Source organism: Moschus berezovskii, chromosome 20 (assembly GCF_049115385.1).
Source record: "Moschus berezovskii isolate FMDL1 chromosome 20, NW_MosBer_1.0, whole genome shotgun sequence".
Lineage (NCBI taxonomy): Eukaryota > Metazoa > Chordata > Mammalia > Artiodactyla > Moschidae > Moschus > Moschus berezovskii.
In genome coordinates this window covers 50,782,836-51,039,164 of record NC_142479.1, presented here as the reverse complement: position 1 = coordinate 51,039,164, position 256,329 = coordinate 50,782,836, and the positions used below count along the sequence as shown (strand labels likewise).

Here is a 256,329-nt window from a genome sequence, read left to right as displayed (position 1 = left end):
TTTAAAAATTGCACAAATACTATTTGAACCTAGATAGCATGTCTCTAGAGATCACACTCTAAACCCCTACAGACAGATACCTCTCCTGAGAGATTAGTCTACTTATCAAATTCTTATCAAATTCTAACCTTTCTGGGCTTCCTATGGTATAATTCAGACTCTGGTCTCTACCCTGATCCCTATCTAGCCCACAGCAGGTTCTATTAGTAGCTCTGCCCACAAATGTGTCTGGAAAAAATGAGTTTCAGAACTGCCTTGTTTAGCCTGTGACAGAGGAAAAAGTGTGGGGTGGGATCACAGGCAAAGGAGACAACAGTCAAGCCCTCTCTCTCCCTCTGCAGAGGTGCAGCCTCCCTGTTCTGTTCTCTGGGTGGTTCTTCCCAGACAGGAAGGGAGCAGTTGGCTTAGTCAGTCTAATTTTCCCTGGAACTCAGCACACTGAAATTCAGGAGTGCCTGAGGCCAATTTAGGCAAGTTCTTCTATTCAATTAACATTCGTTTGAGTCCCAACAATGGGCCAGACCCTGTGCAGTTTAAGGGTACAACATGAGTAAGTCACATACTGTAGAAGTGAAGGTAAGCACTTTAGTTACCAGTTACCTGCAACATGGTATCTCAATAGTTAGAACCTTGGGTGCCTTGTTTGGAGTGGGGGAGGGCAAGAGGAGAAAGGGAAAAGGGAAAGTACAGATAAAGTGCGTATCCCTGGTGTTTTAATTGTAAGGAAATAATCCAGATTAGGGAAAGTTAGAAATCATAACTCAGCTTCCGGAAGGATTTCTGGCATAAGGGAGGCACCTTTGTAAGTCCTGTAGGTCTTCAAATGCAGGTGAGGTCAAATACCTTGCCTGTTTATCTGTGGGTAGAAAGGTATGAGGGCAAAGGGCAGTCAGGAGAAGTTCCAAGATCCGTAATAGTGGGGGCAGGGGGATCTAATGCTAATTCCTACTTTTTCTTGGCAGCTTTTCTGGAAATTGTGATGACAGCTGGTGGTGGGAAAAATCACTGAAATCACCAGTGACCACAACTCTTTCCCTGCCTCTGGGTGATTGGCTATCATCTGAGCCATTCCAGTCATTGACAGGCTGCTGTGGATCCTTTCTTTTTTTCTTCCCTTCCTCCTTCCGTTTCTCCCTCGTTTCTTTCTTTCTCTCCCCCACCCCAACCACCACACAAGTTGTGGGATCCAAGAGCCCTAACCATTGGACCGCCAGGCAACCCCTGTTTCTTCTTTTCATTTTTTTTTGCTTGTGGGATCTTAGGTCCTTAACCAGGAATCAAACCCATGCTCCTGGTAGTGAAAGCATGGAGTCCTAACCACTGAACTGCCAGGGAATTCCCCCCTTCTTTTTCTTCTTTCCTTACTTCTTTCTAGGTAGGAGGAAGGGAGGAATGAAAAAAGAGATTCATTTTTCTATCAGCGAATGAATAAGCAAGTCACATCTTCTACATTAACTAGACAGCCTCTTGTAGGATAAAAAGGCCTGGCCAAGGGATTCAGTCAGCAGAGAGACCCAGTTTCTGGCTTCAGATCTTTGTGAGCCTTGGAAAGTCACAACCTATCTGTACATCCACTTCTCATTTGTGCTGTGGGAATAATACGTTTTTGTCTCTCAATGATATTGCAAAAAAGGAAAGAAAGGAATAATAGATAAACATTTAAAGGCCTCAGGAAATAGTACTCAATAAGGATATATTTTACTGTTTTTAATAATTTCTCAGATTGTTTCAGTAAAATAAAAAGGCCATGGTTGATACGCTGTTTTATTAAATGGGTTCTGAGTGTTGCTAAGGGGCCTCTTTTGAGTAATTTCCTCTTCTTAATTGGGACAGAAATTCTGGCCATTGATAGAAACATAAAAGGGCCAAAATAAAACTCGACTGTTCTACAGCTTCTGGTTCTCAATAGACTTCCACTTAAGGATTTTGTTCTATTCCAAAGCTAAGTCATTAAAACAGGGGCTAGTTCTAATGAAGAGCATATTTATGAAGAAATATAGATAACACAAAGAGAAAGGAAGGGTAAGAAAAAAAATCCACCGATGAACTACAAATGGTAATAAAATTTGGAAACATGGGTGAATATACTTAATAAAAGATTTATGAATATTACAATACAAAACATGCCATGTTCAATAATATTACACGATATGTTCCTCACTAAAGATGCCTTGTTCAATGCCGTGGGCCAACCTGCAGTGCATACAGTGCTAATGCTGTTCCTACCATTCCTTGCGAATGAGTCTATGATGCCTGCTGCTGCTGCTAAGTTGCATCAGTCGTGTCCGACTCTGTGCGATCCCAGAGATGGCAGCCCACCAGGCTTCCCTGTCCCTTGGATTCTCCAGGCAAGAACACTGGAGTGGGTTGCCATTTCCCTCTCCAATGCATGAAAGTGAAAAGTGAAAGTGAAGTCACTCAGTCCTGTCTGACTCTTCACGACCCCATGGACTGCAGCCCACCAGGCTCCTCTGTCCATGGGATTTTCCAGGTAAGAGTACTGGAGGGGGGTGCCATCGCCTTCTCCCATGATGCCTTCAGTTCAGTTCAGTTCAGTTCAGTCGCTCAGTCGTGTCCGACTCTCCGCGACCCCATGAATCACAGCACGCCAGGCCTCCCTGTCCATCACCAACTCCCAGAGTTCACTCAAACTCATGTCCACAGAGTCGGTGATGCCATCCAGCCATCTCATTCTCCGTCGTCCCCTTCTCCTCCCGCCCCCAACCTTTCCCAGCATCAGAGTCTTTTCCAGTGAGTCAACTCGTCGTATGAGGTGGCCAAAGTATTGCAGTTTCAGCTTTAGCATCAGTCCCTCCAATGAACATCCAGGATTGATCTCCTTTAGAATGGACTGGTTGGATCTCCTTGCAGTATAAAGGACTCTCAAGAGTCTTCTCCATCACCACAGTTCAAAAGCATCGATTCTTCGGCGATCATCCTTCTTCACAGTCCAACTCTCACATCCATACATGACCACGGGAAAAACCATTGCCTTGACTAGACGGACCTTGGTTGGCAAAGTAATGTCTCTGCTTTTTAATATACTATCAAGGTTGGTCATAACTTTCCTTCCAAGGAGCAAGTGTCTTTTAATTTCATGGCTGCAATCAGCATCTGCAGTGATTTTGGAGCCCAAAAAAACAAAGTCTGACACTGTTTCCACTGTTTTTCCATCTATTTCCCATGAAGTGATGGAACCAGATGCTCTTAAGAAACCTGTATGCAGGTCAGGAAGCAACAGTTAGAACTGGACATGGAACAACAGACTGGTTCCAAATAGGAAAAGGTGTACGTCAAGGTTGTATATTGTCACCTTGCTTATTTAACTTATATGCAGAGTACATCATGAGGAACGCTGGGCTGGAAGAAGCACAAGCTGGAATCAAGATTGCTGGGAGAAATATCAATAACCTCAGATATGCAGATGACACTACCCTTATGGCAGAAAGTGAAGAGGAACTCAAAAGCCTCTTGATGAAAGTGAAAGAGGAGAGTGAAAAGGTTGGTTTGAAGCTCAACATTCAGAAAACAAAGATCATGGCATCTGGTCCCATGATGCCTTATCTCATATAATTTATCTCTGATTTTTTTTCACTGAATAAACATACATATCCCAGAAGAAGTAATCAAGGGGGTTCAATTTGTAAAAATATAAACTATTGTCTATGTTTGCAGACTTTATGACTATCTTGTAGCTTCTACAGAGATGAACATAGAGAACAGATGCAAAGAGGATGGTAAAGAGTTTAGAGAAAGATAGAGGGTAAAAGTAGAAACACAGAGGGTGTGACCATGGAAACAAAACTGGGTGGGGGGAATATCCACATCTGGGCAGGGAACAGAGAGCGAAATAGGCAGAGAGACACAGACAGAGATCCTTTGGAAAATAATGCAAAATATCAGGGAGACAGGACAGTGAAAAGGACAGAAAAGCAGGTCAGAAAGGAAGTATTTTTTCTTAACTTTTTATCTTATATTGGAGTATAGCCAACTAACAATGTTTTGATAGTTTCAGATGGATAGCAAAGGGACTCAGCCGTATGTTTACATGTATCCATCCTCCCCCAAACTCTCCTCCTATCCAGGCTGCCACATAGGATTGACAGAGTTCTGTTTTACACAGTAGGACCTTGTTGGTTATCCATTTTAAATATGTGCGTGTGTGCGTGATGATCCCAAACTCCCTAACTCTCCCTTCCCCTCATCCTTCCCTCATGATAACCATAAGTTCCTTCTCCAAGTCTGTGAATCTGTTTCTGTTTTATAGATAATTTCATTTGTATCATTTCTCTTTAGATTCCACATAAAAGGAGTGTCATACGATATTTCTCCTTCTCTGTCTGACTTACTTCACTCAGAACGGCAGTCAGTCTCTAGGTCCATCCATGTTGCTGCAGCTGGCATTATTTTGTTATTTTTATGGCTTCCCAGGTAGTGCTTGTTCAGTCACTAAGTCATGTCCGACTCTTTGGAACCCCATGGAATGCAGCACACTAAGCTTCCCAGTCCTTCATCATCTACCGGAGTTTGCTCAAATTCATGTCCATTGAGTCAGTGATGCTATTTAACCATCTCATCCTCTGTCTCCCCCTTCTCCTCTTCCCTTCAGTCTTCCCCAGCATTAGGATCTTTTCCAATGAGCCAGCTCATCAGGTAGCCAAAGTATTGGAGCTTCAGTTTCAGCGTCAGTCCTTCCAATGTATATTCAGGGTTGACTTCCTTTAAGATTGACTGGTTTGATCTCCTTGTTGTTCAACTCTCAAGAGTCTTCTCCAACACCACAGTTCAAAAGCATAAGTTTTTCAGTGCTCATCTTTCTTTATGGTCCAACTCGCACATCCATACGTGACTACTGAAAAAACCGTAGCTTTGACTATAGGGACATTTTTCCACAAAGCAAAGAATACACAGAATACACAGGTGGCGCTAGTGGTAAAGAATCTGCCTGCCAATGTAGGAGATGTGGGTTCAGTCCTTGGGTGGGGAAGATCACCTGGAATAGGAAATAGCAACCCACTCCGAATTCTTGCCTGGAAAACTCCATGGACAGAGGAGCCCAATGGGTTACAGTCCATGGGGCCGTAGAGAGTTGGATAGGACTGAGTGACTGAGCACAGCACGTGGCTGAGTAGTATTCCATTGTATACATGTACCACCTCTTCTTTATCCATTCATCTGTTGATGAACATTTAATTTGTTTCCATGTCTTGGCTATTGTGAATACTGCTGCTTTGTACAGCTCTCAATATTTAAATGAAACAGGTGATGGAAGCACATCTGTTCTTGCATGGACCAAGTTATGAACCATCTGTTAGGGAAGAACTAAATGGGAACTCAAGCTCTAGACTTGTCTTGTTCCAGGCATTCTTTGGGTTAAATTACATCAACCCTGGAGTTTATGGAACGAGATCACAGGAAGACTAAGTGTTGAGGTGGAAAGAGTGCCTCTTCTGTGTCAGGTTGGCCTGGGTCTGCCAGTAACTAGCCACTGCAATCCCAAACAAGTCAGTTAATCAATTATGAGAATACCATGTGCTTCATGTGGTACTTGGAGGGATAACTGAAAGAAATACATAGTATCAAGTGCATAGCAATTCACCAAAGCAATTAAAGTGGCCAGCTTTAAAAGAAAAAAAAAGTTCTTCCTAACTAGGAATCAAAGAAATGCAAATAAAGAACAATGGGATAGCACTTTCACTTACTGAATTGACAAAGATTAAAAGAAAACAAACTTTATAGCCTGATGCTGGAGGGTATGGAAGCAGATATTCTCTTGTTTTGCTAAAAAGAATGTAAGTTGGTACATTTCTGGAGGGGAGTTTGACCTGTATTAAGAGCCTTAAAAGTGTTGATGCTCTTTGATTCAGGGTTTCACGTCTAGATATTGAGCCTAAGGAAACAATGACATGTAGGAGCAAAAAGATATCTATATATCTATGAGTTTGTTCACATAGGATCTTAATATGACAGAAAAAATATAATCAGTATGAATTTTCACAACCTTTATCTCTCCCAGAGGTAAAAAGAGTGTTTTTCTACCAGACTGGTAAAATGAGGGTTGGGTCCTAGAGAAAATGCAATAGAGCTTCAACTTAATATACATTGAAAAAAGCAGATATTAGAAGAAAATGAGAAGAATTTAATCAGAATGGTGTCAGGGGACAAACAAACATGGGGAAAAGAAGGAAGGGAATGGAAGAACCAGGCGAAGAGGAGTTAGTTGGGAGAAAGAAACAACTGTCCTCTCAGTGAAGTATTAAGAAAAAGAAGAAGATGAGAAGAGAGGACTTCAGTGAAATCTTCCTTTGGTTTTATTTTGAGAGTAAAGATTTACTTCTCTTGGACTTCCCTGGTGGTACAGTGGGTAAGAATCCGCCTGCCAACGTGGGAGATACGGGGGGTTCGATCTCTGGTCCAGGAGGATTCCCCGTGCCACAAAACAACTAGGCCTTTGTGTCACAACTACAGAGCCTGGCTCTACAACTTCTGAAGCCCCCATGCCTAGAGCCTGTGCTCTGCAATAAGAGAAGCTGACACAATGCGAAACCTGTGCACTGCAACGAATAATAACCTCCACCTACTGAAACGCGGAGAAGGAAATGGCAACCCACTCCAGTGTTCTTGCCTGGAGAATCCCAGGGACGTGGGAGCCTGGTGGGCTGCCGTCTCTGGGGTTGCACAGAGTTGGACACGACTGAAGCGACTTAACAGCACTTGCAACTAGAGAAAGCCCATGTGCAGCAAGGGAGACCCAGTGCAATCAAAAAATTTTTTTTTACTTTTTCTTTTCTTTATTCTCATTTTCCTCCTCTTTTTCTTTGATTATTATATTTTTAAATGCTGGAATGATGTTTCTTTAAAATCTTAACTTGGGCTACCTATCTGCTTGGTTTTATATTGTTCAGTTGCTCAATCCTGTCCAACTCTTTGCAACCCCATGGACTGCAACACGCCAGGCATCCCTGTCCTTTACATCTCCCAGAGCTAGCTCAAACTCATGTCCCTTGAGTCGGTGATGCCATACAACCATCTCATCCCCTTCTCCTCCTGCCTTCTATCTTTCCCAACATCAGGATCTTTTCAGTTCTTCTCATCAGGTGGCCAAAATATTGGAGCTTCAGCTTTAGCATCAATCCTTCCAATGAATATTCAGGGTTTATTTCCTTTAGGCTTGACTGGTTTGATCTCCTTGCAGTCCAGGGGACTCTCAAGAGGCTTCTCCAGTACCACAGTTCAAAAGCACTAATTCTTCAGTGCTCAGCCTTCCTTATGGTCCAACTCTCACATCCATATGTAACTATGGAAAAACCATAGCTTTGACTAGACAGACCTTTGTTGGCAAAGTAATGATTCTTCTTTTTAATATTTTGTCTAGGTTTGTCATAGCTTTTCTTCCAAGGAGCAAGCGTCTTTTAATTTCATGGCTGCAGTCACCATCTGCAGTGATTTTGGAGCCCAAGAAAAGAAAGTCTGTCACTGTTTCCACTGTTTCCCCATCTATTTGTCATGAAGGGATGTGACCAGATGCCATGATCTTAGTTTTCTGAATGTTGAGTTTTAAGCCAGCTTTTTCACTCTCCTCTTTCACTTTCATCAAGAGGCTCTTCAGTTCCTCTTTGCTTTCTGCCATTAATGTAGTGTCATCTGCATATCTGAGGTTATTGATATTTCTCCCGGCAATCTTGATTCCAGCTTGTGCTTCATCCACCCCAGCATTTCGCATGATGTACTCTGCATATAAATTAAATAAGCAGGGTGACAATATACAGCCTTGTATACTCTTTTCCCAATTTTGAACCAGTCTGTTGTTCCATGTCCCATTCTAACTGTTGCTTCTTGACCTGCATACAGATTTGTCAGGAGGCAGGTAAGGCGGTCTGGTAGTCCCATCTCTTGAAGAATTTTCCAGTTTGTTGTGATCCACACAGTCAAAGACTTTATCGTTTGGTTCTTTATGAATTGCATTTAAAACAGCAAACATAATTTGAAACACTTTAAATATCCAAGAATAGGAAATTAGTAAAATAAGATAATAATGATGATGTGATCACTCACCTAGAGCCAGACACCCTGGAATGTGAAGTCAAGTGGGTCTTAGGAGCGTCACTACAAACAAAGCTAGTGGAGGTGATGGAATACCAGTTGAGCTATTTCAAATCCTGAAAGATAACACTGTGAAAGTGCTGCACTCAATATGCCAGCAAATTTGGAAAACTCAGCAGTGGCCACAGGACTGGAAAAGGTCAGTTTTCATTCCAATCCCAAAGAAAGGCAATGCCAAAGAATGCTCAAACTACCGCACAATTGCACTCATCTCACACACTCATAAGTAATGCTCAAAATTCTCCAAGCCAGGCTTCAGCAATACGTGAACCATGAACTTCCAGATGTTTAAGCTGGTTTTAGAAAAGGCAGAGGAACCAGAGATCAAATTGCCAACATCCGCTGGATCATCGAAAAAGCACGAGAGTTCCAGAAAAAGATCTATTTCTGCTTTGTTGACTATGCCAAAGACTTTGACTGTGTGGATCACAATAAACTGTGGAAAATTCTGAAAGATATGGGAATACCAGACCACCTGACCTGCCTCTTGAGAAGCCTGTATCCAGGTCAGGTCAGTTCAGTTCAGTTCAGTCGCTTAGTTGTGTCCGACTCTTTGCGACCCCATGAATCACAGCACGCCAGGCCTCCCTGTCCATCACCAACTCCCAGAGTTCACTCAAACTCATGTCCATCGAGTCGGTGATGCCATCCAGCCATCTCATTCTCTGTCATCCCCGTCTCCTCCCACCCCCAATCCCTCCTAGCATCAGACTCTTTTCCAGTGAGTAAACTCGTCTCATGAGGTAGCCAAAGTATTGGAGTTTCAGCTTTAGCATAAGTCCTTCCAATGAACACCCAGGATTGATCTCCTTTAGAATGGACTGGTTGGATCTCCTTGCAGTCCAAGGGACTCTCAAGAGTCTTCTCCATCACCACAGTTCAAAAGCATCAATTCTTCGGCTATCAGCTTACTTCACAGTCCAACTCTCACATCCATACATGACCACGAGAAAAACCATAGCCTTGACTAGATGGACCTTTGTTGGCAAAGTAATGTCTCTGCTTTTTAATATGCTATCTAGGTTGGTCATAACTTTCCTTCCAAGGAGTAAGCATCTTTTAATTTCCTGGCTACAATCAGCATCTGCAGTGATTTTGGAGCCCCCCAAAATAAAATCTGACACTGTTTCCACTGTTTCCCCATCTATTTCCCATGAAGTGATGGGACCAGATGCCATGATCTTCGTTTTCTGAATGTTGAGCTTCAAGCCAACCTTTTCACTCTCCTCAGGAAGCAACAATTAGAACTGGACATGGAACAACCGACTGGTTCCAAATAGGAAAAGGAGTACATCAAGGCTGTATATTGTCACCCTGCATATTTAACTTATATGCAGAGCACATCATGAGAAACGCTGGGCTGGAGGAAGTACAAGCTGGAATCAAGATTGCTGGGAGAAATATCAACAACCTCAGGTATGCAGATGACACCACCCTCATGGCAGAAAATGAAGAGGAACTAAAGAGCCTCTTGATGAAAGTGAAAGAGGAAGGTGAAAAAGTGAAAGAGGAGAGTGAAAAAGTTGGCTTAAAGCTCAACATTCAGAAAACTAAGATCATGGCATCTGGTCCCATCACTTCATGGCAAATAGATTGGGAAACAGTGGAAAGAGTGGCTGACTTTATTTTTCGGGGCTCCAAAATCACTGCAGATGGTGATTGCAGCCATGAAATTAAAAGACGCTTACTCCTTGGAAGGAAAGTTATGACCAATCTGGATAGCATATTAAAAAGCAGAGACATTACTTCGCCAACAAAGGTCTGTCTAGTCAAGGCTATGGTTTTTCCCGTGGTCATGTATGGATGTGAGAGTTGGACTGTGAAGAAAGTTAAGCATCAAAGAATTGATGCTTTTGAACTGTGGTGTTGAAGAAGACTCTTGAGAGTCCCTTGAACTGCAAGGAGATCCAACCAGTCCATTCTAAAGGAGATTAGTCCTGGGTGTTCATTGGAAGGACTGATGTTGAGGCTGAAACTCCAATACTTTGGCTACCTGATGCGAAGAGCTGACTCATTTGAAAAGACCCTGATGCTGGGAATGATTGAGGGCAGGAGGAGAAGGGGACGACAGAGGATGAGGTGGTTAGATGGCATCACCAACTCGATGGACATGGGTTTGGGTGAACTCCGGGAGTTGGTGATGGACAGCGAGGCCTGGCATGCTGTGGTTCATGGGGTCGCAAAGAGTCAGACACGACTGAGTGACTGAACTGAGCTGAAAATAAGTTAACTAGTTTATAAGTTAATTAAATAAGTTAGCATATATTTATAGCCATTGTCATAATGGAGAATATTTAATAACATGAATATTTGAATGATATACTAAGCAAAATAGGTTATGATCCCAAAATGCTAAGTGCATGTGTTGTGTATCACTGGAAAAAATACAGGTGGTCAGCGTACTAATTATTAACAGTGATTTTGTTTAGAATTACTGATACTATTTTATTAATGCTCATCTAAAATTTCTATATTCCCTACATTGATCAAGTAATCCTTTTATAATCAGAAACCACCTTACAATAAACCTTATTTAAAAAAAAATTTTTAAACCTTAGTTTTTAAAATAGCACAAGAACCATACAGCTTCTAGAAAAAAATACAGAAGAGAATCTTTGTAAATTTGAAGAAGGAAAACATTTCTCAGCAGGACACAAAAAGCACTAGCCATAAGAGAAAAAAATTGAAAAATTGGACTTCATCAAAATGACATCACTAAGAAAATGAGTAGAAAAATGACAGACTGGGAAAAATAGTAATCACTGTATGTATATATACTTGACCAAGGATTCATATCTAGATAATTTATGGAGTGCCTGTAAATTAACAGCAAAAAGTTGAGCTACCCAATTAAAAAATGGGCAAAAGACTTGAACAGATGCCTCACAAGAAGAGAGATATAAATGGCCAATAAGGCATGAAAAGTGCTTTTAGCAAATGCTGGTGATATGCCACTCTGATTCTCCTTTGGAATGAAGGACTTATTCTTCAGCTGTTGGAGAGGCTGTCAGCAGACAGCCTTCAATCAATCCACTTCAGCGACTGCCTACGCTGAAGAGCACTGACTTGCCCAAGGTCACAGTGACCATTAATGTGGGGGCAGAGAAGCCACTTGCCTAAACTCAGAACATTTTGTAGTTTTTTTAGCGCATTTTCAGCACTCTTTGTAAGGTCAGTTAAGGCCTCTGAGACTCCATTGTACAACAGCTCAACTTCTTCCCTTGTCCAATAATTCTTCTGTCTTTTTTCTTGCACAGAGGTTGAGCCCAAGTGCTCTCCCTGAAAAAACCTACTGCTAACTAATCTCCCAATGAGTCTGCTTCCAAGGGAATTCAACCTGTGACAATGCTTAACACCAGTAACCATCAAGAAAATGCAAATTAAAACCATAAGGAGATATCAATTACATCCACTAGAAGGGCTAAAAAATGACTGACAACACCACATGTCCATGAAGATGTAGAAAAAGTGGAACTTTCATATAGTGCTGGTGGAAGTGTATAAAGGAACCACCATGTTGGAGAATTGTTTGACAGTTTCTTACAAACTTAAACATATTTTTAACCCATGATCCAGGAATTGCATTCTTAAGTATGAAGTCAAGAGAAATGAAGACATATATGTATAAGATTGTATAAGAATCCTCATAAGTAGCCTTAGTTATAATAGCCACAAACTGGAAATAATACAAATGTCATTTCAGTAAGAGAAGGACTAAATTACAGTATCCTCCTACAATACTACTCAGCAATATGATGGAATGGAGTACTGATACACACAACACATGTAGATCAGAAACATTATGTTGTATAAAGCAACACACCACAGATACACACAAGTACACATAACACATACTAAATGATTTCACTGACATGAAGTACAGGAACAGGCAAAGAAAATCTGTGGTGATAGGAATCAGGAAGTACTCGGGTTGCTTGGGTTAAGTGGGGGCAGGAGTGGGGATTGACTGAAAGTGCCATGAGGAAACTATCTGGGGTGATGAAAATATTCTGTATCTTGTTTTGACTAGTAGTTACACAATGGTTACAATTGTCAATAGGCACTGACCTAAACATTTAAGATTTGTCCATTTTATTCATGAAAATTATATTTCAGTCAAGTTATACACATACATGGGGCTTCTCAGGTGGCTCGGTGATAAAGAATCCACCTGCAAATGTAGGAGACACAGGAGACACATTCGATCCCTGGGTCGGGAGGATCCCTTGGAGGAGGAAATGGCAACCCACTCCTGTATTCTTTCCTGGACCATCTGATGGACAGAGGAGCCTTGTGGGCTACAGTCCATGGGGTCGCAAAGAGGAAGACCCAACTGAGCGACTGAGCACGCACACACAAACATACACACACAATGAGTTCCTCTAGGCATTCAGTAAATGTTTAATAAACAAGTGAGATCATTTTTCTAAAGAACCAAATTATTAATAATTATCGAAAAGATTTCTCTCCCTGGGTTATGCAAAATGTGATTCTCTTGGGATATTCTTTGATTTCAGCTCTGTGAATATTTATTATTCACAGTTGTTTTTTTCCCTCCTGCATTAAAATGGCTAAGCTTTGATCTCTCCCAAAGTGGCAGAATCAGGTCTATAATGTCTGCCTGAATCATTTGCAGGTGAGTGGAAATGTTAAAAGGATATTAAGATAGTAACAGTGGTGGGAGAAAGAAAGAAAAAGCCATCACTGGTTTTCCAGTGTGGTAGATCAGCATTTGGCTGCTATTCCACTTAATCTTGCCAACATCACTCTCAAAGCAATTTCTCTTACAAAATATGGCACAATCACCACCCTATTTTGAACATGGGTATTTAATCTCAGAAAAAGTATTTAAAGCATTTGAAATAAGTTGATTTTTATGGAACCAGCTGATATCAACCTATGTTGTTTTCCACTAAACTTAATACCCTGGGGAATATGAAAATTTGAAGACAGAGTATCCTTTTAGGGGTTTCATAACCTAAAAAACTAAACATGACAGAATGCCAATGACTCTCAAAAGAAAGATTTTTGCAAACACACAAAGCTACTTTTAAATTTTCTTTAATAAAATCAAACAGTTCAAAAGCCATTGGCTGCTATCTTCAAAATCTGAAAGCAGACTACTGGTGGAGTTGTCAGATTTAGCAAATAAAAACCTAGAATCGAATCTTCAATTAAATTTGAATTTCAGGTAAACAATAGTTTTTTAAGTGTTCCTCCCAAATAGTGCATATTTTAGTGTTAGCAGCTCCCATGAAATATTTAAAACATATTTGTACTAAAAAACAACTTTAAGATCAAATTTAAATAGCCGTCCTGTGCTTTATCTGGCAATCCTAGTATTTGGGAAAGCTACTGGTCTACTCTGCAGAACAGGAGCCTTCCCTTGCCCCCCACCACCCACCACCCATGCCTGCCAATCTGATTGAGAATGTACCTTGAGGGTTACTGCATGGAATTACATGGTTAGCAATGCTCATGATGGGGCTTATCCGGGGGCTCAGCAGTAAAGAATTCACTTGCAATTCTGCAGAAGATGCAGGTTTGATCTTTGAGTTGGGAAGATCCCCTGGAGAAGGAAATGACAACCCACTCCAGTATTCTTGCCTGGGAAATCTCATGAATAGAGGAACCTGGAAGGCTAGAGTCCATGGGGTTGCAAGGAGTCAGACATGACTTAGTGACCAAATAACAATGGTCATGATAAAAGAAAAAGAACTGAACCTTTCTTCTGCTCCACAGATTCCCACACTCTTTCACACAAAAAATACTGTGACAAACATTTAAATGTATCCCTATTATTTAGAGTGGTAATGGATTAGTTGTACTAAGTAAACAGTATACTTCAGTTGGATCTCTAGAGTTTGTTTGTATAGGGGCTGAGAGCCTAGGATTAACCATATGGATTTATGAACCTAGAGAACTTGTTTCTCTTGTTAGGTTTGCTAGTCCTGAGGAATGAACAGACCTGATTTGTAAAGCACCTGGAAGACTTCAAATTTGCTGCATGAAAATATTTTTTTTCTAATGAGATTATCCCCCCCACCCCCGACCTCTTTCACTAAAGGATTACTGGCATTGTTCTACTTTATAGGACTTGTTACTAAGGCATATCTCTCTCTGTCAGATCCCATCCTCTTTAATGGACGCTGGAGTACCAGAACTCCAGAGGTAGGTTGAAAACGGCACATTGTTCTGAGTCTGCTTTGAATGCTCTTGGAGGGAGCATTCTTCTTAGCATTAGCTGATGCTCTGTGGTGCGGGATTCTGTTACCTTCATTTGAGCTGCCTGGTTATTCTAGCAATCAGATCTTTCTGTCTCCTTCCTATTACCTGGCCTGACACCAGCTATCATGTGCCCTCTTTGCCTTGACTCCCAGGCCCACAACTCCTTCATTTTCTTTAAACTCAAATGCCAGAATTTTGGAATTTCTAGGACATTTACATGGTTATGACAACAGCCATGGAGAATATTTGAAAACAGGACTGTCCAGTAAAATCTGGGGCGTGTAGTCAGTCCTAATATTTCAGCACTTGTCCTCTGACAGCTACCTATGATGGCATGGATATTTTGAAAGGAGACAGGACCGGGAATCAGAAATTCTCCTCATGGCTTTTTTTTTGCAGTTAATTTGGGGCAAATTACTCCCCAAATTAACTGCAAAAATCTATCTCTGTAACTTTCTGATCCTTTTTATTTGAAATACCTTATAAAAATAATAAAAAAGAACAAAGCAAAAGGAACTTGTTTTCAATTCACTGTGCCTATTCTTAAAATTTAAGTTTGAATCCTAATGTTTGTAATACAGCATATTGAGCTTCTTTGTCCTTTTACCATAAGGGTGGGGAAAGTCAGAGAAAACTAAGATCTTAAAGATTTTACCATTTAATTTTCATTTCTTGTTTAGGAGTATAAGACAAGTGTCAGCTTTCAGGACTGCAATTTGTAAACTTCAAGTCTGAACCCAACCTGGACAGAACTGCAGTATTCTAACTCCCAGAAAAAATAAAGGGGCTTATAAACCAAAGAAAGTGATTTACCCTGTCAAACAGTAAGAATAGCACTATCGGTAAAATAGCAACTCCTTTTCCTCTCCTCTACCTTTTCAACTCCTTCGATCCTGTCAGCTACCCCTCTACATGATAGTCTCTTAAACTGAGATAAGATAGTAATGAATCACTTTATTAAAAATACATAGGATCAAACAAAGATGTCATATTTTGGCATTACTTGGCACTGAGACAGAACAGGACAGAGTGTGTTCCAGGCTTCCTGATGTAGAGTTCCTAAGACTTTTCCCACTAAGTTTGCAAAAATATATATATACATACATATATATATATATATATATATATATATATATATACACATTGTTCCTAGGACTTCCCTGGTGGTCCTGCAGTTAAGAATCTGCCTTGCACTGCAGGGAATATGGATTCAGTCTCTGGTTGGGGAAATAAGATCCCACATGCTAGGGAGCAATTAAGCCTACAACCTGATGCAGTCAAATAAATAAATAAATAAATATATCTTGAATGTCTGAATTGTGCCTTTTTGCCTAAAGAGTTTTGTCTTTTTTTTTTTGGCCTGCCCTAATTTCTGATGTCAGGTCCCCAGGGTATCTGTGCTCTGCCTCCTTCTCAGTGAATGTATATTTTATACAGTGTGATCGCACTTTGAACTAAAATAGACCGTATCTAGAAATCTGCTGGTACGGCTTCCCAAGGACTAAAGAATATGAATAGTCTGAATTGCTTTTTGTCTCTGGCTTCTTCTTGAGTCAATCCACAATACAGAGATGATACCCTCTAAATTTTATTTTGGAAAAAACAGGCACAGCTCTCAAAGGTTAGCCTCCATATTCCAAGACTATTTTCCTAGAATAATGCAGAACTTCTGCAAATGAAAGGGGACTAGATGCCTACCTTTCACTCTCTCTTTCCCTCTGGCATTATTATTTTATTCTTTTTTTACTGAGGACAACTTTAAGTTCAGTCCTGTGCATAAGCAGACCACAAGCTCATTTCTAGCTCCCCCTACACTTTTTAAGTATTTATTTATCTTGACTCCAATGCAAATTCTGTAGGGAGCCTGGCAGCAGCAGATTTTCATCCTCTGTTATTTAAGATGTGGCTAAAATTTCAAAGGCAGGTTGGCAGGCCTTAATGTTTTGAGTGTCTTTTCTTCACCCCACCCTTAACCGAGGGTTAGACATGGGTGAGATTATTCTCTCTGAGGTAAGGTCAAGACTTAAGGGAGGACTAATTCTGATGTAAATTCTTCTTGTCAGGGATTTAAAAAACAAATAGAAATAGAGCCAAGGGTGGAGAAACAGGCTATCTGACTGTTGCTAAGTTGCCGAGACAATGCTCTTGGCTACTTCACTGGTCTAGTTCAACCTGCGGCTGCTGCTAAGTCGCTTTAGTCGTGTCCGACTCTGTGCGACCCCATAGACGGCAGCCCACCAGGCTCTGCCGTCCCTGGGATTCTCCCGGCAAGAACACTGGAGTAGGTTGTCATTTCCTTCTCCAATGCATGAAGGTGAAAAGTGAAAGTGAAGTCGCTCAGTCGTGTCCGATTCTTCACAAGCCCCATTCTCCAGGCAAGAGTACTGAGCCCTCACTTATTTTTTTTGGGATTTGAAGTCAAGGCAACACCATTGCTAAGTTAATTCTAACATGCCAGCTCCAGAAGAACACTGTAACCTTTAAAGACTTGTGATTTCAAGGGAAATGTTGTAGCAGCATTCCAGGGACCCACGCATCAGACACAGATATATGCATTCTTCCCTGCAGCAGAGGGTGTTGGCCTTATTTTCTAATTCATGTTCTGCAAGAGTCTGATGACTGACCCTTTATAAGAGGACAGGGACAAAGAGGCTCATCTCAACTTGAAGATCATCAACAAAGGGGCTGCATTTAGTCATGTAGTTGCCCAGTCACTTGGGATTGGTAAATAATCCTGGACTGGTGTTAGTGAAAAAGGACGCAGAAGTACTGGAAAAGTCAAAAAAAAGAAGGGAGGTGCTAGAAAGGAAATAAGACAGGTGGAGGTGGAAATGCATGACTTTTTCAACTTCCTGATGGAAAGATACCAAGAGAAATAAAACTCTTTCCAACTCTGAGGGCCTTTGTTTGGCCATATTTGGATGTATATAATGTCATATTGCCATCCTCAAATAAAGGAATGAATACATACAGACACACATACATATATCACCTGTTATGTATCGTTATTATCCATATTTTAAATAAAGCATATGGAATTAACCTACTTCTCTTTCACGAAGAACACAGGATAGGTAGGGAACATTCTATCTACTCCCCAATGGTCATTCCAACAGCCATTTTAAGTTACAGAAGAGTGAAGGCTGGGATCTCATGGCATCAGCTACCTATGGATTGCTCTTCAACTTTTTGTTTCCCTGCTTTTTGGAACCCCTTCACCATCTTCCTCAGGTAAGACTCACCTTAGTGGAACTAGAGTTACAAGTTCAAAACTGACACTGAAGCCTATAATTTCTAAGTCAGTGAAACTAAATAGTTACAATAACGATTTACTTTCATGTGATGTGGGGAATATTTTGGATCTGTAACCCAGTTCCTTCATATTCTCTTTGCTGTGAAACATCTCTTTCAACAACTTACATTTGCCCTATATAGTTGACACTTGAACAGCACAGAAATTAGGGGCACTGACTACTCCCTCCAGTCAAAAAAATCTGCCTCTTAATATAACTTTATAGTCAGTCCCCTGCATCTGAGGATTCAATCCACCAGAGATCATGTAGTCCTATAGTTTGTATTAATTGGGAAAAAAATCCCAAGTATAAGTGGACTCAGTTCAGTTCAGTTCAGTTCAGTCGCTCAGTCGTGTCCGACTCTCCGCGACCCCATGAATCACAGCACGCCAGGCCTCCCTGTCCATCACAAACTCCCGGAGTTCACTCAAACTCATGTCCACAGAGTCAGTGATGCCATCCAGCCATCTCATTCTCCGTCGTCCCCTTCTCCTCCCGCCCCCAACCTTTCCTAGCATCAGAGTCTTTTCCAGTGAGTCAACTCGTCGCATGAGGTGGCCAAAGTATTGCAGTTTCAGCTTTAGCATCAGTCCCTCCAATGAACATCCAGGATTGATCTCCTTTAGAATGGACTGGTTGGATCTCCTTGCAGTATAAGGGACTCTCAAGAGTCTTCTCCAACACCACAGTTCAAAAGCGTCGATTCTTCGGCGATCAGCCTTCTTCACAGTCCAACTCTCACATCCATACATGACCACGGGAAAAACCATTGCCCTGACTAGACGGACCTTGGTTGGCAAAGTAATGTCTCTGCTTTTTAATATACTATCAAGGTTAGTCATAACTTTCCTTCCAAGGAACAAGCGTCTTTTAATTTCATGGCTGCAATCAGTATCCGCAGTGATTTTGGAGCCCAAAAAAATAGTCTGACACTGTTTCCACTGTTTTTCCATCTATTTCCCATGAAGTGATGGGACCAGATGCCATGATCTTTGTTTTCTGAATGTTGAGCTTCAAGCCAACCTTTTCATTCTCCTCTTTCACTTTCATCAAGAGGCTTTTGAGTTCCTCTTCACTTTCTGCCATAAGGGTAGTGTCATCTGCATATCTGAGGTTATTGATATTTCTCCCAGCAATCTTGATTCCAGCTTGTGCTTCTTCCAGCCCAGCGTTCCTCATGATGTACTCTGCATATAAGTTAAATAAGCAAGGTGACAATATACAACCTTGACGTACACCTGACTAGCATAGTTCAAAGTTGGGTTGTCCAGTTAGGGGCCAACTGTATATCCTTTACTCCAACTCGTGCTATGAAGATCATTCTGATATTAAGAACATGACAGATTTTTTTTTTTTAAGAAATTCTCAAACCACAAGTGGATATAATACTTTTCTTTGAGAAAAGTATGCATTATGCACTTATCTGCTTTAAGGCCATTATTATCAGTTAAAGAGAGAAGCCAAGAAATCTGTTGGAAGTGCTGCTAATGACCTTGAGATATAGTGCCTTTTCCATTCTTTCTGAAGCCCCATTGGAGGGAAATTAATTTCTGAGAGCCTTAAACTTCATTTAAGTTATCCCAGAGAAGACTATCTGGAGCATATGTCAGATCCTTAGTCTTTTTATGGGAACTATATACTATCTTCCATTCCTCTATCCCAGGAGGCCTGGGTTCAATCTTGACTTGCTGAATTGGAACCTCTGGGTCATGGGACTAGGGATGGGGCCAAGTAAGGTTCTCCCCTTTATCCTCAGCAGGGTCACAGTTACTGTTGCCATGAAGTCCATTAGCCCTGGTAGGTTTTTTGTTTTGCTTTTCAAAAATCATTCCTGTGATTTTATAAAAGAAGGTTGCCTCTAGCTTTAGGTTCACATAGCTTCTCTGTGGAGCACACAACACAAAGGGTTTTTTTGTCCTTCAATACAAAGGGTAAAGTATTATCTCTTGGTCAACTCAGTGGTTAGTCGGGTCAATAACAATTGAGATGTACTTTGTGCAGGGCTCAGTCCTGATAGTTACAGAAGAATAAGAAGTCAAGCTCTTGCTGGTAGTACATCTTAAAAAGATATGTATATAAGACAAAATGACAGAACAAGTACAAATAAGTCAGCAAAAGCCAGTACTTAAGAGATGATGGGAAATGGGTTACAGCTGGGTGGAGTTAGTCAATGAGGACTTTCTGGAAGAGGTGTTTTGAAGGAAGGGAGGGGCATGGGTTTGCCAAGAAGGATGAGGAGATCTTTCCAAGCAATAATGCCTGAGCAATGCTAAAGAAGAGACAGTGAACAAGCTCTAAGAACCAAGTGATACACAGGTTAGCTTGCTAAGACTGGAGAATCTGTGTTAAAGGGTAAAGAGAAACAAGTCTGAGAAAATGGTAAGGACAGCTCATGGAGAGCCTTACATGGTTATATATTAAATTTTCTTTAACAGAAAAAGGGAGCCTCGTGGATTCTTGAATAATGAAAATAACTTTTAAAGAAGTTGAGGTACAGATCAGTTCAGTCACTCAGTTGTGTCTGATTCTTTGCGACCCCATGGACTGCAGCATGCCAGACTTCCATGTCCATCACCAACTCCCGGAGCTTACTCAAACTCATGTTCATTGAATTGGTGATGCCACCCAACCATCTCATCCTCTGTTGTCCCCTTCTCATGCCTTTGATCTTTCCCAGAATCAGGGTCTTTTCCAATGAGTCAGCTCTTCCCATCAGGTGGCCAAAGTATTGGAGTTTCAGCTTCAGCATCAGTCCTTCCAATGAATATTCAGGATTGATTTCCTTTAGGATTGATTGGTTTGATCTTGTAATCCAAGGAACTCTCAAGAGTCTCATCCAACACCACAGTTCAAAAGCATCAATTCTTCAGTGCTCAGTTTTCTTTATGGTCCAACTTTCACATCCATATAGGACTACGGAAAATCCACAGCTTTAATTACATGGACCTTGGTCGGTAATGTCTCTGCTTTTTGATATGCTGTCTAGGTTTGTCATAGGTTTTCTTCCAAGAAGCAAGTGTCTTAATTTCATGGCTGCAGTCACCATCTGCAGTGATTTTGGAGTCCAAGAAAATAGTCTGTCACTGTTACCATTGTTTCCCCATCTATTTCCCATGAAATGATGGGACCGGATGCCATGATCTTCGTTTTTTGAGTGTTGAGTTTTAAGCCAGCTTTTTCACTTGCCTCTTTCACTTTCATCAAGAAGCTCTTTAGTTCCTCTTCACTTTCTGCCATAAGGGTGGTGTCATCTGATATCTGAGGTTATTGATATTTCTCTCAGCAATCTTGATTCCAGCTCGTGCTTCATCCAGCCTGGCATTTCAAATGATGTACTCTGCATATAAGTTAAATAAGCAGGGTGACAATACACAGCCTTGATGTACTCCTTGCCCAATTTAGAACCAGTCCTTGTTCCATGTCCAGTTCTAACTGTTGCTCCTTGTCATGCATACAGATTTCTCAGGAGGCAGGTAAAGGGGTCTAGTATTCCCATCTCTTGAAGAATTTTCCAGTTTATTGTGATCCACACAGTCAAAGGCTTTAGCATAGTCAATGAAGCAGAAGGTTTTCTGGAATTTTCTTGCATTTTCTATGATCCAAAGGATGTTGGCAATCTGATCTCTAGTTCCTCTGCCTTTTCTAAACCCAGCTTGAACATCTGGAATTTCTTGGTTCACATTCTGTTGAAGCTTAGCTTGGAGAATTTTGAGCTAGGCTAGCTCAAAATTACTTTTGCTAGAGTGTGAGATGAGTGCTATTGTGTGGTAGTTTGAACGTTCTTTGGCATTGCCTTTCTTTGCAATTGGAATGAAAACTGATCTTTTCCAGTCCTGTGGCCACTGCTGAGTTTTCCAAATTTGCTGGCATATTGAGTGCAGCACTTGAAAAGCATCATCCTTTAGGATTTGAAGTAGCTCAGCTGGAATTCCATCACCTCTACTAGCTTTGCTCATAGTGATGCTTCCTAAGGCCCACTTAAATTTACAGGATGTCTGGCTCTAGGTGAGTGATTACACCATTGTGGTTATCCAGGTAATTAAGATCTTTTTTGTATAGTTCTGGAGATTTAGAAAATAAGGAAGCTGCAACAAAATTTTCCAGGAGGGAAAAAAATAATGGCTGAGACTTAATGCCATTTACTAGCTATACAACCTTGGGCAAGTCACTAAATCTCTGTGTGTCTATTTTTTCATCTGTAAAATGGGGATAATGGTGTTGACCTAATAGAATTGTTGAATAGATTAAATGAATTAATACATGTAAAGTGTTTAGTAAGCACTCAATGTTATTAGATTAACAAATTATATTAGAATTATATTAGTTTATGACCAAAAATGGTCACAGAAATGCATCCATGCAACAAAAGGCCCCATTTCACATCTTAGTTTGAAAGGATTGAAGCTTTTCAGTCTGTCCTAAAAGGTTTGTAGGATTCAGAGGCTAGCAGGACAAGCCTAAAGTCCAAGATGGTGCTGATCAATATATTGATAATAGCTACTAGTCACATGTGACTGTTAAGCACTCAGAATGTGCCAAGTCAGAGTTGAGATGTGCTGTAAATGTAAAATATACACTGGATTTCAAACCCTTATTATGGAAAAAAGTTGCATCAGTTCAGTTCAGTTCAGTCGCTCAGTCGTGTCCGACTCTTTGCGACCCCATGAATCACAGCACGCCAGGCCTCCCTGTCCATCACCAACTCCCCGAGTACACTCAAACTCATGTCCATCGAGTCGGTGATGCCATCCAGCCATCTCATTCTCTGTCGTCCCCTTCTCCTCCCGCCCCTAATCCCTCCCAGCATCAGAGTCTTTTCCAGTGAGTCAAGTTGTTGCATGAGGTGGCCAAAGTATTGGAGTTTCAGCTTTAGCATAAGTCCTTCCAATGAACACCCAGGATTGATCTCCTTTAGAGTGGACTGGTTGGATCTCCTTGCAGTCCAAGGGACTCTCAAGAGTCTTCTCCAGCACCACAGTTCAAAAGCATCAATTCTTCGGCGATCAGCTTTCTTCACAGTCCAACTCTCACATCCATACATGACCACAGGAAAAACCATAGCCTTGACTAGACGGACCTTGGTTGGCAAAGTAATGTCTCTGCTTTTTAATATACTATCTAGGCTGGTCATAACTTTCCTTCCAAGGAGCAAGCGTCTTTTAATTTCACAGTTGCAATAAGCATCTGAAGTGATTTTGGAGCCCCCAAAAATAAAGTCTGACACTGTTTCCACTGTGTCCCCATTTATTTCCCATGAAGTGATGGGACCAGATGCCATGATCTTTGTTTTCTGAATGTTGAGCTTCAAGCCAACCTTTTCACTCTCCTCTTTCACTTTCATCAAGAGGCTTTTGAGTTCCTCTTCACTTTCTGCCATAAGGGTGGTGTTATCTGCATATCTGAGGTTACTGATATTTCTCCCTGCAATCTTGATTCCAGCTTGTGCTTCTTCCAGCCCAGCGTTCCTCATGATGTACTCTGCATATAAGTTAAATAAGCAGGTGACAATATACAACCTTGACGTACTCCTTTTCCTATTTGGAACCAGTCTGTTGTTCCATGTCCTATATACATACATATTTGGCTGCGAAGCTTGTGGGATCTCAGTTTCTCCAACCAGGATTGAATCTAGGCCATGGCAGTGAAAGGAATCTTAACCATCAGGCCACCATGGAACTCTCTCGTTAATATTTTTATATTGGTTACATGCTGAAATGATAATATTTTGCATATACTGGGTTAAATAAGATGTATCAATTTCACCTTTTTCCTGTTTTTGATGTGGCTATTAGAAATTTTAAAGTTAGTTAGGTTGCATTATATTTCTATTGGACAATGCTGGTTCAGTACAGCCTTCAGAACTGAATTTTGACAATTAAGGGGTGCTATATAAGAAGGTTCTATAAAGGAACATGGGGATAGATAAAAATCTCCTCATCCTTGACACTTTAAAACATATTTAAATATATACACATTTATGTATAATATATATATTTAAAAAAAATGCCTCAATTTGTGAGATGGCTATAAAACTGAAGGAGCCGCAGCTAATTTACCTTTAAAGAGGCCACGATTGGTCAAAGGTCTTTTATGACTATAATTTTTTTGGCCGCACTGCAGGGCTTGTCGGAGAAGGCAATGGCAAGCCACTCCAGTACTCTTGCCTAGAAAATCGCATGGACAGAGGAGCCTGGTAGGCTGCAGTCCATGGGGTCGCTACTAGTCGGACACGACTGAGCGACTTCACTTTCACTTTTCACTTTCACACATTGGGGAAGGAAATGGCAACCCACTCCAGTGTTCTTGCCTGGAGAATCCCAGGGACGGCGGAGCCTGGTCGGCTGCCGTCTATGGGGTCGCACAGAGTCGGACACGACTGAAGCGACGCAGCAGCAGCAGCAGCAGCAGGGCTTGTGGCATCTCAGTTCTTCCACGACGGATAGAACCCAAACCCTGGCAGTGAGAGCACAGAGTCCTAACCACTGGACGGTCAGAGAATTCCCAGGTCTTTTATTTTTTAAAAGTAGAAACAAAGATGAAACCAGAAAAAAAGTGAAACATATCTTATTTTTTAACATGAAATCATGAAAACAAAACTTATAACTTTTGAAAGCACTTGCTCAAAGGTCCTAATCTTACTGATTTTAGTAATCTGGATTATTAAAAGATTTTCTGACAAAATTTTTCATATCATCCCTTGAAGTTACACTGAAAATAACAGGAATAAAAAGAGACTCCAGTCAGGGCTTTCTGTTGATCTGGAGGTAAAAATCTAGGCTGGGATTTTGCTCTAAATTGGTGTTTTAACATTTTGCACTAACCAACAGCATAGGTTTCTACTCCAAAGACAGCCCGGGGGTTGAGGTGGGGGGATGGTGAGGGGAATGTGGGGGGCGTGGGGGTGTGATAAGGGAGCCCTCACACCTTTTCTCTGCTTCTCAAACCCTTCCGGGCTTTTTCCGGCTCCGGGAGGAGTCCGCTGTCCGCGGCGGCGCGGACAGGTGCAGCGCCAGCAGCCCCCTCCCGCCTCCAAGGCTCGCTCCCTAACCCGCATTCTCCCGCCCAGCCGGCCGCGCCCTCGCAGCTTCTTCCCTGGCCTCAGCGCGTGCGCGCACACCGGCGGAGGCGCGCCCGCCCCGCGGGGCCGCGCACGCAGCTGCTGCCGCCGCCGCCTCCCCTCCCTGCTGGCCCTCCTCCCCTTCCCTCCCCTCCGCCCCCTTTCCCGTAGGCAGCCGGCCCGCCAGCCTGCCCGCCCGCACTGCCTCCCTCCTGGCCCCTGGCGCTCGGGCTGGGTCTCTCCCCCGCCCCAAGACCCCCGCGGTCGCTCTCCTCGGGCGGTCGCCGGCGCTCGGTGGATGTGGCTGGCAGCCGCCGCCCCCTCCCTTGCTCGCCGCCTGCTCTTCCTCGGCCCTCCGCCTCCTCCCCTCCTCCTTCTCCTCAGCCGCTCCTCTTGCCGCCGCCGCCGCCTCCACAGCCTGGGCCTCGCCGCGATGCCGGAGAAGAGGCCCTTCGAGCGGCTGCCTGCCGACGTCTCCCCCATCAACTACAGCCTCTGCCTCAAGCCCGACTTGCTGGACTTCACGTTCGAGGGCAAGCTGGAGGCCTCCGCCCAGGTACGGCGACCCTCGGGCGCCGGGGGCGAGCTGCCGGGCAAGCAGTTAGGCCGCGCCCGCGGGCTGGGCTGGGGGCCCGACCGGGCGGGCGGGCCTGGGCGCTGCGGACCTGGGGCTGGGGAGGCCGGTTCGGGGACGGGCGCGCCCCTCTGGGGAGGCCGCTGGGCGCCCGGTCTGTGTGCTCTGCCCTGCTGGGCTAGGGCCCGGGCCGCGCGCCTCTGGGGCCAGCACACCTGTGTGGGGCCTCCCCCAGACCCTGGCTCTTCCGGGCTTGGTCGTGGTCTGGGAGAGGCTGGAGGGTGTTGGGGAGGCCAGAGGGGTCATCGGAGTCCATGCTCAGCCTTTTCCGTCGTTCTCCCTAAGCCCCTCGGAGGACACTTTGGAAGGGGCAGTCATCTGGGACTCCGGCTGCCGCGCGTTATAGAGGAGGGGATTCTAGAAGGGGGAAGAGAGTGAGAAGGGGAATGTTAATCCCGTGCAGCCTAGCTGCGTTCTCCCCGCCTGCTCCGGCCTAGGGGCAGGGTTTCTAAGATGATCCGCCCCCTCCCCCTTCCCCTCTAGTGACAGTGCAGCAGTGACTTTGTTCTCTCCTAACCTCTGGAGAAGCTGAAGGAGGACCCCTGTTTCCGCTTCTCCTCCCATCTTCCTAGCTTTGCAGCCTTTGAAGCAGGTGGATTTATTGCTACAGCGATGGTTGCTTAGCAGTACCCTCCTCTGAAAGAAGCCATTAGTTTTAGTATACTACTGGTGAAAATATTCCATTACTCTTCATTGCAATTTTTGGTGAATCATGCTCCCCCGCCCCTCCCCCCGCAGATTATCTAAAGTATTGTTTGATTTTGGAGATCGTTAATATTGATGCCCTACAAAGGTCAGGAACAATAGACATTTGTGATACCGTGTTATGTGATGTATTATGTGAAGTTTGTAATGAAAAATGGGAACTGTTTACTAGTACCTTTAAATATCTTGTTGTAAGGATAGCTTTAAATATCTTTTACTTGTTATCTTTAAAAAGAATGATGGTGAATATATTTTGTTTCATTTCTTTTTCTCCTGCAGTTAGGGGGGAAAATCAGTAGGCCTCAATCTTAAAGAACAGGGTGTATGTAGCAATGAAATGAAAGAAATGTAGACTAGCATAGCTTTGGAATGAATTGAAAGTTGGCAGTTGTATTTGAAAGCCGAGTTCTCAGGTTGAAAATGTGTCTAAAAGTGTAGAATTAAAAAGTATACTGCCAGATTTGGGGCGCTTGTAGGAAAGCATGAAGGCTCTGTGGTCTGGCTGCATCTAAAGATGAAACTTACCCCTGTGAAAGTCAGGTGATTTAAAAATTTTCCATTGAGAATATGAATCAGAATGTGTGCACCTTGGGTCTAAATTAGGATTTGAGAGGGTTATTTGGGAGACAGTTTGCTTGAGCCAAGTGACTATAGAATGTTTCATCTGTATTGGCTGGGGCAGATGGGAGGGAGTGTAAACAGTAGTGCGTCTTGTGACTTGGCAGACCTGCGGGAAGAAGGACCTAGCAATGAATGAGTTCGCGTTATGTCAAAAGGCTAACATTAAAAAAAATCATTTTTTTTACTCCATAGTTGTTTTTACCCCGTAATGGATTCATAATTTTGAGAAGTATACCCTAAATAGGTTCATAATTTTGAGAGGTATACCCCATAATGGGTTCATAATTTTGAGCGGTATAGGGAAAAATTTCAGAAAAAAATTGTTAATAAAGGTTTTATTTAAGAGTTAGGGTAGAATGGCAAGCAGTGACATGCTTATCCTTACCTGATTTCTACTTGGCCCATTTTCTACTTGGTTTTTTGAAAGAAATGAGAAATATATGGAAGGCTAGTTCGGGACATTGAGGGAGCACATGGTAATGTACTAGGTATTAGCAGGGACTTGTTAATCTGATACAAGGAAAAAACAGGTTTTATTAAAGGAAGATTGGACTTTTTAATCGTACACATTGTACACATTTGGAAATGTAAAGAGTTAACATTAGTAAAAAGTTAACAGTTGTTAGCATATATTGATGTTTTTGAAATAGATTGGAGCAGTAAGTTTAACCTGTGGAATTAGGTGGTATCTGATTGTGGAAGTCTAAAAATATGGACAAAATTATGTCTCTGGAAGCCAAATTGATAACTGAAATTGTGTCAGTTCCCTAACAGTTTGGAATTACATTGCACAAAGTGTGCGAGTTGCTTGGTTGCTTTAGTTGCAAAATTTTATAATAAGCCCAGAGTATTTGTACAGGTTACATGTTAGAAATTTAGTGGATTTTTAACCAGGCCTGGGTGTGGACTCCTGGGGAAGATGAATTAGTCAGTGTGCACTGATTTAAAAAGTAGTTGTCTTTTACATAAGTGTGTGTGGTCTAATTCAGCAGGTTTTGAAAATGTGTTATCATGGGCCTAGAAAAAATGGGATATTCCCTTTCCCCTCCTTTTACATTAGGATATGTGAGAGGAATAGACTTTCATAGCTATTTCAAATTCTGACTCTCTTGCTTTGTAGGTAATTCATTTAAAAATAGATTACAAGTTTATGTGAGTGGTGACAGTTCCTGGTTATGAGTGTATAGTGCTTTATACAGTAATTGTGTTATGGAAATAGTTTACCTGTGCCAGAGAAATAGGAGTCAGGATATACTAAACAATCCCTGGCCTCTGCCAACAAAATATTCATGATGGAGATGACTAAATTGGCACTTTGAGGAGAGTTACAGATACAGTAGATTGTTTGGCAGACTGAAACTTGGCACCTAAATGGATGTTATTGTCAACCCTGTGTTACAGAAGTTTCTGACCAAATTTGCAGATTTTCTAAGCATTTTGGTAGTTTTTTTTTTTTCTTTTTCTTTACTTTAAAAAAAAAATAAAAGTAATTAATTTTGTCCAGCATTATGCTAGATCACTAAGTGGTCTTAAAGTAAATTTGAAAGATTGGTCATAAGGAATTGAATTTGTTCAGATTTCTATTATGTTTCTTGAAATGTATCTTTGAGGAAACCCCCGCGTATAAGAAAGTTTTGTATGGTAAGTTTTATCCAGTATCATCTGGCAGCGAATTCTGCGGTGAGTTTTCCAGATAAATGAAGCTTACTCTTTGAGACACTCAGACTTTAAAAAATATTTACTGATTTGATGGAACTATTTATCTTTTTAAACTCTGTGATTCCTCATATTCTAGGTTTTCTAAATACTGGAAAGCATTCTCAATATGTCACTGATACTTATAACCATAGATTACCCAGAACTGTGTACTATAATTTATTAGTTTCTTAACTGTTCTTTAAAGTTTGTTTTTCTTATTTTCAGGTTATTACTTGCTGCTTACTGTGTGTTGTTGCTTCCTATTGTGCAATTTCTTCCCTCTTCTGTTTTACTAAACTTGATCTGAATAAGTCTAAGTAACCAAATAAACAAGCTTATTTGAGCTTAAAATTTTTTTCTAAGTGTGTTTGATGGATTCTCTTCTGAGTGAAAGGTATTAGCTTTATTGTATGGACTTTTTATCATCTCTTCTGGTTTCCATAGAGGCTTTATTATTATTATTTTTTAACTTCCTGGTTCTTGATCATTGATATTGTACAGTGCAGCCTACATAAATGTGGTCTTGAATAGTAAGTTATCAGTGAGACGTCTCTGAACTTTGCTACATAAATGAGCCTGTTCTTACTGTAAAGTAAATCTTACTGTAATCTGTATGTAAGATAGCTGTTTTGTTGTTAATTGAGATTAGTTCTCTAGATCTTGGAGATTCCATTTTGAACACCATACAAGTATGTAGTTCTCAGTTTATTTGGCCATTTGCAATCATTTTAACATTTTATTTTAAATTCGGAACTATTTTAAATACAGAGAAGTAACCCACCACTGAATCCCAGGGATGGGGGAGCCTGGTGGGCTTCCGTCTATGGGGTCACACAGAGTCGGACACGACTGAAGTGACTTAGCAGCAGCAGCAGTGCTTTGTCCCCTTTGCTTTAGGCTTTAGATGTTTTTTGGAAAATTAAATGTCACAGATGCCACTAAAGTCCATTTCCATTTCTTCCTACGCTCACCCTGAGTAGTAAATTCTCTTTTTTGGTAGGTGTTATTCCTATGTATAATTTTAAAGTTTTATGGTGTATAAACAATGAATGGTAATATTCTGTATGTTTACTTGTTTGACTTTCTGCAACTTGCTGTTTTTAATGGCTCTTCTGTTAGAAAACTTGGCTCAATTTGTGTTTACTAATTATTTGCTCCTTATTGTCTTTAGAAATTATAGCACTGTTCCACAAAGGCAATGATTATTACAAAATTTTAATGATGAAATTGCTTGTTAGGCAAAGTGACTCAGGCTTCAGACTGACTGGTTTTTGGATTTGTCAGACTGGAGATTTCCTTTTACTAAAATCTCAGGGTTTTAGCAATCAGAAAAAAACCCTTTTGAGTCTTAATAGTATACGTAAGGTGTGTTCCTTTGTGACTGTGGTAAAGATTCTTTCAGGAAAAAAACTGTCCCAGATTGCCCCCTTTCTAGCTCTTAGGAAACTTCCATTGCAAAATTGTTACCGATGGTCAAGATGTCTCTTCAGTCGGAATGTTACTTAGCGTGGTTTGTTTTAGTTAAAATACAGTCTGTATGGGACTCCAAGAAGACTTAACTAGCCCTAGTTTGAATTAAAGAAAGAATACACTAATAACCCACTTATTCATAGCACCAGATGGAAAGGTTGAAAGTGAATTTGTTATCAGTACAATTTATATGCCCACCTTTAGCATTCTGCTTCTATTTTAAGCTTGGAAAGTGAAGATCTTAATGCTGAAATTCTTTTGATTTATTACTAGTATTTTTTTTAATTGAAGTATAGTTGACTTACGTTATTACCTGTATTTTTGATAGTGGAACATACAAGCAGTATTCAGTAACATGATGATGTTAACCTGTGAGAAATCACTGAATCATCAGGTTAGAGCTCTTGTTGGTAAAGCATCAAAAAGATCAGTGTGATAGTTGAGTGCGTGCTTAAGTCCACCTGGATGTTTTAAATTACATTCCTTGGATAGTACATAAGAGTATGCTGATATCCAATATAGTATATAATATGTGCTTTATAATACAGCACATAATTCTTAAGTTTGCTATCGTTTTGATTAAGTGCTTTCTAAACCATTAGGTGAATGCTGTTAGATGATATTCAGATTAATATCTTTATGACTGGAGCACATTTAGTCTTGTTCTCTGTGCATGTGTCTGAATAATAACGTCTATTAAATGGTTACTGTGTGTGAGGCACTAAGTGGTAAAAGAAACATTTTCTATGGATTATCCTGTTTAAAGTGCATTTCTAGTATGAGACGGAATATGCTGTCTGATTTTTTAAATTTGAGTATCGCCTTCCAGAAATGGCAGTACTCTGGGAAAAAAAATTAGTTGCTGTTCAGCAAGCAGCTTAATTCATTAGTATAAACTGGTAGTGGTGTTTGGTGTTCAGTTGCTCAGTCGTGTCTGAGTCTTTGCGATCCCACGGACTATACCGCACACCAGGCTTCCCTGTCCTTTCTATAAACTGGTGGGTTTTCCCTAAACCCAGGAGAAATTGGAATGTACTTGTAACTGGATGTTGTGTCCTTTGCCTTTCCAAAGTACAAACAGTTTTCCTCAAAATGGTACAATAGTAGTGAGATAAATGTCATTTGGAATATGTAGTGTAGTACAGGTATCTTGACATGGTAGATTAACTGCTTGGCTACCATTAAATTCATTGTAGATGTTGATGGATGAAAATAAAAGTTGCCTAGGTAAAGATTAAGACATGTAACTAAACCACTGTTATTATTCTGTATGGCAGCTTCAAACCCTGGAAAGTTTTTTATTCATTTTACCCTTTGGAGCATACGCTAGTAAATGCTTTATTCCTGTGTTTCTGAAAATTTTTTTTAAAGTCAGTTTGTGAATAGGCGAGGTTGTTTTTTTCTTTTTGTTTAAATGTAGTGCTATAAACAGTTGGGACTAAAAGTTTCAGTGTTGTTTAGATGTGTTCTGGCAAAATAAACAGTGTGAAGAAAGGAATATTACCACTTACAAAATTAAAAAAACGTTCACTAAGTGCTATTTTTGTTTAGAAACAGGAAGATTTATGAGAAGATTTTTTTTATAAGCCAAAATAGTTTCTCTTTACGTGTTAGAGATTTTGACAGTCTGCTATAAATTTAATAACATACTGTCTGTAATTTAGGCCAGGTAATTTTAATTTAATATTAATCATATGTATGTATTGGTTCCTAATAAAATAATTACTCTTAGGTAGGTTTTTCATACAGACTTTATATTACTCTGTTTCTTTACCTAGTGTTGTGGTCTGTTCAGTGACTTCAAGGCACTGTTGACTACAGTTGGTTTTGTTTCATCTACACAGTATTTTTGAAAAATCTGAATTAATTGTCATTAATTAAAAATTGGGAGATTGCACATGAAATTTGTATTTGTGGCTTTTTAAAATTGAAAGATCTGGCAACATTTTTTTTTTTCCGTATTTAGCAATAATTGATTGGCTCCAAGAAATGTATACTTCCTCCGTCATTTGCACATAACTTTCCTTTATGCATAGCCTTCACCTGGTCTACTGTAATCACCTGTTTCATTGGCCTCTGTGGGCATTTGTTTGTGATTTAGGACATCTGTATTTTTGTTTTTTTAGATTTAGACAGTTCAAATGTCTGCAAATGAATTTTGAGGTTTTGTTTAATGCAACAATTATATAAAAACAAGGTTACAACCAAATTGGAAAATGAGTAGGGGTTATGAATAAGTTGCAGAGGGAAAACTTAAGGGCCAAAAAAGAAAGAAAATGAGAGCGGGAGGGAGGGAGGAGGGGAGGTGGAGGGTGGTTGTAGAAGTTGGGGAGAGAGATAGAGAAGAAACAAAAGAGGTAACTGTTGTTACTAGTGATCAGAAAAATTCTCATTTAAACAATGGAATACAGTGCAAAGGTTACACACACTTTGATATCATTTGTATAAGATTCAAAGCAATAATAAATAATTGCATAAGATTAAAAACATTGTTTGCTGTTCTTTATATATGTAAGAAAAGTACTAAACATATACATTAGCTTGCTGCTGCTGCTAAGTCGCTTCAGTCGTATCCGACTCTGTGCAAACCCATGACGGCAGACCACCAGGCTCCCCTGTCCCTGGGACATTAGCTTAGGATAGTGGTTATCTCTAAGGAATGAGGAAGAGAGGAAGGGGCATTCTTTATACCTATCTTTTACTTTCTTGGATCTAAGTCAAATACGACAAAGCCGTAAAAGTTTATTTAATCTTGGTGGTGAGTCATTAGTGTCTGTTACATTCAAGATGTTTCTTTGGGAAAAGAAAAATTTTAAAGAGTGTTTTATGAAGTTTTGACATAGTTTACGATACCAGATTTCTTCCTCTATTTTTACAAAAAGAGTGTACACTCATGATGGGTATGATGTGCAGGTTGAGATACATAATTATTTGCAACATATAAGAAAGGTTTCCTAATTAAAATTTTTTGAAATTAAAAAATTTAAGTTGTTTTAAATCAAGATTTAAGTGGGGGGAAAAAAGGCTTTTATTTAGCTCATTGGTCAGATATTTGAATTCTCTGAAATACCGAAGTATTTATTATTGCTTTGAATATTACCACAAAAATGTGAATTGCTTTGGATATTTAGAACTAGCCGTTTATTTCTACCATTGTTGCATAATTACTTAGTTTAGGTTTTAGTCATGTCTGGATTTTTTAAAAAATTGCCTATGACATATATTAGGCCAAAATGAAGATGTACATATTAATAATCTAGGCTATTTCTGACACTGCTGACTTTTTTTTTTTCCATCTTAGGTGAGGCAGGCAACCAATCAGATTGTGATGAATTGTGCTGATATTGACATTATTACAGCTTCATATGTACCAGAAGGAGATGAAGGTAAGCGCTGTTTTCCCTTTTAGTTTGCTGTCTCCATGTTTGTGTATAATATGTACTTTTGTGTGTGCTTTGGTGTATGTGTGTGTTTAATACATACACTTCAGATTAAGATATCAGTGTTTGTTACATTTGAAATAGGAAAATTCTTTAATGGTCATAGGAGATATTTGAATAATATGAAATAAAGAAAATGTCATAATTTTACTTCTACTTCAAACATTAAGTTATTTTGTGACCCTAGGCAGATCACATTTTCATGAGTGTGAAATAAAGATAATACCATTCACATAGATCTGAAGAGTTATTTTGAAAAATTAAATACTTTGAACATGAAAAGTTTCTCAAGCAGACTAGTTTATATGTGAGTTTCTTAAAATTTTTTTTATTCTCTTAAACAATAGATTAAAATTGAGATAGTGTTACTCATAATTGGGAGAAAATATTTGCTTTATGAGATCTAATGTGAAGGTTAGAAATTAAATGATGGAGTTAGTTATAGAGGAAGAAAATGTTGGAAAGAAGCATAGCATAGAATGTGTGGGAACTCAGCATCTTTAACAAAGAAATATTTTAGATCTTGTAATTACAATAAGAATTAAACTGAATAATCCATTTCTGCCTGAATTCTTATTCCCACATAAACTACTTTTGAAAAAGTTACCAAGTTTGGCATGAACTCACATCAGTTTTGGATCTGAATTGCCTTTTACTTTTGACTTGACATTCCCTGTTAAAATGTCCTATTGATTAGTCTTTGCTACTCAGGCTTTTCCTCTTAGAAAATCTTCTCTTTTGATATACATTGTTAGAAATTTGACCTTTTGATTTACATTCTGTATTGCTATTTCCCTTTTTCACAGTATACTGAAAATAAGCATACAAGTAACATTTTAAGGCCTGGCTATATGTGTCTCCCCAATTTTTCTTAAATTATCTTGTCATAGAAAGATAAGATATGTAGCAGTTGAGCATATTATTGCCAAGAAGTACTTAAGTTCAGTTGATTGTAAATGAGGTCAACTGCTGCCATTTTAAGTTAGAGGAACAGATCCTTCAAATGGACTTTGAGTGGCAACTTAAAAAAAAAAATCTTCGGTAAATGAAAAAGATTATTTAATTTCTTTAACTGAGGAAAAATGGAAGCACCTTAGGTAAGCATATCAAGGCAGGCTTTCTTTGTTGTAGGTAGAGAGCGTTTAAATTCATTATAGAGTTTCAAAATGTTGTTAAGTTTAGCTAGGTAGAACTAGCAACATAAATGTGTATCCTCCAGTGGGCATAGTTTTAGCTCAGGTTTGTTTTTATCCTCCTCTACTAAAGTGGCAGGAAAAGAATTCAGAGAATTTGAATGTTTGAATATGTGTAACTGCATGTGCCAAATGCATAAAGATCTGAATCTTAAGGAAGCAGTGTTAGTATTCTTAATGGAAATTCATAGGCAGTAGGATTTGGAGAGAGATTCATATAAAACATGAAATGTTTTTAGATACATAAAATATTTTCTTCAGAACTAGTAAGTACTAGTACCTTCAGTACTAAGGTACATTTCTCAACTCATCCTATAGCAGTAGGAAAAACCTGTTCAGTTCAGTCGCTCAGTCGTGTCCGACTCTTTGCGACCCCAGGAGTCATGTGTAAACCCACTTAATTTTAGAGTATAACAGAATCGGAAGTTACATTAATTTGATACTTTAAGGAGACAGAAACAGATAGATTTGGCCTTCTAGATATATACATAGCTTAATTTTGCCCTTAGATATGGAAGCATTTCTTGATTTTTATCTTATTGGGAGAGTATAGCACTGTTTCTTTAGAAACTAGTGGTTGTGAACTTGACTGTCAGCTTCTTCCAGGGCTGTAAGCTGGTGGCAGGGTAATAAATGAGTCAATAGGAGAGATAGGATTTTTTAACCCAGCTGATCTCATCCAGTACCTATTAATATTTATGATTGCCTTCTGGAAGACTGCTCTACGTATCTGTAGCCAAAATCTTGGTGCTTTAAGGTAAACTCAGAAAATTATTTGAAGGCATGAAATTGTTGCTTCTGTGTGTAAATTTTTAATTGATGAAAAAGGCCATCTTGTAATATGTGCAGTAATCCAGATAGATCTATTGGCGTGTCTTTTTAAACTAAGGCACTGCCTTTTAAACAGAAATAATTTATTTTAAAACCTATTTGAAATCTTACTTTGTAATTTTTAAAATGAGAAATCAGTAAGAAAAACGGCTGAAAACTGTTTTTTTACTGTTCTGCACTTCAAGGGTTGGTGAAATCATTAGCACTTAAGCCAGTGCAAGGAATGCACCTCCCTACACAGTGCAGGGATTAGTATTGTCATCAGCTTCTGCAAGAGAAATACGAAACTTTTGAGTGCCTGAACTCAGGTCCTGACAGGTAAATAGTCTTTTAATTTATCATTAATAGTTGATGGCTTGGGCATAACCACATGAGAATGATCACTTGAAAGTTTTGTACCAACTTTTCCCTTAGTATACTCTGTCAGGTATGTGTTTGTAGAATTAGCTATGTAAGAAAAAGCTTCTCTGTTGGTTACATAATATATCATGCAAAGTTCTAGTATATAGTTTCAGATCCACCAGCATCACTTTGGTTTAGTCATATAAAGCATGTAAATTTTAACACATTTATTCTTGAAGTAGGATTATGTATTTCAGAATGACACATATGTGCATGTGTATTTCATGAAAGGATAAAACAAACGGAAATATTGCCAAATATTAATTTTGAGTAAAACTATTCAAAAACAAGAAGGTTCTTCACATTTGATCTTAAGCTTTTATCCAACTATTAGTAATCTTTATTCTTGCATACAATTACGTGTGGATTAGTAAAAACATTAATATTAATATAGCACTTTCTCTTTGTGATAGAGTTGTTTATGGCATTGTTCTGAAAATACATATGTGACTAATTAAGTGCTAGCTCTCAAATCAGGAAGAGTGAAAGAAGGGAATATATCCCTTTCCAGTACAAATGTACTAAAATATGATACCATGATTCATATGAAAATTTTTAAAGAAATCTGAATATAACTTTAGTTATACTAATAACAGTATAGGGTAGGGCCTAAAACCAATTCATTCAATAAACTTGAATGAATTGGGCTGGATGTAGGAAAATAAGAAATTGGGGCAGAGGCTGAACCGAAGAGTCTATATCTCACATAAATATACTAACATTTTAAACACCTTTTCTGGCCAAACAGAACATTTTTGTGGGCCAGAATGCTGTTGATATTGCAACCTCTGGAGAGGGATTTCAGGGAACTGTGGTGTGTTATGCATATTCTTTATCACTTGGACATGAAGATAAGACTTGAGCATAGATGTATCATTAAAAAGAGGAAAATCCCTTGTGAGATTCTTCTTGGTTCTTAATTGAAGCTGATATAAATTACGGGTAATACGCCATTACTATTAAATATATTAAGCAAATAGTTTTAGTTTGTGATATGAGTTCCGGTGGTATGTACTTTTAAAAAATTCAAAATATAGCATAACATCTTTTTTTAGGTAGCTTTTAGAGTTTTTGAACACTGAAATGGCATTATTTTTGAGAACTTGTTTTTATTTTGTCTTTTATTTATTTGGGGACTTTCCTCAGTTGGTAAAGAATCTGCCTGCAATGCAGGAGACCTGGGTTCAATTCCTGGGTTGGGAAGATCCCCTGGAGAAGGAAATGGCAACCTACTCCAGTATTCTTGCCTGGAGAATCCCATGGGCAGAGGAGACTGTCCATGGGGTCACAAGAGTTGGACCTGACTTAGTGACTAAACTGCCGCCACTTGTTTATTTACTATTGTTTTTTTTGGACTGCACCACTCTACTTATGGGATCTTATTTTCCGAACCAGGATTGAACCCGGGCTTGTGGCAGTGAAAGTGCCAAACCCTAGCCACTGGATAGCCAAGGAGCACCCAAGTTTTGGAAATTTTGAATATAAGGTCTATTATGTGCTGTTACTCTTCTGAAGAATAGATAAATTATTGCATAAGCTTGCCATAGTGTCCAGGCTACATTAAGGAACCAAATATTTTCCCAGTTCTCTGGTAACTATCAGGTCAGCTTGTTTTCAGAATTAAATGTTTATTTTATATATTTATTTTTAATACAATAACAGTTCCAACGTTTCATATTTATTACTGAGTCTCGGACTGATAGTGAGGAAATAAGAAACATCAGGAGCCAAGCATTACAGTAGTGATGTTCTCACTGTGATTTGGCTGCTTAAAAAAGTGGTCTTAACATGTGTGCCACTTTTTATGTGTGGCTGCTTATAGACCCAGCTTGGTTCTTCTCCAGTGTCTTCTCTTGGAGTTGTACCTGATTTTATTGCCAGTTTTCATTCGAATTCATTGAGGAATGGGACGATTCTGCTTTTGTTTCTTGGCCAGGAATCGCTTGATCCTGAAAGTCTTATGAGAAGACATGGTGAGGAGAGAACTCAACCGCACATAGGATGGCGGAGAAGAGAAAAGAGCTGATTTTATTTTTTAAATTAAAAAGCTTTAGTTTTTAGAGCTTTAAATTTAGTGCAAAATTGATGAGGAAGTACAGAGATTTCTCTTGTACTGACATGTACAGGCTCTCCCACTATCAACATCCCAAACCGGAGTGGTACGTTTGTTACAGTAAATGAGCCTACATTGATGTCATTCTCACCTAAAGTCCATAGTCTATAGAGTTCACTCTTGCTGTTACACATTCCATGGGTTTTGACAAATATGTAATGACGTGTATCTGCCATTATAGTATTGTACAGAATCTTTTCACTACTCTAAAAATCTTCCTGTGCTCTGCCTATTTACTCATCTTTCTCCCTGGCAACCACTAATCTTTTTGCCATAGTTTTGTCTTTGCCAGTTTGTCATTAGTTGGAGTCATACAGTATGTCGCCTGTTAAGATTGGCTTTTTCATGTAAATATGCATTTTTCCATGTCTTTTCATTTGGTAGCTCCTTTCTATCTCTGAGTACTGTTCCCTTGTCTGTACATAAAAGTTTATTTATCCATTTACCTGCTGAAGGTCTTCTTGGTTGCTTCCAAGTTTTGACAGTTATGAATAAAGGTTCTGTAGAGTACATAAGATTTGAACTCCTTTCACTAGATACAAAGGAGAATGATTGCTGGTTCCTATGATTAGAGTGTGTTTAGTTTTGTCAGAAATTGCCAAAATGTCCTCCAAATCCTATCATCTTGGATTCCAACCAGCAATGAATGAGAGTTCCTGTTGCTCCTCATACTCTCCAGCATTTGTTGTTGTGTTTTGGATTTTGGCTATTCTATAGGTGTGTAGTGGTGTGGCATTATTTAATTTGCAGGACCATAATGATTTCTTGCCATCAAAATATCTTCTTTGATGGGTATGTCCAGGTCTTTTGCGCAACATGAGGTGCATTCATGAGTGCTCAGTCTTGTCCGACACTTTGCAGCCCCATGGACTAGAGCCTGCCAGGCTCCTCTATCTATGGAATTTTCCAGGCAAGAACACTGGAGTGGGTTGCCATTTCCTTTTCCAGGTGATCTTCCCAACCCAGGGATTGAATCCTGTGTCTCTTCCATCTCCTGCTTTGGCAGGTGGATTCTTTACTACTGAGCCACCTGGAAAGCCTGGCACAATATTAGTTGGAAAAAGAACAATAGAACAATATTAGCTGGATTGTTCTTTTTCTTATTGTTGAGTTTTAAGGATTGTTTGTACATTTATTTGGCTGCATAGGGTCCTATTTGTGGTGCACAGGTTCTTTGTTGCAGCATGTAGGCTTCTCTAGTTGGTTTGTGGTACACAGGCTCTAGGGTGCAGGCTCTATAGTTGTGGTCCACAGGCTTAGTTGCCCTGCAGCATGTGGGATCTTAGTTCCTGGACTCAGGATTAGACCTGTGTCCCCTACATTGGAAGGGAGATTCTTAACCACTGGACCACCAGGAAAGTCCCTGAAGCTTTTAATTTTAATGAAGTCCAGATTATTTACTTCTTTCATGGATTGTGTCTTTGGTGGTATTGTATGTGAAAAGTCTTCACCATACCCAAGGTCAGTTAAATTTTCTTGTATGTTATCTTCCAAGAATTTTATAGCTTTGTATTTTACACTTTGGTCATTGATCAGTCCCTTAGTCATGTCCAACTCTTTGCAACACCATGGACTGCAGCACGCCACGCTTCCCTGTCCTTCACCATCTGGAACTTGCTCAAACTCATGTCCATTGAGTCAGTGATGCCATCCAACCATCTCGTCATCTGTCATCCCTTTCTCCTCCTGCCCCCAATCCCTCACAGCATCAGGGTCTCTTCTGATGAGTCAGATTTTCTAATCAGGTGGCCAAAGTATTGGAACCTCAGCTTCAGCATCAGTCCTTCTAATGAATATTCAGGACAGATTTCCTTTAGGATTACACCACAGTTCAAAAGCATAGATTCTTCGGCGTTCAGCCTTCTTTATGGTCCCACACTCACATCCATACATAACTACTGGAAAAACCATAGCTTTGACTAGACGGATCTTTTTTGACAAAGTAATATCTCTGCTTTTTAATATACTGTCTAGGTTGGTCATAACTTTTCTTCCAAGGAGTAAGCGTCTTTTAATTTCATGGCTGCAGTCATCATCTGCAGTGATTTTGGAGCCTGAGAAAATAAAGTCTGTCACTTTTTCCATTGTTGCCCCATCTATTTGCCATGAAGTGATGGGACTGGTTGCCATGATCTTATTTTTTAGAGTGTCGAGTTTTAAGCCAGCTTTTTCACTCTCCTCTTTCACCTTCATCAAGAAGCTCTTTAGTTCCTCTTTGCTTTCTGCCGTAAGGGTGGTGTCATCTGCATGTCTGAGGTTACTGCTGTTTCTCCCAGCAATCTTGATTCCAGCTTGTGCTTCATCCAGCCTGGCATTTCACATTATGAACTCTGAATATAAGTTAAATAAGCAGAGTGACAAAGACAGCCTTGACATACTCCTTTCCCAATTTGGAACCAGTCTGTTGTTCCATATCCGGTTCTAACTGTTGCTTCTTGACCTGCATACAGGTTTATCAGGAGGTAGGTAAGGTGGTCTGGTATTCCCATCTCTTTAAGAGTTTCCTTAGGAATTTAATCTATTTTGAGTTAATTTTTTATAAAACGGGTAAGGTCTGCCTGGATTATTATTCTTACTATTATTTTTGCATTTGGGTGTTCAGTTTCCAGCACCATATATTGAAAAGATACATCCACTGCATTACTTTTGCTCCTTTGTCAAGATTACTTGACTGTATTTATGTGGGTCTATTTCTAGGCTGTCCTTTTTCATTTATCTGTTTTTCTCTTATTTCTCCAATGCCACATCATCTTTATTAAGTCTTGAATGAAGTTGGGTAGTGTCATCCTCTGACTTTGTTCTTCTCCTTCTGTATTGAGTTGGACGTTCTGGATTGTTTGCTTCTCCATGTAAACTCTAGAGTCAATTTAAAAATACCAACAAAATAACCTTCTAGGATTTTGACTGGAATTGGTATTGAGTCTGTAGTTCAGGTTGGGAAGAACAGATAGCTTGACAATATTGGGTTGTCTTATCCATGAACATGGAATATCTTTTTCTTCTTTTACTCCTTGGGTATCTTTCATCAGAGTTCTGTAGTTTTTTTTGTATGAATCTTGGACGTAGTTTGTTAGATTTATACCTAAGTATTTCATTTTGTGGGGTGCTAATGTAAATTATACTTTTAAAAAAATTTCAGATACTACTTATTCATTGCTGGTATATGGGAAAGCAGTTGACTTTAGTATGTTAACCTTGTATCCTGCATCCTTGCTTTAATGGTTTATTAGTTGCAAGAGTTTTTTGTTGATTCCTTTGAATTTTCTACATGACCATATCATTTGTGAACAAAGATAATTTTATTTCTACCTTTCCAGTATGTATAATTTTTCCTTTTCTTGTCTTATTGTATTAGCTAGAGCTTCCAGTATGATTTTGAAAAGCAGAGGTGAGAGGAGCCATCCTTGCTCGTTCTTCATCTTAGCTGGAAGACTCAGTTTCTCATTAACTATGGTGTTAGCTGTACGGTTTTTGTAGATATTCCTTATCAAGTTAAAGATGTTCATCTTCATTTCTAGTTGTTGAGTGTTTTTATCATGAAAGGGTGTTGTATTTTGTCAAATGTTTTTTGTGCATCTATTCATTTGGTTATGTGGTTTTTCTTCTTTAGCCTAACTGTGTTGGAGTACATTAATTGATTTTTAAACATTGAAACAGCCTTGCATACTGGGTTAAATTCCAGTTGGTTATGGTACATAATTATTTTTATAATTTTTTTTCAAACATTAAATTTTGTATTGGCGTATAGCTAATTAACAATATTACGGTAGTTTCAGGTGAACAGTGAAAGGATACAGCCATACATACACATTGTTGAATTTTATCCACTAATATTTTGTTGAGGATTTTTGCATCTGTGTCTATAAGAGATATTGGTCTATAATATTCTTGTAATGTCTTTGTTTAGTTTTGATATTGAGGTAATGACTAGTCTCATAGAATGAGTTTGGAAATATTCCCTCTGCCTCTGTCTTCTGTAAGAGATTGTAGAAAATGGATCAAGCCCATCTCCCTTGCACTGGCAGGTGGATTCTTAACCATTGACCACTACAGAAGTCCTGCCTTTTTATGGTTTTAATTGAACATTTTATATGATGCCACTTTCTCTCTTTTTTTAGCATATCAATTATACTTAAAAATTTTTTTTTAGTGATTGCCTTAGAGTTTGCAGTACATATTTACTTCTAATCTAGTTCACTTTCAAATAAAAAGATAATATTTCACAGGTATTGTGAGTACCTTATAATAATATGTTCCTAATGCTTCTTTCCCATTCCTTGTATCATTGATGTCATTCATTTTACTTATGCATACACTTCCACACAGAAGCCAACATAGTCAAATACATTGCTGCCATTAGTATTTTGAACAAACTATTATCTTTTAGATGAATTAGGAATAAGAGAAACATTGTTATTTTACTCTCATTTATTCATTCTTTGATGCTCTTCCTTTCTTATGTAAATCTGAGTTTCTGGCTTACGTAATTTTCCTTCTCTTTAAAGAACTTTTAACATTTCTTGGAAAGCATGTGTACTGGCAACAGATTCCCTCAAGTTTTGTTTGAAAAAGTCTATTTCTCTTCACTTAAAAAGACTTTTTTTTTTTTAGAGCAGTTTAGATTCACAGAAAGATTGAAAGATTTTCCTACAGTTTGAAGGATGATTTTGAAAGGTACAGGATTTTAGGTTAGTAGTTTTTCTCTCTCAACACTTTAAAGATTTCATTCTGTTCTTTTCTAGCTAGTATAATTTCTGAGAAGTCGAATGTAATTCTTATCTTTGGTTCTCTATTAAGGTATTTTTTCCCTCTAGCATCTTTCAAGATTTTTTTTTTTCCTCTAGCTTTGCTTTTCTAACTTTTGACTCTGATATGGCTAAGTGTAGTTCGTTTTTCTTTTCCCCTCTTCTTTCCACCCCCTGCCACCTCCCCATTATTCTCTTGGTCTTATCTTAGTTTCCTGGATCCGTGGTTTGGTTTCTGACATTAATTTAGAGAAATTCTTACTCTTTGTTGCTGTAAATACTGTTCCTTTTCTGAAAAATGCTTGTTTATTTGGCTGCATCAGGTCTTCGTTGTCGCATGCAGGATCTTTCCTTACAGCGTGAGGGCTCTTTGTTGTGTCGCTCGAGCTTAGTTGCCCCTTTTCTGACCAGGGCTTAACCCATGTCTCCTGCATTGGAAGGTAGATTCTTAACCATTGGACCAGGGAAGCCCCTGCTTCTGTTTCCTTTTCTTGTCCTTCTGGTATTCCTTTTGTATGTACTTAATGCCTTTTGTACTTTTCTCACAGTTCTTGGATATTTTGTTCTGTTTTGTTTTTGCTTTTTTCTTTTTTTTGTCTTTACTTCTCAGTTTTGGAAGTTTCTAGTCTCTTATGCTCAAGCTCAGAGATTCGTTTCTCAGCTGTGTCTAATTGTGAGCCCACCAAAGACATTTATTTCTGTTAGTGTTTTTGATCTCTAGCATTTATTTTTATTTCTTTAGAACTTCCGTCTCCCTGCTTGTGTAATCCATCATTAGATGTTACTGTTATTGTTGTTCAGTTGCTGGAGTTGGGCATTTCCCTTAGGTTCAGTTCAGTTCAGTCGCTCAGTCGTGTCCAACTCTTAGCGACCCCATGAACCACAGCACGCCAGGCCTCCCTGTCCATCACCAACTCCCGGAGTTCACTCAAACTCATGTCCATCGAGTTGGTGATGCCATCCAGCCACCTCATTCTCTGTCGTCCCCGTCTCCTACCCCCAATCGCTCCCAGCATCAGAGTCTTTTCCAGTGAGTCAACTCGTCGCATGAGGTGGCCAAAGTATTGGAGTTTCACCTTTAGCATAAGTCCTTCCAATGAACACCCAGGATTGATCTCCTTTAGAATGGACTGGTTGGATCTCCTTGCAGTCCAAGGGACTCTCAAGGGTCTTCTCCAGCACCACAGTTCTGTGATAAAACCCTAGCAGGTTCAGTTCTGGTAAAAACAGTTTCTCCCGAGAGCAGGTTTTGTTAAGAAGAACCAGAGTATGCCAGCATATTTCAGAATGGTTTCTTTTCCCCTCCCCTTGCCAGAAACTTGAGGGGATTTTTCCCTGATACTCACTTTTAGGACCTTGTATAGCTCCTAGAGGTAAGACTCACAAAGGCGTAAAGGTCCCTCTATGACGAGGTCTTCCTGGAATTTTAAACTCTCAAACTTGTTCACACTGAGCCTCCAGCACTTCATCAGTTACAGTTCAGATTTTCCTACCTCAGCACTGGTTGCCAGAGGTGATTTTTTCTTTTGGTTTTCTGCACTGATAAGTTGTGATTTTCTGTATTTGCCTGTCTCCAATTTTTCAGCAATGGTTTACCCTTTGTCCTCACTTCTCTGATGGATCTGAGGAGAACTGTTGATCTTCAGTTTCTCCAGCTTTTTACTTGTGCTCTTAGGATGGGATGTCAAGTTCTGAGGTCTTTACATGCGTGACCAGATATCAGAAATCCTCTTGGTGATTTTATTTCCAACCTAAAAGGTTGTTATTTTTAAAATGTAAAAGCAGTCTGTGCCTTTGTACCATTTTATATTCCCATCAGCTATGTGAGAGTTCCAGTTGCTCCATATACTTACTAACATTTGTTATATTACATCTTTTCAATTTTAGCTATTCCAGTGGTTGTGTAGTGGTGTCTTATTTGTGGTTTTAATTTATATTTCCCTAATGGCTATTGATGTAAAGTCCTTACTTGCCATTTGTATTATCTTCCCTTGATGAAGTGTCTATTCATACCTTTGCCAACTGGAGGAAGTTGTTTATCTTCTAAGTGAATTTTAAGAGTTTTCATGTATTCCAGGTTTAAGTCTTTGGTGGATATATGTTTTGCATACTCTCCCAGTCTGGCTTGTCTTTTTTAAAAAAATATTTGTTTATTTATTTATGGCTGCACTAGGTCTTTGTTGCTATGTGTAGCTTTATCTGGTTGCAAAGATCAGGGACTATTCTCTAGTTGCGGTGCACGGGTCTCTCATTGTGATGGCTTCTCTTGTTGCAGAGCCCAGCCTCCAGGCTCATGGGCTTCAGTAGTTGCAGCACAGGGGCTCATTAGTTGTGGCTCGCAGGCCATAGAGTGTGCAGGTTTCAGAAGTTGTGGCTTAGTTGCTCTATGGCATGTGAAATCTTCCCGGACCAGGGATTGAACTCGTGTACCCTGCATTGACAGGAGGATTCTTATCCACTCTACCACCAGGAAAGTTCTGTGATTTGCCTTTTTATTTTTTGAAGAGCATAAGTTTTAAATTTCAAAGGATTCCAGTTTATTGAACTTTTCTTTTACAGTATATGGCTTTTTTTTATGACTTCCTTAAGATGTTGCAGAATTCAAGGAGATTGTGATTATCTTCTAGAAGTTTTATAACTTTAACTTTTACATTTAGATCTTTTGATCCATTTTGAGTTAAAATTTTTGTTTATGTAGTGAGATAAGGGTAAAGGTTCTATTTTTAATTAATTGATTAGTTATTGATATATGGGTGTCTACTCTTTTTTACACCATTTATTATAGAGGTTATTCTTTTCCCCTTGAATTTCTAGACTCTTTCTGTTGTATTTGGAGTCTTGAAATCAGGTAGTGTGAGGGCTCCATACTTGTTCTTTTTAAAAATTATTTTAGTCCCTTTAATTTTCATTTTAAAATCTGCTCATCAATTTCTGATGAAAAGCCTATTGATGTTGTTATAGGAATTTCATTGACTCCATTGGGGAGAGTAATATTGAGGTTTACCATTCATGAAGAATATACATTTCTCCCTTTATTTCGATCTTCCTTAGTTTCTCTCAGCAGATTTTTAACTCGTTCTAGAGAGGAATTTTCTTCTTTTTCTTCTGCAGACAGAATACATCTAGGTCATCTTTTTTTTTAAATCATGGTAAAATTCACAAAACAAAATTTATCGTTTAAACCATTTATAAATGTAGAGTTCATTGGTACACATTTATCTTGTAGAATAATTGTCCCTACTATCCATCTCCACGACTCTGTCTCGCAAAGCCAAAACTCAGTGCACATTGAATAATAACACCCCATTTCCCCTATCCTTTAGCCTCTGGCAACTACGATTATACTTTCTGTCTATTAATTTGACTACTCTAGGTACTTTATATAAGTGGAATCTTCCAACATTTGTCATTTCATGACCAACTTACTTCAGTAACGTCTTTAAGGTTCATCCATGTTGCTGCATGTTTCATTTTAAAGGAAATAAATGTAGTCTGTATACTTTATCAGTAGACACTTGGTTTGTCTCCACCTTTTACCTATTGTATATAATGCTGCTATGAACATAAGTGTATAAATATCTCTTTGAGACTCTGTTTTAATTCTTTTGGATATATACCCCAAAACAAATGGCTTGATCATATGCTGATTCTGTTTTTACTTTTTTTGCCATACTGTTTTCTGTACAGGCTGTACCATTTTTCATTCCCACTGATAGTACACAAGGGTTCCAATTATTCCATACCTTTGCTAGCATGTATTATTTTCTTTTTTTTGGTAATAACCATCCTAATAGGTCTGAAGTGGTATCTCATTATGGTTTTGACTTGTATTTCCTTAATGATTAGTCATACTAAATATCTTTTCATTCACTTATTGGCCAGTTGTATATCTTGGAGAAATGTCTGTTTAAGTTCTTTGCCATTTCGAATTGGATTGTTTGTTGTAGAGTTTAGGAGTTCTTCATATACTCTGGATATTAACCTCTTGTCAGATTTATTATGCAGATACTTTCTCTCATTCTGTAGGTTGGCTTTTCGCTTGGTTGATTGTGTCTTTTTTTTTTTTCCCCACTGCATGGCTTTTGGGATCTTAGTTCCCCGACCAGGGATTGAACCTGGCTTTCAGCAGTCCTAGCCACTGGAATTCTCTGTGTCCTTTGATGCACAGAAGTTTCCCATTCATGAAGAATATACATTAAATTTTGATGATATCTAATTTGTCTATTTTTCCTTTTGCTGCCTGTGCTTTTGAAATTATTGCCAAATCCAATGTCATGAAACTTTTTTATTTTCTTCTAAGAGTTTTATAGTGTAAGTTCCACATTTAGGTCCATTTTATAGCATTAATTCCCACATTTTGACTCATTTTTGTATATGGTGTAAAGGATATAACTTCATTCATTTACATATGGATATCCAGTTTCTCAAATACAGTTTTTTGAAGACTACCCTGAGATCCAACCAGTCCATCCTAAAGGAGATCAGTCCTGGGTGTTCACTGGAAGGACTGATGTTGAAGCTGAAACTACAATACTTTGGCCACCTGATGCAAAGAGCTGACTCATTTGAAAAGACCCTGATGCTGGGAAAGATTAAAGGCAGGAGGAGAAGGGGATGACAGAGGATGAGATGGTTGGATGGCATCACCGACACAACGGACATGGGTTTGGGTGGACTCCAGGAGTTGGTGATGGACAGGGATACCTGGCATGGTGCGGTTCATGGGGTCGCAAAGAGTCGGACACAACTGAGCCACTGAACTGAACTTTCCCCATTGAATGAATGGTCTCAGCACTCTTGTTGAAAATCGTTTGACCGAACGTGGAAGAGTTTATTTCTGGGCTATCCATTCTATTCCATTGGTCTATATGTTTGTCTTAATGCCAGTACCACACTTTTTGGCGTTAACGGTAGCTTTATTAGGGACTTCCTTGTAGCTCAAATGGCAAAGAATCTGCCTGTGATGCAGGAGACCTCTGGAGAAGGGAGTATCAATCCACTCCAGTATTTTTGCCTGGAGAATTGCATGGACAGAGAAGCCTGGGGGGCTACAGTTTGTGGGGGTTGCAAAGTCAGACATATAGCTTTATTATCAGGAAATGTGAGACTTCCATATTTGTTCTTTTTTTCAAGATTGTTTTGGCTCTCTAGGATTCTTTGAGATTCTCTATGAATTTTTGGGTGGGTTTTTAAGTTTCTGTAAAAAATGTCATTGGGCTTTTGAGAGTGATCGCACTAATCTATATTTTAGGAATCAGAGAACTAAAATGAATGGAAATGGATTATTTTAATTCAGATGACCACTGTGTCTACTACTGTGGGAAAGAATGCCTTGGAAGAAATGGAGTAGCCCTCATAGTCAAAAAAAGAGTCTGAAATGCAGTACTTGGTTGCAATCTCAAAAATGACAGCATGATCTCAGTTTGTTTCCAAGGCAAACCATTCAATATCACAGTAATCCAAGTCTATGTCCCAACCACTAATGCTGAAGAGCTGAAATTGAACAGTTCTATGAAGACCTACAGAACCTTCTAGAGTGAACACCAAAAAAGATGTCCTTTTCATCATAGGGGACTAGAATGCAAAAATAGGAAGTCAAGAGCTACCTGGAATAACAGGCTTACTTAGTACTGTATACTTATTGCAAAATTCAGATTTAAATTGAAGAAAGTAGGGAAAACCACTAGGCTATTCAGGTATGTCCCTTCCCCAATAGAAGGGACAAATAGATTCAAAGGATTAGATCTGATAGAGTGCCTAAATAAATATGGACAGCGGTTTGTAACGTTTTACAGGAGGTGGTGATCGAAGCAATCCACACGAAAAGGAAATGCAAAAAGGCAAAATGATTGTCTGAAGAGGCCTTACAAGTAGCTGAGAGAAGAAGAGAAGCAAAAGGCAAAGAAGGCAAAGAAGAAAGGGAAATATATGCCCATCTAAATGCAGAGTTCCAGAGAATAGCAAGGAGAGATAAGAAAGCCTTCCTTAGTGAACAATGCAAAGAAATAGAGGAAAGCAATAGAATGGGAAAGACTAGAGGTTATTGAAATATTAGAGATACCAAGGGAACATTTCATGCAAAGATGGGCATAATAAAAGGACAGAAACAATATGGAACTAACAGAAGCAGGAGATTAAGAAGAGGTGGCAAGAATACACAGAAGAACGATATAAGAAAGATCTTAATGACCTGGATAACCATGATGGTGTGATCACTTACGTAGAGCCAGACATCCTGAAATGCGAAGTCAAGTGGGCCTTAGGAAGCATCACCATGAACAAAGCTAGTGGAGGTGATGGAATTCCAGCTGAACTATTTAAACCCTGAAAAATGATGCTGTGAAAGTGCTGCAGTCAATATGCCAGCAAATTTGGAAAACTCATAGTGGCCACAGGACTGCAAAAGGTCAGTTTTCATTCTAGTCCCAAAGAAGGGCAATGCCACAGAATGTTCAAACTACCACACAATTGCATTTATCTCGCATGCTCGCAAGGTAATACTCAAAATCCTTCAAGCTAGGCTTCAACAGTACGTGAATGGAGAACTTCCAGATGTTCAAGCTGGATTTAGAAAAAGCAGAGAAACAAGAGGTCAAATTGCCTACACCCATTGGATCACAGAAAAAGCAAGAGAATTCCAGAAAAATATCTATTTCTGCTTCATTGACTACACCAAAACCTTTGACTGTGTGGATCACAACAAACTGTGGAAAACTCTTCAAGAGATAGGAATACCAGGCCACCTTACCTGCCTCCTGAGAAACCTGTATGCAGGTTCAAAAAATAACAGTTAGAACCAGATGTGAAACAATGGATTAGTTCTAAATTGGGAAAGGAGTACATCAAGGCTGCATATTGTTACCCTGCTTATTTAACTTATATGCAGAGTATATCATGCGAAATGCTGGACTGGATGAAGTTCAAGCTGGAATCAAGATTGCAGGGAGAAATATCAGTAACTTCAGATATGCAGATGATGCCACCCTTATGGCAGAAAGAAGAAGAACTAAAGAGCCTCTTGATGAAGGTGAAAGAGGAGAGAGAAAAGGCTGGCTTACCGTTGAACATTCAGAAAACCAAGATCATGGCATCTGTTCCCATCACTTCATGGCAAATAGATGAGGAAACAGTGGAAACAGTGACATATTTTTCTTGGGCTCCAAAATCACTGCTTATGGTGACTACAGCCATGAAATTAAAAGATGCTTGCTCCTTGGAAGAAAAACTGTGACCAACTGAGACAGCATATTAAAAAGCAGAGACATTACTTTGCCAACAAAGGTCCATATAGTCAAAGCTATAGTTTTCCAAAAGTCATATATGGATGTGGGAGTTGGACCGTAAAGAAGGCTGAGCTCCAAAGAATTGATGTTTTTGAACTGTGGTATTGGAGAAATTTCTTGAGAGTCCCTTGGACTGCAAGGAGATGCAACCAGTCAGTCATAAAGGAAATCAGTCCTGAATTATCATTGGAAGGACTGATGCTGAAGTTGAACCTCTAATACTTTGGCCATCTGATGTGAAGAGACGACTCTTTCCCTGATGCTGGGAAAGATTGAAAGCAGGAGAAGAAGGGGACAACAGAGGATGAGATGGTTGGATGGCACCACCAACTCAATGGACATGAGTTTGAGTAAACTCCAGGAGATGTTGGAGGACAGGGAAGCCTGGCGTGCTGCAGTCCACGGGGTTGCAAAGAGTTGGTCTTGACCGAGTGACTGAACAACAGCATAGATTTCCTTGGGTAGTAAAGAATCCTGCGATGTGGGAGACCGTGGTTTGATCCCTGGGTTTGGAAGATCTCCTTGAGGAGGGCGTGACAGTTCACTCCAGTATTATTGCCTCGAGCATCCCCATGGACAGAGGAGCCTGGTGGCCTACAGTCCATGGGGTTGCAGAGTTGGACATGACTTAGAGACTAAGCACAGCACACAGTTTTGTGCAATCTTAACAGTATTGTCTTGTAATCCACGAACAGGGGCTTCTCACGAACAGGGTTAAAGAATCCGTCTGCCAATGCAGGAGACATGGGTTCGATCCCTGAGTCAGAAAGATCCCTGGAGAAGGAAATGGCAACCCAGTATTCTTGCCTGAAAAATCCCATAGACAGAGGAGCCTGATGGGCCATAGTCTATGGGGTTGCAAAGAGTCGGACATGACTGAGCACATGCATACCCACACACGCACATAATCGTTGAACAAAGGATGTCTTTCCATTTATCTGTGTGTTTTTTAAATTTCTTTGAACGTTGTTTTGTAGTTTTTTGTGTACAAGTCTTCCACCTCTTTGGTTGAATTTTTTCCTAAGTATTTTATTTTTTTGATGCTATTGCAAGTGGAACAGTTTTATAAGTTTCCTTTTGAGATTGTTTACTGTTAGAGTATGGAAATGCAGCTGATTGTTTTAATTGATTTTTTTATCCTGCAACATTACTGAATTCATTTATTAGTTCTAACATGTGTATATGTATATAACCTTTAGGGTTTTCTACATATAAGATTATTTCATCTGTAAACAGAGATAGATAACTTTACTTTTTCCTTTCCAATTTGAAGGCCTTGTATTTATTTTTGTTGCCTAATTACTCTGGCTAGAACCTCTAGTCCTGTGTTGAACAGAAGTGGCAAAATCAGGCATCCTTATTCCTCATCTTAGGGAGAGAGCTTTCAGTCTCTCACTAAGCAAGGTCATCTTGGTACTGTTGAATCTCCCTCTTGCCTCCAATTTGCTCTTTTTTCTAGTTTGTAGCCCTGTTAGAGATTTTTGCTAAGATTTTTCCTTTCTTTCTTGGCCCTGATATCCAATTTCTAGTTCTCTACCATCATAAAACTGCTGTAATAGAGGAGGCAGTAAATGTCTTGAGGGGAAGTTGAATGAAGAATGTTAGACTTTATCTGTTATTCCATTTTTCTAGGATCCTGACCATATGAAGACTAGCTGCTTTGGTAGTCCTGAATTCCATGTTTTATCTCCTCAGCCTAGTGAAATTATTGCAAGCTTTATTACTCTGCTTTCTCCATTGGCCTCTGTGTTTTGCTTAGAAGTCAGCAAATGCCAACAAGGGAATAAAGAGCCTGTGAATCTGGAGCTGATCTGTGTGTGACTCACATTCAAACATTTAAAACATTTTTAAAAATTCAGTATTTATGGTTATTCTGATACCAGTTAAGCTGCTAAATAGCCAGAGTGGAAGTCTAGATGCATCATTTTTTTTCCCTCTGTACTTCTGTTTGTTTTTGTTTCGTTGTTTAGTTGTGTCCAACTCTTTTGTGACCACATGGACCATAGCCTGCCAATCTGCTCTGTCTTTGGGATTTTCCAAGCAAAAATACTGGAGTGAATTAGATTCATCATTTTAAAATGCGAAATGTATTTCCTTATGAAATCTGTATCAGAAGATGATATTTTACTTGATTGTGTGAGTTCAGTGGTTACTGGCCAGATATAGATGATCATTTGGGCGTTCCAGGTAGTACTAAAGGTACTAAAGGCACTAAAGTACTTAAAATACTAAAGGTGCAGGAGACATGAGAGTTGTGGGTTCGATCCCTGGGTCAGGAAGATCCCCCCCAAAAAGGAAATGGCGGACTCCAATATTCTTGCCTGGAGAATTTCATGGACAGAGGAGCCTGGCAGGCTACAGTCCATGGGGTCGCAAAGAGTTGGACCTGAGTGAGGTGAGGTGCGCGCGCACACACACACACACACAGATGATCATTAGGAAGTGTTTTAAAATGTTGGTTTAATGATCTGAAGATGGTTATTAAAGTTTAAAATACTTTCGTAAACATTGCACAGAACAGTTTTTAAAATGAAGTTATAGGTTATGTTCTTGACATGGTATTTAATATATTGTTTTGCATGTCTTTTAAAATTACAAAAGAAATACATGCTTGTTGTAATAAAATCCAGCAATAGAAAATATGAGATGTGAAAGTCTTCTTCCCTCACTTTATTATACTGCCTACCCCTCTAGTCTCAGAAGTAACCCTTATTAATAATCTGATATGAATTACTTTTATACATGCAAGTTTTTTTCTGTAATTACAGAAGTTAGATTATTATATATATATATATATATATACACATAATGTTTTACAACTTGCTTTTTTTTTAATTTATTTTTTAATTGAAGAATAATTGCTTAATAGAATTTTGCTGTTTTCTCTCAGACCCCAACTTGAATTAACCATAGGTATACATATGTCCCCTCCCTCTTGAACCTCCCTCCCATCTCCTTCCCCACAACTTTTTTTTTTTAAGCTAATGTAGTATACATCTCTTTTCTTGTTCTAATATTTATTCATTTTTGGCTGTGTCGGGTCTCACTTGTGGCCCTTAGGATCTTTGTTGTAGCATGTGGGATCTTTTATTGAGGCTTCTCTAGTTGTGGCACACAGGCCCCAGAATTCTTAGGTGCTATAGTTGAGTCACACCGTCTCTCTGGTTGTGGCTCATTGGCTTTCTAGTTGCAACTCATGGGCTTTGTTGTCACTTGGCATGTGGAATCATAGTTCCCTGACCAGGTATCAAGCCTGAGCCCTCTGCTTTGGAATCATGAAGTCTTAACCACTGAACTGCCAATGTGCTAAGTCACTTCAGTCATGTCCAACTCTTTACGACCCCACGGACTATAGCCCACCAGGCTACTGTAGCCATGGGATTCTCCAGGCAAGAGTATTGGGGTGGGTTGCCATTCCCTTCTCCAGGGGATCTTCCTGACCCAGGGATTGAACCCTTGTCTCTTAGGTCTTTCATATTAGCAGGTGAATTCTTTACCACTAGCACCACAGGGAAGTCCCATGTTATACTACTATACTGAGTATGAGATGTCTACTCTTCTATCCTGTCTTCCTTGGAAAGATCAAAGTGAGACCATTTCAAGTAGAAACTAAAACTTTCTCATACCTTTTAGTCCAGATATATTACCTGTTGATCCTTTTTTTATTTTGGCCATGCTACATGGCTTGTGGGATCATAGTTCCCCAACCAGGGATTGAGCCCAGGCTCTCAGCAGTGAAAGCTGGACTCCTGACCACTGGACTGCCAGGGAATTCCCTGCAGATCGTGTTTGGGATGCTTTGACAACCGTAAGCAATTCAGAGACAGTTTTGGAGAGTATGTTGTTTTTTTTCCTCCCAACATTTTGTGATTTCCTGTTTTAATTGAACTTTACTCTGGAGGTACATATATTCTAACATTTAAGCACTAGTTCCAAACTTACATTAGGTGGCTGCTTTATAAACATTTAACATTTTTGGTTTATTTGAGTCTTTTTTTTTCCCTTTTGGTCATGCTGTGTGGTTTTCTGGATCTTAGTTCCCTAACTAAGGATCAAACCCAGGCTCACATCAGTGAAAGCACCGAGTCCTAACCACTAAACCACCAAGGAATTTCCTATTTAAATCTTGTTGATGTGTAAATAAATAATTATTTATGTAAATTATATTAGAAGCACGTGCATATCTTTGATTATTGTGGAACTGTTAGTAATGTGCAGATAGTTCCCCTCTATCTCCCAGGTTCTGCTTGCTTTTCAGATAAATTAGTTAAGGAAGTTTATTATTTATTTGAAAGTTTCTGTCCCCAATGTCATAGAGTTTTGTTGTGTTTTTTTGTTTTTTTTTTTTTGCTTAAGTGGCCGTTGTGTAGTCTTTCAGGTTTTTATTTAATACTGATTTTTAAGTGGTAAATGTGAAAGCATGTCTGAAGTATCCTTTATCTACAGGAAACTTAAAAACAATTGCAAAAACAGTAAACAGATGACATATTCTTCAAGGGAAGAACTTATATATGATATTAACAATAAAAACCTCACATTTTAAATTCCTTATCTTGTTGGGATTTCTGAGTTTATCTGTGAACTGTATTCTGCTTTCTACGCAGAATATCCATTTTTTTTTTTTTTGGCAACACCATGGCTTGTGGGATCTCTCAGTTCCTGACCAGGGATTGAAAGCCATGGCAGTGAAAGTGCCAAATCCTAACCACTAGACCACCAGGGAACTCCCAGAATGGATCCATTTTAAAATAAGTAATCTTTGGGAGTTCCCAGGTAGCCTAGTGGTTGAGATTTCAGGCTTTTACTGATGTGGCCCAGGTTCAGCCCCTGGTAACTGAGAACTCATTTCGGAAACAGATCCTACAAGACCTGCTGTGTGGCAAGAAAGTAAACTGGAGTTGGATTGACTAAATCTTGCATTAGAAGGAACAAATGATAGCTTTAGCCAACTCTTTTATTCATTTTTAGTACAAATCAGAGGTAAAGAACATGAAGTTTGCAATTGTACATACTTGAATTCTTTCACTTTCACTTTAGTTGGTTTTGAATGATAGTGAAAGACTGACGAGCTAAGAAGAGAAGATAAAATAGCTGAGAAAACAAGAGAGGAAAGGCAAAGTTGAAAAAGGAAAGATAATATCCATCTGAATGCAGAGTTCCAAAGAATAGCAAGGAGAGATAAGAAAGCCTTCCTCAGTGATCAGTGAAAAGAATTAGAGGAAAACAATAGAATGGGAAAGACTGGAGATCTCTTCAAGAAAATTAGAGATACCAAGGGAACATTTCATGCAAAGATGGGCTCAATAAAGGACAGAAATGGTATAGACCTAACAGAAGCAGAAGATATTAAGAAGAGGTGGCAAGAATACACAGAAGTATACACAAAAGATCTTAATGACCCAGATAACCATGATGGTGTGATCACTCACCCATAGCCAGACATCTTGGAGTATGAAGTCAAGTGGGCCTTAGGAGGTATCTCTGTGAACAAAGCTAGTGGCAGTGATGGAATTCCAGCTGAGCTATTTCAGATCCTAAAAGATGATGCTGTTAAAGTGCTGCACTCAGTATACCAACAAATTTGGAAAACTCAGGCCACAGAATTGGAAAAGGTCAGTTTTCATGCCAGTCCCACAGAGAGGCAATGCCAAAGAATGTTCAAACTACCGTGCAGTAGTTTGCCCTCATCTCACATGCTAGCAAAGTAATGCTCAAAATTCTCAAAATGAGGCTTCAATAGTATGTGAACCAAGAACTTCCAGATGTTCAAGCTGGATTTAGAAAAGACAGGAACCAGAGATAAGATTGCCAACATCCGCTGGATCATAGAAAAAGCAAGAGAGTTCCAGGAAAAGATCTACTTCTGCTTTTTTGATTACACCAAAAGCCTAGAAAAACATCTATTTCTGCTTTATTGACTAAGCCTTTAACTGTTTGGATCACAACAAACTGTGCAAGATTCTTCAAGAGATGGGAATACCAGAACACCTTACCTGCCTCCTGAGAAATCTGTATGCAGGTCAAGAATCAACAGTTAGAACCAGACATGGAACAATGGACTGGTTCCAAATTGGGAAGGGAGTGCATGAAGGCTGCATATTGTCACTCTGCTTATTTAACTTCTATGCAGAGTACATCATGCAAAATGCTGGGTTGGATGAAGCACAAACTGGAATTAAGATTGCAGGGAGAAATATCAATAACTTCAGATTACTGATAAAATCTGAGGTTAAATTGGTAAAATCAGATAATCACTGCAGATGGTGACTGCAGCCATGAAATTAAAAGATGATTCTTGTAAAAAAAAGCTATGACCAACCTAGACAGAATTTTAAAAAGCAGAGACCTTGTTTTACTGACAAAGGTCTGTAAAGAAAGCTATGGTTATTCCTAACTAGTTATGTATGGATGTGAGAGTTGGACCATAAAGAAAGCTGAACTCCGAAGAATTGGTGCTTTTGAACTGTGGTATTGGAAAAGACTCTTGAGAGTCCCTTGGACAGCAAGGAGATAAACCAGTCAATTCTAAAGGAAACCAGTCCTGAATATTCATTGGAAGGACTGATGCCGAAGCTGAAGCTCCAACACTTTTACCACCTGATTCAAAGAACTGACTCATTGGAAAAGACCCCAATGCTAGGAAAAATAGAAAGGAGGAAGAGAAAGGGGCAACAGAGGATGATATGGTTGGGTGGCATCACCGACTCGATAGACATAAGTTTGAGTAAGCTCCGGGAGTTGGTGATGGACAGGAAAGCCTTGCGTGCTGCAGTCCATGGGTTGGCAGACTCGGACACCTCCTGAGCAACTGAATTGAAAGACTGATGAATAGTTTTTTCCATATGGCTATGTACAAATATAAAGTATATGAGTGTATCATAGTTTAAAAGTTTTATTTGGGAACTTTCCTGGTGGTGCAGTGGATAATCATCCACCTGCCAATGCAGGGGACTTGGTTTTGATCCCTGGTCTGGGAAGATTTCACATGCCGAGGGATAACAAAACCTGTGCGCCGCCAACTACTGAGCCCTTGAGCACGAGGGCCCACAAATCCCAACTTGTGAGCCCACATGGTGCAACTACTGAAGTACATGCACCTAGAGCCTGTGTTCTGCAACAAGAGAAGCTACCACAATGAGAAGCTCATGTCCTGGAAGGAAAAATAACCCCCACTCACTGCAGCTAGAGAATGCCAGTGTGCAGCAACAAGGACCTAGTGCAACCAAGAATAAACTAATAAAAAAAAGCCAACAAAACTCATGGAAACACTATAAAAACAATAAATGAAAAAATCATCTGTATTTGGCGAGTTTTAAAACGTTAAACAGCTTTAAGGTGATACAGGTTGCTTTAGTGACTGTTAGTTTAAGGATTTAGATGATGTACTGTTTGATTACAGAAGGTATATTTGTCTTCCTGATAGGTTTCCTAACCTTCCGACCAGGTGCAACCAAGTGTATCATTTTTTTTAATAATGATAATGTTAATAGTAATGATAATAAAAACAATGAAGAGTTCATTGTTTACTTTATGCTAGGCACTAAATACAGAATCATACAGATATCCCTCCTTATGGAGAGGTTACTTTTAGGTCATAAAATTGGCTCCTAGGGTCCATGGCCTTAAATCACAGCCTGTCATTAATTTAACCACACCATATTTTAATTATATGTTTGTGTCTGTGCTGCTTCCTATTAGAATCTAAGTTCCTTAAGGTCTAAGAGCCATGATTCATTCTTTTTCATCTGTAGTCTTCCATGGTGTCTGACATATAGTCGGTGTCCAGTAAATTTTTATTGAATCAACTAAAGCAAAGTCTAAAGGAATAGAGTAAGTCTGTCATATTTGTTAGGAGTGAATTTCTTCATATGCTTATTCTATTGACTTTATGTGTAACAAAATTATATTTGGGATTATTTTTCATTAGCTTTAATTTGTATTTTACTTCCTTTTGAGGACTACAATCAAGATATATTGTACCCAGTACAAAATAAAAAGTTTGAAGTTAATTAAAAAAAGATGTTTACTGATTGTAGAGATTCTGTACGGTGTTAATATTAAGGAAATGGAGAACATAAAAATTGTAAATTATATATTTTTTGGATTAAATGGAGAGAAAAATGATTCCATAGTATTGTATAATACTGTATTATATGCTGTTTTTTCCAGTTTTATTGAATTATAATTAACAAAAGTTATCTATTTTTAAGGTATATAATTTGATGTTTTGATATACATGTACATTGTGAAGTAATCATCACAAGCTAATTAACATGTTTATCACCTCACATAGTTACAATTTTTCTGTTCTTTGCTTCATTTTGGTTTTTTTTTTGTGGTGAGATCATTTATGATCTACCCGCTAGCAAGTTTTGAGCATGCAATACAACAAACACTTTGCTCTACACTAGATTTCCAGAACTTAGTCATCTTCCATAACTGAAACTTCATACTCTGGACCAATATCTCTCCATTTCTCCTTCCCTCCAGTTCCTGGCAACCACCATTCTACATTCTGCTTCTGTAAGTTTGATTATTTTAGATTCCACTTATGTGCTATCGTGTAATACTTGTCTTTTTGTGTGTGGCCTATTTCATTTAGCATAATGTCCTCCAAGTTAATCCACGTTGTCACAAATGGTAGGAATTTCTTCTTTTTTAAGTCTAAATTAGGGCTCCCCAGGTGGTGCTAGTGGTAAAGAATCCTCCTGCAAGTGCAGGAGACAAAAGAGGCCAGGGTTCAATCCTTGGTCAGGAAGATCCCCTGGAGGATGGCAACACACTCCAGTATTCTTGCCTGGAGAATCCCCATGGACAGAGGAGCCTGGTGGGCCATAGTCCATCCATAGGGTCACAAAGAGTCTGACACAGCTGAAGCAACTGAGCAATATTCTATTTACACATACACACAGCCACACACACAAACACACCATGTTTTCTTTATCCATTCATCCATCATTGGTAGACATTTACGTTGTTTCTGTATTATAGTTATTGTAAGTAAAACTGCAATGAACTTGGGAGGTGCTGATTTCATTTTCTTTATGTATACAGAAGTGAGATTGCTGGATCATAAAGTTCTCTTTTTTTAAATTTTCATTTATTTATTCATGGCTGCACTGGGTCTTAGTTGCTTTGTGCAGGCTTCCTCTAGTTGCAGCGAGCATGGGCTGTTCTCATTACAGAGCACTGGCTTCTCATTGCTGTGACTTCTCTTGTTGCAGAGCACAGGCTCTGGGTACATGGGCTTCGGTAATTGCAGCACTCAGGCTTAGTAGTTGTGACCCTCAGACTTAGTTGCTCCACGGCATGTAGAATTCTCCTAGACCAGAGATCGAATGCATGTCCCCTGCATTTGCAGGTGGATTCTCACCCATTGCACCACCAGGGAAGTCCTTGTAAAGTAGTTCTTTTGAAGAATCTTTATATTGTTTTCCATAATGGCTGTACCAGTTTCCATTCCCAACATTATTACCAAGTTTCCCTTTTGTACATTTCCTTGCCACCACTTGTTTAGTATCTTTTGTCTTTTTTCATAATATATGTGCTGTTCTTATTTGCTAAAGAGTTAATTGTTCTCCCGATCAGTGCTTCTTAGCTTTTTTCCCCCAAGATATTAATAGAAAAGGATATTTTCTTGGTACACTGGAAAGGAGAGGCTCACAAAAGAAGGGTGAGCCTCTCATTGCTCAGGATCTGCTGGCTGACCGAAAGGCCAAGGAATCACTATTTGGGCAAACCTGTAAACTATATTTAGAACTGCCATAGAACATTGTGTGAAAAACCTCTGATGTGAATAGTTTCAAATTTTTAGAATTGCAAGGCATCTTTGCTTCGAGATCCCTTATAATAAAATATCAGGACCACCAGGGAAACCCTCACTTTTGATTTTTTTTTAAATCCTCAATTGAATATTTGTTTTCTGTTTCCTTAACTTTTGCTCTTATCTTTATTATTTCCTTCTACTTTCTTTGGGTTTGTTTATAAAACAACTAAGTTTTTTTTTTTTAATTTCTTGAGATGGATGCTTGGCTTATTAATTGCTTTTCTAGTATATTCATCTGAAGCTGTAAATTTTTCTCCTAAAAATGTCCAGCTTTTAGCTATATCCCGCACTTTTTTGGATTTGTTTGTTTTGGGGAAAATTCTCCAGGCAGTGACTATAGCTTTTGTTACTTGCTATTGCTGTTGCTCCTTCCCTCCTCTCTCCCACCCCCCTTATAGTTTTGTGAAGGTATATGCAATATTCATATATAATAAGCTGCATATAAGAAAATGGATAATTTGTTACTTTTTGACCTGTGAATGCAAGGGTCATGGACATATCCATCATACACACAGTATTTCCTCATGCCTCTTTGTAATCCGTTTCTCTCCCTTTGCTTATCCCCAGGCAGCCTCTGATTTGCCTCTACATTTTTTGATGTTCAGTTTTTATCATTCAGTGAAAAATATTTTCTAATTTTTGGTCTATGGAATTTTTATATGTACCTGGAGATTTTCTAGTTTACTGTATGATGTCTATATGTGTGCTATGTGCTCAGTAAGACTTGCTTTATGGCCTAAGATATGGTCAACTTTTAAAATGCTTGTGTGTGCTTCAAAGGAGTGTATAGTTGGGATTTCCTGGTGGTCCCATGGTTAAGAATCTGCCTTTCAATGCAAGCAACTCGAGTTCTGTCCCTGGTCCAGGAACTAGGATCCCAACGTGCTGCAGGGCAGCTAAGCCCAGGCACTGCAACTATTGAGTCCTTGCGTCACAACTGGAGTACCCACGTGCTGCACCTGTAGAGCCATGCACTCTGGAGCCCTTGAGCCCAACTGAAGAGAGAAGCCTCTGCTGCAACTAAGATCCGACACAGCCAAAAATAAATACATAAAATTAAAAAATAAAACAACTTGAAACAGAGTATAGCTGTTGGACGTAGTGTTTTATGTATGTCTTATAAAGTCAAGTTTGTTAGTTTTTTTAAATTTTCATTTTTACCAAATTTTTCCTCCTGTTTGTTTTATGAATTATTGGTTAATGTTTATATGTAATTTTTTCTCATTCTTTACCTTCACTTTTTTCAAATCTTTATGTTTTAGGTAAACAGCTCTTTTTACTTTTGTTTCCTTTTAGAATCCAGTCTGCAAATCTGTCTTCTAAAGCGTTTAATCTATTTATGTTTAATGTAATTACTGTTATTTGGCTTTTTTTATGTACCATTTTCTTATGTATGTAATTTTAGAAAAGTTAAAAAATTTTTTTTAATTTGTAGTTGTTTTTTGGATGTGTGTCAATACTCTGGGAATTAACAGCCATCCCTGACTTTAAAAAAAATCCAGTCAGTGTTGGGATTTCCCTGGTGGTTCGGTTGTTATGACTCCATGCTCCCACTGCAAGGGGCACAGGTTTGATTCCTGGTCAGGGAATTCCTGCATGCCACACTTTGCAGGTGGAAAAAAAAATCCAGTATTAAATGATCATTTTACCCTTCTGGGTAGTACAAGTATCTTAGAGCACTTGATCTCCATTTATCATCCTCTGATTTATATGGTTGTATTGTGGTATAGTTTAATTTTTATATGTATATATGTATATTTAGCTAGTTACATGTCTTTGAGTAATAAAGACATTGTTTTAACTGTTTTCATTTAATTTGTCTTGTCCTCCATGCCAGGCTTTATTCGATTATTGGATGTTAAGTTAGGAAAATTGTGTCATCAAAATAAGATGATGATATTTTCTTCATCTAGAGAGGACTTTTGTTTACTTTATCTGGGAGTCATTGGTACTCAGTTATAATCTTTTTCCAGTATCAGGGCTTTATTTTCTGAAGTCCAAGTGGTTTCTTGTGTGGACTACATTTTTTTTTAGTCACCTTTACTATAACGTTATCACCTTTTGAGGTTCAGATCCAAACGAGGAATTGATTTACCTTGACCCCCACCCCGAAGTCTTGATAGACCCTGAATTCCACTTTTTGTCCCAGGGGCCCACCAGACTCAGCCTTTAAGGCATGTATACCAGATCAGCAAGTGACTTTAGAACAAAAGTGGCCTGGCATAGAATAGCTTCCTATTTCTGGAATCCTATTTCTTCTTTATCTTGGCTTCCTTATCTTGTTTCTTTGTGATGCTTTTGAGTTTTTTTTTCTCCCCATTTAACTTTTTTAGTTAAGTGAGGTAACTTTTTTAGTTAACTGGGTAAGTGAGGAGGAAAGTTTCTTTACATACTACTCCATTACTTGAAATAAAGTTTCTAATTGTTTTATACATAAGGAAAACAGATCCAGAGATTTAAGTAGTACTGTAATACCACATAATCAGTGGCAGAACCAGGTCTAGAATCTGTCTTTGTGTTACTCTGATACTTGCATTGCTGATAAGTCATTTTAACTAATTATGCAGCAGTCATTTTGGGTTTCATGTATATTTGGTATATGGCTAATCCTCTTTAAAAATTTTAGATTGCTTAATAGGGTAGGACGATTATTATATAAATCCATTTCAAAATATGGAACTTTGAATCTAGGTATTGCTTGAAGTGCAACTGTGCATACAGCAGAATGGCTTCTGAAACCACAGTCATAATATGGGAGGTAGCTTGCCAAAAAAAAAAAAAAAAAGCACCTCATCACATGTTTAATCTAGTACTGAACTATACAGGCATATGTGGGCTATATAGAACTACTTAGGCTAGGTTTCCTGTTACTTACATATAGCAGTGGCTTGGAGGAAATAACATTCTGAGTTCCACATAGACAGTTTATAAAGAAACCTTGCAAGTACAGTTGAATTGGAGCTTCTAAGTTGAGATTTTTAGATTTTACATTTATTCAGTTCAGTCGCTCAGTTGTGTCCAACTCTTTGAGACCCCATAGACTGCAGCACGCCAGGCCTCCCTGTCCATCACCAACTCATGGAGTTTACCCAGACTTGTCTCCATTGAGTCAGTGATGCCATCCAACCATCTCATCCTCTATTGTTCCCTTCTCCTCCCACCTTCAATCTTTCCAAGCATCAGGGTCTTTTCCAATGAGTCAGCTCTTCACATCAGGTGGCCAAAGTATTGGAGTTTCAGCTTCAACATCAGTCCTTCCAATGAACACTCAGGACTTATTTCCTTTAGGATGGACTGGTTGGGTGTCCTTGCAGTCCACGGGAGTCTCAAGAGTCTTCTCCAACACCACAGTTCAAAAGCATCCATTCTTTGGCGCTCAGTTTTCTTTATAGTCCAACTCTCACATCCATACATGACTACTGGAAAAACCATAGCTTTGACTATACGGACCTTTGTTGGCAAAGTAATGTCTCTGCTTTTTAATATGCTATCTAGATTGGTCATAGCTTTTCTTCCAAGGAGCAAGCATCTTTTAATTTCATGGCTGCAGTCACCATCTGCATTGATCTTGGAGCTCATAAAAATAAAGTCTGCCACTGTTTCCACTGTTTTCCCCATCTATTTGTCATGAAGTGATGGGACTGGATGACATGATCTTAGTTTTCTGAATGTTGAGCATTAAGCCATTTTTTTCACTCTCCTCTTTCAAGAGGCTCTTTAGTACTTCTTCACTTTCTGCCATAAGGGTGGTGTCATCTGCATATCTAAGGTTATTGATATTTCTCCCGGCAATCTTGATTCCAGCTTGTGCTTCCTCCAGCCCAGCATTTCTCATGATGTGCTCTGCATATAAGTTAAACAAGCAGGGTGACAATATACAGCCTTGATGTATTCCTTTTCCTATTTGGAACCAGTCTGTTGTTTCATGTCCAATTCTAACTGATGCTTCCTGACTTGCATACAGATTTCTCAAGAGGCAGGTCAGGTGGTCTGGTATTCCCAACACTTGAAGAATTTTCCACAGTTTATTGTGATCCACAGAGTCAGACGCTTTGGCATAGTCAAAAAAGCAGAAATAGATGTTTTTCTGGAACTTTGTATCTCAATATAATATGAAGGCAGAATCCATTATGGATTTCATAGATGATGTAAGCACTGACAACTTTGGCTGATTTTATATAATTTTTTCCATTTCAGTCTTTTTAAAAATGTGGTCTCTTGAGTGTACCACCTTGTAGTTCTCTCTTTATACTTCCTTTTCTGTGATTAAAAATTTCATTATGTTTAAACAAAAGGGGAAGGCCAGTTAGTTCCTTGGCTCATTAGTTTCATGCCTCAACTAATGATTACCTTTCAACCCAGGATTATCATGCTCAAGTATTAATATCGGAAGACTTTTTGAATGCAGAGAGAGAGACAGAATATATATGTGTATGTAGAAGGCTAACATTAAAAAGTTAGATAAAGTAAAGAAGAAGAGGTGTTGTTCTAAACTTAAAACTTACTGCTTCTGGTAAATTTTACTGGTGAAGTACCAACTTTAGTTAATTGTAGACTTCCTTCTTAATATAAATGTAGCATCTTCTGAGAAACTGATTTATACTTTGTTTTCTTGGAGCTTGTAAATCAGTACATAAAGAGCTTCTTTTATGATTTAATGGAATGAATTTATAATAATTCATTAAGAACCCATACTGCAATGAGTAGTATTGTACATAGCTCACATCATTTTGCACATGTGAATAGGTCTCTAGGATAAATTCCTGAAAGTGAAATTGCTGGGTCAGGAGTTATATTCATAATTTTGCTTGATATTGTCAAATTTATAGAGATCATGTTGTCAGATTTACATTATAGAGATTGTACTAATATCTACCAGCTTATTAGTCAAACAGTGTGTTTAGCAGCATATCTTCTCAAATTTTTTGATCTTTTGTTAATCTGATGGTAAAAAAAATTGTTATTTTGTACCACTTTTACTTTGCATTTCTTTATATTGTAAAGTTAAAAATCTTTTCATGTATTTAAGAAGAAAATTGGGAGATATCCGTGAACCTTTCATGCAAGGATGGACACAATAAAGGACAGAAACATTTGGGACATAACCGAGACAGAAGAGATTAAGAAAAGGTGGTGAGAATACACAGAAAAACTATGCAGAAAAGGTCTTAATGATCCGGATAACCACAGTGGGGTGGTCACTCACCTAGCGCCTGACATCCTGGAGTATGAAGTCAAGTGGGCCTTAGGAAGCACTACTATGAACAAAGCTAGTGGAGATGATGGAATTCCAGTTGAGCTATGTAAAATCCTAAAAGATGATGCTGTTCAAGTGCTGCACTCAGTATGCCAGCAAATAACTCACCAGTGGCTGCTGCTGCTGCTAAGTCACTTCAGTCGTGTCCGACTCTGTGTGACCCCTTAGACGGAAGCCCACCAGGCTCCCCCGTCCCTGGGATTCTCCAGGCAAGAACACTGGAGTGGGTTGCCATTTCCTTCTCCAATGTGTGAAAGTGAAAAGTGAAAGTGAAGTCGCTCAGTCGTGTCCGACCCTTAGCGACCCCACGGACTGCAGCCTACCAGGCTCCTCCGTGGGATTTTCTAGGCATTAGTACTGGAGTGGCTTGCCATTGCCTTCTCCGACACCAGTGGCTACAGGACTGGAAAAGGTCAGTTTTCATTCCAGTCCCAGAAGGGCAATGCTAGAGGATGTTCAGACTACGGTACAATTGTGCTCATTTCACATGGCAGCAAAGTTATACTCAAAATCCTTCAGGCTAGGCTTCAGCAGTATGTGAACCCAGAACTTCCAGATGTACAAGCTAAGTTTAGAAAAGGCAGAGGAACCAGTGACCAAATTGCCAACATTCATTGGATCTTAGAGAAAGCAAGGGAGTTCCAGAGAAACATCTGCTTCACTGACTATACTAAAGCCTTTGACTGTGTGAAAGTGTTAAGTCGCTCTGTCGTATCCAACTCTTTGCAACCCTAGGGATGAGGCTCCTCTGTCCATGGGATTCTCCAGGCAAGAATACTGGAGTGGATTGCCAGATAACAACAAACTGGAAAATTCTTAAAGAGATGAGAATACCAGACCACCTTACCTGTTTGCTGGAAAGTCTGTATGCAGTTCAAGAAGCAACAGAACCAGACATGGAACAACAGACTGGTTCAAAATTGGGAAAGGAATACGTCGAGGCCGCATATTGTCACCCTGCTTATTTAACTTACATGCAGAGTACATCATGCAAAATGCCATGCTAGATGAATCACGAGTTTGAACCAAGATTTTGGGGAAAATATCAACAACCTCAGATATGCAGATGATATCACTCTTAAAGGCAGAAACTGAAGAAGGATTAAAAAGCCTCTTGATGAAGGTGAAAGAGGTGAGTGAAAAAGCTGGCTTGAAACTCAACATTCAGAAAACTTAAGATCATGGCATCTGGTCCCATCACTTCATGGCAAATAGAATGGGGAAAAGTGGAAGCTGTGACAGATTTTATATTCTTGGGCTCCAAAATCACTGCAGACAGTGACTGCAGCCATGAAATTAAAAGACACTTGCTCTTTGAAAGGAAAGCTGTGACAAACCTAGATAGCACATTAAAAAGCAGAGACATTACTTTGCCAACAAAGGTCCATATAGTCAAAGGTATGGTTTTTCCAGAAGTCATATATGGATGAGAGAGTTAGACCATAAAGAAGGCTGAATGCTGAAGAATTGATGCTTTCAAATTGTGGTGCTGGAGAAGACTCTTGAGAGTCTCCTGGACAGCAAGGAGATCAAACCAGTCAATCCTAAAGGAAATCAACCCTGAATATTCATTAGAAGGACTGATGCTGAAGCTGAAGCTCCAATACTTAGGTCACCTCATGCAATGAGCCGACTTATTGGAACTGATGGACAGCAAAGAGTGACTAATCACCAAGCACATGGTAGTTTTATTTTTAGTCTTTTGAGGTACTTCCATACTGTTTTCCACAGTGGCTGCACCAATTTTCATTCCCACCAACAGTGTACAAGGGCTTCCTTTTCTCCACATCCTCACCAGCATTTATTATTTGTAAATTTTTTGATGATAACCATTCTGTTATAGATGTGAGGTGAAAATCTCATTGTTGTTTTGATTTGCATTTCTCTAATAATTAGTGATGTTGAGTACCTTTCATGTGCTTAAAGACATATTTAGAAAAGCTTTCTCTAGCCAGAGATTATTTTTTTAATCGGTATTATTAATAGTTCCTGCTTTTACATATAAATCTTTGTTCCATCTGGAATTTGCTGCTTAGGTATAAGATATGATTGTAACTTAAATTTTTGCTCTGACACCATTTATGGAATATCCATCTTTGTCCTCATATCCAAATGCCATCTTTATCATATACTAAATTATATATATATATTTGATTCTGCTTCTTACTTTGGAATATGTTCTGTATTCCTGAGTTTATTTCCATGCTTACTATAATTATTATAACTCTGTAATCTGTTCTGCTATCTGGTGGAACAAGCCTTCTCATTGCACTTTTCTTTTTTGAATTCACTACATGTGTGTATGTGCCCAATCACTCTGTCGTGTCCGACTCTTTGTGACCCTATGGACAGTACCCTGTCAGGCTCCTGTGTTCGTCTGTCTTGCCTGTATCCTGGCAAGAATACTGGAGTGGGTTGCCATTTCTGCCTCCAGGGGGATCTTCCTGACCCAGGGATCCAATCCACATCTCCTGCATTGGCAGGTGAATTCTTTACCTCTGAGCTACCTGGAAAGACCCTGAATTCACTGAGTTTCTCTTATTTATTTTTGCATATGGACATTGGAGTCAAATTGCATAATTATAAAATGAAAAAAATCCTGTTGGTGTTTTTATTGAGATCATATGGTACGTAACTTAAGAAAGTTAACAACGTTGTTATATCCCTAACTAAGAATATTATTTACTTTTCTATTATTTCTCTTCTATGTCTTTAGTGTTTAAAATTTTCTTCATAAAGGTTTTACTTTTCTGTGGAGTAAATTCCTTTTGTCATTGAAATCTGTTTTACTGAATTGATTTAGTTATGTTTAAAACAGGGTAAGAAATGTTTTGGGGTTAGGGTAGATGATATCCTTCTCTCTCTTTTTTTTAATTTGGCTGCACTAGGTCTTAGTTGAGGCTTGAGGGATCTTTTCCTTGCAGTGCTCAGACTTTCCGCTTGTGGCATGTGGGCTCTCTCGCTGTGGTGCATGGGCTCTGGAGGATGCAGGCTCAGTAGCTGCTCTGTGTTCAGGTTTAGTTGCCCTGCAACACTTGGGATCTTAGTTTCCTGACCAGGGATCCAAATGGAATCCCCAGCATTGCACAGCAGATTCTTAACTGGACTGGACCACCAGCGAAGTCTTGGTATCCGTCTGTTTTTGTATGACCCCCTCTCAAAATTTTTGAACTTTTTATTGTGAAAATTATCATTACCTCAAAAATGTGCATATAACAGTTTTATAGCTTAGTACTAAACCTCATAAACCTCTCACATGCCCCCTTCTGATCACATCCTGTCCTTCCTGGAAGAGATTACCTTACTTTTGAGGTAATAATTTTCTTAATTTGCTTTATAGTGACAATTTAAGTGTGCATCCCTGGACAACATTGCTTCATTTGACCTTTTTTGTATTTTATAAAAATGGAATCATAGTAAATACTGTGTGGTTTCTGTCACTTAAGGTATTAAGTTTTAAAGGTTTATCCACATTATTTTGTGTAGCTTGAGTTTTTTCTCTTTTGTCACTGCCCTGTATTCTATTATAGAAATATACCAAGTATTTTTATCCATTTTCCCATTGGTGGACATTGATGAACATTTGGATTGTGTCAGTTTAGGGCTACTATGCACAATGGTGTTCTTACTCTTTGTTTAGCTTGGTGCCCACTTTTCCATGAAGTATATGCCTAGGAGTGGAGCTGCTCAGTTATAGTGCATATATTTCTTTGGGTTATAGCAGTTACATTACTTGCACAACTGTGTTCCAGCTACGCTGTATTCTCATTAACACTTGGTATTTTCAGACTTCTTGCTCTTAGCTAACTTGGTGAGTATTTGATGGAGGTTTTAATTTTTATTTTCTGATTTTAATGAGGTTGGTTACCTTTTATATGTATATTGGACATTTTTATTTCCTCTATTGTGATGTATCTGTTAAAAGTTTTTTTGCCCATTGTTTTACTGAGCTTTATGTCTTTTTCTTAGAATTTAAAAGAATTCTTTCTATATTCTGGATATAAGTTCTTTGCCACTTACATGTTAAAAATATCTTCACTTTCTTAATGATGCCTCTTAATGTACAGAAGTTCTTAATTCTCACAGGGTCAAATTTATCATTGTTTTCATTTATATTTATTTTTAATTGATGATTGCTTTACAATATTGGTTTGATTTCTGTCATACATCAACACTAATTAACCATAGGTGTACATATGTACCCTCCCTTTTGATCTCCCTCCAACCTCCCACCCTTTCCCACTCCGCTTATGACATAGGGCTTCCCTGGTGGCTCAGATGATAAATCTGCCTGCAGTGCAGGAGACTTCGGTTTGATCCCTGGGTAGGGAAGATCCCCTGGAGGAGGTCATGGCAACCCCCTCCAGTATTCTTGCCTGGAGAATCCCCATCGACAGAGGAGCATGGTGGACTACAGTCCATAGGGTTGCAAAGAGTTGGACACAACTGATCAACTAAGCACAGCATAGCACAGCTTATTACAGAGCCCCAGTTATCATTGTTTTCCTTTATTGCTCTTTTGTTCTTAAATTTCCCCCTGTTGCAACATCATGAAGGTATCTTCCTGTATTATCTTCTAAAACCTTCATTGTTTTGACTTTCATAATCTACTTCTTGGGCTTCCCTGGTAGCTCAGCTGGTAACGAATCCACTTGCAATACAGGAGACCCCAGTTCGACTCCTGGGTCACGAAGTTCCTCTGGAAAAGATAGGATACCCATTCCAGTATTCTTGAGCTTCCCTGGTGGTTCAGATGGTAAAGAATCTGCTTGCAATGCGGGAGACCTGGGTTTCAAATCCTAAAAGATGATGCTGTTAAAGTGCTGCACTCAATATGCCAGCAAATTTGGAAAACTCAGCAGTGGCCACAGGACTGCACAAGGTCAGTTTTCATTCCAGTCCCAAAGAAAGGCAATGCCAAAGAATGTTCAAGCTACTACACAGTCGCACTCATCTCACTTGGCTCAAAATTCTCCAGGTTAGGCTTCAAAGGTTCGTGAACTGAGAACTTCCAGATGTTCAAGCTGGATTCAGAAAAGGCAGAGGAACCAGAGATAAGATTGCCAACATCCGTTGGATCATAGAAAAACCAAGAGAATTCCAGAAAAATATCTGCTTCATTGACTACGCTAAAGCCTTTGACTGTGTGGATCACAACAAACTGTGGAAAATTCTTAAAGAGATGGAAATACCAGACCATCTTACCACCTCCTGAGAAACCTGTATGCAGGTCAAGAAGCAACAGCTAGAACCGGAAATGGAACAACAGACTGGTTCCAAATTAGGAAAGGAGTATGTCAAGGCTGTGTATTGTCACCCTGCTTATTTAACTTATATGCAGAGTTCGTAATGCGAAATGCCGGGCTGCATGAAGCACAAGCTGGAATCAAGATTGCTGGGAGAAATAGCAGTAACCTCAGATTTTCAGATGACACCACCCTTATGGCCGAAAGCAAAGAGGAACTAAAGAGCCTCTTGATGAAGGTGAAACAGGAGAGTGAAAAAGTTGGCTTAAAACTCAGCTTCAAAAACTAAGATCATGGCATCCAGTCCCATCATTTCATGGCAAATAGATGGAGAAACAGTGGAAACAGTGACAGACTTTATTTTCTTGGGCTCCAAAATCACTGCAGACAGTGATTGCAGCCATGAAATTAAAAGACCCTTGCTCCTTGCAAGAAAAGCTGTGACGAACCTTGACAGCATATCATAAAGCAGAGACCTTACTTTGCCAACAGAGGTCCATCTAATCATGGTTTTTCCAGTAGTCATGTATGGATATGAGAGTTGGACCATAAAGAAGGCTGAGCGTCAAAGAATTTATCCTTTTGAACTGTGGTGTTGGAGAAAACCCTTGAAAGTCTTGGACTGCTCGGAGATCATACCAGTCAATCTTAAAGGAAATCAATCCTGAATATTCATTGGAAAGACTGATGCTGAAGCTTTAGCTTCAATACTTTGAGCACCTGATGCGAAGAGTCGACTCATTAGAAAAGACCCTGATGCTGGGAAAGATTGAAGACAGGAGAAGGGGACAACAGAGGATGAGATGGTTGGATGGTATCACTGACTCAACAGACATGAGTTTGAGCAAGCTCTGAGAGTTGGTGAAGGACAGGGAAGCCTGGTATGCTGCAGTCAGTGGGGTTGCAAGGAGTCAGACATGACTGAGAAACTGAAAAATAATCCACTTTTTAGGTGCAGTGTGAATCCAAATCCCAAAGCTTGGCTTTTACTCCTTAATGGGAATTCTGTTGTCTCAGTACTGCTTATGAGAACATGATCCTTTCCCCACTGCTCTGCAGTGTTCCATTTAGTAGATGACATGGAGGAAATGATACTTTTAGTTATCTGTTGATTAAGTTCTTGGTCAACCTTCTGTGGATTTAGTAATACTTTAAAATAGAATTTATGTGACTACTGGTATTATTTAAATTTGAAAAAAAAATGTGAGCCACTTTAGCATCTAAATATTTTTTTTTTGGCTGGACCTCATGGGATATGGGATCTTAGTTCCCCTACCTGGGATTGAAATGTGCACCCTACATTGGAAGCATGGAGTCTTAATCACTGGATTGCCAGGGAAGTCCCCAGATAATGTTTTATGTCTACATTGTCAGTGCAATAAAAAGATCAGATAACCAGTGAGACCTTCACGAAGCCTATATTTAATAGGAAGGAAACTGTTTATTCTTTATTTTATATTTAATGCTTTACTTTTTGATATTTAGGTAGCATGGTACAGATGGAATAAAAGATTAAATTGAAATACAGGATTGTAAGTGCATATGGATATGTTTAGAAATTTTCAGTTAGGAGAAACTCTGACCTAAATTTTTTTAATAGGGAAAACAGGAGTTACCTTATAATTCCTCATTGTGTTACTCATTGTTAATACAAATTGGCCTTAACAGCTATAGGTTCCTTCATAGGGGTAGGTACTTACTAAATAAAAAGCATTGTTTCCCTCTTGAGGCCTACTGTAACAGAAGAGAGCACCAGAATTAACAAATTAAATGATGAAATGAGAAAGGCCAGCAGAAAGGGGGAAAATTACAATGAAGTAATTTTTAATTTTAATATTTTCAATTGGAGGATAATTGTTTTACAGTATTGTGTTTCTGCTGTACAACAACGTGAATTCGCTATAAGAGTATATATATCCCCTCCCTCTGGAGCATCCCTCCCACCACCCGCCTATCCTACTCCTCTATGTCATTGCAGAGCACCCTGCTGAGCTCCCTCTGGTATATAGCAGCTTCCCATGAGCTATCTGTTTTACACATGGTAGATAGAGTGTGTGTGTCAGTGCTACTCTCTCAGTTTGTCCCATCTTCTCTTTCCCCCTCCGCCCCCCTACCCCCCGCCCTGCTTTGTCTACAAATCAGTTCTCTGTTCTGTTCTCTATGTCTCTACTTTGTCTGTACTTCTCTATGTCTGCATCTCTATTCTTGCCCTGCAGATAGGTTCATAAGTAAAGTAGATTTATGAAGGGACCTGAGGATCCTGGTATTCTTTGTGGAAGTGAGCAGAGTATTTTAAAGGAAAGGTACTGGACAAGATAGCATACCTGCACAAATATCAAACAGAAAACAAACTCTATTCTAGAAGAACTCATGTGAGAAAGGTTCTCAAATTTTGTAAGTGATGCTAAAGCTGAAACTCCAATACTTTGGCCACCTCATGCAACGAGTTGACTCACTGGAAAAGACTCTGATGCTGGGAGGGATTGCGGGCAGGAGGAAAACGGGACGACAGAGAATGAGACGGCTGGATGGCATCACCGACTTGATGGACATGAGTTTGAGTGAACTCCGGGAGTTGGTGATGGACAGGGAGGCCTGGAGTGCTGTGATTCATGGGGTCGCAAAGAGATGGACACGACTGAGCGACTGAACTGAACTGAAGTGGTGATTGGTCAGTTTTCATTCCAATCCCAAAGAAAGGCAATGCCAAAGAATGCTCAAACTACCGCACAATTGCACTCATCTCACACGCTAGTAAAGTAATGTTCAAAATTCTCCAAGCCAGGCTTCAGCAATATGTGAACTATGAACTTCCAGATGTTCAAGTTGGTTTTAGAAAAGGCAGAGGAACCAGAGATCAAATTGCCAACATCCGTTGGATCATCGAAAAAGCAAGAGTTCTAGAAAAAGATCTATTTCTGCTTTGTTGACTATTCCAAAGCCTTTGACTGTGTGGATCACAATAAACTGTGGAAAATTCTTAAAGAGATGGGAATACCAGACCACCTAACCTGCCTCTTGAGAAACCTATATGCAGGTCAGGAAGCAACAGTTAGAACTGGACATGGAACAACAGACTGGTTCCAGATAGGAAAAGGAGTACATCAAGGCTGTGTATTGTCACCCTGCTTATTTAACTTATATGCAGACCACATCATGAGAAACGCTGGGCTGGAAGAAGCACAAGCTGGAATCAAGATTGCCGGGAGAAATATCAATAACCTCAGATACGCAGAGGATACCACCCTTATGGCAGAAAGTGAAGAGGAGCTAAAGAGCTTCTTGATGAAAGTGAAAGAGGCAAGTGAAAAAGCTGGCTTAAAGCTCAACATTCAGAAAACTAAGATCATGGCATCTGGCCCCATCACTTCATGGCAAATAGATGGGGAAACAGTGGAAACAGTGTCAGACTTTATTTTTTTGGGCTCCAAAATCACTGCAGATGGTGATTGCAGCCATGAAATTAAAAGACGCTTACTCCTTGGAAGGAACGTTATGACCAACCTAGACAGCATATTAAAAACCAAAGACATTACTTTGCCAACAAAGGTCCGTCTGGTGAAGGCTGTGGTTTTTCCAGTAGTCATGTATGGATGTGAGAGTTGGACTGTGAAGAAAGCTGATCGCCGAAGAATTGATGCTTTTGAACTGTGGTGTTGGAGAAGACTCTTGAGAGTCCCTTGGACTGCAAGGAGATCCAACCAGTTCATCCTAAAGGAAATCAGTCCTGGGTGTTCATTGAAGGACTGATGTTGAACCTGAAACTCCAATACTTTGGCCACCTGATGCAAAGAGCTGACCTATTTGAAAAGACCCTGATCTTAGGAAAGATTGAAGGCAGGAGGAGAAGGGACGACAGAGGATGAGATGGTTAAATGGCATCACCGACTCAATGGACTTGACTTTGTGTAAACTCCAGGAGTTGGTGATGGACAGGAAGGCCTGGCGTGCTGTGGTTCATGGAATCGCAGAGTCGGACACGACTGAGTGACTGAACTGAACTGGAGTGGTACAGTGATTAAGAATGTCTGCCTTGTTTTGGTTATAGTGAAAGCTTTTTGCACTGGTAGACTGTGCAAACAAGATGAGCCTTTTGTGTTTTCTAAGAATGACTACGGTTTTTGAATTATGATTGACCAGAGTCCTAAAGATCTAGGCAAGAGTGCCTCCTCCTTAATAAGCCATACTTAGAAAAGCCCAGAATGAGAATACATATTCATCAGATTTGTTTGATAAATGGGCATGCTATACAAATTTGACCAGGATCTCAAAAGGAGTATCTTTCAAAAGATTTTACCATTACAAAATTTTTCATAATTAATATGTTCACATGATGCCAAATTCAAAGTTATACAGTACTAAGTAAGCCTGCTTTCCCCCTCTCCAGCCTTCCACCTCTCCTGCCTAGAGACAAAGTTGTCAGGTTTATATGTATCCTTGCTCAGATGTTCTAAGCATTTATAGACATATATGTTCATGTGTGTCTATATATCTACAGATATCTATAGATGTATGTATGTCTATATATCTGTATCTACATATATATTGTGTGTGTGCTCATAAATGATAGCATACTGTGTACATAGTTCTGAAATTCTTTTTACTTCTAAGTCAATTATATCTTAAATTATTTTTTAACTTTGTAGGTATATATTGTCATGAACAAACTTTTTTAGTCAAAGTGAATATTGTTAGTAGTTTTGAGTATAAGATTTTTTTGTTATGGTTTTATACATGCTATGATTATATTCAAGTTTTGCTTCTGTTTTTTTGATTAGTAAAATACATACTCAACATATGCATGCTTATACCCAAATATGTGTGTTTATGTCCACATATTTAAAAATGCCAATTGTTTTTAGTTTTTTTCTGAAATGTGGTACTCTGTTATAAGTAATTTCAGCAAGAATCCTTATTTATACAGGTATACACTGGAAAAGAGTCTGATGCTGGGAGGGATTGGGGGCAGGAGGAGATGGGGACGACAGAGAATGAGATGGCTGGATGGCATCACTGACTCGATGGACATGAGTTTGAGTGAATTCTGGGAGTTGGTGATGGACAGGGAGGCCTGGCGTGCTGTGATTCATGGGGTCGCAAAAAGTCGGACACGACTGAGCGACTGAGCTGAACTGAACTGAATTGAATGAATTAGTGGGTTCTCCTGGTGGCAGTAAAGAATCCTTCTGCCAAATAGGAGACACAGGTTTGATCCCTGGGTCTGGAAGATCCCCTGGAAAAGGAAGTGGCAACCACTTCAGTATTCTCGCCTGGGAAATCCAATGGACAGAGGAGTCTGGCGGGCTACAGTCCATGGGGTTGCAGAGTCAGATATGACTTAGGGGCTCAACAACAACCATGAATTAGTTGTAGTTAACAAAGAACTGTTAGATATATTATGATCTAGAAAAAGAGTGTTCATTTTTTTGATGGTCATAACCAGACACTATGCTAAGCACTTTACATAGAGTGCATTATATATAATCTTCAAATAACTAAGGAATAGGTAATGATTTTAATTTTATAGATGTGACAGTGAAGGCTCAGATTTGAATAGCCGCATATGCCTAATTCTAAGATTACTATTCTCACATTTAAAATATTTTTTTAAAGTTTTTTTAATCAAGGTTAAGTTTGGTTAAGCTTCAGTTCAGTTGCTCAGTCAGTTCAGTTCATTCGCTCAGTCATGTCCGACTCTTTGCGACCCCGTGGACCGCAGCATGCCAGGCCTCGCTGTCCATCTACTCCCGGAGTTTACGCAGACTCATGTCCATTGAGTCGGTGATGCCGTGCGACCATCTCATCCTCTGTTGTCCCTTTCTTCTCCTGCCTTCAATCTTTCCCAACATCAGGGTCTTTTCTAATGAGTCAGCTCTTTGCATCAGGTGGCCAAAGTATTGGAGTTTCAGCTTCAACATCAGTCCCTCCAGTGAACACTCAGGACTTATTTCCTTTAGGATGAACTGGTTGGCTCAGGAGTCTCCTGCAACACCAGAGTTCAAAAGCATCAATTCTTCGGCGCTTAGTTTTCTTTATAGTCCAACTCTCACATCCATACATGACTACTGGAAAAACCATAGCCTTGACTAGATGGACCTTTGTTGGCAAAGTAATGTCTCTGCTTTTTAATATGCTCTCTAGGTTGATTATAACTTTTCTTCCAAGGAGCAAGTGTCTTTTAATTTCATGGCTGCAATCACCATCTGCAGTGATTTTGGAGCCCCCCAAAATAAAATCTGTCACTGTTTCCACTGTTTCCCCATCTATATGCCATGAAGTGATGGGGCCAGATGCCATGATCTTAGTTTTTTGAATGTTGAGCTTTAAGCCAACTTTTTCACTCTCCTCTTTCACTTTCATCAAGAGGCTCTTTAGTTCTTCACTTTCTGCCATAAGGGTGGTGTCATCTGCATATCTGAGGTTATTGATGTTTCTCCCAGCAGTCTTGATTCTAACTTTTGCTTCCTCCAGCCCAGCGTTTCTCATGATGTGGTCTGCATATAAGTTAAATAAGCAGGGTGACAGTATACAACCTTGACATAACTCTGTGTCCAACTCTTTGCAAGCCCATGGACTGCAGAATGCTTGGCTTCCCTGTCCATCACCAACTCCCGGAGCTTCCTCTATCTCATGTCCATCGAGTAGGTGATTCCATCCAACCATCTCATCCTCTGTCATCCCCTTCTTCTGCCTTCAGTCTTTCCCAGCATCAGGGTCTTCTCCTGAGTCAGTTTTTCACATCACGTGGCCAAAATATTGGAGTTTCAGCTTCAGCATCAGTCCTGCCAATGAATATTCCAGACTGATTTTTTTTATGATTGACTCCTTTGATCTCATTGCAGTCCAAGGGACTCTCAGGAGTCTTCTCCAACACCACAATTCAAAAACACCAATTCTTCAGCGCTCAGCTTTCTTTATAGTCCAACTCTCACATCCATACATAAGTACTGGAAAAACGCTTTGACTAGATGGACCTTTGTTGGCAAAGTAATGTCTCTGCTTTTTAATATGCTGTCTAGGTTCATCATAGCTTTTCTTCCAGGGAACAAGGGTCTTTTAATTTCATGGCTGCAGTCACCATCTGCGTTGATTTTGGAGCCCAAGAAAATAGTCTGTCACTGTTACCACTGTTTCCCCATCTATTTGCCATGAAATGATGGGACTGGATGCCATAATCATAGTTTTTTGAATGTTGAGTTTTAAGCCAACTTTTTCACTTTCCCTTTTCACCTCATCAAAAGACTCTTTAGTTCTTCTTTGCTTTCTGCCATAAGAGTGGTGTCATCTGCGTATCTGAGGTTATTGATACTGTTTATACATGATGTAGGAAACTGTCTACTTATAATGCTCAGTTTACATATATACAATTTAAATTATAACTATATTAATGTAAACATTAATTTGGTAATATTGCCTTTACTTTATTGAAGCATATTTATTGAGACTTTTCATGTATCTTTAGTATTATATTAATGGCTTTCCACACTTTGAACAATCTAATTGTTCCAGAGCAAATACTATCTTCTAAGGCCTTTTTGAATTACTGTATTATGTTCTAATTGAAAATTTTCTGTCTAGCCATAAATCCCCATTCATATATCATTAATAAAGGTATTTTTTATTAATATATTTTATAGGGGTACTATTGATGATCTTCATGGTGTAATCGCTTAGAATGTTGTTTTTGAAGTGACCTATTCATTCTGCTAATGATTACTAAACCTACTGTGTGCCAGAAATCATTCTAGCATTGGAGGTAGAGTGGTGGACAGAACTAGGATTCAACATTCCAGATACATATATTCAATTTGGGAAGATAAATAACAGATATGTAATGTAATGAATGTAGTGATAAGTACTCAAATCACAGGAACAGAATATAGAATGAAGCCTGTTGATTAAGGTGATGGAACAGGTTTCCAAGGAAATGATTTGAGCAGAGACCTGAATGACATAAAATGTGTAGGTAACTGGATAAAGAATTTTTCATGAAGTTGCAGAAACTGAGGTTAGAGAATGCTTGTAGTCTTTGAGGAACAACAGTGAGGCATCAATGGCAAAATATGAGTTTTAGTTACTGCTCCACATCTACAACAGCATTTTGTTATATTTTTCATGTGCACAGCATTGTATTTGTACTTCTGTATGCCCTTATAGTGTGCTTACCACCAGAAATTTCGTTTCCATTCATCACTATACAGCTGATCTCCTTTACCCATTTTGCCCTCCTGGGCACTCCCCACTCCCAGAGTAATCACTACTCTGTTCCCTGTATCTGCATGTTTGATTTTGTTTGATTTAATTTGTTCATTTATTTTGCTTTTTTTTAAATTAGTTTTTACAAATTAAATATTTATTTAGTTATTTTGGCTGCATAGGGTCTTAGTTGCGGATTGTGGGATCTTTGATCATTGTTCCAGGATCTTTAGTTGTGGCATGCAGACTCTTAGTTGCGTCATGTGGGATCTAGTTCCCAACTAGGGATCGAACCTGGGCCTCCTTCATTAGGTGCATGCTGTCTTAGCCACTGGATCACCAGGGAAGTCTCTTAATTACTGCTTCCCTGGTGGCTCAGAGGTTAAAGCGTCTGCCTGCAATGCTGGAGACCCAGGTTTGATCCCTGGGTTGGGAAGATCCCCTGGAGAAGGAAATGGCAACCCACTCCAGTACTCTTGCCTGGAGAATCCCATGGAAGGAGGAGCCTGGTGGACTACAGTCCATGGGGTCACAAAGAGTCGGACAAGACTGAGCGACTTCACTCATTCATATATATATATATATATATATCAGTGGTATCATATGGTATGTGTCCTTTCTTTATCTGACTTATTTTACTTGGCACAATAGCCTCAAGGTCCATCCATGTAGTCACAGATGACAAGATTTCATCTCTTAATGGCTGAGTAATATTCCATCTTATATATATCCCACATCTTAATTCATTCATCAGTGGATGGGTCTTTAGGTTGTTTCCACGTCTTTGCTATTGTAAATGTGATGAACATAGGGGTGCATATATCTTTTTGAATTAGTGTTTTTGTATTCATTGGATAAGTACCAGGAGTAGGATAGCTGGATCATATGGTAGTTCTATTCTTAAATTTTTGAGGAATATCCATACTGTCTTCCGTAGTGGTTATACTAGTTTACATTCCCACTAACAGTGTATGAAAGTTCCCTTTTCTGTAGATTCTTGCCAACATTTGTTACTTTTTTTAAAAAAATTATTTTAATTGGAAGATAATTACTTTGCAATATTGTGATGGCTTTTGCCATACATCGGGGCTTCTTTATGGCTCAGCTGGTAAAGAATCTGCCTGCAATGCCCGACACCTGTGTTCAGTCCCTGGGTTGGGAAGATCGCCTGGAGAAGGAAAAGGCTACCCACTCCAGTATTCTGGCCTGGAGAGTTCCATGGACTGTATAGTCCATGGGGTCACAAAGAGTCGGACACAATTGAGCGACTTTCACTTTCGCCATACATTAGCATGAATCGGCCATAGGTATACATGTGTCCCCTTCATCCTGAACGCCACCTCCCTCCCCACCCCGTCCCTCCATGTGGTCACAGAGCACTGGCCTGTTATTTTTTGTCTTTTCGGTAATAGTCAGTCTGACTGGCGTGAGGGAGTATCTCATTGTGGTTTTGAACTGCATTTTCCTAAAAATTAGTGATGTTGAACATCTTTTCATGTGCTTATTGGCCATTTGTATGTCTTCTTTGGAAAAAGTGTCTGTTTAGCTCCTCTGTCCATTTTCAAATCAGGTTGTTTTTGTTGTTGTTGTTATTGTTAGTTGTATGTGTTCTTTATATGTTTTGTAGATTAACCCCTTATAGGATATGTTGTTTGCAAATGTCTTCTCCCATTTGATAGGTTGTCTTTTTGTTTTATTGATGGTTTCCTTTGCTGTGCAAAAACTGTTTAGTTTGATGTAATCCCATTTGTTTATTTTTGCTTTTTTCCCCCTTGCCTTAGGAAATACATCTAGAAAGATACTGTATTCCTGAGACCAACATCAAAGATTCTGTTAAAGATATTTTTGGTTATCTGTCTTTTTATCACTGGGTTGTAGAAGTTTTTATGTATATTCTGGATATAAGTTTTTTGCATCTATACAAACTAAAATATTTTCTCTTTGTCTGTGGTTTGCCTGTTCATTTTCTTCATAGTGTCTTTTGATAATTACAAGTTTTAAGTGTTTTTTGCATATATATTCTTTTTCATATTCTTTTCCATTATGGTTTATCAAAGGCTGTTGAATATAGTTGCCTGTGTTATACAATAAGATATTAATGAAATCTGATCTATCAGTTTTTTTATTTTGCGATTAGTGCTTTTTTTGGATCCTCTCCAAGAAATAATTGCCCATCTCAAGCAGATCTAGATTTTCATTCTGAGTGTTGTAGGACTCCCATTAGAGGCTTTCATCTCACTGAGCCTAGCTGCTATAACGTAGACTATAAGGCAGCAAAAATGGAAACAGACCACTTAAGAAGCTATTATAGTGACCTAGGAGAGAAATAATGGTACACAGGACTGGGTTGTAGTGGTAGAACCTTGAAAGTTCTGGGATTAAGAATGTTGAACTTGCTTGTTGAATGTATGGTGTTAGAGACAGACATGGAGGGGGAGGCAGTTAGGATGATTTTTTATTTTTGGCTTGCGCCACAGAATAGTGGTGGTGATGTACAAAACTACAATTGACTGAGGTTATTTCAAACTCTACTTTTGCAAAGTAGTACGTTGTCTATGCGAAGCAATTAGAAGAGTATCCCATAATCCAGGAGACTTTTCAAGAATTCAGATATATGGCTACTTTCTTTTTACTGAGAGAGACTTTTGGAGGAAATTTTGCTCTTTGTTTTATACACAGGTGTAGTTGGTATGTGTACATTTGGAAGGATATGCAGTAGGATATAATGCAGCAATACAGTATTTGATTGTTTCAATTTAAAAGCTGCTATTCTTTTGTTTTCTGTCTTTATTTCTTACCAGTTTGAAGCTTTTCTTGTGCATTTATAAAAACAAGTTAGTTTTAGTAAACTTTTATAGAGATATTTTTTTATCAGAGTACCTTGCTCCTGCTGCTGCTAAGTTGGTTCAGTCGTGTCCAACTCTGTGCGACCCCATAGACGGCAGCCCACCAGGCTCCCCCGTCCCTGGGATTCTCCAGGCAAGAACACTGGAGTGGGTTGCCATTTCCTTCTCCAATGCATGAAAGTGAAAAGTGAAGGTGCTCAGTCCTGTCCCAACTCTTCGTGACCCCATGGACTGCAGCCTACCAGGCTCCTCTGTCCATGGGATTTTCCAGGCAAGAGTACTGGAGTGGGTTGCCAATGCCTTCTCCGCAGAGTACCTTAGAGGTACCATAATGCTACTTTATATCTGAGTTGGAAAAGTGCATTCTCAATCCTTGAAGTACATTTTAGCTTCCCTGTTATTAAATCTGAATCACTGTTACCCATATCAAACTTAAGCCTGTGACTGGTAAGGCTGTCTCTCTTTTAATAATAACTTTTTGAGATATAATTCACACACAATTCTACAATTGAATTGTAGAATTCAATTCAGTGGTTTTTAAGCTACCGTCAGAATCAATTTTAGAACAGTTTCATCACCCCAAAAAGAAAGTACCCATGAGCTGTCACTTTCCATTTCTGCATGACCTTCCAGCCCCAGGCAGCCACTAGTTTACTTTCTGTCTGTATGGATTTACCTATTCTGAATATTCCATATAGGCATGTGGCCTTTTGTGTTTGGTTTCTTTCACTTAACATGTTTTCAAGGCTTGTCCATATTGTAGCATATATTAACACTTCATTTCTTTTTATTGTCACATAATATTCCATTGTATATCCCATATTATCTGTTCATCAGTTGATGGACATTTGAGTTGTTTCTACTTTTTGGCTACTAAGAACCTTTGTGTATACATTTTTGTATGGACATATGTATTCATTTCTCTTTGGTATATACCTAAGAGTGGAATTTCTGGGTTATACAGTTAATTCTGTATTTAACCTTTTGAGGAACTGCCAGGCTGTTTTTTGACATTCAGCAGTGTGTGAGGGTTCCAGATTCTCTACATCCTCCCTAAACTTATTATTGTCTTTTTGGTTATAGTTGTCCTAGTGGGTATGAAGTGGTATCACATTGTGGTTTTGATTTGCATTTCCCTGATGATTAAAGATGTTGAACATCTTTTCAAGTGCTTTTTAAGGCTGCCTCTTTGGGCAGTTTTTTTTTTGGAGTGAGGATGTGGGTGAGAGTTGATCTGCTTAGCTCTTTTCCTAAAGTGTCAACTCAGCATTCTGAAGTATCAGCTAAATAAGCAGGCTCTTCTTACTACTGGTAGGGAGTAAATCAAAACCTTACTTTAATCTGCACACCTGTTTTTACCTTCCTTATTTCTATAAAATGTAACAACAAAGAATTACAGTGGAAATACGACTTATATCTTGTTGGAATTGTTACCTATGTTTGGGTGGGAGAACAGAACTTTCACTGATAAATCTTTTTTTGTTTTGTTTATTTTTTTGAATTATTTTTGACTGTGTTGGGTCTTTGGCTTTTCTCTGGTCATGGGGAGTGGGGGCTACTCTCTAGTTGCAGTGCAAGGGCTTAGTGCAGTGGCTCGTCTTGTTGCAGACCCTGTGCTCTAGGTGCACAGGCTTTAGTAGTTGCGGAACATGGTGTCAGGAGTTGCAGTTTCTGGGCTCTAGAGCACAGGCTCATTAGTTGTGTTGCATGGGCGTGCACGGGCTTAAATTAGTTGCATGTGGGATTTTCCCAGATCGGGGATCTAACCCCTGTCTCCTGCATTGGCAAGTGGGTTCTTTATCACTGACATATCTTTAACACTGGAATCTTGGCAACCTGTTCTGTATTTCAAATGTTCAGGAGCAAGACTGCAACGTATAAAGCAGTATCATTATCACACAAAGAAGGATGAAGTGTGTCTGGGAATCTGGTAGAAAACCTTTTCACATTTATAGTAGCCCTGTTTCCTTATATCATGAAAGTTTTGTGAATTAATGTAGGATATGTAATTGTTTTTAAGGAGCATATTTAGCTTAGGTTACATAGTCTAAAATAGGTTAGTTTGAAATGACACTCTTGTTAATGGGAACTTCATTTATTAAATTCAGAATATTTAATTTTATTTGAGATTTTGCTCTTCAAAATGTTAATTGCTGCAGCCTGGGTTTGGTCCAGTCAGATTTGTGAAGTAATTTTTTTTTTCCATTCCAGAAATACATGCTACGGGATTTAACTATCAAAATGAAGATGAAAAAGTCACCTTGTCTTTTCCTAGTACTCTCCAACCAGGTAGGAGACATGGCTTTTATAAAATCCCATAATGAATAGTGGCATCTTTCTTCTTCCCCCAAAATTTATTGCATGTCTTTTTTTTTTTTTTTAAGAAAAAAAAACTCTTTGTTTTAGGGAGATTAAGTATTAAGATCTTGGGCAAACTCCGGGAGATGGTGAGGGACAGGGAGGCCTGGCATGCTGCAGTCCCTGGGGTCTCAAAGAGTCAGATACTACTTGGCAACTGAACAACAATAACAAAGTATTAAGATAGAACTTAAAACAGTCAGGTTCATTTCAACTTTTAGCCCACCAGAAAAAAGTAAAAAATGACAATCATTCTATTCTAGAACATAATGCATTGTTTTCATTTTTTCAGTTTCAGTGTTTTAAAATTATATCTACCTAGTTCTTCTACTAATTGAATCCAAATATCCGAGGCAAATGTTCCAAAGATGATTTTGAGGTACAATCAGAGATTAGAGAGATGCTATGCTAAGTGAGGGCATGGAAGGAAAGATTCGTTGATACATTACTGTATGTGCTGTTTAAAAGCACAAAGAAACTAGACATTCTGAGCTTAATAATGGAATAAATGATATACAAATCAGTTGGTAAAGTACTGAGACTTTGATAAATGAGCATATGAAAAGCCACAGATAATATGAAAGAAAATGCAAATGAATAATAACAGTGTGTTAAGATATTTGCCCTCCTCGTAATGAGAAATATTAAAATAACTGCTACTGATAATACCAGTTTTTGTCTGTCATGTAATCAGAAGTAAAAAAATGAATCTCGATGTGACTGCCTTAATATTACTGGTAAGAATGTAAATCCATGTAATTTATTTGGAAAGCAGCCTGGCAGTTTGTGTTAAGAGCCTAAAGATATTCATGTCTTTTGACCTGGCAGTTCTGGTATTAGGAATATAGTATCCTAAAGAAAAGTCATACATATAAGAACTACCTTATGCCTAGAAGTGTCTCTTCAGACATTACTAAGATAGTAAAAAATTAGAATTAATACATTTGTCCAACACTAAGGGAATAATTAAGCTAATTATGACATATATGTATGGTGAATACATCGAGCAATTAAAAGTGAGGTTTGTGAACTCTTAACACTATAAAGTACTTATTATAATGTAAAATTGAAAAGCAGAATACAGAATTATACATACGAGGTGATGAATCAGATCTCTAAAATGGTATGAATAATATATGTCTGGTTGTTGACATAATTGATTTTTATTCTTATTCATACCCTTCTCTGTTTTCCATAATTTTTATATTGAGACTATATTCTCTCAATATGAAAGTATTTATGGAAAAATTTTAAATTGGAGAAGTTTTATCTTGGTACTCTTAAAGACCTTTCATTTTGTCTTTTTCTCACTAGGATTATTTTTGTGTGAAATTATTGTAAAAACAAATGTTTGCCATGAACCTGTATTAAAAGATACTGAAGATAATAACCTGAAAATTGAGAATTCCTCTCTCTGACCCCTTCTACTTTTATTGTCTAGTGAATCCTTCCAGAAACATTCTATGTATACATAAGTGTATGTGTACATTTTAATCCACAAATGGGATCACAAATATCAGTGGCTTACAACAGATATTTCTTGTTTACACATGGCCCTGAGGATCACTGATCATCTGCAGACATATTGCCAACTTCCCTGAACTCCACTAAGCTCATATGACTACTGATGCCAGGCTCTGTAGTGAGTAGCTGCTATGTGCAGCATGCTGTTCTCTCATATGACAGAGGGCAGAAGCTCGGGGCTGGAGACAGCAACAAATCACAAACATTTTAAAGCTTCTACGTGGATGGTGATGTTCATTCACATTTCATTGAGCGAAGCAAATAGCATGGCCAAGCCCAAAGTCACTGGGGCAATAATTACCAGACATTTGATAAACTTATAAATGAAACATAAAGCAAAAAGGAAAGCAATAAGTATAATAGAAATATAGAAAATTGAAAGAAGCAAAGAAAAATGAAAAGAAAGCCCCCCCCCAAACCCAAACAGATTAATATCCTAAGGAGTATTACTAGTATTACATTCATTAAATAAGAACAGGATGGAATAGAATAAGAACACTTTTGGAAATTATAATATATTAGGAGTAAAAAAAAAAACAAGAAGTTTTGAAAGGTGAAATAGAGGCATCTTCCAAATGGGAAGATTGGAGGACTGATCTAGCAGGACCAGACATCCAGCTAGTGAAAGAGAGGACATAGAAAATGGGAAGGGGAAATTATGAAAAACACACAATATGAAAATATATTTGAACTGATGAGACAGAAGCCTTAAGTTTGAGAAAATACACTATCAGAAGGAAACTCAATAAATGTAAGAAGTCCCACACCAAAGCAAATTTTAGAATTTTCAGGGGGTAAAGTGAGGCTGTCAAAGAGTTTCTACCTGTTGCGAGGGTGTTGGGAGGAAGTTACCTTGAAGGTTCAGAGATCAAAAGAGCAGTAGATTTACAATGGAAACTGGACTCTAATAAAGCCATTCCTTGAAAATTATAAGTGAATCTGACTCTCAATTTAGAATTCTATGCTTAGCCCCACAATGAGGTTAAAGAAAATATTTTCAGATCTTTGAAGTTATAGAAAATATTAATTCTTTGTGAAAGATATAGTAATGGAGATGTAGTTTGGCTCAAACTTCACTTTTTATAGTAAGAAAATTGAAAAGTGAAAAAAAAAGCTAAATAAGCAAGGTATTTAGAAATCACAGAGTTGTTACTGAGGCAAGTATAGGGAGTAAGTAGCATTGGGCCTGCCTGCAGCTTATATAGGTGGGCCTGTAGAACTGTGTTGTGTGTTAGCCGCTCAGTCGTGTTTGACTCTTTGCAACCCCATGGACTATATAGCTCGCCAGGTTCCTCTGTCCATGGGATTTTCCAGGCAAGAATACTGGAGTGGGTTGCCATTTCCTTCTCCAGGGACTCTTCCCAACTCAGGGATCAAAGCTGGGTCTCCTGCATTGCAGGCAGATATATGAGGTTTAAAACTGAACTATTATTTTGATAGGAATGATAGGAAATTTTTTAAAAACTTAAAATCTGTATCATTACAGACTATATTCTGTATTCATACTGTGAAAAGATTAAAGTCAGTAGCAAAAGACAAAAAAATGTCTTCTTATATATTGGAAAAATGATACTTCTGAAAATTAATGAGTCGAGGATTTGTTACAGGAATTAGAAAATATTTAGAACTGAATAATAAAATTGCTACATACAGAGCATGTGGGATACAGGTAAAGCACTATTTTCAGAGAGGATATTCAGCTAAGAAGAAAGGCTAAAAATTAAGTGGGCATCAAGATCAATGTTAGGCAAAAGGAATAGGTAACTTGAAGAGAGTAGAAGAGACAGATTTAAGAGCAGAAAGTAATGAAATAAAAATGAGGAGAAGAGGAGCAAAAATATTTAAAGGTGGCTTAAAATAGCCTAAGAAGATACATAAACCTAGTTAGCATGTATAGGAAAAAAATAGCTTAGATTCAGTTGTTTAGCATTAGGAAATTTGACATAATTTTTTAAATCAAAACTATTAGTGTGTTTATCAAAAGAAGCCAGAATATATTTGCTGGAACTCATCAGGTTAGAAAGGACATAAACTCCCAGAAGATATATGTGTATGTGTGTGTGTGATGTGTACCTATATATGAATATATGTGTGTATTATATATTCACACATGTATCTACTGAGTGCTTAATCTGTGCCACGTACTGTTTTATGTGCATCATAAACATTTGTTAATCCGTTTTGAAATAGATTCTATGATCTCAGCTTTAAAGATAAACTATTGCACCAAAAGATGTATTTAACTTAAATAACTTGCCCAAGGTCAGCTTGCCCGCCTGACAATGCAACAGACTTAAGAGACGCAGATTCGATCCATGGGTCTGAAAGATCCCCTGGAGAAGGGAATGGCAACCCACTCCAGTATTCTTGCCTGGAAAATCCCTTGGACAGAAGAGCCTGGTGGGCTATGGTCCATAGGGACTCTAAATAAGAGTCAGACACAACTGAAGTGACTTAGCACGCACATACAAAGTATATTTTACAAAGTTTTGGAGATTTTTAGCTAATATACTTAAGTAACTAATATGAATATTAGAATTAAAAATTACCCCATTTACAGGTGTGATTGTATTAAATTATTGAATATATATAAATATCTGTTTGAAAATCATTGGCTTTCACATTTTCCTCAGATATCTGGATCAAAGTTACCTAGTCATTCTTTGCTTTAGGAATAAAATCCTGATTTTTTTTTTTCCAAATTTCAATAAGTGGTCTTTCTTCTGGTAATAAATACTGAGCATGTATCAGGAGGACATTAGTAACCTTTGTGTTTAGCTGATTCAAACGTAACAGTTGTGCCAAATACTATATAACAAAGTAAAACATCTTCGTTTCTGAAATTGGCACCATTTTAGAATATTGGTTAACTTCCCATGATCATCGTAAGGCCTAACAACCTTAGAATCAGTGGTTAAGGATCCTGTAGAGTGACAGTCATTCACTGAACTGAACTGAAGCTTTAAAAAACAGTTTTTTGGAGGAAGTCCTAATTTTTCAGTTGTTTAATAAATGAGCTTATATGTTTTAAAAGGCTTATCACCCCGAGAAGATAAATATTGTATACCTTGGATATTCAAATAAAGCATCTAATTTGAGGAAGCAAAGTCAGTTATATGTGAAAATAGGTATAAAATCAGACTTTCTGGCAATTGGTTCTTTCAGTTCAGTTCAGTCGCTTAGTCGTGTCCGACTCTTTGCGACCCCATGAACCACAGCACGCCAGGCCTCCCTGTCCATCACCAACTCCCGGAGTTCACTCAAACTCATGTCCATCGAGTCGGTGATGCCATCCAACCATCTCATTCTCTGCCGTCCCCATCTCCTCCTACCCCCAGTCCCTCCTAGCATCAGACTCTTTTCCAGGAAAGTTATGACCAGCCTAAAGAGCATATTAAAAAGCAGAGACATTACTTTGCCAACCAAGGTCCGTCTAGTCAAGGCTATGGTTTTTCCAGTGGTCATGTATGGATGTGAGAGTTGGACTGTGAAGAAAGCTGATCGCCGAAGAATTGATGCTTTTGAACTGTGGTGCTGGAGAAAACTTGAGGGTCCCTTGGACTGCAAAGAAATCCAACCAGTCCATTCTAAAGGAGATCAGTCCTGGGTGTTCACTGGAAGGACTTATGCTAAAGCTGAAACTCCAATACTTTGGCCACCTCATGCGACAAGTTGGTTCTTTAGTGTGGTATAAAATTGACAGATGAAATTTATCATGAAGTCCTTTTTCCTCCTGTTTTTGCCCTAAAATTCTGTATCAATGGCAAATATTCTATAATTAGTACTATATAATGTGACACCAATTAAATTTAGTAATAAATAAAAAAAACCAAAAATGTGTTTTGTTTGAATTTCAGGTAATAACCCTTCCCAATAATTTGTATTTTGTAGTCTGCCACTTTTCAGAAATGGTCATTGTCAATATCTTGTTACAGTATTATGACCTTGGAGATTTAAAACCGAGTAAAAATGTGAGCAGACTTTCTTATTGAGTTGCGTTTTAAATCCACTTTTATTCCAAGTAGGAAAAGTCAAAAGTAGATTTACCATGGAATATGAAGACATCTTAACAGTTGACATTGAAAAACAGACTGACCAATTCCATTTATGGAATTGTAACATAAAATTTCATCAAACAGTTCTATTTTTAAAGAGGTTTTCGTAGTCTAATGGATATTCTTTACTAACTTTATTGGGGCTTCCCAGGGGTGGCTCAGCAGTAAAGAATTTGCCAGCCAAGCAGGAGACGTGGGTTTGATCCTGGGTTGGGAAGATCCAGGGAGAAGGAAATGGCAGCCGACTCCAGTATCCTTGCCTGGGAAATCCTTTGGACAACAGAGCCTGGGTTGCAGAGTTGTACATGACTTAGCGACTAAACAACAGCAACAACAGGAACTTGATTGCTGTGAACACATATGTTTTTGTTTTTTTAATCAGTGAATTCCCAATGAAAATAGAGAAATGTTATATTATTTATAACTAAATTCTTTAGTATCAGTCAGAATTGTTTCAGATTCTTTTACTGTTTTTAATATTTACTGTCCCAGTAATCTATCATTCTCTTTTTTTTTTAAAGTATTTATTGACTCCTTCAGTCAGAATGTCTGATTTTAAAAAAAAATACTATCACAAATGTCTATTCAGTAGACCTTAAATTGAGTTGTTTGGTTTTATTTTCCTAGCATGATTCAGAATGTGGCACTTTCTTTAGTTGTGACTTTGCTTCAAATGTCTGAAATTTTTACTTGAAATTACTTTCAGAACCATTTTGAGGCATATAAAGAAATTAGCTTAATTACTTAGTAGGCAAAATTAGTGTTTTGTCTAGAAATAGATTGCAATTTGTTATTCATATAATCTGCAGACTTGAACTTTTTATGACTTGGGCCTTTCCAAAAAGCAAATTCAGTTTTGGAAGGTGAAGATTTGACTTTGTGAACATCCAAAAGGATATGTCAGAAAGTCAAGAACATTTTGAACAATGTCACTGTCATTGCTCTGCAAGCATTCCAAAATGTCAGTTTGAAGCATTAGGATATAAAAGTTTTGATGTAAGTGGTTAATTACTTTATGATCATACTCTATCTCTGATTTGTTAGATTCCCATGCTCTGGATTCTTTTATAAATAGGCACTTTAAAGGGATCAATTACAAAGTCAACATTTTGGGGGTTTTTTGTGACTGGATTTAGAAAATGTAGAATGGAATTATTGTTTTGTCATGTGATGTTTTTCAGTAGTAAATAGAGAACCACACAGTCCAAGGTTGGTTGAATTTGGAGATGTGGAGAAGGAAACGGTAACCCACTCCAGTATTCTTGCCTGGAGAATCCCATGGACGGAGAAGCCTGGTAGGCTACAGTCCACGGGGTCGCAAAGAGTCGGTCACGACTGAGCGACAGAACGGAACGGAACGGAGGAACTGCAGATATGGAAGGCCCCTATCCCAGTGGTGCCTCTGGAGTCGTTAGTTGCTTTTATTGTGCTTGCTTAGGCTGTGCATATACTAAAATTGGAACAATACAGAGAAGATTAGCATGGCCCTGCGCAAGGATGACATGCAAATTTGTGAATCGTTCCATGTTTTTTTGGGCTACCCAGGTGGTTCAGTGGTAAAGAATCTGCCTGCCAAGGCAGGAGACCCAGGGTTCGATTCCTGGGTTGGGAAGATCCCCTGGAGAAGGAAATGGCAACCCACTCCAGTATTCTTGCCTGGGAAATCCCATGAATAGAGGAGTCTGGCGGGCTACAATCCATGGCGTCGCAAATAGACAGACTTAGCAACTAAGCACCTATAAATTATAGATGGATTAACCCCCGTATTATTCAAGGGTCAGCTATATATATATATTTGTAAAAACTCTCATTTTGTATAAAAAAAGAATGTCTCTATTTGTATAACTGAGTCACTCTACTGTACAGCAGAGATTGGCACAACATTGTAAATCAACTATACTTCAATTTTTAAAAACCTCCTATTTTATCTAAATTGATTTTGCTCTTATATAACAATAGAATATGTATTCAGGTTGTATTTTTATTTGCATTTAATAATTATTGGTTTAAATTTATTTCTTTAATATTCTTAGATTTCAAGAAAGGATCGATCTGTATGGCATAATTGGCAGAGAGCATGAATTTTGATTAAACAGACCTAAGTTTTTAATCTCATTCTTGCTACTTACTAATTGTGTGACCTTGGGCAAGTTATTTAACTTTTCAGGGTTAGTTTCTTCATCTCACAAAATGGAGACAATACCTACCCAACTAAATATTTTTAAAGCACCAGTGCATAATAGCTGGTCATACATTGAATATATTTATTTCTTTTCCTGCTTTTCATGTATTGGTAATTTGAAACTTGTTAGTAAAATTAAAGAACTTTCTTAGCAGTCACTCTCAACATGACTTTAAGGTTTCCTTTAGGATTAGTTTGCCATTTACTTTAGTAAATACTATATTCTCTACATTGCCAAGAGGAGTGTTTGAGAAAGGAAGGAATGATTTGAACATTGTCAATAGCTATGAATTAATGCTTAATGACATACTTCTGATAACTTGTACTTAATATTTCCATGAAAGTGTTTTCATTTATCTTCAATCACAGGTACGGGAACCTTAAAGATAGATTTTGTTGGCGAACTGAATGATAAAATGAAAGGTTTCTATAGAAGTAAATATACTACCCCTTCTGGAGAGGTGCGCTATGCTGCTGTCACACAGTTTGAGGTATGGTATTCTTTAAAATATGAGCTTCCCAGGTGGTGCTAGTGGTAAAGAGTCTGCCTGCCAATGCAGGAGATGTTAAAGATGCTGGTTCAATCCCTGGGTTGAAAAGATCCCCTGGAGGAGGAAATGGCAACCTGCTCCAATATTCTTGTCTGGAGAATCCCATGGACAGAGGAGCCTGGCAGGCTACGGTCAGTGGGGTTGCAAAGAGTCGGACACGACTGATGCAACTTAGCACGCATGCATTCTTTAAAATATTATGATCTTGGAACTTCTCTTGTGGACCTGTGGTTGAGAATCTGCCTGCCATAGGCTTCCCTGGTGACTCAGTAGTAAAGAATCCATCTGCCAGTGGAGGAGACATGGGTTCTATTCCTGATCTGGGAAGATTCCACATGCTGTGGAACAACTGAGCCCATGCACCACAGCTATCTAGAGCCCAGGAGCCGCAACCACTGACCCTGCCTGCCACAACTACTGAAGCCTATGCACCCTAGAGCCTGCACATCACATCAAAGAGTAGCCCCCGCTCGCCACAACTAGAGAAAGGTCCGTGCAGCAACAAAAACAAAGCACAACCAAAAATAAATAATGAAATAAAATTATTTTTTTAATAACAGAAAGACAGGGGGCAAATAAGTGGGGTAGACTCGGCTATATCCCTCGGATGAGGCACTGGCCTGCTGGGAATGGGACTTCTAAAACAACAAATATGTCTGGAAGGCTGTGGTCCAAGGCCATTTTTGCTGGCTATAAACGGGGTCTACAGAACCAAAGGGAACACACTGCTCTCCTGAAAATTGAAGGTGTATACGCTCAAGACGAAACTGAATTCTATCTAGGCAAGAGATGTGCTTATGTGTACAAAGCAAAGAACAACACAGTAACTCATAGTGGAAAACCTAACAAAACTAGAGTAATCTGGGGAAAGATAACTCGAGCTCATGGAAACAGTGGCATGGTTTGTGCCAAATTCCAAAGCAACCTTCCTGCTAAGGCCATTGGACACAGAATCCATGTGATGTTGTACCCTTCGAGGATTTAAACTTCTTGAAAATAAATAAAAGTGTGGATTTGAAAAAAAAAACAAACAGAAAGACAGGATCTGCCTGCCAATGCAGGGGACATGGGCTTGGTCCCTGGTCCAGGTGCTAAAATTCCACATTGTGCAGGGCAACAAAGTTCACGCGCCACAACTGCTGAGCTAGTACCCTAGAGCCCATGTTCTGCAGTAAGAGAAGCCATGGCAGTGAGCAGCTTGCACACCATAACCAGAGAGTAGCCCCCGTTTGCCACAAGTAGAGAAAGCCCACATCAGCAATGAAGAGCCCATGTGCCACAACAAAGACCCAGGGCAACCAAAAAAATCATGATCTTCAGTGAGACATTCTGACAAAGGTCTGTTCTCTTATTCACCTGATTATTTGAGACTAGATGCCTGTAACCGCAGTTTTATTAATAATTTTGAAATTTTTATTCTATATTCAGTTATCTCTATTATACAAGGGAGGGAATTAGGGATGTGGGCTGGGGAATGATATTTTTATAACAGTATCAATATTAATTTAGTAGGAAAAGCCACAGGTACAAAGTATAAAAGCAATCCAGGTGTTGAAGTTTTGTTCCCTGTATGTATGCATATATAGCTATATACACAGATATATATGGATTTTATATATATGTATATATCTAAATGTAATTTTGTTACCTGTGTGTATGTGTGTGTATGTGGGAGTGTGATTCCAGTGCTTATCTCCAGCCCTTTTGAGCAGTTCTTCATCTTGGAATGATTTGCTGGAGTGTGTCTCCAAATGATTTTTAAAGGGAGAGTATGTGGGTGGTATACTTCCTGAGTATTGGGATATCAGAAAATCTTTCATTTGCCTTTATATACAACCAGTTTTACTGAACATATAAAAGATTTGTTGGAGGAGGAGGAGGAAAAAAAGAGCAGCCCCTGGCATCAGAAGTTGTCCTAGCACTGAAGCTATACATGTTGTTTTCCTGTTGGATGTAAACAGAATGCCAACCTCAGGCAAGGTTACTATTTTGACACCATGATAAGGTGAGACAAAACAAGGACCCTTCGTAATTTCCTCCAAGCACAGACAAAAACAAGGTCATTTTGCTCATCACAAAAGACAACTCCCTTTCTTGGTTAAAATGAGTGACTGCTGCTTTTTTACCAAATGCAGTCTTAGGCTTGCTGTAGATTGCCCTCTTTATATTAACAGAAAAGATAATACTCACTGATTAAATTGCCTCCACTTTCTGACAGCACTCAACTAGAATTCTTTCTTCTTAAATCATCTCCAAATCATTCAGGCAAATTCCAGATCACATAATAGTTTCTTACCTTTTAACTGATACACCCCATGGTTTCTTTTGAGTGAGTTTTCCCTTAACAAGCCCAACTTCTTCAATAAGAGTGATACAGTTGGCTTACAGTTTTTCTCTTTCAGAGGTGCGTAAATGTTGGTCTAGGGACGACGCTGGTGGTCCAGTGGCTAAGACTCTGAGCTCCTAGGCATGGGGCCTAGGTTTGATTCTTGGTTAGGGAACTAGATCCTGTGTGCTGCAACTAAAGATCTCGCATGCCACAACTAAGACCTGGCACAGCCAAATAAATAAATATTAAAGAAACCCAATATAGTCCAGGTTATTATAAAAAATTTTTTTAATGTATAAAAATTTTGTTTCATTATAGCTCCTGACTCCTTCATGCTGCTATTGTCATAAAAATTTGATCTTTATATAGTATTAATACATCTAAGCCTGTCAGTCGTTTTCTAATTATTATCTTATACAATTGCCTTTTAAAGACAAAACAGAAAAGAATTACAAATAAAAATGTTTATGGGAATCCCCTGGTAGGCTAGTGCTTAGGACTTTTGACTATAGGGAGCTGGTCAGCGTTCAGTCTCTTGTTGGGGACCTAAAATCCTGTAAGCTGTGTGGTGCAGCCAAAAATGAAAAACAGACAAAACCCAAATAAAAATATTTATGCTGTCTTTATAATTCCTATGTGTTCCCCTTCATGGTGTTCTTCATGTCTTTGTATGGATTTGAGTTACCATTTACTGTATTTTACTGCAGCTTATAGGACTCCTTTCAGTATTTCTTATAAGGCAGGTCTGCTAATGATAAGTTCTCTGTCTTTTGGCACAGTCTAAGAAATAAATAACAATAAATATTAAAAAATATGTTGTTCTAAAGTCTTTTATATCTCATTCTGTCAAATAGGAGGAGTCAGACTAAAATGTCTCTTCTCCCTTTATAGAGTAACACATTTTAAAATTTTGCTTTGTTTTCTTTGTGACTGCTTGTTAAATTATTTCTTCGTACCTAAAAATTTTTACCAGGTGTTCACTTTTCATTAACTTTTAATAATTGGTGAACCCTACTCATTCAGATTTAGATCTTTCGTCAGTATAGCAGTATTTTCTTCTATTGCATCTTCATTATGTTTCTGTGCTGATCTCTTCTTCAAGAACATCATTTTATAATAGGTTTAGCTCTAGTGTCTATCCCCTAAATGTACCTTTGATTGCTTTTATCACCTTGTCCTTTGTTTGGTTTTTCTTTTTTGCTTAATATATATATTATTGAAGTATGACTTCCCTGGTGGCTCAGACGGTAAAGCGTCTGTCTACAATGCAGGAAACCCAGGTTCGATCCCTGGGTTGGGAAGATCCCCTGGAGAAGGAAATGGCAATCCACTCCAGTACTATTGCCTGGAAAATCCCATGGACAGAGGAGCCTGGTAGGCTACAGTCCATGGGGTCCTAAAGAGTTGGACCCGACTGAGCGACTTCACTTTATAGTTGACTTACAGTGTTTCAGGTGCACAGCAAGGTGATTCAGTTATGCATATATTATTTTTGAAATTATTTTCCATTATAGTTTATTACAAGATATTGACTATAGTTCCGTATGCTATACAGTAAACCTTTGTTGCTTATTTCATCTTCCTAATTAGAAATCTAGCATTCTATTCATACTAAGTCAAACAAGTGGAATCAAAATATCATAAATTTTTAGTTAGGCAAAAATTCATAAGTTTTCTGAAATATATATATCATAAATACTATTTATGTATGTGTATACGTAAGCTTTTCTACTATGCTTGATAAAAGCTTGAGAAAGAACATTTAAAAAAAGAAAAAGATGGAGAAATAAGAAAACAAACTAAATGAAATGGGAGGACTGAATATGAAATAGAAAAAGTGAAACAAACTAGATAAGAATCATCATATAGTCCAGTTGTTTTTAAACATGACTGCTCATTAGAAGCATACCTGGAGCTCTGGAGGAAAAAATGCAATACCTGGGCATTTGTATTTTTCAAAAAATTTCAAGATAATTCTGATAAGCATCTGGATTTTAAAAAGTGATTACAAGTTTTTCTGTTAAATTGTAGTTTTGGTTGGTGATATAGAGTTCTATTAATTTTCTGTTGGCCAATCATGATACAGTGGTATAAAGTGAGTAATAGTTACATAATCACCATAGTAAAAGGTGTTTATCAGTTTTCCCAATCAATAGCCAGACAAAAAATAAAAGATAATTATAATAATTTTAAGCCATATTGGGAACATGATTACCTTATATTACAATATAAAATAGTTCCATACAATTTGGGGGGGTCAAGCAGAGTGAGGTAAGTGGAAGTGCATACATGCACATGTTTTCATCTGCCTAGCCAGTGTATGTCTTTTGGTTGGTTCATTTAATCCATTTACATTTAAGGTAATTATCAGTATGTATGATCCTATTACTGTTTTCTTAATTGTTTTGGGTTTATTTTTTGAAGGTCTTTTCCTTCTCTTGTGTTTCCTTCTTAAAGTTCCTTTAGCATTTGTTGTAAACCTGGTTTGGTGGTGCTGAATTCTCTTAACTTTTGCTTATCTGGAAAGCTTTTGATTTCTCCATCAAATCTGAAGGAGAGTCTTTCTGGGTATTCTTGGTTGTAGGTTCTTCCCTTTCATCACTTTAAATATATCATGCTGTTTGCTTCTGTCTTGTGGAGTTTCTATTGAGAAATCAGCTGACAGCCTGATGGGAGTTCCCTTATATGTTATTTGTTGTTTTTCTCTTGTTGCTTTTAATATTTTATCTTTGTCTTTAATTTTTGTCAGTTTGATTACTATGTGTCTCAATGTGTTCCTCCTTGGATTTATCCTTCCTGGGACTCTCTGTGCTGCCTGGACTTGGTTAACTGTTTCCTTTCCCATGTTAGGGAAATTTTCAGCTATTACTTCAGATATTTTCTCGGTCCTTTTTCTCTCCCTCCTCCTTCTGGGACCCCTATAACGTGAATGTTGGTGCATTCAGTGTTGTCCCAGAGGTCTCTTAGGCTGTCTTCATTTCTTTTCATCCTTTTTTCTATATTCTGTTATGCAGCAGTGATTTCCACCATTCTGTCCTCCAGGTCATTTATCTCTTCTTTTGCCTCAGTTATTCTGCTCTTGATTCCTTCTAGTATATTATTCATCTGTTTTTTAGTTCTTGTAGGTCTTTAGTAAACATTTCTTGCATCTTCATTGTTTTCACGAGATCCTGGATCATCTTCATTATCATTATTCTGAATTCTTTTTCTGGAAGGTTGCCTATCTCCACTTCATTTAGTTGTTTTTCTGGGGTTTTATCCTGTCCCTTCATCTGTGACATAACTTTTTGCTTTTTCATTGAGATTAACTTTCTGTTTGGTTATGGTTTTTGTCTTAGCTGCTGTGGGACTGTGCTTCTTGCTTCTTTGATCTGCCCTCTGATAGAGGAGGCTAAGAGGCTTGTGTAAGCTTTCTGATGGGAGGGACTGGCAGTGAGAAAAACTGGGTCTTGCTCTGGTGGGCAGGGCCTTGCTCAGTAAAGCTTTAATCCAATTATCTGCTGATGGGTGTGGTTGCACTCCCTCCCTGGTAGTTGTTCGCCCTATGGTAGGGTTAATGGCAAACGCCAGGGGGGGGCCTTCCTGGCCTGATGCTGCCAGTGCTTCTGTCCCTGCCGTGAGCCCCTTTCAACCCATACCTCCACAGGAGACCTTCCAGCACTAGCAGGTCGTTGTGATTAAGTCTCCTGTGGGGTCACTGCTCCTTTCCTCTGGGTCTTGGTGCTTGCAAGATTTTGTTTGTTTGCCCTCCAAGACTGGAGTCTCTGTTTCCCCTAATCTGTGGAAGTCCTGTAATCAAATCCCGCTGACCTTCAAGGCCAGATTTCCTGGGGATTCCCGGTCCCTTTGTCCAGTACCCAGGCTGGGAAGCCTTACTTGGGGTTCAGAACCTTCAATAGTGCAAGAACTTCTTTGGTATTATTGTTCTTCAGTTTATGGGTCACCCACAACTATATACAACTAGAGAGAAGCCCACCCACCACACCAAAATGTCCTGTGTGCAGCAACAAAGGTCCAATGCAGCCAGATAGATAAATACATTTTTTTTTAAATAGAAACTTAGATCTTACTATCTATTTCATTCATTTAATTTCCTCTAGTATAAACTCATTTATTTAGTGCTGCTCCTAATTTGAATTTTTCTGTGTATTTTTTTCCTTATAGTCTACTTACTTTTTCAAACACCTTATTTACTGTTTAGTAGAATTCATAATTTATTTAATTTCTTTGACAGTACAGTCAGACATGTCATATTTTTCCTTCGAGAAATACTTTTTAAAAAACATTTATTTATTTATTTATTGGCTGTGCTGGGTCTTCATTGCTGTGCAGTCTTTTTTCTAGTTGTGGTCAGCATGGGCTACTCTCTAGTTATGGTATACAGGCATTGCCATGGCTTCTCTTGTTGCAGAGCATAGGTTTTAAGGCACATGGGCTTCAGGAGTTGCAGCATGTGGGCTCGGTAGTTGCGGCTCCTGCACTCTAGAGCACTGGCTCTGTAGCTGTGGCACAGGGGGCTTGTTGCTCCATGGCACATGGGATCTTCTCAGATCAGGGATCAAACCCTTGTCTCCTGCATTGGTAGGCGAATTCTTTACCACTGAGCCATCAAGGAAGCCTTGAAATCCTTTTCCAGAAGTATATGTTTCCCTGGCAGGCCAGTGGTTAAGATTCCACACTTCTACTGCTAGGGGCATAAGTTTGATCCCTGATGGGGAACTAAGATCCCACATGCTGTTCAGGCAAAACAAACAAACAAAACAAAAATTAAGCAACAGTTAGAACCGGATGTGAAACAACAGACTGGTTCAAAATTGGGAAAGGAGTGCGTCAAGGCTGTATATTGTCACCCTGCTTATTTAACTTATACGCAGAGTACATCATGTAACATGCCAGGCTAGATGAAGCACAAGCTGAAATCAAGATTGCTGGGAGAAATATCAATAACCTCAGGTATGGAGATGACACTACCCTAATGGCAGATATTGAAAAGGAACTAAAGAGCCTCCTGATGAAGGTGAAAGAGGAGAGTGAGAAAACTGTCTTAAAACTGAACATTCAAAAAACTAAGATCATGGCATCCGATCCCATCACTTTTCATGGCATGTGGGGAACCAGTGATAGACTTTATTTTCTTGGGCTCCAAAATCACTGCAGACAGTGACTGAAGCCATGAAATTAAAAGATGCTTGCTCCTTGGAAAAAAAGCTATGACAAACCTAGACAGTGTATTAAAAAGCAGAGACATCACTTTGCCAACAAAGGTCCATATAGAGTTGGACCATGAAGAAGGCTGAGCGCTTAAGAATTGTTGCTTTTGAGCTATGGTGCTAGAGAAGACTCTTTTGAGAGTCCCTTGGCCAGCAAGATCAAATCAGTCAGTCCTAAGGAAATCAGCCTTGAATATTTACTGGAAGGACTGATACTGAAGCTCCAATACTTTGGCCACCTCATGGGAAGAGCCAACTCACTGGAAAAGACCCTAATGCTAGGAAAGATTGAGGGCAGAAGGAGAAGGGGGCAATAGAGGATGAAATAATTAGATGGCATGGAGGGACTGATGCTAAAGCTGAAACTCCAATACTTTGGCCACCTCATGAGACGAGTTGACTCACTGGAAAAGACTCTGATGATGGGAAAGGTTGGGGGCGGGAGGAGAAGGGGACGACGGAGAATGAGATGGCTGGATGGCATCACCGATTCTGTGGACATGGGTTTGAGTGTACTCCGGGAGTTGGTGATGGACAGGGAGGCCTGGCGTGCTGTGATTCATGGGGTCGCGGAGAGTCGGACACGACTGAGCAACTGAACTGAACTGAACTGATCAACTCAATGGACATGAGTTTGAGCAAACTCTGGGCGATAGTGAAGGACAGGGAAGCCTGGTGTGCTGCAGTCCATTGGGTCACAGAGAGTCGGACGTGACTGAGGGGCTCAACAACAACAACAACAATATGCCTTCTCTACCTCTGCATATTTTGTTTGTTCTTTTTAAGATACAGAATCTTGTCAGCAGTTCTATTTCTGTTTTATTAAAGATTCTTTCTTTTAAAACCGATATTCTGCTGCACCACTAAATCTTATTTTGCTTTAAAATTTATTACTCTTTTTTTATGTTTGCAGAAAGAATGAGATCTCTTTAAAGAAGTGGGTCAAATGCTGACAGTTTATGTGCTGTATATGAAAGTTCTACCTTGTATTTTCTTTGTAATCAGTGCCTAGCTTATTGCCTAGCACTAAGTCAAAAATAAATATTTGAAAAAGTGAATGAATGAATGATAGAAAGAAATGGTTGTTACTTCATGAAATAGTCCAGTAGGTTCATTCAGTGATAGTTCATATTTCATATTCTTTTTTTAAGGCTACTGATGCCCGGAGAGCTTTTCCTTGCTGGGATGAACCTGCCATCAAAGCAACTTTTGATATTTCATTGGTTGTTCCTAAAGACAGAGTAGCTTTATCAAACATGGTACGTATGTGTTAATGAGTATTCTTATATTTTGAATAAGCATTTAGCATATTTTGTTTGCTGATTAGATGGGATAGCATGGAACTACCTAGTCACCTAGCACAGTACTTGACACATAATCGGAGCACACCTGTTAGTGTTCTTAGTTTCTTGTAAGCCCTCTTTTTTTTTAATTGCCTTATTTGGGGAGTTTTCCCGCATCCTGGAAGAAATTTCGTGTAAGCTATGTTAACAAGATTGCCTGCTTCCTTTAATTTGGAAATCTAAGTAAGAAATGAACTTAATAACTATTACCTGAGAGAAAAAAATCTGATATTCTTACTAAATGCCAAAAGTTATAGCCACGTAATGAAGTGTATTTAGGTTTTAACTGATTGTGTTCTTGGATGTGCTCCCTTCACTGATGTCATTGAATGTCATTCACAGTAGAATAAGCATTTACTGCTTGAAATGTGTTGTGTAAGACTGCCTTATTTAAGACATAGAGTAGCCAGTAGACTATAATAGGAGTCTAGGGAACTTGGAAACACCTGCTGGACCTGAAATAACTGGCTTTTGTTTCCTTTATTAGTGGAGAGAATTCTGTAGATTCTCTTCTTAAAGACGCTTTTCTCAAATATTCTTAGAGAGGAAGCTAATAAATTACACTGAAATGTTCATTTGCAGTTTAATGCAAATGAATTTATCTGATCAGTTCTTGAATAAGTCTTACTTGGAAGAAAAAATAGCAAGAACTTGAGGAAACTGAGAGCCTGAATAGGAAAAAGAGGGAAATTGGGGAGCTCTAAAAGTAAACAAGATTTGTCACAAATTTGCTTAGAGCCAACCTTCATACAGAATAGTCTCTAAATCTAGAAATCTGTGCCCTTTGAAATGTTCAGTTTCACAACTACATTTTATTTTCATTAATATTTGTTGTCTTCTATCCTTCATTCACTTGAAAAGTATTAAAGTCTTAAAACATCCCAATACCTGTTATGTTAATAGGTATTCAAGAAAAGTTGCTTCTTTTACATTACAGATCCTTGGTAGTTTTAACACTTCAACTTCTTAGTGTGTATGCTTCATCAGTTCACTCTCTTTCTTAACAGGAAAAGTCTCAAGAGTGTAATAGTACTGGGTAAATTAGGATAGAGAAGTAAGCAGTGCTGGAAAGGGGGAAGAAAAGGTTACAAAACCTACAGTTTTGGGGTAGTGTTTGCTCTAAGGTATTTAATGTAAATCTGTTAAATTTTCCTTTTTTTTTTTAAAGAATGTAATTGATCGGAAACCATACCCTGATGATGAAAATGTAGTGGAAGTGAAGTTTGCTCGCACACCTGTCATGTCTACATATCTGGTGGCATTTGTTGTGGGTGAATATGACTTTGTAGAAACAAGGTCAAAAGATGGTGTGTGTGTCCGTGTTTACACCCCTGTTGGCAAAGCAGAGCAAGGAAAATTTGCGTTAGAGGTAAATGTACTTGAAGAGGATTGTTCCAACAGTCCATAACTCCAGGTTGGGGAATTTACATTTCTGATCAATTATTAGTACAATTATTTATAATCTAATCTGAACTATCTTGTGCTACTTTGGTTTTACTTTTAATAGAATCTTGGAACTAGCAACTTTGGTGGTGTATTAACATTTTGAAAGATAATGATTAAGAGAATATTAGAATGGAATTTATTAACCTAGAGAGTGGGGGGGAACATATATAATTGTACTTTTCATACTGAGTTATAAAAGGATTAAATTTTGGCTGACATATACAGAGCTTAGGGCTAAAGCAGTCTTTGGAGGTGGGGTCCCCCAGGGTTGGTTTCTTATAACTTGAGATATTTGGCTTGCAACTGGATTCCTTTGTGGATTTCTGTAGGAATGGCAATAAGATTTATCAGATGGTTGTTTTCTTTATACTTTTATAGGTTGCTGCTAAAACTCTGCCTTTTTATAAGGACTACTTCAATGTTCCTTATCCTCTACCTAAAATTGATCTCATTGCTATTGCAGACTTTGCAGCTGGTAAAGTAAATTTCATTTTATTGATAAATTGTAATAACTTTTATTTTGAATTTTATGATTTTTCAAGAAGTAGTATGTATAAATATCAATAAATGTTTATATTTTATTTTATGAAGGTGCCATGGAGAACTGGGGCCTTGTTACTTATAGGTATGTTAATGATGTATTACCCTGCCTTGTCTTTTAAATCACTGATTTCATGAGTGCTTCACTCCTAATTACAGTTCAGCAGCTTCTGCTTTATGATCTGCCATAAATTTTCCTACCTTCCCCCATTTCCTTGAACATTTTAAGAATGCAGATGAACACCCTCTGGTGCTACTATCTGAGAGTATAAGATTTTAAAGTGAGCATCTGGCATTAGTAGCATTTGTAGATGTATTTTTGGCTGAGTTTCTCATTTCAGTGCATTCTCTTCCTCCTGGTAGTTACATAGTTATATATCCAGCTTGAAGAACTTCCCCTGATTTAATGTCTTCTAGCCAAGTTCTTACATGTCTGTCACCACAATACAAACATGTGGGTTGTATAATTTTAAAAGCAGTGTCTGTAAACAAGTTTTGGCCTTCTACTTTCAATTGCCTTCTTCGATGAGCTAAGTTTTGGACACTCTGTTCAGTGTTCTTTTTGGGACAGTGGAATGCATCTTCCCCCAGCTTGCCACTTCTCTGCTTTTAATGGAAGAACTGTCTTCTCTTTCTGTCTAGCACAGTAATCCCTAATCCTTTAGATAGTTTTTCTAAAATTTCAGGCAGCTGTCCTATAAACAAACTGATAATTAAACTTGTGTCACATCTTTGATCTTCTTTTGTATGAATTCAATGGAGTAGTCTTTAATCGTCCCAGAACTTTTTCTATCCTATGTACTCTGAGGAAATGTTTTCTTGACATCTTTAAAGCCTAACTTGACCATCTTATTTACTGTTTGAACCTCCCTCTCCCACTTCTGCATGCCTGCTTTTATTGAAATACTTTTATTTAAAATAAATAATTTTTTTTTTTTTTAAAACACAGGGAGACTGCATTGCTTATTGATCCAAAAAACTCCTGTTCTTCATCACGCCAGTGGGTTGCTCTGGTTGTGGGACATGAACTCGCCCATCAATGGTTTGGAAATCTTGTTACTATGGTATTTAATATTTTTAAGTGCTCAAATATATTTTTTTCCTGCTACACCTTATGTTGGCTAAATAGTATTTCAGGTTTGGCTGGCACATTGTACCAAAAAAGTTTTTTTGATAGGAAAACTTTATTTTGAAAAGTTTTTATCAGGATATCCATGTTAATTAAGAACATACAGGCAATCTTTATTCAACAGAAAATACTACCTAACCTGTTATAAATACTGCCTGCAAATGGGGCAAGTCATGATATTAATATGGGTGAAAGGAAGAGAGTCCACTTAGACAATTGCCATGCAGTGAGATTCAGACTAACTGAAGTTTCTTGTGTCATATGTCACTGGCTGTAAAGTAACCTGATGAATAGCAAACTATCTTTAATAGGGTTGAAATGTTTTTAAGGGTCATTTTCTTCATTGCCTAAAATTTTAAGTTGAAATTTGATAGAAATGAAGGCAAAGAAACTACAGAATAACTGAAGTATATTAAAATTTCCAGCTGTCCTATTGAAGTCCTTGTTTATTGTAATGTTTGTAGTGAATGATCTCTGTCCTCTAGTCTTGACCTTTCCCTTTTACTCTAAATGAGTACTATCTATAGCAACCGTGTTAGAGCTTGGGAGCACAGCTTTTAATAAGTGAACTAGAAGTACCTCTGCAAAGAAAGAACTGGAGATTGTGGAGCCAGCCAAATTCCCTGATGGCATTTTAGACTGCCAAAGAGCAGAGCCCAACTTGGATGTTAGTTGAGACCACATGTCACAGAAATAAGCAAGAAAGAAAAACATTTAGCAACTCTTAAATGTCTGAGTTTGAGCAAACTCCAGGAGATAGTGCAGGACAGGGAAGCCTGGCGTGCTGCTGTTCATGGGGTCACAAAGAGTTGGACATGTCTTAGCAACCGAAACAGCAATGTGTCTGAAAGAGTTCATAAAGAAAGTCAGCCCTTGAAAGTAAATCCTTTCCTTTTTGCTTTGGTTGTTTAAAATTTTGCTTAGGGGTTAAAAGAAAAAAAAAAGAAAAGGTTGTTTGGAATATACTTTTACATGAAATTAAGTATGCTAGTTCCTGTGTTCAGATATGTCAGAAATGTTCCTTTCTCCTCATGCAGCAAGTTTGTTGCTACCAAACAATTATTTTTTTTGCTATGTTGAGCAGATTTTATTTTTTATGATTTTATTTTTAAACTTCCAGTAATAAATTTTAGTAGGGGAAATGTGTGCATTCTCATGTTGGTTTTAAACAACTTTTTGTTGTATTTGAGTAACTTCTAGTTATTGGATGTCAGTTTTTTCATTAACTGAAATATAGGGGTTTAGAGAGAGTTGGAAAATTACTAGCTTTGTACCAACTTATCCCAGTGGAGTCTGTTAGTTAAATAAGTACACAAAGCATGTAGACAGATAGCCATTTATCACTTTATTGAAAACATTTGATCTTTTCAGAATTTTAAAATACCCTTTTGTTTTTCACCATTGTATTTGTCCTTATCTTGAATTCATATAGTATTGCTTTTTTTTATAAGAGATTTAATCAACTTTAATGAAAATTAGATTGAAAACTCTTTCTAGAAAGTTTATTTCTATTTTAAAAAGTTGATTTTGTCTGTGACCCATTATATTCTTTGTCCACTTCACTATTTATTCTTACTATTAACAAATTAGAATTTTATATTCTATAAATGTTTAAATACCAGTTATATTTAAACTTACTATGACATTTTGTTGATTTCATGTAATTCTTGTACAAGCAATACTACTATTCTGTTTATCTAGAAAGTTTAACTTGTCACTTAGCAATGATTTTTTTCCCTGTCATTATGGAGATAGTTCCTAGTTTTCCTTGTTTGGTCCTAATAACTTTCTGGTTTCTTAAAGAGAGTTGTTTATTAAACTAAATTTTATATGACAGTGTAGCTCTTGCACACATTTATGCACTCTCTTCCCAATTTCCATCCTGAGGGTGTTTTTCATCCCCCTTTTTCCTCCTTTTCTACATTTAGTACCAAAAAGTTACTTAGCAGTGGTGATAATGCTAGTGTCACCAGTTGGTCGTTCTTGCAGTTCTTTTGTTCATAGATGTGAGTTATTTTCTAAATGTTTTGAATTGAATTTTAGTTCATTAAGAGTTTTAGAGTATAATGGAAGGGACATAAGAGTTTTTTATATTAGTGGAGTGACAAGTGTCTTCTTTACATATTTCCATCTTCTGTTTTTAGGAATGGTGGACTCATCTTTGGTTAAATGAAGGCTTTGCATCATGGATTGAGTATCTGTGTGTAGACCACTGCTTCCCAGAGTATGATATCTGGACTCAGTTTGTTTCTGCTGATTATACACGAGCTCAGGAGCTTGACGCCTTAGATAACAGCCATCCCATTGAAGTGAGACGTAATTTTCAGTCATTGGCCTTTGCTTTCACTTTCAATGAAATATGTAGTTTTTTAAAATAGAAATACTTGGGACTCTAAAAAGAAAATTGCATGAGTGATGTCACTTACTTTTGTAGTTTATATATCCATCTTGAAACTGCAGGCAGATTCTTTATCGAGTAAGCTACAATGGAAATCCCATTGAAACTCTACAAAGTTCTAGTTCTATTTCATTTTAAACATCTGTATCTTTGTAGAAGCAAGTTTTCTGTATCCATAAACATTCACTGAATAGATGTTTATTGAATAGTAATGGGGGAGCCATACCTGTTGGGTAATATTATGATTCTTTCATTTCAAAGAAAATTCTAAACTTCTTTTGTTGTTGTCATTGCTTTATATATATTTTAATTCTTTTGACTTAATCTGTCCTATTTCGGCTAGTTTATATGTATAAATTTTGCCTCCAAAGAGCTAGACTTATAGTCTACTCTGACATATTTAACCTGGGTCCTATGTAACTGTTAGCCATTACAATAAGTGCAAGAAGTCAAATGTTTTTCATCTCTCCCTTCCTTACCTTCACTCCCTATTTCCAAAGAGATCCACGGTGACTTGCCTCCCAGCAAAGCAGTGTCAAGACTGGAACCCAGGCCCTAAAGAGATGATGGGGATCATGTTATGTATTCTGTTTTATTAGTATTAATTATTACACCCTTTTAAACAATTACACAGTATGAGTCACCTAAAGGCAAAAAGTATCTTATGAGTTAGAAGAGTTTTCCTAGAAAGCTCTTTATGTAATTCACTATTATAGTTTGTCTGCTTCATGTTAATAACCTTGAATCACACTGTCTGCCAGGTCAGTGTGGGCCATCCTTCTGAAGTTGATGAGATATTTGATGCAATATCGTACAGCAAAGGTGCATCTGTCATCCGAATGCTACATGACTACATTGGAGATAAGGTAAAAAAATTAATTAAATTCTTTTATGGTGATCCCACAGAGTTTTACATGAAAAAGAAAAGTTTTATTTTATTTAGGTTAAGTTCCTAAGTAATTTTTCTAGAATCTATAAGAATATTAATCTGGCTTATCTTTATTTCTTTTTATGTTGACTGTTTTGGTCTCTTAAATGCATGATGTTGCAAATATATTTTAGGGGTTGGTGGAAGTCTGGTATAAAACTTAAAAGCAAAAGTAGAAGGCAAAGCGTATGCATAACAAAAGGCCATAGACATTACTGTGTTTTAGTAAATCTAATACTCAAGTAACTTTGAATAAGTTAGTTTTTGAGTATTCTTTAGTCAGAATATACTATAATTCTGAGTTCTGACTCTCCTGGATTTTAAAAATTGTGTTTTCTCAGGACTTTAAGAAAGGAATGAACATGTATTTAACCAAGTTCCAACAAAAGAATGCTGCCACAGGTAATTTTTAATAACTTGAGATAGAAATGGAGAGAATGTAGGCACGTTATCCAGAGTATGATTTTTTTTTTTCTAAATACTCGATTTTCCATGTGATGGATGGGAAAGAAAGTCGACTTTTTTGAAGATATATTACATCATAGATCAGTATGAATCAGGACATGTTACCTTTCTGGTCAACCTCCAGTAGTCTGCTTTCCACAGCTCAATGTTTTGCTAAAGAGTCTGAAAAGTTCTGTTTACTTTACCAGAGCTTGTTCTTTTTTGGTGATTTGTGGGTTTTGTTGCCCTCAATTGACTGCTGAACATTAGAATAGCTGCAGATTAACCATTTGTAGGAGCTGAACTTGTGGAACTGCAGATTTTCATTGAAGTAAATTCTTAAAATTTTATGATAATCTATGATTTATTAGATATTAGAGTCAAAAGGAAGAATAAAGTTGTACTAGTTGATTGATTATGAAACTGAGTTCCTTAATGAGCAAAAATAGTTGGAAAAGCAAGATTTGTGTAATGTCATTAGTGTTTAATAGAATCCCAAACCAGGAATTGAACAGATCGCCGATCAGGGATCAAACCCAGACTCACAGCAGTGAAAGCGCAGAGTCCTAACCACTGGACTGCCAGGGAATTCCCCTGTACTTTCCTTTTTGTACATATAGTCTGTATATTTGGAATGTTCCTTTCTCCCCTGTCTAATGAGCAACTCCTCTTCAAGATTCAGAACAAAATTATGTCTTGTGAACCCTTTATTCTTTGGATTTTTCTTTAAGGACTTTTTCCTCTGTTCATTCCTGTGTTGTAGTTATGCTACATTGTGTGGTTGTTTTGCTTATTCAGCCACCAGAGTTGTTTGACCATATGGACCTTACTTCGGCCTCATCAGCATTGAGTATTTTTTACCTTCTGTTAGTTTAATGGGTATAATGGTTTTAATTTTGTGAATGATCATCTTCTAGTGTTCTTGAATATGTTTCCATTTGTTTGTTCCTGTTTCTTGTTTGAACTCACCTGTTTGTCTTTTGTTTATAATTTGTAATTTTTTAATAAATTAGAACAGTTTGTAATATAGTTAGTTCACTTAATGGCAGGGCAAGGGTAACATTAATTTGGTCCACTGTTTGTTTCCTGAACCTGAAAAAAAAACACAAAATTGGTCAATGATGCAATTTCGAGTTATATAAAATTTCTGGTTTGTTTACAAAAATAAAAATGTAAACATTTTAGATTTTCATCGTTTGTGTTTATCTTCTAGAGGATCTCTGGGAAAGTTTAGAAGATGCTAGTGGTAAACCTATAGCAGCTGTGATGAATACCTGGACCAAACAAATGGGATTCCCTCTCATTTATGTAGAAGCAGAACAGGTAAACTTATACAAAGTTCTTCAATTTGTCTGATATTATATTAAATGAAATTCAATCAGTGTTACAAATTTGCTTTTCTGTACTTTAAGTATTCTAGGTAAGATTTAAACCAGCCCTTATACTCTTTTCTCAGTGATTTATAATCTCTGTACCCAAAAGTTTGCCCCACATCTTTAAAATTATACATGGGTACAGTAGAAAACAAAATATTGTCTGCACTTACTGTCCTTGAGGAAAACACTGTAACATTGTTGATATAATTCTAAAATCAACAAAGGAGATTTATTCTAAGAACCCTAAGTTGGTTTAATATTAAACAAATTAATCAAGGTATTGACTCATAGTTACTGTATTAACAGAATCAGATTAGAAGAACCATATGCATTACTAGATGCATAAAAAAGATTTGATAAAATTCAACACCCATTTATAATACCATTCTTCAAAACTAGTTTTTAATGTTTGATGGCAGTGTGATTTTGATTAGAATTGCATTCATATTAGTTGAACTGTTATCTGAATTCAGACAGGTGTGGTTCAAAATGAGGTGTCCTCCAGAAGGAATGAAAATTGCACATCATCCTATAATGCACACCAGAAAGTTTGTCTTAACTTAGTTTAATTGTGTGAAATTGTGAAATCTTTCTCTTAAATTTCTTTGCCATGGTTTTATGAGCTGCATAGAGAATTAATTCCATTCATTTTTAGGGAGGAATATTCATAGCTCTCTTTGGTATGTGTTTGTCCTTGTGGTTCTGCATTGTCCCTAAAGCTAATATTTTACAAAGCCTTCTCATTGTGGCAGTTTATTTAGTAAATCTGCTTTTCTGTAATTTAAGAATCTAGGTGACATTTAAATCAGCCCTGTACTCTCAGAATGCACCCAAGTGCTTGCAAGTTAACCTTTTACAGACACATCTTAACCTTAAATATGATTATATTTTATAATAAAGTATGCACATTGGAGGACCTCTCAGATTGGCTGCAAGTATTTGAAAAGGCAATTTACATAACACAATTAATCCTACGTGGTAGGAAAAGATACCTAAAACTTTAGTGAGCTACCATTGTGACCATTCTGTTTCTTTCTAGTCTTCTTTCACTTTGGACTAGTCTGTTGTAAGAGATGACTTGATCAAACTTGACATTGACACTCTATACAGAATGACAGATGGTTTTCATTTTACGTGACTGTTTAAAGAATAATATACAGAGATGGTTGTTGCTTTCACTTCTGGGAATTTCTATCCCTCAAAAACTGTCAGTACCTCAAAACTATTAAAATATTTAATGATTATACATAAAGCAAACTAAGGCCATAATTTTTTCAAGTTAAGTATACTTTTAGGAGCATAATAATTTATCAGAAGAGAGAATACTAATACCCCACTTCCTCCCAATGTTATTGAGACTCAAGGAACTTAAAACATCAAGCTACTTTCAAGATCTTACTTTTTTTGCACTTTTTTTGGTCTACAAGGCATAGCCAAATTCATCCTCCTTTTTACAATAAAATGCATGCCTATGACTGAGTTCTTTTACATATAGAGCTCTGCAAAATAGCATCTTGATTATGATCTGCCTCTCACCTTATAGTCCCAAATTTAAATATTTTTGCTTTATTTCTGAATCTATTTAAAAGTTACCTAATAACTTTTTCAAGGAAATCTGTGTGATACATAACTAATCAGTGATATAGTATTTAAGTTCATTAGTAGTTCCTTTATGGCATTGAAGTGGCCATTGCTTCCCCACTCAGATTTTTAAGTTTTCAGTTCTATCTCTTATAGTCAGTTGATCCCTTTATAAAGGTCATTGACCCAATTTTACGTTTGATTTAGGTGATCTTAAATCTGTTATAGTTTGTGTTATTTAAAATGTTCTAGAATATCGTAACAAACAATAACTAAACAAAAGATTGAGTATTGTTGAAGTATTTTTTTTTAATGTACTTGACTTTATTGCTTCTGTTTTTCTTAGTTTATTTCAGTCTCTCCCCCTGACTTTTTTGTGTTTTCATTGCAAAGCTCATCTTTGAAACAGGGCGTGTTCTGCTTTCATGTTTGTCATTCTTTTTTTTTTTTACCCAAACTTGAAACTTTTTATTTTGTGTTGTTCAGTTCAGTTCAGGCGCTCAGTCATGTCCGACTCTTTGTGACCCCATGAATCACAGCATGCCAGGCCTCCCTGTCCATAGCCAACTCCCAGAGTTCACTCAAACTCATGTCCATCGAGTCGGTGATGCCATCCAGCCATCTCATTCTCTGTCGTCCCCATTTCCTCCTGCCCCCAATCCCTCTCAGCATCAGAATCTTTTCCAGTGAGTCAACTCGTCGCATGAGGTGGCCAAAGTATTGGAGTTTCAGCTTTAGCATCAGTCCTTCCAATGAACAGCCAGGATTGATCTCCTTTAGAATGGACTGGTTGGATCTCCTTGCAGTCCAAGGGACTCTCAAGAGTCTTCTCCAGCACCACAGTTCAAAAGCATCAACTCTTCTGCGATCAACTTTCTTCACAGTCCAACTCACATCCATACACGACTTACAGGAAAAACCATAGCCTTGACTAGACGGACCTTTGTTGGCAAAGTAATGTCTCTGCTTTTTAATATGCTCTCTAGGTTGGTCATAACTTTCCTTCCAAGGAGCAAGCGTCTTTTAATTTCATGGCGGCAATCAGCATCTGCAGTGATTTTGGAGCCCAAAAAAATAAAGTCTGACACTGTTTCCACTGTTTCCCCATCTGTTTCCCATGACGTGATGGGCCCAGATGCCATGATCTTCGTTTTCTGAATATTGAGCTTCAAGCCAACCTTTTCACTCTCCTGTTTCACTTTCATCAAGAGGCTTTTTAGTTCCTCTTCACTTTCTGCCATAATGGTGGTGTCATCTGCATACCTGAGGTTATTGATATTTCTCCCAGCAATCTTGATTCCAGCTTGTGCTTCTTCCAGCCCAGCGTTCCTCATGATGTACTCTGCATATAAGTTAAATAAGCAGAGTGACAATATACAACCTTGATGTACCCTTTTCCTATTTGGAACCAGTCTGTTGTTCCATGTCCAGTTCTAACTGTTGCTTCCTGACCTGCATACAGGTTTCTCAAGAGGCAGGTCAGGTGGTCTGGTATTCCCATCTCTTTCAGAATTTTCCACAGTTTCTTGTGATCCATACAGTCAAAGGCTTTGGCATTTGTGTTGGGGTAAAGCCAATTAATAATGTTGTGCGAGAATCCCAGGGATGGGGGAGCCTGGTGGGCTTCCGTCTATGGGGTCGCACAGAGTCGGACACGACTGAAGTGAGTTAGCAGCAGCAGCAGCAGTTTCAGGTGAACAGCTGAAGGGACTTAGCCATCCATATGCATGTATCCATTCTGAATGACTTTGAATATTGAATCCACATGCTAATTTAATGTTGCCACTTTTTGGAAATGGAGAAGACTAGACACATAACCCTCCTTCATAAAAGTTAACTATGTATCCCTTTTGAAGCTTTGAAGTTCTTATCTAGATACATCTCTGTTCTCATGGGCAATATTACACAGTACCTGGCTTTTTATTTTTAGAGTATTGTTATTTTGAGGCCTTAATGAGAAATAGTGAGTTTTCTTCCATTCTGCAGTATCATCATGTCTGTCACCATTGCATTTTGTGTATTCAGGAGCCATTTGGCTATACTGGTTTCATCTCTGCTTTATCACAGAAATGTCTCCTCTAAGAAAAAAAAGTATTAATGCTACTACAACCTTTGTTTTGTTTTGCTTCTTTAGGTAGAAGATGACAGATTACTGAGGTTGTCCCAAAAGAAGTTCTGTGCCAGTGGACCATATGTTGGTAAGCAAATGGCTATACGTGGGAGCTAATCAGTGATTTTTGGATACTATAGCAGTAGTGTTCAAACTAATAATAAATAATTATCCATGTAAAAATAATAGAATTAAATAGAAACAAGGAAATGGTAGTAGAATAAAAATGATTGGGAAGGAAAAGGAGGTTCATGGGGTATTTGTAGTATTCTATGTCTCTCTGTGTTATTGGAGGCTATAATGAATGAATAAGGATATGAACATCAAGAAGTGATGTCTCTAGCCTGAATCCCTGAAAGAAAACTTGGTATGCAATTTTGTACCAAGTCTTATGCACTTGTGTACTAAGCACTTTTGGTATACTTGTGTACCGAGTATATACACAGTGACTTTTTAAAAAAAAATTCTTGGTCATAGTAAGTAGCTAAGCAAATAAAGCCCAATGATTATTTAGATTTATTTTGTACCAGTCATTGTGCTAATATGCACTATCAGTTCAGTTCAGTTCAGTTCATTCGCTCAGTCGTGTCCGACTCTCCGCGACCCCATGAATCACAGCACGCTATAGCTGATCCTTATTTCATACTCTTAGCAACCCTACTAAGTGGGTCATATTATTTCTGTTTTATAAATGAGGGAGCTGAGGCATAGCTAGGTAAGTTAAATTGTCCAGGATCACCTATATAATGAGTTAAAGAGTAGGAATTCAAATTAAATAGTTGCATTATATGTTTATACTCTGAACTACCATTCAACTATGCTTTTTCAAATATTTCTACATGACATTAGACTCTTGTACCCAGAGAATTAAAGATAAATTGAAAAATTAATAAGTATTTTTCTGCACCTTTCTCACTTCCTTTAAAATAGTTCTCAACAGGGAGAGAGGTATATCAGAACCACCAGTGCCTTTTCATGTTTGACCCATCAAATGATGATGCAGTCTACCAAGGTTAAGTGGTACAGCCTTCAACTCTTATCCTTCTCAGCATTGAGAATTACTCTCTTAATAAATGTGTTTGACAAGTCCAACGACAGGTTTATTATCTAAATACCTAATGTCGCAGATGCTATTTTCCACATAGACCTGCAATCTGCATTGTATGACTGACAGGTTTTGTAGGTTTTTCTAATACTCTGTGACCACTGTAGGCTGTATTAAAATCTGAATTATCCTAGTGTCAAGAGACAATTTTCATTTGTGGTTTAGCCTGATAGCATAAAGCTATTTAAGTGATTAAGATAGTTCCATTAATGTACTGGGCAATGACTTTCTTTTGTTTGGCATCTTAATGCAAAATCTATTTTGCTAATACTTGAGAGAGAGTATGTATTTGTCTTTCAAAACCTTTGGCTTTTAGCTATGACTCCTCAGTGACGGAATCTAACAGCTCCCAAGGTGTATCCTATCACAGTGTCTTAGCAGTATATATACCTATTAAGGAGTGCACTTTAGAACTTGTTTTTAAGTGCTGTGTGAGAGCTTTAACCCGCTCAAAATGTCTTTTATCATTAAAATCATTATCTCTATTGTTACAATCTGTAGGGTCACAAAGAGTTGGACACGAGTAAGCAGACTAAGAGTGATATAGCTCTGAAAAGGGAAAAAAAACACAATCATTGTATTTGTGATTCTACACAAATACAGATTCTGTTGTTCTCTTTTTTTATAGGCTGTTGTGATTTTGTTAGTAAATTCTTTCTTCCTTTATTATTATTCAGGTTACCTAGAAGAGTTCATGTATCATTAAAAAGGAAATGTTGGCTTAACAGATTCAAGCCCATACATGGGATACCAGTCCTCTCTCTCTACCTTACTTTCCATTTCTTCCAGTGAAAAGTTATTTTTAAGTTTTCTGTTTGTTATTCTCTTGCTTAAGGAGAAGACTGTCCCCAATGGATGGTTCCTATCACAATCTCTACTAGTGAAGATTCCAGCCATGCCAAAATGAAGATTCTGATGGACAAGCCAGAGATGAATATAGTTTTAAAAGATGTCAGACCAGACCAGTGGGTGAAGGTGAGTCCAGAAAGACCATAGCCACTTTTATCTGAACTAAATTGATTTATTTCTTTCATTTCCTGCATGCATTTTATGGCTGCCTCTAAATTCTACTGATTCATTTTGGTCTAGGACTTGCAAAGAAAAAGATATTTCTAAACTTTCTTATGTGCAATTTAGTATTGTCTTGATATTTGCCTTTATGTCAGGTAAGGGAGTGGTCAATAAGCAATTACAAAGGGATAGGATTAAAGAGGAAAAAAAGAGTAGTCTCTGTATAAAGTCAAATTAACCAAAACATTTGTAGTCTTGAAATTTCAAACTGCCCTGTCATTGTAGTGCCATGTAACTTCAGTGATATGTCATCGTGTGTGTACAACTGTCATCAAGTGAGATTAGACAGAATGATCAGTTTGTGTCACTGAAATGGGAAGTTCTTTTTAGCTGATGTTTTAAAGGCATTTCACAAAAATAACAGTAAAAATTATTTTCCATTATTCTGTACTCTACCTTTCATAATGAAAATATCTGCTACACATTTTTCTTGCAATTATAGATTCCTGATAGGAATTATGGGCTTTCCAGGTGGCTCAGTGAGTAAAGAATCCACCTGCACAGGAGATGCAGGAGACACAGGTTCGATCCCTGGGTTGGGAAGATCCCCTGGAGGAGGGCATGGCAATCCACTCCAGTATTCTTGCCTGGAGAATCTCATGGACAGAGGAGCCTGGCAGACTATTATCCACTGAGTGAAAAAGAGTTGGACACGACTGAAGTAACTAAACATGCACACTTGCAATAGAATTATATATTGTCTCAGACTTTCATGCTTGCAGAACTGTTTCTCACTCTGTTTTAAATACATTTAAAAATATTCTTAGTGGACTACTATATTGCCATTTGAAATTATAACCTGGAGCATATGTAGCAGTATGAAATTTTTCTTATAAGAAAAAAAGTACACAATGGCTATAATTAGGTAAATAAAGGTATTATTCCTATAGTAAAAGATACAGGGAATCAAAACAATTACTGTATTAGAAATGTGAAGTGATTTTTAAATATATATAAATAGTAAAATACGTATATCTTATACTGTCATTCTATCATTAAAATATTTTATATATAAATATTATAAAAAATATTTTTGAGTGTTGGTAAATAATGCTTTGGTCACTAAGTTGTGTCTGACTATTGCTACCGTGGAATTTCCCAGGCAAGGATACTGGGGTGAGTTGCAATTTCCTCCTCCAGGGGATCTTCCTGACCCAGGGATCAAACCCCGGTCTCCTGCATCACAGGCAATCTCCTGAATTGCAAGCAGACTCTTGACTGACTGAGCATAGAAAATAATGACAGTTAATGATTACCTCACTCCAAAAATCATATGAAGTTGCCTCTGAAGTCCATATAATTCTTTAAAATCTAGGACCTGGCAGTTGCTATTCTGTCAAGACTCTGGGTTCAGCAGATCAATGTTTGTAAAGGTTTAGTCTTCCTTGGAGATTTTATTATCCAAGGGTTTTTATATATAGTAAATATCTTCTATAAACTGAAAACTATCCATTGAAATTAGAAACTTAGCCAGATTATTTCCTCCTTTTCAGCCATGTTCTTTCCACTGTCACTAACTTTGCCTCCCACTTATGTCAAGTTTCTGTTTTGTATTGCCTCTGTTTTTATCTTTGACAAGTGATTACTATCTTTATGTGTTGTTTCATTTTATTCCCTGTTAACGTAAGTGAGCTTCATTGTTTTTCATCCAGGTGTACTAAAACTAAAACGCTTTTCATATCTACAAAAAATTGATTTAAAAAATAAATACAACTGTTTAATAATACCTGTTGGATATCTTTTCAGTTAAACCTGGGAACAGTTGGGTTTTACCGGACCCAGTACAGCTCAGCCATGCTGGAAAGTTTATTACCAGGTATTCGTGACCTTTCTCTGCCCCCAGTGGATCGACTTGGATTACAGAATGACCTCTTCTCCTTGGTGAGCCTTAAATAGTATGATGGATTTTGTTGATTAAATGGTTTTGTTTTTCCTGGAATGGCTGACTGGAACATAATTAGAAGAATATAGTTCTTCCTGAGAGGTGCATGCCTTTGGGACTAAAGAAAATGATTAATTCTTAATTGATATGCAAGATTGAACCTATATAATTTTCCAGAAACAAATCTCACTTTAAGCCAGCTTTTTGCAACTGTACATAAACGATCATTTGTAAGGCAGAAATTCTTTTCAATAGACACAGATATGAACCTTGAAAAGATTTCTCTATTGATGAATTTTTAAAAATAATTCAGAGTGATTTATATTTTTCTAAAATAGTGGTTGTACTTTGCTGGGGAAAATGCTAGAATTTTTTAAACATTCCATTACTATTCAAATTATAATAGCCCATTATCATTCTAAAATGATATTTATATTTAGCTTTGTTCAAGAAAAAATTTAAAGGAGCACTTAGTAGTATTATCTTTATAACTCCAGAACATAGGTTAGATAATTTCTAGATGTCTTTGTGATAAAATTGTCAGATTCCTCCTAATGTTCCTTTAATTGGACTTGAAATTTTCATTCCCGTCTATAGTAACTGGTTTTGGATTCCTCCTTTGTATAAACACAGATTAGCATTGATGCACAAAACCTCACATCTGCTGAGCTCATTGCTGAGAGAGACCTGTCCCAGGAGAGTGGTGTGTTTGTGCAGTTGGCTGCTGTAACAAAAGTTCTTTTTCCTAACTCTGTTAGTTAATTCTGAAAGGGATGAATTTGTAGTACCTTCCAGTTTGTCTTCTTTTAGAAATGAGTAAAGGACAGGCTGAAGTTGACACAGTTTGCAGCTCCAGTTTTGAAAGCGCCTCTGTCAAAAACCAAAACCCCAACTGTTTTTGTACATTTTCTGACAGTATGAAAATTTTCAAAAGACACACAATACCAAGACCTTAGAAACTGAATATAAATAGGAAATTATCTGTTCTCTTTCTTCTTTGTTCTTTCTAAATTGGTGAAATTTTAGCATTTTAAAAAAGTAGCTGTTTTATAAATAGCAAAAACGTAAGGAATGTTGTCATAATACAGTTTTTATTTTATAAAATTCTACAGTGTTCTGAACTTATATAGTCTAGTCTCTTCCCTAAGGGATGACTAATTAGTGGAAGACAATGCCCAAAATGCATGCTTGTGCTTTTTGTTTTTGTTTGAAGACTAGATTAATTTATGTTTTTTCCTATCCCAGGCTCGAGCTGGAATCATTAGCACTGTAGAGGTTCTAAAAGTCATGGAGGCTTTTGTGAATGAGCCCAATTATACTGTATGGAGCGACCTGAGCTGTAACCTGGGGATTCTCTCAACTCTCTTGTCCCACACAGACTTCTATGAGGAAATCCAAGAGTTTGTGAAAGATGTCTTTTCACCTATAGGGGAGAGACTGGGCTGGGACCCCAAACCTGGAGAAGGTAATCAATGTACTGAATGCAGAAAGAATTGATCAGAAATTGATTCTTTTTAACTCAGCTATTTGTTGTTGTTGTTGTTCAGCCGCTCAGTCATGTCCGACTCTGCAACCCCATGGACTGCAGCAGCCAGGCTTCCCTGTCCTTCACCATCTCCTGGAGCTTGCTCAAACTCATGTCCATAGAGTTGGTGATGCCATCGTCCTTTGTCGTCCCCTTCTCCTGCCTTCAGTCTTTCCCAGCATCAGGGTCTTTTCTAATGAGTCAGCTCATTAGAAAACTCAGCTATGGTTAACAGTAACATCATCTTTGTATCTACTGGACATTACTATGTATTCAGCTAACTAGAAATTAAGACTTAGGATTTTTAAGCCTCCTGGTGAATTTACATGGGTAACCAACATAAAAACGATGGTATGTGTATTTATTGCTAAATATGATTTACGCACAGCAAATGGTGGAAATAGTCTTTTACAGAGTTCCAAAGGCCCATTTTTAGTCAAGAAAAGCTAAAGGGGATTTTGGATTATTTTGTTGTTACCATAAATACCAGACACCCATGTACAACCTGAAATGGTGTTGAGAGACACAGAGGCCAGTTTTCTGAATTAAAGGAGTTATTTGCTTTCTGCATGTGTTCTCTTTATTTCTGTAATCATGTATTTATTCTTTTGCTGTCATGTAAATGTTAGGAATAGTGAGTACAGGCTTTAGATATATTTTCTACCATATGCTAATAACTGAAGGTTGTATTTCCTCCTGCCCTTCTTGTTCTGGGAGTCTTTTGCAGTAAGAATAATAGTAAAAATTGTCTAGAGCTCTATATCTTTCTTTCACTGATTCAGCAAGCACTATGCACCCAGTAAATACCAGGTACTATACTAGGAGCTGGTGGTGTAACAGCGAACAAAAAGTTGGCCCTGTGTGGCTTACATTCTAGGGGAAGACACAGCAAACAATTCAATAGATAATATTTTAGGAGGCAGCAAGTATCATGAGGAAAAAGTTTAGGTAAGGTAGGTCAGGAGTAGGAGTAATAAGCCACTGTTTCATAGAATAGAGAGTGGATGGGAAAATGCAGGAAAACCAGTGAGGTGATATTTAAGCATAAGCCGAGTCCTGTAGAAGAGAACTGTGAGGCTATGTAGTGGGGAAATGGTCCAAACAGAAAACAGCAAGTACGAGACCTGAGAGAGAGGCATGCTTAGGTGCTCAAAGAGTAACATGGAGACTGGTAAAGTCAGGACAGAGTAAGTGTGGGAGAGAGGAGGGTGGGAGCAGAGCAGCTCCAATAGGACCTTTGGGACTTTCACATTTAGTGGTGTGAAAAACTAATTTGGAAGTCTGAAGCAGAGGAATATGACTTGATTTATTCAGCCATGTGAAGAACAGGCTGTAGCGGGGGAGGCAAAAGAGGAAGCAGGGAAACAAGTTAGAAAGCTGTTTCAGTAATGCATTCAGTAATGCCTGCGACTAGCATTTGCAAGTAGTAAATTGTGGGTGTGTTTTGAGGGTGGAACTAAAAATACTTGGTGGTGGCCTGACTGTGTGGTGGAGAAAGAGGGGGAGTCATCAGATTTTGGCCTGAAGAACTGAAAGAGTGAAGTTACTGTATACAGAGACAGGGAAAACTGCTGTAGAAGCAGGTTTGGGTGCAGAAGGGAATCAGTTTCGTTTTGGACATGTTAAATTTGAGGTCCTTTTAGACATCCAAGTAGATAGTACCATGCCTAGAGGTGCAGGCTGAGTAATACATTTAGTGCGTAGGTGGTATTTACAGCCATAAGATTGGATGAGATCCAATACACCTATGGCTTGAGTGTAGGTGGAGAAAAGAGGTGTGAGGACTGGGTCCTTGGGCAGTTCAGGATTCAAAGACTGGGTGGAAGAGGGGCAATCAGCAAAGGAGACTGACTGGCCAGTGATGTAGGAGAGTTAGGAGGAAGAGGAGTGTCCCCGAAGCTTTAAGCAGTAGAGGGGGAAAAGTGATCAACTGTGCCAGTACTGTACCAAGTCAGAATGATGATAAACTGATGGTTACACTAACTGGGTTCTATGGCGTGGTGGAAGTCCACTAGGACTTCCCTTCCTCAGACGGTAAAGCATCTGCCTACGATGCAGGAGACCCGAGTTTGATCCCTGGGTTGGGAAGATTCTCTGGAGAATGAAATGGCATCCCACTCCAGTACTGTTGCCTGGAAAATCCCATGGACGGCTACACACTTGGGATCACAGAGAGTCAGACACAACTGAGCAACTTCACATGGCATGATGGTGAAGGAGAGGAAAAGGAGACAGCAGTTTCAGACAACTTTTTAAAGCAGTTTTGCTAAAAAGAAAATCAGATAAAAGGGATTAGGAGAGAGATGTGGGACCAAGGAGGCACTTTTTTATGGTGGGAAATTTTATAATATGTCTTTGTTGATGAAAATGATACAGTAAAGAAAAATTCATGATGTGAGAGAAAGGTAGCTGCTGGAGTGATGGCTGAATACTTAAGAGGAGTTGGCTTTAGGTTGTAAAACAGCAGATCCATCAGAACAAGACAGGAAGTAGATGTACACAGATGGAGGTAAACTGATGGGTGTTGCACTTTTCTTTCATGATGATAATATGTGAGACTTCAAGGGCTCAAAAACACCTTTTTGAAATAGGGAGAATGTCTTTAGTTTCCCAGTTTTACAGATGGAAGAATCAAATATAGCAAAATAATAAAGATATTACTGCATCAACACAGCAAATCAGCACCAGAATTATAAATTGGTTCTTTTAAGAACCTTTACTAGTCTCTAGTTGTGTTGTCGATTAATTTCTTATGGTTTCCTTAAACTTTTTATGGAGTTACAATTTAAATACAGCAAAACGCATCAGTTCAGTTCAGTGACTGGACAAATGCATACCACATTTCCGTCACCACAGGAAGTTGCCCTGAGACTACTTGCCAGTCAGTTCCTGCCACCCCCCTACCCTTCCACCTCCTGCAGGCAAATGCTATTCTGACTTCTTTCACCCTAGATTAATATAATCTCTTCTAGAACTTTTTATAAATGGGATCATAATATATATTCTGTTCTTTTATCTGACTTCTCTCAGTATAATGTTCTAGAGACACATATAGTTTGTTCATTTCTTTTTATTGCTGAGTGGTATTTCATTGTATGAATATATCACAATTTGTCTGTTGTGCTGTTGGAATCTTATCAGTTTGTGTGCTAGTATTAAGTTTTTTTTGAGAAATAATCAATATACAAAAAAAAAGCACCCTTTTAAATATACAGTTCAGTCTTTCCTCACAGTATTGTACAACTGCCACCACCACCACAATCTTAATTCCAGAAAAATTTCTTTACTCTCAAAAGAAGCTCCATATACCCGTTGGCAGTTACTCTCTATTCCCTGGCAACCCAGTCCCAGGCGACCACTAATCTGCTGAGTGCCTCACAGATCTGCCTGTTCTGACATTTCATATAAATGGAATCATACTCTGTGTGGCAGTTTTTATTTGGCTTCTTTCACTTACTACAGGATTTTTAAGGTTCACCCATGTTACAGCATGTATCAGTACTTCCTTTTTATAGTCAAATAATATTTTATTGTATTGCATGGTTATGCTACATTTTCTTTGTTCATCAGTGTGTATATGCTTGGATTGTTTCTACTTTTTGACTGTTATGAATTCATTTCTCCAGAGTGGAACTGCTGGGTCATACTCTGTGTTTATTAACCTTTTGAGGAATTACTGGACTTTTTTCAAAGTGCCCACACCAATTTACATTCCTACCAGCAGTATATGAGGGTTCTAATTTCTCTCTATCCTTGCCAACACTTGTTATTGTCTTTTTTATTTTAGCCATCCTAATTGGTATGAAGTGGCATCTCATTGTGGCCTTGATTTGCATGTCCCTAATGGCTAATGGTATTGGTTTCACGTGCTTATCAGCCACCTGCATGTCTTTGGAATAATCCATCAGATTTTCATTTAAAAAATCTAAGATTTCAATTTAATATCCCTGGCATCTCTATATGACCCTTCTCTAAATTTTGGGTCAAAACTGTATGATCTAAGTGTATTCCTTTCACACATAATTCTTATTGATGTAATTACCTAGATGGAGAGAATATTTAATAAATATTTAAATAGATACAGTTGGCACTTAATAAATATAGTTGGCATTGTGAAAAATACAGTTGGCATAGACAGAGCGTATTTGCCTATCTTAGTGTGTTACATACTTCATCCTTATTATTTGATAAATTTAAATCAAGTGTTCTCTCAAGTACTAAGGTAATTGATTTTGTTTGTTCAAGATTGTAGGCATGGTATAACACAATTATACAAGATCCAGGTAGCATATTTGTAAAAAAAATAGGTTTTTAAGTAGTTCTGTATCTCTTTTACTTCTCAATCAGGTCATCTAGATGCACTCCTGAGGGGATTGGTCCTGGGCAAACTAGGAAAAGCAGGACATAAGGCAACATTAGAAGAAGCCCGTCGTCGGTTTAAGGACCATGTGGAAGGGAAACAGATTCTCTCCGCTGATCTGAGGAGTCCGGTAGGTTTTCATAATAAAGTACTTTGATTTCTAGGTGTCTGTATCATTCTGTGTAGTGTGGAATGTATTTAATAATAACCAAAAATGACCTAAAATGTCTGCTTGCAGTGCAGGAGACCTGGTTGATCCCTAGGTTGGGAAGATACCCTGGAGAAGGGAATATCAATCCACTCCAGTATTCTTGCCTGGGAAATCCCACTGACAGAGTAGCCTGGCAGGCTATTGTCCTTGGGGTTGAAAAGAGTAGACACGACTCAGTGATTAAACAACAACAAAAATGACCTAAGTATTGACCTACAAATCATGCCTAATTCTTTTCATACACACCATCTAGGGAGTCTGTAGGCAACATCTCATTTGTGTAAAGTTTCTCAGTCCACACTGGGGTACTAAAAGGTGATTATCAGTGCACAGTCTCCTGTGCTTTGCTGTTACTCCCTGCCATCTACCTTTCGGTTGTTCAAGTGGGCTCTTAGATTGTTGCCATAATTTGTATTTAATATCCACACAATTTTTTTTTACTTGCTTTCTGTCTTAACATTAGAATATTTGGAATAAGTTACATGTAATCAGATGCCTTCACTTTTGTTCCTGTATTCTCTTGTAGGTCTATCTGACTGTTTTGAAGCATGGTGATGGCACTACCTTAGACATTATGCTGAAGGTGAGTAAATTTGGAAAGGGCTCCTATTTTCTGCTTTTGAAGTTGAATTGAGACAGAGAGTATGAGCTTGAATGGTTAAAAAAAAAAAGTCCTAACGAAAGAAATATATGCTGATATGTATACTGTAGGCATGGAAATATTTAGGAAGCTATAGGAGAAATATCCGGAGAAGGCAATGGCACCCCACTCCAGTACTCTTGCCTGGAAAATCCCATGAATCGAGGAACCTGGTAGGCTGCAGTCCATGGGGTCGCTAAGAGTCGGACATGACTGAGCGACTTCACTTTCACTTTTCACTTTCATGCATTGGAGAAGGAAATGGCAACCCACTCCAGTGTTCTTGCCTGGAGAATCCCAGGGACGGGGGAGCCTGTGGGCTGCCGTCTATGGGGTCGCACAGGGTCGGACACGACTGAAGCAACTTAGCAGCAGCAGCAGCAGGAGAAATATCTGCTCATCAGTACTACCAATACAAATGCCAAGTCATCTCATTTATTCACTTTTATAAATCACAAGTTTATGTATCTTAAATCTTAATACTAACATGTTAAGTTTGATTAAAAAGTCCAGTTCTTAAAAATTTTCCCATCAATGCAAACTTACTGCCCATTTTATTTCTGTGCTTAGGAAAGGGATAGATGATTAGGTGCCTCAAGGATTTGGTCTATGCTGGTGCCTCTTATGAACGGAAGGAAATTAATTCACTTGCTTTCATAGCCTCTGTAGTTTCCCAGGGTGGTTGGCATATAATTAAACTCTGACTTAGAAAAAATATAGATAAAACTTTCCATGTCCTTATAATGGCAGTGATTTGTTTGAAAGTCCTAATACTATAGAACAAGTGCTATCTCCAGTCCTTATCCATGCAGTTATTAGTCTAACCTGGTTGCATTAGAGGTGGAGGAAGCTGATTCTACTTATCAAATAAAATGTGCAATACGTGCCTAAGTACCCAAATCATCCATCAGACCCATTCATTAAAAGATCCACACTTAGAGATCTTAATCAGAATACTTTTCTGATCCCAAGTGCATCAGAATTACAAATCTGACTTCTGGTATTTTAGTTTTAAACAAATCCTATTTAAATGATTAGAATGTTTTAAAAATACACAAACTTTACTTAAGAAACTGCATTGCAATTGTATTGCTTTAACTACCTATCTTGTTTAAGGGTTTCCTTTCTAATAACAAAAAATTATACTTTGGGTTTACCTTTCAACTAAATGACATTAAGATCTGTTCTCACTTTTAATATTTTGTGAACCTGTGCACCATAAATCATGCATTTCTTTGCATGTGAAATGAAATAGTTGGTATATTTTGTCTGTTCCATAAAGATATGGGAAAAATAAGGGTTCATGTCATGGCATATGTTTAAGAATTTATACCAGTGTGTTTATTTAATAAAGAGTTTGCATCTGTTTAACACAAGGGAGCCCACAGTGATTCAACTTTACTATGCAAAGAGTTCTAATGAAGGTAGAATCACGGTTCTTCAAGAAACCAGCTAGGGGAGGTTGGGGAGGGATGGACTGGGAGTTTGGGATTAGCAGGTGCCAACTGTTATTATATATGTATAACTGAATCACTTGCTGTACACTGAAAACTAACACAACATTGTAAATCAACTATACCTAAATAAAATTAAAGGACATGAAGCCAGTTGATGAGAGATGAGGAGGATTTTGTGTTAGTAATTTAAGAATAATGAAGCAGGCTAAATAATTCAGAGCATATTTGAAATGTAGTGTTATGGTGCCATCTAGTGGACTCCTGTAGCAGGTCCTCTTGGGGGTGGGGTGGGGAATGCTTCCTAAATGCCAGAGTTCAGACCTTGAATATTAGAGCTGAAAAGGACCTTAGAAATCAACTGTCCACCCCGCTCATTTTACAGATGGGGAAACTGAGACCCGGAGAGGTTAAGGACTTAGTCAAGATCACACAGCTAGTTAGAGGCAAAACTGGGTCTAGAACCCAGGTCTTCTGACCTCCTATCTATTTTACTACACTGCTGCTCAAAAGTCCAAAGGAAAGGAAGAGGAAACTGGGAGCTGTGATGGGGTCTCCAGACACTGGTCAGTGTTAACTCTTCAGAGGGAAAAAAAGGTCAAGAGAGTCTATAAATTAAGTTGTCTTAGAGAAGTATCTCATATACATTTAAAGTTCTAATTAAAAAAAAAATAATAATAATATTTTGTTTCTAATTATGAAGAAGATTTTGGTATACTCACTATGGAAGATTTAGAGGCTAGAAAAGTATAAAGAAAACAGAACTTAACTTGCAATTTTAAAAAGATCACAAATATAACATGTATAATATGATCTTATTCATGATTTGGTTAATGTAAATATAGTAATTTTTTCTTTATGCTTTTCCATTTTCTTAATGTTTTGCATTCATAATACTTTGCAGTTAAAAATGTGATGCTGCATAATCCTACTGATCAGAAACCATTAACATTTTGATGTGTTTTCAGGGTTTTTTCTCCCCTTCTCATTAAATTTTTTAAAATTTAGAACCATTTTGCTTTGTATCTCTTCTTTCAATTAATATATCAGTGGTATGTTTATGTCATCAAATATTCTTAAAATATTACTTTCAATAATGCGTCCTGTATTTTTTACTGATGAGTTGAATTGATTTCCAGCGGTATTAGTAATGATGATTATTTTGCCTATCTAAATAGAACATTAGTCAGACATCAGTGAATAAAGAATTTGGTCATGATGGGCTCACCCCTTAGATCTTGAGGTTGAACTGCTCAGAACTGATGACAAGCTATTCATGTAGTGAGCACTTACACCTGATGATTTACTGTAGGGGCACAGGACAAATTTAGTGCTCAAACCTCTTGAAAAATATTATTTTGTTAATTTCATATCCTGCTATCTTAGCCAATGAGAATGTAAAGCAAAAGTCTCACCTTATTCAGGGAGAACTTAATTGTCTTTCTGTATTTTTTTCACTATAGCTTCACAAACAAGCAGATATGCAGGAAGAGAAAAACCGAATTGAAAGAGTCCTTGGGGCTACTCTTTCACCTGAATTGATTCAAAAAGTCCTCACGTTTGCACTTTCAGTAAGTTACAGTGAAAACTGCTTTTAGAGGGAATTATTACCCACTGATCTGTAGCAAGTGTCCTTGATTCAGTATTCTCTTGATCTGTCTTAATCCTAAGGGCTTCCTCTTTCTTGAAAAACTGGAGTAAGCTTTTGTTATTAACCACTATATTTCCCTCTAGTGGTAAGAATCAGAATAGTTGGGAGACAGAATAAACTGGAAGGTTGACACATTCCTGTGCCTACTTTCTGTCTCTTTCTTTCTTTACCCTAGAGCAAGTATCTATTGAGCAGCCATCTGCTGTACATCTCAGGCTTCACTCTCAATCTGGCTGATCTGTAGGTTAAACATTCTCCTCTTTGCTAGAAGCTTCTGGTGCCAGTTATTCCTGAAACAAGAAGGGAATTACTTGGGTACCTCAATAGCATTTGCCCTTTCTGGCATCAGACGATATTCTGGATACGGTAGACTTGTAGTTCTATTTTTTTAGGAAGAGGTACGTCCACAGGACACTGTGTCAGTCATTGGTGGAGTGGCTGGAGGCAGTAAGCATGGAAGGAAGGCTGCTTGGAAATTCATAAAGGACAACTGGGAAGAACTTTATAATCGATACCAGGGAGGATTCTTAATATCTAGACTAATAAAGGTAGGTGAAAATGTTTATTTTGAGTAGCTTGCTTATCATGGATATTATTGAGAGACATCCATGATTCACTCAACCCATAGATTATTGTCTTTACTTTTTAAAAGTTTCCTTAAGTAGTTACTAGCTTTACTAAAGAGTTTCTCCATAACCCATCCTGTACCCTGTAGAATAAACTGAAGTTGGGAAACAGTGGAATGATTTGTTTTTATGATAAATGGAAGTTTGTTCCTAACTTCTTAGTTGTACTTACTATTTGTAAACCATTGTTTTTTCAGCTATCAGTTGAGGGATTTGCAGTTGATAAAATGGCTGGAGAAGTTAAGGTAAGCAAACTACAGTTTACTTTTCACTTTTCAATCCAGAAAATAAAAATACTAATCAAATTATAATCATAAGATTGTTGGGGTGATGTACTTTAGTAGTGTCTCCATGTTTTTCTTGAAGAAAGGTTAGGTTGTATCCTTAAGGCCTGAAGAATTCAGAGTTGGAATCATCTTTGAGGGCATTAAAGTGGTTGAACGAATGTGGAATTTAGAGTCAGTCAACCTGGATGTAAATCTGTGCTCTGCCCCTTGTTAGTTGCGTGACTTCAAGCAGGCTTTTTAACTTCTGTGAGTCCATCTCCTCTTCGATAAAATGAGGTGATAAGATTGTCTAGATTAAGTAATATAGGGGGCCTGGAACATAGTAGCTCTTTCATATTAGTTCTTTTTCCCTTCTAATACTCTTCATAGGTCTTTTATGTGCACAGAGAGGAAAGATGACTATGTAGGGACTCTACTCCTAGCCCTTTTAAGTGTCACTTCCACCTTCATTCTTGAAAGCAAGAGGGTGAATTTGGAAATTCTGAGAACTATAATGTTTGCTTCACATTGTGAGTTAATTTACTCAGTCACAGGTTAGTACATAACGGAGAATCTAGATCAAGATTCAATATATTATGTATTGTATTATGTAAATAATTACTTTATTGTAAAATAATAAATATTCCAGAAGGAGAAATACATATAATTAGTTCAAGGGGAGGCCAGTGGCCAAGTTAAGGCTAGTAAAGTAGAGCCTTGACTGAAGAGGGCCTTGTAGGCCATATGAAAATGCTCCTAAGAATGGGAAGCCCTTGAAATGGCTTATAAACAAAGGGGTGACTTAACCTGGTTTATATGATAAGAATTTCAATCTGGCTGCAGTATAGAAAATGTGGTTTGGAAAGGGGAGATATTGGGAAGCCAGCTTACCAAGCAAAAATGATATAGTAGCTTGGAGATGGAGTAATGAAAGAGATTTAGTTCAGTTCAGTTGCTCAGTTGTGTTCGACTCTTTGCGACCCCATGGACTGCAGCTTGCCAGGCCTCCCTGTCCATCACCAACTCCCAGAGCTTGCTCAAACTCATGTCCGTCGAGTCGGTGATGCCATCCAGCCATCTCATCCTCTGTCGTCCCCTTCTCCTCCCACCTTCAGTCTTTCCCAGCATCAGGGTCTTTTCAAATGAGTCAGTTCTTTGCATCAGGTGGTCAAAGTATTGGATTTTCAGCTTCAGCATCAGTCCTTCCAATGGATATTCAGGACTGATTTCCTCTAGGATGGACTGGTTGGATCTCCTTGCAGTCCAAGAGACTCTCAAGAGTCTCCTCCAACACCACAGTTCAAAAGCATCAATTATTTAGCGCTCAACTTTCTTTATGGTCCAACTCTCACATCCATACATGACTACCGGAAAAACCATAGCTTTGACTGCTGCTGCTGTTGCTGCTAAGTCGCGTCAGTCGTGTCCGACTCTGTATGACCCCATAGATGGCAGCCCACCAGGCTCCGCCGTCCATGGGATTCTCCAGGCAAGAACACTGGAGTGGGTTGCCATTTCCTTCTCCAGTGCATGAAAGTGAAAAGTGAAAGTGAAGTCGCTCAGTCGTATCCGACTCTTAGCAACCCCATGGACTGCAGCCTACCAGGCTCCTCCATCCATGGGATTCTCCAGGCAAGAGTACTAGAGTACTCTTGTACCATTGCCTTCTCTGTAGCTTTGACTAGATGGACCTAAAGTAATGTCTCTGCTTTTTAATATGCTGTCTGGGTTGGTCATAACTTTTCTTCCAAGAAGCAAGCATCTTTTAATTTCATGGCTGCAGTCACCATCTACAATGATTTTGGAGACCCAAAAAATAAAGCCTGTTACTGTTTCCATTGTTTCCCCATCTATTTGCCATGAAGTGATGGGACCGGATGCCATGATCTTAGTTTTTTGAATGCTGAGTTTTAAGCCAACTTTTTCACCCTCCTCTTTGACTTTCATCAAGAGGCTCTTCAGTTCTTTGCTTTCTGCCATAAGGGTGGTGTCATCTGCATATCTGAGGCTACTGATATTCTCCCGGCAATCTTGATTCCAGTGCTCGATTTTGTTAATCTTTAATACAGCCAATATTTATTGAATGTTTTGTCTGTATTGTGAACATATCTGGGGGAGGAAGAAGGAAGTAGTCAAGGATAATTTCCAGGTTTCTCATGTGTAAGCATGAGAGGTAGAATTGTTGAGGTAGAATGAAAGGAAGTCTTGTATCTTACTTGGGCCCTAAGAACCCAACTGTGATAGGAGCCTTGGAGCAGGAGCCATTGTCATCCATGTCAATAAAGTGACTGATTTCTAAGAGGTTTAGACTTCATCTGATGAATTAGTCATTCTCTCGTATATACCTGTGATTACTAGTTCAAAGGAAAGACCACCCCTAGGCTGCCTCTGGTCCTCATCCTTTTGCTGGTTGGTATTTTCTGTGAAACCAGGTGTACTTCATTAGAAAATGGTTTATTCAACCTTTAATCAATAAGCTTTGCAATAATTACAGTGAACTCTGAAGTAGTTTATTGTATGAAAATGTGTCTATAAAATTTTTAATTATTAGAATATGGCAGCAATTTAAGCTTCTTAGTTTTATTATCCCTTACAAATTAATCTTTGAAGTAGCCAAAACATGTTTTGGCTACTTAACTACTCTGTGCGAAGTATTATATTTTCTCATAAATGATAAAACAGAGCAGTTAACTTACTCAGTCACACTTTAGTACATGATGGAGCCTGGATCAAATCCCAAGGCTGATTTCAAAGTCTAGACTTCAAGTAGGTTTTTTTTTAACCCCTCTGAGCCAGTCGCATCTGTAAATTGGTTGATAAGATTGTCATTTAGATGAAGTAACACAGGGGCCTGATCCTTGATAATAGTTCTTTTTTACTTTCTTTTGTTGCTTGGACAATGAACTTTAAAGAATATAGGTTTTTTCTCTTTGATTAGGCTTTTTAGCATATAATACATTAGGGGAAGAATTCCTATAGGTCTCAGGTGCAGCTTGTTTTCTTTTAGTCTGGCAGTGCTAAATTTTCATGAGTGAAGCTTATGAATCCTTCATAGGCAGTGGATATTTTTTCATGACCTGTAATATTAGCTTCTTACTATTGCTAGTAATGATCCTACATTCTGGATTGTTTTATGCCAGGCTTTCTTCGAGAGTCACCCAGCCCCTTCAGCTGAGCGTACCATCCAGCAGTGTTGTGAAAATATCCTGCTGAATGCTGCTTGGCTAAAGCGTGATGCTGAGAGCATCCACCAGTACCTCCTTCAGCGAAAGGCCTCGCCACCCACAGCATGAACCTGGAGCACATCAGCACTGCGGATCCACTGCTTTGTGCAGGGTAAGGTGGAGCGACTGAACAGCTGATTCACATGCCAAGAATTTGGAGTCTTCTTTCAAGCCAGTGGGGGTTGGACAATGAATGTAGTTAACTGGTTCCTGCTCACACTCCAGAATTAAATTCTATTGAAAAAGGAAAGTCAGCAATTCAGCAAAAAAATAAAAATGTAAATATGATAGTAATAAAATAGAGCATAACGAAACTGTGAAACTTCCTGAAGCCTTGTCAGTGGTTAAAAGTATTTAACACTCTCCTGTTAATGACAGATGTTCTGTTTTTATAACATACCAAAAGGAAACTAGAGGCTTCTGGAAAGAGGATTTTTGTGAAGTGGGTTCTACAAGCAGCCTACAAGCCAAGTGTCCATTGCTGGGAATGGTTAAACATAACATTAAAGGCCGATAGCTGGTATAACATAGAGTCTGTGCATAATCTCAAGTGGGGTTTTTTGTTTTTTATTTGGCATGGGGACTGATCAGGATATTTTCCTGCATAACTCAATCTGAACCAAGGATTGTAGTTTTCCTCCTTGCCTTCCCTTCTGTGTGACCCCTTGGCAAGAAAAAAAAAAAAAAAAGTTTGAAAAAAAACAAAACCTATCCTGGTCTGGGTTTTTTCCTTCCCTTAGTTCCATCCCAACCCACCACCCCGGTGTCCTTCTTAGAGATAAATAATAAGGAAACATCTTTTATAGCCACATTAAATAAGAGAAACTGATATACATTATTTTTTCTTTCTTTTTTAAGATGACTTTTAAGAATCCTGAAATGGATATAGGTGAGACAATAGAAATGAAGTTTTCAGACAGGTCTTTCTGAAGGAGTTATTCTGCTGAAAATGGTCTGACAGGCCAACTGTTGACCCTCTTTCTGACAGTATCAGCACTGGCTTCTCCTGGTTCACTTTGGGCCTGTAAGAAGTCAGTGGTTGCTGATGCAGGGCCCATGTATTAGTGGTAATTGGTTTAAAAAAAAACAAAGACTGTAAGCCTGTGTGTGCCACTCTGCTTCCACAGTGTATCCTACTAACAAGCCTCACCAACCTAATCCAGTGAGTTTTAACTCTAAATCTCATTCCTTTCCTCTTTCCCTACTTTTTTTCTCTTTAAAAAAAAAAAATATTTTTGTGTGTTATTAACAGGAATTCATATTTGGTGTGGCTTAACTGTATTTCAGAAGGTCATCAGATTGTGAGACTGCTTCCTTGAAACATTTTTGTGCTATTGTTTTAAAAAATAATAATTAAAAAACAGTTGGCGTTAATAAAAATGTCAATGTGAAATTGATGTCCTGATGTCCTTTATTCTCTTTGGTAAGCAACTAAAACTTTTTCTGTAGGATTATAAGAAGTTTTACTACCATAGGGGTTTTTGAGTCTAAGAAAATCCAGTTGCTGAATTTCTAATGAATAGTACCTAGCCAGAAAAACCCTAAGATTCCTCCTAAATTACTTCTGGATTAACTCAGAAACCTCTTACAGCTCCTTAGAGTCAGCATTCAGGAGTTAACCTTAGCCTGCCAGTTCCTATGTACTGAGGCCTCCTTCTATCTAGGCATGTGCTTATGGCACCAGCAAAGTAAAGACACCAAACAGACTGAAAGAAGTTGTTTTAATGAAAGAACTCACAATCAAATGCTGGAAAGAAGTTGTCTCAGTTTTAGCACACATGCAAGTTGTGTGTATATAATGCTTCAGTGGTTTGAATCATGTTGGGGAGGAGATGGTGCTGGCTGCATTCCTCTTTACTGCTTCTCATCCTGTTTTGTGTCCCAGGTCTTGACCCCTGTGGACTGCATCAACAGGTTCCTTTGCCCTCTGACTTCAGGTTGTGTTGATCCAATTAGTAACACTCTCAGAAGATCAAAAGGCTGAGGAATGGATATTTCGAAGCCTGGGTATTTATTTCCGTGGCTTCTAAGTCACCAGGTCACATAGGTTGTCTGTGTTCCTCTACCAAAGACTGTGACTCCTAACAAGCAGCCCTCTTTAGCATCCAGCTCCTTCTCTCTGCCCCTTTGGATCTAGGAATAGAAAGGACCACTCATTTACTAGCTCCTGAACTCTGCCCATGTCTTTGTGAACAGTCCCTTTATTAAACCTTCCTCAAATTACCCAGTTTGAGTGTATTCTCTGTTTTCCACTAATATCGTGATTGATTTGGGCACCACAGTCTTGATGCTTTGGGTGTCTAAAGGTCTTAATCCAGCCTTTTCCATGTCAGATATTTTGTTTTATGTGGCTGTGCCGTGAGGCTTGTGGAATCTTAGTTTCCCAACCAGGGATTGAACCGATGCCCTCGGCAGTGAAAGCATGGAGTCCTAACCACTGGACTGCAAAGGAATTCCCTGTCAGATGTTTTAGTTTTTGTTTGTCTTCCAAACAGCTCCCTATCCTAGGTAATATACTCATTTTACAGATGAGAAAGCAGGCTCAGAAAAATTAGGTAAACAGCCAATAACTCTCAGTCCTGGTGGTCAACTCGAGCTTGCCAGACTGCACGAACCTGTGTTCTTCCAGCTGATGGTTAGGTTTCCACAATTAGAAGATCATGCAGTCACAATGGATACAAGCAATAGCTTTAAAGATACTTAATGATCCCCCTTTTCCCTAATTTTTGTGAAAGTTGCTCAGTCATGTCTGACTCTTTGCGACCCCATGGCTTGTAGTCCATGGAATTCTCAAGGCCAGAATACTGGAGTGGGTAGCCTTTTCCTTCTCCAGGGGATCTTCCCAACCCAGGGATCGAACCCAGGTCTCCCACATTGCAGGCAGATTCTTTACCAGCTGAGCCACAAGGGAAACCTAAGAATACAGGAGTGGGTAGCCTATCCCTTCTCCAGCAGATATTCCTGATCCAGGACTCGAACCGGGGTCTCCTGCATTGCAGGCAGATTCTTTACCAATGGAGATAATCAGGGAAACCCCTTTTCTGTAATAATCCTTCGTTAAAATTTTTAGAAATGAGAAGGTTGGGAAGAAAGACAAATGTGTTAGTTTCTTATAGAGAATGTTATTTTATATTCATGGGAAGCAGTAGAGGCTTTTGGGACAGTGGGCAGCAGTGGATGAATCTGGCATTCTCTAAGAATGAGTTTTAGGAAGTAAAGTGAAAGTGAAGTTGCTCAGTCATGTCTGACTCTGCAACCCCGTGGACTGCAGCCCACCATGTTCCTCTGTCCATGGGATTTTCCAGGCAAGAGTACTGGAATGGGTTGCCATTTCCTTCTCCAGAGGATCTTCCCGACCCAGGGATCGAACCCAGGTCTCCCGCATTGTAAGCAAGACGCTTTACCGTCTGAGCCACCAGAGAAGTCCTCCTTTCCCTATTTAGGAAGTAAGGAACCCCTTTATAAAGAATGTATCTCTGTAGTGTGCAATTTGGGGAGTATGAGGGGTTTTATAGCTTTAAATCAAGTCTTTCAACTCTGTTATCCAAATGAATCCTGGACTTGGAGCCACATTTGTAGGGCTAGTGATTTTTTTCTCAGCAAGAAAATAAAAAGCTTTTGGTAATATAATGTTGACTCTATACTTACAGTGTCATATTTGACTGAATGATAAATCAGCTGATGAGAATTTAATCTGCTATTACTAGATACTAGTTTTAAGATCTCGGAGTTGTTTTTAGTAAGATTCTGTCTTCTGTGGGCTTACACCAGGTGGCTCAGTGGTAAAGAATCCACCTGCCAATGCAGGAGACTTGGGTTTGATTCAGGAAGTTCCCCTGGAGAAGGGATAGGCCACCTACACCAGTATTCTTGCCAGGGAAATTCCATGGATATAGGAGCCTGGCGGACTACAGTCCATGGAGTAGGGTAGCAAAGAGTGCATGACTTAGCATGCATCTTTTGTGGTAATGCAAAATACCCACCCCAAATTGACCTGCCTTCTTAGAACAATCCTAGTACAAGTGAAGTAGTCAAGGTGTTTGGTTTCAGATGCAAGAGTGAGACAGGGGACCCTGATATTAATGAGACACATGGGCCAAATAACTACTTTGCCTAGGAAACCAAGTCAGAGGATTGGTTCTTCTAACGGTTTGATGGTTAACTTTGTGATAAATGGTAGTGTCCGGAAGGAAAGTTGATTGGGTTTCACTGCCACTTGTAGATAACTCTTGTTGTTCAGTCGCTAAGTCGTGTCCGACTCTTTGACCCCATCGACTGCAGCATGCCAGGGTTCCCTGTCCTCTGCCATCCCCCTGAGTTTGATCGAACTTGTCCTTGAGTCGGTGATGCCATCCAACCATCTCATTCTGTTAACTCTTAATCCTGCCCTCAGTCTTTCCCAGCATCAGGGTCTTTTCCAATGAGTCGGCTCTTCACATCTGGTGACCAAAGAGAACTCTGCTTCTCTGATTTCGTTGCTGACATCCGGCAGCTGTAGCTTTCACTCCTGAGCTCCTGGTCCAATGCTGGGGTGGAATTAGCAACAGAGAAGGAACATAGCTTACTATCTAACTTGTGCTTTCTCAGGAAGCTGCCACCAGCTGACAGTAGATCTGCTATACACCAATTAAAATGAAAACCAAGAAGGGAAAAAAGTCTTGCCATAGTTTGGCTGATCATACCAATATGGTCCTTTGTGACATCTACCTCCTCTCACCTCCAAACAGCCTTAACCCTTATCATAAATTTGACAAACTGTACAAGTATACATTACACTGCAATCTTAACCCAGTCTGATTCATTAAGGTGTTGATTACCTTGGATTATGTATACTAACCTTATGGATATACTCTTCTTCATGCTTATTAGACTTTTAAAGAAATTGAAAACAGTACACTGAATGGCTGATGATTTAATAGGAGAAATCTCAAGACAACACAGGATACAAGATAGTGGAGGACAGGTGGAGAGAAACAGTTTATAAGAAAAAGAATACAAAACATTTAAAATATTTGACATGAATGAGGATGGGTGAGATGATTACTGCTTTACTAATAGGTCAGTGGCCTCTTCTATCAGTGGAGCACGTGAAGGGTGTAGAAGGATGAAGTTAATGCCGTGGCCTTTACAAGTGTAAAGAAGCGCCTCCTCTCGTGTCATCCTTGAAACAGACAGACTCTCTCTCCACTGGACAAACAGCATATCTTATAGAAGATCTCTTGGCTACCAAAGCTGGTCTTTCCCTGCCTCTGCTGACACTTTGCTCCCTATGAATGGAAAATTCTAGACCTGTGTGTCCAAATACAGTAGCCACCAGCCATATGCAGCTATTTAAGTTTCCCATATGCAGCTATTTCAGTTTAAAGGAAGTTTCACATGCAAGCGCTCAGTAGCCACCCAAGGCTAGTGGCTGCCATATTGGGCAGTACAGATATAGATCATATCCATAGCCGAAGAAAGTTCTATTTGAGCACCCTGTTCTACATCTAGTATGTGCAAGTGTATGTTTTGTGTATGGTAGAGAATAATTAGATAGTCTATGCTCTTCTTTGGGCCTCCCAGGTGGTGCTAGTGGTAAAGAACCTGCCTGTCATTTCAAGAGATATAGAGGCGCAGGTTTGACCCATGGGTAGGGATGATCCCCTGGACGAGGGCATGGCAGTCCACTCCAGAATTCTTGCCTGGAGAATCCAATGGAGAATCCAATGGCCTGATGAGTTACAATGGGGTCACAAAGAATCGGACAGGACTGAAGTGACTTTGCATGCACACATGCTTTTACCAACCTCATTGTAACAATTTGCTATTCATCTAACACTGTATCCCCTTAAAATTTTAATTCTGTTCACAAATGTAATACATATCCATTTTCCAAATTTTGAAAGGAAAAAAAAAACATCCTAGAGAACGACTATCCCTTCTTATAAATCCACTTCCCGAAGACAATCATGCTTGCCAGATAAGTTTGGGGCATATTCTTCCAGCTGTGTTTTTATACACTAGGCATCTAATTATTTTTAGTACGAAGACAGGCTGTGCCTTCTTTGCCTGTTCCCCCTTTTAACCAGTGCCACAAAGGTTCAGTCTTTGCCTTATGCATCTAAGTGTGCCAGGCTTACACCTGCAACCCCTGATGTCAAGCTAAGTTATGGAGCTCACCACCAGATGACTGGAGAACAAAGAAACAATTGGCAAATGCATACCTTGAGAATATCTTCCTTGTTTAGATTCTTTGGTTCACGAATGGTTTCCAGCCTGACGGCCTGACGCCAAGTGCCAGTTCTGTGGAGTGTACGTATTTGAAGAATGTGGCTTTAAGCTCTTGTGTTCGGTTAGTTTAAGTGGTTCATGTCATGAATTCACTCAATGTTCTTTCCTCACTGGCAGTGTGAACTGCTCTATATTTGGAACTAACATTTGCAACCTTATACACCACTGCCTGGCTATCTAGCCAAAAATTTTGATTACCATGAACTGGACTGAGGAAGGTACAAGGTGACAGATTTCACGAAGACAGTGCTAAGGAGAGAGATGGCTGGCTTGAAAACCCACAGGGAGGTCAGCTTGCTGAAACTGTTGAAATAAGGCCATGAGTTCCTCCCACAGGCCCCTGCTTACCTGCTTGATGCCTGCCTCGCCAGCTTGGGCCACTGTGTTACTTCCACTCCTGTGCTTGTACCACTAATTTGGTATATACCTCACTGCTTCCAACATGGAAAACAAATGTGCCACACAACTCTAAATGACCCACCTGTGTGCATCAAACCAAGGCAAGACCTGAGACACGAGTAGTCTGAGTAGCTTTCAATGTCCCTGTCACCTATGATCCACCCCTGAATATCTCAAAAAGGTGCTGGGCAAAGGTGGTCACTGGTACAGGGGCGTCACAGAGGCAGCCGAAGAGGTGAGGACAGCACCAGTCTTTCCTGTCATTAACAAAGAATACAGTGGCGCTGTGCTCTAACCTCACCACCTGCTATTTGATGCAGGAGGTGCGCCTTTTGGTCACAAAGGACCTTGATTATTGAAATATAAGAAGAAGCCCCACAGCACTGGACTAGAAGACAAGGTTCTGATGCATTAGTTCCATGGCCATGGAATCCAGACAGCAGACTTGTTACAAAAGCTTTCAGAGTAAAAGTATATTATACGAGGCACAGAGCAGGAACAAGAGCTACTGAATGAATAATTTGTACTTTTATTTTTGGCTGCACAGGTCTTCGCTGCTATGTGGGCTTTCTCTAGTTGCAGCAAGCAGGGTCTTCTTCTCTAACTGCAGTGCATGGGCTTCATGCTGCAGTGGCTTCTTCTGTTGCGGAGCACAGGCTCTAGGCGAGTGGGCTTCAGCAGCTGTGGCAGGTGGACTCAGTAGTTGGGGCTTGCATGCTCTAGACCACGAGCTTAGTAGTTGTGGCACACAGGGCTTAGTTGCCCCACAGCATGTGGGATCTTGGATCAGGGATTGAACCCACGTCTCTTGCACTGGCAGGTGGATTCTTCACCACTGAGCCACCAAGGAAGTCCTGAATGAGTAATCTGAGGTGTGATGAGTCTTTGCAATGGGAAGTGCTGGGTGGTACAAAGGATGTTACTGGCAAGTTCCACATAGCCTCAATGTTTAGGAAAGACTCCCATGAAGAAATGTTTGTTAAACTGAGAATCGAAAAATGCTAGCTGGGCAAAGAGGACAGGGAAGTGTTCTAGATGGAAGAAACAGCACACGCAATGCCAGGCCTATGGCTGGAGAGAACCTGACCTATTCAAAGAACCAAAAGAAATCCAGACTAGCTAGAACAAAGAGAGTTCCTGGGAAGGTGGTGAAAGAGGCTCTGGAGAGGTGGGGAAGGCCCAGGCTAGGGTGGGACGTAGGCCACGTTGAAGATTCTAAACTTTAGCTAAAGGACAATGGGAAACCATCAGTTTCCTTATCGTAAAGTGAGAAATAATAATCTCAGTTACCAGGAAACAAGATGAGAAAAATGCAAGTGAAAGGGCTTTGTAAGTTACAAAGCATGATAGGAATGTACTAACATTGCAATATCATTAGTAGTAATAATAAGCAGGGCTGCTTTCTCAAGTAATAGAAGTAATAGTACAAATCTTCTAAGTGGGAACATGAGGCAGTCATTTCCACCCCACCTCCCCAGCCATGCTGTGCAACTTGCAGGATCTTAGCTCGAACTTGTGCCCCTCCACAGTGAAATCGCAGAGTCTTGACGACAGGACAGCCAGGGAAGTCCCTGAAATAGTCTATAAAGTATAAAACTCTGACTTATTCAAGGGAACTGTCAGAAAGGTCAGAAGTTTATTTTAGTTGAAACTTGCAGTGTGAGGTTCATGAAGCCCAGGCGTTAGCTCAGCTCTTTGGAGCAGGATCACACCATTTATGGCCATGTGTGTTTCTCAACTCCACACTGACTCCCCAACACCACTTGCAGAAAAGATCAGTTTTCTGCCTCCTTCTCAAACCCACCAGAGCAGAACAGCTGACACATTCTTTCCTCTTCATTTCTTCCAGCCAGAGCTTGGACCCAGCATCTCCTTCCTGGGTCAGCTTTTGTGGAAGCTGTCACTGTTCCCAAAACATGACACTCTTCTGAGCTCTTCGTGGGAAGATAATTATCCCAGTTAGCGCCTGCATTACATTTTAGGAAAACTTTGACACCTTTCCAATTCTGTGCCGTTTTACTTTTACAATGGTTCACAACTGAGTATCACAGAAACGATGCAAAACTGGGAGCTCTCCTCTCCTATCTGGCCGGCACAGATATGCCACCAGGAGAACTTAATGGTTCATTTCAGGCCACTTCTCTGCCTGCGGCACATTAAGTTCTATCTCCAACGATAGAAGGGCAGTTTCTCCAAGTGTAGCATTTGATCTGGTCAACCAAACCAGACCTAATTCTTCCCCAGAGGTCAATATCATCAATGCTCCACACGACTACATACCAGAGGTTGCAAACTTGCATTTTTGTCTTTGACATTCAGAATGTCTTTAAAACTTTTTGAAAATCTTAACACCAGTTTTTAAAAGTCAAATTGCACTTGAAAGTTCAGATTTCTAGCTTTTCCCTTTTTAAAAAAATTTTATTGGAATATATTTGATTTACAGTGTTGTTTCAGTTGTATCCAGCTTTTCTTGAAAAATCAGATCTGACATCAGTCTCTGGAGATGAGCAGAGTCTTCTGACCAACACACACTGCTACTGTCCCTACTCTGACTAGATCTTTTATGAAGGTCCCATGACAGTTCCAGAATACGAGTTTGTATACCTACCCCCATACACACCAGGCATCATGAATATGGAACCCCTCCTTTGTGACTCTTTCATAAGCATAGGGCTTATTCTGTTTGGATGCAGCTTTGAGAATGTTTTGGAGATCTTTGTGTAGATAAGAAAAAAACGCCTGGGCCACTCCAGTGGCCACTCCAGTCTACCGCTGGTGGGTCTTAATTATTTGCAGCTCCTTCCCAAGAGTAGAGATAAGAAACTTCATCCCGCCAGACTTCTGATCGGCCACTCCTTTCTGTTGTCTCCTCTGTTCCTTCATTCTGGCCCTTTTTTCACTCATTCAAAATTCAGAACCTTTCTTTAAAATATATATATACTTAAGAAGGTGCCGAGACAATGGCCTCAAATCACTTTTTAAAAATGTTATTTGTTCATTCATTCATGTATTTAGTTTTGACTGTGCTAGGTCTTCACCGATGCATGTGGGCTTTCTCTGGTTGCAGTACATGGGCACTGCAGTGGCTTCTCTTGTTGCAGAGCATGGACTCTAGAGCTTGGGCTCAGTAGTAGTGGCCCGCAGGCTTAATTTTGCCAAGGCATGTGGGATCTTCCTGGACCAGAGATTGAACCCATGGTCCCCTGCATTTTCAGGTGGATTAACCACTCACTGGACCACCAGGGAAGTCCTCAAATCATTTTTGTAATGAGATGGAGAATTTTTAAAATGTCTTACTGGAATCCCACTTCCAGGATATATCCAAAAGAACTAAAAGCAAGATGTCAAAGAGATATATATACACCCATGCTCATAGCAGCATTACTTACAATAGCTAAGAGATGGAAGCACCCAGGTGTCCACTGATGGATGAATGGATAAATAAAATGTGCTACATACAACATAATATTGTTTGGCCTCAAGGGAGGAAATGGATGAACCTCGAGGACATATGCTAAGTGAGATGAGCCAATCACAAAGAGACATACACTGTGTGACTCCCTTTCAGAAGGTATCTAGAGTGCTCAAATTCATAGAGACACAAAGTGAACTGGTGGTTGCCAGGGGCAGGGATGAGTGAGGGGAAAGTAAGAGAGTTGTTCAATGGATATAGAATTTCAGTTTTGCAAGATGAGTAAGTTCTAGAGCCATATCCCACAACCATGTGACTACACTTAACACTACTGAACTATACACTTAAAAATGGTTGACGGTAAATTTTTTAAACTATTTTTTTGAAGTGTTTTTTTAATGCATCATTAGAGATCTGAGTTCTGCTAGGGGTTCAACACTGACTTCTGTGACCTTCAGGAAGGCACTCTCTGGAACTCAGGTCCTCTTCCAAAATATGAGAGGGGAGAAGAGAGAATAATACAAACACCAGCCTCGGTGTGGGGCAGACAGATGCGACAATGCAGGGTGGACAACCGAATGCTCTGCGAATAGATGTGCTCATCAACTCAAACCGTGGTCTCTGTGGTGATTTAATCGTAGGTTTAAAAAAAAACAACAAGGTCTGTATTAATTGCCAGAACCTTACAGAGGAAAGAACAAGAGCCTGCCCTCAAACTGCTCACAGTCTAGTGGAAAAAATTAAAACAGAACTAGAAAAAAATCTACCATGTGTCACAGGTCAGTCTAACATATAACAGATTCAAATATACACAACGTAATTCCCTACTAATGGGATGAAGGTTGGACATACACTATGACCCGTTGTTTGGGTAAATCAACAGTCTCAAGTTAGAGCACAAGTTTAAATCTAGATAATCTTTTCCAGGTGTTTAGTGTAAAAAGAAAAAAAAAAATGTGTCCGTGTATACTTTCGTCCATAGCTTTTGCTTAGACACATTTTTTTAACTGATATTTTAATTCTTTAATTAGTTTATTAATGTACTGATTTATTAATTGCATTTAATCAACTTGATTCCCATTTAAACAAAAGAAGCCCCAGACAGCTGGAACAAAGAGCACTCCTACTGGCTGGACCACAGTCTACAAGGAAGAAAGCCTGAAGCGTGTGGGTTATGGAGACCAGCCTCGAAACTTTGTTGACACAATTCAGTTCAGTTCAGTTCAGTCGCTCAGTCGTGTCCGACTCTCCGCGACCCCATGAATCACAGCACGCCAGGCCTCCCTGTCCATCACCAACTCCCGGAGTTCACTCAAACTCATGTCCACAGAGTCGGTGATGCCATCCAGCCATCTCATTCTCCGTCGTCCCCTTCTCCTCCCGCCCCCAACCTTTCCCAGCATCAGAGTCTTTTCCAGTGACACAATTACATCTCCATAAACATTATCCACAGCCAAGCCAGTCTATTGTGATTAAGCTTTGGTGTTCAGTTTTTAAAAATAATTTTTTCCTGGAGTTAATCATTAATAAAAAAAAAAAAAAACCCACTGGGGGGTGCGCACTTAGATTTCCAGGTCCCTATAATGAATTTTTTTCTACCATCACCAAAAGTGTAGATATTTCCTATGTTAATTTCGTCTGATTTCTTGGAGACATCCCTTCTGGAGCCTTCTGTCCTCCTGCCCCAGTGCTGACTGATTACTCTGGAAGGCCTGCAGCCAGGTTATGTCACCCTGGGATTTCCTTTCATCATTATTGTGAGAACTGTCTTCATTTCTCACCTCTGTTGAATATCCTGTTTTCAGGATCATCTGTCCTCTTGTTTCTTGACTTATTGTCTCATTTTGGCATACCACATCCTCCAGTCATTTCCTGAGAAGGGGTACATAGGTAGGAAGTAAAATTTTTTAAAGATTCCACACGTCTAAAAATATGCTTACATTACTGAATTAACAATTTGACTAATTCATTAAGTTATAGGTCATAAATAATTCGAAAGCATTCCTCTGCTGTCTTCCACAATGCCTGATGGGAAGCATGGTACCATTCTGACAGCTGTTTCTTTGAATGTTAATTGCTTTTTCCCTCAGAAGTTTGTAGTAACCTTTCTCTATTTACTCAACAAGCTGAAATATCTGATCTCTTTTCCATCCACTGTTGACATCACTTTGCTCACAAAGGTCCGTCTAGTCAAAGCTATGATTTTTCCAGTAGTCATGTACAGATGTAAGAGCTGGACAATAAAAAAGGCTGAGTGCCAAAGAACTGATGCCTTCAAACTGTGGTGGAGAGGACTCTTTAAAGTCCTTTGGACTGCAAGGAGATCAAACCAGTCAATCCTAAAAGAAATCAACCCTGAATATTCACTGGAAGGATTGATGCTAAAGCTGAAGCTCCAATGCTTTGGCTACCTGATAAAAAGAGACGACTCACTGGAAAAGACCCTGGTGCCGGGAAAGATTGAGGGCAGGAGAAGAAGGGGACAACAGAGGATGAGATGGCTGGATGGCATCACTGGCTCAATGGACATGAGTTTGAGCAAACTCTGGGAGATGGTGATGGACAAGGAAGCCTGGCAGGGGGCAGTCCATAGGATCGCAGAGTCGGACAGGACTGAATGAACTGACTGATGCTGGGCACTCAGTGGGCTTCTCATCTGGAGTTATAGTTCACTCAGCCCTGCTTTGACTTTTAAAAATTTTCCTTTTTCAGCTGTGTCAGGCCTTAGTTGTGGCGCATGGGCTCCAGGAAACATGGGCTCTGTAGTTGCGGCACTCAGGGTTAGCTGCCCCATGGCATGTGGAATCTTTGTTCCCCGATCAGGGATGGAACCCACGCCCTCTGCATTGGAAGGTGGATTCTTAACCACTGGACTCTTAGCAAAGTCCCAATTTGATTTCTTGAATTATCCCTTTGATGATTGCTTTCCCTCCACTTTTCACACATCTGTTCTATTTCTCTGCAACTCCTAAGATGAATGTTAACCCCTCCGGGATATTTCCAGTTTTAAAAAATCTTTTCATGCCCATTTTCCAGCTTTTTATTTTTCCTTTGGTCACACTGTGCAGCTTGTAGGATCTTAAGTTCCCCAACAAGGGATCGAACTCCAGCCCTCGGTAGTGAAAGTAAAGTGTCCTAACTACTGGACTGCCAGGGAATTCCCCAGCTTTTTTTTGTATTTATTTTTAATATAAGGGTAAGTCCTTTACAATATTGTTTCTGCCATACATCAACATGAATCAACCACAGGTATATGTCCCTTCCCACTTGAACTTCCCTCCCACCCCATCCCAGTCCTCTAGCTTATCACAGAGCACTGGTTTGAGCTCCCTGAGTCACACAGCAAATGCCCACTAGCTAGCTGTTTTACATATCATAATGCCTATGTTCCCATGCTACTCTCTCCATTCGTCCCACCCTCTTCTTCCCCACCATGTCATTGCTGCCCTGCAAAAAGGTTTACCAGCACTATCTTTCTAAATTCCATATATGCTAATATATTTGTTTTTCTCTTACTTCACTTTGTATAACAGGCTCTAAGTCTGTCCACCTCATCAGAACCAACTCAAATGCATTCCTTTTTTTAGCTAAGTAATATTTCCTCCGAGCCAAAAGCCATTGTTTGTAGGTTTTTTGATGATGGCCATTATCACCAATGTGACATGATACCTAATTATAGTTTTGATTTGCATTTCTCTAATAATGATGTTGAGCATCTTTTCATGTGTTTATTAGCCATCTGTATGTCTTCTTTGGAGAAATGTCTGTTTAGGTCTTCTATCCACTTTTTGATTGGGTTGTTTGTTTTTCTGGTATTGAGTTGCATGACCTGCTTATACATTTTGGAGATTAATCCCTTGTCAGTTGTTTCACCCAGCTTTTTTTTTTTTAAAAGGATATTTTCTCAATTTTATCTTCTAACCCTTTGTGGGTTTTGGTTCTTTTTTTTAGTATTTATTTATTAGCCCCAGGTCTCAGTTTCAGCAGGTGGGATCTTAACTACTGCATGTGGGATCTACTGTCCTGACTAGAAGTTGAACCTCAGCCCCCTACACTGGGAGCACAGAGTCTTAGCCACTGGACCACCATGAAAGTCCTGTAACTCCTTGATTGCAGTTATCGGTTATCAAATTTTTAAGATGTTTTATTCCCTAATTTTTTTATACCCATCTGTTTTTATTTCATAGATGTAACAATATCTCCATATCTGAGAACATTTACCATCTTTTAAGTTATATTGTTTTGTTCTGGTCTCTGTGCTGTTTCTACATTCTCCAAGTTCCTTTGTACTTATTTGTTAGGTCTTTGTCTTTCATGTTAGACTTTCTTCCAACTATCTAGTGATCCTCGACATCCATTCACATTTCCAACTGAGGCACTAAAACTTTCTGGACACTCTGTGTGTGTTCATGAGACAGGGCTTCTCAGTTGCTGGACCTTACTGCAGTGAGCTGACTTTCACTTTGGACTCTCAGCTCTTAGAGTGGTTGAACAGTGGTTCCCCAAAAGACATATCCACATCCTAATCCCCATAATCTGTAAATGTGACTTCATTTAGAAAAAAGTCTTTGCAATTAAGGATTTTAAGATAAGACCACCTTGGATACTGTGAGTGGGCCCTAAACCCAATAACAAGTGATTGATTTTGGACTTCTGACTTCCAGAACTGAGACAGAATAAATTTCTTTGGTTTTAAGCTACCAAGATTTTGTTATAGCACCCTCAGGAGACTAAAGCACAAGCTGGAATCAAGATTTTTGTGAGAAAATTATCAATAACCTCAGATATGCAGATGACACCAGCCTAAAGGCAGAAAGTGAAGAGGAATTAAGAGAGCCTTCTAATGAAGGTGAAACAGGACAGTGAAAAAGCTGGCTTAAAACTCAACATTCAAAAAACTACGATCATGGTATCTAGTTCCATCACTTCATAGCAAATAGATGGGGAAACAATGGAAAAAGTGACAGACTTTATTTTCTTGGGTTCCAAAATCACTGTGGACGGTGACTGCAGTCGTGAAATTAAAAGATGTTTGCTCCTTGGAAGAAAAGCAATGACAAACCTAGACAGTGTATTAAAAAGCAGAGACATTACTTTGCCTACAAAGGCCCGTACAGTCAGAGCTATAATTTTTCCTGTAGTCATGTATGGATGTGAGAGCTGGAAGGTGGAGCACTGAAGGCAGGAGGAGAAGGGAACATCAGAGGATGAGATGGCTGGATGGCATCACCGACTCAATGGTCATGAGTTTGAGCAAGCTCCAGGAGATGGTGAAGGACAGGGAAGCCCAGCTGCTGCAGTCCATGGGGTCGCAGAGTCGGACATGACTGAGTGACTGAACAACAGGAGACGAATGCAGTATCTGCAGGTATTTCTTCATGAGATGATCCATTTCCCCAAAAGATCCTCCAATATACTGGAGAGTATTAGTCTGGTTAGGAGAATCTTAGGGCCAAGTGTGACTAAGGGGCCAGGTTTCACTATATGCTATGTAGTTGTGTTTCAGCTATGCTTAGCATCCCTTAGTTCAGATAATACACCTTACAAGAAGGTGTATTAATCATGGTTTTACGTCTTTCTCTGTCTGATGCTTTGACACCTTGGGGCCTTTCCAGCCTAGGACAGACTGCCCCTCTGAATGCTAACCAATTCTTAAGAGACAGTAAGTCATTCTCCTGTCAGTGCACCTTTTATAAAACCACCAACCAATCCAAAACCCTTATTCCAAACCACCTAATTTATCAAGCTCACAATTAAAGTCACTATTCCTTTGTCCTAATCACCCCAGGGCCAGATACCAGACAACAAAAGACAGTTCCTATGCCCTAAGGTCCACTGCAATCATTAAACTAGCCAATCCTAAGCCTGTGTTACCCGGTCTCACCTGCTGTTTCTTGTGGAAACCACAACAGAGTTTCTGGCCAAGTTCTCTGTCCATACAATGGAACACAATAAAAAGGAGTGAACTGTTGCCATGTGCCACAATGCTGATGAATCTCAAAAATAAGAAAAAAGCTGAGCAAAAGAAGGCAGGCATAAGAGTACATGCTGCCTGATTTCATTTAAAGAAATCTATAAAAATGCAAAAGATGCCAGAAAACAGACTGTCGTTGAAGATGGGAGAGTTGACTGCTGCCGCTGCCAAGTCACTTCAGTCGTGTCTGACTCTGTGTGACCCCATAGACAGAAGCCCACCAGGCTCCCCCGTCCCTGGGATTCTCCAGGCAAGAACACTGGAGTGGGTTGCCATTTCCTTCTCCAATGTGTGAAAGTGAAAAGTGAAAGTGAAGTCGCTCAGTCGTGTCCGACCCCCAGCGACCCCACGGACTGCAGCCTACCAGGCTCCTCCATCCATGGGATTTTCCAGGCAATAGTACTGGAGTGGCTTGCCATTGCCTTCTCCGGAGTTGACTGCAAAGAGGCACAATTTAGAACCAGGCAAACTGGTTCTAAAAAGGTTTTTAAAGTCCTGATTTGTGGTACTCTACCAATTTCTGTGGTGTAAATATTCCCACCATGGCCACTTTTGAGCTACTAACGTGTAGACCTGAGAAGAGATGCACATAAAATGGGTTCTCCTGAGCTGGTACTAGGGTACTAGTCAGCTTCATCACACCACTAGAGAGGAACAAAGGTGATGAAAATGCCCTGTATCTTGTGCTGGTTGTAACACTTGTCAGAACTTTTCAAACCGTACCCTTAAAATGGATGCACTTTATTGCTTGCAGGTTATACTTTAAAAATTGACTATAACGCTTCAAATGAAGTATCAGCAAAGACCACAATGCCCAATAAGAAAGGACTGGTCATGTTACTGTCTATCTTCCTGACAGAATATGATGCAGCCATTCAGTTTATCAGATTTTAGCAACATGGCAAAATGCTTTGCTATGTTTTGTGAAAGAGGCAAAATAGGAACTTTATTTTTAGCTTGTGTTCACCTATGCAAATTCTGCAGGCAGAATGCTTGGCCTTTTTTTTTTTTTAAGTTAGTTTCTTTTGTATTTAAAAGCAGTAGATAGCAAAATGGTTCGAGTCCAGAATCTGCAGCTGCACTGGGTAGGCAAATCCCAGATGTTACTTTGCAGGTGGGTGACCTTGAACAATTAACCTACTTTCGAGTCTTGGTTTCTTGACTGTAAAAAGGGCATAATAATAGTTCCTACCTCACAGGGTTGTTCTGAAGATTAAATGAGTTAATATATGTAATAATCTTAGAATAGTACAAAGAGCAAAGGCTTTATAAAGATTAGCTATTACTCTCATGAGGCAATGATACTGTTTGGACAAAAAAACTTACTATATGGAATATAGGCATTTATTAGACATCAAGGAGCAATGGTTCACAACTGCAGGGGTAGGAGAGCAATTTTTGCTACCAGGGGACAATTAGCAAGGTCTGCAAACATTTCAAGATTTATGGTTGTGCTGTCTTTGTTGCTGCATCTTCTCCAGTTGCGGCAAGTGGGGGCTACTCTGGTTGCAGTGCTTGGGCTTCTCATTATTGTGTTGTGGAGCTTGGGTTCAGCAGTTGCTGCTCATGGGCTCTACAGTGCTGGCTCAGTAACTGTGGCTCATGCACCCAGTTGTCCATCCCGTGGCATGTGGGATCCTCCAGGACCAGGATCAAACCCAGGTCCCCTGCACTGACAGGTGGATTCTTTACCATTGAGTCACCAGGGAAGCCCTGGAGAGATACCTGATGGTCAGGGTTGGGGAGGGGGGTGCAATACTGGTAAGTTAGCTAAAAGATCCTGCAGTGCACAAAACAGCACCCCCACAACAAAGAATTATTTGGTCCAAAATATTAATGGCTCCAAGGTTGATAAACCTTTAGTTATAACCTAATAGGGGACAAAAGATATACTCCATCCCTGATGCGGGGATCCTGAAAACCCTTGTAAATCTGAAGTGCTTACATTGGGAGCATTTTTGTTCCGGGTGGGCTCCTGGATGGCAACTGGTCACCAGAAAGACCAAAACATAATTAGAAGCTCGGAATTTTCAGCCCTGTCTCTTACCTTCAACTTCTCTAAATAGGGGAGAGGGGATGGAAATGGAGTAAACAGTTGATCATGTCTACATGAAAGTTGCTCAGTCATGTACGATTCTTTGCAATTCCATGGACTATACAGTCCATGGAACTCTCCAGGCCAGAATACTGGAGTGGGTAGCTTATCCTTTCTCCAGCGGATCTTCCTGACCCAGGAATAGAATCAGGGTCTCCTGGATTGCAGGTGGATTCTTTACCAACTGAGCTATCAGGGCAGCACGGTCTACATGAGGAAGCCCCTATTAGTAAGGGGTTTGGGAGGTTCCAGATGAGTGAATACCTGGAGTGAACACCTGATGCACCCTAACAGCAGCTCCTGTGTGCAGACCCTCCCAGACCTCCCCCTGTGTATGTATCTCTTCACTGTATCCTTAAAAAAAAAAACTTAAAAATTTTTATATTATTTCGCTGCACTGGGTGTTAGCTGTGGCATGTGGATCTAGTTCCCTGATGCAGGGTAGAACCTGGGCCCTGCGTTGGAAGCATGGAGTCTTAGCCACTGGACCACCAGGGAAGTTCCTAAAAAAATAATTTTATTTACTTTTGGCTGTGCTGGGTCTTTGTTGTTGCATGGGCTTTTCTCTAGTTTGCAGAGAGTGGGGGCTACTCTAGGTGTGGTGGAGGGCTTCTCTTGTTGCAGACCACAGGTTTGCAACAGAGTTGCGGTTCCCACACTCTAGATCACAGGCTCAACAGTTGCTGCGCACAGGCTTGGGTGAGATGTTAGGATGCAGGATCTTCTGCAGCATGTGGGATCTTCCAGGATCAGGGATTGAACCTGTGAACCACCAGGGAAGCCCCATCTGTATCCTTTATCATATCCTTTAATGCACTGGTAAATATAAGTGTTGCCCTAAGTTCTGTCACTCTAGCAAATTTAGAGATCCCAAGGAGGGGTCATGGAAGTCTCAGATTTGTAGCCAAGTCAGAAGCTGTGGGTAACCTGGGGGCCTACTACTTATGACTGACATTTGACGTGGGAGGTGATCTCGTGAGTTGCTGTGTTGTGCTGTCGTGTCTGACTCTGTGACCCCATGGACTGTAGCCTGCCAGGCTCCTCTGTCCACAGAATTTCCCACTCTGCCCATGAATACTGGAGTGGGTTGCCATTCCTACGCCAGGGGATTTTCCTGACCAGGCAATTGAACCCATGTCTCCTGCATCTCCTGTACTGGCAGGTGGGTTCTTTATCACTGTGCCACCTGGGAAGTACTGCACCCTTAACCTGAGGGAGCTGACTCTATCTCCAGGTAGACAGCATCAGCATTTAGTTAAATTGACCCTCACTGTGAGAGAATTGCTGGGGGAGGTGGGGTGTTGCAGGGAGACTCCCAAACATCTGGTGTCAGAAACCTGTAAGAATAAAGGAGACACACAAGACAGCTCGCCTTTTCTTAAAACAACGAAGCATATAATCAAAATTGAGTATGTACTCAACTAAATAAAGAAAAAAAGAACAGAACATTAGAAGAGTGCTGGCCCAGAATACAGGATTCCCTGTAACACCTGGCCAGAAGCAGCAGCCTCAGTGAGCCTCAGGGTTTGTGATACACTGGGCATACTCAGTGATTTTCAATTTTTACCTTATTTTATTGGTACAGTTTTTAAAAAGCTTAAGTCAACGTTTAAAGCCTTTACTTACCTCTCCATCTGCACTCCCAGCATGAAAACCCAATTGGAGTCAGTTCAAATATGTTTAGTTCATATACTACTTTTTAACACAATCTGACAATGAGATCAAGCAATTAAAAATTCTCAAAAGTACTTTTTTGGGGGGAGGAGCAGGGTTTACAAAAATGTTACATAGTAATACTTTGATTTTCATTTAAAATTGAACTATGTTGAGAAATACACCAACGTTTCACTGGTATTATAATTTGGGATTACAGGTGATTTCTGCTTAACTCTTCATGCCTTTTCAAATTTCTCCAGCGAGAAGCATGTTATTTTGATAACTAGGAAAAGAACAAAGGAGCCTCCCCTAGTGGCTCAGTGGTAAAGAATTGCCTGCCAATGCAGGAGACCCCTGGCCTGGGAAGATCCCACAGGCTGCCGGGCAACTACGCCTGTGCGCCACAACTATTGAGCCTGCACTCTAGAGCCTGGGAACCGCAACTATTGAAACCCACGCACACAGAGCCTATACTCTGCAACAAGAGAAGCCACCACAATGGGAAGCCCATGCACCGCAATGAAGAGTAACCTCTGCTCACTGCAGCTAGAGAAAGTCCCAGCACAGCCATACAATAATACAGTTTAAAAAAAAATAGGAAGGAAATAATGGAGGACTGAAAATGAAAGGAGAAAGCAGCTGAGGGTGTGTGGTCTGTCTCCAGGCTCGCTCTCTGGTCAATACAGGAGAGGGCAGGGGCAAGGCTAGACAGTCTGCTCTACTTCCCTCCCATCTCTCGGAGGCCCTAGCTCAGGATCCAGGAAGCTTTTACCTCTACATTCTTGCCTTTTTTCTTCTTCCTTCTACATCCCCAGGATTGAATCCCTTTCTGTCAGGGGTGGAGAGGATACAATTTCTTAAAAAATCACCTATTTGCAGAAAATTGTTGATAGTGGCTTGGTTGTGCCAGGTGCTCCAGGGCCCTTCCCTTGAGCATACAAATCTTTCTTCAGACTTTCCCCCTACCCATTTTCCTTCATTTTTAAAAACTAATTTTTGATCACAAAAGTAATAGGTGCTCACTGAAGAAAAACTGAATTCACAGAAATAAAAAATGAATATAAAAATCATCTGTAATCTACCACCCAGAGGTAGCCATTATTAACATATGGTTTATACATTCTCAGTCTTTTTCCTATTCAGAATCACTGGTTTAATACAGGTTTAATATACTTCTCTTCTTGGAACAAAACAGCTACATCTATATAATATCTGCAAAACTTTTTTACTGAGGTATACCATGCCTACATTCAGTGCAAAAAATGTGTAACTCTTTTAAGTGTACCTCTTGATGAATTTCTTACATAAATACCTACAATATTTTTACTTGCTTTCTGTACTTGGCAATCTATTATGAACATTGCCCATATTATTAGATGATCTTTAGTGGCATCATTTTTAATGGCTAGCTGTCATTCATGGGGTCGCGGAGAGTCGGACATGACTGAGTGACTGAACTGAACTGAACTGAACAATTACAACAGTCCACCACAGTAATGTATTGTAACTTATTTAGCCAATCTATCACTGTTAGGAATTCAGGTTGTTTTCAGTTGTTAACCCCTGCATTAATTTCCTATCACTGCTGTAACAAATTACAAACTTAGTGGCTTGCTGCTGCTAAGTCACTTCAGTCGTATCTGACTCTGTGTGCCCCAATAGACGGAAGCCCAACAGGCTCCCCCTTCCCTGGGATTCTCCAGGCAAGAACACTGGAGTGGGTTGCCATTTCCTTCTCCAATGTGTGAAAGTGAAAAGTGAAAGTGAAGTCGCTCAGTCGTGTCCGACCCCTAGCGACCCCACGGACTGCAGCCTACCAGGCTCCTCCATCCATGGGATTTTCTAGGCAAGAGTACTGGAGTGGCTTGCCATTGCCTTCTCCGTAGTGGCTTACAGCAACACAAATTTATTCTCTTCCAGTTCTGAAAGAAGGTTAAATGAGTCAGCAGATTTGTGTTCCTGGAGCTTTGTTGGTACCAGAGTGATTAAAATTTCACCTGACAGTGCGAGTGGGGGGGACCTAAGATCCCACAACCCTAGCAGTCAAAAAGCCAAAAGGTAAAATAAAAGCAATACTGTAACACATTCAATAAAGACTTTTAAAAAAAAGAACTGTTTTCTTTTGGGAAGCTCCAGGGAGAATCTGTTCCTTGCCTCCTCCAGCTTTCAGAGGCTGCTGACATTCCCTGGCTCATGGCCCCGCATCACTCAGGCCTTTACCTCTGTCATCACATCTTTTCTGAGCTCATCCTCCTATCTCCTTCTTCTAAGGATTCTGTGATTACAGTGGGTCCACTAAGACAATCCAGTTTCCACTGCAATTAACCACAGCTGCAAAGTACCTCCTAGCAGGTAAAGTAACATTTTCTTGGGCTCCAGGGATTAGTGTCTGGGCGTCCTTTAGAGGAGACATTCAGACCGCCACAGCTATGGACACTCCCCTCCCCACTTCTTTTTCTACTTCTGCTGTTCCTTCTCTTCTCCCTCTCACATTTAGTGCCCACTAGTTTTTAACACCATTTCTAGTCCCCAAATCTCTTTATTGCTTTTGTTTCCTATGTCCTTCAAAACATAATTTATTCTTGGGAGCTCGATGATTGTTTCTGATCTACTGATTTCTAACTATTTCCCAAGCACCAGCCTTTCTCCCAGATCCCAATCAAGAATGTACAGTCTCTGGGAATTCCCTGGCAGCCCAGAGGTTAGGACTTTGCGCTTCCAACATCACGGGCCCAGGTGTGTGTGTGTGTGTGCCCACGAGAGAAAGAAAGAGAGAAAGAGAGATGTAGTTTCCCTTGGTTGTCCCCTTATGACCTTTTAAAGACTAAATGTTTCTGAAACTGGATACATGACCCCTCCCCCACCCTCTACCCCACCTTCCTGCACCAACTTGGCTCCCATATAGGATCTTGTTTTTAAAGTGACTACTCTCAAAAATACTTAAGGCTGAAGACTGAAGATTCACCTTGCATTCTCTCTTCTCTTTATTTATTTAATCAGTCACTAAATCCCATCAATTATTTTGTGACTTAGCATTCCTCTAATATTCACCTAATACTTCGGCTATTGTAATCACACTTTCTCCCCATCAAAACTATACTGCTTTTACGGGGGTGGATTATCCTCTCCTCCAGGAAGTCCTCTGTGACTGCTTCTTCCTGGGATACCGTCTCCCCACTTCTAGAGAAAAAAGCAAATAATTAAGTGTCCACTATGTGCTCAGATTTTTCAACCATTTAAAAATTTAATCTTTATTTCTTTAAAAATATTTATTTGGCTGCACTGGGCATGCAGGATCTTTAGTTTCCGCATGTGAACTTAGTTGTGGCATGTGGAATCTATTAATAGCTCCTTGCACTAGACTCTGAGCTCCCAGTGCTCACAGTCTTAGCCACTGGACCACCAAGGAAGTCCCTAAAACTTCATCTTTAAAGTAATGTTTTTAATGTATACAAATGAGGAAACTGAGAAGCTAAGTAACTATGCAAAGTAACAAAACTAGTAGATGGTAGAATCTGAACCTCAGCCTGACCAACTCCAATGCCAAGCTTTTTGCCTTTACTCCACCATCACCTCCTTGGTGTTAATGACCATGGTTCAAAACTTGACTGTTCATTAAAAGCACCTGGGGAAGGTCTTCTCTGATGGTCTAATGGTTAAGAAACCATCTTCTAATGTAGGGGACACAGGTTTGATCGTGAGTGGGGAAGCAAGATCCACATGCTGTGGGTGATAAACCTGCATGCCGTATCTAGAGAAAAGCCCCCAAATGCCACAATTACAGAAAAGCCTGCATGCCACAAGGAAGACCCAACACAGTTTCCCTCACACTCCCCCCAAAAAAATATCACCTGGGGAACTGATTCTTAAGTCCCATACCAGAGCTACTAATAAGATTCTCTGAAGGTGGAACCCAAAAGTCTATTTTAAAAAATTTCTATACTCATCATATGACATATTACTTATTACTAACTAGGTATGCTTAACATACATGCTTTATTCTATCAACTAGTGGAGGAAATACTGTCCTGTTCATCTCTGTGACCCATCCAGTACCGTTACAGAACAGGCACTGGAAAATATCTGTTGGTTGTTGGAGTCCCCTGGTGGTCCAGTAGTGAAGACTCCACAGTTCTACTGCAGAGGGCACAGGTTTGATCCCAGATCAGGGAAGATTCCACCCCCCGTCTCCCCCCCAGAAAATCCCTGCTGATTATTTACTTTTTAAAATATTTACATTTATGGCTGTGCTTGGTCTTCATTGCCATGCACAGGCTTTTCTCAAGTCGTGGTGAGTGGGGGCTACTCTCCAGTTGCAGTATGCAGGTTTCTCAATCCGATGGCTTCTCTTGTCTGTTGAGAAGCACAGGTTCTATGCACATGGGCTTCAGCGGTTGTGGCTGGAGTACTCCAGAGCCTAGGCTTGGTAGCTGTGGCATACCAGCTTAGCTGCCCCTCAGTATGTGGGATCCTCCTGAACCAGGGATCAAACCAGCGTCCTCTGCACTGCAAGGCAGATTCTTAGCCACTGGACCACCAGGGAAGCCCTCTGTTGGTTATTTATATGCTAAAAAATTATAAGGTACACTGTGAGCTATATTGTTACAAGAGTTCAGAGGATAATAGTAACATTACAGCTAACGTTTACTGAAACCTCATCATATGCCAAGACTTCACTGTTCTAAGAAATTCACAAGTATTAAACTTCTTGGGACTTTGCAATAATCCTATAAAGCAAGATCAGGACACAATCTGCTGGGTCCCTCATTAAAAAATTATTAAGAATTTCAACACGGTGACAGCAGAGCATTAAACCATAGTGAGGGGCCAACATTTTTAGGCACATGTATGGCTGTACAGGTCTCATACCCATAAGCCAACCCTGGCTAAAACTATTATCCCCATTTTACAGATAAGAAAACTGAGACACAGAGGCATCAAATAAGCATTTCCAAGATCACAGTTAATAAGTGAAGATATAAATGTGCACTATCAGAGAAGGCTTCATTGCAATCTCTCTATTTACAAAGTTCTCCAATCCTTCAAGGTTCAGTTCAAAGACCCTTTGTCTACTAAGTATTCTCATAAGCCAGAAATAAACTCTCCTCCTCCTCTGATATTTTAGCTCCACGACCATATCTGGTTTGCACCTTATGGACTTCATCACATCCCCATGTTACACCTGAAATAACCTGAGAGGTGGGGGTACATCTAATAAACTCATGTACTTGAATAAATGATCAAAGACACAAACTTGTGCATGACTTGAGGACTGGGAGAGACGAGGAGGGAACTCCAAGCAGGCACAGGCCTAGGACAGACAGCACTTCTGGAGGACAAAGAGATATGGCTGCCTTGATTGGCCCAATGGTACACATGGGTGCTACTGTGGATAACACTGGAAAAGAGAGTGAAGTATTAGATGTTATAAAGTGCCTTTAACAAAGCTAGAGAGTCACTTCTCAGGGGCCGAAAGGATATGATGCATATGCCCCCAGCTTTGCTTAGGAGGAAAAGGCATCAGGTCACAGTCTGACAGCTTCTCCCCTCACAGCCAGTCGCCTCACATATAAGCTCTATGGGTTAGTGGGAGACAGCTTGGAGTGCCATCTGATCTCATCCATTCACCAACTCACTTGTTTAACACATGTTGGTGAACATATTCCAGAATGAGATACTTGCACCGAGCACTTCACAGCTCCCATTCATGCTCAGTCCACCCAGTGGTGTACCAGAGTCTCCCATTTCACAGGTCTAAGGAATTAAGTAACTTGTTCAGGATCAGACAGCAGGAAGTGGAAGAGTAAGACTGAAATCCAGTTTCTCTCTTTAATTTCAGAATTTGTTTATTGGACATGAATATTCCTGATATTCAAAAAGTTATAGAGAACAGCCTATTAAAACCCATGTACTCCATTCAGAGCTCGATACAACCTGAAGCGCCTGTGTACCTCTCTACTAAACCGCATGGCTGCCAATTCCTCCTACTTGGTTAATACTGCATGTGGCATCACCACCCAGAAATCTTCAATCAGTTTCCAAGTTCAGTACCATTTCTATTTCCACTATTACTTCTACCCTTCTCCATTTTACAAGTAACGTCTTGTATCAGGATTATTACAATGGCCTTCTAATCGGTTTCCATGCATCTGCTCTTCTACATTACAATCACCAACCTTTTTAAAACCTTTGAGTAGCTGCCTTTGGTCTTAGGATATAGACAAAAGCATCTGCATGGCATTCAAGGGTCTCAGATGGTCTTTCCCCTACTCTGCACACTAGCTTTATTGCCATCCCTTGTTCCCTATGTTTTGGGCATACTGGCCTTCTTGCAGTTCTTTATAATCCCCAAGCTCCCTCCCACTACAGGGTCTTTGCACAATGTTCCTCCCCTCTTCATCTGAGTAACTCTCTTCCCTTTCTCAGGTAAACTTTCCTTCCTTGAGCCTCCTGGCTGGGTCATTATTTGATCTCTCACTTTTACAACTTTACATTTGTGAGATTAATTGATTAAATTAACAGGCCTTTCCTAACAGGCCAAGGACCAAGAACCACTTGCTTACTACAAAATACACGCTAAATAAATAATAGATCAATCCTGGGTGTTCATTGGAAGGACTGATGCTAAAGCTGAAACTCCAATACTTTGGCCACCTCATGTGACGAGTTGACTCACTGGAAAGGACTCTAATGCTGGGAGGGATTGGGGGCAGGAGGAGACGGGGACGACAGAGAATGAGATGGCTGGATGGCATCACCAACTCGATGGACATGAGTTTGAGTGAACTCCGGGAGTTGGTGATGGACAGGGAGGCCTGGCGTGCTGTGATTCATGGGGTCGCAAAAAGTCGGACACGACTAAGCGACTGAACTGAACTGAATGTATATATAACATATATAATACGCCGGCAGTGATCCTAGGACTTACCAACCCACTAAGACCTCCCACAAGCTCTATGAGGCAGGTACAATTATTAGCCCCATTTTACATATAAGCAAAGTAAATCACACAAGCTAAGAAGTGGCAGAGTTGGTTCATGAACTCAGTGAGTGTTAAGTGCCTCAGTAAATCTGCTGAATGCATGATAGTGTTGAGTGCTTTTGACAGGGACTACACAGCACCTGTCTCAGTTCAACAAAAAAATCAGCTGGTTACCTTAAGGGTCTTATGTTTGACTGGAACTTTGCTACAAAACATTTATCTTCTTAGCATTTTATTCCAGCTACTTGAAAATCCATTTGCCCTCACTGGTATTATCATGAATCATGACTGATGCTGAGCAGTGGGGCAAACTGGTAAAAAGCCAGGAAACAGTTGGTGGAACAGAACTGTGGATCATTTGTAATATGGGTAATCTTCATAAAGACAATTCAAAGGTTTTCATAGATGTCATCTCACTTAACCTTCATTGATTCCTAATAAAGTTACACACACAGCACAGTTCTGCATCAGCTGATAGATGAAGCAAAAGGCTGAGATTAGGACTGCTAAATCATCAGAAATTAATCACAGGATGGGTAAGGAAGGTGTCCCCATACTTCCAGTTTCAGAAATGCGTTATTTCCGGCAGAGAAAGACCTCTCTTCGTTCTTAAGGGTTAAAGGTCAGTCAGTCAGTCAGTTCAGTCGCTCAGTCGTGTCCGACTCTCCGCAACCCCATGAATCACAGCACGCCAGGCCTCCCTGTCCATCACCAACTCGCGGAGTTCACTCAAACTCATGTCCACAGAGTCGGTGATGCCATCCAGCCATCTCATTCTCCGTCGTCCCCTTCTCCTCCCGCCCCCAACCTTTCCCAGCATCAGAGTCTTTTCCAGTGAGTCAACTCGTCGTATGAGGTGGCCAAAGTATTGCAGTTTCAGCTTTAGCATCAGTCCCTCCAATGAACATCCAGGATTGATCTCCTCTAGAATGGACTGGTTGGATCTCCTTGCAGTATAAGGGACTCTCAAGAGTCTTCTCCAACACCACAGTTCAAAAGCATCGATTCTTCGGCGTTCAGCCTTCTTCACAGTCCAACTCTCACATCCATACATGACCACGGGAAAAACCATTGCCTTGACTAGACGGACCTTGGTTGAAGGTAGCAGGCTATTTTTCCTGATTCTTGGCTGCCCTGCACCGCCTGTGAGTGTCCAGTTCTCCTAACCAGGGATTGAACTCAGGCCGTGGAAGGGAAAGCACTTAATTCTAACCGCTAGGCTAGCAGGAAACGTCGTAACTCTTGGCTGGAACTTCTCAGCAAGGATGGTGTTGCTCTTAGGTTTTCCCAGTAGGGCTACAGTAGGGGTAATTATCCCACAGGCTCAAGTTATATGGCAAAGAGCTCTTTAAGCTAGCTACATCCAATTAACCCTAGGCCAATATGGTGCAAATATAACAATTCAGGAAATTCTTCACCCAGAGCCTCAATACCAATGTATAAGAAGTCAAGAAACTGTACGCACCTTTTCTTTATGTACATTTTGCTAAGGAAAAGTTTTCATTAGTTTCTTTCAGGGCTGTAACTAAAAACAGCTAAGAACTTTATGCCTGCACACACATTCTTTCTGGTTCACGGAACCAGAACTTTACAATAGGAGCACCTTCGCAGGATGAAATATTTCTATTCCTTCAAGTACCTGATAGCTATGGATGCGGATCTAGGAGGAATCCCAATATCCAACCCACGTTAAGTTTGACCTTGTAACAGCACAGGCCTCAATCTAGAAGTAGGTCTAAAAGGACTACATCAGCATTCACCTCCTTGGAGTGGCCTGTAAGAATAGGACAGTGGGGAGTGCTCGAATAAAGTCCCAATCAGGCCACTAATCAGCTGAGTAACCTTGGACAAGTTGCATACCCTCTCTGGGCTTCAGTTTCCACATCAGCAAATTGGAAGTTGAACCGCACGGTCTTCAAGGTCCTTCCCAGCAGAGAGCCTGGTACCAAGTAGGCCTAGCCATTAAAGCAGCTTCCTGTGGGCGCGGTGCAGCGATTTAACGGTCCCCCCTCCCCCGCTCGAGCCCGCGAAACCCTCAACACGCCCCTCGGAGTGACGCCGCTTTCTCAACCGCAGCCTGGACACGGCTCCGCCTCTTCCCGGGGGCGTCCCGTCGTGCCCCGCGCCAGGCTTCTAAAGCGGTGGGTCGACTCCCGCCTTTCCGCGGCCCCGACCCCGACCTCCTCTCCCCAGTTTTGTCTGGTGCCCTATCCTATCAACGTCTAGTATCCCAGCCAATCACGCGGGTCCGGAGTCTTACCTTCGGTCCATCCTCCTCCCAGCGCCCAGCCGGCCCGAGCTCAAGGCCTTTAGCAGGCCAATCCAATCAGTAGTCGGCTCTAGCCGGCCTCACCCCAATGTCTCCTCTCGGCCAATCCGCGAGCCCCATCCTGCTGCCCGCCCAGCCAACCCTGGGCCTTGAAACCAGCGGGCAAATGGGCGCAGGGCGGCCCTTCAACGCTGACCGCCTGGCCAATTGGGGATTCCGCGTGGCCACGGCGGCAACCAATCGACATGGAGCGCGGTGCCGCCGCGGAGAGGTCCGGCCGAATATCCCTCCGCCTTCCTCCCTCCCTCTCTCTCGCTCTCTGCGAGCCGCCGTTCACTTACCGCCTCCCTTCCCTTCTTTCTCCCTCCGCCACCCGAGCACCAGCCGCGCTCTGAGCTGCCCCTGGGGTCCCTCCCCCGCCGTCAGAGGAGCAGCTGCCGCCGCCGCCAGCAGCAAATTAGGAAGAGGGAGGAAGGAAGGAAAGGAGGAAGGAAGGGGAGCTGGAGCGACTACCAAGAGGGAGCCGGTGAATGGGCTTGTGGTGACCCCCGCCCCCCACCCCACCCTCCCTTCCCACCCGACCCCCAACCCCCATCCCCAGTTAAGAGCCGCCGCCCGAGAGGCCGGGCCGTCGTCTTAGGAGGAGTCGCCGCCGCCACCACCTTCGCCATGGAGCTGATCACCATCCTCGAGAAGACGGTGTCTCCTGGTAGGACGTGGGGGCCGGGGGTCGGGCTGAGGTGATTGGGTGGGGGGAGGGGAAACCCTGGCCCCTCTGACCCTGGCCCTTTTCCCACTTTCCTTCCCCCCAGATCGGCTGGAACTGGAAGCGGCGCAGAAGTTCCTGGAGCGTGCGGCCGTGGAGAACCTGGTGCGTGCCATCCCACCGTCCCCTATCCCGACGTCTCCCCATCCCCTGCGTGCGGGCCTTCCCGCCCTCCGGGAGGCCCAGGCCTCGGGAACCCACCCCGCCCCATCCCGTCCCCCTCCCCCCCCGGTCCAACCTAACCCCGCCATCGGGAAGCCGGTGGGTGTGTCCCGCCCCGGGCCCCGGCAGCTAGCCAATGGCGCGGCGCGCCGGGGTGACTGCCACCCAATCGGCGCGCGGCCTGAGGGCGGCGGTGCAGCAGGAGGGAGAAAGAGGGAGGGAGGGGAAGTTAGGTTGCGCCGCGCTGCGTGTTCAGCAAGGGTGGGGGTGGGGGAGCCGGGCCTAGGGGCCATGTGGAAGCTCCGAGACCCGCTGCCCGCCCTGTTCGGATCAGGACCGGCTTCTCCTTCCTGTCCCGTGGCCCCTATGATTTTCTACGTACTTGCAGAGCTCTACCCTTTCCGATCTCCCTTGATATATGTTCATGGCCAGGCCTGCACCTGAATGCCTCTTAACCCATTCCGGCAATGTTTCTCCCTTTCTTGACTAGTTATTCCTCTTCCAGCCCTCCCTCCCCCTCAATCAGTAGAGACTAAATCTGCACCCAGATAACAGGCTGAGGCTTATCTTTGAGATGTTGAGATCGGGCCTGTTTCCAAAGGAAATCACAGAGGAAAGTTCCTCGTTTATCATATTTTTGAATTTAAGGGGTACAGGGAAAAATGAATGTTAAGCCCACTAGAGACTGGACCTCTCTATAAGAATTGTTAGATGGATTGGTTGAAAACAGCCTGTCTGTGTGCCAGTGATGTTTCTCTGTATTCCTTCCTGTTGGGGGGAGGGGAGCAGAGAGAGGGCTCAATGATACTAGACATGGTTTAAGGTAAATAACACTGTAACCAGATGTGTTCTTTTGTGTTATATATGCAAAATAACGCAAGCAAAAACAGTGACAAGGAGTATTTTTATTTCATACAAGCTAGGTTTTTTGTGTTTTGTGGTTTCCCCCCTAGTTTTTGCTGCTAATCTTTTTATCCTTAACTGTCCATAGAAAAGGTTTTTATCCGCTAGTATGAAACTTTTGGTATATATATTTCTGTTTTCTGGTTTTGCTAAATTTGCAAGAAGCCTTTCCTTATTCCTAACATTTATTTTGTCTTGTTCCCAACGTTCCTAACATTTTTTAGTGGTACATAATTAATAAAAGTTTTAAGAATTATCTTCCACTGTGATTAAGGAACTTGTTAGTGGTAAGAAACTGTCTGTTTTTGGGTTTTCCTGTTAACTTTTCCATTGGAGAGAGCTTTTTGTGGGGAAGAGTAATGTGTGTTAAGATACTCAAACCAAAGGAGTAGTCTTGGGGGATCTCTGCAGTACAGAAGGTTGAGTGAAGTAAAAAATCCACTGTGTTTAAACAACTCAAGACCAAAATGAATAAGAACCTTTAGTTAGTGTGGTAACCATAAAGTCATTTTCCTTGACATTTTTATCCTTTCAGTTGCTCCCTATTTTTAAATATTTGATACTGCTTTTTCCTTATATATACGTTTTACATTGTTACCCTCTTGCTGAAGCACTTAAAACTAAAGATTAGCCTCCTAAGTCTGTTTTAGGTTTAGAAGTACTTCCCTCTCTTATGCATGCTTTCATGAGATCAAAAGCTACCCTTGAATATCATTCTTTTTGGACTAAGGTTTTTTAAAATCTAAATTAAACTATTTTACTTTCTACCCTATCATAACATATTCACTTAATAAGTATAATTTACTGAGGTACCAGATGCTATTCTAGGCATGTAGAAGAAACCTCTGACTACCAGTTTGTCAAACTTGTTTTAATTCTGGGGGATCTAATGTGAAGATTTGGGCACTAAGCTGTAACTTCTTGTTAAATGCTGAGTCTGTGTGAGAAGATGGATGGATGATTTCCTTATGTACCAAGTAACGTTTTTATAGGAATCTTGAAGTAAATATTTTGGCATTTTCTGAGACATTATGTTATGTCCTAAAATTTTTAGGTTTTCCCCAGTTTTTTGGTGCTATTCTCGATTGGTGAAATTCCTAAGAGGTATTTTTATTCACATCTCTTAACAGCCCACTTTCCTTGTGGAACTGTCCAGAGTGCTGGCAAATCCAGGAAACAGTCAAGTTGCCAGAGTTGCAGCTGGTCTACAAATCAAGAACTCTTTGACATCTAAAGATCCAGATATCAAGGCACAATATCAGCAGAGGTGGCTAGCTATTGATGCTAATGCTCGACGGGAAGTCAAGAATTATGTAAGTAACTTTCATCTCCCTTTGGTCATACTAGCCTAGGGAATGTGGATTCTTTTGTCATCTACTTGGGATAGGGCTGACTGTAATAATTGATTGGGGGACTTAAATTTGAAGATGAAAGTTGTATTTAAGTCTTTCTCATACAGTCTTTTTGCAAGTGACTATTCCTTAGTTAACTAGCATGGAGCTTTTCTTGAACATCTGCTGTAGATAATTCTCAGTGTTTGGTGGGTTAGGCATGGTGCTGTGTGTTCAGGAAGGGAATTAAGTGATCTTTTGGGCCTTCCAAGCCCAAAGAGTTTATGAAATAAAAATGACTTTAATCTTATTTTTATCTATTTAGCAAATTATGGGAAACTTTTAGAAATATCTGGCTTTTTGTCAGTGTTTAAAAGAGTTAGATGGATTTTTTTTTTTTTTTTACGGAAAATTGAATGTCCCTTGTTGCTGTGCATTATTGGGTTCTTGTGAGTTTCTTGTTGAATTAGAAATCCATAAGTTTTGCCACAGCAGAGTATCAGAATATGTGTGTGTGTGTATATATATATATGCTTTTTGAAAATTAGATTCTTTAGTGGCCTGTCTTACATGAATAAGGTGCAGAGAGTAGTAAGTCAAGAATCTGTGCAGTCAGATGGGCCCTGCTATTTGAGGGGAAGCCATTGGGAGGATTCTTGCGTCTGTACTTGTGCTGGTCATGGTTCTGCGTATCATATTTTCTGTTTCCTGGTTCTGGGTGTCAGCATTAGGTAAATTAGTGCCCTTTGCAGCAGTAACTTTTGTTTCTAATTATGTACCTCTTTCTCCAGTCTTGCATGGAGGAACGGATGACAGAAAACTGGGTTACAAAAGCCAACTTATTTTGAATCTTCTTTGTAATATGTAGAGCTATTTCTATCCACTTGAGTTTGCTTATATAATGACATTTTAATACTCTTTTCAGTAATTTGATATAAATGAAGTTTATCCCTTTAACGACTGGAAATCTTGATATTTACTATGCTCATTCACTTTCTCATTTTCCTCAAATTACACTGTAGTAAATGGGAGAAGACATGATCAGAACTGTAATTGGGGGTGGGGCACATCAATCTTAACCCCGGAATTTTTTTTAAATTTTGAGTAAGAATTTCTGTCAGCATTATTGAGCTTCTGTGCATGAACGGTAGAAGCAGTTATTTAGGGCTTTTTCCTTTTCATGGCACGTCTGGCAGTGCTCTCTCAGTGCTGGTGGGTATTTCTTGTTTTGAAATCTGGGTCTTGGACAGAGTTGAGAGCTAATTTCTTACTCTTATTTCTGATAATTGAGTATTACCATTAGGGTCACCCTTGGTTAAATAACTTGTACTCAAGAGTTAGACATTTAGTTTCTAAATCACCTGCTGCTGCTGCTAAGTCACTTCAGTTGTGTCCGACTCTGTGTGACCCCATAGACGGCAGCCCACCAAGCTCCCCCGTCCCTGGGATTCTCCAGGCAAGAACACTGGAGTGGGTTGCCATTTCCTTCTCCAATGTGTGAAAGTGAAAAGTGAAAGTGAAGTCGCTCAGTCGTGTCTGACTAGTAGCGACCCCATGGACTGCAGCCTACCAGGCTGCTCCGTCCATGGGATTTTCTAGGCAAGAGTACTGGAGTGGCTTGCTATTGCCTTCTCCCTAAATCACCTGAGGTAATGTTAATTAATGATCTTCTGGAAGCAACTTAAAGGAGAAAAGATGGACATAGAGACTGGGATTCAGTTTGCGTTCCATATGTACTAGGAGATGGTGCAATCACTGTGAAGGCACCTTATGATTTCTTAGTCTGCCTTGGATCAATACCTGTTCACCCCCTGCCCTTTTGGACAGTTCATCTCATCCCTGCCCCCTGCCCCTGTCTTTGACACACAGATTTTGTTAAAGCCCAGTCCAGCTCTGGTAGGCCTGCAGAGCAAAACCTTCATTTAGAATCAGTCAGATTGTTACTGAGCTGATGATATACCATATAAGGGGGAAAGATAGGAGGGAGTTCATTATTATTAGCTACAAAGCAGGATACTAAGTGACCTGACCCAGTCAGCAGAGCTGGCCTGAATGTCTGGCAGCTACTCTTTGTCCTGTGTTCATGCCAGGAACAGTTAACTGTTTGCCTTTTTGAGTGGACTGGTGAGTCTTAGTGCGTTCATTGACTGAATTAGCTGATCATGGTAATGATTAACTCTGGGTCATTGGGGCTTCATTCTTTGTCTATACTTTTGTCTTTGCTACTTTCTTACCTTGGGTTGAAACTTGAGGTGAGGTCTCTGGCTTTGGAGATTCTATTTGGAAATAGGGGGTGATTGATTTCATTTCTAGGCTCTGGGGCAATGCTGATTCTGCTGCTCTTGGTACTGAGGCCAGCTTTATTCCCAGCAGTTGGTCTATACTGTATATGCCTTTTCCTACTTTTCTATATTAAAGATAATTCAGAGACTGATATAAGATGTGTGCTGGTAGGCAAAATGTGTTCAAATAGTATTAGAAATTGATATCTTTTGTCTTTGTGTGTGTGTGCCCCCGCACAGGTTTTGCAGACATTGGGCACAGAAACTTACCGGCCTAGTTCTGCCTCGCAGTGTGTGGCTGGTATTGCTTGTGCAGAGATCCCAGTGAACCAGTGGCCAGAACTCATTCCTCAGCTGGTGGCCAATGTCACAAACCCCAACAGCACAGAGCACATGAAAGAGTCGACATTGGAAGCTATTGGTTACATTTGCCAAGATATAGTAAGTACTGTATCTAACTTATATACCACTGATTCCCTCTAGTTGTAACATGCATGGTATTAGAATTATTCTTTATCATCATGAAAAAAAAAACAAGCTATTGCAATGTATTTTGAAAGTAGGGCTGCTTTATTTGTTAGACTTCTATATTTGGATAGTTAATTTATCATATTGCTAATCATGCCCTAAAGGAAAGAGACTTTTAAGGGTCACAAACTCAAGATGAAAATCCCTGTTTTTGGAGAGGCATAGATTTTGCTTCCTCTCCTTGACTTAATCCCTTTCTGAAGATCCTCAATGTAACAGGGATGCTGTGTTGCTTTTTTGGTGACTATTTTACAGAAACAGTTTGCCAACTTCTGCTGTGGTAGGTTTAACCACTGGAGCCAGGACTCAGTATGTTACATGCAGCACTTCTAGGACTCTTGCTGCTGAGATTACCACTCTTGGTATCAGGTTTTTTTTTTTTTTTTTTTTTCTATTTCCTCAGATTTTATTTGGTTTAGATGCTAAGTTGTGTCCTACTCTTGCGACCCCATGGGCTGTAGCCTGCCAGGCTCCTCTGTCCATGGGATTCTCCAGGCAGAAATACTGGAATGGGTTGCCATGGTATCAGTTTTGATATACAGATTTGATGAAGCAAAGGAGTCCACAGCACCTGACTCCATAGATGTGCCCAGGTTTTGATCCTTGGTCCTCAAATGTTCTGAAGCTTTACTTCAGTTGGTACACGTGGCCTGGAAGAAACACCACACTGCCATCTCCATGCGCACAGAACGGTGCGGGAGCGGGGGAGGTGGAAGCCAGCATTACCTCATGCCCAGAGTCATTATGCTAAGAAGTCAAGAGATGAAGTTGATGAGTTTAACTTGTTCCAGTTCAAGTTTGGACTATCAGACCCTGGGATATTTTGCAGGTGGTTTGTCCTTAAATGGAAATATGTGGGGAAAGATCAGAGAAAGTCTCATGATACTCTCTTGAATAGAAGGACTGCTGATTAGTCATGAGCTCAATTATTATATTCACTGCACTTCTGCTTGTTTCAGGACCCAGAGCAGCTACAGGATAAATCCAATGAGATTCTGACTGCCATAATCCAGGGGATGAGGAAAGAAGAGCCTAGTAATAATGTGAAGCTAGCAGCTACTAATGCACTCCTGAACTCACTGGAGTTCACCAAAGCAAACTTTGACAAAGAGGTAAGTGTCTTTTGATTAAAAAGTATAGGTTCAGAGGGTGAGGCAGGGGAGTTAAATGAAAGTTTTGTGTTGCTTTAAAGTTATGATTCAGAAAGTACTATCTTGTTTAGTAGAAGTATTTATTTCCAGTCTAGTTAAGATTTGTGTTTTGTGAAACATGGCCATGGAGTAGGTGTTTGCCATTTCTCATTTGACTTTTGGGGATAATGTGATGTAAAATGTTTCTAGGCTTAGGTTTTCCCTTTTGCAGTCCAAAGTGTGAGTATGCTTTGAGGATATATATATATATTTTTTTTAATTATGGAAATTGGGCTGTTTCATACTTGCATAGGAAGGTGCTTTTGAAAATTAATATATAAATTCTATTTTGACTGACAGTATTTCCCTCTATTATTTATTTTTAGTTGTGTTAAAATGTATAGTAAAATAAAGTTAACCATCTTAACCGTTTTTAAATGTATAGCTCAGTACTGTTAAGTATGTGCATGTTGTTTTGCAGCCAATCTCCAGAACTTTTTTCATCTTGCAAAACTGAAGCATTGTTAATTCCCTGTTTTCCCCTTCTCAGTCACAGGCAACCAACTTTTCTTTCTGTTCCTGTGAATCTGTTTACTGTAGATAATTTATATTAGCAGAGTCATACAGGATTTGATTTGTCTTTGTGACAAATTTTGTTTAGCATTATGTCTTGGGTTCGTTCCTGTTACAGCATGTGTCAGAATATCCTTTTTAAAACTGAATAATATTCCATTGTATTTGTTTGTTGGTGGGCATTTGGTTTGCTTCCTTCTGCCTTCTGGCTATTGTGAATAGTGCTGCGGTGTATATGGGTATACAAATATGTCTTTGAGAAGTTGTTTTCTGTTCTTTTGGATATATTATCCAGAAGTGGAATTGCTGGATGATATGGTCTGAAAGCATTGTGTGTATTTGTTGACTCTTTAGTTGGGCTTTCTGGTTTTTGGGGGCCTTAGATTGGACAAAGTTGGGATGTCTAAGAAACCGAATTAAACTGCAGTTCTAATTGCTTGGAAAACTGGGTTTTTCCTTGTAGATAGAAAAAGAGGATGGTAGCAAACAAAATTCATTAGTCTTCTATATTTTACCACATTTGATCTGAGTTTGTTTAAATTAAGAATTGTCTTAAATTTTAAATGAGCGGAAAGGAGTTTTCCTGATGTATGATTTTTTTGTTTCAACCATCTTTATTTAAATCCTGTGACCTCCGTTTTCCTATCTGCTTCCTTCTTCAAGTCTTGTTTTAGTGAAGATCATTTGAGGGGTTAAATTATTAGGGACCTCCTCAGAGGGCAGGTCAGATAGTAGTCACCAGAGTGACTAGAGTCCTTATAGGCCCATTGCTATGTCCAGGAAAACCTGCATATGGTCCAGAGTTCTGTGGGTCCCTGAGGGAAAGAGGTTTTCCTTGAAGGGATAGTCTAGTAATCTTTGTGTATATATATGCTTCTTCTAATTCTCTTTATTTTTGTTCTTCTGCAGTCCGAAAGGCACTTTATTATGCAGGTAGTCTGTGAAGCCACACAGTGTCCAGATACAAGGGTAAGTGTGAGGTCATGTCTTCTGTCTTTCCTAGGAAATGTTCCCTCTAGCATAGTAGTTTGAAATGTTGGAATATGGTGACTTCAGAAATAGCGTTTGACTAATACTTTTATTAATAAAAGAATTTTTCTTTAATATATTGGAAAAGAGGGAAGAATAGTCCTTGGAAACCTAACATGATGGAAGTTGCCACCCTCTTAAAAAAGATTTAAGGGAGAAATGGTTTGTGAACAGCCTTGCTACTTAATTGCTGTAGGTTGTTCAAGGGCCCGTTTTCTGTTATAGCCTTTGAAACAGCTTTCCTACTTCAGGAACCTAAACCTTGACCCTTGAAGCAGGTGGAAGTAACATCCAGTCTGAGGGCAGTAGTGAGTAGTCCTGCCAAGGGTTCCACAGATACCTTTAAAGTAAAAAAAAAGGAAAGGAAAATATTACCCAAATATACCTCGATTGACCCTATAGATTATTGACCCACTTAAGTGAAGGAGTTATTTATTTACCTTTGTCGGATTGCATTGTTATTAAACTAAGAAGTAAACTGTTTAATCTGATGTTTGCACAAGGTACGAGTGGCTGCCTTACAGAATCTGGTGAAGATAATGTCCTTATATTATCAGTACATGGAAACATATATGGGTCCTGCTCTTTTTGCAGTAAGTACTTCTATTTTATGCAGTTGAGCATATAGCTAATTGCAAGAGCCCCTTATTCTTAGATGCTGTTCTGTTAGTTCCGTAAATTTTTTTATTTAATGTTGTGAAATCAAGGAAATTCCTTGAGTATTAGATTTGAGTTCATCAGCAGTGTGCCAAGAAAACTTGTGCTAATTTTTTGTACTCATAAAGAGACTATATTTTAAAACTCTGTTTCTTCTTCCTGCCTTTCATTTCAGACCTAGTTTTCATAAATCTACATTTTTGAAACTTGAATATTTATGGTTGTAGGAGGGGTCGAACTTGAACCAGCACTTATTTGGAACCTGGGGTATCTTGTTTTCTCTCTTAAGATCACAATTGAAGCAATGAAAAGTGACATTGATGAGGTGGCCCTACAAGGGATAGAATTCTGGTCCAACGTCTGTGATGAGGAAATGGATTTAGCCATTGAAGCTTCAGAGGTGAGCCTAGGAGGGTTGATGTGGTGGGAGCTGTTATTCTGACTGGGTTTTGGGACTTACCTTTTTTGTGGATGTTATTTTTCTCCTCTGGGAGAGCTTTATTCTGACTAGGGTTAGAAGGTATCTCCATTTGTATAGATTTCAGGTGTTTTTTTTTTCACTAGCCAAAGCCATGAGGCATCTATTTTTACCAGTCGGGGTTTGTTGTAAATATTAGTCCTGTGAACACAAGGGGGCAGCAGGCAGTCACATTTTAGCCAGATGCTATCTGATGCTGAATTATTTTCTTTTGGAAGTCCTCATGCAAGAATGGGATGTATAATTGATAGCTTACCAACTCTGATGAAGAAATTCGATATGGAGAAAGGGGTTAGTTCTGCACTTGCAAATTAAAATTCTGGCTTTGTTTCCAACCTTAATTGCCTATGTCCTTCAGAAAGCACCATCTTATTTTTGGCCTCCTTATGGGAGCTTCGTGCATCTCTTTATCCAAAGGCCAATTAGTGAAAAAAGAATGTAATTCTTAAGATTGCCTTGATCCTTTAAGGTAGATTATATGTACAGCCTAAAAGAATCTCATTTGAAGTAGCTAGACAAAATGAGTGCCTCCAAAGACCACTCATACTGCGTGTTACCATGTGCTTCATGTGTTTTGGCGGGGGGATGGAGCGCACCTCAAGGCATTCAGGATCTTCCCTAATCAGGGATGGAACCCATGCCACCTGCAGTGGAAGCATGGAGTCTTAACCACTGGACTGCCAGGGAAGTCTCTCTGTCCTTGTTTTTCTGTGCAGACCCATGGGCAGCTCTCACTGTATGCCTTTATATGGTATGCCTTCATAGTTTGTTTGCTACCGTCCAGAATTTGCTTTATGTTTCTCTTCAGGCAGCAGAACAAGGACGGCCCCCTGAGCACACCAGCAAATTTTATGCCAAGGGAGCACTACAGTACCTGGTTCCAATCCTCACGCAGACACTAACTAAACAGGTGAGTTACCCTCCAAATCTAGTCAAGTGAACTGTGAAGCCTTGGTAATGGTTGGTTTGCTGTGGAACAGTTGCCATGAAGGAACTCTGCAATTCTGAAACAACTTGATGTTCTGTTATCCATGACTTCAAAGAGCTGAAAGGTCTTCAAAGGTCCTTTAGGCTCTGAGTAGTTTGTGACCAGATAAAAGTAACAAGACTTCATGAAGAATGTGGGTTTAATGAGTAAATAGAGAAATTATTTCTTTTTTAAAAAACTATTTATTCTTGACTCTGCTGGGTCTTTGTTGCTGCGCGCAGGCTTTCTCTAGTTGTGGTGAGCTGGTTTCTCACTGCAGTGGCTTCCCTTGTTGCAGAACACGGGCTCTAGGGCACATGGGCTTCAGTAGTTGCTGCTCATGGGATCTCCCCGGACCAGGGATTGAATGGTGTCCCCTGTATTACAAGGTGGATTCTTAACCACGGGCCACCAGGGAAGCCCTGAGAAGTCATCTTCTAAGAAGTGTATTTTGATTTCTGGTGTTCCTTTTTGGCTTTATGGTGTTCCTTTTGTTTTGGTATGGTGTTTAGAAAGATTCTGTCACCTCACCTGTTCTGGTACGTGTGAAATATACCAAACAGCTGGCAGTGCTCTGAGGAAATAATGCTATAACTGAGCACTGCAAAATTTCTGTGTATACAGGAATATAATTTTTTTTAGGGAATTTCATGACTCAATATAGCAGTCTTAAAAGATAAGTAGAGATATGTTACTTTGAAATGGACTGGGTGTTCCCTTAAATTTTCATCTCATCTTTCAGTTTTATAGTTGCTTTTTTTTTTTAATCTTTTGATCTTAGTATTTTTGCTTTTGTATATTTTTGCTGTGCTTCTCATTTGGGAACAAATCATTCTTTAGGTATGTAATTTTCTGAAACTGCACAAGTATTGTCTTTAAAAAAACACCTTGATTTCCAGTTTCAAGGGAGATCCAAATGTAATCTTCTTTTAATTTTTATTGAAATATAACAATTGCTGGCATACCAGAAGGCTCCGCCTACCAATGTCTTCTTACTGTTCCCTCGCTTTTAATTCTATAGGTTTTGACTAATTTTGAGCTTTATATTACTACTCATTTAGCTTTTTTCTGTTCTGCCTTTTACTCGATGTATTTGAAATTCATCTGTATTCCATGTAGTGGGAGTTTGTTCATCTTGTTGTATAGTAGTGAGAAATACCTTCCCTCTGTCTGCATCTTGTTTAACAGAGGTTGTGTTGACGAGTTTTTGTGGAGGAGATAAAAATATTTAAGATTTTCTATTTATTTCCCCAAAGCTTAAGTTGTAGTGATAATTGGGAGTACTGTAATCAGAGGACCTTTTGAGTTGAAGAGCTTCTTTGATCAAGAACTGAACTAGTGCCACATTCTTTCACCAGGATGAAAATGACGATGATGACGACTGGAACCCCTGCAAAGCAGCAGGGGTGTGCCTCATGCTTCTGGCCACCTGCTGTGAAGATGACATTGTCCCACATGTCCTTCCCTTCATCAAAGAACACATCAAGAACCCTGACTGGCGGTACCGGGATGCAGCAGTGATGGCTTTTGGATGCATCTTGGAAGGACCAGAGCCCAATCAACTCAAACCACTAGTTATACAGGTGAAGCTGAGGGAGTGTAGGGGTGGAAAATGGGATGTTTATTGTTTAACCTTTTGCTTGAAGATTTGTCTTTAAGAATAAAGCTGTAAATAGTCATCACAAAGGTCACTTCTAGATAGCTATTTGTTGTCAAGGAGGCATAAAATATATTTCCTACTTAACTTTTATTACAAAAACCATATGACTTGAAAAATGGAGAAAAGGCCCCACAAAAAGTTAGCTTTAATCCTCTTGCCCAAGGATAACATTATTAATGCTTTGTATTTATCCTTGAAAGTTTTTTGTACGTGTGGGTACTAGGGTGGAGGTCTTACTGTATGAATACTTTTACAACTTGTTTTTTGTTGGTTTCTTTTTTATTCACTAAATATTATAACACATAATTCTCCATGGTTTTTAATGATGTGAGTATTCAATCAGGACAAAATGACATGTAATGAAAAATTTTAATGAAAGTTTTGTTATTACAGCAAGTGACACGAGTGCATTTTAGTTGTTTAGTATATAGAACTCAGCCTTTCAGGAATAGCTTAATGCTATTTCAGCTGCATCCTGGGATCTCTGCCTGAATAATTCAGTAAAGATGGCTGAAAGTATTCGTACCAAAGTCTTATTAAAACTGTACTGAGATTTGATGGACAGGGACTTTTTCATGTTTCCAGTTACTTTTGTTATATTGTTGAATATTTGACAAGCATATCTTATAAAATGACAAAACTGTTTTGATAACTTTGAGTTAAAACCCAGTCATCAGTATTTCCTCTTCTGAGATGTTGGTCAGCATGAATGTCAATCTTTGTTTTGCTTTGCTAATAATTGTTATGTTTACAGGCTATGCCCACCTTAATAGAATTAATGAAAGACCCCAGTGTAGTTGTTCGAGATACAACTGCATGGACAGTGGGCAGAATCTGTGAACTGCTCCCTGAAGCCGCCATCAATGATGTCTACTTGACTCCCCTGCTGCAGTGTCTGATTGAGGGCCTCAGTGCTGAACCCAGAGTGGCTTCAAATGTGTGCTGGGTGAGGCATTTTCTTCCTGTTGAGATAAGGAGCTTGACTAAGCCATTGGCAAGGAAGTAGGAGGTGTGGGAGAGAAATGGATCTACCTCACTAGAAGGCTCTTTTTGAATAGCATCTCCTTCCTAATTTCATCAGTTAAAATGTGGGGGAGATGTGAGCTGCATGACCCAGAGGGAGCTGTTGACTAATGGTGACTGGTTTAGAACAGTCATGCTAACCCAGTGGGAAAACGCTCTGGACTTGGTTTTCTTTCTTTTCTTCAGTGGCTTGGGGACAAGAAATTTTAAGGTAGAGAGTTGCTGGCTACGAAAAGTACCATTGCTGAGAAGGGGGCACGAGGGAAGGAAGGTAGGCGGCCCAAGTGCTGAGTCAGTATAGGCTGAGTATAGTTCACTAGGGAACTTTGGGATTTGGGGGAGGAAGTTAAAATATGGAAGGAGTGGGGTTGAAAGGCTTCCTGTGAATGGAAAGAGAAGAAATGAAATGGTAGGCATTCATGGTAGGTGAGAATACTGTACTGTTTAGAGAATATTTCTCCTGTGGGCAGGAGAAACAATATAAATATAGATACATACATTTATTTAATTTTAAGGATACTTATAGATGTTGTCTTAAGATGACAGGAAGAATTAAAGATTGACTGCCATTGATTTATTCTTAGATCAGTAGGAAAGGAACACTGCCCAGGGTATCTTAAGGGAAAATGAGGTGATCCTGGAATGGGGTTCTTTTCAGGACTAATTAATATTTACTCTGTCTGGGTTTAAGGCTTTCTCTAGTCTGGCTGAAGCTGCTTATGAAGCTGCAGATGTAGCTGATGATCAGGAAGAACCAGCTACCTATTGCTTATCTTCTTCTTTTGAACTCATAGTTCAGAAGCTCTTGGAGACCACAGACAGGTAACTGATACTATACAGAAATGAGTGGTGTCTTTGCATCCGACTCCTTTTACACTCTGTGGGGGCTGTCTAATATAGAAATATTGCAATAGGAGAAATGAAAAGAATCCTGGTGCTTCATTGCCTAGCTTATGAGATCTTAGTTCCCCAACTAGGGATTGAACCTGAGCCCTTGGCAGCGAGAGCATGGAGTCCTAACCACTGGTCCACCAGGGAATTCGCAAGATATCTTTTTCATAGCTTTTTGTGCAAACTATTTTATTGTCCACCTGGGTTCTTCAGCATTTTTGACTATTTTTCATATAATTTTAGCCCCTTTCTAAAGGGCCATTCTAATTATCAGGTCTGGAAACCATATTGAACATAATCATTGGGTCAGAGATTGAAATTTTGGTTCCAGGCTGTATTGTGTCTGCCAAATTCAGATCAGGTCTGCAGCCATATTGGTTTTTGGGTAATTTTCAGTGAGATGATGTCTACATAAGAATGACTCTGTCCTTTCTCAGTTAAGACTTTTAAGGTTTTGTGTTCCTTACAGACCTGATGGACACCAGAACAACCTGAGGAGTTCTGCATATGAATCGCTAATGGAAATTGTGAAAAACAGTGCCAAGGATTGTTACCCTGCGGTTCAGAAAACTACTTTGGTCATCATGGAACGACTGCAACAGGTGCTCCAGATGGAGGTGAGACTGAGCACCTTCCTGATGGGAAGGGTGTGGTACTTTACACATAGCTCTATTTTCAAGACTATTCTCTTTTTTCAGTGTTTAAGTATATGTTCTTAGAAAGACATAAGGCTCATATAAAAAATGTTGCAACTTCCAATTGCATTGCTTGCTATAGTTTATTCATATATGTGTTACACCATATATATACATAAGTTTTTTATTTACTCTCCATTAGCACTAGTAGAGATTATTTATCCAGCAAAAATGGAAGCATTTTTGGGAGGGCGTTTAGAGCCTTTTAGAAGGTGTTTATTCAGAACACGATCTTCTTTTCTTTGTAGTCACATATCCAGAGCACATCGGATAGAATCCAGTTCAATGACCTTCAGTCTTTACTCTGCGCAACTCTTCAGGTATGATGGTGCCTTATCACTTAATAGCACCAGGGAAAGCACCGTGTCTCAGGATGACAAGTTCACACACACACAGAACTCTGAAGATGATGTTGTGGGTGATGATGTTCAGAAGCTCTTCTCAAAAGACATTCGTCTGATTGATTAGGAGAGTTTCCCATTTTCCTTTCTTGTCTGTCCATAAAATTTGCCTTTTGTACAATGCAATGCAATTTACCTTTTGTACAATGTACAGAAGGAAACTCCTCCCATTTGTGAAGGTCCTCCCAAGCATGAAGCTATTTTGTATTAGCAGTCTTTCATTTTTGGTTTTCATCAGGTTGTTCAAGTGTAGCTTGGTCAGATTTGGTTCCCAGGTATGGTTCACTGAGCTAAAAACAGAGCCTTGTGTTTTTGCCATCATCTTTTGAAGCAACCGCTTTTGGAAACTTAGTTATTTATAATTGTAATATACAGCCTATAAATTTATAATTTACTGATTATCACAGTAGACTTTTTTTTCTGAGGAGAGACTGGGAAAATGTTACTCTTTATCATGACTAGCGTCATGGCTGAAGAGTTACTCCCTTTTTTACCTAGGAATAGGGAAACCTTGGAAGTTGTCTAGCGCTTAGAGTAGGTACTAGGTTATAGAATTGAGTGATGCTAACTAGATCATCTTACCTATGACTCCTTTCTCCTTCTTAAGTCTCCTTACGCCAGACTTAATTTTTTAAAACATGACTGTTAACAGGTCTTTCCTGATCCAGTGACATTAGTTGAAACAAAGGGTAGGAGGGAGGTTTGAGGAATGTTGAATTGGGAAAAGTCAGATTGGCTTTATCAAGACTTTCTTGACCACAATCTGTAAATGGGTTAGGCCATAGAAAGGGTTGCTTTTCTGTTTTATGAGTAGCAGTTCTCATATGACATGTACTTCTTCAAAGCTGAAATAATTTAACTGCCATTTCAATACAGCTAAATATGGAGACATTTATCACACTTGATGGAAGATACTCTTGTGTTTGTTTGGAATTGGGAAATAGATGAGTTATTTGGATGTATGTTTTGTTGCAGTTGATTTGCACTTTCAAAACTTCTGAGCAGAAAAAGCTTTTCCCCCCCAAAAAAGTTCTAGAGACTTAACTGATTTTTTAAAAAAAGAAAAAATTAAAGACATAGTATGGTGTGCTGGTTGGAGGGTTTGGAATCAACAGATTCTGAACTTTTATTCATTTTACAGAATGTTCTCCGGAAGGTGCAACATCAAGATGCTTTGCAGATCTCTGATGTGGTCATGGCCTCCCTGTTAAGGATGTTCCAAAGCACAGCTGGGTCTGGGGGAGTGCAAGAGGATGCCCTAATGGCAGTTAGCACATTGGTGGAAGGTCAGTGAGCTGCAATCAGGCAAGGAAATTTCTTTAGAATGCAAGAGAGTTTCAGCAGCCGTGAAGAATTTTTGACTGCAAAAAGCATAGTCCTGTCTTTTCACTTATGTGGTATTGAGTCAGTTCAGAGTTGGATTGAACATAAGTATAAATTTGTGTGTAACTGCCTTGCCGCTCTCCCTGAAGTGAATGGGAGCCAATTTGCAAGTCAGGTTGGCAGCTCTTTGGGGGGTAGAGGAAACTGTTATCTACCTCATGTTCCTCGGGTTCCTTTTCCCCCTGAAACTTAACTTGCTTTATTGAGCTTTGTTTCCTGTAAAGGATGGAGGAAGCAAAGGTTTATGTTTTCTTTCCTGGCACTTGGTGCCTTCTGGTTTGTATCTAGGTTGAGACAATATGATGCCTAGTATGGAATGGAGTGAAACACTGAGTTCTAGGAATTAATTGATTTTCTGATTGTTACATATCTTAACTATTCAGAAATGCTTTGGGGAAACCATATCTGACTTTCCTGAAGAAACCAGGACTGCTTCTTCAGTGGTGGTCTATAAGGTGTATTATTAAGGCGGACTCATTTCTAGCATAAGGAGCCTATGTCCAACTGGTCTGGCACCTTGTGACCACCCTGGCAGGGCACAGAAGTTAAGTTTAGTTCCCAGAGTAGCTGAATTGAATTTGAAACCCAGACAGCTTTTCTTTACTGGCTTGTTAAATTCCTTGATGGAATTGCTTAAAGATGCTGTTTTATTAAGCTGACTTCTGGGAACCCCTCGTGGCCTAGTGGTTAGGATTTGGTGCTTTCACTGTTGCGGCCCATGTTCAATCCTTGGTCAGGGAACTGAAATCCCACAAGCCACATGGTGAGGCCAAAAAAACAAACCGGCTTCCAAAGAGTTCATGTTACAATCAGATGAAGAAGTGGGAGTTAGTATTACTAGCTCAGCCAATTCATAATTAACTTTGACATTGCTTGAGAGCCATACTACTTGGTAGTTTCAACCAGAGTGAAATTCCACTCTGGAGATTTGGCATTATCTCCAGTAGTTAAGAATCTGGCTTGTCCAAGACAGCAATAATGTCTTTATGATAAAATTGCTATTTAACTCTCATTTTACCCAGCGTTTTGACTGGAGTGTGTACATTTTGGGAGAGTTAAGATGGTTATTTTTGCTTACTTCTGTGGTCCTGTGGTGCTAATAGATTGGGTTTTTTTTACAGTGTTGGGTGGTGAATTCCTAAAGTACATGGAGGCCTTTAAACCCTTTTTGGGCATTGGATTGAAAAATTATGCTGAGTACCAGGTAAGCTGTGCTTTTCAAAAATATGTTTATGTCTTCATTTATACCTGGTAGGCATTATAGTACAGCAGTCTGGATCCCTGTAGGTGGCGCTTCCCCTTGTATCATCGCTCATCGCATGAGCTACTTTGTTGCCATAAGTGTCTGAACTAAAAGTAGTCAGTAAGAAACTGGATATAAGACACCAGAGTAGCACCCTCAGAAAGGTTTTGTTTTGAATAAACCACCTGTCTTTGCCACCACCTTCCCTGGTGAATACTGTCTTTTCTGTCCTTTCTTAATGATAGTTTAAATAACCCTAGTTCTCTTTCTGCCATATTGGTTGTTAAAATGAACTAAGCTCAGGGAAGAAGGGTCTTTCCTTCTTTGACTCTAGGTTCATGTGGTAAAGGATCAGTAGCTAGGTAAAAATCATGCCTTACCCCTGCAGGCAGCCTTTTCTGTTCCAGAAATGAGCAACTTGATTCTTTGCAGGTTTGTTTGGCGGCTGTGGGCTTAGTGGGAGACTTATGCCGTGCCCTCCAATCCAATATCTTACCTTTCTGTGATGAGGTGATGCAGCTTTTACTGGAGAACTTGGGGGTGAGTGTCTACACACACAATCTTGGAAAGATGATTAAACATCAAGATCCGTGACAGAGAGTTTGTATGTTCCAGAATGTTGGCTGTGGGCTTATGAAGGGAATTGTTCATTTTCACAAGATGATTCTAACCTAAGGAAATAAAGGAATGCATGCTCAATGTATGGAACCTTAGAGGCGCAGGTGGGAACCTATTAAGTGCAAAGGAAAAATAAATACTATAATCTCTCCCTCTATCTAGAGATGAGACTGCTGCTGATTTTTGTGTATGTCACTTACAGGTCTATACCCAATATATTAGTTGCTTATTGTTAAAAAAAGCTCTTTGAGTCTTTGGACAGAACTTTTTTTTTTTCCTCCTTGTCAGAATGAAAATGTCCACAGGTCTGTGAAGCCACAGATTCTGTCAGTGTTTGGTGATATTGCCCTTGCTATTGGTGGAGAGTTTAAAAAATACCTAGAGGTTGTTTTGAATACTCTTCAGCAGGCCTCCCAGGCCCAAGTGGACAAGGTAAGCTTAAAGGTATCTTTAAGTCCAGCCCTGCCTGGAGGAGTGGGACTTTTGACAATGCACAACCAAAGGCCATTAAATACAGTGATTCTGTTCTTTCTCTCTTGCAGTCAGACTATGACATGGTCGATTATCTGAATGAGCTACGGGAAGGCTGCTTGGAAGCCTATACTGGAATTGTCCAGGGATTGAAGGGAGACCAGGAGAACGTACACCGTTGAGTATACATTCCAGTTGACTTAGTCTAGTGTGCACTTAGCCAGATGGACTGTGTGTCCATTGCATGGCTTACTTGTAAACTAGCACTTACTGCTTAAAAGAAGGGGAGGAGGAATAGTGCTCTAATGAAGGGAGTAGCTTTGGGGGAGGTTATAGACTTTATTGTTTCTGACCACCGCTTCCTCAGCTGCGTTGTTTAAAACTTGATCTTTGCAAGGGATGGAATCCAGCAAGGCTCTTGATGCTGGTGCATGTGTACCAACCCCAAGTGGGAGTTCTTGAGATATGCTGCCCCTCCCTCCGTCCAGTCGTCTGAATTGAAGGATTGGGGGATTAGATTTCCTCTGTCACCTGATGTTTTTTGTTATTGACTGGGGAAATATTGTACTTCGCACTTCTGATATCATAGGCTTAAAGGAAAGATTCCATTTGTCCTTCTACATATATATACATACTTCTGTTTGTTAAGGAGTATCTACCTCTTCTGTTGACTTGAAGAATGAGGAAAAATAGTTTGGTGTAACTGTGTATGACTAGTTCTCTGGACCAAAGCCTCCATAATGGGGGTAGGGTATTTGGGAATTTTGAAACAGAGTCTATGCCTGCCAGGTGGAGGGCAACCTCATTAGACCTTCTCTTTCTTTTATAGCGGATGTGATGCTGGTACAGCCCCGAGTAGAATTTATTCTGTCTTTCATTGACCACATTGCTGGAGATGAGGATCATACAGACGGAGTAGTAGCTTGTGCTGCTGGACTGATAGGGTAGGTTATACCCTGCTTCTGATAGCTGAATAGAACTTCTCACAGAAAATGAGAAGACATGTTGTAGAGAATATTGAGAGTAGCCTGGATGGTAATTACCCACCTTTTTTGGCACAGAGGGGACTTCTTTCTTTAATAGACCCCATCATACCCTGTTTTGAATTCTTAGGTGATTATTCATTTCAGACTTAGCTGTAGTCTCATTCCAGACCCTCCAGATTTCTAGTTTCTACCACCAAACTTTAAGAAGTAAGCTCTCGAAGTATAGAAGCAACATCAGATCTATGTCCATCTAATATTCTGATGTTGGTCAACAAATTACCTCAGTTTGGCCTCCTCTACTGAGGGTTTCTGAGGCATCATTAGAAGATAGAACATTGATTTTGAGGAGCTCAAAGACTTGGAGTTTAGTTCTGATTTTACCATGAATTAGCTGTGGAACCTTGAGTAAGGTCATTCCATTTTTTTTTACATCTCACTTTTGTAATCTGTTGAGGGCAGGTATTAGACTTATTTATGTTGAAAATTTCTTCTGACTTTAGAAAGTAGGTAAATAGCAAGAAACTTATAGCTAGCTTAACTATAGGTTTGGAAGGTTCTAAACATGGTCTTGTTGTAGGACCAAGAGCTCATTTTCAGGTGTATTTATTTTGCACAGGGACTTGTGTACAGCATTTGGGAAGGATGTACTGAAATTAGTAGAAGCTAGGCCAATGATCCATGAACTGTTAACTGAAGGACGGAGATCGAAGACTAACAAAGCAAAAACCCTTGCTACATGGGCAACAAAAGAACTGAGGAAACTGAAGAACCAAGCTTGGTAAGAGCTTGTTTCCACTGCCCTCTTTCTTCTGCTTTCTTGGGGAGGAGGTACATTTTCTTTAGACTTTGCTGACAAGGGCTTTCTTTTGGTGTTTGGTTTTGTACTATTTCCCATATAAGTGCTTCTGAGCCAGGACTTTGTTCCTCAGCCTTGTACTAGTGGAAGGGTCAGGCAACCATCTTTCCTTGAGCCAAGTAGTTGGTGATTAAGGACAGAATTTATGACTAGAATTGAGTGAAGTCCCCAAATCATTTTCGAACCTTAATAAAGTCATTGATAATGGCCTTTTCCCGTAAATCTTTTTTTTCTGCTCTCTGTTTCTTTCCTCATGTTCTTTTCTTTCTTTACTGAAGTGCTTTTAGACATGGCTTTCTTTTACAAAAGATATCCACAGTTGGAGTTGTCTGACTTCTGCTTTGAAATATAGCTTTGTTTTTCTGTCACATACTCAGTTATCTTACATCACAGATCTCAGGGCTTCCCCAGGTGGCACTAGTGGTAAGGAATCCACCTGCCAATGCAGAGACATTAAGGATATGGGTTCGATCCCTAAGTTGGGAAGATCCCCTGGAGGAGGGCGTGGCAACCCACTCCAGTATTCTTGCCTGGAGAATTCCATGGACAGAGTAGCCTGGTGGGCTACAGTCCATGGGGTCACACGGAGTCGGACACGACTGAAGTGACTTAGCACACACGCACATATCTCAGTAAAATTGGCCATTTTGAGTTTTGTCTTTATAGGTTCCCACCCTTTGTAAGTGCTAATGACATCAGGTAGATGGCATATAGGGAACTAATAAAAATAAACAGTCCTTGAAAAGTTGACAAATTCACTTCAGGTCTTTGAGCACTTAATTGTAGGAATCAGTGAGATGTTTGGCTCTATTGGCTATATGCGATCTCAAAAATTGACCTTTTTTCCATCTGTTTTTAGATCTGTTACCATTGGGATGATAACCTGAGACCCCCACTGGAAATCTCCAATCTTTTGAAAAACCCGGAAGTGAGGAGTGTGCACGGATGCTGAATGTTTGGGAATGAGAGAATGAGTGAATGAGGCTTGAAAACACACCATATTGAAAATCCTGCCACAGCAGCAGCTGCAGCCACCAACAGCAGTGCTGTTAGTGAGCTAAGTAAGCACTGACTTCCTAGAAAACCATAACGTCGGCCATCTTGGAAAAGAGAAAAACAGTGGATTTACTTGCTTATAAAAAAGGAAGCTCTCTTCCCTGGAGAGGCTAGAACTAGCTTTTCTGTCTTTTGGCCGGTGCCGAGTGGAATGACTAGTTTGGGAGAGGAGGAGGGACTGGGTTCAGCTGTGGTGCTTTGTTGTAAAAGGCAGCCTGGCCTTTGCTACTGATGAGAAAGATGGAGCCTGAGTCTCCAGCCCACCTTTGCTGTACCTTTGCCGCATGGTACTGGTACTGTATGCGTGCCGGCTAAAAGGAGGGTGAGGGATTCTTCACAGTCTGAGAATGAGTGTGTGTGAATGAGGCGGTATCCACATTCTCAACTTCAAGTCATTGCAGTTTCTTTTTCCCAGAAAAAAAAAGGGGTTAGATGTTGCATTTCATAAAACTAACTGAAGTTCGGTCTACTGATGCAGCACAAGAGATGTAAGAGAAGAAAAAAAAAGGAAAGACGCTCTTTAGGTTTTGTTTTTTGGGTTTTTTTTTTTTCTTTTTCTTTTTTTTTAATTTTAGGGAAAACACTGACGAATGGTCAGAGCTCCCATCCTGATCTTTTCATCAAGGCGCCTTTCCTAATAATATGGTTCAACTGTGAATGTAGAAGTTGGGGGGGTGGGGGGAGGAAAAAAAAACTCTGGAGTTAGAGGATATAGAAAAAATAAAAATACATTGTTACAAATAAAGAATGCAGACTTCAAAAGAAAGCCACAACCCAAACCAAAATTTAAATGCTCAGAATTGGCAGCACAAAAGAAAAGTTCTCTCCTGACGTGTTTTGTGGCAGTCTGAATGCCCCCAGAAAATTGTGCCAAAGAGTTTAGAAAACATACTAAAAACAAAACACATACAAACAGCAAACTTCAGGTAACTATTTTGGATTGCAAACAAGGATAAATTTAATGTTTATAAACAATCTGATAAAATAACCATTTGGAAACTGCTTGGCCTTCTGTTCTCATTTATTTGATTGATTATAATGAGGTATTGGTCTCTTGCTGCACTTCAAAACCAAGTGATCAAAAGAATACATGTGTGTGTGTGTGTATATATATATATACACACACACACATATATATACATTAGAACTCTTGTGATGAAAATGGCACTTGAAAAGGTTATATTTTTCCACTGAAGTTGAAGATTAATAAAATGGTGTCAAAACATTCCCCTGGTCACACGCTTTAATATTTTTGTTTAAAGTGTGATGTGCTATGATAACCATAAATCAGACTATTACTTTCCCTTTTACAAGGGAACAGGGCACCTTGAATTTTGGTTTTAGCCTCTTTCAGCAATAAGGAGGGATGTCGGTGAGCTTTGATCCCCTTTTGGTTTTGCAATTATTAGGAGTTTTTGCTGGCATTTTGAATATGCTGCTTTCAAAAGCACCAAGGAAGATTTTTAATTGCTTCCTGGTATTTGGAGGATTAAAAAATAAGACCTTAACTTCCCACTTCCATTCTAGCAAAAAATATGGGCTTACATTTTTTTCTCTTTGCCAACTCCCTGTTCAGGCCTTCCATTCATAATTGGGATTGGCTGAGTTTTGCCCATCCATATGGCAGCATCTCTAATAGCTCTTGTACAGGGTATCAGATATTGTGCCTTTTGGTGCCAGGTTCAAAGTCAAGTGCCGATCTATGAACCAGTGTACAAAAAAAAAAAATCCAGGTGTTTGAAGGAAAGACGCTCCATTGTGAATAAAGAGCTCACACCAGCTCCTAGGCCCTATGAAGAGACCTGGCCTTCTAATGCCTTGTTTAAATTTTAGTTGTTCCTTGAGGAAAAGGATGATATACTAACCATTCCTGATAAGGGTTGGTCAGGGCTTAGGGAGGGGGCAGGAATATTGGGGAGAAAAAAAAATCTGATCATTCCTCAGTGCTACCCATTTCTGTCCTGTGTGGGCTGCTTAGCTAGACAGCAGGAGAATAAAGTACACCGAGAACCATAACGAAAACAAAACCTTCCGTGTGTTTTGTCATGTTTTGTTCCAGGGAAGCAGTTGACAAGTGCTGTTACTAATGCTTTCTCCCAGATCCGTTCAGTGATGGAGAGGAGGAAAGTGGGCTGACTGGTTTGTGGTCTTGGTGCCTCGCAGTTTTCTTTGCACTGGTTATGCATTTATTATCCTCCTCTTTTCTAGTTACCTTTGGCTAGTGGGTCTTCCCACTGGGTATTTGTCCTTAATCAACTGTACCACCTAAGGCAATTGGATGCAAAATGCATTCTGTCCACTCACTGTCTGGGCCTTCCCCACTCTAGTCTTGGCACATTGCCTCAAGAATGTCATTACCGTTTGGTAAGATGTCAGTGAAATGTGAAGAAAATAGGCATCAGACTAGGCTTTGGTTTGCCACAAGTGGCAGCTGCCTATATCAATTACATTTATTAATTTTGCTTTTCATTTTCCCAGTTCCTCCCAGCTCCCTTCTGTTGAAATGTTGAGATTTTGGCTGTCAGAAGCAACCATTGCCTTAGGGACTTGTGGAGGAGGGGAATTGCTCAGTGTAGTATTTTCATTTTCAGAACCAAGTAATCTAGTCACTCATAAAAGTGTGTTAGTCCAACTTTAAGAAAAAATTCAAACTCCATCAGCTTTTGATAGCATCTTGGATTTTGAAACAACTTCAATCTGCAATTGGCATTCAGAATGCCCTTGGCATGCCAGCCTGTGATGGCAGTAAAAGACCTGTTAAAACACTTGAGCCCAACTTTATTAACCAAAACTGATACCACCACCTTTATCTTCTAAATAAAGTCCGTTTTATTTTTATTTTCAACATTTTGCCGCTTCATTTTTGGTTCTAGATGGTGTCACCTTCTTGGAGGTGAAATGAGCTGTTTGAAAGAAGCTGGTATGTATGGTGATAGATGTGTGAGTTGGGGAGAGGAAGGACACATCTAAGGACAAGCTCTACTGTAGTACAATGGGAAATAAGTGAGAAACAATTTCCTACAAATGAGGCAGTGAGAACTACGTGGAGGAGGTTTCCTGTCCAGAGAAATCTGAAACTGTTGGAGACTGTCCTGTCTTGTGCATATTTTTCAGGCTAATGATCTGGTCTGTTTAATGGCTTATCCAAAAGTTGGATTTTTTAGTTTGCAGCGTGTACTTAATTTCTGCTTACACTCTTTCCCCACCTCTGCCCCCGCCCAGGCCCAAAACTTGTGGAGGAAAGAACACTAACTTGAGATTAAGAAACGGTCCTTTCTTTCACCCTGCTGTTTATTAGTGCAGTGAGATGCCTGCAGGCTACTTTATGGACAAATGCACTTTCTTACTTTATGTTGGGCAAGTAAAATGAGGGCTGACCTTCATTTTCCTACTTTAGCCTCCATGTGGCCTTTCACCATTCCTGATTGCACACCCGTCAGTAAGCAAGTTTTGATCATGCATACCCCTATGTGTTGATAAATTATATACCTGTACTACTGTACCCCATATATTCTGTAATCATAAGACACAAAAATAGATATTAAAAAGCAATTATATGAAAAATAAACATAAGTAGGAGTTCTAATATTTTTTTTCTGTACCCAACTTTGGAGATTACTGGGTTATAGAGGGTAACTTGTAATTCTTACTAGACTGCATTAAATTTTGAGTGATGGCAAAAACATTTTTCCATTGAAAGTATACTTGGAGGAAAGAATGGTATCTGTTCATTATCAAATGATAAGGAGGACCTGCTTCCCCTAAGAATCTTCTCCCAACAGTCCTCCAGATAATTCCGCATTCCTATTGAACTCCCTTCTCAACTAACACTGAGAAAGGACATAAAAGTACAAGGTTACAGTTGCACCTGGCCTCCCTGATGTGAAAAATTGTAAACGCGAGAAAATTTTATGTTTTATTATACCTTAATTCTCTCAACCCTAGCAGAATGCTGTAGGCATGAGGGGCAGAAAGGGTAATTTATCAGACCAAGGTCACAATGGAGCTAGAGTTCAAACCCAGGTCAGTCAGATACCAAAACTCAAGCTTTTCTCTCATTTGTCCTAGACAGATACTGTCCATCTTAGTGATACAAAACCAGGATCCATACTGTAAGTATTTAAGATATGCCATCCATTTCCTTCAAAGCACTATATAAAATTACATTTGTTGCTTATTTATTGCCAGATTTGCCAACTATAATGAAGGCTCCCAAATTTGGTGACCTTGACTGTTTCCTCAGCCTAGGGCAGAGTCTGGAGTACAGTAGACCTTTATAAATATTTGTTGAACTAATGACATGCTAGTACAATTGAGGGAGTCTCTGAAATGGCATCACTTAGCCTTTGAAGGGCAGAGCATTCAGAAACCTGGGAATGGCAGAGACTTGGGCTCCTTGCTCTTATCCTCATTTGCTGGATGACTTCAGGCTAGCCTCTTAACCTTGGGTTAATTGGAGGAATGGGAGCAGGATTAGTCAGTAGTCATACAGTGTTCATTTTACGCACTTAACAAGATGCCAGGCTTGTAATAAGCATCTTAAATAGACTAATACAAGTAACCCTCATCAACCCTATCAGAAAGACACCAGTTTAGTCCCATTTCACAGATGAGAAAGGTGAAGTGCAGAAGGGGCAAGAACCTTGCCCAAAGACACTGGTAAGCGAAGCAGTGCTGACTCCCCATGCTGTGCTTGTCCCACTGGACTGTTGCAGACTGCTGTGCATGGCTCAAGGATGAGCAGATGAGCCACTGCTCCCAGCGAGCTTACAGGTAACAAGCAGGGAAAGACATGGATGAAAGGGTTTTGGAATTAAATGATGAAGTCATTTTGCCTTGATTCTATGAGGTCCACTGTGAACCTTTTGTCAACTGTCAAACTCAGTTCAAGGGTGGAGGGGGAGGTGTGTGACATACTTCCTAAAGCCAACTTGACTCCCAGCTGGAGTTTGAATCTTCTCCCTGTACTTCTTCACTTTCCCTCTGAGCTAGAAACTTTGGGGAACCAGGGCTGGGGGGGCAGGGTGGATGTTAGTGGCTGGTGACCCGAAAGTACACTCCACCTCTGAATTACCCCTGTGCCATCAGCCAATCCTGGGCAGTGCAGCATGGGTAGGAGGCCTGAGCTGTTCCCTCTCCCAGGTGCTCCTCGGCCATAAATTCCTGAGCTTAACTCTTTGTATGAAATATACCTTCTTGTTTGAAAGCAAAGTACATCTCAGCTTTGGAGCCGGGCCTGAGCTCTGGATACAGAGGGGCAGCCTGTCACCATCCTGAAGAAAAAAATTAAGAAATGGCTTCCTGTGAATTAGCTCTTCATTGTAATGAGCAATGCCTCCTATTTTCTGAGCCCTGCCCTTCAAAATATTCTAAGTCCTTAGAGTATAACCTTGTGCAAATTCTTTTCTGATCAGGAGACTCCTCGTTTACAAAATAGGAATCCCAATGGAGGAAAATAGAAAGTTCTAAGCACAGGATCTCAACACATGCATTAATTAACTGATCAATAACTATCATTGAATTATGTGCCAGGCTCCAGGAATACAGTGGTGAATGAAGCAAATAAAACCACCTTCCCATGGAGCTCCCATCTGCTGGACAGCACATAGTATTCAAAAATTCAGTAGAGGTGTACCTCAAAGATATTGTGGATTCTATTATAGACCATCCTGATAAAGAGACTAACTTGATAAAGCAAGTCATACCAATTTTTTAGTTTCCCCTGTGCATAAAAGTTACATTATACTGTAGTCTATTAAGCGTGCAACAGCAATATGTCTGCACAAAAATGTATGTAGCTTCATTTAAAAATAATGCTGTTGGAAAATTGGTGCCAATACACTTGATCGATGCAGGGTTGCCACAAACTTCCAATTTGTGAAAAACAGTATCTGGGAAGTGCAATAAAGTGAAGCACAATAAAACAAGGTATGCCTATAGACTAATTTTTAATTGGGAGATAGCAGAAACGCACATAGTTGTGAAAAATATGAAGCACAAATAGTTATAAACTTTGCACCCAAACCTTGCAGATCTGATTGGAAGATGTACATTACCTCCACAGAAACTGGGGGATCTGGGGAAGGAATGAGTCTGGCCACCGCTGTGTAAACCTCTGATATGATGGAAGACTATTGGCTACAGTTGGAATCCCAGGATGGTTCTGCAGCAAACCCTAATTTTCTAGGGTCTGGAACGGGAGGGCTAAGGTGGCAACCAAATCCAGCATTGTCACATGTGTCTAATCAATTTTTCTGCCTCCCTGATTCTATATGAGTCATCCACATTTTGATTCAATCTTTGCCAGCTGCTAACACCACCTCCTCCATTTCAGGCAAGAATGGGACAGGAAAGATAGTGTTTCTCCAGAGCAAGAGTCCTGGGAGTGGAAGACAGTCCCCACCCCGATGATTTGCAAGGAGAAAACATGTTGGGGTGACTTGGGCCCTGCTTCTGTCTCTCCCACCAATAACTCAGCCATCCACCACATTCCCTCCTTTCCTCTCACCTACCCCCCACTTTCCCCAGGACCTTGGGTTTTACCTTTTTCTGTCTCTATCATGATGAACCTTGATAATATGGGTTCTTAAAGGATTCAGACCAATCACCAGTTTTCTCAGGTGAGAGAGGTAACATCCAAAAGTCACACAACTTCACCCACTTATTCAACCAGGAACATGCCTTCCTACCCTTTAAAGTTTAGCTTAAACATTACCTCATCAGAGGACCTTCTCTGACTCAGTTCAGTTCAGTCGCTCAGTCATGTCCTACTCTTTGTGGCCCTATGAATCACAGCACGCCAGGCCTCCCTGTCCATCACCAACTCCCGGAGTTCACTCAAACTCATGTTCATCGAGTCGGTGATGCCATCTAGCCATCTCACTCTCTGTCGTCCCCTTCTCCTCCCGCCCCCAATCTTTCCCAGCATCAGAGTCTTTTCCAGTGAGTCAACTCTTCGCATGAGGTGGCCAAAGTATTGGAGTTTCAGCTTTAGCACCAGTCCCTCCAATGAACACCCAGGATTGATCTCCTTTAGAATGAACTGGTTGGATCTCCTTGCAGTCCAAGGGACTCTCAAGAGTCTTCTCCAACACCACAGTTCAAAAACATCAATTCTTTGATGCTCAGCTTTCTTCACAGTCCAACTCTCACATCCATACATGACCACTGGAAAAACCATAGCCTCGACTAGACGGACCTTGATTGGCAAAGTAATGTCTCTGCTTTTTAATATACTATCTAGGTTGGTCATAACTTTCCTTCCAAGGAGTAAGCGTCTCTTAATTTCATGGCTGCAATCAGCATCCACAGCGATTTTAGAGCCCAAAAAAATAAAGTCTGACACTGTTTCCACCGTTTCCCCATCCATTTCCCATGAAGTGATGGGACCAGATGCCATGATCTTTGTTTTCTGAATGTTGAGCTTCAAGCCAACCTTTTCACTCTCCTCTTTCACTTTCATCAAGAGGCTTTTGAGTTCCTCTTCACTCTCTGCCATAAGGGTGGTGTCATCTGCATATCTGAGGTTATTGATATTTCTCCCAGCAATCTTGATTCCAGCTTGTGCTGCTTCCAGCCCAGCGTTCCTCATGATGTACTCTGCATATAAGTTAAATAAGCAGGGTGACAATATACAAACTTGACGTACTCCTTTTCCTATTTGGAATAAGTCTGTTGTTCCATGTCCAGTTCTAACTGTTGCTTCCTGACCTGCATACAGGTTTCTCAAGAGGCAGGTCAGGTGGTCTGGTATTCCCATCTCTTTCATAATTTTCCACAGTTTACTGTGAACCACACAGTCAAAGGCTTTGGCATAGTCAATGAAGCAGATAAAGCAGAATCCCACCCCCCCAAAAAAATTATTCTTTATTGTTGCCCCTTATGTCTTCTTACTCTTTATCACAATTTATAATTGTTTCATTTATTAAATTTATTTCCCATCTGACTCCTCTACTAGAATATAAGCTCCACGAGGGCAGGAGAGACAACAGGTGTTCAAGAAATCCTTGTTGAATAAGTGTACAGTGAGCAGGTACTATCAGGGCAGCTGGGGATACAGATGGATAAAATGCAGTCCCTGTTCTCAATGTCTGTCCATTACAAACAACTGAACCAGAAATGGGGGAATGCTATGAAATCAGATCTAGATTCCAAGGAGGTATTTTGGGGGCACCTGAACCAGGCATAATCTCTGTTGGGCTTTTGCTACCAACTGCTTAGAATCCCAGATAAACCACTGGGTTGGCCCTGCCGGGTGACTCAGGCCTGAACCTTGACCAGCCCAGAAGCATCAGGAGCTGACAACTAATCCTGCAGAGTGTGTGCTTAGACTATACCTGGGCCCATTACCCTTTCCAGTGAGAGAAGGTCTGCCAGTCAGTTTCAGGTCCAGCTGATGGCCCAGGCCATGCTCATTAAGACCTCAGGAAACCCCACTGCATTTAAGCCCAGCCTCCAGTCTTTTGCCTGGTCTTCTAAGAGTTTTGGAAGAGAACCTGTGCAGTCTTAAGGAAGATGACAGCTGCCCAGCCCTCTGAATTAGGGGGGTGACAGTTGTCCCAGCTGGGTGGCCTTCATATCTAAAGGCAGGTGGATTGTCCCACATGGCTCAGAAAAAGCCAGTGTTCTGGACTGTAAAAGGCTAGCAGAAGAGACTGGAAGGGAAAACAGCAGGAAAAGGAGGAGGTAGGAAGCGGGTGAGAATCCCTTTCTTTGAAAGGAAGGAGTACAGAGCCTCTGCTGGCTCTTCTGGGAGGAGTTCACCCTTCAGTCCACTCTTCTCCCTACCATGGGGCAACATGGGAGCTGCTGCTGCTGCTGCTGCTGCTTCTCAAAGCTCACAGCAAGCAAGAAACCTTTTTTTCCTGTCCTTTCCACATCACCACTCCTTCCTCCAGTAGCCAAAAAGGTAGGCTCAGGTTCCCAGCAGCCTGAACCTTCTCTCCAGATGCGAGGCTTCAAGCTGAATGCTGAACCCACCCAAAGCCCCTGACTTACCATATACCCTGCTTTCAGGGTTGGCTTGTCAGGAGTTAGCCAGAGTCCTCCAGAATTTCCCGGATCATTCCCTACTGCAGCCAGGCTGACCATGCCTCTGCCCAAGTTTTTTACTCCATCAGGGAATAACCAAAAAGATTTTAACACCCCGGAGGAGACGAGTCACAGATCACCTTTAGTTCCTATCCCCATTCCTCCTCTACAGTTGCCCAGATCAGGAATTATCTCCAATTTAATTCAGAGGGGTTAAGTAACTTGCCTAAGGTCACACAGTGAGAAAGGGACAAAAACTTGTGACTCCGGCCCAGCAGTTTGGCAGATGCTCAAATACTCTTTGTGGAAAGGGTGAAATCTGTTTGTTCATTTCGCTGGCCTGTGGGTGCCTCTGTGTGTTGGGGGAGGGGGTTGTGTGTGAGAGAGGGAAGCTGTTCTCCTTCCTAATGAACTTTTATCTCCTCAGTTCATTCCCATTTCCAAAGTTACCGATTTAACTCTAATCTGACTGAACCCTACGGTTACTGTATTCATTATCAGAGCAATGCCCCCTCCCCCAAGAGCAATGAAGAGTAGGTCCAATGTTTTCCTTCTCAAAAGAGCAAAGACCAAAACAATCCAATAAAGAATCTCACTTTCCCCTAAAATATACATCCTCAAAGCAAACCCCAACGCACCCCCCGAGTCCCTACGCTGTCCGCAGACGCCCCCACACAGCCGCCACGCCACACTGCGTGGGGAGGCGTCGGGGAGGGGGCGCGGAGCGCGGGTCGCGCCGCAGGGAGCCGGTGGGCGCCGGGCGCGCGGCCAGGCTGGGCCGCACGGCGGGGGCCGGCCGCCCCTCGCCACGTGGTGGTGGCCGCGGCGGGGTCCGTGGCGCCTTCCCAGCCAGAGAAACCCGGAGCAGCCGGGGAGGAGGAGGCGGCGGCGGCGGCGGCGGCGGAGGAGGAGCGGGGCGGGAGCGAGGGAGGGGGGCTGGGGGGAGGGGTGGGGGGTGGGGAGAGACCCGGCGGCGGCGACAGGGCGAGAGCGGAGCGCGGTGCCAGGGGGGTGGGGGCACCGGTGCCCGTCTGGGGAGGGAGCAGGCGGAGGGGGTAAGCTGCGATTACCAGCAGGAACCGGCAGCAGCTGTGAGTCCCGGCGGGGCTGGGCGGGGGGAGGGGAGCGGCGCCCAGGGCCGGCCCCCGGGGGTCGCGGGGCGGGCTGGAGAGGAGGTTGGCCCGCCGCCGGTCCAGGGTAGCGGGGAGGGGAAGGGTCCGGCGTCGGCCGTTCGCATTCCCCCTTTCCCCCCTCCTCCGCCGCGTCTCAGGCCGCACCGCGTCCGGAGCCCCTTCCCCGGCCCCGGGAGGTGGACTAGGGGCCCGGGGCCCGGCGGCAGTGGGGGAGGGGGCTGCCTAGTCTCGGCCTCTGAGAGGGGAGGGGCGACAATTTCTGTCGGCCGAGCTATAGGGGTTTAAAGGGCGGCTCTTAAAGGGGCCGCAGAAGGGGCCCGGGCCGAGGAGGCACCCCTTCCCCATCCGCCTGTCGTCGCGCTGGCGCGGGGCCGCTGGGCCGAAGGGAGAGAATGCAGAGGAAACAACCGCCGGTCGCGACCGCCCAGGCGGCGGGGCCCCAGCTTGTGGGGTTGAGCTCGAGGTGGCGGGCCGGGGGTCGGGGGTGTGGTGAGCGCTGGTGAGCGGAGCTGGGGGAGAGGGGATAGGCTTGGCGAGGAGAGGGTTAAAGGTGGGGCCGGCCCTACAAACACGCGCACACACTTCTTACTCAGACCCGGTCACACGCGTTTCCCTGGCACTTAATGCGGGGCGGTGTTGGGGCCTGGGCCCGAGTCCTCTCCACCCGAGGCTTTTGCTGCCCGGCTTTGGGAGGTCGCGGACCCCACTGCCTTAATTCACACCTCGGGGGTCCCCTCTCTTACGCGCACACATGCTCCGGCGCGCGCGCACACCTCGGACATTCCCATAGTGCCTCACGTGACACACGGCCCCGAACGTGCCCACCCTTCACACACGCTCACGCACGCGTGCACACACGCACACACAAACACTCACGGCCTCCCGGTCACTTCCCCCTCCATCCGACCCCCGCCTGCATCCCCGCTTAAGGCGCTCATTGACTATGACACACCTACACTCATTCACAGACACACACACTCCCCCCACACATGCCAGCCACAGACACACATTCATAAACAGGGCCAGAAGAAGTACACACGCACCCCCTCGCCTACTCTTTCGGGAGCCCTGAGTCATTCCTGCCCCCTCCCAGGGCTCCCCACTTCCCTGTGTGCAGGCACACAGGCCGGGCTTAGGAATTCTTTGTCTGCACTCTTCACCTGAGCCCGGCGGCCCTCTCCCAGAGCCCCCTTCCCCTCTGTGTTCCCTCAGACACTCGGCCGAGGACTTCCTGTGGGTCCCAGGTCAGGGGTGAGGAGGGCCTGGAAGGTTGCCACAAACCCAGTGTGAGTTGGGGAGGCGCTTCCTTTTCCTGAACTCCGGGATCCTACAGGAGGAAGCTGGGAAGTTGGGCGGGGGCCCAGCAGAGGATGTGCTGACAGTGGTGGGGCTGACCCTCCCAGAAGCTCTAGGCCTTCCTTAGGGAGGAGCCAGGGGTGCCGGAGGCCTGGCATGAGGCGCTTGTCAGAGAGGTATTTGGGGAAGTGAGGCCTGGGGTGGGGAGGGGGCTGAGGAGTAAGTCAAGGCAGGCCTCATCTGGGTCCCCTGTGCTGGGAAGGCAGCGCTTTCTTGTCCACAGGTCTCCTTGGGTTTCGGAAAGAGTCCTTCTCTGCTTCTGGCTTCGCTTGCTTGTCCCCCTGTCCCCTGCAAGTCTTACTTGCTTCTGGTCCCGGCCCCTTCCCCAGGGCAGCAGAGAAGAGAAGATGGGTCTGGGAGGGAGCTGTGAGACACGGGCAGGACCAGGCTGCATCTCAGCTGGCCACAGAGCTCCTCAGGTCAGGACAAGGGGTGTTGGGACAAGCTCTGGGCCCCCCTCCCCACCGTTGCTCCTGCTCTCCCAGGAGGCCCAGGGCGGGCTGTGGCCCAGGCCCTTGCCATGGAGTCCATGTTTGAGGATGACATCAGCATCCTGACCCAGGAGGCCCTGGGACCCAGTGAGGTGTGGCTGGATGCCCCTGGAGACCCCTCACTGGGGGAGGACATGTGCTCTGCCTCCCACTTTGCCCTGATCACGGCCTACGGAGACATCAAGGAGAGGCTGGGGGGCCTGGAGAGGGAGAATGCCACCCTCCGCCGCCGCCTCAAAGTCTACGAGATTAAGGTCAGAACCTGGGGGTGATAGGGGTCTGACTGTGTGTGTGGCAGGGGAGGGCCTGCTGGAGATCCAGCAGAGACTCCAGGGATCCGAAAGAGGGGCCTGGGGCACTCGAGGATCCCTCATGAGGGTTGTGGCTGCTCTGGATGGACGGGGACTCCGAGAGCCTATCACCAATCAGGAAGGGATCGGGAGGGATCCTCTTAGGAGCGCTAGACCTTAGATCTAAAAAAGATCTGGTTGGTGGGAGATGCCTCCTGGGCCATGGGAATTGGGATGAACAGATCCCACTGGAACTGTGAGGGAGAGGCTAGAACTCTGAGTCAGGTTGTGGGATGGGGACACAGCTAGGCTGAAGCTCTTCTGAGGGCCTACCTCATTTGCAGTATCCACTGATCAGTGACTTTGGGGAGGAGCACGGTTTCTCTCTATATGAAATCAAGGATGGTTCCCTGCTGGAGGTGGAGAAAGTCAGCCTGCAGCAACGGCTCAACCAGTTCCAGCATGAGGTGAGCCCTGCGAGTCTTTGTTCCAATCTATCTCTGATAATCCCCAACCCCAGCCTCTGGCCTTCTGTCTCTTTGATAGATGGCCATGGTCCTCCATAATACCAGCTTCAACTCTGCCCGCCCCTCCACTGGGTGCTGGCAGTGGGGGTGGGAGGCACAGGGTGCTGCTCTGCCCCCAAGTCAAGGTAGGCCTGATTGTGGCTGCCCTCTACCCTCTCTGGGCCTCATCCAGTTGCAGAAAAACAAGGAGCAGGAAGAACAGCTTGGGGAGATGATCCAGGCTTACGAGAAGCTCTGCGTAGAGAAGAGTGACCTGGAGACGGAACTGGGGGAGATGGTGAGGTTCAGAGAGCCTGGGTGCTTGAGGGTGTGACCTTGGCTGTGTGCTTGTGGTTTGCACTCCGCGTGTTCATATCTGTCTGTGAGTGTCCACATCTGGTGAGTGGGGTTGTGTGTGTCATACAAGTTGTGAGCAACTCTGTACATCCTGACTCTACAGTGACAGAAGATGACTATGTGAGTGGCCTTGTAGAACACTGTTAGACTGTGTGTATGTTTGGGTCTCATGCTGGGTTGACCCTCTGCCTATAGCACTGTGCTGGAAGGCTGTATGGGTGAGGGCAGAGGGGACTGGAAGTGTTTGTGACTGCTGGGATGGGCCTTGGCCTATGTGTGATTCTAAGTCATGGTATGGCCATGTGGGTGAGCAAGTGGGCAGGTGTCAATCAGGAGACATGGTCTCTTACTGACTCCTAGCTATGACCTGGGTCAAGTCACTTAGCTTCTGTCCTGCCTCTGAGAAGTGGGGCAAATAATAACAACCTTGCTGAGCTGTTATGGGACATTCGTGTAAAAATGCTTTGACTTAGTCACATTTACATGGCACTTACCTGTGTGCCAGGCATAATTCTTATCTCTTCAGGTGTATTTACTGATTTTAACTCTTGTAACAAACTGACCTCAGAGGTAGGTGTGGTTAGCCCCATATTACAAATGAGGTACACAAAGCCCAGAGTAGTTACGTCACATATACAAATGGAAGCTTTTATGCTCTTGAGGGGGTGGCAGTGTTCAGATAGGGGGCTGAGTGATTTTAGAAGTGTTTCTGTGTGTTAGTGACAGGGAAGGGCTGTGACCTTGTAAGGGGCAGTAGCCAGAAACATCTGCATTGCAGTTAATGGGAGGGACCTCGTACTTATGGCCACTTGGAGAGTGGAGCTGGGATGTGTGACCTGGGGCCTCTGCTCAGTTTAGAGGGGTGATGGATAACCAGACATGGGGAAGTCTTGGGTTTTTGGGAGCCCATTGGGGTGCCCTGGCCTGGTGCAGACCCTCACTCTCTTTTCTCCCACTATAGCGGGCCCTAGTGGAGACCCACCTGCGGCAGATCTGTGGTTTGGAGCAGCAGCTGCGGCAGCAGCAAGGCCTCCGGGATGTAGACTTCCCCAGCCTGAGCCCCCCGCCTGCCCCTGCCCCACCCTGTGCTGATCTGGATCTTCACTATTTGGCACTGAGAGGGGGATCCAGCTTGAGTCATGGTGAGATCTCAGTGACCCCTTATTTCCATATTCCGAAGTCCCCCCAGCCAGCCCCCCATTTCAACGCCATTGGACACCTTCAGGGTTTTAGATTGTTAGTCAACACCCCATTCAGTTCAGTTCAGTTACTCAGTTGTGTCCGACTCTTTGCGACCCCATGGACTGCAGTACGCCAGGCTTCCCTGTCCTTCACCATCTCCTAGAGCTTGCTCAGACTCATGTCCATTGAGTCGGTGATGCCATCCAACCATCTCATCCTCTGTCATCCCCTTCACCTCCTGCCTTCAATCTTTCCTTCCCAGCATCAGGGTCTTTTCTAATGAGTCAGTTCTTTGTATCAGGTGGCTAAAGTATTAGAGCTTCAGCTTCAGCATCAGTCCTTCCAATGAATATTCAGGACTGATTTCCTTTAAGACTGACTGATTTGAGTTCCTTGGAGTCCAAGGGACTCTCAAGAATCTTCTCCAACACCACAGTTCAAAAGCATCAGTTCTTCGGTGCTCAACTTATACTGTCTTAAATTTCTCTCATAATCACCTCATCTCTCCTTAACCAACTGTCCCCTCACCTCACCACTATTACTCCAGATTCTCCCAACTGACATCCCGCCCTTAAATCCTTCATTCACAGGCTCCCCCTGCAATTCCTATATGTGCCAGCAGAGGGCGGCCACACCCAGAGTCCCCCTGCTTGTCTTTGGTTGTGATTAGGAGAGGCCCCTAAGGATGCTTGCGGAGGAGAGTCTGACCAGGGAAACTCTTCCAAAGCCCATAGAAAATGCAGCTCAGCCCATCGTTGCCCTCTGCTCTCAGTAGAGGTTTATCTGTCTCCCTAGGGTGGCTGCCCTCCGTCTCTCTTGGAACCCTCATGCTGCAGTTCTCACCTGTTTCACTGTGTGTTGATCTGGGAGTGGATGGAGGGTGCCCAGCAGCTGGTTCCAGCGTGACATTGTCCTTTCCTCTGCAGCAGGCTGGCCAGGCGCCACGCCGAGTATGAGTGAGCTGGAGCGGCGGCGGCTGGAAGAGGCTCTGGAGGCTGCCCAGGGAGAGGCCCGAGGGGCTCAGCTTCGGGAGGAGCAGCTCCAGGCCGAGTGTGAGCGGCTGCAGGGGGAGCTGAAGCAGCTGCAGGAGACCCGGGCCCAGGTAAAAGCGGGGGCACCAACCCCAGGCCCCTGCTCTGGTACCTGTGGAGCTCTGTGGAGTGTTGGGAGCTGCTGGAAAGAACTCTTACAGAGACCTGGGGTTTCCTCTCTGAGTACAGACCAGCCCTGGGAATGGTAAAGAAGGGAGGTCCAGGCCAGTGAGGTTGGGGTCTGACTGCTCCATCTTTCCCTTAGGATCTAGCCTCCAACCAGTCGGAGCGGGACATGGCGTGGGTGAAAAGAGTTGGGGATGATCAGTAAGTCACTTTGTAATCCTCTTCCTCTTAACCTCTGCAGCCCAGGGGGTGGGTTCCCTCTTTGGTTCACTCCTCCCCCTCCACATTGTCTGGGGGACCTCTTCCAAGCAGTCAGGGCTGTGTTTGGGTTGCTTGTGTGGCTCTGCTTCCTTCACAGGGAAGGAGGCAAGGTTCTGGCGTGCTCAGGTTCTAGGAGGTCCCCTGTGCTTTCTCTGGCACCCAGGCCTGTGTCTTGTCGAGGTGTCGGGTTGAGAGAGACTTCCTCGGCAGCTTCGCTGCTGTGTTGTGTTCCCTGCTGAGTTTTGGGTCTCTCTGGGACTCATTTTCTATCCCAGTAACAAGGCCCAGCCAGTTGGGTTAACCAGCTCCTCCCTGACGAGGAGGAAGGAGATGATGGTCTCTTTCAGGATTGTGGTACCTTGTCTCCTACCTCGAGAGAGAGAAAGCTGAGACTTGGGAGAGGACAGACGACAGACTTCCTTGAGTTCATGCAGCAGCAAGCCGGGAATTAGACCATATTAGGCTGGGTTGTCCCTTGGGGATCCTGCCGTTAAAGAAAAGCAGTGGTAGGTGGGAAGGGTGCTGTGTCAGTGGAGCGCCTGGTAGCAGGGCCTCTGGGGCAGCACTGGGCAGCCAGGGAGAAGGTGCACGCAGCCTGGCAGCAGTGAGCCTGGTGCCTCTCACATCCGCACCCGAACTCATCCTCTCCCACTTTCTGAGAAATAGAGCACAAACCTCCTTCCGCCCAAGCCTTCCCCCGACAAGATGAGGAGTATAACGCAAGCTCCCTCCTTTCATTGGTGGGGAAGACTGAGGCCTGGAGAGGGCAGGAGCCAACCCTCCAGCACACACACGCAGGGCTCCAGGACCCCCTGGGCCTCCTCACCTTCCTCCCCACTTCTGGTCAGTAAGGGGCACCCTCACCTCCCCCTGCACCCTGGGGTGAGGACCTGGGTGGAGCTGCGATAGCTGGGGAGTGAGAACCTAGTTTGTGGGACTAATGGGTGGGACTCCTCACTGCTAGGGGCCCCTGCAGAGAGGGTCCACCCCAGCTTGTGGCTGGCACCCAGAGCCTGTCCTAGCCTGTATGCCCAGACCCGGAAAACACACATACACATACATGTTCTAGGATCCTAGCTCGCCCCTAAAGTCACACCATAGCTCTCTTTATGGCTCACTGAATCCACCTCCCTCCCAGAAGACCAGTAGAGAAGCCTCCCTCAATAGGTTGAACCCAGAGAGAGGATTTCTTTTTGGCTGGAGTCTGAACAGCCAGGCTCCGGATCTCAGGGACCCCTCCTGGGATGCTGCGTGGCTCAGCTTTGCTGATTTCACCTCACTGGCCCCAGGTTTCCCTCACAGGCTCAGCGGCCCATCACTGCTGAGGGATGTGAGTGGAAGGTGATGTGGGGGAGGCCGAGAAGAGGCGGCACATCCCCAGGGGCCGAGTGAGTGGGTAAAAGAGAACCCCTCCCACTGATGCCTTTGGAGGTCGTGCCATCCAGGCCACTCATCCTGGCCAGAACAGCCCCTTTACCTCCCCGCTACAAGGTACCCATCCCCACCCTGTCTCTTAGCCAGAGGGAGCTGGGCTCTGCTCTGGGCTGGTCCTACCAGAGGTGACCTCCAGCTCCTCCCCTGGGTCTCCATGGTTTGGACTCTGCCTCACGGCCTCCCGGACCTCTGCCCCTGGAGCCAGCCGGGCCCTGACTGCCCAGCTTCACACTTCCTTTCAGGCCAAGCATCTCTGGACAGCCCCAGCTTGGCAAGAGTTAATTCTCAGAGGAAGTCCTCACTCCCCCGGTAGTTTTATTTTCTTATAAGCTCAGCTCCTTTTGGTAATAAGCTGCTTCCCGAGTGCTCCCTCCCCTGTCCTCCCACCTGAGGAGGCCTCAGTCACCTGCTGTCAGCTCCTTTCCCCGCACCAGCCCCTCCCTTTCCTTCTACTTCTGCCTGACCCTTCAGGCGCGTGGGAATTTTACATGTGAGCCTTCCAGGAGAGAATAGCCAAGGTGGGTTATCCAGATGGAGGTGTGAAGGCGAAAGAGGGGGCCACAGGGGTTCCTGAGTCCAGCCCACGCCTCGGTGGGAACTCACTGTATCCCAAGAGGTGCTCCCCCTGCTTGGCATGGATGCCTCCGGGGTGGTCGTCACTTTTACCGTGGGAGTCCTGGCTGTTCACATAGCCTTCCCCTTACTGCCGCTGCCTCTATTAATTCCCCTCTGTGAGGCCTCCTGGTGCTGAGGGGCCAGGCCTGGAGGCAGCCCCAGCCCCAAGGTTTCCAGTCTCTCCCATCTCAGCCCCTGGTTCACAAGCCCATCATCAGTGTTCCTCCGAAAATGGGCATCCAGACCAGATCGCCATCCTCCAAATCTGACCTCGGGACAAGATTTCCCAGCCGTTTGGTCAGCCCCGCTTCTGGTGGTCAGTGCCCAGGGGAAGGGCAACTGAAGGTGACCCACCGTCAGTGACCAGGGGCTCAAAGCAATAATGAAGAGATGGGAGTGGAGACCAGAAGGGTCCCAGCCAAGCGAGAGGTACAGCCCCATGGCCCTGCTCCTCTGGCCTGCTCAGGGTCTCAGGTCCTGAATGCAGCCTTCCTGAGGGTGTGGCTAGCACTGAGGGTGGAAGGGCTGTTGTGGAGAGGGGGCTTCTAGAAGGGGCTCAGTGAGGGGATGCAGGGCCAGTGAAGGAGGGGGCTCACCCACGAGGGGCGCGCCTGTGAGGAGACGGGGGTTCCGCGTGAGAGATGAGGGGAAAACTATAGGCCTTTTCCCCAACATGGGGGGCTCAGCGTTGCAGCCTGGCTGCTTTTCCGCCCCCCCACCCCTCTCTCCGCCCACAAGCCTCTGCGTGGGCTGCGGTTAGTGGTAGGGGAGAAGTGTGAACTCTGAGAGAGAGGATGGAAACTCTGCACAGAGGTCAAGGGCAGTGTAGGGGGGTCAGGACGGAAGTTGGAGACCCCCGTGTGCCCTGCGCTCAGTCTCATGCCCTAGAGCCAGCAGGCCCAGGCCCTCCCCCTGCACGCTTCTCACCCTCCCTACTTCCTTCCTTTCAAATTTCCTTCAGCCCGGACGCCCGGCCCGCAGGACTGAAGCCCTGAGCACTTGCAGCCTCGGGGCTCCCCAAGGGTGGGGAGGGGTTCTGAAGTCGGGGGCCCACCACGCCCGCCTAAGTGTGGTCTGAGGGGTTGGTGGGCTTTGAACCACCTCTGACCCTCTCCCTGCCAGGGAGGCAGAGAGCAGCTCTTACCCACGCTCTCTCCCTCGATGAGGAACACCACATCCTCCCCTCATTCAAACCAAACTCATTGAGCTGGTATCTCCTTAAATGGATCAAAACTGGTTTCCCCTTTTCACCTCCCATCTCCTAGGCGTTTCCCCAAGCCCTCATTCCAGCAGACACCATGCGAGGCAGTTTACCTATAAAGTCTCATTTGAGTCTAACCAAAACCATGTGACAGTGTTGTCCCCTGAGCAAATCAGGGTACAAAGAAGTAATCAGAGAAATTAAGTGCAAATACTAAGCAGGTCCTGAAATGATGGGGTAATAGCACTTCTGTGGTGTTTTTATGGTTCAAATTCTCGTGCAGGTATGAGGTCCTTATACGAGGAGCAGCCCAATTTGTTGACTGATCACTTTTGAAAGTGAAAGGAGGCCCTATTAATAATTCTGCCAGGTGACTCCTGTCAACCAGGAAAGCCCTGGGCAAACTGGGATCTGTGGGCCCCCAGCCTGGAGGAGGACTCTGATTCCAACCCTGCTGTGAAACTTCTCCATTTAGCTGTATCTGGGGAGGCTTTCTAGACACAAAGAACATCTGGCTGAGCTGGAAGCGTGGCAGGGGCTGCCATGAAGAGCCAGGCTCTGTGGACCGCAAGTCATAGCTGGTCGAGGAGAGTGAAGGGGCTCAAGGCGCCTGAAAGGAAGTGGTAGATCGCTGGGTTGTTGCAAGCGACTTCCTCCTCCCCCAGCCCGCAACCTCAAGTCCGCTCCACGGCCCGGTGCCTGTGGTCCCCTCCCTGAGGGTCAGGCCGGGTGGGAAGACTAGTGCTGGGTGTGCCTGTGGGTAGTGGAAAGTTTGGTCCTTAAATGCCCCCGCAAGGGTGAGGTGGCTGGGGGTCAGCAGGGGCAGCTATGGGCAAGGATGGAGGAGCTGGGAATGCTGGATTTCCGTTTTCCTCCTGATTCTGTCAGCCAGGGATTCTGACCACATGACCAGCTCTGATCCTGATCCCATCCCTGCCTGTAACCCTGTCCCTCATCCTGACCCCAACTTGGTCTCCAGTCCTGACCGAAGATGATCTCATCAGACCCTGACTCCAGCCTTAATCCGGACCTCGAGCCCATCCCTAGTTCTAATCCCATGACCCAGTGCTAGCCTGAATCTTGATGCTGCCACATCTGCATCTTCGTGGAGGCTCCAGCGCATCACAGGGCACCCAGTGAACCAGGAGGACACTGCACTCAGAAGCCCGTGTGTGTCCCAGCTGGTTTGGGGCAGAAAGAGGCCTTCTACAGAGGCAGACGTTTAGGTCTCTGACCTTTCTCATCTCTGTCGCTTTATCGATAACAGTGAAGATGATTGTTTCCACATGAGTTTTTGAACTCCCAGAATTATTCGTGAAAAGAAAAAATGAAAGGATAAGACAACAGAGGGTGGAATGGCGTACAGGGGCTAGGAGCCCTCTTTCCTGCCAGCACTGCCATTTGCACTCTGGCTTCTCCAGAGGTGCCAGCTCAGCAGGCTGAGGTGCCAAGAGCCTGTTTGAGTCCATGCTTTGTGCCACTACTGCTTTGTGATCTTGAGCTGGCCTCTTAATATAAACTCTGTCCTTCTACTTCCACACGTGTCGAGCACCTTCCTCTCCCCTCCCTGGGCAGGGCTGGTGATGCTCAGGGATCCCAGGCCACTTTGGAGGTCCCCAGCCTCTTTCTCCTCCTCTTAGCCTTCTGTTGCCTTCCCACCTGTCCTTTCCCCCTTCCCTGATCCTTTTGGAAGGCAGTTGATAGCTGAGTAGTGAGTATTCTCAACTTCAGCGTCTAGGAGACCAGGGCTCCCATTCCAGCAACTCCACTATCACTAGACTTTATGACTTTGGTCAACTGACTTAACCTCTGTAAGCGTCAGTTTTCTCATCTGTAACATGGAGGTAACAAGCTGGCTAACACTTCAGGGTTGTCCTGAAGATTAAGTTCTTAGCACAATGGCTGGCCTCTGATAAGGGCTTATACAGATGATGATTCTTTTCTGGGTGCTTCCCAAGTTCTGAGAGACTCAGACGGAACTTGTCCCCCATAACTTAAGCAATGAGGAAGCACCCAGCCGCAGGCATCTGCTGCCGTTCACCTGACCAGCCTTCCCAAACAGCCGTGATGGTGGAAAATAGCACTCAGGTGTGGGCCAGGAAGCGGAATGTGCATTCAGGTGCACGCATGCAACTCTTGGTTGTGTTGTGAAGTTGAGATTTTTTCCACTGAATTGGCAGTGTTTTCTAACATGAGTCATTCAGGTCGTTAGCGTATTTAGCAGCCTGGGCATCTTGAGGTGGGTAGTCACCCAATACAGGAGGGAGGTCTCACAGCGCCTTGGAGCATCAGGTCTGGTCCCCCTAACCTTGCCCAGGGCCTCAGAGGCAGTTTTGAGGGCTGCCTGGAGCTCCTGGAGGACACGGGGGAGGGCGGAGTGCAGAGCTGGAAGAGGGGCTGGGTGTCCTGGGCAAGGGCCTTCTCCCTTCCATTTCCTGCTGCCTTGTCTATTTTGCTGCGAGGAGGGTGCCAGGAACTCGGTGCTGGAAACTGGGGTAGCTCCTGACAAGGGGAGGAAGGCAGGCAGAGGAGAGATGGGGCCTGGCAACTGAGTGGCAGGTGAGATCTCTGCGGCAGGGTGTGAAGGCGACGACCTGTATCTGTCACCTGAGGTACGCAGTGAAAGCAGATGGGGAGAGAAACTGGCTGCTCCGTCAGAGGGGATGTTCCATCCGTGCCCTGCCCAGAGCCCCCTCCTGCCCTCACCACTGGGGGGTTAGCATGCTTGTCCAGAAGGCCCCCAGTCTGAGGGAGGAGATGCAGCTCTTACCCTCAGATCCCCTTGGTTTGAAGCGGGGAGCCTTCCACTGGGAAGTCCCCAATTTACTATGGGCCATAGAGTGGACCTCTCAGTCTGATGAGGGTGGTCCATTCCTTCCCACAGACCCATGCTAAGGGGGAGGGTGGGGGACACAGGACACCATGGGCTGAGATACGATGGGACGGAGGCTGCAGCGCCTTGGCACAGGCTCCCCAAAGGACTGCTTCCCTCTGTTCGTGTCCACCTCAGACTGGTGGAGGGCACTCTCCCTCCCTAAAAGTGGGGTTGTTCCCCAGAATCCCAGCCTTTTCTCAATAAATTTGGCTTTGGCCCAGATGGGTTAAAAATCGTTTTGTTGTGGGAGGGGCTCCCCCTCCACCCAGCTCTGCCCCAGGATTAGTGAGAGAACAAGGCGAGAGCAAGGGAGTTCAGTCACCATCTACCCGCTGCACCTCGGCTTTTCCTGCCCTCTGAAGCCCTAACCTCATGACTTCCCGTCCTCTTCTCCGGGGTTGGTCAGAGACACTCACACACATACACACACACACACTCACTCGCCCTGTTCCTCCCTCATCACACTGGTCTCACACCTCCCTTTGCTCCCTCCCATTCACATGTATCCTCTCTTACATGTCCCATTACCATGAGATAAGAGCAGGGCCCTCTCCTTGCTTCCCAGCTACTGGGGCACACCCCCCCCCTCGCCTCCCCGAGACAAAATCCCTCTGGAGTGGCCAAGCCTCTGCCTGCCATTTCCCCTCCAGCTCCAACTTCCACAAAGTTCCAGAGTCCCTTCTGGATTGGGTGAGGGGGCAAGATCTGGGGAAACAATATCCCCTGCCTCCCAGGCTGTGACCCAAGGCCATGGCAGTCTCCTGTGATGTCAGGATGGGCTCCCTGGAGGTGTGCAAGCTGGGGTGGGAGAGAGAGGAGGGGCAATGCTGAGAATGGTAACTTTCATTCAGTGATTCTGGGTCAAAGGGACCCAAAGAGAAAGGGAGAGAAAAGGAAGTGGTTGAAGTCTTTGCTGAGTCTGTTCCAGCTCCATGAGAGTGGGTGCCCTGGAGGCCTGAGCAGGAAATGGGAGGAAAAAAAGGGAAGAAGAGGGACTTCCCTGGTGATCCACTGGTTAAGATTCCACACTTCCGCAGTAAGAGGCACAGGTTCAATTCTTGGCCAGGGAACTAAGATATTGCATGCTGCATGGCCTGGCAAAAAAGAAAAAAGGGAACAAGAAAGAAAAATGCTAAGAGAGGCTCAATTCAATATTGACTTACTGAACAGCTACCGGGTACCAGATCCTGGACAAGATGCTGGGAATACGAACACAGCGATGGTAATCTCTATGTCTGAGGAATTCCCAGTGAAGTTCCAGAATAAGGCAACTTTTGTTAGGTGCTTAACGTGAGTGGTACCCCCTGGAGGTGTGCTGGGCACAATAGCTGTTCACAGAGATCTCCAGGTAAAGGGCTCCCTGGTGGTCCTGGGAGTTGCAAGGCTGAAAGGAGCAAAGCAGTGAACCTAGGCATACTTGGGTTCAAGTGTATCAGTCGGCACCTCTGCCAAGCCAGGAGGCCATGTCTTCACTTACGGAATGGGGCTCTTCATAGGCTGTGCAACAGCGGTCTCTAATCTTCCAAAGGTGAGAACTCCTCTGGCCCCCTGCCCCCATACGCAGATTGTACTTCCCTATTAGTGTGAGTACTTTGAGAAAACTCACAGCGACAAAAGCTACTATAAATTCAGTGCAGCTTTTTGAGGAATCTGTGTTTTATTTGTCACCACAGTTTCTGCACAGATTAGAAACACATTCACACATACCTGTATGAGATGTGTTCAGGCCACAGACAATGCTTAGTGAAAACACAGATTCAGGGAGCCCTTGAAATCACTGAGGGCTCCAGCCTTCGCCCATACTCTGGGAACCACTGCTCTAGCCCCAGGTAAGGTGTAGGGAACCCCCTGGAAGAGGTTCCCCTTTGAGGTGGCCCTTAATGCCCAAGAGAATTTCTGCAGCGGGGGTAGGAGGGTCTGCGAGGGGAGGGCCAGATGCCAGGGCAGAGGCCATTCTTCCTCCACAGCTGTGACAGTAAACCCACTTCCCTTCTCCTCTTACCCACTCTCTGCCCTCTGACCTCAAGGTCAGGGCAGGCTGCAGTCAAGCCTTGACCCAGGTGACTGGGTGTCCTTCAGGGTGAATTTGGCGCTGGCTTACACGGAGCTGACAGAGGAGCTGGGCCGGCTTCGGGAGCTGAGTTCGCTGCAGGGGAGGATCCTGAGGACACTGCTGCAGGAGCAGGCCCGGAGTGGCGGTGAGAGGACCCAGAGGGCAGCAGTGGCCACCCTCCACTTCCTTCCCCAGTGCCCCGGCCCGTTCCACTCGGGAGGACAGTGGGTGGGCACGGGTGGCTGGCAAGGCCCGGGCTCCCCAGTCCTGACGTCCTCTATCCCCAGCACTGTCACCTGACCTGTCCCGCTTCTCTTCTAGGCCAGAGGCACTCGCCGCTGTCGCAGCGCCACTCCCCGGCCCCCCAGTGCCCCTCGCACTCCCCGCCGGCCCGCGCGGCGCCCCCATGCCCCCCGTGCCAGTCCCCTGTCCCCCAGCGCCGCTCCCCTGGGCCCCCCTGCCCCTCGCCCCAGCAGCGCCGCTCTCCGGCCTCGCCCTCCTGTCCGTCGCCCGTCCCGCAGCGCCGCTCGCCGGTGCCGCCGCCCTGTCAGTCCCCCAGCCCGCAGCGCCGCTCCCCAGGGCCCCCCACCTGCCCGGCCCCGCAGCCCCGGCCTCCGCCGCCCCCGCCGCCCGGGGACAGGCCGCTGGCCGAGCGAGCCTACGCCAAGCCGCCCAGCCACCACGTGAAGGCCGGCTTCCAGGGCCGGCGCAGCTACTCAGAGATGGCGGAGGGCGCGGGCTACGCGGGCGCCTCCCCGCCCTGGCTGCAGGCCGAGGCGGCCACGCTGCCCAAGCCGCGGGCCTACGGCGGCGAGCTCTACGGCCCCGGCCGGCCTCTCAGTCCGCGGCGCGCCTTCGAGGGCATCCGCCTGCGCTTCGAGAAGCAGCCGTCGGAGGAGGAAGAGTGGGCCGTGCCCGCCAGTCCGCCCAGCCCGGAGGCCGGCGCCATCCGCTGCGCCTCGTTCTGCGCGGGCTTCCCGGTCCCGGAGTCGCCCGCCGCCACCGCCTACGCCCACGCCGAGCACGCGCAGTCCTGGCCGTCCATTAACGTGAGTGCACCCGGGCAGGCAGACCCGGGAGCCCGCCCTCGGCTGCGCACCTGATTGATGGGCGGGGCTTCCCGGGGCTCCCACCCTTTGACTCCACGCTCGTCCCCCTCTGTCTCCAGTGGCTTTTTGTTGGCTTGAATTGGGGCCGCACTCTTTAAAACTTGTTCGGTTTCATGGTTAAAGACCCAGGCTTCAGAGTGACAGTCTTTGCTTTGATTCTGGACTTCAACACTTAATAGCTTTGGGACCTCTGGCAACTTCCTTGTCTTCGGCCCTCAGTTTTCTCGTCTGGAGAATGAGGACAATGATTTATTATCTGATTCCATTAGAGGATTCTAAAGAGGGAGGCAGGGAACCCAAAGCACTCTGCACAGTGCCTGGCTCAGTAGTAAATATCTATTAATTGGTGATGGAGGCCATGCTGACACCGGTCTTGGGTCCCGACAGGAACAGCCCCGCTCATTCAGTTCTGTTCATTAGGCCTCAGAGCCCCTGCCCTTTTCTGTCTGTCCTAGAAGACAACCGTTTCTCAGGGCTGTATCATTTCATAGAAATAGTTTCCTGGATGTCAGAGCCAACCCTTGCCACCTGGAAGGACCAAAATACATTCCAAAGTCAGACAGAAAATTATTTTGGGGCTGTACATTGTTAGGGTTATCCGTTGCTCAGAGTTATCAGGGAGCTGTGTCTGAGTCACTCTGAGGGCATGTCTGGGTCTTGGCTCCCCTCACTGCTGCAGATATCCTGGCAGGCTGAGCATACCTACCTCCCCGTTCAGCACCACCTGGGGACACCATGCCCAGGACTGGGAGAGTGGGTGCTTAACTGGTGTAAAGTGGTTGGGGGGGGCAGTAGGGGGTGATGTAGGAGAAGTGCCCAGACACCTTCTCATGCCAGAGCACTCCCTGCCTTGAGTCCTAGGAAAGGGCAAGCTGGAACGTGGGGACTGTGAAGGACGGATGTGGACCATAAACAACTCCTTTCTCTCCCCACAGCTGCTGATGGAGACAGTGGGCTCTGATATCCGCAGCTGCCCCCTCTGCCAGCTGGGTTTCCCAGTCGGGTACCCAGATGATGCCCTCATCAAACACATTGACTCCCACCTGGAGAACAGCAAGATCTAGGGTGCCTCCCCCCACCCACTGGCAGTTTCTCCACCTTCTCCCATCACCCCCAAACACTCACTCACTTTGAATGCTGCATGAATCTCGTGGGGGGCCAGTGCCCCTTGCGACCCCCAGATACCTCCACTAGCTACTGAGTCAACGTGTGTGCCATCTTCCCTGGTCCAGGCACCACTCAGCCCTGGCTCTTCCTGGGAGGTCAGCTGAGGCTCTCCCCAGCTCCCTGGCTTCTGCTGGGGAGGTGGGATGGGCCGGGATGGGGAGGGGCGTATACTACCCAGCCTCTCCTTCTGCCTTTCTGTTCTCAAACAGTTGGATCCTAGAAGGTGTCTAGTGCTTGGGCCTGGGGGAGGGGAGGGTATCAGAAGACTCCAGAAGCTCCCCCAGCCCCTACCCAGATGGCCGCCTTTCTCAGGCTGTGCTCTGTCCAGGGAGTGCCTCCCTGTGGGTCCCAGAGCGTGCCCTGCACGCTGATGCCGGTTCCTCCGTCCCCTGGCCAGGTTGGAGCTCGTGGCATGGGCCCCCCCCCACCCCCGGCGGAAGGAGGCATCTTGTTTCTTGCCATTCCCTGCAGGCCAGCCCTGTTTTCCCCCTCAGCCCACCCTGGGGAATAGGGAGGGTGGGAGAGGAGAGGGAGGACCCTGAAGGACTGGGAGCATCTGGCCCCAAGAGTCTGCCCTGAGGCACCGTGACCCTCAGGCCGGGAAACCATCTGTGTCTGCCTCCCAGGCCCATGCCCTTCCTCTGGAGCCCCCAGCATCAAGGCGCAGGTTGTTAAGGCAGATGCATCCCCCCGACCTGACCCCACTCAAGCCCTGACACCACAGGTGCCCTGGAGCCCAGGTGTGACTCAGCCTCCATTAGCTGGGTGGATGTCATCAGCCCAGCCTCCCAGGCCAGAACCTGAGGATGGGCCCAGGGTGCTGTGGAGATCAACTTCAAAAGAGCTAACCCCCTTCCCACACCCCAGCGACCCACATTCCCTCTGTGAAATCTACCTCAGAGTCGTACCCTCAGAAGGACGGGTAAGCAGGAGGCCAGGGGGTCCCCAAGGCTGAGGTGGGGAGCTTCCCAGGCAAGAGCCTGCTGCCCCACGATGAATCCACTCTCCTCCACTGCGAGCCTCTCCCAGGCCTCAGCCCGGGCGGGGGCAGTGGTTGCTGCTGTCAGTGCATGTACCATTCTGATCCAACTCTTCCAGGCCCCCCACCTCACACCCCTCCCCTCCTCCTCAGTGCAGGGGAGGGAGGGGGCGTGTCGGTGGGGGGCAAGGGGCTGAGGACTCCAGGGACACATGGCTTTGTACCTTGAGTGTCCCCTGATGGAGGGGAAACAGGGAAGGGGGACTGGAAAGGGGAGGTGGGGCCCCTGAGCTCTCTGAACAAGTTGAAAGTCCAAATAAAACTTACCTGTTCCATCTGCGCTCGGTCTGTGCTCTCTGTGGCTGGGGGAGGAAGGGAACCCTTCCAGGTGGAAGGTCTTGGAAACTGACTCAAGTAACCACAACCACAGGAGGGCAAGTAGGGGATGCTTAGGGCCCCCGTGTTCCCAAGTGGTTCTGGAGACTCAGGCACGCGAGTGGCTACAGGTGACTTGTGATGTGGACTTTATTTGGAACAGATGGGGAGCAGCAGAGGGTGTCTTCATGACCAGCCCTGAGCAGGTGTCAGGGACTCGTGAATTTTCCCTCCCAGCAGGTCTGGCAGGTAGAGGTTCTGCAGCCTGAGGATTCGTTTACCCGTAGCACTATTTTTTTTTTCATCAAGTGATTTCTCATGCCAGGAACCAGACTGGGGCCTCAAAAAGGAAGGAACATTTATTTGGGTTCCATGAGCTTGTGGGTCAGAGAGCCGGGAGCGGCTCAGCGACTGCCTTGAAAAGTGCCATAGCCTGGGAGGTCAGAGCCAGGTCGTGAACCCATGACTTCTTGGGCTGTGCCCTCTTTTCTGCAGAAAGGGCCTGAGCTACTTATTCATCAAATCTCGGTGCCTTTCATTTCCATGTGACACTTTTTGGCCAAGGATTCACTTGAAAGCAAAAGGCAGGAGCCATTGGTCACTGAAGACCCAAGGTCCAGCTCCAGACCTGGGGTTTACATCCCTCCCTGTTCAGTGCCAAGGTGCAGCCCCCACAGGGAGACTTCCCTGCTCCTCTGTTGCAGTTGACAACTATAGCTGCTAGAAGCTTATCCAACCTTGATTTCATCTGCAGCCAAGTCCTGAGTGCCAGTGAAGGCAAGAACAGACATCCCCATGGGACATGGCTTCTTACAAGCCCTGGGAGAGAGGGCACATGAGTTCCCCTGGTTTTCTCCCACTTCATGGAAGAGGTTTTCTTTCTGCCATGGATGAAGGCAGCACCCAGGTGTCTGGGTTTGTTTGGATCCCTGGAAGCATTTACTAGAAGGACACAAGAAAATTAGGGGTGGTAAAAAGACACAAAGCAAAGAGAAATTCCAGCCGTTGAAAAGAAGGGCAAAGGATGACCTGGAAATGCGTGGGGGCATGGCTTGTGTTACCTCACCTGGTCCTTGGGCATATGTCTGAAGGGATGAGGAAACCCAGCTACCCACAACCTGGACGCTCCTGTCATGGGGGAGGGGAGTATGGCAACGTGAGGTGCAGATTCCAGCAACACGTCTCCTCCATCTCTGGAGACGTGGGAAAGGGCTCAGATGCAGGACGGGAAGCTGCTTGGGGCTGGAAGGGAAGGGGAGGAAGGAAGAAAAAGCTAGTGTTTCCCCAGCCCAGTTCCTCTAGACCTGCAGCCTTTAACTTAATGCCTGCCCAAAGGAGAGGACTAGGGGGTGGGGAGCCCTGCCAACACTCATCCTTCTCTTCCCAATGGGATCTGGGCTGTGATCAGACGTGAGGACGCTTGTTACTCTGTGGGAGTAATTCAGGGACCCCAGGGCCTGAAAGAGTGGGAGGCAGAGGGGTCTGGATCTCTGGGCTCCTGGAGAGGTGAGGAGGGTGGGACGACTTGCACAGGAGCAAAGCAGGGGAAGACCCTATCGAGGCTGGAGAACCCTGGGAACCCTCTCACTTTCACCAGCACCGATGCGAAGCTGGACTTGGGGAGGAGGGAGTCAGTGGCAGGAAGGAGTCACAGACTCCAAGCCATCCATAGCCTCACCTCCAAGTGCCTGAGGAAAGGCCGACACCCAACATCCCAGCTCCGGCCCCACTGCCCTCTGTCTCTCCTTCATCCACCACCCCTGTGGGCCTCCCGGCCTCATCTTTGATTTCCTCAGCCAGAGCTACCAGCCTACAGCCACCCTGCCCCTCTCCTGGGTCCCTGTAGAAGCTGTGCCAGGCAATCAGCTGAGGAATTAAGAGCTTCTATCAGAATCTGCTGCTGCTGCTATGTGTGTGTGTGAGAGGCTGGGGTTGGGGGGGTTTGGGGGTGGGAAGCTGATCGCTAGCAAATGGGAGGGGTGTGTGGGTGAGTCAGCCGTGTTAATGAGAAACACCACACCCCGCTGATTAGGACTAATGAGGAAGAACAGAGTGGGGTGGGGGTTTCAGTCAGTGATATCTTGACAGGGTTGCTTGCTCCCCCAGTCCCATTTCTCCCTTAGCCAGGGCAAAGAACAGAGCCACTTTGGCTACTGCAGGAAGAATGGATGTTCGACACAGAGATGAACCGCCCAGGGCGAGGCGGTCCTCACTGAGGAGGGGTTGAACCAGGAGTCCGGGCAGAGACCGCATTCAGGGGAACCGTGAGAGATCCAGTATGCTCCTGTTCCTGCCTGTCCTCTAATCTCTCTGTTGATTTACTCCAGAGAAATTTCTGGCACTCAGAGCTGTGCCTCCCGGTTGCCTCAGTGCCTTCTGAAATCTAATGGACCTCTGCAGAGGGCCCTGATTAAGGGGGTGCTGCGGACAGGGCTCCAGGCTGTGCCCTTCCTATTGGCAGCCTGGTTTGAGGCACTGACTGTCTATGCAGATGTTAATAACCCAGGGGGGCCTGGCAGGGCTGAGGGCGGGAGGGGTTGGGGTAGGGGAAGGCCTGTGGGCATCCGCTGAAGGCCCACGTGGTAGCTGCCCTGTCCTTGTGGCAGAGGCCAAGGCCCCCAGAACCCGCAGCGTCACCCTGCCCCTCTGTGCCGACTCAGCTGAGGGCAAAGGCCCCAGGCGCAGCTGGCCTATGTTCCAATCCGCTGTGAGTGCAGGCCTAGGGGAAGGGAGGGCAGAGGAGGGCTGGGAGGGGGACAGGATGGGTGTCGGCCAGCACCTCCAACACCTCCTCATTTGCATTACCACTGACACCCTTCTTGACCAAGAAAATGGAGCCAGAAATAACAAGGGGGAAGGTGATTCCCTGGGGGGACCTTTGAGGTTCTCTTTCCTTGCTCCAACACTCCCAGTGCTGAAGGCAAGAGGGCAGTCACCCCCCCATCACCCGCCGGCCCCTGATGGGATATGTACCTATATTTGCTGCTCCCTCCGCAGGTTGGGCGGTCACCCCGTCCCAGCCCCCCACCTCCCTTGGCCCCAAGCACCCCAGCCTGGCCCCTTTCTTGAGACCCCACACCACCTCCCTTCCTTGCCCTGGGAACCCTCCCCCTGGAGCCCCTCACACAGCTGTGCTGACCCCAGCTCTGCCCAGCTGCATTATTCTCTTCGGTTCATCCTGCCTCCCCTCTCAGACTAGGCGTTTCCCAAGGCAGGGCCCAGACATCCCCTGCCAACCTTGACAGAACATTCTGCCTGAGAAATAATCCCAACACTAGCAGGGGAGCTTGTGAGTAGATTCTAGAAGTGGCGAGAGGTAGACCAGAGGTGCGACCCTGGACCTAGAGTCATGAGGTGGGAGGGAGCGGGCACTCCCAGCTCCACTGGAAGAGGCCTCTGTCCACCTTTACTTGGAGGTATTGCCAATTGTCAGCTCTCTGTCCTCTGCGATCCTAGGAGAAAAGGGCCAGGACTGTTCATTTTGACTTACTTCTGCACTGCCCCAGGGACTACCACACAGACCCCCACAAACACATTTGGTGCTCAGTTTACATGCATTGAATTTACTTCTGTCCTGAAGAAGGCAGGGAAGGATGTGGCAGTCATGGCTTGGAGGTGGGAGATGATGAACATGATGGGCCAAGTAGAGGGAGATGGGACCCTCCGCCAGAGGGTCCTGGGACCTGGAAGAGCCCACGGTGAGGGTGGAAGCAGAACAGAAGGGCCTGGCAGGGAAACCAGGTCGCGAGAGACAGCCACAAGAGCTGTGAACACACTGCGAGAAGGAGTGAAGGCTGAGCTGAGAACTACCCCCACTCCCCCTCCAGAGATGCTATTTTGGAGGGAGAGAATATATGCAGTGCGGGGGGCAAGAGGGGGAGTATGCCAGCTTTCACAGGGGTCAGCAGGACCACCCGCTGCCTGCACTCTCCTCTCTCCCGGCCAAGGCCAGCTGTCTTCACTGGCCTTGGAACCCCTTCCCCGCTCCCACTCCCACCCAGCACTTCCCTCTCCACTGGGAAATCTTGCTCCTTTGAGCACAGGAGGAGGAAGAACGAGCCTGAAGATTTGCAGCTGGCTTCTTGGCACCCGCCTGAGGGTCCCCTGGGTCCTCAGACCTGGGGAGATACTTCTATTTCCATTCCTGCCTTGGAATGAAAACATGGCGGGTACGGTGGGGCACGGGGTGGGGCGGGCACCGCAGACTGCTCAGGGGGCCTGCACACTTCTTGCCTCCAGCTCTGTATTTAGGATCTCGGCATGGATCTCCCTCTAGCAGCAAACAGGGAGTGAATCTGTTGTTAAAAGAGACCAGGGCAGAGGCCCCTTCCAGGACCAGCTGGGTTCACCCACAAGAGGCCCAGCTCCTCTGGGTGGAGGCCTGTATCTTGCCCCTTTGGACCAAGGAGGCTGGACAGGGGTCGGTGTCAAGTAGAGCCTTGCTTGGCATGAAGGGAAATTCCTGTGCCCCAGATCAACCTCTCTGAGGGGCCCTGACTCATTTTGGGATGAAGGCTCCAATGCCCTGCGGGTTTCTGTGGCGGCAGGGCGTGTAGAGAGCTCTGGGGACAAGGGGAGACTTTTGTTTTCGTTTTTGGAGCTTGACTTTTTTTACTGCCTGAGAGCGCAGCTTCAGTTAAAGGAGCAAGCAAGATTGGCCAAGATGGGAAGATGTTGGGCACGGCCTCAGCAGAAGGACCGTTAAGTTAGACTTTAGGAAGAACTTCCTATGAAGACACTGGGGCACATTTCCTAGGGGAACCAAGGGAACCAGTTCCCTGAATGCTTTCCACAGTGAATCCATCGCTCTCTCAGAGGCTGGGAGTTTGGGCCGGCATCGAGGTAGTGCAGGCCGGAGGCAGATAGAAGAGCGGAATGACCCACTGCCAGGGCAGGGACTGAAGGCTCCAGAGAGGAAGGATGAGTGTGGGTTCAGGCATCAGAAGACATATGGCCCCACACCAGACAGGTGAGGGATTGGAGTGAGAAGATCACAGGTGTGAAAGCCTGTCTCATCTCGGTCCCTCTCCCACTGTCCGAGCATCATGTTCTTCTTCTGGCCTTTACAGACCAGGGAGGGAAGGAGAGGAGAGGAAAACAGCCATGGTGAACAGGCTGCTTCTCCTGTGCCTGGGGCAGGAGGCCTGCAGGACTTCTTGGCCGGGGGCAGGGGAGATGGGGTTGTGGAGCCAAACTCCGTGGGGCAGAGGAGCTGGGGGTGGTCAGCAGAGGGGCAGGGGGATACAGGAGCCTGTGTTATTATTCTGTCTGGGGCCCCCTGCTCCAGAGGGATGCCCAGTCCAGGCTTTCAGCCCACAGTGAGTAGATGGATGGGGCCAACTGAATGATCATCAGGTCCATCCCCCTTCCTGGGGCCCATGACCTTGTGAGTGTCGCAGGAGCTGAACCCTCTCACCGTCACCCCCCACATCAAAAGCAATCTGTGGATGGGAGGTGGGGGAGGAGGAGATGGTATGAAGGAGAGAGGTCACCCAGAAGCATGGGTGAGGGGCAGGGAAGGGGAGAGTGGCCCCTGGTGCTGGCCTTTATGGTGTGCCCAGCACACACAGAGAGCTCACCTGGGGGATCAGAGAGCCCCCTGCCTGCCCTGGCATTCTACTCCCTCTGGGCATGGCAAGTGGTTAGGCCTGAGGACAGAGGGGAGCCTGAGCAGGACTTGGCGCAGGGGGTCTCTGAGCTCAGGGATTTGGGGGTCTCTGATCTCAGGCACAGCCTTAGTCCCCTACAGTCGGCACACGTGGGTCTTTTCCCCCAGCTGGTCCTCCAGACTCACCCCGTCACACACAGCCCCAGATATACCCTTCCAAAGACTTGGACACACACACACACACCCCCTTCCTCACTCACCAGGCTCCCAGTGACACCCATCTGCAGAGACACGCTTCTCCCAACACGCAGGCACACAGAGCCTCACAGTGCCACACAGTACGTCCCAGGTGCCACAGGGACATGGACATGCACTGCCATTCATTCGCACGTGACCCACGTGGACCCCAGGAACAGTGCACACTAACACATGCGTGAAGTCCCACATGCCTATGCTCTGGGCTCTGCAGTTGACCCCATTACTCAGTGGTGTGCCGGTACATGTTCAACAACCAGCCCTCCAGCTTGAGCTGCCACTGGGATGGCACTGAGCACTGGGGAGAGACCCACACAATCACCTCTTGCAATCTGGTGCAGCCAGCTCTAGCCCACCACTCCACAATCCTTTGTAGAAATCACATGAGAAATGTTAACCACAGATGGGCAGCCCCCAGGAGGGCTGCACCTGTGCAACAGTGACTCATTAGGGCAGCTTCTTTCCCCATGGGGGGCCTCCCCTTCCCTAGCTTCTCCCACACACAACCCCCCTGCTCCTGTCCAGACCCCACTTCCTGTCCCAAGTGTGGAGGGTGATGGTCCCCCCACCCACCAAAGGTAGTTCAGGCAGGCTTCCTGGAGAAAGAGGGCAAGGAGATGCTGCATGTTCTCAGGGAAGCATGAAATCTCTGTGCCCAGCTGCTTCTGATCTGCATCTGCCCCCTTGCTTCTGGCCTGCCCCTTGTTTCCTGATTCTTCTCCCTGGTCATCAGGACCAGGAGTTGATCAACGTTAAAAGCTGAGAAGGGAGAAAGTTTGCACCCTGTGGGGCAGTGGCTGGAGGTACCCAGAGCCTGTCCTGACAGTGAGGAAGGACCTCTCATTCTACTCAAGCTCTGGAAATGTTGCATCACTTCTCAGAGCTTTTGCTCCCCAATTAGGAAAAAAAAGGAAGGGACCGGACCGGATGGTTTTAATTTCCCTCTTGGCTCTGACATTTTGGCATTCTATATTGCTGAGATCCGGAGAAGGCAATGGCAAGCCACTCCAGGACTCTTGCCTAGAAAATCCCATGGATGGAGGAGCCTAGTAGGCTGCAGTCCGTGGGGTCGCTAAGGGTCAGACACGACTGAGCGACTTCACTTTCACTTTTCACTTTCATACCTTGCAGAAGGAAATGGCAACCCACTCCAGTGTTCTTGCCTAGAGAATCCCAGGGACGGGGGAGCCTGGTGGGCTGCCATCAGTGGGGTTGCACAGAGTCGGACACGACTGAAGTGACTTAGCAGCAGCAGCATTGCTGAGATTCCTCTAAAATCTACTCCCTTATTGCTAATCCGGATCTTTTCCCAGCTCATGAGGGAAGTGATCAGATGTGGTCTGAGGCTGGATGAGGGGAAGGAGTGAGTGCCACAGCCCAGGGAGCTGCAGGCTAGGTCTGGGCATCCATCGGTTTGGATCTGGGCCCTGGCAGGCCATATTCATTTGTGGGAACCTTCCAGCAGCCTCTGTTCACTTTGCTATGGTTCCTGAACTATTCCTGCCACTCACACATATTAGAGGAAAAGGGGAGGGAGACAGAAGAGAGAGGAAAGGAAGGGAAAAAGGAAGGAAGAAAAGAAGAGAGGAAGGAAGGAAAAGGAAAGGAAAGAAAAACAAATTTAAACAAAAAGGAAAGAAAAGAAAAGGGTTCATCTTGGATCCAGGAAGCAGCCAGCCTGACAAGTCAAGTTGCTGGGGGGACGAGGAGAGAATGGGGGAGGACGGTGTTCCTGGTTGTTATGAACCCTTGCCCTGTAAATCTGTGAGGTGGGGGCAGTTCTGTGTCTTCCTGGGCTTGGACTGAGTTGTGCCGAGGCAGAGTATCGTGCCCCTACTCTGCCCGTCAGTGTCCCAGACAGGGGCTGGGGTCCAGCAGGCAGCCCATTCCTCTACCTAGGGCCTCCTGCCACTGCACTGCTGCTCCTTCTGAAAACAATTGAAACCACAAAATTGGCTTGTGGTTGGGTGAATATCAGTCACTGCTATTTAGCTTGGCTTCCTAGGATGACTAAGGGGGTTGTAAGCCCCTTCTATGAGCCCCCCAGATTTTCGGAGGCAGACTTAGAAAAGTGGTTTCTTTTGGAGGTTTTCACTGGAAGCTGAGCTCTCAGGTGGCAGGGCTGTAGTCACTGTATCCAGTGTGACCGTGGGCCTGAGGTCTCGAGTGATCACTGGGTGGAGGGAGCTGTTATCCCTTGGCTGCCTCACACAGCAGCTTAGAGAAGAGAGGGGCTGAGGACGAGGACACTAGGTCCCCAGCAAGTCTCCTTTCAATCAGCCTGGGATTCCAGTTCCAATTCTCAAGGGAGCCAGGAGCCAAGATGCTGCTGCGGGTGTGACTGGCCACAGTGGGTCCCATGGGCAGGGCCTGAGTGCTGGGGCTGAGACCAGAGTCCTCAGTTGGCATTCTCCCACCTCCCTCCCAGTGGCTGTGTGACCTGCAGATAGTCCCCTCCACTCTCTGCGCTAAGTTCTGCTGGTGTTCCTTCAGGCAGGGTGCTGCAGATGGGAGAAGTCGGGCTGAAATGGTAATGCCTAGCCCCTGGTCAGTGCCACTTAGAGTTTGATGGTCTGGAGTTTGACAGGGCCTAACTCTCCATCCTTCTCAGAGTCAGGAAGAGACAATCCAGGTCATCTTGAGTGTAGGTAGGCTGGAGGTGTGTGGATAAGAGAGTCCCTGTCTTTCTTCTGGATGTTGACACTCTTGGCCCCTTTGCTGACCTCCTCCTTCCTGCACCAAGGGAGGAGGTTGCATTCCCTCCTCTCAATGTTGTGTTTTGTAAAGTGGCATAAAAGCATCCTTTCGAAAGTTTTGCTATTTTTACTGATCTGTAACATCTCAGAGGAAGAAGTGTGCTTGCCATGCAAATCCGTGTCAAGACTAATCTCCAGTCTCCTTCCCCCTTGCCATTCCTCCCCCAGCCCCACCACAAAGAATGTGGGAAGTGCCCGCTGAGCCTGAATATCCTCCAGAAACCCATTTGGGCTTGGGGTGGGGGGAAGAACTCGATCTGGGAAGCAGGAGGGTGGGGCCTCGCCAGCTCGGTTTTCCCTTTTAAGTGACTCTATCACTAAGCCTCGATTTCCCCTTCTTGACATGCTGCTGCTGCTGCTAAGTCACTTCAGTCGTGCCCGACCCTGTGTGACCCCATAGACGGAAGACCACCAGGAAAGACCTGCATTCTTTCTGCGCTGACCGCTTGTGCATCTGCGAAAAGGAAAACACAACCCTTCCCCTGACCCCTGCTGCCAGCGCGCGCGTGGTCGCCGCCGCAGTTCTGCTCGCAGTGCCCCGCCCCCGCCCCAGCCCGGCCCTTCGATCTCTTTCTGACTGTCCACTGCCTCAGTTTCTCTCCCGCTTTCATTCTGTCTCTCCGTCTCTCTTCCTGTTTCACTCCCTCCTTCTCCCCGCCCCCGGGCTGCGGGTGGGCGCACGTGAGTCCTAGACTGCCGACTCAGACTTTTCGAACTGCCCCCTCCCTGGGATTCAATTTCTCCAAACCCATCCTGCCCTCATCCGGGGTCCGGGAGTGGGGTTCGTGAGTTTCATGTCTCTTTGACTAGGTGGAAAGGTTGAAGGTCTGCAGGACCTAGCTGTCACCTGTCCGGACCAGCTAAGGACTGGGGGTCCCCTGGTGGGACCAAGAAGGATCGTCTTTTCTGCGAAGGGAGGGGCCTACCTCCTCACTGAATCCCTGAATCCCTCATCCTTTGCGGAAGCTCAAGGAGGGCAGGCTTCTCACTTAAGGAGAGGGAGGGAATATGGTTAATACCCAGGCTGCAAGGAGTGGGGTCCATATGGACCAGACTTGTGATTCTGGGAGGTCTGGAGAGTACATGGTGGACAAGGAACATGTGAACAACATACATGTGGAAAAACCCTGTGTCCCTCACAGACACACCAGTGGCATGACTCCTTCACCCCACACTCACCCTTGGGGATTCAGGTGCCCACCCCCAATACCAGCTGTACCAGTGCGTTAAGTGTGCATACACACACATCCCATGCTCTTGCACTCACACACACATCCGACTAGCTAGAAGAGCAGGACGGAGGAGCTGAGCTGAATGAGGGGAGGGAGGGAGGGACAGGAAGGCAGGGGAGCCCCACCCCCGCCCCATGCCCCGTGCCCACCGCCCGCCTCCTGCCTCCCGGTAACTGGCGAGGTCTCTGCCCCCTTGACTTTTCCCAGCTTCGAGGAAATACCTCCCTTTAGGGGAAAGCGAGATCGTGAGGGGAAGCAGGGGAAGCACTGACTCGGGCAGAGGCATGAGCCTGATTTTCCAGTCTGGGGCGGGGCGGGGCGAGGTGGCACTGGGGACGCCCGGGCGACAGGGCCTGACTCAGAGCCAGAACCACAGAACTCGTCCGCTGCATTGTCGTCGGGGAACAAGAAGCCACCAGGTTTATAAGAAACTGCGATTCATCTCTGCCCCCTTCCACCCCTCTGCAAGGGATCACAGTTGGGCTCGAGGAAGAACTTACAGTGCAGGGGAGGAAAGGACTGTCTCGGCTGATCTCTTTGGAAGGCTTCCCTGGGTTTGTTAAGGAAGGGTGGAACGTTTCAGGGGTCTAGATCTGGAGAAGAGTCTGGGGCCCACGATTTCCCCACGTGAGCTGTCAGAGGAAGCCCCCTCCTCCCTCCTAGCCAAGAACAGGAGCTCATAAGCCCCACTAGCTGTCCCAGAGCTATTGAAGCTACAGCAGCAGCTTAAAGGGGTTCCCAGAATCACAGGCCGTCCAGGTGGCATGGAGAGGGGTGGAGCAACTGTCAGCTCCAGCCAGCTCTGTGCCACCCCCCTGGCCACTGGCCTTGCTTCTCACAGGTCTCCAGGTGAGAAGCCAGATGAGAAGTGAGCACAGATTCTATTAGCAGAAGGGCAGAGCTGAGGTGTGATGAACCTCGGAGTGGGTAGAGAGTGGGAGGCAGCACTGCCTGGCAGGGAGCGTGCCCGGTGGCGCCCTCCTCCCATCTCTAAGAGCTGTCCAGGCCTCCTCCCCACTCAGACAGAATTACCAAACAGCTTGGTTGTGTGGCAATGGGCCCAGTGTTCAGGGCCAGGGAGTTCAAAAAAGTGAGGAAGGCCCCTGCTCCCACCCCCTGGAAACCTGCACCTGGAAATCAGAACTTCTGGCTTCTTCCATCTGGACCTGATTTCCTCTACTGCTGCCATGCCCAGCCTGGCCTGGGCTGTGTGGCTGAGCCAGTCCCTGGCCCTTTTAGTTCCTCAGTCCTGCTCTCCCACCCCCTTGCCCCATAAGTAAGATGGGCTTTGCTGAGTAATGGAGCTCAGTTCTGCAGGGTCATCAGACAGGAAACTAGGAATGACTTCCCAAGGACAGAGGAACACACACTGGGGGTGACCTGGGGCGGCCCTAAGGTCTTGCCTTTCTCCAGAGCGAGGGAAGGACTCTGAGCCAGAGTTGGTTGAGTAGGATCCTTGTGAGCAGAGGATAGGGGATAAAAATAGCTGAGAGCCTGGGGAAATCAAATCACCCTCTGAGCATCAGTTTCCTCATCTGTAAAATGAAGAACGATAGTATCCTCTTTACAGGTGAGGTCATGGGAAGGGCACTATGCAAGCATAAGGGTTCAGTGTGGGGTCACCATCTTGACAAGGTACTTAACCTCTCTGTGCCTCGGTTTTCTTGTCTGCAAAATGGGTACAGTGATCCCTGCCCCACTGACCTGTGGTGTTGTGGAGCTTAATGAAATCAAGGGTGTGAATTGCCTGGGAGTGTTCTCTTTTTTCATTTTCTGTGCCCCCAAGCAGCAGTGGGATCATCAGGAAGAACTTGGGTTTTTCCAATTTCCAACTTGCTGGGAGTCAACAGACGAGACAAAGCACAAACTGGACTCGGCAGTGTGTCCACGACTGCAGGAGCCCGAGGACCTGGGTATGCAGTCCATTCCTGGGGCCCTAAGCCTTGGGTGGTGATTCCAGGTCAGTGTGCACGTGTGTGTGTATGTCTGTGTGTGTGCGTGTGTGTGTGTGAAATGCAAAGACCATGGGCCCAGTATCTCAATCCCCAGCCATTGATCCAGTTACTGAGAACTTGCTAGTCAAAGCCATCCCTCCCCAACCCATAGAACATGTCAGGTTCTGATGCCAGTGGTTGGAAAGAAATGGAGGCAGGCATGAGGTGGGTAGGCTAAGGGCAGTCACACCAGCTTCACGACCCCTGTAGCTGGAGGTGAGGGTCCAGGGGCTTCCAGCTGCCCATGGCTCTGGTAGAAAGATGTTAGCAGGACGCCTTGTGACACTTCCTGGGTAACTGAGCGGGGTGGGCAGCAGCCAACAGGCTCCCGGGAAAATCTCAGACTGCTGTGTCAGAGCAGATCTGCGTCTGGTATGGTAAGAGGGGTTAAACTCAAGGTCAGACTTAGCCAATCCATTTCCGTGCCAACATGGCCTTGGGTGCCCTCCATTGCAGTGGCTGGGACCCAGGTGTCCACTCAGCTGGAGAGGGCTCTGCTCCTGCCTGCTCTGTTCCTCTCCCCGGACTTCCGCTGGCTGTCTGCTGGATTTCTGCCTGTGCCTGGGATTTAGGAGAATGGATCGCTGCACAGAGGGCCAAGGCCTCGGCTCTCCTCCCAAGTTGTGGGTGCTAATCTTTCCAAGATCTCCCAAGTTGGGGGGTCTCAGAAAGGGAAATGAGAATGAGCTGCAGTATAAAGAGCTGTGGGCAGACAACTTCTCAGCCTTAAGTGGATGAGGTGGGAGGTGACTCTAAACTGCTTAAGCAGAGGGAATGCTCCAAGGTGTCTCAGGGCTTTGTATTATACAGTCCAGACTTGGTCACTCAGCCTTCGCCCGTGAAATGCTGGAAGATGAACCTGTCCCAGGCTCCCGGGTCTCCTACCTCACTCCTCGCTGCTCTCTGCCTTATGGCATTCCCAGGCCACTGTTAATGTTTCATGGAGTTGAGAAGCAGGAAAGGAGAGAAAGGAAAGCCATGAGAACAGGCTAGAGGGCCAAAGTGGACCCCAAGCAGGATGCAGAGTTGGCAAGAACAAAGAGCACAGTGGCAGGTGAATTTGTTCAGATGGGCAAGAAATGAGGAATAAGTCAGCACGCTGCTTTTGCAGAGGGGGACAGAGCAGAGGGTAAGGACAGGCAGAGGGTAAGGAGGACTTCCAAAGTGGGCAGTGGTCTTGGTGCTTCTGGAATAGGACGTGTATATATATATTGTGGGTGGGGTAGGGCCAAACAGAGGAAGAGCTATATCTTCCTGCCTTTGAGGAGGAAGACCACGGTGCAGCAGGAAGGCCAGAAAGCGGACTGCAGGTAGGACTTCAGAGTGTTCCCGTGAGACAGGGATGAGGGAGACGGAGGGCCAGCTGCTGGGCCTGCAGCCTCCTTGTCCCCACTCCCAGCACTCCCACCCCTGCAAACACTCCTCAGCTCCCCCCCCAACCCCATTTTGGCCTGCAGCCCTGGGGAAACTGCATGGCGTTCTCACTGCGGACCCAATGCCGGCTGCGGCTTCTTCCCTCTGACCTATTTTTAATCATCTGATGGGATCCCCCGCCCACCAAACCAAAGCCTTGGCCCCCTGGGCCCGTCAGCTCCACCGCGTGTCAAAACTGCCCCTGTCACTTTGCGTTGGTTTCTCAGTCCAGCCAGCCCCTCCCCCAGGGCCTGAGAGCGAGGGCTAATTACCCAGCTGCTGAGCCCCCACCCCTTCCCTGTCCCTCCACCCTCAGCCCCAACAGAGGGGCCCTAGGACCGCTGGGAGGAGAATCCTCACCCTCCTGCTGTGCAGCAGGAAGTCCTTCCTGCTGTCTAACCCCCATTCTTCCCTCTGTCCTGCCCGAGCAGAGGGACAGACACAGAGGATGTGGGTATTGGAAGGGACCTTGGGATACCCCTCAGGGGACAGACAAGGGCAACCAGTCTCTTGCCCTGGGTTTAGGGAAGTCTTCTGCCTCCCCCTGGCTCTAGAGGATGGTCTCTACTGACTGTTTCATTTTACAGAGCAGAAAACTGAGGCCCAAAGAGGGAAAGCACCTGGCCCGAGGTCATCGGGAGTCAGTGGGGGAGCTGTGGTCAGAACCCAGAGCTCCCCGTCTGCCTTTCCATTTCTTTCTGAGTCTTCCTCACCTGACGTCTCAGTTTCTGTGCGGTTCTACCCTCGTCCCACACCAGAAGGGTTCCTGCCAGTTCTCTCCTTTGCCCACTGGCAGGAAAGAGCTCCAGCGTGGATTTTCGGGGCTGTCCAGCTGGCTTCAGGCAACGTTCAAGAATGGGGGTTGCCCCCTCACCTCCTCCCCCCACTACCACCTGTGCCCCACTTTTCCCTTCCTCTCTGGTCCATCCCAGGTCCAGCCCTAAGTCTGCCTCATCTAGTCCCCGCCCCCACAGTGTCAACCAGATGGACAAGCCAGAGGGCCTCGGGTCAGAGACAGGCCCAGAGCAGACTCACAGATGGGGGCCCAGTCCCAGACAGACAGACCGACATGCAGCAGACACACTGAGACCTAGAGAGACCTCAAGGCCCTGACAGAGACGTGGAGATACAGAGATGTTTGCAGATTCAGCCCCGGAGTAGGCAGATGGATGGACACCGAGACAGCGACAAGGAAACTACTCTCAGGACAAGCACCCCAAGATTTTAAGATCCCAGAGCTAGAGGTGGGTGTGAAGAAACACATGGCCAGCCAGGCAGGAACACAGGGGACCCCAAGAGACCCAGAATCAGATAGATACGGCAGAGAAGAGACTCAAACTCAGAGGGCCTGAGAGACCAATAGGGTCACGGGGCAAACCGGGATACAAACGGCTCACAGGAAGCCAGGCGAGGGCCTGGGAGAACGAGGGGCCAGGCAGGGGCTGTTTGGCTGTCCTGTGGCCAGAGGCCCTGGGGAGTGGCCTTCCAGAGGCCTGGCCTGGCAGAGGCCTGACAGTGTCAAGGGATTGTACGGTCTCCAAAGGCACAAGGTGGGGAGCAGAGAGGAGCCTGGTTCTGGAGGGGTTAACCCCTGGCCCGCATCCCAGTACTCGGCTCTTTCTTTTCTGCACCCCCCAACACCAGCTCCCTTTAACCAAAGCCCTGGGTATCCCCCCCCAACCACCCCCCCCAACTCCTGGTAACCGGACTCTGCTTCCTGCCTGAGATTAAGGGCCTGTCTGCTGAGATTCCCCAGGAAGGGGAGGGACACACTCTCTCCCCGGGGCCTCCCTGAAGCTCAGGACTGCCCACTCATAGCCTAGCATGCCCCCAAGATGTTGCTCAAGCACCCAACATCTTGAGGTCCCTTCAAGAGGGGGCAGGAACCCTAGCCTGGGAATGCAGTGGAGGTAGGGTGCTCTGTGGGTGTGTGGCGGCGTGTGGGTCTAGGGTGAAGAGCTGGGGCCCCGGGTGACAGCGGTTAGAGACAGAAGAGCTGATCCAAGATAGGATGCCCCCAGGGGAGGCCTGAAATACAGGAGAACCCGGTGTGGCCTGGAGCTAAAGGGTAAGGCTTCCCAGCCTTGCCTGGTGTAGGGGGTGGGGAAGGGGAACCAGCCTGGGAGTGAGAAGCCGGAGCCCTTGACCTTGATCAATGTTGAGCCCACACTGATCACCTGGTGCTGGGTGCTGGGGACTTGGAACTCCCGCAGCTGTCATGGGGAAGGGCTTCTACAGGTGCTTGTCACTCCCCTTCTGCCCTCCCTGGCTGTTAATCCGATGGTTCCGGCCATGCTATCTGAAGGACTGGCAGTCTGGGCCCAGAGCAGGAGGAGGTTCAGAGCAGGTGGGGGTGAGCAAAGCAGATGCCCAGGGAGCTCAGGGAGGCTGCGTGTGGGACACGAGAAGGGGGTGAGGCTGCAGGGATGTGTCTAGTGTTGCTGTGTGTTTGTGTGTGCGAGCATGCGCTTGCTCACACATGGGTGCTGTTCATTGTATGTGCACAGGTTGGCATGTTTCAAGCCTGCATCTGATGGGCAAATGCACTGAGGGGCTCGAGAACTCCGATCCCAAGGTCACCTCACTAGGAGTTCTTTGGAGGCAGAGGCTGAGCCTAATTTATCTCTGTGACCCCCGAGTCCCTGGGGTCTGGCCTGTCCCGGTCTCCAGGGAATGGTGTATGGGTGTCTGGAGGGGAAGACTGTCCTTCCTGGGATGGGATCTTACACAGAGAGGTTCTCTTTGGGCCCAGGGCCCTAGTGGAGACTGAAGTCTAGGTTTGAAGGGCCTTTTGTGGGGAACCAGTGGATGCCAGAGGGAGGGAAGGGAACTGTGGGCAGCTTGGAGGAGAAGGGGAGGAGACGCTTTAGCACAGCCTGTGCCTCTGCCCTGCTCTTCCTCGGGGTCGAACCCCATGCATGGCCTTCACACTGCCTCATACCTCCCTTGAGACCTGGTCATCCTGACAGAAAGTCTTTTAGCTCCATTTACTGGTGAGGAAGCCAGGGAGGTGAAGATACTTGAACAGACCACACAGCCAGTAGGAATTGGGGTTCTAAGCCAGTTACACCATTTCCGTTGCCACGAGTATCTCTGCCTGCAAACCTCCCTCTCCCTGGCCCATCTCCTCTGTCTTCTTTTCAGATCTCCCTCTCCTGGCCTGAGACTTTCTCACCGAGTCATGCTCTGGGTTTCTGACTTTGTGGTCCCTGTCCCTCTCCATCTCTGAATCTTTCAGAAACCCCGCCCAGCCCCCTCTCACTGTGCTCTTTTTCCTGTCCTGCCTCTTCTCCAGCATGCTGCCCTTCCCACTTCACTCCCCTCCCCTCCCACAGCCTCTCAGGTTATGCCCAGCAGGGTGGAGGCAGAAATCCTGGATCCTGGTGTCCTAATATGCTAGGTCTCTACCAACGGCCACCCCCTGTGACTGCCCCGTGGGCCGTTCAGCACCCTACCCTGGCACCGTGCAGCATGAGCCCATTCAGGAGCCTTCCAGGTCCTGGGAGTGCTAAGCATTCTGTTAGATTCTGGGGTGAGGAGTCTCCTGGACCTGGCACTTCGATAAGAAAATGTACTCGATGCCTGTAGCGGCCATCCTCAATCATCACACAGTCTTCCAGGTGCCAAGGGGCACACAACAAGCAGGGTCAGGGCACAGGCTTTCTCAGGTTGGGACATGATTTGGAGGTAGAATGGCAAAATGGGAGTGGGCCTGAGAGTGGGATCCATGGACTCTGGGGGGGTGGGGGGCAGCATCACCTGGACAGATACTGGAGAACCAGCCACAGACCTGGGAGTCAGAATCTCCAGAGGCAGGTCTGAGGAATTCACACTGTAAAGCTTCCAGGCACCACCTGCAAGGCACAGTCATGGCAGGTGCTGTGTGGCATCAGAGGAGCCAAGCTCCTTTTTGAGTCTTGATGGGAAATGACTTGAAAAGAAGCCTTGAATACAGGCAGAACAGGGTGAAGAAAACCGCTGTCCAGGTTGGTGGGATACAGGGCAATTTACTTTTCTGTTTCCCAAATCTTTTCTGATGTGATCATATGACTTTTCATTTATTACAATTGTTCTCCCTCAAAATGGGAAGGCAACACTCTTGTGGGAAGAGCACTGGATCAGGAGTCAAGAGATGGGGGTTCCAGCCCTGGCTCTGCTACAAGTGGGGTGTGAGAGTTTGGTAAGTTGTTCATTTTCCCACATTTCTTATCCAGCCTGTCTCGTGACGTTTGATGTTTATTGGAGACAGTGTCTCTCCCCTCCTGGAGACATACCCTGTCCTTTGCTCCTGCCCCACCCAGACCATTCTTCTGAATGATCAATGGGTAGATCCGTGAGAGAGGGGCTGGGATGAGCAGCAATGGAAGTGAGCGGATCCCAGGGGGCCCTGTATCCTGCTCCACCTCCCCCACCTCTCCAGTCCTTGGGCCTGGGAAGAGCATGAGGTAGCAAGGGGAGGAGAGGTGTCACTGCCAGGGTTCTTCTTCTCACCCAAGCTGGCAGAGAGGCGGGACTGGCAGTGGTGACACCAGGGCTACTCAGCCCCCGCTTTTCACAGGCAGTTTCTTTTTTGAGTGGAAGGAATTAGAGGGAGTGAGTGAGGAACCTGGGGTTGATGAGCTGGGCTGTAAAACCCTCTAACAGTTCATCAGGTTACACAAAGACTGCCTCCTGCCACCCTCTTCCTCCAGGGACATATCCCCAGGTCCACTTGATTCTGAGATTCATAATCCCTCCTGCCCCCAAAGCTGGGCAGGGGCTTAGGTTCTTCTGTTCAGGGGTAGGGGGATGGATCACTTGGCCCGAGGATGAGCATGGAGAGGAGGAGGGGGAGAGACAGGGAGGAACAGGGCCCCACTTGGCCCTCCACAGCCAAGCACTTAGTGAGAATGGCTCCCAGAAGAGGTGTCAGCATTCAACAGCCTCCTGTCTCCTAGGGAAACTAGTCATTCAAGGAAGACTTATTAAAAATCTTTCATGTTTCCCCAAAAGTAGACAAGGGTCTCAAGATCACCCTCTCTTTCAAGCAATGCAGCCCACATGGAACAGCGGGCAGAAACTTCCCCCTTCCGTAAAGATGGAGAAGGTAGGTGAAGGGCCAGGAGGATGCCAATCCCAGGTTCCCGTGCTGCAGCGTGCTGGCCTCCGTGCTCAGAGGATGTGCTCATGCTCTTTCCTCCCGCCCTCCCTGGGTCATGCCCGCCTCCTGGGGTCCCCAGCTTTGCCTTCACCTGCCAACCTGCTTCTTGGTTCAGCTCTAGTTGGGAGCAGAGAGTCCCCAAGGGCCCCTGAGGGTGAAGCCCTGTTGAGTTGGGACAGGGATGCAGAGATGGGGCCAGCTCCCCCGGGAGAACTGAGGAGGGCTCGGGGAGAAGGGGAGAGAGAAGAGGTTAACCTTTAACATGATGAAAATGTTAAGGTATTTTTCAAAACACTCTTACAAATGTAAATCTTTATATATTGACATGTGAAAAATTCCATTACACCTTGTTGAGTGAAAAAACATTACAAAGCGTGTATATATGTATGTGTGGTATGTGTGTGTGTGTGTGCAAAAGAGAGAGCAAGAGGAGGTGTGCAAGGAATGATGTCTGAGGTGTTCAGCAAAATTGTAATCCTATTTGCCTCTGAGGGGTGGAATTTGGAGTGATGTATACAGTCCTATTTTTACTTCTTTGTACTGCTTAAATTTTCTATATGACTGTGTTTTATCTTTATTCACAGGAAAACTCCTAATGAAGATATTTTCAATCAGGGGGAAAACAATCATCATAAAAGGACTATAACTACATTAGTCAACAGAAAAAGAAAACAGAGAAAGACAAGCCCCCAGAGTCCTACCACCAAGGCAGCCCTTCAGAACATGTGGTGGGTTTCCTTCCTGTCAGCCGGCTCTGGGTCTGTTCAAAGCTGCTTTTCCATCCAGGTATAATAATAGACTGTAAAGTGCCACCCAGGTGTCCCCTCTCATGTAAGGCTCACAGGCCCTCTGCAAAATGCATCAATTTGTTTACTCTAGCCTAGGAGACTTGAGGCTGACTTTCAGGCAAAGGAAGTGACTTGCCCAGGTCACATATACCTGAGTGATGGTCAGAGCCAGTCCTGGGACTCTGAGCACTGGCAGTCCACTGCTGCTTCCAGTACCCATGGCTGACACGCCCACGTGCAAACCCTCAGCTGCTGCTATGCAGTTCACTTGATGGAACTCTCCTTGCTGCCCACCAGGTCCCATGTCTGCCCTAGGGCTGAAGGAACAGATGCATGGGACACAGCCCCCTTGGGCCTCTGGCAAAGAGGAAGAGCACAACACTTCACACAGAGCCACTCAGCACGGAGCCTGGGCACATAGCGAGCATCAGTGAACATCTGTCACATGGCCATGGGTGAAGCAGCTCGGAGCCTGCGAGTAAGCCCATCTGGGTCATCACCGAAGGCTTCTCGTAGGAGGGGGCCTTTGAGTTGAAGCTTCAAGGATGGGTGGAATTTCCACGAGGGTCCAGAGGAGAGAAACAGTCTGGCGTTTCACGTGGAGGGGTTGACTCTCCCATAAGGCATAAAGTCTTTGAGGGTGAACTACAAGGCGCAGCGGAGACTCGCTGCTCTGCACGGTGGGGGCCCTACAGTCCTCACCAACCGGGTAGAATTTGCAGAGTTATTAGCCAGGAGGGGCGGGGTGAGGCGGGGCGGGGCCGAGGTGGCGGGGTTGGGGGGGTGGCCGAGAGAGCTTCATAAAGCCACAGCAAAGGCGCCGCGACGCTGGTGACAGCAGCCCGCTGGAGAGGGAGCCCGGGAGCTGCCGCGCGCCCGCCAAACGCGGGCGCAGGACCCAGGCGTCCGAGCCGGGCTCCGGTGGGGCCCCGCCCCTCCCCGGCCCCGCCCACTTCTGCCCAGCCGACCCCCGCGCCCGCCCCCGCGCGGAGAGGGGCCGGTCCTCGACGGCCCGCGGGAAGGTGCCTGCCCGCCCCGGATGGGCATCGTGGAGCTAGGCTGCGGAGACATGCTAACGGGCACCGAGCCGATGCCGGCGAGCGACGAGGGCCGGGCGCCAGGCGCCGACCCGCAGAACCGCTACTTCTACCCGGAGCCGGGCGCGCAGGACGCGACCGACCGTCGCGGGGGTGCCAGCCTGGGGGCGCCCTACGCCGGGGGCGCCCTGGTGCCCGCCCCGCCAGGACGCTTCCTCGGAGCCTACGCCTACCCACCCCGGCCCCAGGCCGCCGGCTTCCCCGGGGCGAGCGAGCCCTTCCCGCCGACGCCGGGAGCCGAGGGCTACCAGCCGGGGGACGCCTACTCGGCTCCGGACCCGCGCGCCACACTCTACCCGGGGCCGCGCGAGGACTATGCACTGCCCGCGGGGCTGGAGGTGTCCGGGAAGCTGAGAGTTGCGCTCAACAACCACCTGTTGTGGTCCAAGTTTAATCAGCACCAGACGGAGATGATCATCACCAAGCAGGGGCGGTAAGTGAGGCGCGCGCCGGAGCGCCCGAGCGGTGGGAGCCCCTTCGTCCTGCCTGCCCTGACCTAGAGGCGCTTCTTTTTTTCTGTCGAGACTTTGCTAGTGTCTCCGTGTCCCTCACAGCTTTGGCTCAGGCCTTGAGGGGAAGGAGGGAGTTGAGGTGGGGACAATCTGGGGTTTGTTTACTCTCGGGACATTGCACCGACAGGCGCAACCCAAAACCCATGAGGATGGAGGAGAGAGCCACAGGGAGCCATGGTCCTGGTTTAGGGCGAGGGTGCCTATGGTTTCCCCAGGCACTGGTGTGCCCCTCTCTGCCTGAGTAGGGGACTCCCAGCGCGCAGGGGGAGTGTGTGCTATGGGTCTGACAGAGCAGGGCACCTCTTCGCCCCTGTGTGCTGGGAAACCGAGGGGAGGGCAGAGTCTTGCAGTGGAGCGGACAACAAACCAGCCCTCATCTCAAGGGCCTTCTGTGCCCACCTCTCCCAGCGCCCTTGCTTGCTGCTGTTGTATACCGGTCAGCTCTGGGGGAGGGAGACGTGTAAAACTGGGATTTGGTGACATGGAGATGTAGTCGCCAAGTTTCCTTTCCGGTAGTACTTTGAGATCATATGTCTGGTGTGTGCGTGTGGTGGGGGGAGGGAGATGGTACAGTGGGACAGGGCAAAGATTCCTTCCAGACAAGGTCCCTGCCTGAGGGCACAGATGTCAATGGGCCTGAGCAGGTGAAGCTACCTCAAGTGTCCCAGCTGGCAGCCAGTCCCACTCTCTGTACCCTTCAAGGCCTGTCCCTGAAAGCCTGCCCCACCCTAATCCAGACATTCAGTCCACCCTGGGGAACCCCTGGTTCCGTGGCTCAGGCTCCCCTGAGCCCAGTGCGTGCAGGGTAGGGTTTTGGGGCCAAGGGTGCTGCTTCCGGAGAGAGTCTCCTACGTGGGGAAAGAAAGAGAAACTTGCAGCTTGTGTGTTATTTGTGTAGCAAACTCCACTCTGAGTGGGCCCTGACTGTGTCTGGTGGGTGAGAGTGTGCACCCACCCTTCCCAGGGGGGTGTCTGTGTGGGCAGAGAACTGCTGAGGGCCTCTGTAAGGAGCGACTGTGTCATCAGTGGACCCGAGAGGTGTTGAAGAGCAGATAGGAAGTGTGGGGCTCGGGAAAGGAGAGGGGAGAGGCCATGCTGGGCCAGAGGGTTGACATTCATTCAAGCAGCACCCTTGGCCCCAAACCCTACCCTGTATGCACTGGGCTCAGGGGAGCCTGAGCCATGGAACTAGATCCCTCAGGGAAGACTGATTATCTGGGCATTGGTGGAACAATGTTCCGTCCTGATGAATGATTTCTGTGCGATGGCTTGGGATTGAGGGACCTGTCCACCAATCACAATTGGCTTCAAGTTGTTGAACTGTTCTTTCTCGGGGATGAACCCAGGAAAGACGGCATTTTCTTTTATGGCCTGGCCTTCATCTTCTGGGCCATCTGATAATTCCTCTCTGCTCCCCCAACTCTAACCCCCTTCTGGGTGCACCTAGGCACAGCCCAGGCTTCTAGGCTGTCACGTCTAAATTGGAGGGAACCCAGAAAATCCTGTTCCATCTTCTTCCTGGACAGACAGGAAAATGGACCTAGAGACAGTAAGAGACTTTTCTGAGGTCATACAGCACATCCATCGCTGGCAGAACCAGTACCAACTCCCAGATGGTATGTGCCTGGGTTTCTTTCTCTGCTCCCCCAAGACCAGGAGTAAAAACAGCCACCCACACTGTCCGAAGGCCTTGATGCATTCACAGTGCTTTCACTTCCATTATTTCACTGCGCTAGGTAGGCAAGGCAGCCTCCCCGTTTGCAGCTGAGGCTGCTGAGGCCGCTGAGGCCCGGGGAGCTGATGGCTTGCACTTGGTCACACGGCAGACCCGAACTCAAGCCTCCATTCAGTTGAGTGGTCAGGAAGCCTTCCCTCCCCGGGGCCTGCTGGGGTCTCCCCACAGACTTGCGGCCAAGCCCCCGCCCCTCCAGTCTTGAGGGCCAGATGTTGGACAGAGCTTCAGCAGAACTTCAGGGATCTGGGGGTGCAGGACTGGCTGTGGGTCTTAGGGTGCAGTGCAGTACATATTGCTGTACTGATTGTCTCCTTTACATCCACAACCTCCTTTTTCCTTTACATTCCTGCTGAATAATCCTCTTTTGACAGTTGTATTGTCTCTCTTTTATTTTATTTTATTTTAATTTTTTATCTTTTGGCTCTCCTGCACTCATGTACAGCATGTGGGATCTTAGTTCCCTAACTAGGGATTGAACCTGAGCCCCCTGCCTAGGCAGCTTGGAGTCTTAACTACTGAATCACCAGGGAAGTCCCTTGTTGTCTCTCTTTTATTTAAACCCACACACTTAATTTCCTTTATTATGAAAAATTCCAATATATACAAAAGTGAAGAGAAACATGTAACAGATCTCCATCTACCCACTACCCAGCTGTCGATACTAGTCCAATCCTGTTTCTACTTTTCCTTTCTCTGTTAATGGCCATACTTCTGGTCTGAAGCTATGTTAGTGATAGCGCAATTAGTAAGTAAATCCTAGACACTGTATTACTTCATTCTTAAGTAGTTCTCTGTGCAGCTAAAAATGGGTTTTTTTAAATAAACGCAATACCGTTAGCAAACCTGAAAATAAATACTTAAATATCATCAAATTTCCCTGATTGTTTTGTATGCTTGCGCACGCTCCAGTTTTAAAGTCCTCACACTTTCAATCCATCCAGATGGACTGCTGCGGACACTTTGTAGGTTGGAGCTGTTGGAAGGGGACAGTGGCCTCTCACCATTTCCCTTGAGGCCTCCTCTTGGATCAGGCCTCAGGGGCCCCAGTCTGGGGTGGAGGAGACAGAGGACACACTGCCCCCAGTTCGACACCCGGGTCTGTGAACTTAGCCTCCAGTGATCTGGGAAGTCGGTGGCCATTTCCTTCTGCTACTGGCTTCTGAAAAGTAAGACGGGCTCAGAGAACAGCTCCCTTTCTGTCCTCCTGCCCTGGCAGACTGGCCTGTCCCTCCATGGTTTCCAGTGATCCGTCAGTCACCACCACATCACCCACGACTTTCTTCCTTTTTGAAAAATCCTTCCAGCAGTCCCACCCACAGCCCCGTAGACTTTCGCCTTGGGCCTGACTCACTCCCTCCCTCCCAGATTCTTTCTCTCCTACCCACCCTGGACCCACCCCGCAGTGTGGACAGGACACAGTCATGCTCTCCTCCATGGCAGGAATGGAATGGGGAGAGGGGCAGGGGTTGGTTCTGGGGTCCAGAGACTGATCCAGGCAGCTCAGATGGGACTGAGAGGGGAAACGGAGGATAGGAAGATGGACTGGCCAACTGGAGGGTTTGGAGTTCAAGTTTGTGTGTTTGTGGTCGATAAGCGCACTCATGTTGCCCGGCCTCGTGTTGTTTCTGGGAGGCAGCCTGTCTGATACTCAATGGTAGACATTCTCAGCAGAGGAAGAGCGAGGTGGCTGTCTCCGTGTGTGGGTGTGTGGGTGTGCAGTAATTGCTGGCAATCCCCACTTTTCTGGGTGTGATTAGTTGATTATTATAATTAAGATAACTCTGTTGTGAAGCAGCTCTATTTGCATTTGTGTATGTATGTGTGAGGTTAGGGCTTGGTAAAACAATTTCAGTCCCGCATTATCCTCGTTCGCAGGCCTCAGCCCTTTTGGTTTTCTCTTCTCTACATTCCAACTCCAAGAACTTTTTAGATCTTTAAAAAATATTTTTAGCTTTAAGTCTCCTTTAATTTGGGCTGATGGCTTCATTTCTCATGGGATAGGTGAAAATGGCTTTGCTTTTTCTCTTCCCCTGATTGCTGGTGGCCGTCTGATTTCTATTCAGTGGATCCAAGGTTAGAGGGAGGAGGCATTCCCTTGATGCTCAGGTGCGTTTTGCATTTGGATCCGTAAAGACATTGCCGGAACATGCTCCTCAGACTTCCCTGGCAGTCCAATAGTTAAGACTCCGAACTTCCACTGCAGGGATCATGGGGGTTTGATCCCTGGTTGGGGAAAATCCCCCACTCCCCGTGGAGCATGGCCAAAAAAATTAAAAAAAAAACCCTCCTCAAAAGTGGTTTCAATTTACACCCCCACAGATAGTGGACGAAAGGACCAATTATCCTGCAGGCTTAATAGCAATTCAGTATTATCAATTTTGAAACATTTTGCGAACATGCCTGATAAAAGTGTTAGTCGTTCAGTCATGTCCAACTCTTTGCAACCCCATGAACTGTAGCCCACCAGGCTCCTCTGTTTATGGGATTTTCCAGGCAAGAATACTGGAGTGGGTTGCTGTTTCCTTCTCCAGGGGATCTTCTCGAGCCGGGGATTGAACCCAGGTCTCTTGCATTGCAGACAGATTCTTTACTGTCTGAGCCACCAGGGAAGCCCAGACTGATAAAAACCATCTCCTTTAAATTTGTGCCTAACAGCCACGAATTGGAGCATTGTCGGAAGTGTTCAGGATGGGGGAAGGGGTACAATGACTCTGCAAATCATTTCAAGGTGGACGGTCCTTAAGGAGTGGTTAGCTGTCTTTTCTAGGGGCTCCGATTGGCACCAGACTCCCTTTTCCTTCCCAGCAAAGTGTCGTGTAAATCAAGGGCTATTTTGGGATCCCAGCTGGTGGTGAGTCTAGGTTTTTAGGGTGAAGTTGAGACCTCCCTTCTCCTCTCCCTCTCCCCTCCCCTGCCCCAGTCTTCTTGTGTCTCCTACTTTTCCCTCTACTAGTAAGACGCAGGAGGGGGCGGTGGAGACTGTAGCATGTGCCCTGCCATCAGGAGACTCCAGCTCTGTGCTTCCACCAAGAAGCCATCACCAAACTTCTCTGAGCCTCATTTTCTTCAGATATAAAATTGGAAAAAAAAAATTTTGTACCGCAAAGGACTTTTTCAGTGACCTGGCTGCTGCATAAGTAGAGGCACAATGAAAAAGTTCCCTTCTCTCTCTTTATTACTACATGTCTGGATAGGAACTGGGTACAATATAGGAAGCATGAATGACCTGACCACTGTTGCAAAATGAGTGAGTGGTAGCAATGAGTTGAAAATATTCCCTCACTCTCGAGCACTCAAAGCCTCATCCCTAACTTTGATTTCTCCAGTTGACTGGCACGCTAAGCTCCTGGGACCCAAGGCCTCAAAGCAGAACTCTGGACTCTGGCTTGGGGTTCTTCAGCCAGGCCAGAGGGTTTTTTGATCACTCTGGGCCTGGGAGAAGGTGGGATGCGGGTGGGCTAGGGGAGACGGTGAGCTGAGTTACTCGTCTTTCAAACTTCTTAACAGCTCTGAGAGGAAAAATGGACAGGAATTGTTATCTCCATTTATGGGTGAACAAAGTGAGGTTTGGTGTAGGAATTAACTTATCCAAGGCCATAGGGCCAGTAAGTCTCTTTTTCTCAGCCGAGAGTCTGGGGAAGGCAGGAATGTGACAGTACTCTCCCGGGAGATCTTTCCAAGGTTATTAGGGATGTTGCTCTAGGACCCTCTGGGGACTCTGTGTGTGTGTATGTGTGTGTGTATGTGTGTGTGCGTGCTCAGTTGTGTCCAATTCTTTGCGATCCCATGGACTGTAGACTGGGATCCACCTGAAAGTGTCCTTTGGCCCCTGGAACTCTCAATCCCCCAGGTTTCCTGACTCATGGACCAGTGCCTTTCTTCCCACCCTGCAGAGCTTCTTGTAGGAGGAGGAGAAAAGTGTGTGTGGGAATGAAAAGCAATTCTGATGAGGGTTTGACTCTGCCATCTTAAAAAGTCTGCTCTTCCTGCTTGAGTTAGAAGAGACAGGCTAAGCTGGAGAGGCGGTGGTGATGGTAGAAGTGCTGGTGGTAGTGATGGTGGTGATGGGAGTTGTGATCATTGAGGTGCTCCTTGGGGTGATGCTGGTGATGGTGGAGGTGTTGGTTGTAGTAATGGTGATGTTGATGGTGGAGGTATTGGTTGTAATGATGGTGGTGGTGGTGGAGGTGCTGGTTGTACTGATGTGGTGTTGGGGCTGGGGGAGTGATAGTGGAGGTAATGATCGTAGTGGTGGTAGTAATGTTGATGGTGATGCTGGAGGTGCTGCTTGTAGTGATGTCAGTGAGGGGGTGGTGATGGTGGAGGTGATGGAGATGGCTGTGGCATGGCAGTGCTTATTCCTCTGAAGCTGTTACTCAGCACAATAGCACAGCATCCCAAATCCAACTTCCTCCACTTTTCCTGGGAACCAGGACTTTGATCACAAGAACTGTGCTCAATAGAGTCCCTCTTCCAGGTGGATGGAAAGCTCCGGCTAGGACTTCAGCTGCTTCTCTGAAGACCCAGGCCTGGAGCAGGTGGCACTGCAGATGTCAGGCCCAGGAGGATGGGGCAGGGAAAGCCTGCGGATGACCGCTCTGGGGCTAGGTGTGTGTTAGCACCGTGAGAGCCGCAGCGAGAGGATGGATGACAGACTGAGGCCAGACCAGGGTTCGGGGAACTTAGAGTTGAAGACCTACTAGGAACAGCCTGTGTTGGGGCTGGCTTGTGGCTTTGCTCCCCTCCAGGGAGCAAACTAAGGCTAGAGACGGGTGTGCAGCTAATGTTAGCAATTGAAACTCAGAAAGAAAAAAATTTTTTAAAGTCCTGCTTCATAGTATTTGCTGATTTCCGTGGTAAATACCCCTAAAATGGCTACTTGCAAGCTGCCCACATGTTATCACTGAACTTGGAGTTGGGAAGAGACGTGAGGCAGTAAATATTATCTAGTATATCTCCACCATACCGATAAACAATCTCAAGAGCAGAGATAATAGTAAAGTGTAGTAAAAAATATCGAGAAGTGATTTTTTTGAGTATTTATTACCCTGACTTGTAATGTATTTCATGGTAGTTTATATGATTTAATTTTTATTCATATTTATTTTTGGTTGTGCTGGCTCTTCTCTGCTGCATGGGCTTTCTCTAGTTGCCACAAGCAGGGACTGCTTCTCTGATTTCGGTAAGCAGCTTCTCATTGCAATGACTTCCCTTGTTGCGGAGCACAGGCTCTAGAGCTCAAAGGACTTAGTAGTTGTGGCTCATGGGCTTAGTTGCCCTACGGCATGTGGAATCTTCCCCGACCAGGGATCGAACCATGTCCCCTGCATTGGCAGGTGAATTCTTAACCACTGGACCACCAGGGAAGTCTTAATTTAATTTTTAATTGTTGCTGTCTAACAACTGGCTGGCAGACTTCCTGGACTTCCCCAGCTGGCTCTGGTGAGGATGGGAGCTGGCTCCAGCACACCACTGATGGACGGCCTTTGCACAGGGAACGGCTGTCTGCGGGGCTGGGGGCTGATGATATTGGTGGGTCTCTCTGTTCCCCCCAGGCGGATGTTCCCATTCCTGTCATTTACTGTGGCTGGGCTGGAGCCCACCAGCCATTACCGGATGTTTGTGGACGTGGTCTTGGTGGACCAGCACCACTGGCGGTATCAGAGCGGCAAGTGGGTGCAATGTGGAAAGGCCGAGGGCAGCATGCCAGGTACGTGCCTCCTTGGAAACCGGGGGCAAGATTTTTCTCTCATACTGTGCGCCCCCTGGTGGATCCAAGAGGAACCGCCCCCAACCCCCTGCCTCTGACTCCTAGGATTTAATTCTCTAGTTCCACCCCACCCCATCCACTCCACCCCACTCCATCCCTTCCCCTCCCACTTTTCACTTTCATTCTGTTTGTCATCTCTTCTACTTTGCTCTATCCTGTCTTCAGCTCGGTTCTCTGCCCACACCTCCCCATCCTGCCCCGTCTGTCCTCCCCCTCCATGCTTCTTGCCGTGCCCCTCGGAACAGGCAAAGGAAGCCCCACGTGACCAAGGACCTGGTCCCAGGGGCTGCATGCCAAAAAGATGAACTGTCCACAGGGAACCGCCTGTACGTCCATCCAGATTCCCCCAACACCGGAGCCCACTGGATGCGCCAGGAGGTGTCATTCGGGAAACTAAAGCTCACGAACAACAAGGGGGCTTCCAACAATGTGACCCAGGTGGGATGCCTCCCCTTGGGAAAGCCCCCCACCTTTCCCTGTCCCTGAGGCCACAGTGGGTCCTGCAGGCTGATTCTGTTCTATAAGAGTGACTTCTCTCCCTCTCTGATTCTGGTCTTTTCCACCCACCTTGAGAGGAAGCTGAATCTCAAGGCAGAAGGGGGTCACATTCAGGCCAACATGGGCCAACCCAGCCTTGGGGTTTCTTCACCGAATCCCAGCTATGATCGCTAGTATTGGGTATAGAGTTGATACTGGTGGTCCTAGGGAGCAGGTGCAGAGTTTCTTTGAGTTGAGCAAGCCTATTAAAGGTGCCCTTATTCCCTGAGAAGCCCTGTTTGTGCTAATACTTTGGTCACAGTGGACATCTGGAGATAGGAAAAGGGGCAAGAGAATAGCACTGGTGCTCTGAGGAGGTTCAAGACTGAGGTTGGAGGCTTGGGAGGAGTTACATGTTGGCAGGGCAGAAGAATGGTCACGATGACTTCAGGCTCCTTTGTAGCTTGGCCATGGGGTGGACCATAGGTGGGGTGGGAGAGGGGAGGGTTCCTTTGCACTCCCTCCTCCCACGCTCACAGCCATCTCACCCCCTCTCAGATGATCGTGCTTCAGTCCCTCCATAAATACCAGCCCCGGCTGCACATTGTCGAAGTCAACGATGGAGAGCCGGAGGCGGCCTGCAACACGCACATCTTCACTTTCCAAGAAACCCAGTTCATCGCTGTGACCGCCTACCAGAACGCCGAGGTGAGGGCTGCCTGGGTGAGGGTAGGCTGAGCCTGGGCGGGTCGGATGGGAAGAAGGGAAGAACAGGGCTCCTTGACTTCTTGGGAGTGAATTTGGAAGTTCCTCAGCCTCAGACTCGGCACTCAGATGACTCTGTTTCCCTTCTCTCTAGATTACTCAGCTGAAAATTGATAATAACCCTTTTGCCAAAGGATTCCGGGAGAACTTTGAGTCGTAAGTGCCCCTGGGTTCAACGCGTGTTGGCAGAGGTCTTCCTTGTCCGTCTGGGACTGGGACTCCAGACAAGTGCTCAGTCCCCTCTCTGCCTCTGCAGTGGTGAAGTGCGCGGTGGGTGCAGAAGGGCAGCGGGCATGTCAGGAAGGAGGTATGGGGAGGGTCGTGCAGCAGGCAGGCTCCTAACTGCCCAGTTCTATTCATGACCCCCTGTCCTTTGTCCCCTGTTTTGTTTTTTTTTAAAGCATGTATGCATCCGTTGACACCAGCGTCCCCTCCCCGCCTGGACCCAACTGTCAACTGCTTGGGGGAGACCACTATTCTCCTATCCTCCCCAACCAGTATCCCGTCTCCAGCCGTTTCTACCCCGATCTTCCTGGCCAGGTCAAGGATGTGGTTCCCCAGTCTTACTGGCTGGGAGCCCCCCGGGACCACAGCTACGAGGCCGAGTTTCGAGCGGTCAGCATGAAGCCTGCATTCCTGCCCTCCGCGCCCGGGCCCACCATGTCCTACTACCGAAGCCAGGAAGTCCTGGCACCTGGAGCGGGCTGGCCTGTGGCCCCCCAGTACCCTCCCAAGGTGGGCCCAGCCAACTGGTTCCGCTCCATGCGAACTCTGCCCATGGAACCTGGCCCTGGAGCCTCAGAGGGGCGGGGGCTAGAGGAGCAGTCCCCCTCCCTGTGGACTGAGATCACCCCACTCCGGCCAGAGTCCAGCGACTCAGGACTGGGCGAAGGAGACTCTAAGAGGAGGCGTGTGTCCCCCTATCCTTCCAGTGGTGACAGCTCCTCCCCTGCGGGGGCCCCTTCTCCTTTCGATAAGGAAACTGAAGGCCAGTTTTATAACTATTTTCCCAACTGAACAGATGACGTGAAAGGAACAGGAAGAGTGTTGTTAAGTTGGTGACACCCACCAGACCACAAACTCAGGACTGAGCCGTCCCCAGCTTCTTCTGTCCTGTCTCCTTTTGTAGTTGGTTGAGGAAGAGGGAGGCCAAGAAGGATTCTGAGGTTCACTTGCTGCCTCCTGGCCCACAGGGAAACCTGCGAGGACCGTCCTCTGCCCCAACTACAGTCATATACCTGGTGCTGCTCCTGGCTGTGGGTTCCCGGCTGGAGAACATAAAATGGACCACGGAAGGTCTGGGACACAAAAGAGCTTCCTCTCTTCTGCGGGTTGGGGTTGGGGGTGGGGGGGTCAGGGTCAGGTGGGCTGGCCCGGCTGGAGACTCAGATCTCTTCCTCTGTAGAGTAACTGTCAGCATTTTCATTTGTGTGTGTGTTAATCCCTGATATGGAAATAAAGACGTGGATTTTGTAAGTCAGCCAGTCAGGGTCAGGGAGAGGACCCGAGTGACTTTGAACAACTGGCCTGGGCCCCACCCTCTCAGACACAGTGGAGTCCCGAGGAAGGGGCTGGCAAGGGGGTGGGGATTGTGCGTGACTCAAGAAGCAAAGTCTTGAGATTTCCCAAGTGGCTCGGTGGTGAAGAATCTGCCTGCAGAAGACACGGGTTTAATCCCTGATCCGGGAAGATCCCACATGCCAGGGAGCAACTAAGCCCGTGCGCCACAACTACTGAGCCTGTGCCCTGGAGCCCAGGAGCCGCAGCTACTGAGCCCGGGGCCGCAACTACTGAAGCCGGCAAGTCCTAGAGCCTGTGCTCTGCAACAAAAGACGCCTCCTCAATGGGAAACCCACATACCACAGCTAGAGAGTAGCCCCGCAAGTAGAGAAAAGCTCCGCACAGCATTGAAGACCCAGCACAGCCAAAAATAAATAAATAATTTTTTTTTTTTTAAAGAAGCACTGTCTTGCCAAGGGGACAGGGGATGGTGTGTGAGGATGCATTTTTCTTTTGGGGGGAACAGGGGAGGCTATTTATTGTACAGAGAGTGGTGTCCAGATACATTACTTTTGTCTTCATCACTTTCTGGAAATAAACACAAAACTGTCAAGCGTGTCCTGCTTTGGTACCTGGGTGGGGGACACAGGCGGGGACTCTACTGGGAACTGCAGCTGTACCCAAACTGTTCTTTCTGCTCTAGAACACAACTTGAAGTTCCGAAGACCCTCCTCGAAACTAGGGGTGATTTCATTCAGGGGATAAACTGAATTAGAGCAATTCTACCTGTCCTGCCTTGGTGCTCAGGTTGATGGCTGATGCCACGTCTTAAGGTATCTTGGGATACCCTGACTGTAGAGCAGGGTGTGAGGGAAAGACCAGAGGATGGGGGCTCTGCAGAAAAAGATGACACTTGATTTTTGTGTGCATTTCTGGCAGCTTGGGATCTCCATCTTCATCTTGGGGTTGTTCAAAGATTAAGCAGTAAACGTAAATAGGACCACATGAAATTGCTGTTTTTCATAGGTCAAGAACAGCCAAATATTGGCAGTTTCATTTTATCCAACCTAGTATATGTAATGAGTTTAGAACAGTGCCAGAAAAATAGTAAGCCCTCAAGGTGTAAACTATTGTCATTGTCAATATTATCATTCTCTAGCTGTTTCTCTCTCTCCTTGCACACATACTGAATTGTGGTTGTCAAATGATACATGCTTCTTTTAAAGAATTAAAGCATTGTGGAAAAGTATGAAGACAACAATAAATTATCTTAAATCTTACCACCCATCAATAATTATCACTAACAGTAGATGGAAAGACAGAAATATATTTATGATATTGGAGTCATACTGGAAATGCTTTTTTTTCTTAATGAAAACTATTGAATTTTCATTAACAGAAGCTAATGATAATAACAACCCACCAAGCAAACCATCAAGACCCCCCAAACTCTCAAGTGAGTGAAGAGAATTGCTGAACTCAAAATAAATCTTCCTTCAAGATGAGAACTATTTCCTGAAAGAGCATGCAAAAGTTAAAAAAGGAGCTTATGGGAAACGGTAAAGGGTCAGAGTTACTATGTTTGGCTCACCCCAGTCCAGAGTGTGCCCCATTCTAATGTGGGAACAGTGTTACAGGCTTTGGGGTGTTGTTCTAGTTCTGTTGAGAGCCTGGAAAGTTTTGCTTATGTTTCATAATTCACATTGACTCTTTTACTGGTCTCTGCCCAGAGGTAATTTTCATCACCATCTAGTCAAAAGAAGGAAAAGATAAGGAGACAGTCATATACTTGGTTCCCTCTTCTTTGGATTTGGAAGTTCATCTTTTTAAAATGACATGAGGAGGTCAGCCGTACTGCACTCTGTGAATACAGATTAATTCTCCACTTGCCCTACCCCTTGCCTCTCACTCTTTGGAGTTAATGCCATTAAGTTGAGCTTATTTCTTTTCTTGGGAACTCTGGTGGGTAATTACAATACTTTTCTCCCTCACTATTTTTAAATGGTATTGGTTACTTCATTAGATATGAAGTGAAAGGAGTTGTGATCAAGTCATACTCTTCTGTCTTCTTCTAGAAGTCTGGTTACAGATGTTTTGATGCTTTGTTATTTGACTCACAAAAGTTCATTACTAGTATTTCTTCACCGATAGAAGAACCTTCCCAAATATTATATATTTTCCAAAATATTTATTTTACTGAATATATATGAATTCACATACACAGAGTTTTTAGTCAATGTAATGCATTTTACCTTAAAATTATACAGTCTGACTACCCTGGTGATTCAGTGGTTAAGACTCCACACTTCCAATGTAGGGGACTTGGGTTCAATCCTTGGTTGGGGAACTAAGACCCCCATATGCCATGCAAGATATATGAGAGTTGGACATGACTGAGGACACACATACACACATATATATGGTGGTGGTAGGTAGGCCCGACGTTGTGTCCAACTTCTTGCAACCCCAAGGACTATAGTCCACCAGGCTCCTCTATCCATGGGATTTCCCAGGCAAGAATACTGAGTGGGTTGCCATTTCCTTCTCCGAGGGATCTTAGTGAGCCAGCGATTGAACTCACATCTCCTGTGTCTCCTGCTTGGCAGGCAGATTCTTTACCACAGCACCACCTGGGAAGCTCTATGTATATTGTTGTTGAGTCACTAAGTCGTGTTCGACTCTTTGTGACCCCATGACCTGCAGCACAGCAGGCTTCCCTATCCTTCACTATCTCCCGGAGTTTCCTCAAATTCATGCCCACTGGGTCAGTGATGCTATCTAACCTTCTCATCCTCTGAAGCCCTCTTCTCCTTTTGTCATCAGTCTTTCCCAGCATCAAGGTCTTTTCCAATGAGTCAGCTCTTCGCATCAGGTGGCCAAAGTATTGGAGCTTCAGCTTCAGCATCAGTCCTTCCAATGAATATTCAGGATTGATTTCCTAAGATTGACTGATTTGATTTCTTTGCAGTCAAAGGGACTCTCAAGAGTCTTTTCCAGTACCACAGTTCAACAGCATCAATTTTTTGGTGCTCAGCTTTCTTTATGGTCCAACTCTCACATCTGTACATGACTCCTGGAAAAACCATAGCTTTGACTATACGGACCTTTGTCAGCAAAATGATATCTTTGTTTTTGAATATACTCTAAGTATGTCATAGCTTTCTTTCCAAGGAAATCTTTTTATTTCATGGCTGCAGTCACCATCCAGTGATTTTGAAGCTCAATAAAACAAAATCTGTCACTGCTTCCACTTTTCCCCCTTCTATTTGCATGAAGTGATGGGATCAGATGCCATGATAACCAGCTTTATCATTCTCCTCTTTCATCCTCATCAAGAGGCTCTTCAGTTCATCTTCACTTTCTGCCCTTAGAGTGATATCATCTGTATATCTGAGGTTGCTGATATTTCTCCCACCAATCTTTATGCCAGCTTGTGATTCATCCAGCCCAGCATTTCACATGATATGTGTGTGTATATATAGGTATATATGTATGCATGTGTGCTAAGTCGCTTCAGTCGTGTCCAACTCTGTGCGACCCTATGGACTGTAGCCCACCAGGCTTCTTTGTCCATGGGATTCTCCAGGCAAAAATACTGGAATGGATTGCCATGCCCTCCTCGAGGGGATCTTCCCAACCCAGGGATGGAACCCACGTCTCCTGCATTGACAGACAGGGTCTTTTCCACTAGCGCCACTTGGGAAGCCTCTATTAATTTGCTAATTTTTGCTTTGTTTTTGTTTGACTTCATCTAGTAAGTTTTCTTTTTTAGTTGATAATGTTTTAGTTTCATTTTTATTGTAGTTATGTCTCTCTTAAGCAGCAAGCTAACAAATTTAAAAATAATCTTTTTATAATTTTATTTAAAATGTTTAAAATGTTTATTTATTTATTTTTAGCTATGCTGGCTCTTCGTTGCTGCATGGGCTTTTCTCTAGTTGGGGTGAGTGGGGGCTACTCTGCAGTTGCAGTTCAAGGGTTTCTCATTGTAGTAGCTTCTCCTGTTGCGGAGCACAGACTCTAGGGCTTGTGGGCTTCTTTGGTTGTGGCTCCCAGGCTTTAGAGAACAGGCTCAGTAGTTGTGGCCCACTAGCTTAGTTGCTCTGAGGCATATGGGATCTTCCTGGATCAGGGATCCAACCCATGTCTCCTGCATTAACAAGTGGATTCTTTACCACTGAGCCACCAGGGAAGCCTATAAAATCAAAGTTTAGGACTCGAAATATTTTCTATTTATTTATAAATATAGTGATCACATTAACTCACCGTACAACTTAAGGACTAAAACATTAATAACATCATAGCTAGCTATGTATTACCCGATCCTATCTCCTGCTTTTTCCTTATAGATAACCAGAACCCTGAATTTTGGGCTTCCCTAGTGGCTCAGTGGTAAATAATCTGCCTGCAAGGCAGGAGATGAGGGTTCGATCCCTGGGTTGGGAAGGTCCCATGGAGGAGGGCATGGAAACCCATTCTAGTACTCTTGCTTGGAGAATTCCATGGACAGAGGAGCCTGGAGGGCTACATTCCATAGGGTTGCATGGTGTTGGACACAACTGAAGTGACTAAGCAGCTAGCAGCAACCTTGAATTTTGTGTTCATCCTTTTCTTGCTTTTTAAAATTAACACTTTATACATCTAATTATTATTTTATTTAGCTTTTTGTTGTTTTGAGCTTTATAATATGTATGTGTATATATCTTTGTATTATCCTTGTATGCAAGAACATGGAATATTTTTCCCTCCTCTATTTATTTATTTAAAATTTTTTTGACCATGCTATGGGACAAGTGGGATCTTAGTTCCCCAACCGGGGATCAAACCCTTGCCTTTTCCAGTGGAAGCGCAAAGTCTTAGCCAGTGAACTGCCAGAAAAGTCCCTCTTTGTTTATTTAGGTCATCATTAAGATCTCTTTCTCAGTAAAGCTTTATAATTTCTAAGTATAGATTTGAATATCTTTTATTAGATTTAGTCTTAGGTATTAAGTTTTTTTCTCTGTAAAAGGCATCTTTTAAAAATATATATTTCCTAATTGTTGCTGGTGTGTAGAATTATAATTAATTTTTGTATGCTGATGATAAGATCCAGCCATCTTGCTAAGCTCATTATTTTTTAGTGGTTTGCTATAAATTCATTACTTTCTCTACGGGCAACCTGGTTATTTCAAATAAGAATGTTATTCCTTCCTTTTGAATCATCATCCTTCTAATTTTTTCTTCTTGTCCTATTGTACCAGCCAGAACTACAAGTGCTAGTTCGTTGCCTTCAGGAGAATGATTTCCCCCTATTTACTTCACTTTTCCCCTTAATGCTGGTTTGGTATTTCTGTAACCTAGTTCTCTCATTTTAATGGCATCTCTAGACATTTTAGATGCACATTTAATCTAACAACTTAATGTTGAATGATACTCTGCCCTCTCCATTCTGGTCAATAAAACAATTTTAGATCACCTGTTGTTGTTCAGTGTAAGTCATGTCTGAGTCTTTGTGAAAGTAACTCAGTCGTGTCCGACTCTTTGTTACCCAATGGACTGTTGCCTGCAAGCCTCCTCTTTCCATGGAATTCTCCAGGCAAGAGTACTGGAGTAGGTAGCTGTTCCCTTCTCCAGGGAATCTTCCCAACCCAGGGATCGAACCCAGGTCTCCTGCATTGCAGACGGATTCTTTACTGTCTGAGCCACCAAGAAAGCTCAACAATACTGGCATGGGTAGCCTCTCTTCTCCAGGGGATCTCCCCAACCCAGGAATCAAACCAGAGTCTCCTGCAATGCAGACAGAATCTTTACCAACTGAGCTACCAGGGAAGCCCAACTCTTTGCCACCCCATAAACTGCAGCACACCCAGATTCCCTGTCCTTAACTATTTCCCAGAGTTTGCTCAAACACATGCTTAGATCACTTCAGCTCTGCTCTTACCCCTCTGATTCACTATTGCTTTTGCCCTCCAACTTACTGATTTTGAACATTTCAGTTGTGTAGTTTTTCATTCCCCACACATTAGACTCCTGTATTATTTTACCGAGACAGTACTTGTTTGGGCTTACTTTTATGTTACTATTTATTTTGTTCATTTTTCCTTTTAGCATTTCTACCATTTTCCTGGGATTATTTTCCTACTTCTTGAGCTAAATCCTTTATATGTTCTTTTAGAGAGAGTCTCTTTGTAAACTCCACATGTGCTTGTTTCTTATAAAAATGCTTGGTTTTACCTGCACTAATAAATGAGATTTGCTGAGAAGACGATTTTAAATGCTTAGTAATTTTATTCTTATCATTTAATACAAGTTATTCCACCGTTTTCTAGCTTCTGTAGCTGTGAAATCTGATGCTATTCTAATTGCCATTCTTTCATAGGTCATCTGTCTTTTTCTTTCTGCTTTCTAGATCTTCTATTTATGTTTGCTGTCCAAGATATTCACTATAATGTTACAAGTTATAAAGTTATTTTTCTTGCTCATATTTAGGATATTTTGTGCTTCCTGGATCTGTGTGCTCAGGTTTTCATCAGTTCTGAAAGTTCTCAGTCAATTATAATTTTCTAGTTGAAATATAGTTGATTTATAATATATTATTTCATTATCCCCTTAAATATTGCTTATTTCCAGTCTCTTTAATTTCACCCTTTGGGACTTCAATCAGATAGATGTCGGACATTTTTATTCTATTATTATTCATGCCACACAACTCTCTATAATATTTTTCCCTTGTCTTTCTTTGCTGAATTCTGGATAAATTACTGGGATATATTTTTATTTTTTATTTTATTTTTTGGTATATGAAAATTTATTACTATCGTGCTTTCATCACAAAATTTATGATCTTGGTCTTTCCTTCTTGCCTTTGTATAAAGTCAAAAGAGAGACATTGGCTACTTTGACAACCTTAAAGCAGACTCCAGGAATGTCACCAACAGCATGACCTTTGCAACCAAATCCAGCAACCAGAACTTCATCATTTTCCTCAATAAAATTCAAGCAACCATCATTGGGTACAAAAGCAGTGATTTTTTTGCCATTCTGGATTAGCTGAACCCTGACACACTTCCTGATGGCAGAGTTTGGCTGTTTGGCTTCAACTCCTACTTTTTCCAGCACAATTCTCTTAGCATGAGAAGCGCCGCCAAAAGGGCTGGCCTTCAGGGCTGTACCCAGATGGGCTTTCTTGTACAGCTTATCATGCCACTTCTGGTCTCGTCGGTGGCTACGGAGCTTCCCATCCTGCCGGCCCACAGGCCTGAGCGAAAGAGCTGGGATATATTTTTAAGTTAAAGTCTACTTTCAACTATGTCAAACATGCTGATTGATTAGCCCATCCACTGAGGGCTTTTTATTCCCACAGTTTACAGAGCACTTTTCATAAGTATTTTATATCTCCATTGCTTTACTTCAAAGTTATACTTTGCATTTTTATAAGTTCTATTTTTTCCAGTCTGTACAATCCTGATGATTTTCTGTTTTATAATTTCCTTATAACGGCATTTTTTGTTTCTGTAAACATTCTGTACACAGTCATTCTGTATTTTATATTTGAAATTTTCAACATCTGCTGTCTTTGTGGGGGTGGTGGTAGGGATACTGCCTAAATATGTTGTTTCCTCTGGTCCTCACTCAGAGTGTGTTTGCCTTCTTGCACGCTTGATGGTCTTTGTAAGGTCATGTTTGACTTTTAAACCATGCAAATCTGATAAGACTAACGTGGGGAAATTTTCTTCCACAGGTGTTGCCTCTCATTCAACAGATGTGGAACACCAAGTAGTGGCTGGACTTTTCTTTCCAGCAGTAAAGTTCTATTTCTTGGCTAAGGGCTCCAAAAGAGTGAGACCGAAGCTTCCAGACCTCTAAGAGCCAAGCCTGAGACTGGGATGGCATCACTCACACTGCATTCTATTGGTTAAGACCAGATTGTATACAAGAGGAAAGGAAACTATTTCCTCTCAGGGTGGGAAAGTAACATGTGGTACCTAGTTGTTCTCTTGGAATCTTTCCTTCATCATCAGTCTGAGAATTCCTTTCTTGTCTCTCTGGTGTTGGATCTCCTGTTTCCTGGATCGCGTCTTTCCATTTCGTTATTTTGTTATTTTACTGAAGGGCATTTTTTATTCTGAAGGAGTTTTATGATGCACAGGAGGTAAAACTAACATGTTCAACATGTCTGAAAATATCTTTATTTCACTTGCATATCTGGTTGGTGGCTTGGCTGGATATAAAAGCCTCAGTTGGGAATAATTTTCTTTCAAAATTGCCAAGGCATGTTTCCATTGTCTTTCAGTTTTCAGTATTGCTCTGAAGAAGTCTGATGCCATTTTAACTCATGATCCTTTGTGTTGGGTTTTTGGATCCTCTCTGCATCCCCAGGGTTTTGAACATTCTAGATTATACATGTTGGTTGGAAGCCTTTTTTTGGTCTTTTATTCTGGGGCATTCAATGAGACCTACCAATTCAGAGACTCTGTTCTTCATTCTTAGAAAATTTCCCTTTTGTCCATTCTTTTTTGTTTCTCAGTGTCTTAATCATATGGTAGATGTTCAAGGTGATTCTCTAATTTTACTTCCTAACTTTGATCCTTTTTCTTTCTATTAGTATTCCAAGTGAGTTTCTAGTCTTTATCTTCTGATTCTGTTATTGACTTTAAAATTTCTCTTACCTTGTTTTGAATTCTACAAACTCTCTCTTGTCTTCCAAATGTTTGGGAACCTCACAGTGAAACCTGAGAGGCGTGTCCAGAGGTCTTTTCTTCTAAGATACCATTCAATTCTCCAAAGGAGACTCAAATTTTTGCATGGTTGACAGTATTCTAGGAGTAGAAAATAAGAAGAGAAATTAGAGGTCCAATTTTTTCTTTTATAAATTTTCATTTAAACTTTCTGCTTTCAGCTTTGCCTCACCCTGCCACCTACTTTAGTATCCCCAAGTCCCACGCCTCTTCTCACTTTATTCAGAGAACAACACTCTGTTCTTTCAGGTGGTGGTAGATATCTTGATACTCATGATTTCAGACTTTTAACCCGTTCACTAATTTTCAGTTCCTTGCATTAACTCCACCTGCCCGATATACTCCCAAGTCGTGAGCTTCTTAAGGGTTTCATGCCTGCTTCAGTCGTGTCTGACTCTTTGCGACCCCATGAACTACAGTCCCACCAGGCTCCTCTGTCCATGGGATTCTCCAGGTAAGAATTCTGGAGTGGGTTGCCATGCCCTCCTCCAGGGGATTTTCTGGACCCAGGGATTGAACTGGGTCTCTAATGTCTCCTGCATCAGCAGGGAGGCTCTTTACCACAAGGGCCAGCTGGGAAGCCCTTCTTAAGGGTTGCTGTGCTGGGCTTCATTGCTCAGTCATGTCCAACTCTTTGCTACCCCATGGACTATAGCCTGCCAGGCTCCTCTGTCTCTGGGGATTCTCAAGGCAAGAATACTGGAGTGGGTTGCCATGCCCGCCTCCGGGGGATCTTCCCAACCCAGGGATTGAACCCAGGTCTCCCACATTGCAGGTGGATTCTTTACCATCTGAGCCACCAGGGAAGCCCTTCTAAGGGTTATTGGTTGGTAAATCAGTTCACCCTTGTTGATTCTATTTGAAGGCATTTCAGGTATGGCTACATTTCAGTTTGTTGCTCCATCTTGCTTAATCAGATACTGGACTGCAAGGAGATCAAACCTGTCAATCATAAAGGAAATCAGTTCTGAATATTCATTGGAAGGACTGATGCTGAAGCTGAAGCTCCAGTACTTTGACCACCTGATGTGAAGAACTAACTCATTGGAAAAGACCCTGATCCTGGGAAAGATTGAAGTGGGAGGAGAAGGGGATAACAGAGAATGAGATGGTTGGATGGCATCACCAACTCAATGGACCTGAACCTGAGCAAGCTCTGGGAGTTGGTGATGGATAGGGAAGCCTGGCATGCTGCAGTCCATGGGGTCACAAAGAGTCGGACATGACTGAGCGACTGAACTGGGATTCCTCTATTTTCTATATTCCAAAAATTTGCTGAAATCTGTTGTCTGCTTCCTTTGCCTCTGTTGCTTCTGTGGTTTTATACATTAGGGAAATTCTTCTATTATCATTTTGGTAATCAATACGAAAATTTAATTTAAATATAGTTGATGTACAATATTATGTTAGTTTCAGATGTACTACAGAACAATTTGACATTTACATATATTATGAAATGATGGCCACAATAAGTCTAGTAACCATCTGTCCCTAAAGTTATTACGATATTATTGACCATATTTCTGTGCTGTATGTTATATTTCCATGATTTGTCTGATATGTAATTGGAGATTTCTGCCTTTTAATCTCCTTCATCTATTTTCTCCACTCTCTACCCTCTCCCTTCTGGCAACCATCTGTTTTTTTCTCTGCATCTGAATCTGTATTTGCTTTGTTTTATTTTGTCTTTTAGTTTCCACATATAAGTGAGATAATGTAGCATTGTCTTTCTCTGTCTAATTTCACTTAGCATTGCTGCTCTTGTTGCTCATTCGCTCAGTCATGTCCAACTCTTTGCTAACCCATGGACTTCAGCACGTCAGGCTTCCCTATCCTTCACTATCTCCTGGAGCTTGCTCAAACTCATGCTCCCTAAGTTGGTGATGCCATCCAACCAGCTCATCCTCTGTTGTCCCCTTCTCCTCCTACCTTCAATCTTTCCCAGCACCAGGGTCTTTTCCAATGAGTCGGTTCTTTCCATCAGGTGGCCAAAGTATTGGAGTTTCAGCTTCAGCATCAGTCCTTCCAATGAATATTCAGGACTGATTTCCTTTATGATTGACTGGTTTGATCTCCTTGCAGTCCAAGGAACTCTCTAGAGTCTTCTCTAACACCACAGTTTAGAAGCATCAATTCTGCGGTGCTCAACTTTCTTTATGGCCCAACTCTCATATCCATATGTGACTACTGAAAAAACCATAGCTTGGCCAAGATGTACCTTTGTCAGCAAAATAATGTCTCTGTTTTTTAACATGCTGTCTAGTTTGGTCATAGCTTTTCTTCCAAGGAGCAACAGTCTTTTAATTTCATGGTTGCAGTCACCATCTGCAGTGATTTTGGAACCCAAGAAAAGAAAGTCTGCAATGTTTCCATTGTTTCCCCATCTATTTGCCATGAGGTGATGGGACCGGATGCCATGATCTTCGTTTTTTGAATGTTGAGTTTTAAGCCAGATTTTTCACACTCCTCTTTCATTTTCATAAGAGGCTCTTTTGTTCCTCTTCGTTTTCTGCCATAAGGGGGGTGTCATATGCATATCCAGAGAAGGCAATGGCAATCCACTCCAGTACTCTTGCCTAGAGAATCCCATGGATGGAGGAGCCTGGAAGGCTGCAGTCCAAAGGTCGCGAAGAGTCGGACACGACTTAGCGACTTGACTTTCACTTTTCACTTTTATGCATTGGAGAAGGAAATGGCAACCCACTCCAGTGTTCTTGCCTGGAGAATCCCAGGGACAGGGGAGTCTGGTGGGCTGCCATCTATGGGGTCACACAGAGTCGGACACTACTGAAGCGACTTAGCAGCAGCAGCATATGCATATCTGAGGTTGTTGATATTTCTCCCAGCAATCTTGATTCCAGCTTGTGCTTCATCCAGTCCAGCATTTCTCATGATGTACTGTACATATAAGTTAAATAGCAGGGTAACAATAGACAGTCTTGACGTACTCCTTTCCCCATTTGGAACCAGTCCATTGTTGTTCCATGTCCAGTTCTAACTGTTGCTTCTTGATCGGCATACAGAATTCTCAGGAGGCAGGTAAGGTGGTCTGGTATTCCCATATCTTTAAGAATTTTCCAGAATAGGCATTGAAACATGTATATTATCATATGTGAAATAGATCGCCAGTCCAGGTTCGATGCATGAGACAAGGTGCTCAGGGCTGGGGCACTGGGATGACCCAGAGGGATGAGATGGTGAGGGAGGTGGGAGGGGGGTTCAGGATGGTGAACACATGTACACCCATGGCTGATTCATGTCAATGTATGGCAAAAACCACTACAATATTCTAAAGTAATTAGCCTCCAATTAAAATAAATAAATTTTTTTAAAAATTCATGTAGCAAAAAAAAGAAGAAAAAAAAGAATTTTCCACAGTTTGTTGTGATCCACATGGTCAAAGGCTTTGGCATAATCAATAGAGCAGAAATAGATGTTTTTCTGGAACTCTCTTGCTTTTTCTGTGATCCAACGGATGTTGGCAATTTGATCTCTGGTTCCTCTGCCTTTTCTAAATCCAGCTTGAACATCTGGAAGTTCTCAGTTCACATACTGTTGAAGCCTGACTTGGAGAATTTTGAGCATTACTTTGCTAATGTGTGAGATGAGTGCAACTGTGCAGTAGTTTGAGCATTCTTTGGCATTGCCTTTCTTCGGGATTGGAATTAAAACTGACCTTTTCCAGTCCTGTGGCCACTGCTGAGTTTTCCAAATTTCCTGGTATATTGAGTTAGCACTTTAACAGCATTATCTTTTAGGATTTGAAATAGCTCAACTGGAATTCCATCACCTCCACTAGCTTTGTTCGTAGTGATGCTTCCTAAGGCCCACTTGACTTCACACTCCAGGATGTCTGGCTATAGGTGAGTGATCACATCATTGTGGTTATCTGCGTCATTCAGATCTTTTTCATATAGTTCTTCTGTGTATTCTTGCCACCTCTTCTTAATATCTTCTAATTCTGTTGGTCAATACTGTTTCTGTCCTTTATTGTGCCCATCTTTGCATGAAATATTCCCTTGGTATCTCTAATTTTCTTGAAGAGATCTCTAGTCTTTCCCATTCTATTGTTTTCCTCTATTTCTTTGCATCGATCACTGAGGAGAAGGCTTTCTTATATCTCCTTGCTATTCTTTGGAACTCTGAATTCAGATGGATATATCTTTCCTTTTCTCCTTTGCCTTTAGCTTCTCTCCTTTTCACAGCTATTTGTAAGGCCTCCTCAGACAACCATTTTGCCTTTTTGCATTTTTCTTGGCAATGGTCTTGATCACTGCCTCCTGTACATAGTTCTTCAGGCACTCTGTCTATCAGATCTAATCCCTTGAACCCATTTCTCACTTCCACTGTATAATCATAAGGGATTTGATTTAGGTCATACCTGAATGGTCCAGTGGTTTTTCCCTACTTTCTTCAGTTTAAGTCTGAATTTTGCAATATCTGAGCCACAGTCAGCTACTGGTCTTGTTTTTGCTGATTGTATAGAGCTTTTCCATTTTTGGCTGCAAAGAATATAATCAATCTGATTTCAATATTGACCATGTGGTGATATCCATGTGTAAAGTTGTCTCTTGTGTTGTTGGAAGAGGGTGTTTGTTATGACCAGTGCGTTCTCTTGGCAAAACTGTTAGCCTTTGCCCTGCTTCATTTTGTACTCCAAGACCAGACTTGCCTGTTACTCCAGTATCACTTAACTTCCTACTTTTGCGTTCCAGTCCCCTATGATGAAAAGGACATCTTCTTTGTATGTTAGTTCTAGAAGATCTTGTAGGTCTTCATAGAACTGTTCAGCTTCTTTGGCATTAGTGGTTGGGGCAAAGACTTGGATTACTGTGATATTGAGTGGTTTGCCTTGGAAACAAACAGAGATCATTCAGTCATTTTTGAGACTGTGCCCAAGTACTGCATTTCAGACTCTCTTGTTGACTATGAGGGTTACTCCCTTTCTTCTAAGGGATTCTTGCCCACCGTAGTAGATATAATGGTCATCTGAATTAAATTCACCCATTCTTGTCCATTTTAGATCACTGATTCCTAAAATGTCAGTGCTCACTCTTGCCATCTCCTGTCTGACCACTTCCAATTTACCTGATTCATGGACCTAACACCACCACTAAGGTCCGTCTAGTGAAGGCTATGGTTTTCCAGTAGTCATGTATGGATGTGAGAGTTGGACTATAACAAAGCTGAGAGCAGAACGATTGATGCTTTTGAACTGTGGTGTTGGAGAAGACTCTTGAGAGTCCCTTGGACTGCAAGGCGATCCAACCAGTCCATCTAAAGGAGATCAGTCTTGTGTGTTCATTGAAAGGACTGATGTTGAAGCTGAAACTCCAATACTTTGACCACCTGATGCAAAGAGCTGACTCATTTGAAAAGACCCTTATGCTGGGAAAGATTGAGGGCAGGAGGAGAAGGGGAATACAGAGGATGAGATGGTTGGATGGCATCACTGACTCAATGGACATGAGTTTGGGTAAACTCCGAGAGCTGGTGATGGACAGGGAGGCCTAGTGTGCTGTGGTTCATGGGGTCGCAAAGAGTCGGACACAACTGAGCGACTGAGCTGAACTGAATGGACCTAACATTCCAGGTTTGTATGCAATATTGTTCTTTACAGCATTGGACTTTACTAGTCACATCCACACCTGGGTGTTATTTTCACTTTGGCTCAGACTCTTCATTCAATCTGGAGTTATTTCTCCACTCTTTTCCAGTTGCATATTGGGCATCTACCAACCTGGGAAATTCATCTCTCAGAGTCATATCTTTTTGCCTTTTCATACTGTTCATGGGCTTCTCAAAGCAAGAATACTGAAGTGGTTTGCCATTCCTTCTCCAGTGGACCAGGTTTTGTCAGAACTCTCCACCATGACCCGTCCATCTTGGGTGGCCCTACACAGCATGGCTCATAGTTTCATTGAGTTAGACAGGGCTGTGATCCATGTGATCAGTTTGGTTAGTTTTCTGTGATTGTACTCTGATGTATTCTGTAGAAAAGTTAAATAAGCAGGGTGACAATATACAGCCTTGACGTACTCCTTTCCCAGTTTGGAACAGTCCACTGTTCTAGTTAGAATGTGTCTGGTTCTAACCATTGCTTCTTGTCCTGCATACAGGTTTCTCAAGATGCAGGTAAGGTGGTCTGGTATTCCCATCTCTTTAAGAATGTTCCACAGTTTGTTGTGATCCATACAGTCAAAGGATTTAGTGTAATCAATGAAGCAGAAGTCGATGTTTTTCTGAAATCTTCCTGCTTTTACTATGATTCAGCATATGTTGGCAATTTGATCTCTGGTTCCTCTGCCTTTTCTAAATCCAGGTTGAACATCTGGAAGTTCTCAGTTCTCATACTGTTCACTTAGCATAACATCCTCTAGATTCATACGTGTTGTCAGAAATGTCAAGATTTTGTTTTTAATGGTCAGATAATATTCCTTTGAACAAATACACCACATTTTGTTTATTCACTCATTTGTTAATGGGCGCTTAGATTGCTTCCATATCTTGGTTATTGTAAATAATGTTCTGATGAAAGTTGGCATGCACGTATCTTTTCAAATGAGTGTTGTTGCTTTCTTTGGGTAAATATCTAAAAATGAAATTGCTGAATCCTATGGAAGTTCTATTTTTAAAAGTTTTAAAAAGAGCCTCCATACTGTTTTCCATAGTGACTGCACCAATTAACAATGTCACCAACAGTGCACAAGTTCTTTTTTCTCCACATCCTCACCAACACTTGTTATTTATTGTCTTTTTGATGAAAGCCACTCTGATATGTGTGAGATGGTATCTCACTGTGGTTTTGATTTGCATTTCTCTGATGATTAGTGATCTTTTTATGTCTGTTAGTTGTTTGTATGTCTTCTTTGGAAAAATGTCTATTCAAATCTCTGCCAAATTTAAAATTGGCTGTTTTATTGATGTTGAGTTGTATGAGTTCTTTCCATGTTTTGAGTATTATCAGATATATCATTTGTAAATATCTCCTCCCATTCAGTAGACTTCCTTTTTGCTTTGTTGATAGTTTCCTTTGCTGTGCAAAAGCTTTTTAGTTTGGTGTAGTACCATTTGTTTATTTTTGCTTTTGTTTCTTTTGTCTGAGGAAACATATCCAAAAAGGTATTTCCAAGATAAATGTCAAAAA

General features: G+C 42.9%; 4 protein-coding genes, 1 long non-coding RNA gene, 1 other non-coding gene and 2 pseudogenes across 12 annotated transcripts; 6 read left to right on the top strand and 2 right to left on the bottom strand.

Annotated features, from left to right (window-relative positions):
- Positions 1 to 24,823: 24,823 nt before the first annotated feature.
- On the top strand, positions 24,824 to 132,099 carry NPEPPS (aminopeptidase puromycin sensitive). Of its 3 annotated transcripts, XM_055407692.2 has the most exons (24): positions 24,824 to 25,237; positions 33,111 to 33,195; positions 83,399 to 83,476; positions 91,676 to 91,797; positions 100,548 to 100,655; positions 101,908 to 102,108; positions 102,564 to 102,660; positions 102,777 to 102,810; positions 103,675 to 103,789; positions 105,999 to 106,163; positions 107,014 to 107,118; positions 107,522 to 107,582; positions 108,838 to 108,947; positions 112,716 to 112,779; positions 114,632 to 114,771; positions 116,614 to 116,748; positions 117,995 to 118,214; positions 122,622 to 122,764; positions 123,372 to 123,428; positions 126,403 to 126,510; positions 126,983 to 127,138; positions 127,414 to 127,461; positions 130,623 to 130,818; positions 131,565 to 132,099. In XM_055407692.2, exons 1-23 carry the CDS (start codon positions 24,980 to 24,982, stop codon positions 130,773 to 130,775), a joined length of 2,763 nt encoding a protein of 920 aa, XP_055263667.2. In that variant the 5' UTR covers positions 24,824 to 24,979; the 3' UTR covers positions 130,776 to 130,818; positions 131,565 to 132,099. The 3 variants fall into 3 exon arrangements, with proteins under 3 accessions (XP_055263667.2, XP_055263668.2, XP_055263666.2); XM_055407693.2 differs by having other exon boundaries at positions 114,635 to 114,771; positions 130,623 to 132,099; XM_055407691.2 differs by having other exon boundaries at positions 24,825 to 25,237; positions 130,623 to 132,099.
- On the bottom strand, positions 37,330 to 37,647 carry LOC148774730 (large ribosomal subunit protein eL39 pseudogene; annotated as a pseudogene).
- Positions 90,553 to 90,656, top strand: LOC129544899 (U6 spliceosomal RNA). The gene has a single exon (XR_008683636.1). It is a non-coding gene; the product is annotated as a U6 spliceosomal RNA (small nuclear RNA).
- Positions 91,808 to 100,655, top strand: LOC148774729 (large ribosomal subunit protein eL33 pseudogene; annotated as a pseudogene). Its single transcript, XR_016035526.1, has 2 exons — positions 91,808 to 99,139; positions 100,548 to 100,655. The product of XR_016035526.1 is annotated as a large ribosomal subunit protein eL33 pseudogene (transcript).
- Positions 132,100 to 132,410: 311 nt separating the features above from the next.
- LOC129544325 (uncharacterized) lies at positions 132,411 to 159,747 on the bottom strand. Of its 2 annotated transcripts, XR_008683435.2 has the most exons (3): positions 159,355 to 159,747; positions 142,569 to 142,659; positions 132,411 to 135,232 (listed from the first exon to the last, which is right to left on the bottom strand). It is a non-coding gene; the product is annotated as an uncharacterized LOC129544325 (long non-coding RNA). The 2 variants fall into 2 exon arrangements; XR_008683434.2 differs by lacking the exon at positions 159,355 to 159,747 and having other exon boundaries at positions 142,569 to 144,047.
- A 374-nt stretch (positions 159,748 to 160,121) lies between these two features.
- On the top strand, positions 160,122 to 182,854 carry KPNB1 (karyopherin subunit beta 1). Its single transcript, XM_055407694.2, has 22 exons — positions 160,122 to 160,472; positions 160,576 to 160,634; positions 162,725 to 162,907; positions 165,448 to 165,648; positions 166,695 to 166,847; positions 168,348 to 168,407; positions 168,971 to 169,060; positions 169,414 to 169,524; positions 170,411 to 170,512; positions 171,928 to 172,152; positions 172,984 to 173,175; positions 173,944 to 174,074; positions 174,613 to 174,760; positions 175,087 to 175,158; positions 176,381 to 176,525; positions 177,744 to 177,826; positions 178,298 to 178,405; positions 178,772 to 178,915; positions 179,026 to 179,131; positions 179,784 to 179,898; positions 180,557 to 180,718; positions 181,656 to 182,854. Coding segments are annotated over exons 1-22 (2,631 nt in total). The 5' UTR covers positions 160,122 to 160,432; the 3' UTR covers positions 181,657 to 182,854.
- Positions 182,855 to 191,797: 8,943 nt separating this feature from the next.
- On the top strand, positions 191,798 to 209,366 carry TBKBP1 (TBK1 binding protein 1). Of its 3 annotated transcripts, none has more exons than XM_055407689.2 (10): positions 191,798 to 191,973; positions 193,857 to 194,116; positions 194,497 to 194,619; positions 194,852 to 194,956; positions 195,977 to 196,157; positions 197,127 to 197,299; positions 197,494 to 197,555; positions 205,820 to 205,938; positions 206,115 to 206,842; positions 207,838 to 209,366. In XM_055407689.2, exons 2-10 carry the CDS (start codon positions 193,892 to 193,894, stop codon positions 207,964 to 207,966), a joined length of 1,845 nt encoding a protein of 614 aa, XP_055263664.1. In that variant the 5' UTR covers positions 191,798 to 191,973; positions 193,857 to 193,891; the 3' UTR covers positions 207,967 to 209,366. The 3 variants fall into 3 exon arrangements, with proteins under 3 accessions (XP_055263664.1, XP_055263660.1, XP_055263661.1); XM_055407685.2 differs by having other exon boundaries at positions 191,801 to 191,973; positions 197,124 to 197,299; positions 207,838 to 209,365; XM_055407686.2 differs by lacking the exon at positions 191,798 to 191,973 and adding an exon at positions 192,021 to 193,487 and having other exon boundaries at positions 197,124 to 197,299; positions 207,838 to 209,365.
- Positions 209,367 to 229,428: 20,062 nt separating this feature from the next.
- Positions 229,429 to 241,078, top strand: TBX21 (T-box transcription factor 21). The gene is made up of 6 exons (XM_055396844.2): positions 229,429 to 230,139; positions 237,509 to 237,663; positions 238,040 to 238,161; positions 238,759 to 238,908; positions 239,060 to 239,121; positions 239,367 to 241,078. The coding sequence occupies exons 1-6, from the start codon at positions 229,649 to 229,651 to the stop codon at positions 239,980 to 239,982; spliced, it is 1,596 nt and encodes a 531-aa protein (XP_055252819.1). The 5' UTR covers positions 229,429 to 229,648; the 3' UTR covers positions 239,983 to 241,078.
- Positions 241,079 to 256,329: the final 15,251 nt, after the last annotated feature.

Bases quoted from the DNA above. Each gene is read 5' to 3' on its own strand.
- NPEPPS (XM_055407692.2), top strand. From the start codon at position 24,980: ATGTGGCTGGCAGCCGCCGCCCCCTCCCTTGCTCGCCGCCTGCTCTTC. The intron at 83,477-91,675 runs GTAGGAGACATG...CTTCAATCACAG, and splicing joins TCCTAGTACTCTCCAACCAG to GTACGGGAACCTTAAAGATA. The intron at 114,772-116,613 runs GTGAGTCCAGAA...ATATCTTTTCAG, and splicing joins GACCAGACCAGTGGGTGAAG to TTAAACCTGGGAACAGTTGG.
- KPNB1 (XM_055407694.2), top strand. From the start codon at position 160,433: ATGGAGCTGATCACCATCCTCGAGAAGACGGTGTCTCCTG. The intron at 166,848-168,347 runs GTAAGTGTCTTT...GTTCTTCTGCAG, and splicing joins AAGCAAACTTTGACAAAGAG to TCCGAAAGGCACTTTATTAT. The intron at 174,761-175,086 runs GTGAGACTGAGC...TTTTCTTTGTAG, and splicing joins AACAGGTGCTCCAGATGGAG to TCACATATCCAGAGCACATC.
- TBKBP1 (XM_055407685.2), top strand. From the start codon at position 193,892: ATGGAGTCCATGTTTGAGGATGACATCAGCATCCTGACCCAGGAGGCC. The intron at 194,957-195,976 runs GTGAGGTTCAGA...CTCCCACTATAG, and splicing joins AGACGGAACTGGGGGAGATG to CGGGCCCTAGTGGAGACCCA. The intron at 197,300-197,493 runs GTAAAAGCGGGG...TCTTTCCCTTAG, and splicing joins TGCAGGAGACCCGGGCCCAG to GATCTAGCCTCCAACCAGTC.
- TBX21 (XM_055396844.2), top strand. From the start codon at position 229,649: ATGGGCATCGTGGAGCTAGGCTGCGGAGACATGCTAACGGGCACCGAG. The intron at 237,664-238,039 runs GTACGTGCCTCC...AACTGTCCACAG, and splicing joins GGCCGAGGGCAGCATGCCAG to GGAACCGCCTGTACGTCCAT. The intron at 239,122-239,366 runs GTAAGTGCCCCT...TTTTTTTTAAAG, and splicing joins TTCCGGGAGAACTTTGAGTC to CATGTATGCATCCGTTGACA.